This window comes from Dermochelys coriacea, chromosome 11 (assembly GCF_009764565.3).
Source record: "Dermochelys coriacea isolate rDerCor1 chromosome 11, rDerCor1.pri.v4, whole genome shotgun sequence".
NCBI classification, from domain to species: domain Eukaryota; kingdom Metazoa; phylum Chordata; order Testudines; family Dermochelyidae; genus Dermochelys; species Dermochelys coriacea.
In genome coordinates this window covers 41,360,180-41,648,537 of record NC_050078.2, presented here as the reverse complement: position 1 = coordinate 41,648,537, position 288,358 = coordinate 41,360,180, and the positions used below count along the sequence as shown (strand labels likewise).

Here is a 288,358-nt window from a genome sequence, read left to right as displayed (position 1 = left end):
GAGAGGTGAATGGCTGCTCTGGGTCAGAGCCCAAAACATGCTGCCTCTATGATGAACTGCATGCCATTTTAGGGGGTTCAGCCACCACTACCCCAGCCATGTTGTTTGACTTCTTCAATGGAGATGGAGGCAACATGGAAGCAGGTTTGGGATGATGAGGTTGTAGATAGCTCACAGAGAAACCAGTTTTCCCTGACAGCCAGGAACTGTTTCTCACCCTGGACCTGGAGCCAGTACCCTGCAAACCCACACATGGCTGCCTCCCAGACTTGCCAGGTGGAGAAGGGACCTCTGGTGAGTGTACCTTTTGAAATGCTATACATGGTTTAAAAGCAAGCATGTTTAATGATTAATTTGCCCTGGCATTTGTGGCTCTCCTTGATATACTCCCAAAGCCTTTTCAAAAGGTTTCTGGGGACGGCAGCCTTATTCCATCCACCATGGTAGGACACTTTACCACTCCAGGCCAGTAGCATGTACTCAGGAATCATTGTAGAGCAAAGCATTGCAGCATATGTTTGCTGGCGTTCAAACATCCCTGAGGATAACAGGGATAAAGAAGGGAGTGATATTCATAGTCACCTGGTTGAAATAGGGTGCTTTTCTTAAGCGGACATTCAGATGTGCCCATTCCTGCTGGGCTGTTTGCCTGTGGCTGAACAGAAATGTTCCCTGCTGTTAGCCATGGGAAGGGGGGGGCTAGCCACACAGTGGGGGAGGCAAAATGCAACCTTGTAACAAAAGCATATGTGCTATATGTAATGTTAACAGCAAGGTTTACTGTGAAAGAGTGTACCCATTTTTCTATAAAAAGTATCTAAATACCACTGTCCCTTTTCCCCCCTCCACCAGCTGCATGTGTTTCAAGGATCACAGGATCTTTTCCTTCTTCGAGGCTAGTGAAGATTAGAAGGCGAAAAACACTTGCAATGAAATGTTCTGAGCTAATGCTGTCCTCCCATACTGAGACCACAGATGAATGCATGGAGGCGGACAATGTCAGAGTGCAAGAAAGCACAAAATGACCAGGATGAGAGGTGGCGGGCTGAAGCTGAAAGGTGGTGGTAGCATGATGAGAGGAGGTAGGATTCAATGCTGAGGCTGCTGGAGGATCAAACCAATATGCTCCAGCATATGGTTGAACTGCAGAAAAGGCAGCAGGAGCACTGACCACCGCTACGGCCCCTGTGTAACCAACTACACTCCTCCCAGTTCCATAGCCTCCTCACCCAGATGCCCAAGAATGTGGTGGGGGGCCTCTGGCCACCCAGCCACTCCACCCCAGAGGATTGCCCAAGCAACAGAAGGCTGGCATTCAATAAGTTTTAAAGTGCTGTGTGGCCTTGTCCTTCCCCCCTCCTGGTGCTTCTCTCCTCCACCACCCCTCCTGGGCTACCTGGGTAGTTATCCCCTTATTTGGGTGATGAATTAAGAATGCATGAATCTGAAGCAACAATGACTATTGCCTTTGCAAGCAGTGATCAAAGGGAGGAGGGGAGGGCAGTTTCATCAAGGAGAAACAAATAGATTTTTCACACTGTAGCCTGGCCAGTCATGAAACTGGTTTTCAAAGTTTTTCTGATGTGCACTGCACCCTCCTGTGCTCTAACCACCCTGGTGTCTGGCTGTGCGTAATCAGCAGCCAGGCGATTTGCCTCAACCTCCCACCCTGCCATAAACTTCTCCCTCTTACTCACAGATATTGTGGAGTGCACAGCAAACAATGGGAATATTGGTTTTGCTGAGGTCTAACTGAGTCAGTAAACTGCACCAGCGCACTTTTAAATGTCCAAATGCACATTCTACCACCATTCTGCACTTGCTCAGCCTGTAGTTGAACAGCTCCTGACTACTCTCCACGCTGCCTGTGTATGGCTTCATGAGGCATGGCATTAAGCGGTTGGCTGGGTCCCCAAGAATAACTATAGGCATTTCAACATCCCCAGTGGTTATTTTCTGGTCTGGGAAGAAGTCCCTTCCTGCAGCTTTTGAAACAGACCAGAGAGTTTCTGAAGATGCGAGCGTCATGTACCTTTCCTGGCCATCCCATGTTTATGTTGGTGAAATGTCCCTTGTGATCCACCAGTGCTTGCAGCACTATTGAAAAGTACCCCTTGCAATTTATGTACTTGCCAGCTTGGTGCTCTGGTGCCAAGATGGGATATGGGTTCAATCTATGGCCCTACCACAGTTAGGAAATCCCATTGCAGCAAAGCCATCCACTATGACCTGCACAATTCCCAGGATCACTACCTTTGATATCAGCAGATCTTTGATTGCATTGGCTACTTGCATCACAGCAGCCCCCACAGTAGATTTGCCCACTCCAAATTGATTCCTGACTGACCAGTTGCTGTCTGGCATTGCAAGCTTCCACAGGGCTATTGCCACTCACTTCTCAACTGTGAGGGCTGCTCTCATCTCTGTATTCTTGTGCCTCAGGGCAGGGGAAAGCAAGTCAAAGTTCCATGAAAGTGCCCTTACGCATGTGAAAGTTTCACAGCCACTGGGAATCATCCCAGACCTGCAACACTATGTGGTCCCACCAGTCTATGCTTGTTTCCCAGGCCCAGAATTAATGTTCCACAGCATGAACCTGCCCCATTAGCACCATGCCTGCATTGCCAGGGCCTGTGCTTTGAGAGAAGCGTCCATATCCTCACTCATCACCACATTGACGTCACCTACTCACCCAGTTTTTGCTTTGCCAGTTTCTGGTGCTGCATATACTGCTGGATAATGCGTGTGGTGTTTAATGTGCTCCTAATTGTCAAAGTGATCTGAGTGGGCTCCATGCTTGCTGTGGTATGGCATCTGCCCAGAAAAAAGGCACAGAACGATTGTCTGCTGTTGCTCTGATGGAGGGAGGGGCAACTGACAACATGGCTTACAGGGTTGACTTACAGGGAATTAAAGTCAACAAAGGGAGTGGCTTTGTGAGAAACTGAATGCCCCCTCCCCCAGGATAGAACTCAAAACTGGGTTTAGCAGGCTGTTGATTTCACAGAGGGAGGAGAAAATGAATACAAAACAAATCTAGTCTATATCTTAATAGATCTTGCTGGCAGACTGCAGTATGACTATTACCATCTCCTCCTGGGTGCTCGGCAGAAGACAGTGCAGTATGACTACTGGCCATTGTCTTCTGCTACCTGCAGATTGAGACAGTGCACTGCTGGTAGGACTCAATTGCCATGAGATAAAACAAGGGAAGTGGCCTGGCTGAGTCACTCCCATGTTTGCCCAGGCACCCAGTTAAAAGAGCACCCAGGACTATGTTGATTGCTTCCAGTCATACTGCACTGTCTGCTGCTAAAAGGCAATAAACTGCTGCTGTGTAGCAATGCAGTACCATGTCTGCCAGCACCTGAGACATATGGTAATTGTTATCTGAGCAGGCTCCATGCTTGCTGTGGTATGGCATCTGCACAGGTAGCTCAAGAAAGGCAAAAAATGATTGTCTGCCCTTACTTTCACAGAGGGAGGGAGGGAACAGGGGCCTGATGATATGTGCCCAGAACTACCTGCAACAATGTTTCAGCCCCAGACATTGGGATTTCTACCCAGAATTCAAATGGGTGGCAGAGACTGCAGGAACTGTGGGATAGCTACCCACAGTGCAATGCTCCAGAAGTTGATGGTTGCTTCGGTACTGTGGACACTCTGCTGACTACATGTCCTTAGAGCATTTGTGTGGGGACAATTGACTGTATAAAAATGCTTTCTACAAAACCAACTTCTATAAATTTGACCTAATTTTGTAGTGTAGACATACCCTAAGGGTATGCAGCAGTGCTTCAGCTGTGCCACTATAAAGTAAAGGAGTACTTGTGGCACCTTAGAGACTAACAAATTTGAGCATAAGCTTATGTAAGCTACAGCTCACTTCATTGGATGCATCTGATGCTGTAGCTCAAGAAAGCTTATGTTCAAATAAATTTGTTAGCCTCTAAGGTGCCACAAGTACTGCTTTACTTTGAGAATACAGACTAACATGGCTGCTACTCTGAAGCCTGTTATAGTGCCACTATAGCATCTCAGTGTAGATTAGGGTGACTAGACAGCAAGTATGAAAAATTAGGACAGTGGGTGTGGGGTAATAGGCTTCTATATAAGAAAAAGCCTCAAATACCAGGACTGTCCCTGTAAGATTGGGACATCTGGTCACCCTAGTGTAGATACTCACTAGTGACATGAGGGGTTCAGATGAGAGATTTTTGGAGTCATTGTGGATATTTCTCTGAAAACATCTGCTCAATGTGCAGTGGCAGTCAAAAAAGCTAACATTAGGAACCATTAGACAAAATACAGAAAATTTCATAATGCCACTATATAAATCCATGGTACAACCCCACCTTTGAATACTGTGTTCTGGTCACCCCATCTCAAGAAAGATAGAGTTGGAAAAAATACAGACAAGGGCAACAAAAGTATATGGAGCAGCTTCCATATGAGGAGAGATTAAAAAGAATGAGACTTTTCAGCTTGGAAAGGGACTAAGGAGTTATGATAGTCTATAAATAATGACTAGTCTGGAAAAAGTGACTAAGGAAGTGTTATGCCTTCATTGAACTACAAGTCACAATGACATGAACAGGGAGCAGGTTTAACACAAAAAGGACACTTCACAATGCAGTCACCCTGTGAAACTCATTGTCACGGGAGGTTGTGAAGGCCAAAACTATAATGGGGCTCAAAAAAGACCTAGATAAGTTTATGGAGCATAGATTCATCATGACTATTAGCCAAGATGTTCAGGGATGTGATCCATGCTCTGGGTGTCCCTAGCTTTGGATTGCCAGATGTGATAAGTGCCTGTTCTGTTCATTCCCTCTGAAGCATCTGGCATCGGCCACTGTCAGAAGATAGGATGCTGGGCTAGATGGACCATTGGCCATACTGGGTCAGACCATTATGTTCTTAATCCAGCTCCCCATGGAAATTCCTACTTTTATGAAAAGTACCATTTTGACTTCTAATGCTCACACAGTACAAGCAAGAACCTAGGAAATAAGTCAATCAGGGAAGGAGAAAAATACTGGTGTTAATTATGCCTCTGACACTTAGTCTCCTGGAGAAGTGTTCTGTAATGCCACCACTGTTCCCTCTAAGCTGTGTGCATGTATGTGCACACAGATCCTAAACTCCATGCACATGGTAAAACACTGCATGCACAAAAATTTGCACAGAAGAAATTTGTGCACACAGCCAGTCAAAAATTAGAGGGAACATTGACCACCACTCATTTAGAGCTGTACCACATACAGAGACAGGAGGCAAACACCAGAAATGTGAAAGACCCCCCCAGAAAATCATGTTTCACACTCAGCCTCACATACAAATCTAATTCTTTAAGAGTTACTTTAATTGAAAGACTGCAAGGACAAACAAAGCTGTATTAATATATTTGTGAAGGAACATGACTTCCAGAATAAAGGAAGAATAATTCCCTCAGAACTTGGAAAAGATACCTTTCTACCTTTGTTTAAAGAGCTATGTTTTTTGGTATTTTTTTTTTAACTACTGAAGCAAGCATTAGGTTAAGCATAGGTTTGAACCCCTTGGGATGGGACTAGAAGAAATAAAATTATGGTGGAGTCTGATCCATGGAGTGCAGCATTGCCTGTGACAGTTCTGGGCAGCCTTACCTTGGCCAACACTGATCACTGCAACTCTAATTATTCTAGACTAGGCCTCATTAACCAGAGCTGTGCTTAATTGATGGCTAGGGACAGACTGAAGAGAACTAAGGCAGATTACACAAAGGCACAGGAAGCAAGTGAGAAGGGGAAGTAGGGGAGAAAGTGAGTGATCTATATCTAGGGCCAGCTCTAGAGTTTTTGCTGCCCCAAGCAGTAAAAAAAAGCTGCCGACAGACAGCAAAAGGAAGAATCTGCCACCAAGGTGGGTAGAACAGAGAAGATGCCACTGAATTGCTGCTGTTGCTGGAGGAACTGCTGCCAGTTCCTGCTTGGAACACTGGTGCTGGCCCTGTCTATATCCCCTTCCCTTGCTTGCCTAAGGAGCTGATAGGCCCCAGGGCTGTAGATTTAAGGCTGAACAGTGTGTAAGGGTGGTGGAAATAGTAAAAATAAACTTAGTCATGTGTTTTACCAGCAAAAGATCTGAGCCATTTGCAGACTTAAAAAGGAGAGCCTGTCTTGCCACACCCTCATTAGTGTAGATCATTGTGTAGTTATACCAATTCAGTGATAAAACACCTACTAAAGTTTGACTCATAGCTTGAGACAAAGGTCACAAGGATATAGCTCTACATTTCCAGCTCACTAGTGCTTGCTTTGTTTCTTCCAGTTATGGGAGCAAAACTTGAGTCATCCTACATTTCTTCAGCCAAACCCATACCACTGGCAGGCCCTAACAGGCTGAACTTTTTCTGAGGCACCTTTGGCTGTATTAATCCAATTCCTGCCAGTACACGATTACAAAGACTGGAATAAGAAGTTAAAAGAAACTGGAAGGACACATTAATTTGGGAGTTTAAATAGTTTAAGTTAAAGAACAAGCCTCTAAAGCCAAACTGGAAAACAAGCAGTTATTTAAAAGCTCAAGCTAGAATTTCCAGTTCACTAAAGAATTAGACATTGAGCTGAGGCAAAACCCTGGATCTGAATAACTCAGGATTTTTGGAAAGTTTTAATTTAGATCCAACTTTTTGTGGCTCAGACCCATCCCTAGTAAGAATGGGATAAACCTCAGTAAATAAGTTTGTTACTGGATTATAAAATTTGTTTTGAGGTTAAACTATACATACATGGTCCCAGTTCTGAAGAAAACCCTATTTGTGATTCAGCAGTCCTGTTATAGTTTAATACTAAAAAAAGGATATCAGAATTGTGCAAAACCAAAAGAAACAAGTCTAAATGAGGGATATTATGGAGAGGGGAGTAGCTATATCTAAAATAGCTTGAATATCACTTTTAATGTATTTTACAAATTTAAGTCTAGCAAGACACTGAAATGTGATGGCCTATCACTATAGACCCACAATAATTGCTTTGCCTATGGATTTATTTTTAGCTATATAACTGACAATATAGATGAATACTAATTATGCCTACATGTACATCTTACAATTGATATAATGCACCCAAGTTGATCACTATGTGCTTATACATAAGACTCAAACATGGCTAAACTGACACAACATTGAGTCAAGAGAACTCACAAGTGCTCGTACTACAAAAGTTTAATGCACCTTACAGGCCACTCCAGGCAATAACCTGAGTGAACAAACAGGCATTGTTCTGTATTCCAGAATTCCACAAACAGTCTCTGGCTGAACAATGGGGTAGGTGAATTCTGGGGTTGAGGGACCTCCACAGAACATCCTACCCACATTTTTCAGATTGGGGGACTCAGGGCATAATTGCTGCTTCCAGCTATTGGGATGGAACATGAGAAATAAGTAACATCTCCTAGGCAACCATGACCGGCTTCGTAGATCAAACACAAAGCCAACAATTTCCATTCAAGCTGTACTTTCTCAGAAAAGTTAGAAACCACCAATGTAAAATTAGGTTAAAAGTAGCTCTAAATACTCTATCTACTGCCCCAGGTCCCATGCCAATTGTGTGCTTTTACGATCACCTTATTTCTAAATGTTTCTTGCCCCTACCACTGTGTGAATGACCACACAAAAAAAAGGGAAATGATCAAGCCCCTAGTCTTTCAATGAGCTTCTTACAGATGGGTTCTTGACCAGCCCTGAGCCCTACTGACACCAGTGAGACTGGAGCTTAAGTAAACAGGGAACTATACTACAGATGAGTCTTTGGCAGCACCTCAGGAACCAAAAAACAGATTTGAGGAAGTATGTGTTATGGTAATCTTAGGGGTTAGTAATAGCACTAGCAGGTAAAAACGTTTTTAGATAGAAATCACACTTTTTTAAATTTGACCATGTCCTTTCAGTATCATGTGTATGCTGTGAAATCACAAACATTTTATTTTATCTTTGTTATCTACCTATAACAGAATTCATACTAATACACAAATCTTAATGAGTTCAATGACTTGACATTAAATCTAGGAGTACCTCAAACCAAGATAAGAGCTGGGAAATGTGCAGATAAGACCGAAACCCTATCCTTAACACATGTGTCCATTATAAGGATTTTAAATCAGATTATACCATATGTCCTCTACAGTCCCCAGATGTAACAAATGAGTGACTTGAACTAAAAGCAAAAAAATATCAAGATGAAACTGCTTACTTAAGACCTCCTCTTAGCATTGTCTGAGCATAGCTCATGATTTAATTAATCTGTTTGGATAAAATGTTTGTTCAAAAAGCCAGGAAGCTTAAATTTGGAATAAATGATAACAGATGGCTGACAGTTGCAGGATTCTTTTTAAGCAGAAGGCAGGCATGAGAAATGATGTGAAAACATTATGGAGTAGAGTCCTATTCAGATGGGGTGACATGCACTCCTGAGCAGAGATGGTTTAGGCCTCTACTCCATTAAGATCTCACTTTATCCCTCAAAATAAAATCCATGGGCCTCTGTACAAGGATAAAGTGAGTAAGTACCACCATTACTTCACTTTTCACAAAAGCAATACCAAAATTAAATCACTAAAGGTGACTTGACAATTTGATTATTTCTTATTGCTCTTAGAATATCTAGAAACCAATTGTTATTTCATAGAATTTGTTCATTAATCCAGTTTGATGTTTTTTCAAGTTTAACTCTAATTAAGTGCATTAGAAACTGGAGGGGTATTGTTTAGGCTCATCTACACTAGGAGTTTTAGCCACCTGTTTAGATATACTGACACAACCCCACTGCCGCAGAACAGCTATGTTGCATCAATGTAAACTACAACTTGCCCTGTATGGCTTACACCAGTTTAAAAAAAAAAATCAGAACCTATTCTTTACCAATCCTGAATATAGTGTAGTCTATTACACCTGTGCATAGACAGTGCAAAGTGGGTACACATGCTACTCTTGTAGTCTGGTAAGATTGACAGCATTTCACATACAATGCATTTGCTTTACACATGCAAAACTAACCACACAAGCAATAAAGAATTAGGACCAGCATGCAAAATTTTTCCCATCTGTTTAGTTTAACAGAGAATTGTCTTTGTTTTTAAGTAATTAAATGCAGGAGGAAGGAACACAACACTATAGAGACAGTAAAAAAAGACTAAAGGGGCACAGATACTAACTTTTCTCCTAGGCTTATTCTCATGTGGTGGCTCCTCTTTGCAGATTTCTAGTCACCTAAAGCAAAACTTTCACAGGTGATCTCTTGTGTTCTGGGTGCCCAATTTGACCCACCTGAGGCTGGATTAACAGATATGCTGAGCACTCATAACTACAGCTGAAGTCAACTGGAACTATTAATGAACATGTATAGCTATAAAAATGCTAATTTCTTGAAAAAAAAATCTCTACCGCCATTCCCCATCTGTAAAATAGGATAATATCACAGGATTGTTGAAAAAATAAATTTGTGAAGCATTTAAATGCCACACTGACAAATGCCATCAGAAAGTCATGAGGAAATTAATAATTTGGTATTCAGTGCAGGGTCTAGTTGGCATGCATTAAATAAGGAATGAGGCCAAACATTGAATGATGAGGATAAAAGAAACTTGAATAGCTACCCAAACAGTGAACACCCTCCATCCTGTACACCAAGAGAAGCAGGGATCCGGTGGAAAAAATAGCATCAAGTAATTAAAGTATTGCAATGCACACAGGGACCAGGCAACCTTAATTTTAGCATTTGTAACTTGAATACCTGACTTAGTAACCTTAGTGTTCCTTATAACATGTTTACTGCAATATATTTTCCCTGTACTACACATTTATCTTTATACTCCATTGCTGACTTGAAACAGCTCAGTTACACATGGATGGCCCATTAACTTCACATATCCAATCCACCACACTTAACACATGGAAGTGCACCTGGAACATGAACAGGCAATTTCAAATGACCAAATGCATTACTAAAGGGATGTAGATACAGAGAATGAGCAAAAACAAGTTTAAAAAACACTCCAGAGGGCTAAAGAAAAATTATGTAAAATATCCTGTGATACAGTTTCAGATATGGGTGGGGAAAAAAGTCACAGCAAGGAGTTAAAAATTAAACTTGTGTTTAATTAGTACAGGTGTTTTATTAACAGAAATGTAATAAACCTATTAACTTTAGAGGGGAACCATTTCTAAGTTATAATAAGATAAAAGGATATGATAGAAGGAAAATAGATCAGGGGAAAAATCTTGATTCTAGTTAAGTCAAGAAGAGTTCTGCTATTGACTTCAGTGGGCCAGGACTTTACCTCAGAATTGTGAGATGGGTCATCAGTCATGAAACAAAAGTTATACATAAACAAAGTTGTTATGTTTCCTATATACAGAATATGGGCTTTAAAACCTTCATAATTGTAATGGTAAAGTCAAGACAAACAAACTATGATTAAAAGCCCACAATATTAGTGATCTGAGGGACTGTTTGGGTAGAAGAATAGTTTTTTAAGTTATGGTAAGGAGCTGCTATAGCAGGGAGGCCCAGAGACTTCTGCAGAAGGAGCCTGGCTTGCTTCCATTTCTAGAAAAGGCCCAGGCTGGTTCAAGAGATGAGAAAAAAGAAAACTAGGTAATGATCACAGTCAACAGTGCAAAATACAAGGTGCATTATATGCAGTTCCTAAAGAGTCAGAGCTGACTGTAATTCCTTGATAACCTCTCCATCAAAGAGAGTTATACCCCTTGTGACAAGATAGCCAATGTTAGTCTAAGATGCTACCCCTTGCTCTTGGACATCATTGGCCCTGCTCGTGGTCCAGGAAGGTGGTAGAGGAGGGCAGCAGGCAAAGGATCTGGGTTTGCTTCTCACTCTGAGCCTCAACACCTGCATGTTCTTACCCTCTTCCCCCTTAGGTGGGGTACTTGCAGTTCTTAGATGCTGTGGCAGTCCTTACTGCAGGTCTCTGATATATATATATATATATTTTTTTTTCCCCAAGTCTCACAGCACACCTCTAAACTCTCACCCTCCTCTGTCTCCCTGAAGCAGGGGGTTTTATTAGGTTCCTAACAGGGCCTTAATTGACTGCAGGTGCTCCAATTAACCTGCAGCCACCTTCTCTAGTCTAAAACCACACCTTAATTAGCCTTGATCTTATATATTTCCCCTCTAACACTCTCCTACTGTTCCCTGGCCTTCCTGTATCAGTTCTTTACTTGCCAAGCTTTACTTAAAAACTCCAATACAGAGACAGGGATGAAATCCAGTCCTTCAGGGTGCATTAAACTGCCTTTACCACAGAATCATTCTTTCTTTTCCTGCAATTTCCTACTTCATTCATTACACAACTTTGAACTCCTGAAAAAAAATGAGGCAGGGATCCTACAGATAAGAGACTTCTTCACTACATAACTTTGAATAATTCTCTGAATGTTCTCGATCTAGTGAATTAAATGAGGCCAGTGGAGAAAAAAATGTATATGATCCTGCAGTTGAAGACTATCATAATGAGTACACACAAGGATGATGATGAACAACAAGGTTGCACAAAAAGAAAAAGATTACTTTTGGCACCTTAGAGACTAACAAATTTATTTGAGCATAAGCTTTCGTGAGCTACAGCTCACTTTATCGGATGCAACAGACAACCTTAACTCTGGCATTTTCTAATCTGTGGGTACTTTATTTTGTCTTAATTTTCATTTAACTTGGGGGAAGGGGGGTTGTATGTAATTTCTTAAATTTCCACACAAAAAAATAAACTGGGGGGGAAAAAACCCAGAAATTAAATCAGATGAAACCATTTTGATCCTTGCATTAGGGCTGATCAAAAATTGAAATTTACTTTTCATGGGAAATTTTGACACTTTGAAAAAGGTTTTGTTCCAATTTGGAACAGAAACTAGAAATTTTGAAGTTTCTTATGAAGAGTAAATTCAGGGGGGGAATTGTTCTAGAAAAAAATTAAAATGTTTCTTTCATTTTTACAAAAAGAAAGGGAGCAGCTGGCTGCTGCTGACTCTGGGAGACTCCACAGATTGCCCCCCTCATCCCTTTCAACTCCAGGGGACTCCCTGGGCTGCTCCTGGGAGTTGAGAAGTGCAGAGGCAGCCGAGAGAGTCCCCCTTTGCAGAGCAGGGAGCCTTGAAACCCTGAGAGACCTTTCTTGAGCCAGGGTTCTGAGGGCGTCCAGATTCTCTGCTGTGGAGCCAGGAACCTAGACATTGAGAACCCCTGATACAGCCAGGGCTCCCAGGTTTCCAGGCTCCTGACTCTGAAAGCCCTGGGTCTCTGGCCCTAAGGCAGTCCATATGGTGAAGCTGTCCTGGAGCTGCAGACCTGGGAAGCCCTTGTGTCTCTAGCAGCCACGAAGGGAGCTGGCAGGAACCCAGGAAGTTCATGGAAACCACCTTTTCCTTGAAACATTTAGGTTACAACAAATGAGCATTTTCCAACAAAGCAATGTTTCATCAGAAAATTCCCTACCAGCTCTACCTTGCAGGTGTCATCAGCAGGGTTAGACTCTTAGAGCTACAGCTACAGACCTCTGCCATATAAGCTAACATAGTAACTGGTAGCAGCAGCAGGCTGTTTTCTTTATGTGGACCAAACCCTTGAAAGAGATGGACTACACACTTTGCCATTGGGTTTCACAGCTATATGGTAGACAGCAGAAAAATATTGGAACTCAGGAATCCTGGGTTCTAGTCCAGGTTCAGTCCTGCCACCTAGCCCAGTACCCATTCTTTGTCTGCTAGACTGAAGAGCTCCTTATCAATTTCTTCCCCTGTGTAGTATTTATCAACTGTGTTCAATTTACCCCACTCTACAACCTTATCTTTGTTAAGCTAAACAGATTGAGCTCCTTGAATCTATCACATAAGGCATGTTTTCCAATCCCTTACTCATTCCCATAGCTCTTATCTGAATCCTCTCCAATTTATCAACATCCTTCTTGAAATGTGGACTCCAGAACTGGACACAGAATTCCAGTAGTGGTTGCACCAGTGCCAAAAACAGAGATAATATAACCTCCTTACTCCTACTTAAGATTCCCTGTTTATACATTCAAGCCTTTTGGCCACAGCTTCTCACTGGGAGCTCATGTTCAACTGATTATCCAGCATGACCCCAAGTTTTGTTCAGAGTCAGTTCTTCCCAGAATAGAGTCCCTTTGCTATTAATACTGACTCTTCTGTTAACCCATTTAACTGTGCATAGTAAAGCATTGACATTATATTGACATGCCTGAACCCATACGTCAAACAGAGTTGCAAAAATGAGCCACTTGTGAATTGTGGGCCATTATCTGATTCTGATATGAATTCATCTCATGAGCAAACTGTGATTTACAGTGCGCTGTTGATACTCCATGTGTTATGCTGGTGCTCAGAAATGTAACTTGTAATCCACTGATAAAAGAGGTAATCTTTCCTGTTTAATTCAAAGAGATCTGCACCAACCTTGGATCAAGTGCAATCAAAAATCTTGAATCATGAATCTTGCCCACATGCTCAGGGTTCAGCTGATCACCATATTTGGGGTCGGGAAGGAATTTTCCTCCAGGGCAGATTGGAAGAGGCCCTGGGGGGTTTTCGCCTTCCTCTGTAGCATGGGGCCCGGGTCACTTGCTGGAGGATTCTCTGCACCTTGAAGTCTTTAAACCATGATTTGAAGACTTCCATAGGTCAGACATAGGTGAGAGGTTTATTGCAGAAGTGGGTGGGTGAGATTCTGTGGCCTGCATTGTGCAGGAGGTCAGAATAGATTATCATAATGGTCCCTTCTGACCTTAATATCTATGAGTCTATAAAAATCTCATGTGATTTCAATTGTTCTTTTGCATTCTCTTTCTTACATTTATTGTAAAAGAATCCTATCAAATGCATAAGATTAATCTGTATGATGTTTATCTGTATATATTTTTATCTTAGAGCGTGTCTTAGCTTCTTTTATTGGCCATCCATCTAAAATTACACAAACTCCTCTACATGCAGCATTTTGCTTTCTTGAACATTAGTCCATGATAAAAAGCTTTCTTTTGCCTCTCCACTAATAAAAGTTCACAGTGAAATTAATGCGTTCATCTAATTTTTTCCTTACTTGATTCCTTTGGTCATTTCCCCCCTATTTTTCATCCTTTTTATGTTCTTCATAAAATAAAATTAAGTTACCAAGCCTTTGTTGATGTAACATTAAAGGTCTGAATGGGAAGACCTGGAATATCAAGAAACACATACACAAAAGTCAAGATTCTCCAATTAATGTTATCTCAGACATATGGCACATAGTCAGCATCTTATATTCCTGTCTTCTTTATTAATACATAGTTTCATAATGTAAATTAGTGCTTATGATGTTGGATGTATATAATATGTATAAAATATGCAAACAATGTAATGTCATCAAATCAGATTTACTTTGAGGCTTAACTTTTACCTTTCCTATCTTTTGAATGATTCATTTGATAACTTTCAGGTTGTGTGAAGCAAAATTAATATTATGCTAATCCGAGCTTTTTTGTGTAACATTTAATTTTATTCTTGTTCCACTATTTTATATTTTTCCTGGCATAAAAGGAGAATTCTCCAAAAAAACATAGTCATCTTTAAATCCAAGCCAAAATGCTAGAAGAAAAGAAGGGTTTGCATAGCTGTATTTTTATTTTGTCAAATTAATCTCTCCTGATAGCTCTTCTCCATCTCTACAGTCCATGAGGATATTGAAAAATGCTTCTTAACTAAGATGATACATGAAATTTCCATATGTAGAATGACATGAAAGCTTAAAGGATTCAATAAAAGAGAGATTAAATATGGGAAAGTATAACTGCAAATTAAGAACCCCTTAAAAAGGTGCCCTTTCTATTTTATCTCATGTTTGTGTAGTGGTGACATACAAGAAAAGTAGTGAAAATAATCACACAGCCGGAAGACCAGTGGGTATTTTGGTAAGTTTCTGCTACAGCTAAGGAAGCCACAAAGCCACAGAAATATCCAGTCAACTCAACCAGTTACTACCAGTTCATTAGGAAACTGACCTAGATTGCCTTCCGAGTACCATTGTTCTTTAAAACAGCTCTTTCATAGTCCATGTAATGTTTGGATATAACATAAAACAAACTGTAAAAGTGCTTATTCAGTGTATGTGTTGAGAAAATTGACAAAGGTCATGTTTTGGATGATCTAAAAATAAAGCATTAAATGATTCATCTTGTTTTATTTGACTTTTAGTTGCCAGTGGAATTTGACTGTAATTCATCTCTTCAGTCTTTCCATATGGAAAAAAATGGCTTTTAGTTACTGCAGACCAACTCACTACATCCAGTAATATCCTTATCCTCTATTTATTAACAATTAGTAAGCAAAATACACATGCTAAGCATACAATGCTATGCTCACCAATCCTGATCACACCGGCGGACTTTCCCTGTTGGTCAGGCAAGGTTGGTCTTGTCTGGGTTCTGGTTGCTGCATGTCACAGTTGTGCATAGGATTGTTAGCAGCTCTGATTTTAGGCTGTGTCTTGGGGGCAGGGGAGTGAGTTCTACTTCCTTCTTTTTATTCTTCTTTTCCCTTCCTTTTCCTTCCCAGCTGGTCTCCTTTTTGGACCTCAGTTTATACAGTGAAACTTGAGTCCTGCTTAGCTATATCTTAACCAATCATTTTACTAAAATATTACAAAATAATTCTTTGACCAATCCTAGCATATTGTGAAATCATTCTATACCCAATCATACCCCACCACCTCAGTTGATTTAAATCTTGTAAAATTAATTATGCAGCAGATAGAAACAATCAAAGAACAGACAGCTTAAGAGATTCCTTGCTTATCTGGTGATAGTGGGTACTATTAGGAGGGGCACCTTCTTAACAGCCCAATATTACATTGTGATGTGACTTTCTGCTTCTTGGCTCATGGCTGTTGCTCTCTTAATATGGCTGCATAAAAAGGCCTCAGACCTTACATCCGGAGCAACATAGTTATACTGATATAGGTCTGTAGTGTAGACCTAGCCTAAGAGAAAGAAAACAAAGTGTAGGAATAAATGGTCAAATTTCATCAGGGCAAAAGATTAATAACAGTGGGGTGCCACAAAGCTTTCTACTAGGACCACTATTGTTCATTAAAATATCTATTGAAGAGCTAGAAAAGTGGTTGAGGAAAAATTTCAGAAAACACAAAATTATTAAGGTTAGTCCAGTCCAGGGAAGACTGTGAAGAACTTCAGAGAGACTTAAGTTAGGTGACTGGGTAACATGATGGCAAATGAAACTCGATGTTGATAACACATATTGAAAAGGAAAAGATTAAACTGAATGACGACTGAATACAGATTGCAAGTTTTAAATTCATAGTATCAACTGAGGGGAAAAACCTGGGCATTACTGTGGGCAGCTCAATAAAGACCTCTGTCAATGTACAACTATGGTACAAAAAAAATAAATGTTAGGAGGTATAAGGAACGGGCTGGATAATAATACAGACTATATTAGAATACCATTATATAAATCTGTAGTTTACCCTAATCTGGAATACTGTGTGCAGTACTGATTACCCCATCTCATAAAGGATATTGCAGAATTTAAGGAGGCTCAGTTAAGGATATTGCAGAATTTAAGGAGGCTCAGTTAAGCATGAAGACAATAATTAGGGGGCATGGAACAGCTCTCCAGTGAAGAAAGAGAAAATACTGGGATTATTTATTATTTATTTATTTATTTAGAAATAGGATGGATAAAATGAGACATGATAAAAGTAGGCAAAACAGAAGGTAGAGAAGGGGTTTATGTTCCCCCTGTCTCATAATACAAGAAAAAGGGAGCTCTACAATGAAATTAAAAGGCAGCAAATTCAAAACTAATAAAAGGAAACATTTTTTTCTACATAATGCATAATTAGACTGTGGAACTCATTGCCACATGATGTTGCTCCAGCAAGGAATTTAACAAGATTCAAAGAGGGATTGGACATTTATACAGTAACAATTCTAGAGTTATAATAGTTAATTCTAAAAAAAAATCTATGGGCTTTGAGACCTCATGTTTCAGGGATAAGTCAATCTCTAACTACTAGGGGTTGGGATGAAATTTTCATGGGATGGGAGCAGATTATCTCACAACCGTCCACTTTGGAGTTTCCTTGACCTTTCTCATAGAGTCACAGATTCCAAGGCCAGAAGGGACCACTATGATCATGTAGTCTGACTTTCCGCATAACACAGGCCATAGAATTTTTCCAAAATGATTCCTAGAGCATATCGGTGATTGGTTCAGTCACAGGGACTCCCCTCGAGACTGTCACTCGACGAGCTGGGATACCACTGAGAACAACCCTCCTGCCAGAAAAGGCACTCCTCCACTACTGTCTTGCTGAGTTAGACACTCCAGTCAGCTCCAGCACGGATCCAGAGGTTGAGCCACACCTCTCTGCAATTCACTGAAACTGAGATTCACTCAGCCCAGGGGCTTCTCAGTTAACAGGGACTTTCCCAGCACCCAGTGTTCGTCCTTTCTGGGAACTTGAACCCCAATTAAATCTGTTTTACTCTGTATAAAGCTTATACAGGGTAAATTCATAAATTGTCCACCTTCTAACACACTGATAGAGAAATATGCACAGCTATTTGCTCCCCCAAGTATTAATCACTTACTCTGGGTTTATGGATGAATGAATGGACACAAATCAGACGTCAAGAATTATAACATTCAAAAACCAGTTGGAGAACACTTCAATCTCTCTGGTCACTCGATTACAGACCTAAGAGTGGCTATCCTTCAACAAAAAAGCTTCAAAAACAGACTCCAACGAGAGACTGCTGAATTGGAATTAATTTGCAAACTGGATACAATTAACTTAGGCTTGAATAGAGACTGGGAATGGATGAGTCATTACACAAAGTAAAACTATTTCCCCATGTTATTTCTCCCCCCCACCCCACCCCCCCCCCCCACTGTTCCTCAGATATTCTTGTTAACTGCTGGAGATAGCCTACCTTGCTTGTCACCATGAAAGGTTTTCCTCCTTTCCCCCCCCCCCCCCGCTGCTGGTGATGGCTTATCTTAAGTGATCACTCTTCTTACAGTGTGTATGATAAACCCATTGTTTCATGTTCTCTGTGTGTGTATATCAATCTCCCCTCTGTTTTTTCCACCAAATGCATCCGATGAAGTGAGCTGTAGCTCACGAAAGCTTATGCTGTAATAAATTTGTTAGTCTCTAAGGTGCCACAAGTACTCCTTTTCTTTTTCCTGTTAGCCTGTTTCCTCTAGCTTCAGGAAACTGACAAAAATCATTCCATGTAGTCTTCTGTCACTCAGCAATAAAGCTTGTATAATAGCATAATTAAGGAATTGTTCTTAGAAAACTAACATTTAAGTCATGTTATCAGAACTGTGCACATTAAATACTCACATTTTTGTAGTTCTTTCTCAGATTCCTTTCAAAAGCATTCAAATACAGTTTTTGTTGACAAAACAATGTCTTTCAAAGAAGAAAAGAAAACATTGGGATACTGAATGAAGAATAATCCTTCCAAACTAAATATGAATTATAATCAAGTTTTATGTGATGAGGAATTTAAAAAAGAAAAGATAATTGCTTTTCAATTCCATAAACGATTGTTAAAAATGAGAAAGCACAAAAGGGTTATATTTTCCTGTGATTAGAAACTCTCTAGAGTGCATTTTACCACAAATTGATAGTTTCTACCTTTTAAATCATAATTTTGGTTTTCTGCTAAATACTGTTACACTAGTGACATCAGTGATTGAATCTTTAACCATTAAATCTTTAAATATTGTACACAATGGAAAATTAAAAGTAAATCTGAAAAATGAGTTAGGAAAAACGTTAATACTATTAAAGCTCCTACGCCTACTTAAAGCATAATTGTTAAAACTTTGACCTTTAGAAAACTGAAATTCGGTTTCTTTCCAAGGATTTTACTCTCAAATTACAAAGGGCTTATGCAGCATTTGCATGGACTAAAAATAAGCCATTTTAATATTATACAGCTAAAGATGTTATTTTAAAAGAAATGTTGATGCGTGACTTACTAAGCACTCAGAGTCTGTAAGAATAATTTTAGCAGTTTTTATTAGAAGAATTCCTGGAACTATATGTGGAGGGAGGTTATTAAAAAGAAGCATTGAACAGACATTTATTTTGCTAAAATGTGGTGCTTGTGAGATGGACCCAGGATCACTTAGTGCAATGCTTCCCAGACTTGGGACTTGGAGACCCACCATATTTGTTTGTGGCAGATTTGGGCCTAGCCTTTCCCCTGCCCATATCATCTGGAATTGTTGTGTGTCATCTTTCTGTCGATTCTTTCTCACCCTTTTTTGTCTGTTCTATTTCGTATTGTTTTCTGAGTTTCCGGTTTCCTTTCCATTTTTATTCTGTTATTTCTCCCAGTTTTCTCTCCATCCTTTTTTTCCCTTCTCTGTCTGTGAAGGACTCAGGTCTTGGTCTCTCTCTCAGTCTCAGGTCTCAGTCTCTCTCTCAAAAATTTAGTCTCCCTTTCTCTCCCCTCCTACTTCTCATGCCCCTCAATCTCTGCCAGTCTGTCCTCCTAACATTGTTCCCCCTCTTTTGGTCCTATGGGAGCCAATCAGAGACAAGGGCAGAAGTGCAACCTTTGTATCTCAGACACTTTTTCTTTTCACTGCCATTGCCTTAGCCTGAGCAATGCTGGTGGTTTGATGTAGCTGGAACAGCCTCCCTACCCAAAAAGTGATCTTGTATCCTGTTAGGGGAATTCGCCATTTGTTTGGGAACCATGACTGGATAGAGCTGGGTGATGTGCAAGCTTCTTCCCATAGATCTAGCAGTGCCTCATAAGTCCAACAAGCAATATTCCTGCTTAGTTGAGTCTTGGGTCCTTTCAAAGAAAACATGCCAATTGTTTCTAGTTAGCAACACCTGTTTTCTTCTACTCTTATATCAAAGTACTTAATTGGATTCAAGTTCACTGGTCAAATACCAACTGTATTAAAGTTCTATTTTTCTCTCTGGTGTTGTATCACATGGTGCTTATCTAACTATTCCCAATGCAGTTTAATGCTGCTGTCATGGGGCTGCCATGGAATAAATCAAGAAAGCATTTCTCATTTCCCATGCTTATTTGCTGAGCTTGCTTTGAACCTGCTTGAGTGTGAATAGTAGAAAAATATATCCATAAAGTTATCATATGGTCCTATAGTTAACCTTAAACATAACCCAATGCCTATCCTGTTACTATTGATGTTGGTAAAAATAGAGGAAGAAGAATGAAGCCACATGATATAGTGCCAGATAAGTGATGAAATCACATACCTATGTTAATGTGCTTTGTATTTGCAAATTGGTATTCAAAGCTAAGTCAGATCTGATAGGATTGGACAAGCATACTTTTGTTCCCTAGTTGCTGGGTTTGAATATCTAAGCTGTTAGCAAGTAACGCCTGCCATGTAAATTCTTTTGGTTTAAAAGAAAGAAAAAGCATCTAGCAACATTGAATTCTTTTCATGTCTTTTTTAACCTAAAAGAATGGCTCCAGAATCCTTAGCACCTGTAGAAATTTCCTAGGACCAAGTGCTTTAGTCAATGGAAAATGTACGATGAACAAGTGCTTTTATGGCTATTATGCATCTGTATAAACTTCCCACCATCCCCTTTCTCAAAAACTAAAAGAAGACCCTCTCCCACTCTGTGAATTTATCATCCAATTTGCTGTTTTGGAACTGAGATGTTAAGCTGATCCAGAAATTTGGAGCGATTTTATTACAGTCACATGTGGTGGAATTCACCTGTGGGAGGATTTTCAGAAGTGCCTATGTGATTTAGGCACACTGACTTTGAAAATCTCACCTGGGCTGAAAGTCAATGGGACTTGTGTCCAGAAATTAGGTGCTTTTGAATGTCCCACCCTCCCTCTGCCCACACAAAACTCATCCAAGTTTCAGATTTAATCTTATTTGGAGATCTTAATTGGAAGGTAAGTGTGAATAGGCCTTTTGTAGCATTGCTGCACTTGGTTGAATTTAACCCATGCTAAGTTAGTGGCAAATATAGAATTAAAAATAGGCAGGTGGGGCTTGTCAGCCATGGCAGGCACTACACCTCGGAAAAGGAAACCTCTGACTTCAAACCCCCATCAGGCTCACCAGCAGGATTGTAAGCAGTTGTGCTAATCACACTTGTGCTAAACTATGGGTCTGCACTGCCAGCCCTGGCTAACGTTACAAGGTGAAGCAACATGTATAGCTATTTCAGCAGATGTATAGCTATCTACTGTGAGACCGTAATATAGGTGCAGCAACATGTATAGTTATTTCTTACTTCACAGGGATGGAAGACCACAGTCATGCTCCCAAATGTAGGTGAGGTGCTTCAATTATAAATTGAAAACAAGCAGCAGATTAGAAAAAAAAGAATAAAATAAACTGAAAACTAAAACATTCCCTGATGTATAATCACGAAAAGCAAAATCCTTGCTAAGGCTGGTCAAAAATTTTCCATCAGAACCTTTATGGAAAAATCAGATTTTCCACTAAGCACAATTTTACTCAGAAAAAGTCAGCAATCTTTGGAAAATTTTGAGATTTTGTTGAAAAAACAAAGATGTGAAAACCAAAACGTTTTCAGGTTTCAGAGTAGCAGTCGTGTTAGTCTGTATTCGCAAAAAGAAAAGGAGTACTTGTGGCACCTTAGAAACTAACAAATTTATTTGAGCATAAGCTTTTGTGAGCTACAGTTCACTTCATTCAAATGCATACGATGAAGTGAGCTGTAGCTCACGAAAGCTTACGCTCAAATAAAACTGTTTTCAGGTTTTGGCTGAAAACTTCAATTTCTGTTTGCTCAGCAAAAAGTCCAAATTTTCCTTAGGGGACTAAAAAAAAGACATTTAGTCCTTACCTTTATCATCAATCCACAGCCTATCATACAGCTCTGAGTGAGCAAAAATGTTTGTTAGCAACTAGTTATGCATGAAAATGTGTACTAGAGGTACCTGCCTAACATGGAGAAAATATAATAGGTATTTTCTTTCCTATTTTTGGTAATTTTATCTTATTTTGTAGCAATATGCACAAATGAATGAGTGGCTTATCTGTATTACTTGAAAACATTTAACTAGTTTTACATTTTTAATTTTTCTCTTCTATGTGAAATTCAGGCTTACACAAGAAATTATGGGCTAGATTTACTAGTATACTCTGGTGTGTGTGTGTATATATATATGTGTGTGTGTGTGCGTGTACATATATATATATACATTCCAAACTAGTATAAATCATATATAAAACTGACACATAGTTTGGAATATATATATTCACACATATTTGGTATTAGTCCATGAGAATAAGTGTAGCCTCATGGATCTGAATTTTGGTAGCACTGCATAAATAGCTGGGGTTGTAAAATCTGAATTAGTTATTTTAGATTCCTGCTCAAGATGGTCATCCTGTACTTAGATAACAAAGCATACAAAAAAGAAGATTGCTGCTTAGTGGTTACATTTGTAGTGTTGTTGCAACCATGCTATCCCAGGATGAGAGAGAGAAAAGGTGGGAGAGGTAATAGCTTTTATTGGACCAACTTCTGTTGATGAAAGAGACAAGCTTTTGGGCTCCACAGAGCTAAAGGAGAGTTCTATGAATCATGAAAGCTTGTCTCTCTCACCAACAGAAGTCCAATAAGAGCTATTACCTCACCAACCTTGTCTTTAAATTTACATTGTCTTTTGGATATTTATCATAAGGCTTAAAGTAAACTATAAGGCACCATCTTAAATATAGAAGATTAAATGCAGCATTGTTAACCCAAGACAACTTATCTCAATCTCCCCATCAGCCTCTTCCCCACAGCCTCCACCAATCAGGGATGCACGACAAAAATTTAAGACAAATAATTTTAAATGGCAAGTTTACAAGTTGAGTATTGTGTGTTCCCTAATTCCCAGTGGCTGCAACCATAATGCAATGCACTAAATCTTCTGCTAAGTACTGAAAATGAACTTAGAAAAAATCTGGAAAGTGACTGGTTAGATGTTTGTGATGTTCCAGCACCTGGACAAAAGGGAAAGACTGTGCAGAGAAAGAAATTTGTGATTTCCAATGACCCCTGTTCAGAAACATACTTAAGCACCTGCCTAATTTTAAGTTTGTGACCAATAAGATTAATGAGGAACCACTGGGACTACTCATGTGTTTAAAAGGGTAGACGCATGCTTAAGTCCCTTCCTGAATAGGGGTCAATACTTTTAATAATGTGAAAATGACTCTTATTCTGCTCTTCTTAGAATACTATCAATTTGAAAATAAAATACCTAACACCTAAGTTATCTTGGAAAAATGGAGATAGGTTAGAGACATAAATGGTGATATACAGCAGGTGGTGTAAATATGAGATTGGCCAAGATCTATACCATGTATGAGATAAGGTAAAGGACTTAGGTTATTGCATAACTAGCATAACATTAGTTTAGTCAAGCTTGCTTTTACGCACACCATTTGAAAATATTTTATCACCATATAAAATACATGTAATTTCCATATGCAAATAGTCCTATTTAATTACATTGGAAAGACTCAATTTTCCCTTCTGTAATTGGCTTTGGCCACCAGGCATCATGCTAATAATGAATTGCAGTTTCATTTTACAACACATCTGCTAGTGGTGGATGACAGTCATTTGGCATTAGTGATATCCCAAACCCTGACACAAAAGTATTTATTTTTTTCTGATTTTATTCATTTCCTGACAGTTAAAAAAAACACCCTTCCAAAAACTGCATCAATTCATATTGACCCCCATAATATAGCGGTGTTGCTTTAAGAAGATGAAAGTATTTTGAAGTGAACTACTGTACAGGATTTGTAAAAAAGGATTCAAGAGTTACTTAGTAATACTCTGCATACTGATCATGGGAATGCTAATACTATTTAGGCAGGGATAATTTTAGTGACGTTTGTAACATATTTGTAGACTTCCTTAGACAGAACACTTCCAACAATAAAACAAATTTGAGACTAGATAGAGCAGTTTTTGCATGCTTTTATATACAATCATAGAATACATGTGAGGAAAACCTTTATACTGATACTACAAACAGTCTTCAGAGTAGCAGCCGTGTTAGTCTGTATTCGCAAAAAGAAAAGGAGTACTTGTGGCACCTTAGAGACTAACAAATTTATTAGAGCATAAGCTTTCGTGAGCTACAGCTCACTTCATCGGATGCATTTGGTGGAAAAAACAGAGGAGAGATTTATATACACACACACAGAGAACATGAAACAATGGGTTTATCATACACACTGTAAGGAGAGTGATCACTTAAGATAAGTCATCACCAACAGCGGGGGGGGGGGGGGGGGGGGAGGAGGAAAACCTTTCATGGTGACAAGCAGGTAGGCAAATTACAGCAGTTAACAAGAATATCAGAGGAACAGTGGGGGGTGGGGTGGGAGGGAGAAATACCATGGGGAAATAGTTTTACTTTGTGTAATGACTCATCCATTCCCAGTCTCTATTCAAGCCTAAGTTAATTGTATCCAGTTTGCAAATTAATTCCAATTCAGCAGTCTCTCGTTGGAGTCTGTTTTTGAAGCTTTTTTGTTGAAGGATAGCCACTCTTAGGTCTGTGATCGAGTGACCAGAGAGATTGAAGTGTTCTCCAACTGGTTTTTGAATGTTATAATTCTTGACGTCTGATTTGTGTCCATTCATTCTTTTACGTAGAGACTGTCCAGTTTGGCCAATGTACATGGCAGAGGGGCATTGCTGGCACATGATGGCATATATCACATTGGTAGATGCGCAGGTGAACGAGCCTCTGATAGTGTGGCTGATGTGATTAGGCCCTATGATGGTATCCCCTGAATAGATGTGTGGACAGAGTTGGCAACGGGCTTTGTTGCAAGGATAGGTTCCTGGGTTAGTGGTTCTGTTGTGTGGTGTGTGGTTGCTGGTGAGTATTTGCTTCAGATTGGGGGGCTGTCTGTAAGCAAGGACTGGTCTGTCTCCCAAGATCTGAGAGAGCGATGGCTCGTCCTTCAGGATAGGTTGTAGATCCTTGATGATGCGTTGGAGAGGTTTTAGTTGGGGGCTGAAGGTGATGGCTAGTGGCGTTCTGTTGTTTTCTTTGTTGGGCCTGTCCTGTAGTAGGTGACTTCTGGGTACTCTTCTGGCTCTGTCAATCTGTTTCTTCACTTCAGCAGGTGGGTATTGTAGTTGTAGGAATGCATGATAGAGATCTTGTAGGTGTTTGTCTCTGTCTGAGGGGTTGGAGCAAATGCGGTTATATCGTAGCGCTTGGCTGTAGACAATGGATCGAGTGGTATGATCTGGATGAAAGCTAGAGGCATGTAGGTAGGAATAGCGGTCAGTAGGTTTCCGATATAGGGTGGTGTTTATGTGACCATCGCTTATTAGCACTGTAGTGTCCAGGAAGTGGATCTCTTGTGTGGACTGGTCCAGGCTGAGGTTGATGGTGGGATGGAAATTGTTGAAATCATGGTGGAATTCCTCAAGAGCTTCTTTTCCATGGGTCCAGATGATGAAGATGTCATCAATGTAGCGCAAGTAGAGTAGGGGCATTAGGGGACGAGAGCTGAGGAAGCGTTGTTCTAAGTCAGCCATAAAAATGTTGGCATACTGTGGGGCCATGCGGGTACCCATCGCAGTGCCGCTGATTTGAAGGTATACATTGTCACCAAATGTGAAATAGTTATGGGTCAGGACAAAGTCACAAAGTTCTGCCACCAGGTTAGCCGTGACAGTATCGGGGATACTGTTCCTGACGGCTTGTAGTCCATCTTTGTGTGGAATGTTGGTGTAGAGGGCTTCTACATCCATAGTGGCTAGGATGGTGTTTTTAGGAAGATCACCAATGGACTGTAGTTTCCTCAGGAAATCGGTGGTGTCTCGAAGATAGCTGGGAGTGCTGGTAACGAAGGGCCTGAGGAGGGAGTCTACATAGCCAGACAATCCTGCTGTCAGGGTGCCAATGCCTGAGATGATGGGGCGTCCAGGATTTCCAGGTTTATGGATCTTGGGTAGCAGATAGAATACCCCAGGTCGGGGCTCCAGGGGTGTGTCTGTGCGGATTTGTTCTTGTGCTTTTTCAGGGAGTTTCTTGAGCAAATGCTGTAGTTTCTTTTGGTAACTCTCAGTGGGATCAGAGGGTAATGTCTTGTATAAAGTGGTGTTGGAGAGCTGCCTAGTAGCCTCTTGTTCATACTCCGACCTATTCATGATGACGACAGCACCTCCTTTGTCAGCCTTTTTGATTATGATGTCAGAGTTGTTTCTGAGGCTGTGGATGGCACTGTGTTCTGCATGGCTGAGGCAACGAGAGACTGCTGAATTGGAATTAATTTGCAAACTGGATACAATTAACTTAGGCTTGAATAGAGACTGGGAATGGATGAGTCATTACACAAAGTAAAACTAGCACTCCCAGCTATCTTCGAGACACCACCGATTTCCTGAGGAAACTACAGTCCATTGGTGATCTTCCTAAAAACACCATCCTAGCCACTATGGATGTAGAAGCCCTCTACACCAACATTCCACACAAAGATGGACTACAAGCCGTCAGGAACAGTATCCCCGATACTGTCACGGCTAACCTGGTGGCAGAACTTTGTGACTTTGTCCTGACCCATAACTATTTCACATTTGGTGACAATGTATACCTTCAAATCAGCGGCACTGCGATGGGTACCCGCATGGCCCCACAGTATGCCAACATTTTTATGGCTGACTTAGAACAACGCTTCCTCAGCTCTCGTCCCCTAATGCCCCTACTCTACTTGCGCTACATTGATGACATCTTCATCATCTGGACCCATGGAAAAGAAGCTCTTGAGGAATTCCACCATGATTTCAACAATTTCCATCCCACCATCAACCTCAGCCTGGACCAGTCCACACAAGAGATCCACTTCCTGGACACTACGGTGCTAATAAGCGATGGTCACATAAACACCACCCTATATCGGAAACCTACTGACCACTATTCCTACCTACATGCCTCTAGCTTTCATCCAGATCATACCACTCGATCCATTGTCTACAGCCAAGCGCTACGATATAACCGCATTTGCTCCAACCCCTCAGACAGAGACAAACACCTACAAGATCTCTATCATGCATTCCTACAACTACAATACCCACCTGCTGAAGTGAAGAAACAGATTGACAGAGCCAGAAGAGTACCCAGAAGTCACCTACTACAGGACAGGCCCAACAAAGAAAACAACAGAACGCCACTAGCCATCACCTTCAGCCCCCAACTAAAACCTCTCCAACGCATCATCAAGGATCTACAACCTATCCTGAAGGACGAGCCATCGCTCTCTCAGATCTTGGGAGACAGACCAGTCCTTGCTTACAGACAGCCCCCCAATCTGAAGCAAATACTCACCAGCAACCACACACCACACAACAGAACCACTAACCCAGGAACCTATCCTTGCAACAAAGCCCGTTGCCAACTCTGTCCACATATCTATTCAGGGGATACCATCATAGGGCCTAATCACATCACCCACACTATCAGAGGCTCGTTCACCTGCGCATCTTCCAATGTGATATATGCCATCATGTGCCAGCAATGCCCCTCTGCCAGGTACATTGGCCAAACTGGACAGTCTCTACGTAAAAGAATGAATGGACACAAATCAGACGTCAAGAATTATAACATTCAAAAACCAGTTGGAGAACACTTCAATCTCTCCGGTCACTCGATACAGACCTGAGGGTGGCTATCCTTCAACAAAAAAGCTTCAAAAACAGACTCCAACGAGAGACTGCTGAATTGGAATTAATTTGCAAACTGGATACAATTAATTTAGGCTTGAATAGAGACTGGGAATGGATGAGTCATTACACAAAGTAAAACTATTTCCCCATGGTATTTCTCCCTCCCACCCCACCCCCCACTGTTCCTCTGATATTCTTGTTAACTGCTGGAATTAGCCTACCTGCTTGTCACCATGAAAGGTTTTCCTCCTTTCCCCCCCCCTGCTGTTGGTGATGGCTTATCTTAAGTGATCACTCTCCTTACAGTGTGTATGATAAACCCATTGTTTCATGTTCTCTGTGTGTGTGTATATAAATCTCTCCTCTGTTTTTTCCACCAAATGCATCCGATGAAGTGAGCTGTAGCTCACGAAAGCTTATGCTCTAATAAATTTGTTAGTCTCTAAGGTGCCACAAGTACTCCTTTTCTTTTTACAAACAGTCTGTTAGCTTCCTGAAGTGCCAACTTTCTCCCAGCACTACTGTGCTGTTTTGGGGATCACCCAGACCAGTAAGGGGTTCTGTCACCACCTGCCTCATAGTTTTGGCTGCCTTAATGCTATGCTGCTATAGCTTAGAGCTCTGACTCCAGTAGCCAGCCTACAAGCATAAAGGTCTCAACCCTGGCTTCCACCATCATACTTACTCCTTGCAGGGTGACTTCAACAACCACTCTGATCCTAAGTCCCCCCAAATCCATCTACCCAAGTTCTTAACTACCTTCCACTTTATTGCCCCCAATTATCAGTTCACTTTGGCATACTTATGCCACACAGGTGGAACACCAGAGACCTGCTTCTCTTGGAAATAAACAAAAGTTTATTTAATAGAAAAATCACCAGAGGTGAAACAGAAGGGAAAGCAAACACATACAAGTTACACAGAAAATATGAAGACAATCTCAGGCTTTATGCTTCTATCTTAGCTAAATTCCATTTTCTAATGCAAGTTACCTGTTGCCTCTGAACATTTTCCTAGCCTGCCATCTATCCTAGAGGGGATCCAGTCTTTCATGGACAGCATCCCGCTTAGATGCTGGCCTGAGTTTCTGGACAGCCTTCCCTTTAAACCTTTTCCCTTTTGTCGTGGGGATGTTCCTCTCACCACTGGGCTGGCACCTCCTCCAGGTCAGTTTGGTGATTAGCTACAGGCCAACACCCCCCATCTGCAGTTTGCACACCATCAGTCTGACTCTCCATCCTTAGTTTTCCAAGACAGGGTTTTTGTTTTTTCTTCCTGTTTCAACATCTTTCCATTAACTTTAATGGTCAACCATTGTCTTTCCCTGGGTTGTACAATGCTAGGTGACTGCAGTTAGTTTTGTGTAAAAAACTAGCCTGGGAGGTGACCCTTCCTGCCTGATTACTTCACCCCCTGTTATGAGATGCTGCTGCAGTTGCATCCTAGTTATACACATATACATGCATATGTTCATAACCATAACTTGTATACAGGTCTTCTAATGACCATCAAGTTCAGAACATTACACACTCTCATAAAAGATCTTACTTGACTTATATTTATGCACAATAACATTCTATATAATCAGTTGATTCAACTGTGTATTCTTTGAGTTTCAAACTCCCTGTTCTCCCCTTGGGGTGTCTGGACCCTAATTGTCACAGCTACTTGTTCTTAAAAGTACCGTATATATTTTATACTCTCTCAAAAAGAATGCAAGAGTGGCACAAAAGAAGAGGAGCTGGGCCAGATAATGTGTCCATGAATATTTATGGAAGGACCTAGAATGGTCAAGGTTTTTTATTAAACAGGACAAAAGGAAAAACTCTGATGTATTCCATCCAGAGAGGCAATAAAGGAGGAGACATCTCAATTCCTCATGGGACTTAAATTACAAATTTTTGAGTGATCCAACTCATTCTCCACACCATGTAGCACTGGACCACTAATATGTGTGGGCTGCCATAACATGGGGGCTTCCTGTGGATGCAGGTTTGGCATCATTGCCTGACTGGCACTGGTAATACAACCATGCCAAGTGAAGAATAGTAAAGGAAGGCCATTCTCCCCTTCTGACCTGCAAATACTAGTAGGATGTTCCATGCAATGTGTGCACCTACAGTGGAACTTGTGTTAAGTGGTTGCTGAAAGAATCAGTACATTGATTGCCTAATGAAACTGGTCCCCTAATAAAAGTGGAGGAGAATTGAATTGGATAAGTTTAGGGGATTATGAGGCAGCCTTTTAATAAAGGAGGTTGCCTAATAAAGTGGAGTCTTGTGAATTTCAATGTACTTAATACTTAAATAATAAGAAAATTTAGATACCAAAAATCCTCAGACTGATTTGTACCTAACTAAATGTAGTCTCTCTCATGGAATACTTCAGTTTTTCTTTCTATAAATTATACCTACAAGATGGTGTTTTGGCTGTACACTTCTCAAAAAGAAGTTGAAAAGGTGGATGCTTACACACAAGAAAAAAATATACTTTAGCCACTTTATGAGGACTTGGCATATTTGGGGGACAGCAAAATAAAGGCTGCTGTACACCAAAATATGTACAAAATCAAAATCCTGTGTCTTCTTGGATCCATGCTGATTAAACAGCAATGCATGCAAAATTCCCAGTTCAAAACAAATCTAACTAAAGCATTATACACTGAATTCAGTATTGCAAGTCAATTGCACTCCCACATATAGTGAGCATTGTTGAAAAATTAGAAGAGCAATGTGAGAAACCAATATCTTATATTTCCTTGGTTAAAAAAGTTGCCACAGATTTGTTTTTTAACGTAGTAGTTTCAGTTCATTCTCAACTATTGTTACATTAGTTTAGTGAAAGTGTTATTCACAGATATTTCATTTTTCCTAAGTTAGAGTGTTGAAAATTATCAAAAGCAGACTAAAAACAAAATTTATCTTCAGACTTGTTTTATTCACATTGTAAAGTAAGTGCTACTTAGCTTGAGTAAGGATGTCAGAATGGGGGCCTTGTGTGACCTTGGGTACACTACTTAGTCACTCCATGCCTCAGTTTCCCATCTGTAAAATGTGGATAATAGTACTCCCCTACCTCACCTGAGTGTTGTGAGGGTAAATACCCAAGAGCTTGTGAGGCTTTCAGATACTAGATTAATTGGGCCATATAAATACCTAAGATAGAAAGCTAAATATTTTGCTTCACACTCTTTGGGTTTTTTAAAAAAAGCAAAAAATAAGTCTCTAATCCTCATGGGTGTCAAAATAATTTCACAGGGCTTGTCTGCACTGGGAAATGCCATTATGTTATATCACATTCACTAATCATGACATGACTCTAAACACAACAAACACACAAGCAGTCTGGGGCTGAGCAGGGAATTGAAGCCAGTCCCAGGGAAGCACTCTGACCACGGTGCCATTTTCACACAAAATGGAATACTGACAGAAGTGGTGTATGTCATTCTGCTAAGAATGACCAAATTTAAGACCTGCCCAAACCTCAGACTTCATTTCCAACGGGTCAGAGTTAAATCATAGTTTCTGTTTCTCCTCAATTGAAAATAAACGTCTTTGCTGGTTTCAGAGTAGCAGCCATGTTAGTCTGTATTCACAAAAAGAAAAAGAGTACTTGTGGCACCTTAGAGACTAACAAATTTATTTGAGCATAAGCTTTTGTGAGCTACAGCTCACTTCATCGGATGCATTTGGTGGAAAAGACAGTGGGGAGATTTATATACACACACAGAGAACATGAAACAATGGGTTTTATCATACACACTGTAAGGAGAGTGATCGCTTAAGATGAGCCATCACCAGCAGCAGGGGGGGGAAAGGAGGAAAACCTTTCATGGTGACAAGCAAGGTAGGCCATTTCCAGCAGTTAACAAGAACATCTGAGGAACAGTGGGAGGTGGGGTGGAGGGGAGAAATAACATGGGGAAATAGTTTTACTTTGTGTAATGACTCATCCATTCCCATTCTCTATTCAAGCCTAAATTAATTGTATCCAGTTTGCAAATTAATTCCAATTTAGCAGTCTCTAGTTGGAGTCTGTTTTTGAAGTTTTTTTGTTGAAGGATAGCCACCCTCAGGTCTGTAATCGAGTGACCGGAGAGATTGAAGTGTTCTCTGACTGGTTTTTGAATGTTATAATTCTTGACGTCTGATTTGTGTCCATTTATTCTTTTACATAGAGACTGTCAGTTTGACCAATGTACATGGCAGAGGGGCATTGCTGGCACATGATGGCATATATCACATTGGTAAATGCGCAGCTGAACGAGCGTCTGATAGTGTGGCTGATGTGATTAGGCTCTATGATGGTGTCCCCTGAATAGATATGTGGACAGAGTTGGCAACGGATTTTGTTGCAAGGATAGGTTCCTGGATTAGTGGTTCTGTTGTGTGGTGTGTGGTTGCTGGTGAGTATTTGCTTCAGGTTGGGGGGCTGTCTGTAAGCAAGGACTGGCCTGTCTCCCAAGATCTGTGAGAATGATGGGTCGTCAGGATAGGTTGTAGATGCTTGATGATGTGTTGGAGAGGTTTTAGTTGGGGGCTGAAGGTGATGGCTAGTGGCGTTCTGTTATTTTCTTTGTTGGGCCTGTCCTGTAGTAGGTGACTTCTGGGTACTCTTCTGGCTCTGTCAATCTGTTTCTTCACTTCAGCAGGTGGGTACTGTAGTTGTAAGAATGCATGATAGAGATCTTGTAGGTGTTTGTCTCTGTCTGAGGGGTTGGAGCAAATGCGCTTATATCGTAGAGCTTGGCTGTAGACAATGGATCGTGTGGTATGATCTGGATGAAAGCTAGAGGCATGTAGGTAGGAATAGTGGTCAGTAGGTTTCCGATATAGGGTGGTGTTTATGTGACCATTGCGTATTAGCACCGTAGTGTCCAGGAAGTGGATCTCTTGTGTGGACTGGTCCAGGCTAAGGTTGATGGTGGGATGGAAATTGTTGAAATCATGGTGGAATTCCTCAAGGGCTTCTTTCCCATGGGTCCAGATGATGAGGATGTAATCAATGTAGCGCAAGTAGAGTAGAGGTGTTAGGGGACAAGAGCTGAGGAAGCGTTGTTCTAAATCAGCCATGAAAATGTTGGCATACTGTGGGCCATGCGGGTACCCATCGCAGTGCCGCTGATTTGAAGGTATACATTGTCCCCAAATGTGAAATAGTTATGGGTGAGGACAAAGTCACAAAGTTCAGCCACCAGGTTAGCCGTGACATTATAGGGGATACTGTTCCTGACGGCTTGTAGTCCATCTTTGTGTGGAATGTTGGTGTAGAGGGCTTCTACATCCATAGTGGCTAGGATGGTGTTTTTAGGAAGATCACCAATGGACTGTAGTTTCCTCAGGAAATCAGTGGTGTCTCAAAGATAACTGGGAGTGCTGGTAACGTAGGGCCTGAGGAGGGAGTCTACATAGCCAGACAATCCTGCTATCAGGGTGCCAGTGCCTGAGATGATGGGGCATCCAGGATTTCCAGGTTTATGGATCTTGGGTAGCAAATAGAAAACCGCAGGTCGGGGTTCTAGGGGTGTGTCTGTGTGGATTTGTTCTTGTGCTTTTCCAGGGAGTTTCTTGAGCAAATGCAGAAGTTTCTTTTGGTAACTCTCAGTGGGATCAGAGGGTAATGGCTTGTAGAAAGTGGTGTTGGAGAGCTGCCTAGTAGCCTCTTGTTCATATTCCGACCTATTCATGATGACGATAGCACCTCCTTTGTCAGCCTTTTTGATTATGATGTCAGAGTTGTTTCTGAGGCTGTGGATGGCATTGTGTTCTGCACGGCTGAGGTTATGGGGCAAGTGATGCTGCTTTTCCACAATTTCAGCCCGTGCACGTCGGCGGAAGCACTCTATGTAGAAGTCCAGGCTGCTGTTTTGACCTTCAGGAGGAGTCCACCTAGAGTCCTTCTTTTTGTAATGTTGGTAGGAAGGTCTCTGTGGGTTAATATGTTGGTCAGAGGTGTGTTGGAAATATTCCTTGAGTCGGAGATATCGAAAATAGGATTCTAGGTCAGCACAGAACTGTATCATTTTCATGGGGGTGGAGGGGCAAAAGGAGAGGCCCCGAGATAGGACAGATTCATCTGCTGGGTTAAGAGTATAGTTGGATAGATTAACAATATTGCTGGGTGGGTTACGGGAACCACTGTTGTGGCCCCTTGTGGCATGTAGTAGTTTAGATAGTTTAGTGTCCTTTTTCTTTTGTAGAGTAGCAAAGTGAGTGCTGTAAATGGCTTGTCTACTTTTTGAAAAGTCCATCCACGAGGAAGTTTGTGTGGAAGGTTGGTTCTTTCTGAGAGTATCCAGTTTTGAGAGCTCATTCTTAATCTTTCCCTGTTTGCTGTAGAGGATGCTGATTTGAAGGTATACATTGTCCCCAAATGTGAAATAACTGTTGGAAATGGCCTACCTTGCTTGTCACCATGAAAGGTTTTCCTCCTTTCTCCCCCCTGCTGCTGATGATGGCTCATCTTAAGTGATCACTCTCTTTACAGTGTGTATGATAAAACCCATTGTTTCATGTTCTCTGTGTGTGTATATAAATCTCCCCACTGTATTTTCCACCAAACGTATTTACTGTTACATAAGTGCCTTTCCAGCTGTACAAGTGAGAGGCTACAGCGATTGTTCTGCCTGCTAGTTATGAAAAGATATGTAGCCATGAATATTAGAGGAAGTGTTAATCAAGCACATTAGGATGACCCCAGTTACTTTTCTGTACTTTCTATCAGTATTGCCACTTGCTCCAGTTGTGATGACTGATAAGTTTCTAGTCAAATTTATCGGTTTCACCATGTTCATTGAAATAGTTTCCTAATAACTTTAGGTTTCAGAGTAGCAGCCGTGTTAGTCTGTATTCGCAAAAAGAAAAGGAGTACCGGTGGCACCTTAGAGACTAACAAATTTATTAGAGCATAAGCTTTCGTGAGCTACAGCTCACTTCATCGGATGCATTTGGTGGAAAAAACATTTGGTTTGAAGTGAAGCTGTAGCTCACGAAAGCTTATGCTCTAATAAATTTGTTAGTCTCTAAGGTGCCACCAGTACTCCTTTTCTTTTTGCTAATAACTTTAGTAATTAACAGATCATACATATTACAAACACCCTCAGTACTGGGAATTAACTATAAATCAGCAGCATTTGATTATGTGTATCCTACTCTCCATCCCCTTAACGTCATGAAAAAGAGGCTGGGGGTTGAAATAGGGAATTAGAAAACTTTCAATTAACAGGTATACAAAGAAATTCCTTGTTTAAATTTTTACACTAACAGGGAAACTGAATGGTTCAAGAAACTGGTAACAATGTGAAGGTTTAAGAAAAATATCTGTCTTTTTTCATTATCTGTAAAGAATTAATACACCATTATGGAGTTAAATACACATTTAAGAATAATAATAGGTTTTTTTCAGTTTAGGTCACCGGTCTAAGTATAGGGCAGGTCAATAGTTATTGAAAGTAGGTATCATTTTCTACTTCTTCACTGGCTTCTGTGAAATGTGTTGGTGGTCTCTGTAAAATTCATATCAGTGCCTAGATCACATCTGCCATCATATTTGGTGCTGACTGGCATCTTTGGAAGGCACAAACCATCATGGAAACTGCACTATCCTTTCACTGCAATAAATGGTCCCTCCATGTCAGAGTTGAGGCACATTATAGCAGAGTCACGTGGGGAAGCTTGCACAATGTTGCATCTACTGGTTCTCGGACTGCAATAAGCAGATATAGTATGCAACTAAATTTTGAATTTGGACAAAATAAGTCCTTATTACTAGTTGCCCCAAATTCTGGCACCATTTGGAACAACTTGACTTAGGAGGTCTGGACTCTTGTAAATCTATCTAGGGGATAGTCTTATTTCTAACATGCCTAGGAGCCGAGTATTTAGGCACTAATCAAATCAGAACAGAGGTGAATCAGCAGCAGTTTGTCTGCTTTGTCTATGCAGTCAATATCACACCCTCATGAGCCAGTTTTAAAATGGCTTCTGACCTTCTGCATATAGATACTATAAACCATGCTAAAATACTGAACCATCAGCTATACCACACCTGACAAGTGTGACTTTCTTCAGCTATGACACAGGCCAAACATTTTTTTAAGGTCTTCAGCTGAACTGCAGGCACACTAAACTAACCAAGTGAAACAGATGGTAGGATGATGATCTCATGCTGTAGTCTAGACAGGGTGATGAAATGGCTGCATAACAGAAAGAAATGAGTCTCTAAATAGGATAAGATACACATTTTGGTGAAGATAAGAATCCGTAAGATTTGGCAGTGTTTAAAATAACAATTACAAATAATAAATCTGAAAATGCTTTTTTGGAAAACATCTGTCAGTCGTTTTTGCTCTTTGATATTGTGTAAAATAATTTTGACTATGCCAGAAACTTAACTTAATCAAAAAACATATGCACCTGTTGAATACAGAAGTAAATCTGTAGCCACGCAAAATCCCATAGTTGTTACTATGTTCTACTCTGTGGCTGCTAGGAACTTCGTGGACAGCACTTCAGCACATGCTTAACTTTAAGGACGCTCCTAAATCCCATTGCCTTTAAAGTTAAGCATGTATCTAAGTGCTGGTCTGAATGGAGATGCTTTTCTCAACTGGGACCTCCTTAAGGACCATACATTCTGTGCAAAATTAGCACAGTAGCACTAAACATTCACAGAATGCGTGAGTGAACTCAAAGTAGTATTATTGCCACCTGGCCCTGCACATTACACCCCTTCAAAGGACAGTGGAGTTGCTGATTGACTCAATACTCAACATTTCTCTGGGACTCCTAGATAGGCTGTTCTTATACTGTGCCCCCATGCAGACAGTGGCACACATCCCTAATCTGGTTCTTACCATTTGTTAGGAAAATCCAAGTGAGTGCTTTATGATTTTTCAGTACACCACAGATATACAGGCTTTTTCTATTCTTTGTTTATTTAAAAGCCTTTCTTTTCAATTTCAGGGAGCATTTTTACTGTTACGGGTTTTATTTCTTTTTTGGTTTATGGAGTTTTAATATTTTTCATGATTTAATCTGAAATATCCCACAGCTCAGTAATCTGATCTGGCATGCTTATACAAAAAGATGCTAGGATTAGAAGCAAGTACCATATAATATTCAAAAGTTGGTAATCTCTCCTTTACAATAGTATGAAACTCTCATTTTTAGCTATGATAGAGAAATTCAGGTTTAAGTATATAACTGGTTTAGGCCTGAGTATTGCTCATCCTTCACCACTGATCCGAGTAATTTTGGAGAAAGAAGGAAGCATTTTTCTGTTTTTTTAAAATGGTTATTGTTTGAAACAGTTCAGAAATTTGAAATGTTAGAAGCAATCCAGAAGGAGATAGATTAGTGTGCAGAGAGAAGGTAATGCAGCAAGAGGTTCAAACTAAATGCAATTTATCATATGAGTCCACTATTTTCACATGGATATTACCACCATATATAGGATGTCAAATGTTTTTGTACCAATTTTAATTAGTTTTGAATCACATTACATTGAAATAAAGAATGGGTGACTTTTTAACTATTAATTTTGTCACTTTTTATATGTATGGTGGGCAGACTGCGCGTGTGTGTGTGAGAAAGAGATGGGAGGAGAAAAAATACATGATGGTGTGGTGTAATATACAGGCATGAGTTTGGAATTTTCTCATTACCCCCAAGTCGCAAAATCATAAATCAGTTATACAGATTATGCAGAATGACTGTTGATAAAACCTTTATTGAATACTGTACCAAACCAAAGTTTGAATTGCAAGGGGGTGGGGTGGGATATGAAGGTATGCAGACTTAATCCATCTCTCTCAAGCTCCCACCTTGTGTTTTGGAATCTAAACTTTCATTTTTTTAAAAAAGAGGATGGATCAGATTCTAAATCAATGTAAATAGGTGTCCCTCCATAATTTTAGTGGAGTACCCTGATTTACATCAGTTGAGAATCTGACCCGTTGTCTTGAGCCTTTACCGTTGTGAAAAAAGCCTTCTAAACACAAATTGAATATAACTGATGCAGTGATTTCTGCTTGAATTTGCAGACCCTGAAACTGAGTCCAGGGTGCCCAATGGAGCACTCAAAGGAGACCACCTAATGGGTGAGGCCAAACCCCAGAGGGAACCTGGACCAAGGACCCTAATTCTATCAAAATGATCCTATTTTGAACATCTGCCCATATGACTGTGACTAGAACTGTAAATGGATAAAGCATCGTTTGTAGGCACAGTTGGCAGAGTGCCATTTTTAATGAAACTCCTGAATCACACCATATGTACTTTGTATTTATCATGTATTTCACAGAAACAATATTTTAGGAATATTTTTAAGAAATTTAATTTTATTGGACTGTTTATTGTATCCTGTAAAGCCAGGTGGCTAAATCCAAGCGTGTAGAGCTCTGAGGGGAAAAGTTAAAACTAATAAATGTCAAATATTCCACAAATGACCTAAAATAGTTTTTTTCTTGAATTAAAACTGTGACTCACCTAAAGATTGGTGTCTCAGGCCTTTTCAGGACTGAAAGTAAATGCTGAATTCCATTGGAAAAAGAGGAACCTCCACTTCTCTAAAGGATTAACACCCCCATGCATGAGTGTGGTGGGGCACAATCACCCTGAGATAGCCCGCTTGCACCCAGGCATAATGTGGTTGGTATCCTCAGCTCCAGCGCCTTCTGCTGGCTGTTTGCCTGCCTCTGGCTCCAGGCCTTTCTGTGTCTCAGCCCTCCAACCAAGCCATAATGTTCAAACCCCTTCCAGGATGTCATGAACAAGTCAAAATGAATCCAGATAATGCTTCTGTTCCTTGGGTTACTGAAATCTTCTCTTTCTAATTACAAACTGAATACCAGGGCTTCTCCTGTAGCGTACTTCTCCCATTGTTACCCTGTTGAACCCTAGCTCTGTGCTTCTCTCTGCTAGAGAGACCTTTCTCCTCTGCAGTCTCCCTTAACTGGGCTCCTTCAATCCACTTATAAGTCTTAGCTCTACCACCTCTGGCCAGGGGACAATTAGCTGCTCATCCCCCAGATGTGGAGCATGACTAGCTGGGGGATTTCTGTAGCCTTGCAGGTGATGAGGTCAAGCTCCATCACAGTGAGTCATTGGACTTTTAAAACTGAAATATGTTTATGTCTGGAAAAGGTGTTCTGAAACAGGACTGTACATTGCCCAATCTGGACCCCAAGCAGAGGTAATTTGAGGCAGGAAAATCCACATTTCAGAGTTACAGAGGAAGAAATATTTCTCTGGTAGGTTATTTTTTAAAATGGCAGCTTCTCAAGTTAGGAATATTAACACAAGTCCTGGAAAGATAACTTAGAGGAAAGATTATAGGCATGTGATCAGTGACTGTGACTGTGTGGTTTATCACACAGATGTCACCTCCACATATCAGGAGTTTATGTGAATATATACATATACACACACATATTAAATACATTACAGCTGCATTGTGCCTTTTGGCAAGTACCCTTTCCGCTAAGCCTTTGGATGTTTTGCTGTACTGTTTGCTACACACCATTCCATTAAAAAAAACATGTGACCTATGCTGATATTTCATTTCCACATTTACAATAAATTGCTATAATCAGCTTTTCTGTCATTTAAACTGAAGTTGCTATGATAGTTTTAAACTATAATTTTTCAGGCTCAACTATACTGTACTCTATTATTAGATGCCTAAACTCCAGTGTAGAGAAATTGCCACAAGTACTCCTTTTCTTTTTGCAAATACAGACTAACACGGCTGCTACTCTGAAACCTATAGTGAAAGTGAAGCTGTCTTTTCCCCAGTATGATTCAGTCGATCCATATTTGATAATCACCCAGGCATCCGGTCTGCATCATAACATCTGAGGCGTGCATTCTGAATGTATTAAAGTCATCCCTGCTGACACATGGACTAATTTGATTATATTGGGAGTGTGGGTAGCTGGTTTTTTTTGGTGCTGGCAAAGAGATATCAAGCAAATAAGTGTTGTAAAAAAAATAATACAGTAGAGGGTTTATGGGACTTATCTAAAGCCCGGTAGTCGGGAGTTTTCATTGACTTCAGGGCACTTAGCAAGTGCCCTGCCAATCTGTTTGTGTAGAGAGTTTTCATGAGAAATATTAAAAACTGTAAAGAAAAAGTAAGGTGGTAATAAATGCTGGACCAGAATTTGAGGGTAGTCCTTTATTTTATGGTACTTTTTACTAGCATTTGATGTAAAAATAGATAAGGATACTGGACCACTTCCCTCCTCAGTTACATGAGTGCATGCTCACTGGTTTTAACTACCAGAATTTGGCCCACTGTATTAACAATGTAAAGATACATTTTTTTTAAAACAGTGTTAAGGAGCAGCTTTGTGTTTTTTAGCCTTGTTGGTTAGCTCTGTTTTACAATGTTTATTTTTTGAGCTCGAGCTAATGTAGTTCAAGACCTTTTAGTTTAAGTATTTGATGCTTAAAGTGCTTATATACAAATGCACAAAGCCTTGGAAACAAGCAGGGAGAACTGGAGGTCCTGGTGATGTCAAGGAATTATGACGTGATTGGAATAACAGAGACTTGGTGGGATAACTCACATGACTGGAGTACAGTCATGGATGGTTATAAACTGTTCAGGAAGGACAGGCAGGGCAGAAAAGGTGGGGGAGTAGCACTGTATGTAAGGGAGCAGTATGACTGTTCAGAGCTCCGGTACGAAACTGTGGAAAAACCTGAGTGTCTCTGGATTAAGTTTAGAAGTGTGTGCAACAAGAGTGATGTCATGGTGGGAGTCTGCTATAGACCACCGGACCAGGGGGATGAGGTGGATGAGGCTTTCTTCCGGCAACTCACGGAAGCTACTAGATCGCATGCCCTGATTCTCATGGGTGACTTTAATTTCCTGATATCTGCTGGGAGAGCAATACAGCGGTGCATAGACAATCCAGGAAGTTTTTGGAAAGCGTAGGGGACAATTTCCTGGTGCAAGTGCTAGGGGAGCCAACTAGGGGGAGCGCTTTTCTTGACCTGCTGCTCACAAACCGGGTAGAATTAGTGGGGGAAGCAAAAGTGGATGGGAATCTGGGAGGCAGTGACCATGAGTTGGTTGAGTTCAGGATCCTGACGCAGGGAAGAAAGGTAAGCAGCAGGATACGGACCCGGGACTTCAGGAAAGCAGACTTTGACTCCCTCAGGGAACAGATGGCCAGGATCCCCTGGGGGACTAACATGAAAGGGAAGGGAGTCCAGGAGAGCTGGCTGTATTTCAAGGAATCCCTGTTGAGGTTACAGGGACAAACCATCCCGATGAGTCGAAAGAATAGTAAATATGGCAGGCGACCAGCTTGGCTTAATGGTGAAATCCTAGCGGATCTTAAACATAAAAAAGAAGCTTACAAGAAGTGGAAGGTTGGACATATGACCAGGGAAGAGTATAAAAATATTGCTCGGGCATGTAGGAAAGATATCAGGAGGGCCAAATCGCACCTGGAGCTGCAGCTAGCAAGAGATGTCAAGAGTAACAAGAAGGGTTTCTTCAGGTATGTTGGCAACAAGAAGAAAGCCAAGGAAAGTGTGGGCCCCTTACTGAATGAGGGAGGCAAGCTAGTGACAGAGGATGTGGAAAAAGCTAATGTACTCAATGCTTTTTTTGCCTCTGTTTTCACTAACAAGGTCAGCTCCCCAGACTGCTGTGCTGGGCAACACAAAATGGGAAGAGATGGCCAGCCCTCTGTAGAGATAGAGGTGGTTAGGGACTATTTAGAAAAGCTGGACGTGCACAAGTCCATGGGGCCGGACGAATTGCATCCGAGAGTGCTGAAGGAATTGGCGGCTGTGATTGCAGAGCCCTTGGCCATTATCTTTGAAAACTCGTGGCGAACGGGGGAAGTCCCGGATGACTGGAAAAAGGCTAATGTAGTGCCCATCTTTAAAAAGGGAAGAAGGAGGATCCTGGGAACTACAGGCCAGTCAGCCTCACCTCAGTCCCTGGAAAAATCATGGAGCAGGTCCTCAAAGAATCAATCCTGAAGCACTTAGAGGAGAGGAAAGTGATCAGGAACAGTCAGCATGGATTCACCAAGGGAAGGTCATGCCTGACTAATCTAATCGCCTTTTATGATGAGATTACTGGTTCTGTGGATGAAGGGAAAGCAGTGGATGTATTGTTTCTTGACTTTAGCAAAGCTTTTGACACGGTCTCCCACAGCATTCTTGACAGCAAGTTAAGGAAGTATGGGCTGGATGAATGCACTATAAGGTGGGTAGAAAGCTGGCTAGATTGTCGGGCTCAACGGGTAGTGATCAATGGCTCCATGTCTAGTTGGCAGCCGGTGTCAAGTGGAGTGCCCCAGGGGTCGGTCCTGGGGCCCGTTTGTTCAATATCTTCATAAATGATCTGGAGGATGGTGTGGATTGCACTCTCAGCAAATTTGCGGATGATACTAAACTGGGAGGAGTGGTAGATACGCTGGAGGGGAGGATAGGATACAGAAGGACCTAGACAAATTGGAGGATTGGGCCAAAAGAAATCTAATGAGGTTCAATAAGGATAAGTGCAGGGTCCTGCACTTAGGATGGAAGAATCCAATGCACCGCTACAGACTAGGGACCGAATGGCTCGGCAGCAGTTCTGCGGAAAAGGACCTAGGGGTGACAGTGGACGAGAAGCTGGATATGAGTCAGCAGTGTGCCCTTGTTGCCAAGAAGGCCAATGGCATTTTGGGATGTATAAGTAGGAGCATAGCGAGCAGATCGAGGGACGTGATCGTTCCCCTCTATTCGACACTGGTGAGGCCTCATCTGGAGTACTGTGTCCAGTTTTGGGCCCCACACTACAGGAAGGATGTGGATAAATTGGAAAGAGTACAACGAAGGGCAACGAAAATGATTAGGGGTCTAGAGCACATGACTTATGAGGAGAGGCTGAGGGAGCTGGGATTGTTTAGTCTGCAGAAGAGAAGAATGAGGGGGGATTTGATAGCTGCTTTCAACTACCTGAAAGGGGGTTTCAAAGAGGATGGCTCTAGACTGTTCTCAATGGTAGCAGATGACAGAACGAGGAGTAATGGTCTCAAGTTGCAATGGGGGAGGTTTAGATTGGATATTAGGAAAAACTTTTTCACTAAGAGGGTGGTGAAACACTGGAATGCGTTACCTAGGGAGGTGGTAGAATCTCCTTCCTTAGAGGTTTTTAAGGTCAGGCTTGACAAAGCCCTGGCTGGGATGATTTAACTGGGACTTGGTCCTGCTTTGAGCAGGGGGTTGGACTAGATGACCTTCTGGGGTCCCTTCCAACCCTGATATTCTATGATTCTATGATTCTATGTCCCTTAAGTAGTACATTTCAGCCACTGTAAATAGAAGCTCATGTGCCATTTCCAATAAACAGAAACTTGAAATGAGCTAACAAGCTTTTCAGTTGGTGGATATTATCTGATCATTCCTTTACAGTTGGATCCCAGGGATCCTCATGATTTTTTATGAGTGTTTAATTGTTAAAATTACAGTAAGTATATGAAAATTAAGTTTAGTGAAAATAAATAAAAATATTTTCTTTTTCTTCAGTTGTCTAGAAGAATATGCCCTCACTTATTGGATGCAGATCCAGCCTTAGTGATGGATGCTTTCATCACCTCCAAATTGGACTTCTGGAACATGCTTTATCTTTGGCTGACTCTGAAGACCACTTTGAAAACTATATCTGGTTCAACAAACAGGTGCATTGGTGCTAGGTAGAGCTCATTGCACTAAGCAATACTCCACATTCAGCTGAAAACTGTCTCTCCAAAGCCAGGTGCATTTCAATACCCTATCCCTGAGTGATTCATTCAAACTCCTAAATGGGCCACAGACTAGCTCGCCAAGGCCCTGATCCTTCAAACATTTCAGCAGGTGCATAACTTTACACATGAGGAGTTCCATTAAACTTAGTGAGACTATTCATATCAGTTTAGTTAATCATGTGCATTTATGAATGATCAGGGCCTAAGAAACGTTTTTTCGCTTTACATGGTAATAGGTGCATTCAACAGGGATACAGAAGCTGTTGGAGCACAAGTTCAAATTTGAGGGGACTAGTGGCAAGGCATTCTCAGTGGAGGTTCCTCAGCTTTGGAATTCATTTCCACTCAAGATTAGTCTGAGTCATGCCATCTTTATGATATGATGCAAGACATCCTCCTGCAAAAAAAAAAGTCTCTTAAGAACTGAATTGTGAAATAGACCCATCTCCATGCTCTAGAAAGTTAACTTTAATCTGAGCGGAAAAAAGATGGAAGCTTCATTCATCCTCCTTGAGGATAATGATATACTTCTAAATGTGTGTGATGACATTCAGAGAGTACAGGGATGGGTCTCTTTGAAATACAGGTGATAGTGATAATAATCTGCCAGGAATTCATGTTTGAGTTTCTTCTGATGTTTTTAGAGTAGTTCTGAATGTGACTCTTAGATATGAAGATAGAAGCTGTAGAAGTATTTAAATTAGATTTTATAAATACATTTAGTTCTCCAGTCTCCCTGTTCTATGCTAGTGGCACACAGTTTGGTAACTATTTTTTATTTTTTTCTCCATTTGATTTTGGAGTTGTGGGAATAAGGTATTCAGTGACCAAATATGGTCAGTAAATTATCATCATAATATACTCTCTGGGGTCCATGATATTTTTTCTCAGAAGGTCCCAAATTTTTTTGTTTGTTTGTTTAAAGGATGGTGCTCTCTCCAGTTTGATCCTGAAGAGCACCTGCAGGGATTTAGGAGCAACATTAAAACTCTCTCCTAATCCTGTTTTGAATCTTTACCCAGGTTCCTGGCACAAACATTACTATAATTCTTTTGTTCTTGTTCATAAAATTGTCGAATTTGGGGATGAGATATCAATAATTCCAAAACCAAGGGTAATTTTCTTGCATTTCCAACAACATTGTAGTTACATTTCAGTGGTGGATGAACTGATTCCTGCCTATGTAAAGATTGCTGTAAGATACTAGTTTACAATGTAAAAAATATGGTATAGCTAGGTCCTGATCCTGCAACTGATAACATATGGTAAGACTACTTTACCTGTGAGAGGCCTCACTGACTTCCGCCCAGGCCCAGCTGCTTCTTGCTCACACTATCATTTGCTGGATTGTGACTCACTCTTCAGGGCAGAGAGTATGTCTTTCTGTATGTTTGTACACTTCCCAATGTAATGGGAATACCCCTGATCCTAATAGGGGATCCAGGGATACCCCTGATCCTAATAGGGGTATCTATGTGCTATTGTAGTACAAAATAATGAACAATAATTATTAGTGAAACTGGACAGAAGCTGAAAAAACAAAAGGCATTTCCACAGAGGACAGAAATAGATGAGTAAGAGACAGACCACTCAGTTTCTGAAGTGACCATTTTGATTTTAAGATGGTATTTTAATACCTGCCATGAACAATGATAATTTCAATGTAAAACAAAATGGACTCCAAAAGACATATTAGTTTTCTAGCATGCTACAAGCTGTCTATGTAGAAACTGTCCTGCTAGTTAATAAAATAGTTTCCTTTCTATTGTATGCATTACTTAACATTTATTTTAGCTCCACTCTTTTTTTATTTGATAGATATAGCTTCAGTCGTTGTGATCCAGACAGAGATATTTAGGAAACTCCAGTTCATAGTAGCATCTGACTTTATTTTATTGTTTTGACATCTCTTTATTGCTAATATTAATTATAAATGCTAAACCAACATCCTTCCAGCCAACCCTTGCTTCTCTCTTTCTGGATCAGTAGAGTCTCAAAATCTTGCCTTTTTAACTTTGATTTTTAGTTAGTCCAATAAAGTGATTTACCTACATCATTGCATTTTCCCCTATTCTTTCTCTAACATAATTACTATTTCTGTATCAAAAACAAACACTTAGAATACTTTTGGTTATGTTTTCAAACCACAACGATTTAGTTTTATACAACAAACCTAAACTCTAGTCTCTGTCTCTGTCTGTCTCTCTCTAGCTAGGCTTGAAAGTATAAGAATTTTATCTGTAAATTTTGGTAAACACACATTTCACTGTACACACACAAATCGATGGTTTTCAAAAGCAATTATTGATTTTGGGTGGCCAAATAAAAGGACTGATTTTCAGAAGATGGGTACTTATCACTTGGATGAGACATGCATTCAAAAGTGCATGAATTTATGCATGAGTATGTGTACGTATGTATATTTATATATGGAAATATATCATGTAAGTTTTTAATTTAAAAAATAATACTATACACACATATATGTATGACTATTTTGAAAATGAGAAACTTACATCACACGTGTGTGTATGTGCAGAAACACACACATATATACAGTTACACACACATATGATGTATATCTCATCCAAGAAATATATCCATACATGTGTCATCCAAAGGAAACTATGTATCATATTACTCAACAAATGCTCAAATTAGCGATCCTCAAATGAAAACAAATCAAATTTAAAAGGCAGATAATTGTTTTTTAAAGATCTCACTCAAATCATTGTACATTGCAGCCATTCATAGTCTCTCTCTATATGGTATAAAACTATATTCATTAATTCTGTAAATGTTATTATTTAATTGTATAATTATTTTGTCAAATACAGAAAGCATTTTGTGATGCTCTGGTATGAAAGATACGATAAGAAAGATTTATGTCATATGGCCTGTTATACATTATTTCAGATTAGCCATTAACTTTATAACAAAAGGAGTGGCAGAGTAATAAGTGTTTTACAACATTCATGTTTAATGAGTAACAAAAAATATATTGTAAGACTGGTGTAAACATTTTCATTTTTAAAATACTAGTGTAAAAATTAAAAAATACAACTGCAAAAAGCCTTTTGGATCTTATATCAACACTAATTTATTACATTTTAAAATGGCATACATAAGAGAGATGTTTCAGTCCACATTTTTAACTTTAAATGCAAATTTTCTGGCTTTTTTGTGTGTTTTTGAGTCAGACCCACAACACTTCTTACATCTCCAGAAAAAAATGGAGTTAATTCTTTCAGTAATCATTTTTGTCATAGTATTATTATTTTTAGGTATAGCATGGACAGCAAGTTGTCTGTGATCTGCTACAACCAATTGATTTTACACTTCAACCAAAGTAAGACCAAATCCTTTGGGAAATTTATCTCAGAAAATAAGGTTAAGTAGGGACTGGTTGAGATGAGAGATTGGTACTGGCTTACAGGATCACCGGTTCAGCTTCAGCCCTGCTTTGATATGACTGAAAGTCAACACCTGCAGAAAAACTTCTAATTTTTTTCTGTGACGGGAATTAATGACTGCCAGAGTCATCTGCTCAAACGTCTCTCACCCTCTCGTTCTCTCTCTCACTTACTTTCTCTCTTTCTTCATTTCAACAACCTCTTCATTCTCTCATTCCCATTCCTTCCTATCATTTACTGACTCACTTTCCCTCTTCAATCATTCCATACCCCACATTCAATATTGCCTCTTCTCCACACTAATTATCTCCTTTTGCTTTCTTTCCCTCTTCCATTTTTCTGCTCCCATCCCCCACCTTCTCTCTTGCTTTCACTGTGTATATGTGAAAGACTCAGAAAGAGAGAGAAATTGAGAAAAAAACAGAGGTATGGAGATACCCAGAAAGACAGACTGAAGGACCAACTGAGAAAGAAGAAAAAAAGAGGGAGTAAGGAGGAAGACAAAGAGGCACAGAAAGATAAAGAGGCTGTATCTATATTAGCCGAATTTCTGAAAAAGAATTCCACCAGTGTTAGCATCAGTGCAACTCCAAATATTAGCAACAGAAGGAATGCTAGTGTAGACAAGAAAGACTCCAGGTGGGTGCCAGCATTTTAACCACTGTAACATATAAACCTGCTCAGAACAGGTCTAGTCCTTTTTTATTTTAAGATTCTCCTTGGCCCAACCAGCATCACTTATTCATTTACCTGTGCAAAATGCGAGTAAGGTTTTGTTACAGCTAAGTGGCTGAATGTGACTGTTGTCGCAAATTAACGATTTGCAGCTCCTCACTCTCCCTTAAAACAGACAGAGTTGATTTTAAGGGCTGGCCTATACACAATTTGAATACCAGTGTACCTAAACTGATTTATTAAAATCCGTGAACAAACTGTGTGGAGACAAGACCTAAGTTAGATTATCCTTTTTACTTTATTTTCTTGTAGCAGCTCTGAAAGTATTCTACCTGGCCATATCCAAACCCTGACCCTTTTCCCTGAAGATATGCCCTTCTCAGCCTCTCCACCAAACTCTTGCTCCCCTCCCAGTGTACATCCTCTTGCACTTCTCTTCACACATGACACATCTCTTCAGCTGCTATAAAGCTTTTTGCCCTTCTCATCATTGGTGCAGATGCTGTCCATGAAATGTCAGCTTTGAGTTTAGACGAAAAATCTGTATAGAAATCAATTCCATCTTCCTTTGCAAAGGAGTGATATAAGGTAAATAGCTTAGGAAAAATCACATTCAAATTTATTGTTTAAAATTATAACAATCTTTTAAAATAGTAAGTTGTTTTTGCTTAGTTACTTTAAAACAAAGACAGACAACAAAATTATCCAAAAAGCATAGCAGAAATAGTGATGATATCTTTGAAATTCAAATCAGTACTCAAATTATAGTGTCATTATTATTAAAATACTTTCAGAACATTCAGATTATTCTAAGTGAGAAAAAAATATTTGCTTAAAAAACTCAGCTTTTAAAATCTATAGAAATATTTGTGATACTCTAAATTTTGTTTAATTAAGCTCTTCTATACTTAGCATTTCACAAAAGTACAATATATACATCAACTCTATGTAAAGTTAAATGACTGATGTAATTTTAGCACTAAATGGAAGATTAACTATAAATTTAGCTACAGTGTTCTTCAGATCACATGATAAAATGTGGATAAAGCAGAAGAGTAAAGAGTAAAAGTTGGGAGAGTAAAGCTTTACAATGAATGCAGGAGCCATGATTCTGTTCAATGGGCATTCAAGCTTCTTTAGCTCAGTTGATCACTGGCTTTAACAATGCACTTTATACTCACGGTTGATTTTTCCTTTTTCCTGTGAGGCATTTATTCCATCTCTACTGCATATTGCTCAGTCAATTATCGGGATCAGCAAAGCAATGATGGGGAAGAGGAGAGGGAGTTTTTAAAATTCTGTCTCTACCAAAAGAATTGCTTGCTCCAGTTTTTTCTTTCTTTTCCTTCTTCTTTCTTCTTTCTTTCGTTTCTTCTTTCTTTCTTCCTTTCTTTCTTTCTTTCTTCTTTCTTTCTTTCACTTTCTTTCTTCTTTTCTTTCTTCTTTCACTCTAAAGACTCTTAAAACTAAGATATGCATGAGTTGTTAAAGTATTTTATCAGCTCAGTGCCAATTTCAAATTTCAGCTCTTGTATAAGCAGCCTTTGTATAAGCAGTCCTCCTCTTCCCCCCTTTTTTTTTTCTTCTCTGTATTTGGAATCTTGTTAAGGAAGAGCAAGCCTTCTCTGAATGTTGTTACCATAATGGTGGAGGATTAAACCTGGGACCCATCCTGTGTTCAAAAAGCCATTTTAGACTATAAAATACTCTCTTGGGCAGAAATTTTAAACATGTCAAGAGGACTCCAGTACCAAGAGCTAAGGATGAAAAAGCTACAGAGAACCCAAATACCCTAAGAGAACTTGCTTCAATATAGAAATCCCCTCCAATCACACACCCCTAGTTGTAACGTACTACCCCACTCTGGAACCCATATTGGGGTATCATTAAACAACTACATCCCATGCTCAATGGGGACCACATCCTGAAAGAAATCTTTCCTGAACACTTTCTTCTGGTCTTCAAATGATGCCGCCCCCCGCTCCCTCCAACCCACCTCCCCAAGCGCATCATCAGAAGCAAGCTCTCCACAGACCAGGACACACCAACTAAAATCCCAGAACCTGCCAGAAGAACAGATGCAAAACCTGTAGACATATCTCCACTGTTACAATGATCAACACCCCACACAATGTACCTTTGAAGATCCCAGGGTCCTACACGTGCCTATCACAATATGTGGTGACCTCATCCAGTGCACTAAATGTCCCAATAACAACTATATGGGTGAAACCAAACAATCAGTATGCTCTTGAATGAACTCACACAGGAAAATGATAAAAGGCAAAAATATCCCAACACCTGTGGGTGAACATTTTCCACAAAGTGACCGCTCTATATCTGGCCTCTCAGGCCTCAACCTCAAAGGAAACCTGCACAACACCTTCAAAAGATGAGCCTGGGAGCTTAAATTCATAACTTTGCTAGACACTAAAAATCACGAACGGGATAGAGACACTGCATTTATGGTTTATTCAACAATCTATAATCCATTAACAACCTCCCCACCCTCCTTCCCTTTCTCCCCTATGACTGGCGGGGTATTAACAGTCCACTTCATATTGAATGGTCTCTTAAACTATGAGTTAACTAATTATGGTAAGCAATCTGTATTTAGCTAGAACAATGACTCTGAATATATTTCCCAGACCTGAAGAAGAACTCTGTGTAAGCTTGAAAGCTTGTCCCTTTCACCAACAGAAGTTGGTCCAATAAAAGATATTACCTCTCCCACCTTGTCTCTCTAATATCCTGGGGCACAACATTGCATAAAAATGAGTGGCTTGCAGAAAAAACTGATAGAAATGCATGTAGACAACATGTTAAATAGTTTCCCTAAAGGTTGGAATTAGAAATCTGCTTTGAATGCTACCTTCTTCTACTTAGTTTGCTGTCCTTGCTGAGAGAGCTATATTTTCATACCATTATATGTGAAACTGTAATGTGTTTCAGAGTGGAAGAGGGTCTAGTTTGGCTTATTTATTAATTATGAAGACAATATTGGAACCAAAAGTTTTTGTGGCAGTTGGGAATTAGAGTTTGTGATTAGCTAGCAGGAGGTGAGTGTCTACCCACCTAGCTTCGGCTTTAATAGCAGCATACAGTAAAAGTGCCAATAAAGACTTCCTATTTACATATGATTCTTACCAAGCCTATCTCTGGAAAATCTGGCAAAAAGATTACAAAACAGACTGCTTACTTAAAGGAATACATTACTATTTTGCTCAGCATAACACCTTATAATTCTCAAGGTCACCACATCATGAATGGTAAAATGATTTGTAAAGATGTTTCATTACAATAGCTTTCTTAGGCCTGGTCTACACTATAAAGTTAGATTGATGCAAGGCAGCTTACTTGACTTACTCCACAAGCATCTATGCCAAAATGTTGCTATCTCCGATGTAACTCGCCATCTATGCTGACTTAATAACTCCAACTCTGCGAGAGGCATAGCACTTAGGTCGACATAGTTAGGGTAATGCAGTGTCAGTGCAGATACTGTGTTACTTATGTCAAATGTAGTGGCCTCCAGCAGGTGTCCCACAATGTCCCACCGTGACTGCTCTGGTCACCATTTTGAACTCCATTGCCCCAGAAGCCAGCTACACAGGTATATGCCCCTCCCCTTTTAAAACCCTGCAAATTTTTGAAATTCCATTTCCTGTTTACTCTGCATGGAGAGTTCACCTAGCAAATTCCCAGCTGACTATGCCAGCTCCAGTCTGCAGACACGCTCCTGCCTAGAGCACACAGGAGGTGATGGATCTCCTGGGTCTGTGGGGAGAAGAAGCTATGCAGGCACAGCTATAATCCAACTGTAGAATCTTAGATAACTACAAGCAGATCACTCAGGCATAAGGGAGAAGGGCTAAAAGAGGGACATGCAACAGTGCTGCATGAAAGTCAAGGAGCTGTGGCAGGCATAAACCAGAAGGCAAGGGAGGCCTCTCTGTGCAGAGCCAATAGACTTGCCACTTTTATAACAAGGTGCATGCCATCCTCGGCAGAGACTCACAACCACATGCCAAGAGTCCTGCAGAACATCAGGGTAGCTGGAATCACAGTTCCCCAAAGTGAACAGTGAGGAGGAGGTTTTGGGACTAGGAAGAGGACAGGGCTGTCCCTACCCATACGAAAGGTACACAGCTGTTTAGGGCACCAGGAATTTGGAGCACCACAATTGCACAACTGCATGCTTCTCCAGCACCTGCCCTGCCTCTTCCCCATGGCCCCTGCCCCTGCTCCATCCCTGCCCTGCCATCTTCCCACCCCTGCTCCTACCCCAGCCCTGCTCCATTCCACCCCTTCACCAAAGCCTAGCCCCACCCACTTCTTGCCCTGCTCCGCCCCAGCCCCGCACCCATTCCCTGAGGACTGAAGCAGGGCTGGGCCTGCACTCACCAGCAGGGGAAAGTGCAGCAACCCAGCCCCAGCTGCACTGCCAGTGGGTGCTGGTGGGCGGTTCCCCTCTGCCCCCCAGCCAGCCCCCCCCCCGGGGGGGACTGTATAGGTCCCCAAATAGCTAGGTTGGCCCTGGAAAAGGAGGAGAAGTTCTGGCACAGGCGACTGGGGGAATCCAATGGCACAGCGAGCCAGGATCTGTTCTTGACTCCAGAGCAGTTGAGCCAGTCCCTACAGTCCTGCACAGGCGAGCCTGATGCAGGAGAAGGAACTTCTGGTAGGTGTGCAGTTTGATATTGCAGGGACACATCTGTTCATTACTCTTTATTTATCATTTAATCTTTTAATCAGGAAGAGGTAGGGAAATAATCATGGGAGATAGATGCTTCTCATTCCCATGTACAATTAGGCAGAGGGGAACAGTTTGTTTATGTGTACTAGGATATCCTGTGAATCCTCCATAGACATCTCAAGGAAAGGTTCCTGAAGGTAGTCTGCAATCTCCTGCTGAAGGTTTTTTGCGGGGAGAAGGGGGCTTGTCTTACTTCTTACACTGCGGTAGGACACTTTCCCATGCCACTGAGCAATTACTTCAGCAGGCACTATCGCAGCACACAAGCTAGCAGCATACGGACTCAGTCTGCAGCCAGATGTATGAAGGAGCTGTTCCCTTTCAGCATCTGTTACCCTCAGGAGTGAGATTACAGCTAAAATCACCACCCACTGCCTGTAGAAAATGGTGTGAGTATTCAGTCAATGGCCCTATCCCGCTATATATACTCATGCCTGTGGAGCCCCGTACCCCCTTATTGTCCCAACTTGCCCACTCCTCCCCCACTGCAGGCTATACTCCCCATGGCTGAGACTGCAGACATGCTCTATAAATTCCACGGAGAAGTGAGAATGTAGTGCTTGCAACTTGTGTGGATCAAGGAGCATGAGTTCAGTATCGTTTCCATTTATTTTGTGAATACACTCACAATAGTACCGCTGTGCAGTGTATCTTTTGCAGCTGGAAATGTGGCCTTGAGGGTCTCTCCATCCACACAACCAGCAGAGTGGCTCAGCCAGATAAGAAGGAGAAGGAAGAGGAGGCAGGATGACATGTTCCAAGAGATTCTGCAAACCTCTGATACTTGAGATACCAAGCACTGGGCTTGGAGGATCACCATTGTGGACAGAATGGACAAGGATAGAGTGCAGAGGAGCAAAGCACAGGACAAGGAGAGAAACAGGCAGCAGGACATGCTAGCACTTCTCAAGAAGCAAACAGACGTGCTGGAGACTCTTGTTGACCTTCAGGTTCAACAGACCCATGCTCAACTCCCTCTGTGGCCCATAGAGAACCTCATTCTGTGACCTCCCTACCCTCCAGGCATTCCATGTGGAGTCTGGGGGCTGCTGCTCTATCCTTACACTCTAAGGAGGACAGTACAGAGAATCAGAGCCGCACTGACCTGTGAGAGACACAGTGTATGTGTTTATGAAATGAAAATGACTGTTCTTTCCCTTTCAAATGTTCTTTCCCTTCTATTTATATGGTTTCATTCAGTTTTTAATGTTTGTTTGCATAGGTTTGGAATAAAGTCTAGCTATGGAAACTGAATTCATCTTTATTAGTTCACAACATATGCTGGCTGGGTCTCACATCATTCAGCGATAAAAGCAATAGGTGCATGTGCAATGTTATATTACTATACAGCATTCATTATAAGGTTCATACTTGAGTGCAATAAAACAAGGCCAGGCAGAGCATAGTACAGCAACACACATTACTGTGGCTCACTATTAAAACAGTTTTTGATGCCACCCTGAGGTGAATAGCTCCCCACTGAACTCTTCTTATAGCCCTGATATCTGGCTGCTCAAAATCAGCAAACAGCTGTTCCACCTCCTCCTTCTTTCCCCATAGGGCGGCTCTACCAATTTGCTACCCCAGCAGTCGCCGCCGAATTGCCACTGCTGCAACATCAGCAGACCTGCCGCCGAATTGCCGCCGCGCCCAGAAGAGCGGGGGAGCTGCCGCCGAATTGCTGCCGCGCAACATGGACTGCTGCCCCATTCTGAATGCCGCCCCAAGCACCTGCTTGGAAAGCTGATGCCTGGAGCCGGCCCTGTTCTTTCCCCCCGGGCAAAAAACTTGTCTCCCTTGCTTCACAGTATTATGAAGCACCCACCTGGCAGCTATAACCATAGGGATATTTTTTCATTGAGGTCTAATCTCAAGAGTAGAACAGTGCCAACAATCTTTCAAACAGCCAAAGACACATTCAACTGTCATTCTGCACTGACTCAGCCTCTAGTTGAAGCACTTCTTGCTGCTCTCAGGGTGGCCGTGACCAGCTTCATGAGTCATGGAAGTAAGGGGTACGATGAGTCTCTCATGATCACTAATGTGCATTTCAACATCCCCAATGATGATCCTCTGGTCTGGAAAGAAAGTCCCTGCTTGCAGCTTCTGAACAGCCTGTGTTCTTAAAGATGTATAGTCATGCACTTTCCCTGACCACCCCGCATTGATGCTGATAACAAGTCCCCAGTAATCCACCAGCACTTGCAATACCATAGAAAAGTAACTCTTTCTGAGGATTACTCTGTGGCAAGGTAGTCTGGTGCCAAAATAGGGGTATGTGTGCCGTCTATCACCCTACCTCAGTTTGGGAACCCATTCTGCAAATGGGCCTGCACAAATCTGTTATGTGTTGCACATTGCCCAGAGTCACAGGTCCTTCGTAGCAGGACCCGATTATGGCTCTGCACACTTTGAATCATAAGAATATCAGAGTTGGAAGGGACCTCAGGAGGTCATCTAGTCCAACCCCCTGCTCAAGCAGGGTCAATCCCCAATTTTGCCCCAGATCCCTAAATGGCCCCCTCAAGGATTGAACTCACAACCCTGGGTTTAGCAGGCCAATGCTCAAACCACTGAGCTAACCGCTGGCATCACACAACCCCCACCGGGATTTCCCAACTCCAAATTGATTCCCGACTGATCAGGAGCAATTTAGCTTTGCAAGCTTCTACAGAAGCAATCACCACTCATTTTTCCACTGTCAGTGCAGCTCTCATTTTGGTGTCATTGTGCCATATGGCTGGGGTGAGCTCCGCACAAACTTCCAGGAATGTGACCTGCACATGTGAAAGTTCTGCAGCCATTGCTCAGCATCCCATACCTGCATAACGATGCAATCCCACCAGTCAGTGCTTGTTTCTCAGGCCCAGAACTGGTGCTCCACCATCTGCAGCTGCTCCGTAAATGCCAACAACAACCTTGATTGTTTCTTTCTATGTCCCACAGCAAGGCAGCCTCCAATGAATTGTCTTGTTCTGCCACCTGGCTCCTCTGGCGGCTCTGCAAATACTGCAAGATCAGGCACATTGTGCACACAACACCCATCACAATAGTGCAGATCTGTGTAGATCAGGCTTCTCACATCTATGCAGATGCACGGGTTTGTGGGGCTTTTGAAAAGAGGCATGAAACATTATGGAATGCAGATAAAATTATGGATGGAGAAAGCTACATCATGACGGTGAAACCATGTTCCAAGTTTGTCCCCATGAGGCATTGCAAACCCTTCCCAAAACACCCTGCACTAGATGGTGGTGAGTTGCACAGTGGGATAGATACCCACTGTGACATTGCACTCCATATGATTTTATGAAAATATGCTAATGAGTGTGAATATAATGTAACTGGAATGTGCTTCATGCAAAAGGTCTCTTGTAAGGTATCATTACAAATCTTATAATCTACTGGGTGTGGTCATCCTATTTGTACAAATGTATCATTCTTGTATCTGAAACTAGAAGTATGAAATATAACTCTGAGGTCCTATTGTAATTATGCAAAGTATGGGATGTTAATGGTGGTTTGGAATCTTGATGGCTTCCATTAACTAGGACAATTGGTTGTGCAGGGTTCTGAAACCCAAACTGGCAGAGAAAACGGGCTCAGAGATAGTCTCAGCACATCAGGTGACAGTCCCAAGGGGAGTTTTGTGACTGAACCCGTCACACCAATGGTGCACTGCTCTCTGCATCAATGCAAGCCTTGGTAGTGAGGATGTACACTGCTGACACAAGGAGCATACTGTGGACATGCAAAAGTGATTTAATTACTGTGGCAGCTATACATCAATGTAACTTTGGTCGACTTAATTTTGTATTGTAGATTTGCCCCTTAGTCTACTTCTGGAGGCAGTGGTAGATATGCTGGAGGGTAAGGATACAATACAAATGGACCTAGACAAATTAGAGGATTGGGCCAAAAGAAATCTGATGAGGTTCAACAAGGACAAGTGCAGAGTCCTGCACTTAGGATGAAAGAATCCCATGCACTGCTACAGACTAGGGACCGAATGGCTAGGCAGCAGTTCTGCAGAAACGACCTAGGAGTTACAATGGACGAGAAGCTGGATATGGAGTCACAGTGTGCCCTTGTTGCCAGAAGGCTAACAGCATTTTGGGCTGTATAAGTAGGGCCATTGCCAGCAGATTGAGGGACATGATCGTTCCCCTCTATTCGACATTGGTGAGGCCTCATCTGGAGTACTGTGTCCAGTTTTGGGCCCCACACTACAAGAAGGATGTGGAAAAATTGGAAAGCATCCAGCGGAGGGCAATAAAAATGATTAGGGAGATGGAGCACATGATTTATGAGGAAGAGGCTGAGGGAACTGGGATTATTTAGTCTGCAGAAGAGAGAAGATGACGGGGGGATTTGATAGCTGGTTTCAACTACCTGAAAAGGTGCTCCAAGGGGATGGATCTAGACTGTTTTCAATGGTAGCAGATGAGAGAACAAGGAGTAATGGTCTCAAGTTGCAGTGCGGGAGGTTTAGGTTGGATATTAGGAAAAACTTTTTCACTAGGAGGGTGGTGCAGCACTGGTAAGCAATAGCTTACCTAGGGAGGTGGTGGAATTTCCTTCCTTACGGTTTTTAAGGTCAGGCTTGACAAAGCCCTGCTGGGATGATTTAGTTGGGGATTGGTCATGCTTTGAGCAGGGGGGTTGGACTAGATGGCCTCCTGAGTTCCCTTCCAGCCCTGATAGTCCTATGATTCTATGATTTTTGACATTCGCAATGTGTAAAAAACAATGGAAGAGACTGTGAACTAATTTCCACTCTGCTTATTATTGGAAGAAAAATTTTAAAGTTTAACATCTATTTAAATATTAAGAAACATCTTGTTTAAATATTAGTGTTATTTTTACTGCTGCTAAACTATTATTAAGACAGATTAGAAACTGCTTTATGGTTTTAGGACTAAATCCTAGATATTCTGGGCATTTTAATTCCCACTAAAGCCAATGGGAAGTCAGCTGAGAAGTACTCATCTTATCAAAATTGTTCTGATGGAACAGTTTTCCATTGGAAAATGATGATTCAATGAAATGAAAATGTCACGCAGGAATAAATAATGAATAAATATAAATATAATGTAATACAAAGCTAATTATTGATAAGGTTGAAATGATGTTGTTTGATTTCCCAAAATTAACTTTTAGAATTTCCAGTCCTTGGGAATTTTGCATTTTTGTTCCAATTCAAAAACCGAAAACCAACCAACAAAAAAGGAATTGCCCACAGAACAAGAATCTGGGTTCTGACCAGCTCTATCAATCTTTCAGTATTGTCTCAGTCACTGATACTAAGTGCTTTTTGGTTCTTTAAAGGCTCTTCTGGCTCCTTAGTGTGCTTTCATATGTGACAGGTTTCAGAGTAGCAGTCGTGTTAGTCTGTATTCGCAAAAAGAAAAGGAGTACTTGTGGCACCTTAGCATCCGATGAAGTGAGCTGTAGCTCACGAAAGCTTATGCTCAAATAATTTGTTAGTCTCTAAGGTGCCACAAGTACTCCTTTTCTTTTTTCATATGTGAATGTCTATTCGAGGAAGCGACAATAGGCCAGATTTTCCCCTTAACTACATCCAGGCAACCAGGCTGAAGTCACTGGTGTTGCCTGTGTGTACTTGAAGACAGAATTGATATATGCAATATTATTTATGTAGAATTGTCTAACAGTAGTAGCAGTCCCTCAGAGATTGCAGCTCCTCCTACACTGTAATCCACTTATAGATAGCCTGCAGGGAAGAGTAAAAGAGTGTTTTAAACTCATTTACTTCCATGTGCAGTCTCAGATATGTACAGCAAGCCATGATCTGCCCAGAGAGTGAAGAAAGCCGTTATTAGCATATTTAACTCTGAGGAAATCAGCAACAGGTGTACACTTACCGGCCATGTATATTGCAATATTATTCCAAACACAAAATGGCCCATTTTTGGTTTTATGCTCTCAGTTAACGGTGTGCATAACGTGGCTAGAAGAATTTTCCTATTAAACCTCCCACTCCATTCCTTCCACTCTCACTCCATTCCTTCCATTCTCCTCTGAATAGCTTGATCCAACTCTATTAAGTTATTGAAGTCAATGGGGCCTACCTGAGTGATAATTATACAATATTTGGATTCTGATATTTACTTTTCTGATTTTTGGTGTTTACAATTTTGTCAGCCCTTCATATTCAAAAAATCGTGAGATTTTAAAAAAAATCATTTCTTTTTCCTTTGCTTTTCTGATTCAATGTTCAACATTTTCCCTGCGGCAACCAGGAAGGCTGGATTTTTTTTTAAATGAAAGTTAAGATTGTCACATAACTTTGGGAGCTGGACTTTCAGCAAACCCCCAAACATCTCCAGAGTTGACAGCAACTCTGTCTGTGTTTATTTTAGGCGAACTGACTCTTTTTAGGTAAAACATCATTATTTGTGTTTAAAAAATTATTTTTCTTGGCTCCATGCCTGCAATCCTGCAAGGAGACACCTGCGTCTGTAGGAAGCAGCTTGGAGGATTGGGGCTCCGTCCTGTTGTATCCCAAAAAAGTTTGGGGGCACAACCATCCCTTCCAACTCTGTAAAACAGCCCTAGTGCAGAGTACCAAGATGCTTTTTTGCGAGGGGCCCGGAAACTTATTTTAAAAGTTAATGCATCCGATGAAGTGAGCTGTAGCTCACGAAGCTTATGCTCTAATAAATTTGTGAGTCTCTAAGGTGCCACAAGTCCTCCTTTTCTTTTTGAAATGGTTTTTGCTTCAGTTCAGGAATTATAGGGGAAATCCGAGACGCGCTGATCACCTGGCCCGATGCGTTCAACGGGAGCTTGCGGCTCATCCACACCTCTCGGAAGCAGGCCCATTGGCTTCAGTGGAAATGGGAGCTGCTGGCTCCCAGGAGCGGGCCCTATATCGGCTACTTTGGGAGGGGAAACCACAGATCGGAGAGAATAATCCATAGGGCTGAAGGCTCGTCTCAGCCGCCGGGAGCAGAGTGAACCTAGACACACGAGCGCTCTGCTCCCCTGCCCCAGATGGTATCATCCCCACCCAGCCCTTATCCCAGTGTGGTATATCCCAGCGGAGGAGGAGCTTCTCTCGCCACCCCCTCTTCCCCCCACCCAGTGTGGAGCGGAATAGGCTCGGGCTGGGGCTCGACGCGCCAGTCTTTGTGTGAGAGCGCGCGGGCGCCACACACAGGGGCGGAGGGGGCGCCGGGCGGAGCGAGTCGGGCGGGCGTGATGCGGCCGGTGCTCTGGGGGTGGGGAGAGGAGTTCGGGCTGCGGCTGCCTGGCGGTGGGTAACGACGGCGCCGTGCGTGCGGCCGCTGGGCGGCCGGGAGAGCTGAGGGGAGGGAGCCCGGCAGCACCCCTCGCCCCCAGCGGGGCTGGAAAGTTTGGGGCGAGGCGCTGGGAGGCAGGGGTCGGCTCTGTGGTGAGCCGGGCTCCCGCCCCACGAGTCCCGGCGGCTCCTCGGGCTCCCAGCCCGGCGGGAGGCGGCTCCTCCTCGGGGGACTCGCTCTCCTGGGACGCTCCAGCTCGGGGCCGAAACTTATGGTTTTTCTCTTCCGGGCAGCGCGGAGGCGCCCGGTGGGGCGTGGGGCGGCCGGGGCCGGCTGCGGCGCGGGAGCGAGTCCGGCAGCGCCGCGCCCCCGGGACGCCCCGCCGCGGGGCCGGCTCACGGGAGGGGCCAGGCTGGCCGCCGCTGCTCAGAGTGGAGCGGGGTGGGTTAGCCAGCGTGTCCCCCGGCAGCCGGGGGGAGACTAGCGCCGGGGCGGGTTGGCTTTGGCCGCCCCGTAGGACATGGGGTGGCCCGTGGGAGGCGAAGCCGAGCCGTGCCGTGCCGTGCCGTGCCGTGCTGTGGAGGGCGGGGGGGTGGGCCGTGGCACCCCGGGAGGGCATGGAGTGAGAGTCACACTGAGTGCAAGTCTGGCGCTGCACTTCAGGTTATGCATAGGCAGGGCAAGTATTTAGAGGACTTCATCTACTCTTTCCTTGCAGGGAAAGGGGACACAATGGGCTTAGTTCTTGCCCTTCCTCAGCGTGGGAAATTCCATTTGGAGCCCTGGGGAGCTGATGAGGTCCCAAGTAAATTAAATTATTCTTTCTCTCTCTCTCTCTGCAGATGGCTTTCTGGATACCATGATCAGCAGTGGATTTAATAGCCTATCTATCCAGATATGTCTTGATCTCTCTCCCATAGCTCATTTCAATGTGAGCATGGAAGAATAACCCAGCTAGAGGCTGCTTTTCAAGTCTCATCCTCTCCAAGCCACAACAGGATCATATCTAGGCAGTGTGGGGGTGGCAGAGGCTGTTGGTGGCCTGGATTTTCCTCCACATTCTTTGCCCAGAGTGAGGGTCTCTGTTTCTGACCATGATGAAAACTGAAGGCAAAGGGGAAAGGACTCTGAGAAGCGCTTCTCCACACAGAAATACTTATAAATCTGATTTCCATGCCATCAAGTGCTCCTTTGATGGAGTAAACATCCCTGAAAATGCTTCCAACAAAGTGGGCCCCCAACAGAAGCTGAACACCTCCTCCAGTGGAGGGGGGAATGACCCACTTAGCCGTGGCAGAGCTGCCACCTACGGCAACAGAGTACACAAGATCAAAAACATGTTCCTGCAGATGGGGGGCTCCTCTGCCACACCACTGTGTGAAAGTAGCTCCCCCACTGAGGCCAAGATCATCAGCAGGGCAGTACCAACTGATCTTGTACCTTCTCCCAGCAGCCCATCTTTCCACAATGTCCAAAAAAATAACCTCCTTAATATCAGCCCCTGCTGCAGCCCTCTGGACCCACTGCTTGTGTCTTCCACGGGTGACAAAATCATCCGCAGCAAAGATGAGGGAGATCTGGACAAAGCTGCCCTGGCAGAAAAGTTTTCTGAGACCAGGAAACTTTTCGAGAGGAACATAAAGCAGGGGAGCTCGGTGGACAGATATTCTCCCAGCAAATGTGAAAGAAGTGAAGATAAGACGAGACGTGGTTCAGCCTCTTCTGACTGCAGCAGTGTGGTGGATCATTTTAATTTCAATATAGATGTGATCCCTCACCTAGCCCTGGAAAGAGCTGAAAGTCAAGGCAATGATGAGCACAGGCAGCAGCATCTCATTTGTGGCCCGAGATCCTCCTCCTTGAATGCAGGACCAATTTCTAGGAGGCTGGAAAGTTTTCTTGGTGACAGTGACACTGAAGAATCCAAAGAAATTTACAAAAGTGAGAGCACCCCAAGTCAAGGGTATGTGCTCCCCTATAGCTGTGAGTCACCTGCTGCTATTCAAGGATGCACAGAGGAGAGCCCATGCCCCAAAGAGCCTGTTTGTCTCAGTAGTAGCAGCAGGGATGAGCTGAACCAGTCACCTGAAGAAGTGCATACAAGGGAGCAAGTGGCTCCTGGGAGGGGCCAGCTGGATGTGAACAACACATCTGATAAGGTGGCCAAGAGGTTAGCGGACAGTGCCTCCCCACAGGTCTCCCAGGTAGAGATGGTTCAGGCTGAACTGGTTGCAGTGCAAAAAGAAACCTCAGGTAAAAAAGAAGATACTTTGAGGAAAGATAGTGTTTTTCATGGGGAACACAATCATTCATTTGGAGGACTGGAAGAGGTTATGGCATGCACTGAGCACAGTCAGAAAGAAATAAGAGAGGTGGTGTCTCTGAAGGAAGTTCTTATCACACAGGTTCTGGACAATCTAGAACAGGAGGGGGACATTGAAGAGGAGGAGCATATGGTGGAAAATCAGAGAGAGAAGTTCATTGCATTTTCTGTCAGTGCTTTTGGAATAGAGAATGCAGGTTTTGATGATGACAGGGACATGGAGTCTGAAAACCAGGGCCCTGAAGGTAAAGAAACATTGGAGGGGGAAGAGGAGTATACCTATGACAGTGATTATGAGGAGTTTCCTGGGCTATCTGAAGAGGAAGATACTGAGCCAGACAGAAGAGTCAAGTTTTCAACAGCCCCTATCAAGGTAAAGTATGTCATAATGATGTTTTGCTTTGTTTCTAAACATGTTCTTAACCATACAGGAAGTCCATTTTGATTATGTGCCTTTTAGAACTTCCAAAAATGGTGTTTATATTTCTTACTGTTTTAGATTAAATTGCAAAATAAAGCAATATTGAATAGAGTTCTGAACAAGAATTACCACCTCTAACAGGTTTCAGAGTAGCAGCCGTGTTAGTCTGTATTTGCAAAAAGAAAAGGAGTACTTGTGGCACCTTAGAGACTAACAAATTTATTTGAGCATAAGCTTTCGTAAGCTACATGCTGTAGCTCACGAAAGTTTATGCTCACCTCTAACAGTTCATTGCAAAATTCTTCAGGATTTCAGCCCTCTCTCCACCTGAGTTATTCCAGCTGTACTTTAAATGCAAGGGGTGTGGATGATTATTCAGCATACTTTTCTCTATTAGATGATATTATTCAGGGGATAAGGATTTCATCTATGTTATAGCCATGATTTTTACCTTGTTAGGGCTTGCTTTCCCTCCTTTTGAACTGTGGGACCTAAAAAGGGTCTAGTCTATGGGGTCCTCCACAATAGGAATTACAGCATAGTTTCCCAACATGGCTAAGACATGGTTGTGTGCTATCAATCTATTAGATAAAACTATTCTAATCATGTTCCGAAACCTATTCTGCTGCAGTAGATTGCAGGGCAGTAGCATGGCTCAGGTACAGAGTTAATACTTGGCTTGATCCTAGTTAAACTCCAGCATTGAACTGTGTTGTCTGTGAAGGAAAAATAATTTTGTTTTGTTTTTTATACTTGTCATTTGTGTTAAGCTGTATTTGGATGGAAATTAGAATTCAATTAAAATGCACAAAAAGAGCATTTTAAAATTATGCATTAGTTAAACAAAACTACCTTAAATATGTTGGATATATATTAAAAAAATACATTTATCAAAACCTGTTTTGCATTTAAAGCTGATTTATTAAACAGAGGGAGTATTATCTGAAGTTAGCAAATTGAACTGATTGTTTCTCATACACTCTATGACTAAGGCCAGAAGGGACCACCAGATCATCTAGTCTGATGAACTGTGTATCACCCAGCACCCACACTCAAAGCTCAACAGCCAAAATTAGATCAAGGTTTTACAACTAGCTGGAGACTAGTCTATTATGTGCCACAGGCAGAGAATAGGAGGGGCTGAGGTGCACCAGTGCCTGAGACCCTCGCGGTGGCAAGGGAATGATGCAGTGTGATACACTCAGAAAATCCTGGCAAGTGATGCACACCCATATGCTGCAGAGGAGGGCAAAAAATCGAAATGTCACTGCCAGAATAGCCTGGAGAAAAATTTCTTCCAACCCTATATATGGTGATCAGTTAGACCTTGAGCATGTGAGCAAGAACCAGCCAGCCAAGTACCTGAGAGAGAGAACGTTTGGTGCCACCTGTGAGCCCTGGCCGTCTCCCTCCAATATCTTATTTTTAGCTGTGGCCATCCCTATGTCATGTCTGCTGCTCTTCCCCTCTTTTAGCTTTCTGGTGGCTGCAAGGAGAATAGCTTTACTGTTTCCCCCTCCCCCCTTCCAAAGCCTCAGTCTTATTCCATAGCCTCTGGCTTGTAGATAGCTGATAAATTTGAAGCATCCCAAAATGCATACTCTGGATGTTTTGAAGAGAGACGCATTCTCTCTCTGTTCTGCAGTCTCATCCCATTGCTTTGTGGGTGTGGAGAGAGGAATGATGGGGAGGGGGTAGTCTTTACTGCTTCTCATCCTCTCTTTTTGGGGAGGGGAAATAGCTTGAGTGCCTGGCTGTACTGTTCAGAGTTTCTCAAACAACAGTAGCATGAAACTGATCTTACTCAGATCACTTTTTACTGTGCTGTTCAGTTCCCTATGCTCAACAGTGAAACTAACAAAATTCTGAGCAGCAGAAGAGGCACTGTAGCTGTGTGAGGACTTAGGAAGCCAACATTGCATTAGTTTATGCTGAATTTAAGCTTGGAGGATTATCTTCTCAGCCAGGAAGGTTAGAGGTGTTTTTAAATAAAAGCATAGATTCTGCAGATGCTGTCAAGTAGTAGGAATCTTTCCCCTAGGTGAGTGGATTTTTCAAGCCCTACTGCATTTTGATGTCTGTGGCCACAGGTACTCCTTTTCTTTTTATGGAGTTTAGGTGTGTTTAACTGCCAATCTATCAGTAAGGAAGGCCACCTCTCTCCATCTTCCCCAGCAAAGAACCAGTCATTTTGTTCACTTCCCCCCTTTCTCCCCACAGTAGGCTCTGAGCTCCCTTTGTAGAACATATGTTTTCAGAACATTTGTATTAATTTTTTTTTCTAAAGCTGAAAATTGCTTTAAAGTTGATGTCTTCAAGCGAACACCTAAATTTGATAATTTGTGTTTAATGCTATTTTTAGAGACCCTATGAGTTCAAATCCTTCTGCAGTAGGCTCTTCTGTCTGAGGTAAACATCAGACAAATCTAAAAGAATCAGAAAACGCTTCTTGTAATTCCTTGTCCAGATCTTCATTGAAAGTGAGCTTTAACCTTTTCTGCTTCCAGGTAGAAAGCTCTGACACGCAGAAAGCAGAAGTCTTTAACTGGGTCCAGGGTGAGTGGAGAGTTGAGCTCGATAGCCATTCTCACAGCAACCTGACAAAATAATATTGGAGTGTAATGCTTCCTTGCTGACTGCACCAGCATTTCCAGTAGTAAGCTTTCTTATGTATGGGGCTCCCACAGCTTTGTGTAGCAGGTCCCCATAGACATTGACAGTTGCAGTGTCCCCTTTGATTGGAAGACCGGCTTACTGCCATGGACACCAGTTCCTTCCTTTTTTAATTTAGGGATGCATTCTCTGTTGAACCTAGGGATCTTCCTCCTTGGGCCAAGCACTTGAACTCGAGTGGGTGGGTGAGATTCTGTGGCCTGCGTTGTGTAGGAGGTCGGACTAGATGATCAGAATGGTCCCTTCTGACCTTAGTATCTATGAATCTATGAAATACAGGGTATTGAGTGAGTGACTTGACTTTTTCCTCTGACATCGCAGAAGGTAGGTGGTATTGAGCGATTGCTCATCTGCTTTTAGGATGATGTTGAATACCACCTGTTTGTTCTATTATCTCTCCTATTCGGAGTATTTGTGAAGTTACTAAGGAAAATCATGAGATGGTTTGAGTTGCAATGGCAGTATAATGATGACACTTAGCTCTCTGTCACCTTATTGCACCTGCATGGAATAACATGTTTGTATTTTCCTATTTTTAATCAAGTTGGATATGGATAAGAGCTACTCAGCCTGGACAGTAGAGATTCTGGTGATGGAAGTGGTAGTAGTAAAGGGCGGCCCTTATAGGACTCTTTGGAAGCAGTGTCTATGTCTTTTCAGGGGTTCACAGTTTTGAGTCCTGCTGCAATGCTGGAGAGACTGAGGATTCCAAAAGATAACAGCAGTAGCTAAGAGTATTCTTTCATCTTTGTTTGACAAGGAGGATGTGGTGTTTTCTGAGGGATAACTTAAGTGAGTTTGAATTTCTTGTGTGCCCTTTGGTTTTTTTTCCTCTTGGTGTTCTGAGTTAGTCAGTTTAGATAAGAACTGTAGTTGTAAAAATAAATTATGTGATGAGTGCAATTTTAAACTTAAAAGATGTATAAAATCTATTGTTGCATAATTCATAGGTGATGTACTCATTTTTTTGTATCATTGATTTAGCAAATTATTAATAGTCAAAGTTCTTAATATTTATATCTAGAAACAGACTGAAAAGTGAGCAAAATTCAGGATTGAGTATTCAAAGTTATGAACAACTTAGTCTTTTCTTAAAAATTTTGAGGTTAACTTTCTTGAACTATATGAATAGCTGTGAATTAATACAGAATATATTTTATCACCTAACCTGTGTTACATTAAAGACATCTAAATTATTTTCCAGCATGGGATTCATTTTTCTGAATGTGATAAACTGCAATTAAAATGTTTTTGTATACATAAGGTTTTTTTATTTTAGAAGTTTCCATACCTACTTTTTAAAATCCTGTTTTGGTCCTAACCGTATCGGAGGACCTTCTCTTCCAGTGAGATCTTAACTTAACAGGATGGAAAGAAATACTTTAATCTGACACTTGCTGTGTCAACACTTCAGCATTTGTTGTTTTGAAGCCTGAGAGGTTTCATTTTTTGGCAGTGGAATGTCCATTCTTCTCACAAATGCTTTGACTTCTGTCCTCTTTCTACCACCTCATATGATCCTTTTGGACAATCTTAGACTTGATCCTGGGTTTTGGTAAAGTCACTGAAGCAATGTGCCAGGGAGGAGGGCTGGATTTGCTGGTTGAAGGGGCTGACCTGAGAAACCTTACATGCAGTGAGTCTCTCGGCTTTGCTTCCTACTAACACAAACCGTTTTTCCCAGTCAGCCTCCTTGGTATGAGCAGTCTCTTCCTGCTGCTTTCTTTTCCTCAGCCCTGGAAGCAGCAGTGGATGATATGTGCTTTCATCAGATTCTTGGGACTTTTGGCACAAAGCTGAACCCAGAGTCAATGCTACAGTAGCTGCTGACAGTAGGTGGGATGAGAGCTTGCTGCCTTGTCTGGGAAAGGGTGTACACCCATTGAAACAGCCATAGAGGAGCATAACTTAGTGGGGCAAAAGCTAATTTGAAGTAGAAGTTCAAGAATTGGGTTGGTGTGGAATCTGGGTTTTGTACTTAAGAGGTGGCACTGATCTGATCAGTCCTAAAAGTGCCTCTTTCTCAATGTTTCAGTATAGTAACTTAGAGCATGTCTACACATACAGCACTGCAACGGCACAGCTGCATTGATCCAGCTGCAGTGCATCTGGTGAAGGCGCTCTATGCTGATGGGAGAGAGCTCTCCTGTGGGCATAAGAAAACTCACTCTTCAAGCGGCAGAAGCTATGTCAGCGGGAGACGCTCTCCCACTGACATAGCACTGTCTAGAATGACATAAGATGGGGTAACTTATGTTTCTTATAAAAACAACAAGGAGTTCAGTGCACCTTGAAGACTAACAGACTTATTTGGGCATAAGTTTTTGTGGATAAAAAAATTCTTCAGATGCATCATGATGCATCGTTATGTTGCTTATGTGTTTATTCACACCTGCGAGCGGCATAAATTCTGCCAACATAAGCTGTAGTGTAGACATAACCTAAGGATTAATGTGCTTATTCAAAGGTTTAACTACATTAAAAAAGTAACTTAAGTGTAAATTATGAAAGTAGCCATGTGAGAAAGAAAACTTCTATTTTTTTAGTGTGGGGAGGAAATTATTTACCTAGATTATGCTGTTGCTTTAATGAGGAGGTGAGACTAAAAAAAGTAGTAGCTGTATATCATAAGGAACAAACTTTGATAGTATACTTGTAAAACTAGGTATTATGGTGGATTAATTAATATTTCAAGACCCCTTGGACAAGTGTAAAATTTTCTTCAGAGTAGGGAAGACAAGACAATAAGAAGCTAAAGGTGATGTTGAGACTCTCCATGTAATCTGTAACTAATTCCAGTTAGCTGAGAATCCTTGTAAGAATTTTTGTTTCTTAACCTTACTGCTCAGCAATATTGTATTTATGATGATTGTCACAGGGGCTAACACTGTAGACAGCTTGGCTTCATTCATGCTGGGGAAAATGGGAGGCTGTGGCAGTATCTGCTCAGGTCAGCCTGTGGCCTCAGTCACATTAAGAATGATGGCAGATGGTGGCCATTTTGGGAAGGCCATCTTAACTGAGGGTAGCCTGTGGCTTCCACCGTGGTTTTTGTCTTTCCCTTTATGATTTTTTTTTTCAATCCACTTGAGTTTGTTGTAGACTGTGGAATCTCTTGTGCAACACTTATGGTTCTGTTGCAGTGGATTTGAAATAACTTAAATAACTTAACTTCAAGGGTAAACATTCCAATCACTGACAATTATAGAGAAATATGGCAATTTTCCATCTTTGTTTCCTTAAAAAATGCATATATGGAAGCTTTGGGTTCACTAACCGTCTTGACATTCATAGAACAATTATTGTTAGGGGGCTCTGCTACTGTATTTCAACTGATATTTGGGTTTAGAAGACATCCAAAATAAAGGATTGCAGTTCTCAGGCTTAAGAACTAGAAAGATTTCTTCTGCATCTGTGTATATGTCCTACGACCAAATTGTCATCTTAAAGTAGGGTTATATGATGAAAAGCCATTCTGTTCTTAAAACAAAGCAAAACCAAAAAAAAAGCATGTTGAGTTCATTCTAACTGCAGCCCTACAAAACACAACCAGGGTTCTGATCATAACTGCGTTTTAATAATGTCTTGAACATTATGAATTTGGCTGTGTAAAGCCATTAATGCTTTTCAGTTGCATAGAAGTGAAGACTGAAGGTTGGAGTTTCCCCTGAGGTTGTGTACACTAGATAAAAACGGACACGTTTATACTTCATGTACATGCTTCTTGTTAATGTTTGTGCTCTTGAAAATCTGATCATTAAATTGCTTAGCTATTATGGCTGCTGTTCTAGAGAATTAGTGTCTAATCTGTGGCGCATAAGCCACTTTTGGCTCTTCAGGGCAACTGTTAGTCCTGGGGGAATTCTACGCCACTGCACAATGCAGAATTTGCACAGAAATTAATATTGCGTGCAGAATTTCCTTCCCTTTCCTCTCCCACCTCCCCAAATGGGCTGCAGAGCTGCTGACTGTCACCAGGGGGCACTGGACCCACAGAGCTTGCTTCTCAAGTAAAAGAGTCTTGCCGGGGAGGGAGCTGGAGGGTTCCCAGCAGCTGTAGTTCCCAGCACACCCTGAAGGAAGGAGCAAGTTTACAGGAAAGCCCGGGACCTAGCATCAGGCTGTTTCCCCTTTGTCGATCACTGGCTCTCGGGAGCTGGGGGGAGGGTGCGAGTGTCTGGCTGGGGAGGCCCCACAGCTGGATGGGGAGGGGGAAGTGTGTGAGTGTCTGGGCTAGGAGATGCCCCATGGATGGGCTCTGGGAAGTAGGGGACATATGCGAGTGTCTGGGCTGGGGAGGGGCAAGGGGGGTGCCCTGTGGCTGGGCTCTGAGGAGTAGGGGGCATGTACGAATGCCTGGGATCGGGGTTCCCTGCAGCTGGGTTCTGGGAGAGGGGGTGCGTGCGAGTGTCTGGGCTGGAGGGGTGTCAGGTGGCTGGGCTCTGGGGAGAAGGGTTGTGGGTGTCTGGGCTCTGGAAGATAGGGGCACATATGAGTGTCTGGGCTGGGCTCTGGCGGGGAGGGGGCAGAAAAACAGGAACTGGTGGTTGTAGTGGTTTCCTTAACTCTACTCTTGGAGGAATGTTTTTGTTTCTGTTAGACATAGTTGCTGATAGGTATTTTGAAATAAATTACCAAAATAATTGAAATGGGCATGATTATAAAGTGTTATTTTGACAAATAAAATTTGCAGATTTTTAAAATTTTTTGGCCCAGAATTCCTCCAGGAGTAAGCTGTGTTAAGAAGAAAACCCCACAGTATGCCAACATTTTTATGGCTGACTTAGAACAACGCTTCCTCAGCTCTCGTCCCCTAATGCCCCTACTCTACTTGCGCTACATTGACGATATCTTCATCATCTGGACCCATGGAAAAGAAGCTCTTGAGGAATTCCACCATGATTTCAACAATTTCCATCCCACCATCAACCTCAGCCTGGACCAGTCCACACAAGAGATCCACTTCCTGGACACTACGGTGCTAATAAGCGATGGTCACATAAACACCAGCCTATATCGGAAACCTACTGACCGCTATTCCTACCTACATGCCTCTAGCTTTCATCCAGATCATACCACTCGATCTATTGTCTACAGCCAAGCGCTACGATATAACCGCATTTGCTCCAACCCCTCAGACAGAGACAAACACCTACAAGATCTCTATCATGCATTCCTACAACTACAATACCCACCTGCTGAAGTGAAGAAACAGATTGACAGAGCCAGAAGAGTACCCAGAAGTCACCTACTACAGGACAGGCCCAACAAAGAAAACAACAGAACGCCACTAGCCGTCACCTTCAGCCCCCAACTAAAACCTCTCCAACGCATCATCAAGGATCTACAACCTATCCTGAAGGACGATCCATCGCTCTCTCAGATCTTGGGAGACAGACCAGTCCTTGCTTACAGACAGCCCCCCAATCTGAAGCAAATACTCACCAGCAACCACACACCACACAACAGAACCACTAACCCAGGAACCTATCCTTGCAACAAAGCCCGTTGCCAACTCTGTCCACACATCTATTCAGGGGATACCATCATAGGGCCTAATCACATCAGCCACACTATCAGAGGCTCGTTCACCTGCGCATCTACCAATGTGATATATGCCATCATGTGCCAGCAATGCCCCTCTGCCATGTACATTGGCCAAACTGGACAGTCTCTACGTAAAAGAATGAATGGACACAAATCAGACGTCAAGAATTATAACATTCAAAAACCAGTTGGAGAACACTTCAATCTCTCTGGTCACTCGATTACAGACCTAAGAGTGGCTATCCTTCAACAAAAAAGCTTCAAAAACAGACTCCAACGAGAGACTGCTGAATTGGAATTAATTTGCAAACTGGATACAATTAACTTTAGGCTTGAATAGAGACTGGGAATGGATGAGTCATTACACAAAGTAAAACTATTTCCCCATGGTATTTCTCCCCCCCACCCCACCCCCCCACTGTTCCTCTGATATTCTTGTTAACTGCTGGAATTAGCCTACCTGCTTGTCATCATGAAAGGTTTTCCTCCTTCCCCCCCCCCTGCTGTTGGTGATGGCTTATCTTAAGTGCTCACTCTCCTTACAGTGTGTATGATAAACCCATTGTTTCATGTTCTCTGTGTGTGTGTATATAAATCTCTCCTCTGTTTTTTCCACCAAATGCATCCGATGAAGTGAGCTGTAGCTCACGAAAGCTTATGCTCTAATAAATTTGTTAGTCTCTAAGGTGCCACAAGTACTCCTTTTCTTTTTGCGAATACAGACTAACACGGCTGCTACTCTGAAACCGAAGAAAACCTTCTATTTGATTATTAATTGAAAAAGTTACCTGAGCCACGACGGATTAAAAAATGGAACCATTTAAATTAGCCATACAATTATGGTACACTGCCTTCCCTGTAATCCCCAAAGTAGCATTGATAGAGCTGGGAGCTGTCTGAGCCTTCCTGCTGCCCATCAGCTCCTGTGCTAGACATCTTCTGAATTGCAGGAAGGGAGGAGCGAGTACCTCTGGTTGCTCCTATGTTAACTTCCCTTCTGGGATGTGGGAGTCCAAGGAAGAGCAGGATACTTCCTTGGACTGACTGATTCTTCCTGAGCCTCAGAGAGCACTCCACAGCAGCTGATGAGAAGGCAGAAAGAGAAAATGAGAATCAGCAACTGGTTCTAGCTCACTACTGCCTCACTCCTCAGGCCAAGCCTGCTACGATTTATTTTTCCTTTTTCTATCTCGCTCTTCTTTACTGTTTCTGGCCAGTCATTTTAGTACCTTTTTCCCTATCTGGATGATCTAGCTAGACAGATCCCAGAATCCACACTGGTGGAAACAAACACTTAGGAAAAACAAGTTTAAGTCACTATTTTTTTGTCTTTGGACCAATATTGATGTAATCTACCTTTGAACTAAAGGCGTAGAAGTGGCTAGAACTTGGCAGTGTGGTATAGGCTTGGCAGGATTAGATTAAGTCAGTAGATGTTCATAAACGTTGATTTCGGCTGACACACTGAAATCAACGAAAAAATCCATCGGTAACAATGAGAACAACTTCCCCAACACACCTTGCGCCTGCAGTGATTGGGTGTCCCTAGGCCTGTGCAGGGAGCTCTCTGCAATCCCTGTCACTGGAGTGAGAGAGAGCGAGGCCGGTGACACCCAATCCTTGCAGGCACAAAGTGTGGAGAAGACTGCGGTCTTGGCAAGCAGAGGAACGACTCCCAGATCAGAACTTGGAGGAGGAGCCCTAAGCTGCAGGGGATGCCACTCTGCTGCTGAATGGCTCTATCTCCAGGCAGGAGCCATTCAGCAGCAGAGTGGCCTCTGCTGCGGCTGGAGGCTTGGTGGTCCTGGCTGGAGTTCTCTGCTCTACCTCGCCAAGACCGCAGCCTCCCCCACACCTTGTGCCTGCAAGGATTGTGTGTTACTGGCCCCACAGCCATGCAGGGGGACCTCTGCAGTTCCGCTGTCATTGCCTTACTCACTCATCAGCCAGGAGTGTGGTAGCCCTCCCCAGGCAGGAACTGTTTCAGCAGCGGGATGGCCTCCCCTGTTGCCAGGGACTGATCCTCCTCATAACCTTATACCTTGATTTTTTTAGCATAAAACTATATATTTAAGCATGAACATTTTCATTCATTATAAATAAAAACCACTGTCAATATAGTATTTATTTCTTCTCCTTTCTGGTGTGCCATCTTAGTCCTGGTTATTCATTAGTGTTTATTATTACCACTTTATTTTTAACAAACATTCAGCTTCAGTGATTACTAAATATAGTAATGTATGTAACATGGTATTTCCTTTTTCTGGGAGACAGTTTGAATCTCTTGCAACTGCATCTGTTCGTAGCACAAAGTGATTGGCAGATTATGCTCTATTTTTTTTTTATAGCCATCTTATAAAGGCTCTATAACAGCATTCCCTAGTTATCTAAGAGGAGAGAAGTATGCCTCAGTGAATTCTGGTGCATATTTGTTTCGTATCCAAGTAAAAAGGTGCTGAAGTATTTGGCTTGACACTTCTAAATATTATCCCCTCTGAAACCTATCCTATGTATGTGATTTGAAAATGAAATCCTGCAACCTCTTTATTATTTCTCAGTTGAGTGTGTAGGACAATGAACTAGTTAGGTTGGCTTTCTTTTTGATACTCATGTTTGAGTCAAAACTGCACTAAAATAAGATCTCTTATCTTTCTAAGGTTTTCAGTACTTACTCAAATGAAGATTATGATAGACGTAATGAAGAGGTTGACCCTGTGGCAGCATCAGCAGAGTATGAACTAGAGAAGAGGGTGGAAAAAATGGAAGTGTTTCCTGTGGAAATTGAAAAAGGTGCAAGTTAAATGTCAAATAATTGCTTGTGAAAATGAATTTTCTTATACAGGCTGAAGCTATTTGAAGGTGTATTTCTATTATGTTTAGGCCTCGATCCTTGAAAGACTTGTGCACATGCTTTACTTTACATCAGAATAATTTCACTGAATTCAGTATTTATTGTAAATTGTTGTAGCTCAGTTACAGTCCAATTGAGGTTTGACAATTTACACCAGCCTGAGGATCTGACCCATAATGCATAAAGTACATAAGTCTTCGTAAAATGGGAACCATTAGTAGCTCAAACCCCTAAAACTTCAGAATTCAGTCTGAAGTTATCAGATACTACAGTGTGGGGGCCTCCTAAGTTGGGTGCCAAGATAGAATAGTAATATTAAACTCTTTCCACAACACACAGAGACTTTCATAATGGAGATGTAAAGTTTTTGCTGTTCTGGATCATTTTAATTAAGTATGATTTTGTATTAGTCTGTTGGGTTGTAGTCTTACTGGAAACAGCCAGTCTGAATTATCTTTATGTTGCAAATAATACTAAGGGGGAGACACAGCAAGCCAGTGAGCATGTTAGATGAAGACAAGGAATAGCACATGTGTTTTCTCATTGGTGACTATAATAATTTATGAAAACTACCTTTTAAAATGTATTGTGGCTAATGTTAGAATTTTTGAGTCCCATAGGTGACAGTGGCCTAGGCATTAGTATTATTGGAATGGGTGTTGGTGCAGATCAGGGACTGGAAAAACTGGGAATCTTTGTAAAAACAATAACTGAAGGTGGAGCTGCTCAAAGAGATGGACGGTGAGTTTTCATTCAAGTTGCTCAAACTTTTGCTAACTAACAGATTTTGCAAAAATGATTTACAGTCAAGGACTCTTCAGTAAAATATATATATAAAATGTAATATAGTAATTCTCTTTTTAGATGAACAGCATATGAATTATAGAAACCTAGAATGCAAAAAACTGATGGTATTATGGTCTCAATATTATGACTTTAATCAGATAATGAACTGCAATTTTCATTGAATTTAACTTCTCAAATCTTATTATAAATTATTCTAATCCCAAAGTACATAATACAGGAGGACATAATACAGTACAGCATATTTTAATATCTGACATCTCCGATTTCTTGATCTTCCATCGTTTTGGTAGTCAGTTCAGCATGAAAAAGCCTTAGTAGACATATCAAAACTCTGAACATGTTATACTTGTTAGCTAGTGTAAATCAGCACAGTAGTTTTGACTTCAGGGGCATTAGACTGATTTACACTAGCTGCAAATCTCACCCTTTATCTTCCATCTTGTACACAATTACTCTAAGAAAAAGAAAATAAATTGTTTTCAGGCATAGGCCAGTCATTGATTATCTGATTAGGAAGAATCTTCCCTTATGGTGAGATTGTTCAAACAAGGTTTCTTACACCTTTTTTTTTTTTTTTTTTAGGCATCTGCTGTAGGCAGCTGACAGAGCATAATAGACTAGATAGACTGTTGGTTTGATTCAGTTTGCTAATTCCTGTGTCTAATGTTGCAAAAGTTAATATTTGATTTAACTTAATTTAGGACTTTTTTCAAGTGATGTGACTTAAACTGTGAAGGTATCAGTAAACATACCTATGAAGTCTACTCCAAAATAAGCAAAACTAAATCTAGATTTCTCTGTTCACCAAGATAGTGGTAGGCTTTAGGGAAGGGCATTTGCAGGGCATTTCTCCACCTATGCCACTTACTTTACTGGCAATGCCTGTGGAAAAAGGTGGCTTACCCACCCCTGCATGGTGACACCTTCGACAAATGCATTGATCTAGAAACTTGTAGTATGGTACTTCTTGAAAATACTATAATTTAATACGCTTGTGATACAGTTATCTCTTCAGAGGTAGGAATATTTTATTATTTATGAATTCATGTGACTATATGATTGTTTCAGCTTTCTCTTCTGCTTTTTAGTAACTATATATCTCAGATCCACAAGCAATTATCACCTTTACAAGGCACAAGTTAGGGTTGCCTACAGCGGCAATGAAAACACTTGCAGCATATGCATGTACAAAACATTCCCACAAGAATAATGTTGAAAATCCAAAATTCCAGTAAGAATGTAAATTGCTGAAAATATCAAGGCAAATATAAAACAAATTTAAAATAGATTAACTTCATTGGAGTCAAGGGACAAGAGATCAATTTTTTAGTTGTTAACCTGCTGGGGCTCAGCAAATTGTCAAATTAAATACTGCAGAATTTAAAGGGATATTTATCGCATAGAATTAATCATTTCAATTTATGTTGTGCAAATAATTTGTTAAACCAAAATCTTTTTGTCAGCTTTATTGCTAAATATTGAATGATTTGTCTTGCAGAATCCAAGTAAATGATCAGATTGTTGAAGTTGATGGTATAAGTTTAGTAGGAGTAACTCAGCTTTTTGCAGCCACTGTGCTAAAAAACACCAAAGGCAGTGTGAGGTATGTGTTTCTTTATATATAACATATATACATATATTTTATAATTAAAAAATACTTAGGAATAAATTGTTCATTAACAGAGATGAAGGGAAAGAAGCAGCAAATTGTGTAAAATGTTTTTATATAAATTTAACATAAGTGGTCACCAAAGATAAGTGACAGGCTACCATATATTAAACATACACTTGCCCTATACTACCTTTTAATTTGTTTGGTTTTTTGTCTTATAGGTTTCTAATTGGAAGAGAGAAACCTGGGACTCAAAGTGAAGTAGCTCGTCTTATCAGTGAGACGTTAGAGCAAGAGAGATGCCTATATGAGCAACACTATGCCCATGATGATACAGAACAGGTATAGCTACCAATAAAATAGCTATATAGTATATAAAGTAATTCTGTATTTTTAACCATGACTTACAAATATTTTACAAAAAATGGACTAAATGTTTTTGAACCAGACAACTAAGGGATAAAGGTGAAAAGGTGCAACTTGATTAAAAATGATAATAGTAATGTATGAACTTTGTAATATCGCTCCATATAATAATGCCACTTAATACACTCCCAACAGGCCTCAGGTTGGTATCCTATCTTAGCAGGACACAGTCTTCTGGGAGAAAACTTCAAGGGAACCTGAAGAGAGGAAGTTAATTTTAAAAATCAACTGACATTTGGGATAGCTGTTTCTTTCTTACCCTTTCTGTTTGGGGAATTTTTATATAAAATGTTTGCAGATTACCTTAACAGTACATTATAAGTATAAGTTGCTCAACCAACAAGGGAAAGAGGACAATTGCTAGTCAACAGAAGTGATGTAATTATGATTTTGGGTTATTTGAAGACTGTTTAAGAAAATAGATTTTTACCATTAAAGAAAGGTCTGGGCTTTACTTTACTAAAGTAATGTTTTTATATCTTGTTAGGATGATGATTATGATGATGATGAAGACGACGCTTTTGAGTCACATTTACATGGAAAGTCTGTGGAAGTCTTTTATCTTCCTGAAAATGAAGATCTGAATTTGCCACTGGATATGGATTCAGCACAGTTTCTTCTTAAATTTAAAGAGGTACAATAACATTGCCTAAGTTTCTTACAAATCTTATGTGGTGTACTGAAGAGCATCTGGGTCATCGAAAGTTGGTATTAATCTCCTTTGTGTCCTGTCTCCTCATATTCTTCTTTTTCCTCTGACAAAAAAGGCCTCTTGCAAATGACTTTTTAAATTTGGGGATTTTGTCAAAATTGATGTACATAAAATTGAAAACAAATGTTTCAGAAGCTTAAAAAAAAGCTTCCAGAGTATTGGATCAAAAGACATTGACTATCAGAAATTATAGGGCTTTGTTTATTCTGCCTTCCCGGTGTACCATGGTCCCAGCTTCAGCTGATCAAAGTAAAAATAAATCTCATCATATAAATGTATCAATTTTTCTACTTAACTCAAACTAATGCATATTTTCACATATTCCAGACATAGGAGTAACCATCTTCTTTGGCTTGATTTTTTGTCTACCCCATCAGTGTAGTGTGGGAGTTCTTGAAAGGGTATATGAGGCAAAGCTAGGAATATTATTCCCATACACTAAACAAAAATTGAGGGCATCTGAACTATAGCCCTCTCCCATAACCTGGTTTACACACTGTTTTGTAAATAAGTATGTGTGAAGTTGATTTTTGCAGACTGCTTTTTGGGCAAAAATATGCCCTGCATAAGAGCTTTGCCACCCCATGGTGACAGTGGTGGATGCTTCTCCCTACGTGCCTCAAATGCTTTCTAATGAGGATTGGACTTATTAGAGGCTTTGTGAAGCTGATTTTCTTGGTGGTACTGAGGGAGTTTGCATTACAGACTCCAGACTGAAGACCACTTCCAATTTTATAGGTTGGGGAAGCATGGTGAGAATCTGATAGACCATAATGGGACATCCATGCATAAATACCTTATACACTTGGGGATATGATGGGAAATATCTCTAGGTGGAAATCCATTCTCTATTGATGATGAATCTAAATCAGGTATTCAGACTCATAATTTCACTTGTTTCAACATACTTTTGGTATTCTGTGTCTCTTAGACATCTGTTTCTTCTAAGTCTTATATATATATATATATAAGATTTAAAATCTGAGAGGTTGTCTTCAACAAATTTGCTATTTCCCTTATATATGCATACTTAATAGCAGATTTCTCAAGACATACTGTTGTAATTGCCTTCAATGACTTAAATGAAGCTTTTATGTACGTAACTTAAATGACTTGACTTAAATGAAGCCTTTATGTACCCCTGTAATCTACTGAAGCCTCTTGATACTGAAGTCTTGCTCCTTGAACATACGGCTTAATATAAAAATACTTCATGATGATCTTTATGAACTTAAATAAAAAGACCCAGAACTACTGCATTTTTCACTTGTCTGCATTTACTATTTGCCCAGTTACAAAGCATTACTGACTTCCAGTGTTTTTGGCATGTTCACATGATTTTAGTTTGCTTGCTTTTCTTAGCTATTTTCCATAAATTAATTTGTGAGGTTTTTCAAATACAGGTGGTCATGATTTGATTTTTTTTTAATAGCAAATATGCACACCATAAGACGTATAAACCTTTTCTTCTTAAACTGGGAGCTTAATTTTGTAAAAACATATAAAGTATATGAACCTTGTTCTCCTCTTTTATGCTAGTGAAAATCATGAGTAATTTTATTGAGTAAGTGAATGGATTTACATTAGTGTAAAACTGGCTTAAGTGAGAAGAGAATCAGGCCTTAAATATTTAGTAACAAACTTGCAATAATCTTTCAAATATTTTTCTGTATATTTCTTAACAAAACTATTACATTTCATTCTAGCTACAATTAAAGCATGCAGTAACAACAGCTGAAGTTAACCAGTTAAAAGAGAGAGTAAGTTACTTCTTTTAAAGTTTTGCAATCTTTAATGTTCACATTGTTCATGTTAGGATTACTGTTTAGAGGCAAAAAAGTTGGAAACCAAATGAAGGTCAGTAGATGTTTGTTTTAAGGCTAGGGCACTATGTACTTTGGGCACACTAGACATAAATTCGTAAACCTAAATTATGGATTACACAAATTGAAGAAATTCTATAGTAGAATAAAATGCTTGAATAATATTGTTTAAAGTAGAATTTATTGAATTGAATAGTTCAGTGTAGAGAAACTTGCCTCAGTTCAGTATTGATGTTTCATAAATATTAGGTGCCTTTGTGTAGAAATTAGAGAGCAGTGGATGTATTTTCCACTTGGGGCCAGTGGTCGCTTCTAGGAAGGAGTTTTTGGAGTGTTATAGGAAGGGGAACTGGTGTGGAGATTCCCCTCCCCCGCCCTGATGTAAATACACAAACTTCTTGGATGAGAGGGCACATCACATAACTTCTCTTGGGCTGAGGGCTAGCTCAGCATTCTTACAGTTTCTGGGTGCTCTGGGAAAGAGAAGTTTTTGTCTCATCTTTTCCATGTCGTTAGAGGAGGTGGTGACAGGGAGCTCTGAGCAGCCCTTTTCTTATGTACAGAAATATTGGTCTTAGGGTGTGGAGAAAGTACAGCAGCGTGTCTCTACTTCATTCTACTCAGTGAGCCAGGTTACAACCAGTTCTGGTGAATTTTGCCCATTTATTGCTGTCTCCAGAAGGGCATTCATCAGCATCCTGTGCACATGACAATGGTGTATGCTGCATGTCTTTCAGCCTTGGCACAGAAAGCTAGACAACTGGGCCATGGCCATGTGTGGAGATACACTACTAAGCACGCACATATTTGGAACTCTAGAACGTTTCTTTAATAACTGGTTAAATTTACATTCCAACATGACAGAAAGGAAATCAAGAGAATTATTTTTAAACCAAAAAGACAATACTTCTCACTTAAACGTTCGAAGGAACACTAAAATGCTGCTACTACTAAAATTAAACAGGAAACTTTAATAGAAACATAAATCTAGGTCCCAGTCCTGCAGTTGTCCTCGTGTTGCTGGGTTTTGAGAAAGTATAGGGATTCCACGCATGATGGCCTATTTGCAGGATTAGTGACTTGCTAGGGAATCTGACAACGAGTAGGAAAATACTGAGGCAGGGGAAGGGGAAAACATTGAGCAGTAGTGTCTGTACCTTCTGTAGATCAAGGGTTCTCAACTTTTTTCTCTCTGAGGCCCTCCCCCAACATGCTATAAAAACTCCACGTCCCAGCTTTGTCACCACTAGGATTTTTTTTTTGCATATATGGTAGATTAAAAAACAGGGCTGGCATTAAGGGTTAGCAAGCAGGGCAATTGCCCGTGGCCTCAAGCGGTTGGGCTTTGGCTTTCTGCCATGAGCCCCAGTGAGGCTAACGCTGGCCCAGCTCTTTGGCTTACTTTGGCGGACTTTCTGAAACCTGCTTGTGGCCCCTGGACTCCTGGTTGAGAACTGCTGCTTTAGATCAAGGCTCTTAGGTACTATATTTTGTTGACCTCCTAGGGCAAGAGATTGATTCAATACCTTTTTCCTTGCATTTTTGCTAGCAACTTTCCAGAATGATTTGCTTTCCTTTTGGGAATTAAACAGTTCAAAAAAACTCCCATTGGCTTTAAAGCGGAAATGTGGTGGTATCAGGTGCATGGTCTAAGATCAGAATTGAAAAGGATTAGTAAATTACAAGATGGCTTATTCTGCTGTTTTAGGTAGACCTTCCACAGAAAAGTTAACAGGAAATTAGATATCCAGCAAGGTTAATATAAGCTGAAAATCAGGGTTATTTTAATTTTGGTATCTGTTTGGCAAGAAGGTACACTAATAAGGAAATAGGCTGGACCAGCTGCCTGGTTTTTTTCCTCCACTTCTGTACCATGTGGGAGATTGTTGACTTGGATTTGTAAAACTCACACAGCATGGAAAGAGATGGATGTATTGAAGTGATATCTATATAAAGAGACTTTAAAGCATTTGAAGTACTACTGTATGAAAGGTTGTATACTTATTAAAGGTCTTGCTTTGAATACTGCTGAGATTGATTTAGTAAGTTAGTAGCTATTATCTACTTATACTCATTTAAGCAGCTGTTTTGATTTTTAACTTTTATCTTAAGGTATAGTTCTTAAGTGTTCTGAATGTTTTCCTTTCAAGTTAAAAACTACTGAAGCTGAAAAAGTTGAATGGGAGTCAAGTAAATCCCAGCTTCAGCAAACTTTAGAAGAGAGCAAAGAGAAAATTAAGAAGTTGGAGACCTATTGGTTAGAGGCACAAAGTTTATGCAAGACCGTAAATGAACATCTTAAAGAAACTCAGGAACAGTATGATGCCCTGGAGAAGAAATACAACAAGGCCAAGAAATTACTTAAAGATTATCAACAGAAGTAAGTACACTGAAGTGAAATAATTTCATGAAAAGATTTTAAAAAACTGGTCCTCTTTTTTTTTTTTTTTTTTTTTTTTTGGTTCCATATGCCTGACATTGTAGGTAGAGCTAATAGCAACACTTCTAGTTAAGGTTGCCTAGTACTTTTCATTATAAGATACTGTTTCCAGTTGCTTATAATTCTTCCAAACTTTAACCATTCATGCTGAATTTCTCCACGCCACTAGTCCTGCCAAAGGCTGACTTTTTTGGGGGGGAAGTTTCGTCAAAATGGTTCAGCTCTTTCTGCGAATGCGGGTAGGAAAAATTACATTGTCAAAACAATGTTAAAAATTCTAACAGCGGTTTAGTTGTGTATATACCGGTTTAGTTGAGTATACCATGGTACAATCCAGACTGAATAGCTGTATCACCTCTGTCCTCTAACCTGGGATACCCTTTAAAATGCTTTGCTGTAGCCTCTAGCTTAAATTGCTCATAAACAGCCTCCAGCATGCAAGTCACTCCCCACTATGTCTGTGTGTGTGCTGCAGCCACACTTTTTGGCTCTTATCAGCCTTGGTTACCTCACAACCCTTCGTGGTGACCCCAACATACCCCCATTCTTAGATTCCTCCCTCTCCCCCCCCCCCCCCGCCGATATGCATGTCCTGTACTCCTGGACAATGCAAGTTTTATATAAAGTCTGTTATTTCTTTAATAGAAATAATCACACAACTTGCCAACCCAAATGGAGTTTCCCAGATACTTCAGTTTAAACACACTGGATTAGATAAAACAGGTTTTATTAACTAAAAAGAGAGATTTTTAAGCGAGTACAAGTAATGGGGCTAAAAGGTCAGAAATGCTTACAAAAAAAATAAAGATAGGTACCATTTGTGTTTTATCTTAAACTGTGTTAAATTCAAAGCAAAGTTTTCTCACTACATGCTCTCAACAGTCTTTAGACAAAACTTCTTAGGTCAGGACCCCTTCTCTCAGAATCCAATGAATGCTTCCTTTGTTGCTTCAGGTGCTGTGGATGCCATAGGGAGAGAGGGGTGTCTTGGGGTGTTTGCCCTTCCTTTTATAGTTTCAGTACCCCTTTTGAAAAACATTTCCAGCTGGGTATCAGGAGACAAAAAAGTCTATGTAGAAGGATGTTCCCTGCTCCTTTTTTCTGATCTGTTGGAGCTTCCTTTCCCTCCCCTTCCAGCTTGACGATTCTGTTTACTGCTTAAATACAAATTAAGCATAGCACACATTCATTTATTTAGGATGGACCTGCTTTGCCAAATTCTGTTTGGGTAGAGCTGTGTTTTGGAACATGTATTAATAACGTACGGAGAAATCTTAACTTCTCACCCACACGTTTTATTAGACACGATTGTCCAGCAAATTATCAATTTTCAAATGATACCTTACAGGTGTATTTGTACAAAGATTATAACGATAGCGTGTAGGGTGTGGACATGGGTACATGAGAAAGTGTAACCCTCCATGTTTTGGAAGACAGACTTGAAATTAGCATGAAGGTTTTCTTGTGTTCAGAGAGGTGCTTCTTGTTATCCTGTGAAAATCCATCCAAAATTAAAAGTTTCTGAAAATTGCTGTTCACGTATACTCTATAGAGATTTGTTTATAAGATGGAAGCAAAATTTTCCAAACATTCTGTGTGCACTGAGTATGTTGCAGTCCAGGACTGCAGTGTCTGAGCAAGACTCTTTCCTTCAGTTGTTACCCCTGGTTGCTGTGATGCCAGGCATTGGATCTGAAAGTAGGGAGATTGTCTGTCTCTCTTGTTCTTGCAGTGTTCTCCCTGCTGGTGTCCCAGCAGCGTGGAGGAGAAAACAGCAACAGCCTGACTCAAATGCAGAAGGGAAATAAGCAGGAAGGGGGAGAAGACTCGTATTGTGAGTGAGGGATGGGTCAGGCTGTATACTGGCAGTGGAGCACAGACACGCTGGGGAGATAAGAATTGGGGACACGAGCAGTGTCAGAAGGGGACATGCTGGAGGAGACAGGGCTGATGGGTCTGTAACCAATAGACATACTCGCTTATAGAACCCAGGATTCCTAAGCCCCAAAATTCATATGCTGTCTAGCAAATAGTTGTGAGACTTGCAGGCAATGTGTGTCTTATCCTTTGCTAATGGCTGGTCCACATGGATGATAACTTACTACTGCTACCAATTACTATGTTATTTCAAAAAGAAAAGGAGTACTTGTGGCACCTTAGAGACTAACAAATTTGAGTCTGATGAAGTGAGCTGTAGCTCACAAAAGTTTATGCTCAAATAAATTTGTTAGTCTCTAAGGTGCCACAAGTACTCCTTTTCTTTTTGCGAATACAGACTAACACGGCTGCTACTCTGAAACCTATGTTACTTCAAGTGGTAGAAGGCTATTGTGTGGCTCTAAAGTTTCAACCTGCGCTAGTATTATTGTAGCGCCTAGGAGCAACAGTCATGAACCAGGACTCTATTGTGCTAAGGCAGGGGTGGCCAGCTTTTGGCTCCGGAGCCACGTGCAGCTCTTCCACATGAATACCACCTGAAGAGTGGATTATCTCTGTCTCTGTAACAGTTTCCTATATGATGCTGGGCAGGTCACCTAAACTAGAATGTTCAACAGCCAGCCACTAACTATGTGCTCCTTGTTTTCTGGGTGCTTATCTTGAGACACTTGGGGCATGGTTTGTAGAGTGCTGAGTGCACTCAACAACAAATGTACTCAATGGGAGCTGTGCTTTGAACATATGAAGGGCTATGAAATGCTAAATGCTCCAGGACCTGATTTTTCAGATATCACAAATTGAGCACCCAGAATTACAGTATACACTTCTGACAATTTTTACCCTTAACCTGTGCCTCAGTCCCCCATCTCTTAAATGTAGATAATAATTCCACCTCACCTCTTAAAATGTGAAAATAAATTGTGAAGCATTCAAGTAATATGGTGATAATTACCATAAAAATCCATAAGGAAATAAATGATACTATAGTCAGTGTTGACTGTCTGTCACTAGGTACTCACTGATGAGTCAGGATGGTATGCAATAAGTAAGGCCTCTGTGGCTATTCACTGAATGATAAGGATAAAAAGAAATATGTAGTGAGCACCATCCATGTATTGAATGAGGCAGGGATCCTCTTGTTCTGAGGGGATGGGGGTAGTATGTAATCATGTAATTAAAGCTTGTATCATGCTGTATATGCACACGGTGAATTAAGACTGCAGGGAGAATCTCATTTCTGGTGCTTCCTAACTTTTGAGTGATTGACATTGAAACCTTGACATTTTTTATGTAATTTTGATATGTAGTTAGAATATACAGAAGTAAATGTTGAAATATTTGAAGACTAACCATTTACCCTCTTGTATTGAGAGAGGTTGAGAGAATGGCCTTTAGCTGATTTCCAGAATTGTATTTATTTTGTTTGTTCCTCAATATTTTTCAGATAATGAAAGGGCAACGTCTCGCGCACACGTGTGTGTGTGTGTGTGTGTGTGTGTGTCAGTCAGATGTTGGGGGAGGTGGGGCACAAGGTGGGGAGCAATCCAGAGTTATTAATGGACTTGCTATAACACGTAGGACAGGTCTACTAATGCAGCGCTTCTGCTGAGGATGCTCAGAGCTGATGGGAGAGAACTCTCCTGTCAGCTTAATAACTCCACCTCCTCCCACCAACATAGCGCTAGCTATACAGGGTGTTATGGTCAGTATGACTGTCACTCAGGGGGGTGGATTTTTTGCACCTCTGAGCAGCGTAGTTATACCGAAGTAAGTGTATAGTTCAGACATAGCCTTGGGGCAGGTCTATACTGGCAGCTGGAAGATATAGTTTCCAGCTCATTTAGCTGTACACACACTAACTCTGATCAATGGGGGGGGTCTAAAAATAGCATTGTGGCTACGACAGCATGGGCTAGCAGCCCAAGTACAATCCTGTCTGAGATCTTCAGTATGAGTTTAGGCAGCTAGCCCGAGCTGCTGCTTGTGCTGCCATAGCCAAACTGCTGTTTTTAGCATACAAGGTCAATCAGAGCTAGCGTGTACACCCCACCCGATCTGGGAATTAGATATCCCTGCCGCAAGGTATCTTTACTCTGCAGCCTGCTGAAGAATAGACTGACAGCTGATGCCAGTGGTTATGCAACAAGAGGATGTAATAATGCATCTAGTGGGCTGAGGGAAATAAAGGGGTAGCACGTTGAGGTGCAGAGAGGGTTGGCTTTGTGATAAAAGTGCTTCAGCACTCGTAAATAAAAAACTTGACTTCTTCTGCATGTAGGCTGGGCTGAAGGAGTTAAATACCGTTCTCCATCCTTGTTGCTGTTGCTGTGTCTTTGTGGGTCACAACTGAGAATACCAAATTCAGGATAAACTCCTGAGAATAGGGCAGATACACGCCAAATTAGTAGTTATTCTCCCATGAGATATACTAAACCAGCAACAAAAGTAAACTGTTTCACCACACTGACTAACAAGAAGTCAGAGAAGCAGTTTCCTTAGGCATTCTAGTTCTTCTATCACCACCAAAAACACTAGACTTATATATGAGTAGTTCTTTAAAACCAATTTAATCAAATAACAAATAACTGATCCCAAAGGACCAGTCACACACCGAGGTCAATATACAACTCAGATCTTACACAAAAATTGCGCTGTTGCCAATCCTTTAGTATCTTAAAATCTAAAGGTTATATATATATATATACATACACACACACACAGAGAGAGAGAGGAAGAGATAAAAATTGGTTAAAGAAATCAAATGCATACAGTAAATGCGAAGTTCTTGGTTCAGGCTTCTAGCAGTGATGGAATAAACTGCTGGCTTAAGTTGAGTCTCTGGCTGCTTCCAGATCATTGGAAGGTCCTCAGTCCCTTGGTTAGAATGCTCCCATTAGTATAAGTTCATAGTCCAGAGGCTTGAGCAGGAAAGAGGCAAAATAGAGGTGTTTCCAGGACTTTTTATAGCTTCTGCCATGTGGAGGGAATGTGCACAAACAATGTGCCATTGTTTCAAACAAAGCCCTCAGCACTGCTAGTGGAAAATTACAGGTACAAGGTGGAATTTGGAATCACATAAGCAAGTTGCATATACATACATGACTTCACTTAATCCTGGCAGGAAATTCTATTAACAGTGGATAGGTGTCTTCTATTGTGAGTTAAGTGTTCTTCAATGAGCTTTTTAATTTGATTAGTCCCTTCAAGATTTGCAGGCTAAATACCTTGTGGGTGTTACACCAGGAGCAAACATTTGAAATACAGGTATCGAGCCAATACTCATAACTTCAAATACAAAAATGATACATGCATACAAATAGCCTAACCATATTCAGCAAATCTTAATCTCTCCATAGACATCTTACATGCCACATTTTGTACAAGATTTGTTGCAAATATAGAACAGTGGTTGCAACAGTGATATATGTGGTCATATTTTAATCAGATAACGTCAGTTACATTAATACTTCTCCTGTTTTTTTTCCCATAGTTTCTTTCTAACCGATGTTTCTGGAAGAGAAACTCTTTGTTGCATGGTGCTGAACACAGCGGGGTCATAATCCCCGTTTGACGTCCCGAGGTGCTAAATAAATTAATAACAGGGCATTTACTAATCAATTAAATATTGATTACATACATTTCTTCTTCGAGTAGTGTCCCTGTAGGTGCTCCACTGTATGTATGTCTGCGTCCCTGCACTGCTGATCAGAGATCTTTGATAGCAATGTCTATTCAGTCCATCCTGTGCTCTGCCACGAGGCTAACCAGTGTGTGTGAGTGAACCCTTTTCAGTTTCTTCTCAACCATCCCTGGTTAGAGACGGAGCTTTAGCTGTCTGTTCACGATTGTTAACTTTTGATAAAATCACTAATTTTTAGCTTCCTTCTGAAGCCTCTTTTCTTCCTGTACTTCCTTTACATTTTTATTTGGCCATTGTCCAGAAAAAGAAAAGACTTGGTTCTTTCTTCAAGCCCCGGTTTGGGTGGCTCCGTGGGCTTCAAGAAGTGTCTCAGTTGCAAGGAATTTATTGCAGTGACTGACAGACACTCTTAAGTGCGTCTGCTGCCTGGGAGAGAAATATCCCACAGAAGTGTGGTTTATGTCAGCAACTGAAGTCCAGATCCAGAAAGGACAGAGATCTGAGGCTCAAACTCCTAGTCACAGAGTCTGTCCTTCAACCACCTAAGTCACAGCCGGAGACCTCACCTCAACCCTCTACTTCGAAGGGAGCAGATCCCAAGGAGACACCCATGATCCATTCACGTAAGGCCTCTTAAAAAAAGGTCCGAGTCCCCGTAGCAAGTCCCGATCGAGCCAAAAACTATCTCTGGCTCAGTCTGTAATTGGTATCTAAATATCAGCCATAGCTTCTTAAGAGGCTGTGAATAGTCTGCTCTTATTCAAATATAGCAATGATCATTAATGCCTTTCTTCTCTCCAGGGTAGACTACTGAAATTTGAGCTATTCCTAAAGTCCACTTGGAAGTGTCTGATAGTGCAAAACACACCTGTGGCATGTTTTTGTGTTGCTGTGAGCGAACAATGCAGTTTCTGCACTTCCTGCTTCTCTGAGTGCAGTTTGTGATGTTTACCTCCACTGTGCACATCTAGAATTACCACCTCTTACCCTGTGCCTTTTCACACAATTAAAAGTGTCTTGAAAGGTCCCTCTCCTGTTCTTTGAAGCTTGCCTGCTTTGGAGCTCAAACATAACATGAATATGTCTGTTTACATTCTGGCTCTCAGCTCCACGCTGTGTTACGTACACTATTACCTCTCTCTGGCTGACCTGAACCCCTTCTGTGTTGTTTATGTGCTCCGCAAATATTATTTTTCAGTCAGATTCTTCTAGTTGCTTGGTTTTCTCTAGCACAGTGGTATTGCTTTATTTTATTTCGCTGTTCATAGATTTATAGATTCATAGATACTAAGGTCAGAAGGGACCATTCTGATCATCTAGTCCGACCTCCTGCACAGCGCAGGCCACAGAATGTTACCCACCCACTCCTATGAAAAACCTCACCCATGTCTGAGCTATTGAAGTCCTTAAATCATGGTTCAAAGACTTCAAGGAGCAGAGAAGCCTCCCTCAAGTCAACCATGCCCCATGCTACAGAGGAAGATGAAAAACCTCCAGGGCCTCTCCAATCTGCCCTGGAGGAAAATTTCTTCCCGACCCCAAATATGGCAATCGGCTAACCCTGAGCATATGGGCAAGATTCATCAGCCAGATACCCAGGAAAGAATTTTCTATAGTAACTCAGATCCCATCCATCTAATATCCCATCTCAGGGGATTTGGCCTATTTACCCTGAATATTTAAAGATCAATTACTTACCAAAATCCCATTATCCCATCATACCATCTCCTCCATAAACTTATCAAGTAGAATCTTAAAACCAGATAGATCTTTTGCCCCCACTGCTTCCCTTGGAAGGCTATTCCAAAACTTCACTCCTCTGATGGTTAAAAACCTTCGTCTGATTTCAAGTCTAAACTTCCTGGTGGCCAGTTTATACCCATTTGTTCTTGTGTCGACATTGGTGCTGAGCTGAAATAATTCCTCTCCTGTATTTATCCCTCTGATATATTTATAGAGAGCAATCATATCTCCCCTCAACCTTCTTTTAGTTAGGCTAAACAAGCCAAGCTCCTTAAGTCTCCTTTCATAAGACAAGTTTTCCATTCCTCGGATCATCCTAGTAGCCCTTCTCTGTACCTGCTCCAGTTTGAATTCATCCTTTTTAAACATGGGAGACCAGAACTGCACACAGTATTCTAGGTGAGGTCTCACCAGTGCCTTGTATAACGGTACTAAAACCTCTGTTAAGATGTTCCCTCTCTCCCCTGGGGCAATTTGCTTTTGTCCTTCTCGCTTTCTTTAGTAGGCAATTTCAGGATCATTTTTATTGTTGCATAAACGGCAGGCCATTACAGACTCACTCGGATGGGTGTAAAAAGGAAGTTGACAGGATACTGGCACTTTATCACAACCTATGGAATGCATATAGAATACTTCAGCATCTGCACCATCTTATTTATGTAAAACTTAGAAAAAGCAGAGCAGTTCCAATAGTTTGGGTTCTGTATCCACATAACATCTTATACTCATACATATTAGCTTCAATTTTTACAGGTAAAAATAGCCAAATGGAATTTTCTAAAGCATCTTAAGGGTGGAAAAGTTCACTGGCCTTGTATTGCATTTTAAGCTTCAGCCCAGAGTAAACTTTACAGTTATAATTCCTGTTTTTCTTTGGTATTTATAATGCACATACTTGAGGGGAGAGAGGGCTTACAAAAATAATGAACACTGTTACTGGAAGTTGTGTGATGGCCATTTGCAGTGTTTAAATAGTGACGTTGCAACAAGGATAATTAATTTTAATTCAGATTTCAGAGTAGCAGCTGTGTTAGTCTCTAAGGTGCCACAAGTACTCCTTTTCTTTTTGCGGATACAGACTAACAAATTTATTTGAGCATAAGCTTTCGTGAGCTACAGCTCACTTCATCGGATTCAGTAAATAATTCAATAAATAACCAATTTTAATGTTTCCTTATTAGCTGAAACTCTTCTAACGTTGCAGTACAATTGTATCTTTCCCCATTAGAGAAATAGAATTTATGAAAAAAGAGGAGGATCATACAAGGGTTCTTGAAGAGAGAGACAAGAAGCATGCAGCACAACTGAACATATTGCAAGAGGAGGTAGGCAATATGGTATATTTAATGCCACTTTTCAAGAATGAGAAAATTGTATCTAATGTTTGTTTTAACATTTGCAGATTTCAGAGCTTCAGAACAAATTAAAAATATATGAGAGAATACCTTATATGATTGGTGATAGCATTTTTCTGGACACTGCCTCTCAAAGTCCAGAAAAACTAAATGAATGCTCGGAGATTAAAGAAGAAAATACAAAAGAAATAGAGCCATCAGCAGTGGAAAAATTAGTTTCTTTAGATACCGGTAAGTTGAGCAGTAATAAAGAGATAAAAACCTGTGATAATAAACTCTCTGAAGTATTGACTGTAACCAAATAAGTGTGTGATGGAAGAGAGCTATGTTTGTGTATTTAAAAAAGAGAGAGTTAAAAACCTCTTCTTAGTCCTCACTATAGTACAGAAAATGTTTTGTACCTATACTGGATTTTGGGGATTGTGTGAGAAGTGATGGGCACAAAGTTGACACTGCTCCTTTTTAATGGAGCATTATATATATTTTAATGAAAAGAAGTGTATAGATTGGACGCTGTGATGCATTTTCTTAAGTACCCTGGAAAAAAATTGGTGGTTTTTAAACGAGCATTGAGCTCTACTTTGAATGGCTCTTTGAAGTTTTCTTAATGTACTAGAAAGAGACTGTTTACATGATGGGCAATATTTGTATGATTGGGATCTTATCAGAATGCTGTACAAACACAGAGGAAAAAGACACACTTTTTTGGCAACACCTTTGCTACAACCTGAGGAAGTGTATTTGCTTACTTTAATGTCTTGGGTCATTATTTTCTGGGAAACTGGCTTCTTGGATTGAGGTAACTTCATTTATCCTGTGTCCTCCATTGAGAATACAGTTTCCAGGTCATAAAAGCACCAAGTCTGAATGGAATAATTTTTTTTCCTTTCAATGTGAAGATCTTATGAGTTTTTAGTAAATAACTTTACCCAATTGACTCAAGTATTGAGATCTGACAGGCTCTCCAGAAACCCTTAAATTAGTAGAAGCTTCTAATGCAGTGTTACCCCATTTCCTGATCTTCTGCTTGGTGATCAGAAGACTTATCCAATTTTCCTGAGAATCTTTCCAAAGGAGCATCTTTTTTTATTTATAGCTTTGCACGTCTTCATGGAAAGCATTGTTCCAATCACAGTCTGTGGACTTCAGGGAATCTACATCTATTTGCTTGGTATTGAAGGATGGATGGACTTGTTTTGATGCTGGATCTAAATGACTAAACAAATCAATGCCTTAAAGTTTTTACAGGATGAAAATTTGTCAGCCATATGAATATTTCATCTGTCTAATTCAAAGTATGCTTATTTGCATATTCCAAAGGAAAACATTGCTGGACATTTTTTTTTCTAGGTTCATGTATATTTTCTAGAGTCTCCTATTTGTCCCTGTTTTGTTAAGATGATTGTTTTGTACTCCAATACCTATATGTGATTGATTAACCATGTCTTATTTCCTTGGATACAAAGAAATGAGCAGGAGAGATTTCAGAGAATGCTAACCCTGGAGAGAGACTGAATCTAATATTCTCCTCTAGTTTCTGCTTTGCTTTGTCTACCCCAGACAATCCAGCACTTAGCAGTTCCCTTTAAATACCTGTAGAAAGATGTTTAAACTCCCATCAGGTCATTGGGATGACTTTTTGACTTTGGTCAGCTTTATTTATGAAGATGTGCAAATTTGGTCATCTTTGACCGTTTAGGGGTTTGTTAAGAACTTCAGTAGATTCTTTTCACATTAGCCGTTAGGGCCAATTTAGACACTGGACAGTGTGGAAGTGAACAAATACAAGGTATTAGAGGAAAAAAGTGGAAATAAAACTCTGTGTGTGTGTGTGTGTGTGTGTGTGTGTGTGTGTGTGTCAGGGGATGCTTCTTTTTAATACTCAAAGGCATGAGTTCTAAAGCTCAAGATTGCAAATGGGTATCGAGGTCAAAACCATCCTACCCCTCCCATAGTACTAAATAAGGGAAGGGGATCCTGGAAAAGGCTGAGAACTGTTGCCCTAAGTTGATGATGATTCTTGGTCTAATAGGGTAGACTGGTGAGACTTAAAGATAACATGAGAACATCCTGTAAAAAGTTGCTGTGGGATTGGGATTTGCAAGGTTTACCATACCAGTTTCAGAAGTTTTGTGTAGTTCGGAGTGTTTATAGGAGGAGTGGAGGAGACAGATTTGCAGTTAGCTGCTACCTGAGGGAGGCCTAAAAAAGTCTGAAACAAATAATGGCTCCTGTGTTCAACAAAGGACGGGAAGATACCTCCTGGGTTATCGAATGCAGCCCCATGCTGTTGCGGGCAACCCCATCATATTATCCAGTTCATAAACTTAACAAACTCCATCTTAATGTTTGGTTAGGTTGCTTCCCCTGCTGTTTTTATTGCAAGGCTGTCCCAGAGCTTCATTCCTCTGATGTTTAGAAACATTCCTCTGATTTCCAGCCTAAATTTATTCATAGCCAGTTTTATACCCTTTTGTTCTTCTGCCAACATTATCCTTTATTTCTTCTCCCTAACTAGTGTTTACCTTCCTGATTTATTTATAGAGAGAATATCTCTTCTCAAATAGACTCTCTAGTCTCCTGATCATCACAGTAGTCCTTCTCTGCATCTGTTCCAGTTTGAATGCATCTTTCTTGAACATGGGTGACCAGAATGGTACACGGTATTCTAGATGAGGTCTTACTAATAATGCCTTGTACTATGGCATTTAATACTTCCTTATATGTACTAGAAATACCTCTTCTGATGCATCCATATTTTATAGGATTTGAGTGGCCATCTCTGTGATTCTTAAAAAAATGGTGGAGTGGAATTTCTACAGTCACTCATGTACACTGCCCTCAACTTGCAGCCTTCAAAGTTCCTGGATGGTCTCCTCCAAGGAGAAATGCAAGCCCTATTTAAAAAAAAAAAATAATTTGAGGTGTTGGAATGAACAGGTGAAATGTTCAACTTTTAACATGTAATGGTATATCAGTGCATATGGCATCTGCAACAGTTACCAGCTTTTGTCACATGTCTGATATGTGTCCTCTCATCTGTCAAGCAAGTAGCAACCAATCCAGAACTAGAGTTTTGGTGCCTAGTCTCCCCCACCCCCATCTGTGAAAGGCAGGCAGACTTCTGCCATTTATTCTCTTGCCTCTTTCTGGAACAGCTGCAGTTGCCCAGTCTTTAGATGTGGCGGTTGTGTTTTCTTGAGATCCCGTACTTCAGAATTCCGATGAAGCAGAAGAAGTTTTAAGACTTTTTTTTAAAAAGAATCGGGGAGGGGAAGAGGGGAGAGCAGAGATACCAAAAAAAGCCCATCCTGTTCAACTCCTGCAGTGAGTCCTTACTGTTCAGTGTGTCCATCTTCTCCCCAAACCTCTTCTACAGTTCTGCTATGATGAGTGTAAGGAGGAAGAGGGAAATGACTGACTCTGAATAGGATGCCCCTGCCATACTTTAATAGCCTCCTTCAGTTCTGGAACTCTGATTGCAGAAGAAGAACCAAACATTAAAGAGGAGGACACCCCCTCAGAGGATCACAACAAAGATCATCCTGGAGGTTGAGACCTCCCAGGCTCCTCCTTATTCATCAGCTTGTGGGATTTCACCAAGAGCCATTGCTTGGGTTAATTTTGGATTGTTCATCTCTTCCTCCTTTGGGGCTCCCTTCCTATCTTCTCCAAAGAAGATTCTGAAATAGGACACTTAAACCTCTTCTTCATTGTTTCTAGGGACCTGTGTGCTGCCTCTCAATGGGATCATCCTTCTCCCTCCCCTTCTCCCCCAATCCTGAAGAAGGGAGAACTGGGCCAAATGCTAATTTTTCTTTCTCTGCTCTTTGTCCTACCCCTCCCTTTCATTCCTTGGAAAATCCTAATGGGGTTTCCCCCAGGGAATAGGCTACTTAGTTTCCAACCTCACTAAGACACTCAGTGTCTAGGAGAGCAAAAATCAATCTTGGATGATGATGGAGTACCAGTTTTTTTTTTATAAGAGGGTTTTACAGATCAGTTACTGCCAATGTTTTACTCCATTCTTAAAAATGTTGAGATTGGTTCTTCTGAATCCAGATGCCCTTCCTTTCCTGCCCAGAAACTGTCAGAGAATCTACAAATCATTAGAGATCAGGTTTTCATGATCTCTTGCTGCTGGTCCGGTGTCAGGCTCTGGGAAGGTGGTTCTTTGGAAAACTTGGAGGAGCCTAACTTGTTTTTCTGTAGTTTAGGAAATTCTCCGCTTGAGGGTGGGAGTGAGGAAATGCCTGTAGTAGGAAAAGAGATTGAAAGAGCCTACTTTCAGATTAGCTACTACATGTCTGACTGACAAATATAGGGACACACCCTTCATATAAAATTGTATTGTCATAATGGTAAACAATTAGCAGGTGAGAGAAATTTTGTTTTTACTTTTGAAGATATATACTGAAAGTAACAGAAAATACTTGACTTTTGCTAAGATTAATTTGTTTGAGATTTTTCCTGGCACAACATTTTGTAGGTGTTTTATGTTTGTTGCAGATTTTGATACTTTTATGGGGGATACTCCAAGATTAGATACTAGTGCCCACAAAGCAAAAGCTCAGCTTGCTCTGAAAGTAAAACGTCAGCCACCTTCTCGATCAAAGCTAAAAGAATCTCTTGGAAATGGACAGCAGAAATCAGATCTACAGGTACCGATATCTATGTATAATATATATATATATTCAGTACACTGTTTTCATTTATATTCACCATTTTAAATAACTATCCAAAATTAAGTTCTACTTTGTGACTACTGACTAGAATCAGTAAATCCACTAAAGAATTATTTACCATTAAGCTAGAAATGTGTAAGCTGTTCAACACAGTTTTATTTAGTTTCTCAAACTAAAGCAGATCAGATCCGCTAAAACTTATGACTCTTATTTTGTATTTAATATTTCAATAATCATACAAAGTAGGTAAGTATGGGGAAATAAGTATATAAATATTGTGATAAATGTTACTTTTAATACTGCAGTACTGTATCGGGAAGTGCAGCACACCAGGAATCTTGGACATACTTTATTCAGATGGTGCAGAAATATCACAGATTCTCATGCTAGATTGGGTGAACAATTCCATCAAAGTTCATCCTCTGTGCATAACTTTAAAAACAATCTTTTTTGAAAAACAACTGTTAACATTGTGGCACCTTAGAGACTAACAAATTTATTTGAGCATAAGCTTTCATGAGCTACAGCTCACTTCATCGGATGCATTTGGTGGAAAATACAGAGGGGAGATTTTTACACACACACACACACACACACACACACACACACACACACACACACACACACACACACACACACACCATGAAACAATGGGTTTATCATACACACTGTAAGGAGAGTGATCACTTAAGATGAGCCATCACCAGCAGCGGGGCGGGGAAAGGAGGAAAACCTTTCATGGTGACAAGCAAGGTAGGCTAATTCCAGCAGTTAACAAGAACATCTGAGGAACAGTGGGCGGTGGGGTGGGGGGGAGAAATAACATGGGGAAATAGTTTTACTTTGTGTAATGACTCATCCACTCCCAGTCTCTATTCAAGTCTAAGTTAATTGTATCCAGTTTGCAAATTAATTCCAATTCAGTAGTCTCTCGTTGGAGTCTGTTTTTGAAGCTTTTTTGTTGAAGGATAGCCACTCTTAGGTCTGTAATCGAGTGACCAGAGAGATTGAAGTGTTCTCCAACTGGTTTTTGAATGTTATAATTCTTGACGTCTGATTTGTGTCCATTCATTCTTTTACGTAGAGACTGTCCAGTTTGACCAATGTACATGGCAGAGGGGCATTGCTGGCACATGATGGCATATATCACATTGGTAGATGCGCAGGTGAACGAGCCTCTGATAGTGTGGCTGATGTGATTAGGCCCTATGATGGTGTCCCCTGAATAGATATGTGGACAGAGTTGGCAGCGGGCTTTGTTGCAAGGATAGGTTCCTGGGTTAGTGGTTCTGCAGTGTGGTGTGTGGTTGCTGGTGAGTATTTGCTTCAGATTGGGGGTGCTGTGTGTAAGCAAGGACTGGCCTGTCTCCCAAGATCTGTGAGAGTGATGGGTCGTCCTTCAGGATAGGTTGTAGATCCTTGATGATGCGTTGGAGATGTTTTAGTTGGGGGCTGAAGGTGATGGCTAGTGGCGTTCTGTTATTTTCTTTGTCCTGTAGTAGGTGACTTCTGGGTACTCTTCTGGCTCTGTCAATCTGTTTCTTCACTTCAGCAGGTGGGTATTGTAGTTGTAGGAATGCATGATAGAGATCTTGTAGGTGTTTGTCTCTGTCTGAGGGGTTGGAGCAAATGCGGTTGTATCGTAGAGCTTGGCTGTAGACAATGGATCGTGTGGTATGATCTGGATGAAAGCTAGAGGCATGTAGGTAGGAATAGCGGTCAGTAGGTTTCCAATATAGGGTGGTGTTTATGTGACCATCGCGTATTAGCACCGTAGTGTCCAGGAAGTGAATCTCTTGTGTGGACTGGTCCAGGCTGAGGTTGATGGTGGGATGGAAATTGTTGAAATCCTGGTGGAATTCCTCAAGGGCTTCTTTCCCATGGGTCCAGATGATGAAGATGTCACCAATGTAGTGCAAGTAGAGTAGGGGCATTAGGAGATGAGAGCTGAGGAAGCGTTGCTTGTCACCATGAAAGGTTTTCCTCCTCTCCCCCCTCTCCCCGCTGCTGGTGATGGCTCATCTTAAGTAATCACTCTCCTTACAGTGTGTATGATAAAACCCATTGTTTCATGTTCTGTGTATGTATATAAATCTCCCCTCTGTATTTTCCACCAAATGCATCCAATGAAGTGAGCTGTAGCTCACGAAAGCTTATGCTCTAATAAATTTGTTAGTCTCTAAGGTGCCACAAGTACTCCTTTTCTTTTTGCAAATACAGACTAACACGGCTGCTACTCTGAAAACTGTTAATGTGAATATAAATGATAAATTTAAACAAGTAGTCTGGTAATTTTTTCTGTTTGAAATATGCATGCTTGTTAACATTCAATTCTCCTTTTGTAGCATGTTCTATCTTCCAAAACTTGGTTTAAAATAAAATCTGTCTCCACTTTGTAAAGGCCATTTAACTTCACAAGAAGGAGGATGTCAATATAGTATTCTGGTACATGTTAGAGAATATCATATAGTTTCAAATCATTTTATTGTCTAGCCTTGCATTGCCAACAGTAAAGTTTAACGGTGGCTAGGCTTTCTCAGTTTCTATTCCCTGTCTTACGTTCTTAGAGTATTGCCTGGATGGATCACTGCTCTTGGTAATTGTATGAGCTTGGAACTTCATCTCCATTGTGGTGACATGCACAGCTTTATCCTTTCATACTTCTCCACCTCAGGAAACGAAAAGGCATAGCTCTAGCCCGGGGCGGCCAACCTGAGCCTGAGAAGGAGTCAGAATTTACCAATGTACATTGCTAAAGAGCCACAGTAATATGTCAGCAGCCACCCGCTCCCCCCACTCCAACCTGCAGCGCTTCCTGCCCGCTGGTAGCCCCGCCAGTCAGTGCCTCCCGCCCACCACGACCAGCTGTTATGCGGTGCGCAGGGCCTGGGGCAGAGCAGGAGGTTGAGCACTCCCCAGCACACTGGAAAGTTAGCATCTATTGCTCCAGCCCCAGAGTCAGTGCCTATGCAAGGAGCTGCATATTAACTTATTAAGAGCCGCATGTGGCTCCGGAGCCACAGGTTGGCCACACCTGCTCTAGCCAGGAATCATTTTGACCATTGTGTTAGACGGCAGCTAGACTTCTTTGTCTGAAGCCATCAGGTTTTCCAGTCCTAGATTAATACTCACTTAGCCCCAAAATCAACAGAACTTCCAAAGCTCAAAGACCATTCTTTGGCCATATCAGGCAGCAGTAGTCCGAGTAGCGCACTGACCAAACCCACTAGCAGACATTGCATGTTATTTTTGCCCCCTGGCTATCAATGTTCCCTCTATTTTTTTTTTCTATGCATGTGCGGAATGAATTTTATGTGTACCAATATCGAGGTGATGTGCACCACCAGTAGAAACAAAAAACTAAATATAATATCCCTATGGTAACTTTTTAAAAATATATAATTACTTAAGCCAGGACAGGTTAGGCATTTTAGAACTCACTACTCAAAGAATTAAATTTAAGCATAAGAGAGAAATAAAATTATTAAATGCATAGACCATTCAAAAAACTAAAATAACAGCACTTTGAAAGAATAAAGTTACAGCGAATATGTGTATTGCAGGAAGTACCAAGAAGTAACAACAACAATAACACAAGTATATGTTGGGAGGTGAATGTGAAAGAGACTCTGTGTGACAGAGAGAGGGTGTGGGTGTGTGGTGGCTGCTGAGGAAGTGAGAGACCATGCACAGTCTCTTTTAAGCAGAGAGGCACCCATCAGAAGGCTTGTTCAGATCACAGCAGCTCTGTCCTGCTCTTGAGCCCTGTCTCCCCTTTCCTGCTCTGCATAGATGGGATACATGGGTGGAGAGGAGAGGGATACCCTGACATCAGCACCTCCTTCTTCCCCCCTGCTCTGCACAGTGAGCAGGAGGGTCCTGGGAGCAACTGGTCAGGAGCTCCAAGGCAGAGGACAGGAGCAATGCAGCTGCAGAGCAGCAGGAGGAGGGGCACCTGAATACACATTGCCCGGGTGTGCCTGTTTCTGCTAGTCAGGTGTGTGGCACTTGGTTGACTGTTGGACAGCTGCGTAGCTTAGAGGGAACATAGCCGGCTATATGTTTTGTTGCCCGTGTGTTTTAAGCCAGTTTTGCTTTCCCTTTCTGGAGAAGGAGTTCTTTGTGGCTCATTGTTTACCTCCATTCTGGCTCATAGTATATCCTTTTTCTAAAATTATTTGCCTTTCTTTGTCAGTCCCTGTTTAAATTGTGTGGGTTTTGTTTTTGTTTTTTTGATTTTTGTTGTGTTTTTTGTTTGTTTTTTTTTGTTGCTAAACAATGTGATTTTGGGCACTGGTGCCATGTTTTCATTAAATGCTTGGCAGTAGTCTTCCTGCACAGGCTGGGAGTGCTTGTGTTCACCAACCTGGACAAACTGGCCCATCAAGGATACAACTCTGTATTGTGACATATTCATGTAGACCTGGTAGCTGATGACAACTCCTTTTCTGTGACCTTACATTTCTTATGTGGAAGGTCATTATCCTAGTGTCAGTGACTTAAGCTTGCAAAAGGTGAGTTTTAAGCCATAGTTACTGCTTTGCCTTTTACCAAGTTGTGCAAAGAGAAAGTAGTGTTAGAGACCCTTCCAATTTTTTTTCTTAACAGAATGTAGGCTTTCCACCTTAATATCCTGTCAACATTCTTTGTATGTTTGGCATGTGTATTCTGGTGAAGCCCTTCTCCACACTGTGGATGTCAAAAAGACCAGATATCAGAAAGGGGACGACTTCACTGGGAAAACTGAGAGGGGAAAGAGCAAAGAGACTGGAGTTGTGAGTAGAACATTCTGGCTAAGCCTTGAAGGTCAGGTCAAAAAACGTGATCTTGATGCAGATGATGAGGGGAAGCTAGTCAAACAATTTCAGGAATGTATGACATGGCAGGAGTTGAATGGTTTTAGTAGAATTATTTAGTTTGACCTGAGAGGAGCCTAGGAAGATGACACAATTAATGAAATCCCCATTTTCAAAAGATAACAAAGGCATGTCTGAGGGTTTCACTGGTTCAGATGAAGAAGAAATTTTGGCTTTTGAAGATGTAGAAAGAGGAGAGAGTTGAAAATTCGCTCCAGATAACTGCAAGTGATTGATAAAATCAGAATTTACTTACTGATTACTGCTCTGTGTACTGTGATAGTATAATTATGTCTGTATGCAAGCCCCTTATCCCAGTATAATCTATGTGCTCAGATCATAAAAGCTTGAGGAATGTGATCAGTCTGTTTTTATTAAAATTAAAATAGTCTATAAAGTCAATCTCCATGTGCAATGAGGGAAGATAAACTATGTTTTTAACAGAAAACAGTCGACATAATTTCTTTGGCATATGAAGTCTTAAGATTGATTTTTGTAATGCCTTTTTTTTTAAAAAGGCTTTTACCATAAATGTTATGACTGCACAATTGCATACTATATTTACCATAACCTCTTCTATTTTAAATATATTTACAGGATGAGGATACAGAGGATGCTGTCCACAATAGAGAAATTGGTACAGCACATCAAGTCAAGTCTTTAGAAATAACAGAAAAGCTAACTTTATCCCAGTTGAATGATGCAGATCAAAGGATTGAAAAGCCTGAACCACTGGAAAGCACAGAGAGTTTGTTAGAGTCAAGTCCTTCTGTTTCCACTCACTCTTCTCCAGTACACAAACCAAACAATGAAAACAGCACGAGTACTACTCATTCTCCTCCTAGTGATGATATAACTCCAAGTTCACCTCAATCATATTCCAAGAATGTCAGGCACAGAGAATCAAAAGGAAAAGGAAGAGAGGCCAAAGGTAAGTCATAAAGGTTTTTTGAGGGCCTTTGGGTCAAAATGCTCTATTTTTTTTAAATTAGTGTTGAACAGTAGCTATTGCATTCTCTGCCTAGAAAAGGAGAAGCTACTTATTCTAATGTAAAATGTATTCTTAATGTAAAATTAATTGTATGCTATGAGACTAGTTAAAAATGTTTAGCAATGTAGTATTACTGTGATAGTCCATACTGTAGCAAGGTTAGGAAAGTTTTTTACAAAATGGAGATGTGGGTTATATTCTTTTGGAACAGGGTTTAGATACAGATGATTGAATAGTGGCAGCCTCTGTGCAGAGCAGGACAGTACTTCTTAAAGTCCATATATGTTACATTGCTGTTGAAGTGCCAGCATTCCAGTATTTCATACCTGGAGCAATACTGGAGGTAGTTTCCCTACCTTGATACATCTGGCAGCAACCAAGTGGTTAAAAGGGTCTTATTCAATGTCCATTTTGAAATAAACCATTCAAGAGTCATTTTCAGGTAATTTTGCAGTGAATCCAAGATGACTAGTTTGCACAGGCACACACAGCTCAGTGAAGCAAACTATCATCCCAGCATCTAGGGGTTAAATATTAAACATGTCATTTGATGTTTTAATAAATAACTCTTCCCTTGTTCTTATAGAAAAATAGCTGACACAGTATTTTGTAACAAACAAGACTCTTGGTAAAAAGAAAAATTTGTTAAATTTAATATAATAGAATAAAGAACTTAAAAACAGTACAGAAAAGAAAATGCTGATAACTGTAATTACACAAGTAATACTACAGCCTCTAGCATTCAGAACCTGATGCTTGGTAACAAAAGACACAAACTAGATTCCTCTGAAATTGCAAAATATAAGATGCTGAAAATTTCAGAAAATAAATTAAAATGGTACTCTGACTTCAGATCATGTCAGGCTTTGGGCTCACATCATGAGCATGAAGTTAGATGACAACATCTCAGCTTTAGACACTAGGGTACAGCTCTGTTTGCTTGATACAACTCTGTTCATTCCCACTGTCTAAAATGTCATTACTTATTCCTTGAATTAATATCGGTTGATACCAAAGAGGCACTTGTGGAAGTAACATGGATTCCTGATCCCTATGTCAGGGCAATAAGGTAGTAAGTAAGGTTGTTGGTATTAGACATATCAGAGAGTGGTGTGAAGGGAGTCAGGCAAAGGCCTCACAAATTTGGGGTGGATGGGCCCCCAAACGCATGCATGCTGGGGATCTTTGGCTTAGATGCAGTCCCCCGTGAACTTGCTAATTAAACCTTCCTAATCTAGATGAATGGGTAAGTAGAATTTTCATGCCTTTTTTATGGAGACTGGACTTTCTTATTCGTCATATGTACGTATGCATCATGCTAATTACTGTGTAATCTGCATCTAAAATGGAAAATGAAGATTTTGTTTAAGACTTAAAACTATAAAAATAGTGCTCTACAAATATATATTGAACGCTCACAGCATTATTAGGTTGATATAGCTCCATTTTTTTCAGAAGGAGAAACAGAGGCAGAATTGGTCTTGCCAAGGCCTGAGTCTGCATCAAAGTCATGGGTTTCTGGCACAAAGTCCTGTGTTCAGTCTATTTAGAACATGTCTCTCCCTCTTAAACATTTTCAAGTATATATCCAAAATTGGATTGCCTTAAGTTTATCACAGTATTTCAAGTTTTAAAATAACAGAATAGCCTAGCCAAAGTATTTTGAGAGGCTTCTCATGCTAAAAGATCCAAAAGCACTTTAGAAATCATGTACATACAGCACTGCTGAAAAATAGCAAGCTCCCTGCTAGGGTGAGCAGTTGCAGTCGGACAGCATGCTGTATATTGGTGAAGTAGGGAAGGGGGAAGTTTTGACTAAGACTACTGGGATAAAACCCCTTTATTCTTATATTAAGTGTCATATGTTCTTTAACATCTATACAGAGAGGATACAGAAGCTTAAATTAAACACCTCAATTTATCTATTTCCAAAGGGAAAGAGTCTAAATCAATTTTGCCAAGATTCAAATTGCCTCCACGTAAGTAATAAAAGAGCCATGTCAGTTGTCCGGGTATGCAAAAGAGCTAATTTGTGGGTAATGTAGGAATACATTTCAAGCATATTATTTATCCTTAATAGATTCATAGATTCCAAGGCCAGAAAGGAATACTGTGATGATCTAATGTGATCTCCTGTATAGTACAGGCCACAGAAGTTCTCTGAAATAATTCCTGTTTGAATTAGAGTACATATTTTAGAAAAACTTATCTGTATACATACTACAAGTTTAGCTCATCATTTCCTTGAGCCATGACCTTAGACTTATTCATTTAGCTAATGTCAATTATCTCCTGCAAAGTTTCAGCAATGGCCTGACCTTTTCCAAAGGTGATCTGAATGTTCAAGCAAAATAGTAGGTTGTGAACACTTCGGTGAGTTACTGTATTAGGGCTTTCATATTTTAGGATGCAAAGAATGGGAGAAGGCTGAACAGATTATAATTATGCTGCTCACAAACAATCGTAATTCAAGAGAAGTATATGGTCTTTTTCCCAGAGTAATTGAAAAAGAAACCAGATTAAATATTTTGTAAGGCAAGTATTTCCTTTACCAGTTAATAAGCTGTGTTAAGGCAGATAATGTTTGCACTCTTTATTGCAATGGACAATATCATGTTTATATCCTCAGCCAACAGCAGCTCTTTTGTAATCTACTGATTCAGCATATCTCTAGAGTGCTAGCACTGAATTGGTCTGTACACTTGACTGTACAAGAATTGTCTTGTCATAGCGTATACATAATGTGCAAGTGATTTTGTTTTCTTCTGCACTGAACCATAAGCAGCTATTGTCACAGAGTTCGGAAATTTCACTTGGTGATGTGAGGAAATGTTTCAAGTGCTAGTCTTAAAACTGGTGGAGTTGAGGAGTTTAATGCCATACGTCAAAGATGATAGATTACTAATACCACAAGTTGATTCTCTGGACAAAATGACATTAAATGGTACTTCAGTGGGCTGGATTCTAACTATCTAATGGAATTTAATGCCTACCAATTATATTTAATGGTGGAGGAACAATCCTTTCTACCTCCTCCTATCCCATCCATACAGTTGTATGAGTTGGTGTGTTTGTTTGTTTGTTTTTTTTAAACAATTGCACTGCTTTTTCACATTTTGGAAAATGTTACCTTTCTTTACAAAATTCTCTTGGAGAAATTAAATGTCTGTGTTTAAAGCTTTTTGTTGCAAAATAACCTGGTTTAAAGTGCTATAAGGAAATTAAGTCATGAGATGAGAAGTAAAGTTCTGTCATTGACTGGAAATTGTTGAAGGGAAAGGATAGAAAATAAGAGGTAGGAATAAATATACAATATTCAACATGGAATTAGATTCCTAGTATGGTGCACTTCAGGAGATATTTAATATATTATCTGGAAGAGGGCGAACAATGAAGTGGCAAATTTTGCCAGTAACGTTTTCTAAATTACCCAAAGTAATTTAAGGTCTAAAAAAGTTAGGTAGCTGTGTAACATGGAGGCAGATGAAATTCAAGGTGGATAAGTGCATGGTAAATGTGCCTAGAATGAAAAAATTACTCATCTGCTAAAAGAAAGGAAATTGGCAATCTCTCCACTAATCCTCAGTTTACCGTATTGTACCTTCCTCTATATACAGGCCTTGGGGTGGCTGTAACATTTTCAGGGTGATACTTCAATAAAAACTCTATTTGAACACATTTATTAAAAAAGGTCATTTTACGCACTGCCATAAAAGCTTAATATTTTAATGAGAAACACATCCGATGAAGTGAGCTGTAGCTCATGAAAGCTTATGCTCAAATAAGTTTGTTAGTCTCTAAGGTGCTACAAGTACTCCTTTTCTTTTTGCGGCTACAGACTAACGTGGTTGCTACTCTGAAACATGTATTTTGCTTTCTACTGAGTGGGCCAAATTGTTGGAAAGATTCCTAGAATAAAGGAAATCAGCAGATAAGTAATTTTTTCATTATTAATAATTTTTCTACTATTCCTCCCCGATAGACAAGTAGTGAGCAGTGGAAAATAAATGGGGGAAGAGGTAAGGACAGATAGCCCTGGTTGAATCCTTTGGAATATCTACTTAGAGACTGTTGACTGGAACACCCTCCTGTCGATACTTGAAGATCCATTTTGTAACATCTAGTGAATGTGATTTGAAAATCAGGTTGTTGCTTACTATATCATATCCACTGAAGCCAATACTTTTTTGCAAAAGGTTTTCATTAACCTTGTGATGTGGGCCCTGATCCTCTCAGGAAATGGGTTAGACATGTTTCAGCAATATAATATATCCCCTTGCTTACAGGAATTTTTAATGACTGCTTTCCTTCATGCTTTGAATAGAATTAAATGAATAAGGACATAGTTTCTTATATTCATTGCTTAGAGAGAGAGAGAGTTTCATCCAGCTTGTACCATGCTTTTTTTCTATTGGGCTGTATTAGAACAAAATGAAAGCAGTACAGTGTCTTGGGAAATAGAGTGGAGTGTTCATTTTGAAGTTTAGCCAGAAAGTGTTCTAAGAGCTACTTTGCCTCATGAAAATATGGTACAGTTCTTCCATGGAGAATGCAGTGGTTTCAGACACCCACCTAATGGATGTAGTGGCCAACAAGAAAATGCATTTTATTGTTAAAATAAATGGATCCAATAAATTTAGAGGGTTGAAAAGAAGTAAATATAAGGGTTTACAATACTATTGGGAGATCCCAAGTGAAAAGTTGGGCTGATGCAGAGGTTTCATCAATTGAACTCCTCTTAAATTTGATAACATGGGGGATGATAAACCAAAGAAAAGTGGTAGACTGAGTTGAAAACACTTCCTAGGGTGAAAAGCTGGACCCTACTGAGTTGTGCATGAAGACTGTGTATAGACCATCTTGAAGAAACTGTAAAATTGTTGGTTTCAGAGTAGCAGCCGTATTAGTCTGTATCCACAAAAAGAAAAGGAGTACTTGTGGCATCTTAAAGACTAACAAATTTATTTGAGCATAAGCTTTCGTGAGCTACAGCTCACTTCATCGGATGCATTCAGTGAATTTCCACTGAATGTATCCGATGAAGTGAGCTCTAGTTCACGAAAGCTTATGCTCAAATAAATTTGTTAGTCTCTAAGGTGCCACAAGTACTCCTTTTCTTTTTGTAAAATTGCTGGAATTCTTAGCTTCTGTCTTTGTTCCAGCTTAAAAAATGGAATTCTGGTTCAGTTCCTTGTATATTGGACTTCCCCTCCCCCGCTTTCCTCTGGGACTCTCAATTTGGATAATTAGCCATGTGAAAATTTTTATGAAAATATGCTTGATATGAATATGATACAACTGAGATGTACTTTATGCTCGATGGGTCTTGTAAGATATAATTGGAAAGGTTATGATTTACCGAGTCATAGAATCCTAGAACAGGAAGGGACCTTGAGAGGTCATCTAGTCCAGTCTCCTGCACTCAAGGCAGGACTAAGTATTATCTAGACCATCCCCGACAGGTGTTTGTCCAACCTGCTCTTAAAAGTCCCAATGATGGAGATTCCACCACCTCCTTAAGCAATTTATTCCAGTGCTTAACCACTGTGAGAGGAAGTTTTTCTTAATGTCCAACCTACACCGACTTTGCTTCAATTTAAGCCCATTGCTTCTTGTCCTATCCTCAGAGGGTAAGAAGAACAATTTTTCTCCCTGCTCCTGTAACAACCTTTTATGTACTTGAAAACTGTTATCATGTCCCCTCAGTCTTCTCTTCTCCAGACTAAACAAACCCAATTTTTTCAACCTTTCCTCATAGGTCATGTTTTCTAAACCTTTAATCACTTTTGTTGCTCTTCTCCAGACTTTCTCCAATTTGTCCACATCTTTCCTGCAGTGTGGTGTCCAGAACTGGACATAATACTCAAGTTGAGGCCTAATCAGCGCGGAGTAGAGCAGAAGAATTACTTCTCACGTCTTGCTTACAATACTCCTGCTAATACATCCCAGAATGATGTTTGCTTTTTTGAATCAGCATTACACTGTTGACTCATATTTAGCTTGTGATCCACTATGACCCCACAGATCCCTTTCCGCAGTACACCTTCCTAGACAGTCATTTCCCATTTTATATGTGTGCAACTGATTGTTCCTTCCTAAGTGGAGTACTTTCCATTTGTCCTTATTGAATTTCATCCTATTTACTTCAGACCATTTCTCCAGTTTGTCCAGATCATTTTGAATTTTAATCCTATCCTCCAAAGCACTTGCAACCCCTCCCAGCTTGATATCGTCCGCAAATTTTATAAGTGTACTCTCTGTCATTATCTAAATCATTAATGAAGATATTGAACAGAACCAGACCCAGAACTGATCCCTGCAGGACCCCACTAGTTATGTTATGCCCTTCCAGCATGACTGTGAACCACTGATAACTATTCTCTGGGAACGATTTTCCAACCAGTTATGCACCCACCTTGTAGTAGCTCCATTTAGGTTGTATTTCCCTAGTTTGTTTATGAGAAGGTCATCCGAGACAATATCAAAAGCCTTACTAAAGTCAAAATATACCACATCTACTGCTTTCTCTCCTATCCACAAGGCTTGTTACCCTGTCAAAGAAAGCTATCAGGTTGATTTGACACAATTTGTTCTTGACAAATCCATGCTGACTGTTATTTATCACCTAATTATCTTCTAGGTGTTTGCAAATTGATTGCTTAATTATTTGCTCCATTATCTTTCTGGGTACAGAAGTTAAGCTGACTGATCTGTAATTCCCCAAGTTGTTCTTATTACCATTTTTATAGATGGGCACTATATTTGCTCTTTTCCATTCTTCTGGAATGTCTCCCATCCTCCATGACTTTTCAAAGATAATTGCTAATGGCTCAGATATCTCCTCAGTCAGCTCCTTGAGTATTCTAGGATGTGTGATTATGTGATTATCTAATTTGTATGCATGTATCATTTTTGTATCTAAGGTTAGAGATATGGATTATGTAACAATTACAACTGGGTGTGTGTTGGGAAGACACCCACCAGACGACAGGCCATCAAATTTGATGAGCCATCAGGAAGGAACATCAAAACCAAGAAAATACTAATCTCTCTCCCTCCTGGGAGGTGTCCGGGGCCATAACTGTGACACTACTAGGTCAGGTGATCTTGTCACCTGATACTAAACATTACCCGGCACTTCTTTTAATTTTCCACTGGAAGGGAAGGGCGGTGAAGTTTGGGAAACAAAGGATTCCTGCCTTATGCAAATCCTATTTAAGGATGGGGAGGAAGGCAAATGGGATTTCTCTTCTCCGTGAGCTGTCTGACCACAAAGAGAGACTGCTAAAGCCACCTGAAGGGAAGGTGCGGAGGAGTCCAGACTGAGATGGGTCCAACCTGAAAAGAAATATAGCTGGAACTCTGAACCACAGAAACTTTGCAACCTGCCTAAAATAACATTTTAAGGTAACATTTTGTAACCTGTTTAAGTATATTGAGCTTAGCTTGCATACTTTGGTTTATTTGCTCAGTAATCTGCTTTGTTCTGTTTGTTTCCCATTTTACCACTTAAAATTCACCTTTTGTAGTTAATAAACTTATTTTTTGTTTATAATATAACCCAGTTTATGTAATTTCTAACTGCGGGGGCAAGAAGTTGTGTACATCTTCCTCCACGTTGAGGGAGGGGGTGAATTTCGTAAAACCCTTGGTTTTGTACCCCTTAAAGGGAGTGGGCACCAGAGTGTTGGGGCAAGCCCCCAAGGCTGGATCTCTGTCTCTGTGAAGCTGGGCTTGGCTGGAAGAGGCTTGTGAGCCTAGCCCTGCAAGACCAGGTAATGGGGACCCTGGTTGGCAGAATAGGCTGACTCAGTGGCATCCCAGCACATCTGGTGGTATTCAGAGGAGAGGCAAACGGTCACAAACCATCTCTGAGATTTTTCTGTCTGCTTCCAAGACATTTGATTTAGAGCTTCTGAACTGGAGTTATCTATTGGATATAGAAAAGGCCTTATTTTGCAGTACCAAGATCCAATAAACCTGGTGATCTTGGTCCATGAGGAGCTACTAGGATTGCCATTGCTTTTTCTCTTTTTATTTTTATTTTTATTTTATTTTTAGTGATCCTGTGCAAAATTTGGAAAAGCATGTGAACAGTGAGGTAGCAAATTTTACAGGTGATACAGTTACTTAGGTTAGTCAAGACAAGAGGAAGACTGAGTAATTTGAGAGGACTGACAATGTTATCTGAATGGAGAGCATGGTGGCAAATAAAATTCACTATTGACAAATGTAAGGTAATAAACATTGAAAAGAATAATTACAACTATTCTTACACCTCAGTGGGTTCTAAATTTAACTGTAACCACTCAGGAGAAATACTTGTGTGTCATTGTGGACATCCAGCCCAATGAAAATCTCTACTCAATGCACAGTGATCAAAAAAGCTAACAAAATTTTAGGGTACTTGAAGAATTTAGTAGATTTATACTGAAAATATTAAATGCCATTATAAGTCAATTGTGAAATCTCACTGGAATACTGTGTTCAGTTCTGCTCATTCCATGTCAGAAAAGATATTGCAGAAATAAAAGGGGCTCAGAGAAAGGTGACAAATTATTACAGGCATGGAAAAACTTCCATATGAGGGGACACTGCAGCTCTTTATTTTAGAGAAGACCAAAATAAGAGAGAACAAGATCGAACTTTGCAAAACCATTAATAGTATAGGGAAAATAAATGGAGCACTCCTATGCACCTATTATATGGCACAAGAACAAAGGGCCGGTCAATGAAATTGAAAGGCAGAAAATTTGAGATTGATAAAAGAAAATACCTTTTTTACAATGCATAATGAACCTGTGGAACTTATTGCTATAAGATGTCACTGAGGGGAGGAGTTTAGGGGATTAAAAAAATAAAATCAAATGCTTATTCAGGAAATGGGAATATCCACAGTTTCATTAGATAGGCTTTAAATATTTTTTAGAGGGAGTGTAAACTCTTATAGTTCAAGGCATAAGCCAACAAAACTTCCCATATAAGCTGGTTATACCATGGTTGTAGTTGTCTGCACCTTCTCCTGTAGCATCTGGTACTAGCTACTGACACAAGCAGGGTACTGGACTGAATGGACCACTGATTTGTTTTAGTGTGGCAGTTCCAATGCACTAGTTAGTTAAATCAGTGGCAAAACAACTTTTCAGGCTCTGACTTAGAGGGTTACCCTTATTCAACCTTTACAAATATAAATTAAACCTAAATATTTCCTACATTTAAAAACAAACAAATGCTTATGATTAAGTGAATTTCCTTACAAACTTTAAATCAGTCCACTCTGTTTTATATCAAAGCAATTTAAGTAGCTGATTTTAATCATGATTTAAATCAGCAATCAGGAAACCTCAATTTAAATAATTGATTTTAATCATGTTTTGAATTTATACTTTTTAGCTCTTTTCCTAAAGAAAGGTTGAGTCTCATTGGATGGTAGCCATTAAAACATGTTGATTTCAGTCGACTAAATACATTCTTTATACTACATTTGGTGCTTCTTTTTGCTAAGCAGGCGGATGCACTATAGATGCATTTATTTAAGCAATTATAGAGTTAAATTTACATTTATTCAGACTCAAATTTTATATTAAATATAAAATTACATTTTATACTAGAAAATGGTGACTGCATTTCTTAATTACTAAATTTTTTTTTACTTGTGATTTGTGTCATGTTCTACTTGGATGGAAATTCAAATTCAGTTAAAAATGAACAAGAACAATATTTTTTATTGCATTTAAAAACTGATCAAACACAGGAATTATCAGTTGGAGAACACTTCAATCTCTTTGGTCGCTTGACTAAAGACCTAAAAGTTGCAATTCTTCAACAAAAAAGCTTCAAAAACAGACTCCAACGAGAGACTGCTGAATAGGAATTAATTTGCAAACTGGATACAATTAACTTAGGCTTGAATAGAGACTGGGAATGGATGAGTCATTACACAAAGTAAAACTATTTCCTCCTCTTCCCCCCTCCACTGTTCCTCAGACGTTCTTGTCAACTGCTGGAAATGGCCCACCTTGATTATCAGTACAAAAGGTCCCCCCCCCCCCCCCGCTCTCCTGCTGGTAATAGCTCACCTTACCGATCACTCTTGTTACAGTGTGTATGGTAACACCCATTGTTTCATGTTCTCTGTGTATATAAATCTCCCCACTGTATTTTCTACTGAATGCATCCGTTGAAGTGAGCTGTAGCTCACGAAACCTTATGCTCAAATAAATTTGTTAGAAAAGGAGTACTTGTGGCACCGTAGAGACTATCTGTACTTAGTGAATTGAGCTGATTATTTCTGGTCACTGGGTCCTTCAAGATTTTAGAACTAGTAGGTCTCATCTTCACATCTAGTTTTTATTCATCAATTGGAAGAGGAAAACAAACTTTCCTGCTTTGTCAAATCCCAAATGGTTTCTTAACTTTAAATGAACTAGTCATTGAACTGAGTTAGTTGAGTAAACTGAAATGAAGAAAATACTCTGTGCTCCTGTAGAAGAGACTAACTGCTATCAAAAGCTGGTTTAGCACTCCAGCAAACTCTGGTTGCTAGTGACTCTAGTGACTTCTATCAGTTTAGAGGTTGGACTTTCATTAACATTTGGCAGCAAATATGTGCTACTTAATACTATTTTTGTATTTTAATTTGTTATTTTAATGGATTATCAATTTCAAATTTCAAATTTTATTTTTAAAAAGTAAATCTTTATTTACTTTTTTAAAAATCAATTTTTTAAATTATTGATGACTTTTTATCCTAATACAAAAGCAATAGTACCTTAAATTCAGGCAATGTTCACCCAACAAAATACCCATCTCCTTGCCATTAGTTCACCAATGACATTGATGATGTCAATGCTTTCAATGATATTAATGCTTTCACTAGCATGCTCACTTTCAATTAAAATATTTTCCAAACAGCTTTATTATACTATTTGCTGCTTTTAATACCTAGTACAGCTTATTTTCTGTGTGTGTATTAGCTTAGGTGTGTGACAGATAATGTGAATTGGGAGCTTATATTTTGGGAGGAGGAGAAGTCATTTGCTCTTTGTACCCCCTTTAAAGTAAGTCTTGAGCAAAACAAATTTAAGATGACTGAGCTTATCATTTGGAGGAGCTAAAATATGCTACTTACCCAAAACAATGTTACTGACAAATGGCAGAATAGCAGAACCAGAATGAAAGGAAAACCGAAAGAATATCTCTTGTCGGTATATCTGTGTGCTAATTCTGTAAAATTAGGATATAAATATCTCCTTTCTTTATGGCTAACCCAGAGGGTTAATATTTACCCACCAGTTTGGGTGCTTACAGACTTCTGTAGTTTTGATAATCATAAAGACCTGATTGAAAATATCTAAGGAAAGGACACAGATGAATATAGCTTGAGAAAATGGAGTATGGACTGAAGGAATGGTGAGGCAATCTTAATTTTGGATTTTCCTGGATTCTGTGGGTATAAACTTAAGCTTCCATTAACAATTTTTTGATAGAATACATTATAAAACGTAATTTTTAAGACCTATTATATGAAAACAAGTTGGCAGGAATTTCAGGATTTTTACATCAAGTAAAATTGTAGTATAAGATGCAATTGCATTTCTTTAAAAATGGGAAGTTGAAAGATCTATCCCCTTCATGCAGTGAACACTAGTTTTTCACTCCTGTAGATGTACAGTGGATGTGAATTAATTACTGTGAACTTACGCTTTGAGTTTCTTTTTAAATTTTTGTTGTGGTTAGGAAGGCCATGCATCTTAACAAATACACCCAAAGCTTACATTACAGAATATTTATTTTTTCTTTTTTCACATAGATGACAAGAGAAATGAAGACAAGACAGCAGAAACAAATGATGGTACGTCATCAGGAAAGGCCAAAAGGAGATTTCCAGATTTTGGGTAAGAGATTTATGAGTTGGTAGAGGAATAAATGGCTTTAAATGTTACTTATGCTAAGTTACCATATTCTCTAATTAGAAAATATTGTGAAACATACTTTTCCTGTGCATTTGTGATACTTTCTCCCATTCCTCCCCTGCCCCCAAGGTCCCGTCTCCAAATTCCTAAATTCCTTTAGCTAGCAATCTACTATTAATACCCACTTGGTCCTTGTCCACTTCCACTCTTATGCTTGGCATGGTAGAATTACCAAAACAAAATGTGTAAACACATATAAAGAGTTTGTGGGACAGTGTACTTATAATGTAATTGTGTTGTAATTGTGTGGTGCAAGCTGCAGCTCCATAATACATACATACACACAATTATATGTTTTGCACTTAAAACAGGGACTTATCCTCTCTGTTATGTAAGAAAAATAATATAACATGCCTCCCCAAAATTACAGCATTTACTCTGAGTAAAGAATTAATTTTTCTGAGAATGTACAGTAAATCAATTAACTTCAGTTAAATTCACTTTTTAAAATGTCAGTTAAGAAAATTAACCCCTTAATGTGGATACTTTTTCTCCTGAATGATCTTAATATCTGAATAATGCATCCTCTTCAAATGGTTGAAATATTTTTTAGGATTAGTGATCACTTTTTGCCACTAATCTTCATAAATTAAAGTTTCTCCTTTAAGCAGAGGCTGGAGAGTGGTTTGTCAGAGAATTCCACAAAGAATTGCCTTTTTTCAAAACAGCCGCCATCTTATTGTTCGCAGTGGTGTTGTAGCAGTATAACTGAAGAAGAGCATGAAAGCTTGTCTCTGTCACCAACAGAAGTTGGTCCATTAAAAGATATTACCTCACTCACCTTGTCTATTTAATTTTATTATGATTATTATTAATGGAACTGAAGCCACAGACTGCCCTTAGCAAATATGGCCACTGCCTCCATTTACTTTATTACCCCCATGATGTGAGGTTATCAAATGTTTTTTAAAAAATTAATTTAATCTAAAATGAGACTAAGCACTAAAATGCCTTAACCAAAAGATTATTGCATAGCAACACTACAGGGCAGAGTTATGCTTGCTTGGGTGCTTTAATTGTTTGTTTTTGTATCTTTACCACGTTCAGAATGTAACCTTTCTGCTGGAGCCTGGAGCCCAGTATTTTCTGTTTCTCTGCTTGGTTCTACCTGTTTTGCAGATGCCTATTTTGCCCTTCCCTTCCTCACATGGATGGATTAGATTAAAATGCACGCTCACTACTCTGTTCCATGGAAGCAGGCAGCAGGGTATCAGGGAGTCAGATCTGCAGTCCAGTTTAAGGCTGGGAAGAGACGGTGGGGGGGAGAATCAAAAGCATAGATTAAGGTGTTGGCTTGCTGGGAGGATGGTGCAACAGCTGAGATTTGGGGAGCTGGGGAGAACAGCTGACAAAGCCAGCTATAAGCTTCCCCTTTTTCCTGGTACTTTGGAGGGCAATGCAGCCAAGCCACCTATTCAGCATAGCAAGAACCTGAGGATGGAGTCAGACTGACTGGAGAGCATAGCAAAAGAAAAACCACGCCACCCCCACCTCCTATCCTTGAAAGTAATCAACAGATTACACATCAAGTGACATTTTAAAGTTTGGGTCATTGTATATATGGAAATAGAGTAAATGTTGCTGTGGAATGCAGGGTTGCTCACTAGAATTTGGTGCCATTGTGAAATGGAGTACACAGGCTGAGTCAAACATTTTTTCCCCTTTAACTGGTTTTCTCTCTAACTGGTTTTCTCCCCCAATGGTAAACGTATTAGTACTGCTTGGGGCTGGGACCTTGTATCTCTTTCTTTAGCATATACATTCCTGTAGGTGATTAATTCAATCTTTTTCTTCGTTCTTGCGTGTCTTTGCCTGTATGTAGGAATGCACCTTAAATCGCATGAAAGATATTCTGCAAAATTGGGCTGCACTGTGTATAGTATTTTAAATGACTTTTATGAATGTGTTATGACTTAAATTTGTATTAATGCATAACAAATATTTAACTCCTTTTGATATATAGCATTAAATTGCAGTAATTGTATTAAAAAAAAAAAAAGGTTTCAGAGTAGCAGCCATGTTAGTGTGTATGGTAACACCCATTGTTTCATGTTCTCTATGTATATAAATCTCCCCACTGTATATTCCACTGAATGCATCAGTGAAGTGAGCTGTAGCTCACGAAAGCTTATGCTCAAATAAATTTGTTAGTCTCTAAGGTGCCACAAGTATTCCTTTTCTTTTTATTTAAAAAAAAAAAAGCAGCTTTTTTTTTTTTTACACTTCAGAGGTTTAAGGAAATCCGGTGGTAAAGGCAAGAAACAAGAGAAGGAAAATCTGAGGAGCTCTCTGGATAGCCGGTATTTTTAATAAATATATATTGCATTCTTAAAAATGATCAGCTACCATTACTGTGTATTCTTATTCAGTATAAGAGCAATCAAATATTGCATAAATAAGTACTTTAATGGGAAAATGGGCTTCTATGCTTATTAAATAAGGAAAATAGTTTTACATGTTAGTTATTCACATTATGAAACAAATTCTATTCTGCTTGTAGGCAAAAATTATAATGTAGCAAGAAAAGCCACTTCAGGAGTAATTCTCAGTAGTCCCAAGATACAGGTTTGAAAGTGTTAAGCCATCTTGAATGTTTTTAAAGCTGTTAAATAACTCAGCAATTATTTTTATATTAACGTTCTAAGATGCATACACTTTGATTAATACAGTAACTCCTCACTTAAAGTTGTAGTTACGTTCCTGAAAAATGCGACTTTATGTGAAACGATGCCAAGTGAATCCAATTTCCCCGTAAGAATGAATGTAAATGCGGGGGGGATTAGGTTCCAGGGAAATTTTTTTTGCCACACAGTACAGTTCAATACAGTACTATAGTTGGGAGGGGCCCCCGCCTCATGCCACACAGGCACAGCCCACTGGCACTGGAGACAATGAGGCAGGCAAGGAGGCTGAAGGTGCTTAAGGCTAGGAGAAGCACGTTGCGCAGCGGCAGCTTCCCCTAACTGCAAGCACCGGGGTGGGGAGGGCTCAACACTCGGCCCGCCCACTCCACCCCTTCCCTCAACCTCCCCCCTTAACCCGTCTCCTCTTCTCCCCCCACCTTTACTCTGTATGCCACGTCCTCGCTCCTCCCCTGCCTCCTGCCCGCAGCAATTAGCTGGCTTGCATCATTCGGGAGGGAGGGGGGAGGAGCGAGGACACAGTGCGCAGAGTCCCCCTCCTTGCTCTGCCTCCTGAACACTGCAAGCCAGCTGATTGTTGCTGGCAGGAGGCAGAGGGGAGGCATGCCATGTCCTCGCTCCTCCCTCCTGCCTGTGGCAATCAGCTGGCTTGTGATGTTCAGGGGGCAGGAGGGAAGAGGGGAGAAGGGAGGATGCGGCGCGCCTCCCCCTTCTCTCCCCTGCCTCCTGCGCGCGACAATCAGCTGGTTTGCAGAGTTCAAGAGGCAGGGGAGGGAAGGGGAGCCTGCGCGCTGAGTCCTCTCTCCTCCCTCCTGAATGCCACAAGCCAGCTGATTGCTACAGGCAGGAGGCGGTGGGGAGGCACTGTCGGATGGGGGGGGCGTAGGGGTGCTGATATGGGGGCTGCCACCTGTGGACAAAGCAGGCAGCCAAACGACGTTATAGCAAAGCATTGCACAACTTAAAACGGAACATGTTCTGCAATTGAGCAGGGATGTAAGATCGAAACAACATTAAGCGAGAGGAGGTTAAATGGGGAGTTACTGTATGCCATTTAGACAATTATTAAAGACATACAGCAGGTTATTGCAAAACAATTATCATTCCATTTATTTATTTCAGAGGCTCCCGAGAGTTATTGGAAGACTCTGGCAACAATCAATCTGCATCAGATTCAGACTCTCCTGTTCCTACTTGCATACCTTTCTCTTGGTTTGGGGACAGTCACAAAGAGCCTCACGTTTCCGGTAGCAGCCTAACCTTTTCTCAGAGTGGACAGGGCACTGTATTCGAACAGGGTCAAGAGAAAAACAGAACCAAGGTAAACGTACACAAATAAGCTATATTTTGAACATTTGGGTTTTATATGGTTTTACTCATTCAGGGTCCAAGTTCTAAGTATTTAGGATCTTGAATACTAATTTTTACTTTAAGTGTTTTCAGGTAGTAAGAGAAATGATTACAAGATTCTGTAAGTAATTGAGAGCCAACATTTGAGTTTGTATAAAATAAGAATGTGGTGAGAATTATCCTCCAAATTCTAAACATCTTACTTTATATTTTGCCAAGGAATTAAATAGGTCCTGCTCAGAAACAATGTATTTTGTTTTGTGTTCCTTCAGCTGGTTGTGCACAAGTTAACAGCTCCTTAAACTGTGCATATTTTTGATGGCCACCTAACTTTATGCAGAAGAAAAGGAAGGAAACTAAAATGGTGCCTGTTGACTTCAGCATTCATAAAGGGCTGGGATAGCAGAGCTGAGGAAACAATATATGCCAGAAGGAAAAATAAAATAAATTTTACTTAAACTTTCAAGTACAGAAAGTAAAACTTGTAAATGGATGAACTTTTAAAAAGTTTCTTTTGAAAATGGGCGCTAAGCTTCTAAGTCACTTAGGTGCTTTTGAAAAATTCACCCAATGTTTTTTAAATACCTTAAACTGAGTTTCTCAATTTGGGGTCGCAAATAGGTGTAGGGAATTGTGACCACCCAAGCCATTCCCACATTGCTAAATTGGAGAGGGGAAATGCTGTCTTACATCATTGACAGTGCTATTTTGAAAGTTACTACTGAGTAATTCTACTAATGATTTAGTAACTTTTTAAAAAGAAGCTTTTCGTACATTCTGTAAAAAGTGATACTACATAATTCAATTTATTACTATCAAGTTTCTGTCTTGACATTCTGAACTATTTGGGTAAGGGTACTGTTAGGCTTAGGGGAAGTGGAGGTGCTGGGAAGAAGTAACTGAAATTTACTAGAAATTCTGATGTCCCATTAAGTAGTTTTTATTTAGCTATATTTAAAGTCTAAAGTGAATGTAATTTCCATAAAACACTGATTGTTGTCTAAACACATCTAAAAACAGATACACAAATACTCATCACTAAATTCCATTTTTAATTTACCTGTTTATCTGTTATCTTTATTCCTGTGTTCCCTTAGTAGTTTATAATCTCAGACAAGAAAAAATCCAAACATATTAAACTTTCACAAAATTCAGTTTTAATTCCTAAAATTGACTTTTTTGTCTTCAGTCCTCTACAGTGGGCTTTTTCACATTCTCCTTTTTACCACTTAATCTAGGGCCATATGGAACATACAGAACAGAGTTTTTCTATACTATAGTTTAGAGAAGCCACTGGTAAATGTGTGGAGTTTGCTGATAACATAGTGCTGGCTTTCCTTGTCTAGTTGCTAATTACATGAAAATATAGTGAAAATACATTAAAAACGGTTCTGATGTTTTTCATGTAAAGAATTGCAGTAGTTGTCACAAGACTCTGTTAAGGGGTCTGCATCCTTATAAGTGGGAGGGGAAGTGATCTGTGAGTTTGTAAGTAGGATGGAAAGTGTTTTATTGCAAGATATCTCTGTGTCTTTCTCTCAAGTGATCATCTGGTCCTTACCCTGAGAAGTTTGAGAATCCCTAAAGTGGAATACGTTGGCCTTTTAGTTTAAAGAATTTTGTGCAGTATTTTTTTTTATTATCTGTGTAGTGGGAGCCATAGCATCTCCCTTCCTCCACACCCCCAGGGATGCTTCTCCAAATAAGCCAGGGCTTTGGGGTCACCAGGCCCTCTGTTAGAGTGAGTTTGCATATCCTAGTGAATAATAGGTTATTTTTAATGTATAACTTATAAGGGATTTACAATTGATATCTATTTATGATATTGCAAAACCCTCTCTAAACAAGAAATGATAGAATGTGCCTAAAGTGTTTGGGTACCAGTAGTGTATGGCAGTTCAGCATTTCATGAACCATTTGAGGCGTGATAAACCCTGCAGTTCTCTCTATGTAACCCTTTCCCCTGGAGTAATAGTTTTATTGATGGGTGGCAGAAAGCCCAGTGCTGTGATGTGCCAGCACATGCCCTACTTAAAGCATACTCGGGTAGCAGATGCTGAGCCTGTTCTCACCTGTATTGACAGCCTTCACTTTCTGTGCCTCTGGGGATCTCTCATCTCTTCCCCTCCAGACCCACAACTGATTCTCCTCCACCCCATAACTCTTCATCCCGTTCATTATCACTTTCAACTTTCCAGTAGATTGTGTCCCACTGCCAACTGGTTCCACCTCCCATTCCCTTCTCTCATATCTTAGTCTTGATGGTTGCTCTTGGCTTTTTTCTTGGTCTGTGAGACAGTTTTTTTTTCTGCCTGGAGGGCACAGCAGTCTTTAGCTAGTCACTGCCTACTCTGTAGAGGCCCCTAGTGGTGGAAGTTGACACCCATTCTTTAACTGTTACCTGTGTACTGACTGGCCTTAAATCCACACTCAGTGGGATACCAAATATTGTAACAGTCCCACCAAGATCAGCTTTGTGGTTTCCTTTTCTGGCTTAGTGGAGACACAGCAACTGCTAACTCAGGTAGTTAGTAATCAAATTTTATTAACTGAATGACAAATAATAAGGTTTTGGACAAATAATTTTTATTTTCTTCTAAAATTAGGTTTAAGATGGAGATGTAGCTGAGTTGAGTATCCAGTAATGCGCATTGTCATTTAAGAAACACAAGAAATGGACAAATTTCCCATTACACCTTTTCCAGGGGAATAATATTGTTGAGTTTGGTTGTGTAATATTTATTACTTGTTGGTAATAATTTTACAGCCATTGTGGAGAAGTCATGAAAATACATTGTTTAAAAGAAATACACCTCTACCCCGATATAATGCGGTTCTCAGGAGCCAAAAAGTCTTACTGCGTTATAGGTGAAACCGTGTTATATCAAACTTGCTTTGGCCTTGAGCATTTCCGTTAATAGTCACTTCCTGCCCCCTGACTGACCCCTCAGAATCCCTGACCCATCCACTCCTCCCTCCTTGTTCCCTGACTACCTACTCCAGAGGACCCCCTCCCAGGACCTCACCCCCTATCTAAGCCCCCCTGCGCCTTGTCCCTTGACCGCCCCCTCCAGAGACCCTCCCCTCCCTAATCACCCCCAGGAGCCCAACCTGTATCTGACCCCTCCCACACCCTATCCAATGCCCCTGACCGCCCCTCCCTCAGAACCATCCAACCCCACTCCCTGTCCCCTGACAACCACCCCCACCCCACCCCCCAGACATCTGCTCCTTATCCAACCCCTTGCCCCGGCCCGGCACCCTTAACATGCCGCTCAGAGCAGCATGTTGGAGCCAGACATGCTGATCCGCCAGAGCGCGCAGCCCGACCCCCAGAGCCCTTTAATGCGCTTTACCGTGTTATATCCGAATTCGTGTTATATCGGGTCGCGTTCTATTGGCGTAGATGTGTAGTGGAAAGTAGGAACTCTGAAAGAATGGTAAGAACTATATCTGATTATTCTCTTGTGTGAGAATCTGTAAATGTAGTATTTAATCTTTTGATAATGTGTATAACTACTCTAGCATTAGGATTTTTTCACTTGGTTAAGAGCAATTTTTCTAAATTGAAGAGAAGTTAATGTTTGTGAAAGGTGACCACTTTGGAGACTTAAGTATTGTATTCTCAGGCGTAACAAGGGCATCATAGTACAAACTTTCCTACACTGTCCTGCCAACATGCTTCAACTGTCTGTTCGGTAGTTTGCCCTTTGAGATTGACAAGTTACTCAGTGTTGTTGTTCCTAATACTACTTTACTTACAGTCCTTTCCTGTGGTAGAGCCCACGGTGTGTGTATACCATTCACATAGGTATTTTAGATAATAATTAACTTGTATAGTGTTTGCTGTAACTTAGATATTTTTTGCACTGCCTCCTAAGCTTCTAGCCAGGCACACAAATATTCCACACATTGCCGAACAATACTTTATTGCTATGAAAAACATTGTAGTGTCATATATTTATATATCATCATCTTACTAAATTCTTTAATTTTTATGGAACAAATGTGAAATGAGATCATTTACACCACTCCAGAGTTCTTGCAGAATTTTTTTTCTGAGAATTTATGCAGGAAGGATAGCTTTCCTAATAAGGTATAAACTTTTAGTGAAATTTATTATTTACTTAAAATTTTCCTCCTTTTTCCCCGTGAACATATTAATATTCACGTAAAGCATTTGCAGGTAATCAAGTATTAAAAAGTATGGAGTCAAGTCTTTATACAGAACCCAGCACAAAGGAACCTTGATCTGATTAGAGCCATGGATGCAGCTATGATACAATTAATTAGGGCTGTCAAATGATTTTTAAAAATCGCAATTAATCACAAGATTAAAAAACAGTCATGATTAATCACAGTTTTATTTGCACTGTTAAACAATAATAGAATAACAATTTAAATTTATTATACATATTTTAGATGTTTTATACATTTTCAAATATATTGATTTCAGTTACAATACAGAATACAAGTGTACAGTGCTCACTTTATATTATAATTTTTCTTACAAATGTTTGCACTGTAAAAAATGAAAAAAAGTCCCTTTCAATTGATCTTATACAAGTACTGTAGTGCAATCACATTATCATGAAAGTGCAACTTACAAAGGTAGCTTTTAATTTTTTTTACATAACTGCACTCAAAAAAAAAAAAATGTAAAACTTTACAATCTATAAGCCAAAGCATGAAAGGGATATGCATGTTTAGCTTATCTGGCACGTAAATACCTTGCAACACCCTCTACAACACTGCCATTCAGATCCCTATGTTCACTTTCAGGCAACATTATAAATAAGATGCAGGCAGCATTATCTCACATAATAGTAAACTAACTTGTTTGTTTTAGTGATTGGCTGAACAAGAAGTAGGACTGAGTGGACCTGTATGAGGTGAATTAAAAAATATTATTTCTTTTGTTCATCTTTTTTCAGTGCAAATATTTGTAATAAAAATATTAAATGAGCACTGTATACTTTGTATTCTGTGTTGTAATTGATATCAACATATTTGAAAATGTAGAAAAACATCCAAAAATATTTATAAATTTAAATTGGCATTCTATTATTGTTTAACAGTTCAATTAAAACTGCAATTAATCTCAGCTATTTTTAATCTAATTTGTTTTGCATTAATCGCATGCATTAACTACAATGAATTGACAGCCCTACAAAAAATAATGTATTAACTACTATACAATGTATAATCTGAAAAGTACTTGCTTTTTAAACTAAATTCAGAACATACTTTTTGTCAGTTTAACCACTGTGACGGGACTGTTTGTGTTTTTAAAATAACACTTAAATGAAAACAGTATACATCGAAAGGCTTTTTTCAGACCACTTAATTCTCTCAGTGGAATGTGCACAGTTGCACTACAAAGACTCTTCCGTCAATGCTGTGCGCCACTGTTCTAATTCTTAATTGATGATACTATGGATAGCATTCTGCATCCTCACTTACGAATCCTGAACAGGAAGTTGCCTATAAATTAAGTGACATGAAGCAGCTACAACTAGTAGAGAGAGAAACCTTATTGGATCTGTTTTCTTTCTGATATTCTGCTGTCACTCCTATCTCTCCCCCTATTAATAGTTTGTCTAAAATGTGGCCCTTCTTTAGATCTCTATTTAATCTTACTAGGAAGGTAAGGAAGATGCTACTAGGAATGATGTTGCTGTCTTGGAGAGAGAGGGAGAGAGACTCCCAAATAGTCTGGTTGGAATTGCTTTGTTACTTGGTAAAAGGAGTCATCAGATTGTAGAATTACAGATAACATTTTGTGTATCTGGAAGGCTACAACAGACCCTAAAATCTAAAGTAACTAGTAAAACCGGAGATCTGGGCTGATACTAAGAGCAACCCTTACTAAGAAGCATGTACAGATTTAAAATAATCCCACCCTCCCCCCTACATCCTCCTCCCCACCCCCACCTCTCCAAAAGAGAGAATGATAGGAGAATCCCAGTGAGAGAGAGAACTATGTTAAGTAAGGTTAGAGTACATATCTGTAATACCAGATAAAATACAACACAAGGATGAAGTAATTATTCCCAAAATAGGCATTATAAACTCTGGATATTCAGAGTTAAAGTTAAACTTAAAAAATCCATTGTCAAGTATGGAAATATATAAGTAAAGGACCCAAACAACCTTAACTTAGTCCAGTGACACCATAAAGAAAACAAATTAAGAAAAATGTCTTTACAAATCAGTTTAGTTTAGTCTGTGGCATAAGACATTAATTATAAGTGTATGGTTATTGCATGACAACCCTACCAATTAGAATTGACTGAGGAGAAGCTTTGAAAACAAAGGAGTCTTAATTTGATAAATAACCCAAAGGAGGACCAGTGGTGAGATTTTTTTTTTTTTTTTAAAGTGTCTTGGTCAAAGCAATATATAAGACTTGTGTCCTTGACAAAAGCATTTTGCACTGACCAGAGAAAGGTGAAATGGGTGTCAAGACCAAAGTGGTGGAGGTTGCAGTAATCAGAGTTGAAGGGATGCTGTTAAATATATACAGTAATATACTATGGAGATCATTGCTGCCCTCCACAAGCGCACACATCTCCAGTGGACTAGCAGGTACGTATTTGGGAGCAAAATTTAGTCCTGCATGTGCAACTCTTATTTTGCTTTTGTAATCAAAAGCACTTTTAAAGTGCAAGACTAACTTCATTTGGTCACATGCCTCAGTGAATTCTATTTCAGCAAGATAAAAATAAGATTGTAACTAGGGGCTTAATTACAGATCCTAAAAACCTGTTCTTTTAGGAACTTCTTTGTTCAGAATGCTGAGTTTATCCTGTGGCTTATTCTGAAAAGTTTCAGTGACAATATCTGTTTTTTGTGAGGCCTTTAGTTTTATCTTTACTTTACAGCTAAGGTGACTGAGTCAAAAGAAGAGGTCAGGTGACTTGTCCAAGGTGTCGGTTAGTGGCTGCAGCTAAATTTGAACCCAGAACGCTCTAGTTCTCTGCTCCTTGCCAAGACCTATAGATGAAAATGCTTTCCTGACTAAGCACATACTAAATGTAGTAACTGATCTAAGTAGGTTAAAAGTTTAACAGTATGAAGATTAAACATTTGCTAAATATAAAAAGTTATGTTTACATTAGTTGTTTTAAACCTGAAATTTACTTGAGTAACAATGTATAGTCAGAAATATTGAATAATAGTATAGTAGGTGTAGTCACTTATGGCAAGTACTTAAGAATATGTTCACCACAATTTACTATTTGGGAGATAATTAGAAGAATGTATTAACTTGTATGTAGATTATCCAGTGGAGTGGCTGCTGTAAATGTTACCACATTAAGACAGACAAAGCATTTGTTGTGAAGATTCCTGAAAAATCATTTAACTTGCATTCTAAAATGTAGTGTTCAGTTCAGCTCAGTACAAAAATAGGGCTCTTACTATGTATAGCCATCTTGGCTGAAACTGGTTATAAATAGAAGTCTTGACACATCTTGTCTTAATGGAGTTAATTTCTTAAAAAATACCAGAACAGTGCAGCTATATCTCCTCTTAAGTTCCTCCTGCTGATATTATACAATTATGTAATACTTTGCAGTCCAATGTACTTTACAGACCTAACTATGCATTGATCACTTTATCCACTGTGGAAATGCAGCCACTTCCAGGATGAAATGAGGATACCGTTTAAGTATGTAGCATTACCATACAACAGTTTAAGACAAGATTATTAAAACTTCAGGGGGAATTTTAAGTATTATTACAAGAGTAGGTATTTTCCCAAGGCCACGGGGTTACTGTTGTGGTAGGGAAACCTTCATGATCATAAGTGGTTGGGATTTTAGCATTGTGTCATTCAAAAGACAGTATATTCAGTGTCCCATAATACCATGCTGTGTCTTTAGTTCCATACAAATTCAGAGGGAATAATTCCACCAGCTGAATTTCTAACCACTTACTGCATGACCTGGATGTACCTTTGAAATATCCTTTCCAAGTACTGACCTGGCTCAACTCTATTTAACTTTAACGTGACTGACTTGCTGCATAAAGTGGCATTACTGCCAAAATGGCTTCATATATATATATTCAGCTATAATATTTGTTAATTTGGGAGTTCAGCAAAAACAAGTCAAGACTCCTGATGAAGTGAACATATTTCCTACATGGTAGATCTAAAATTTATAGATAACTCATGTTTAATTTCTTTTTACGAAGTATCAAGGGTACTCGAATGTCTCCTTGTGATCTACTGTTCCAAGGGTTCAGTTAATAAAACATTATTTTCACTTGTTTGCAGAGTAGAATTGTCATAGATGATTCATACCATAGCAGGCCAAGTTGTGATCTGTCAGGGTTAGTGACAGAACCAAATCTGTCAGGGCGTTCACACACTTTAACCTTCTCTTCAAATGAGGTGAGTTTCAAAGTGTGTCTATGTCTTGTTGATGTTACCATTCGTACTACAGACTGTCTAATATAATAGACTTTGTTTTATATGAAACTAGATAGTTATCACAGTATCTTAGTATTTTTTTATCATAATCTTTAATACAGAAGTAGTTACTTAATTAAGGACTCGGATTATAAGGAGGAAAAAAACAATGAGGAATCCTTGTGGAACCTTAGAGACTAACAAATTTATTTGGGCATAAGCTTTTGTGGGGTAAAACCTACGGAGGAATTTTACCCTTTGCTTCACAATTTATAGTCAAATATAGCTTTAATTGGTAGTAATACTGTACAATAAATTACAATTATGAATTTCAAAGATATGTAAAAGCAAAAATTTGAGTGAGTGAATGAAATTTGCAGCATTTTTCAACTTGCCTCACATCAGTGTATGTTTAAATTTATTTTTCATGTATAAGATACCAAACTATTTAGATTTATTTAATCTATAAAAAGCATTTAATCTATTTAAAAGTCAGTTCTTTTTCTAAACACTAACCTTCTTTGCCTTCAGCTGAAATCTTCGACTTAATCTAGTCTTTTATACTTTTTAAAAAGTATATCTGTTTAAAGGAATTAGTCATTGTTTTATAGAACAAACAGTAAAAGAACAAAAACTATATTTCAGTCACTTTTTAGATGCAAGTTATAGTGCCTTCAAGCCAGCTAAACTGATAGTGATAATGTTTGAAGAAAATTTTTAACAGCAGGTCATGAATGATCTGATGCTGTTAGATAATTAACTTAAACCAAATTAAAGTGGTAAAGTGCTAAAATATATTCTGATATTTATTATCTAAAAAGATAGACTTTTATGCATGATGCTACAAGTTTGTGTCCATTAGCACAAAATTACATGGTGTCTAAAAATATATCTTGGTCACATGTTTCAGGACTGGAATAATTTCTGATGGTTTTTTTTTATGGGAAATGATCATATTTCTAATCAAAACCCAAGGGTACCTTAGTACATATCGCTGGAAAGCACTGTGCTCTTTTGAGGTTAGTGGATGGAATTCATGCTGCTAAAAATGTCAAGTAATGCAGATTTGCTTAAAATTGTTATGAAGCCCAATATTTTCTTGAGTATTTGATCGTTAAGTTTCAAATGCAGTTTTTAGTAAATTCAAATGCAGTTTTAGACTTCCAGCAATAGTTGTCTGTATGAACACAGATTGTACTAGTTTGTACTGTTTCATGGTATCAGTATTGTTACTTGTTCGCTTGATATTTTGTATAAGCTTTGTATGTCAACAAGGGAAAGTTATCTTTAAACAGCAGTTTTTTAGCAATTATCTTAAATATCCTTGTCCTATCCCAAGAAAATTTGTACTCCGAAATACTGAGCTTGCTGCTTTTTTGTGCGTGAAGACAGTCATTTCAATGAGAAAGGTATTTTACCTCTACCTGCAGCTCTCCAACTTCAGAAACATTGGTAGTCAGTTTGAGGCTGTTAAACTAGCATCTGTCATAAACTCTGCTATGACTTGTACAATTGTTTTAAAAAAAAAAATAAAAAGTGTTGCTCAGCAGCTGCAAATGCATAGTAGAAAGATTAAAATTGTTCCTGAATTATGACTTTACATGGTAAAAAGTAAGCAGTATTTGTTTCTACTCATTATGATTAGTTCTGGTATAAGTGAGGGTCAGGTTATATAAATGGCAAATTGTGGTTATTCTTAAAGATTAATTTTGGACATCTAGGGCCTCGGACTTAGCACCTCCTTCACAGGTAGAAGTCTCACCTTGCTCGGGTAGTTTCATATATCATCACCAGAGGTGGAACTAGCCACAAGAGCGTCCCCTGCCTTCAGAGGAATAAACTTCTACTTCAAAAAGCTGCTGGAAAAGAGGGAAACACCACGACACACCTCTTCCATGCCCTTTAAAAGTCTCAAACAGTCTGGGGATGAAATACCTCCTAAAGGTGCGTGAGTTGGCTGGAGAAAGGGGTTGACCCTATGACTCCTCCCTCTACTGCAGTTGGGGGTAGGGTAGAACACAAGAATACTCTCTCAAAAATATAGAGAACTGAATGAAGAGGAGTGCTTTTGGGGAGTTCTGCAGACTAGTTGCAGTGAAACCAATTCCTGCATATTGAACTTCCCAAGTGACTTGCTAGTGAACTGGTTACCACCCAGCATGTAGGTGCTCCCCTCGTCCACTCTTGGGAATCTTTTGATCTGTTGCTGGTGTCTCACCATCTCCTTATACTCTTTGTGCACTGCGGGGTCTTATCCTCGGTCACTCTCAATATTGCCCACATACTTTGGGGTGAGAAAAGTTGCTCTCCCTTATATCCACTCTCCACAACTCTCTTGGATCCTGTTCTTTGAATTGGCAGTCGTCTTTTTGTGCAAGCACGAGCTGCTTTCCCAGCAATAGCTCCTGTGACTGGCTTCACTCCTACTGATGTACAGACAGCCAGGGACAGCACATCGGCCTGTGAAAAGGAGAGGGTCAGTTAGCGATCCTTAAATGTTAAAAATTAACATACTTGTAGCTGTTTTTTTTTTTTGTTTTTTTTCCTAAAAGGGCATTTGCTCACCCTGACACTTCCTCGTTTTGCTGCTTTTCAGTTTTCATAAAAAGAAAAGTCCGGCCATGCTTTAAGCCATTTCCTCAGTGAAGATAGAGGAAAACTGGGCTATCATTTAGTGACTGGTTGGGGAGCAATCAGCTGAGGCACTTCCGTGTTGTTTGTGGGCCCAGTTAATTTAAAAAAAAAAATTCTTGTGATGCAACACTTGCAAGGGAAATAATATTTACTTGAAGCTATGTTTTAAATTGCTTTAATTGAGCAGAATCTAAGGCAGTATACTATATCCCGAGGTCAGAGTTTGTCATAGCAACAGTATGTCAAATTGGGGAGAGTGTTGGAATTTTGGTAATATCTTAAACTAATTTAGATTCTTCTTTTGGTCAGTGGCCAGGTATGCATGTGCCCCATGAGCCTTTGTTTGGAGATTTTTCATTAGCAGTGTTCATTCAGCTTGTTCATTCACTGTTAAGATCCTCATGCTCCAGACCAAGGCTATATCAGGCTTGCAGGCAAATAGCCCTCAGTTCCTTCTCAGCTGCCTCAGACGGAGACAGAACTTAGTGTATCTGCATTGGGCGTGTCTCAGTTACTTGCTTACTTTGGTCTAGCTTAATTTATTTTACTTTTAGTTAGTGAGTTTGTTAGTTTGTAGTGAGTTCAACTGGTTATTTAACAGATTTGTTTTGTTTCCTCCAGGGAGCTTGTCCCTGAAAGGGTTATGCCCAGTTCACCGAGGTTTAAACACTGCCTTGGTTAGAGGTCATTCTGGTCAACAATAGACACTTTAAGTGCATTTGCTGCCTAGGGAAGCTGCACATTGCACTTCTGTTTAGCCCTCAAATCCAGGCCTCTAAAAGTCCAGGAAATCAAGCTGTGGCTGTTAATGGTAGAGCAGTCATTTTGTCTCACTTCAGACCCAGGTCAGAACATCCTCTCCTCCCCTCAGTAAATCAATATCTGGGGGTATCTAGCACCCCTTCAAGCTCAGTGCAGTACTCCCCCCAGAAAAGGGAAAGCTTCAGAGACCTTCTCTAAAGGTCCCCAAAAGAGGTTCTTTAACTCTCCTATTAAGGAGTGTACCTCAGAATGACCTCATTCTCTGAGCAGGTGAACAGCTTCTTCAACCTTGAGAGTCATTACTATAGAGGCAAATATCTTCTCCGATAAAGACAAGGGGGAAAATCATGTACCTCTGAGGGTAAGCACGTCTCTGAGAAGAACCCGGTACCGCTTAGCAGAAATGGCCAGAACAAATACCTAAGATCAGTACCACTGGACTTAACCCTTCTTCCAGTACCCCTGTTGGGTTCTTCAGTACCATGTATGACTAAGTTTCATCTACATCAGCGCCTTCTGCAAAGCATGTGAAACTCTCAGTACCATCCTGCAGGGATGAGCATACCATGCCTTTGGTACAAAAATGGTTACCACGATTCTGCTCAGTATTGCAAGACTTTAAGTACCCAAAGGACTTATGGAACCAGAGTCTCCATCAGTACCGAGAATCACTCTGTCATGGACCCATATACCTCTTTGATTCACCTCCTTCTTCAGTTGGAGTTCCCCAATTAGAGGATGAAGAGTGATGGAGATCTCCCTTCAGTATCACTAATCTCTGTCCAAGATTCTCCTGTGTACCCACATAGGAACCTCTTTCTCAAAGAGACAGAGAGGATTTCTAGGAAACTCATCATTCTTGGTGGAAACAACCCTGGTTGCCTGCCCCACCAGATATGGTGCTCAGTGGCCATATTGGGACCCCTGGATAGCTTACTGTCAACAGTTCTCCAACGCCTCAACTGTCTCCCACTGGGATGTTGGGGGAGACTCAAGCTTCTGATCTCCCATCACATCACTCAACAAGAGGAAAGGTTTGAGGATCTGGAGGCAAGGGCATATGAAGAAGCAACCCCTCAGACTACCATCTTATCCTCATCACCCAAAGAGGTGGTAATGATGCGTCCTCCTTTGGCCAATGATGGTCAGCGATTTCAAGACCTCATTAAACATATGGAAGACTCCCTACAGATACCTCTCAAGGAGATCAAAGAATCACGACAGAAGCTGTTGGATATTGTTCACTCCGTAACACCATCCAGGGTTGCCCTTCCTATCGGGTGAGGCTCTGCTGGAACCTGCAAAAACCATTTGGCAAACACTGGCCACAGTAACACCTGTGTTTGAGAGAGCCGATAAAGTATTATGTTCCCACCAAGGACTCTGAGTTTCTATTTTCCCACCCTCTGCCCAACTCTCTAGTAGACACCAGTGAACAAATGGTATAAGCTGACTCCCCCTTGTATGACAGCCCAGAAGTGCCTGGACTTTTTAGGAAGGAAATCTTATTAATCTACAACCATAAAATTCTGCATCATGAATTACAGGAACTGATGGCTAAATATAACTTCACAAATTATGCAAAATTCAGTTTTCATTCAACACCTTCCTCCAGACCAAAGGAAATAATGTCAAACTACCATTGATAAGGGACGAGGACATCCTTCCAGGCAGCTCTGGATGATGCAGATACTGTAGCCTACTCCATTTCCACGACAGTGGTGATGCACAGGGCATCTTGGCTACAGTTGTCTGGTTTCCCCAGAGAAGTCCTGAATATGGTAAAGGATTTCCTGTTTGATGACTGAAGTTGTTCATGGAGGATACAGACAAATTGTTGCAGCTTCCAGGGCCTCATTATGTTCATTGGGCAGCTACACTCCTGCAAACAAAAGAAAATTCAGTAGATAGCAGTCGTCCCAAAGATCCTGCCTGATGCAAAGCTCTGGGTTTCAGAGAGTAGTGGAACTTCCAAGAAAGGTTCCAGAGAAAGATCCACTAACCCACCTGATGCAAGTTCACAGCAGACTTTTTGTCTTTTAGCATGTCAGCTGCAACTATTTGTCGGCCTCTCCCCCTGCCCATTTGAAGACTAACTTTTCCATTTCTGGCAAGTGTGGGAGTGAATCACCTTGGACAAATGGATACTGGAAATAGTATCAAGTTACATTATCCATTTTATCTTCCTCCTCCTCCTCATTCACCTTCCCTATCTCTCTTCAGGGACCCCCTCACAGGAGGTAAACTCCCTTTTTCATCTTGGGGGTGATGGTCAGACCCTGATCAGCACAAGGAAAGGGGCTTCTACTCAATATACTTGCTTGTGTCAAAGTAAAATGGAGGTTGGACAGCGATCTTGGATTTAAGACTCCTTACACAAATTCATGAAGTCTCAAAAGTTCAAGATGGTGACTCTGACTGCTATAGTTCCTTCTCTAAATTCAAGGGTTTGGTTTTCAGCCTTCATACTTGCACACAGAGAAACATCCATACCACAGAAAATTCCTGCATTTTTGTCATAGGTCAGGTCCATTTTCAGTACTGGGTACTCCTCCTCAGCAAAGGGAGTGTTCTCAAAGGTTCAGTTGGTAGTGGCCACCTACCTGTGTTATCAGGCAATTGTAGTATTGCATACCTTGATGACTGGTTGTTCAAGGGTCAGTTGTACCAAGAGGTGTTGGCTGTCATGCTGAGGGCACTTCCTTTCTTCTTGGACTTGGGCCTTCAGTTGAATTTGAGACTATCTGACTCCTGTACAGAACATACGATTTATAGGGCGTCCTTGGATTCTTTGGTGTCCAAGTCCTTCCTTCTCATGAATAGATTGATGACACTGTCAAGCCTTGTCTGAACGATTCAAGGGAGCCGTCAGAAACTGTCTTCAACTTCTAGGTCACATGGTGGCTTGCACCTTTGTGACAGAATATGTGAGATTACTCTTTCTTATTTCCAGGATGGCTCAGATCAGTTTGCTCACCAAAGGGACATAGCCTGGACAAATGGGTGTCAGTTCTTTCAACAGGTGAAGCACTCCCTAAATTGGTGGAAGGACCACTGCAGTATAGGGGAAGAAAGTTCCCTTCCTTCAGCTTATACTAAGGGTAACTAGCAACAGATTATCTCTGTTAGGCTAGAGATAACACTTCGATGCTCTCATGGTACAGGGCGGGGGGTCACCTCAATAAACCATCCTCCATATCAACCTGTTAGAGCTCAGAGCAGTCAGAAGTGCCTTCCCCCCGTTTTTTGCCTCTCATCAGACAGATTCATGACGGACAGTGCAGCCTGCATGTTTTAGATCAATCGGCATGGAGGAGTGAGATCCCTTTCCCTCTGTGCCAAAGCAATAAGGTTATGAAACTACTGCATTTTAAAAAAAAAAACACCTAAGAATTTCAGCAATGTATTTCCTGGGCAGGCAAAATGTGAATGTCGATGCTCCCAGCAGGTTTCCACCTCCCACCCCACCCCCTCAGGACTGCAAATGGGAATTGGGGATTCCCAGAGGTGGAGCTCTTCACCATTGCTATGAACAGGAAATGTCATCTGTTCTGTTAAGTGCCTTCCTTGTCCTTAGGACGAAGAAGCTTTTATGCGTTTCCCCGGCAGCTTTAATGTCAGAATTGTGAACAAAATCTAACAGGACAAGGCCAGAGTTGTCCTAATAGTCCGGATGTGGTCGAGATAGGCATAGTTTCCTTGCCTGTTTCACCTAGGTCTTTGTCCAACAATAAATCTTCCACTTGTTCCTCAGCTTCTCCCCCAGGATACCAGTCGACTGCTGCATCGCAATCTGAAAATTCTCTACCTCCTTTTGTAGGAATTGGTTGGCCTGTTCTGCAGAGTTACAGCAGATATTTCTAAATTATAGGAAAGATTCAACCAGAAATGCTTACCTTCAAAAGTGGGGATTTAGTAACTGATGTGCACTCTGGAAAATTGTTCCTAAATCCATGTAGCTTCTGCTTGTTGCGATTAAAGAAAATTTCAGTAAGTTCTCTTAAGGTTCATTTGGCCACCTTAACAACTTTTCTTTCTGCAATTGAGGGTTCTTGCTGTTTGCTCACTCTACAACAACTGTAAGATTCATTAAAGGTGTGGGAAACCTCTTCCCTGATACAGCCTTCATGCGGACACAAGGATATCAACACTGCACGTGTAGACTGAACAGACACTGCTAATGAAAATCTCGGATCAAAGGTGTGTGGGATACACACATACCTGAACTAGAGCGCCCATGGGGGACACATCTCAAAAGAACTAGTCACTGCACACAGTGACTAATTTCCCCCTCCCTCCCCCTTCTTTAAGCCTTCCCACATGAGAAGTTCAGTTCTTTTAATCACATTCATTGTTGTATATAAGATCTGTTAAATTACAAAAGGCTAGCATGCTGTTTCCCCACCCCCTCAATTTTCTCTAAAGAAGCTTTAGCTATTTTTTTTTCTTTCTTCTATCCTCCCCCATGCTTTCCCTGTATGGCAATGAAAAATAAAAATGTGTGTAGGTTCAGAAATCTCTGTCCTTTTTTGGGAGTGGGGGTGTGTTTTAGACGGTTTTAGTGCAAAGGCTGAGTTTTTGACCCTACTTCCTCTGGTATATAGATAATACATGTTCAAAGAACCCTATAAATCTGTCTACATGGGGACTTTAATTACACTGCTTTGGGTGTGGATTTTTCACATCCCTGAGCAATGCAGTTATGCCAACCTAATTTTCTAGTGTAGACCAGCCTGAGTCTGCCAATCTGAGTCAGAAATTATAATCTTAGCTGATGGAGAGTGAAAGACCTGTCAGCATCAAAGGGCAAAGAGTTTTGGAGGAATAAAAAAGTCTTGAGGGTAAATAAGATGATTTTACAAATTATTGTATGTAATAAGCAAATCAATAAGCAATATAATACTGTAATGTTAATATGTCATTTTTATAGGATTATAGGAAAAAAAGTATGAGCCAGATTCTGGTCCTCTTGTGGTATTCTAGAGATGCAAAGGGGCTGGAAAGCAGCTAGATCTGACCAGCTGAGAATTCCTTTGGTGTGGGAGAGCTCTCAGCTGGCATAATCAGTGTACCTGTTTTTGCACTGTGACCCCTTGTGTAGGAGGGTCTGGGTCAGGAAGGAGTATCTGAGGATATGACTAGGTCACAGTGCCTTGGAGTGTTCCCAGCAGGAGTAGGTTAACACAGCTTGGGGGCCAGCAGCACAGATCCTCCCTGAGAGCCAGATAGCTGTAACAGACTCCCTGAGGGACCTGATTTGTCTTGTTGCATCAAGTGCAAACTTAGTGTATCAGAGAATCTGGGCCTGTTTATGTAACTGGAATACATCCTCTTAAGTATTGATGTTCTGGACTGGCAACAATACGATTGTAATACAGGCACCGTAGATTAAAGAAACAAAATATAAATCTGATAAGTAAACTTTAGCTGCAAATTTCATATACTTTATATAACTTTAAATATATTTGGATAATATTTTACTTTACTTTTTAGCTTTGGCAGCATATCTAGTCTTGTTTTCTTGCTTCTATTGAGGAGGCCACCAGAATCTTCTCATGCCGTGGTCAAACTTGAAGGGTTGAAAGTATGAATTAAGACTTATGAGTATCTCTAGCAGCTGCTTGTATGGCATGGAGATTAAAAGTAATATTGCTTTTGACCTATATAGGACTTGCAATGAGTAGTATAACAAGCTCTGTTCTTTGTGCTGATGGTTCTTCCCCCTAGGAGGGAATCTTCTCCCTCAAGATTGTCCTGGAAAATAGGTGTCAAGTAGACTTGTTCATACTCTGCAAAAGCTGTGTTCACAAAAATTAAGATTCCCAATAGCTGTTCTGTTTAAACATGTTTGTACTCATTGTTCGTTACTCACAATCAAATATGAAAATGTAGTTGTTTGAATAATACATTCAGTTGACAGATCTTAAAGTGTAAATTGTCAGATAATTTTAGTTGTCTTTACTGCAGAGGTTTAATCCTCATGAACCTGAGATGCAGTTTAATAAAACAAACACACACACACACACACACACTCTCTCTCTCTATTCTGAGTCTCTTGGTGCCATGGACATCTGGAGCTCCTGTCCTACTAATATATATTTTGCATTACTGCATCAGATCAAGGAATTCTGAACTCTGGTACACAGAAGTATATTGTTTTCAAAACTGTGGGTTTTTTTTTTTTTAAATTCTTACATTAGCATTGTACAATGGATTTACTCACTCTACTTACGGAATCTACTGCCTGATATCTTAGGTAGAAAACTTCTCTCTGTCTCTATTCAGATACAGGCATTACATGGAGTACTTCAGACGACATTGCTTGGAAGATTGTTTCCTCACTGAGCTATTTCGTAACAATGATGAGGCCTCTCTTGTGTATATTAACTAGGGTGGAGGCAGGCACAAAGAGCTCATTGTTTCCAGTAAAAGCAAGAGAAGGGTTCTCAAACTTTGACATAGTGACCCTCCCTAAGCTAAGGAAAAAATAGTTTTGCTTTACCCTAGGTTATTAAGAGAACACACACAACTGAAAATCCTCTACATTGCAAGAATACATATGGTAAAGTAGAAGGGCTGTAATGGATCTGAAAAGTACAATAAATACACAGTATGCAGGGCTGTCTTTTCTTTTACTACTTAGTAATGGGAAAGACCCTTCTCTACACACCTTCCCTGTCCATGGTCCAGTACCTCCTGCAGTTGTCTGAACGGGAAGGAGGCACATTCTCATGGGTCTCTGCCCTTGAGCCCCATGCTTAATTCACCTTTGTCTCCCCTTCTCCAGTGTGAGAAAATGGAAGGAGCAGGCAGCTGCTGCTCCACCTGCCAACATGGGCCACACCACTCAGGCTTTTTTTTACAGACAGGGAGCAGCCTCTTTGTAGGAGCTAGCAAGCCCTGCAGCAGCCTCTGTTGGGGGCAGCTGGAACTGTAGTCCAGTCCTAGCAGCTGAGGCTACCAGTTGGCAACTAGCAACAGCTGTAGCTCAACCAGAGAAGCTGAGCTGTCAGTAGCAGCAGCAGCAGGGGGGAAAAAAAAAAAAAAAGTGTAAATGTTACCTCGCCAGGGAGGCCTGCCTATAGAGGTAAACGTTCAATGGAATACTACAAGTCCTGATGCGCCTCAGGTAACATACTGGCTAGCCTGTGAAACTAAAGATAAAATATTGATGTGCCAGGATGAAGTAAGAGAATAAACAGGTCTTCTGATTTTGGAGAAATATGCCAAATTTTAGTAGTAACCATAGTTATTTATGTTAAACATATATTATTAACTGAGAACTGGACATTTAAAAATCATGGTATGGTCACAAGGGTAAGTGAGTTGGATGGTCTCATAGGTGTTTATGTACTCTCCCAAATTTCCACAGCATATGACTCAATTGTCACTTCTTTCTTTTTAGGCACAGCACAGGAGGAGCAACATTGTTACATGTCAGGATTGTGCTATATTAACTGATTGAGGAAGCTTGCACTTGGGTTCATTAATCCTGGGTTTTAAATCAGTGTTTTAGACTTCCAGGAGAAATAAACTTCTCAGACAGAACTAAAATGACTTGCAAATTTTCTTCTTACTTACATTTGTGATGAATTTTTTCCTCTTGGCTACTATAATGCTTTTATATGTCTTGGATTTAAAAAAACATAACTGACTACAAGTTATGAGGCCCCGTAAGACCTTAAACAAATATTAAGTTTTGTAGAAGGAAAAATTTTAAATCCAGTTAAATTTAGATCAAAACGTTTTCATTAAGATACTTAACTTTCAAGTTCATTACTCTGTGTAAATTGATTTTGCATGATAGAATTGCTAAATTATATTGAAAATACACACTTTGTTACCCAAACTTGGTAACTGAAATTTGATGTATGCTTAAGTCGGACAAATGTTTCATTTTAAACTATTCACTGTAACTTTGTTGATTGGTTAGGCATTAGATGACGAATGTGCAGCAACAGGAAAACAAAATCAGTGGCAGAGTAGACCAATTTCAGAGTGGACAACCCAACAGGTATGCCATTGGTTGATGGGGATGAACATGGAGCAATACATTGCAGAGTTTACTGCCAAGAATATAGATGGACAGCAGTTAATGCTGCTTGACAGTGATAAGTTGAAGGTAAGTACATGCCCCTGTGTGTATTTGTAATTTATAAATACGTTAGGAGTTTGATTGCCAGTTCATACATACATACATACATACTTTTAAATATAGATACTTATCCTTTTTCCTATTCAGGCATTGATGAACGTTGGGTTTTTTTAAGAGTCACAGTTACTGCTGTGCTCTTGGCATGGTAGAATAGAAGATCAGTTCGTGAATGACATCAAATTAAAGTTGAAGTGTATCAAAATAATATGAAAAGGATGTGATGATAGAATGAAAGCGCAAACTAAACAGTTCTTCCTTGGTGACAATATGTTAAAACTCAAAGCAACTAAAGCCCCAAAAGGGATTGGTATGTTTATCTCAAAAGTGGTAGCAAAATAGGTCCCAACTAACTCATTTACATACGACTAACTCATTTACATAGTTCAGAAATCTGACTTTCATCCAGATCCATGGCCCTCAGATGAAAATTCATTCCCCTTTCCTTAAGACCTTACTACTTTCTGATTTGACCATTATTGAAGAGCCTACTTTGATCTTTTTTATCCTTTTATAATTTTTATTAATATTATTAAATAGAAGCCTTTCCTTGTATGTCTTCTTGATACATAGCTGGGTTTTTAAAAAACCCGAGAGAGACAACCAGCTGCAGCCCTCAGGTGGTCATTTTGCCTCTGATAACTGCATGCTACATGTCCATTCCAGCTCTTCTTCGTTCCTTCATATTGTTAGACTACTTTTTAGATTGGAAAGTGTTATTCTAAAAGGAGGTTTTCTCTAACAGAGTTCAGTAAAGTCTAAAACCAAAATCTAGTGACTAATAGTGGGATTAGAATATCTTTTTTGAAGAAAAAATGTAGGTTTATGAACCTTTAACTTTGCCATTTAAATACATCTGTCTCTTGGAATGGATTTGCAACTCTAAATTTCCTACAACTTAACACAGAAATGTTTCCTTGGACAATAGGGAAAACAATATTCAGTAACTTAAAAGATAACTATGGGAAGTGTGGCCTGTTGGTGCTTCAAGCAGTCATTTTCACAGTATTGCACTAGAATTCTCCAGATAGAAAATAAGGCTGCTGTTTGGGAACTGAAATCAGATGTTGCCATCTGCTGATCAAAAATTGAAATGCACTCTACTCACAAATGTTACTGTCCAAGTTAATACAAAAGTGTCATTAAGGAAGATGAAATGTATAAATGCTTGCAGATTAAAATTATGGAAGATGCTTTCAGTTTTACTACATCTACGTTTAATATTATATTAGTTTTAGTTGCCTAAAAAGTACCTTGTAAGGTCCAGTTTTACTCAAAATTTAAGTTATAAACATGCTTTTACAAACACAAGACTAATAGAAATGCTTCCATGAATTTATTTAGAAGTCCAGTGGAATTTTATTTAAAGGGACTGCATTGCTTGTTTACACTGAATGCTGTGCTAAAGCATAAGAACCTGGAAGTGAAATTAAAAAGAAACAGTCTCTAAACTGTCTAGTTTATTTTCACTGTCCTACCTGAGAGAAATGCAAAAAGTAAACAAGCAAAGTGGTGGTTAAAGAAAGATTATTTACTTATTAGATTCCATTAAAATGATCTATTATGGTTTAAGTAACATGGTCAAAGAAACCTATTTTAAAAAAAAACTATTAAGCTGACAGGATTCCTTTTTATATTATCCTAATATTGGATTAATACATGGCATGAACAAACAACCAACCCTGGTTCAAAAGTCTGATTGTATTGCTATCACAAGTCTACTATACCTTGTACATGACACCTAAGGTGAGTCAGTGAGGCAAGTGATTTTTTAAAATTACTTAGAAAAATGTGTGTGATTTAGGGCCTGATCCAATACTCACTGAAATAAATAGAAAAGGAGTACTTGTGGCACCTTAGAGACTAACAAATTTATTAGAGCATAAGCTTTCGTGAGCTACAGCTCACTTCATCGGATGCATCCGATGAAGTGAGCTGTAGCTCACGAAAGCTTATGCTCTAATAAATTTGTTAGTCTCTAAGGTGCCACAAGTACTCCTTTTCTTTTTGCGAATACAGACTAACACGGCTACTACTCTGAAACCTGAAATAAATAGGAGTCTGGCTATTGACTTGATTGAGCACTGGTTTCAGCCCTTCTTTATTTTGATTTCATCCTTTTGATTTATAAACTGACCTTCTATTAAAAGATATTACCCTGTGTTCTTGCAATGCTTACAATAACTGAGATAGACAATGCCCTGTTAATATTCAGTATAACAAGTAGGTTACTTTTCCATCACAAAGAAATGGTTCCTAGTAAGTAAATAACACTCCCTTTCTAAATGCCTGGGTGGAAAGCTGGCCCTTACAATATTACCTGGAGGTTAACAGATCCGAGGTGATAACAGACCACTGGGAAAAATGTGGCACCAAGGTGAGAGGCAATCTCAGATAATCAATTACATTGCTGCTTTAAAGCAGTGGTCCCCAAACTTTTGAGGGTTGTGCCTCACCTTAACCCTGTCTGCACCACCACCATCCCCCAGGGCAGGGAGCAGGGCCACAGCTCTGGGGAGGAAGCGCTGGCTAGCCCCTCCCTGCCCCAGCTCGGCTCTGGTCCTGCCCCCAGTGGTGTTCCCATCTTTGCGCCTGGTCCCATTCCCAACTTCAGCACAGCTCCACTCCCAGGCTTGGCCGTTGGCCACAGCTCCATTCCCAGCCTGGGGCCAAGGCTGGGGGTGGGGCCAGGAGCAGAATCTGGCCTTACCCGTGGCTGTGTTCCCTCTCCTCCCTTCCCCCCCGAGTGGTGAGACTGGTAGACTTTGCAATCATTTCAGTAGAGTGGAGAAAAAAGAGATTGCAAGGGTTGAAATAAAGAGCTGAGGGAGAGGGATTAACTACATCAGTGTTAGACTGCATATTTGAAAAATTGAGGTGACTGGGAGGAGAGAGCTGGTGAAACTGTTGGAGAGACACTGTTGTGGGATGTGTGTTGTGGGTCTTTTTTAGGATAGTAGAGACCGGGGGGCTTGCATTGTGAAAGGAAGGAGTCGGGACAATAAGCTAGAAAAAGGGTTAGAAAGGGAATGAGACTGGAACAGTGCAGTAGAAGAGGTTGGAAGGAGCTCACTGTGGCAGGTGAAGGGATTGTGGGAGACTGGGGTCAGTGCTGGCAGGGGATGAGGCAGGAAGGCGCTCAAAAATGTTAACTCAAATTGCTAATCTCTGAAGTAAAATAAATGCTATAAAAAATCAGATTTTAAACAGCAACTATAAATTCCTTCTCAGTTACTTAGCTTTCACTGTCTCAGTGTTGTCTTTTCAACTTCATTTGTGATGATGTCTTCCCGGGCAAACAGAACCTGAATTTCCAATGTAAAATCACCCCAGAAAAAATACCCTACTTTTTTTTTTTTTTTTAAGGGGTGGGGGTTTGGAATCTTTGAGCCTGCCCCTTTTTGCTTTTATATGAAGTGATTTAAAAAAAAAAGGGGGCACAAATCCACTTTTCCTTAATGCGTCTTCCAACAAATTTTTCAAGTTGGATTTTGGCATTTTAAAGGTATTGCTGTGCCTGGGGCGAAGAGCGGCTTTTTCACCCATTAGCTTACGCAGCTTTGTTTCATTCAGTTCATTGAACCTCCAAGAATTGTAGGTGACTGTCTTAAAAGACACTTGTTAGATTTCTGCACGTTGTTTTCATAGCTAGAGGTTTTCTCAAGCTACTAAGTACTGCAGGTGATTGATCCGAGTTCAGCAACATTCTCTGTAAAGGAAGCAGGGAAGTAGGAATACACACTAACTGCTGTTACTACGTACAGTTCAGCTGTATCAAGGGAGTCAGCAGAAGATTAATTTAAAACCGTTCAATTTGATTTTGTTGTATCACTCATTCGAAAGTCTCAGATGCTCCACTTTTTATTAAGTGCTACATGAAACTTACTATTCACAACAACAACAACAATACAAAACCTAGGCTACCCATCTCCCCTGACCCATTTATCAGCAAGGCGACCATCTCACATTACAGTTAAAAAACTGTAAATGATCTTCTATAGATTTACTCCCTTTATGTCAGATGTAAAGAACTGTACAGTTTCTTGCAGCTTCCATAATACTTTCTTGAAACCAGAATAACTAAACACAATTTCTCTTAAAGGCTCTGGGGGTTTCCAGCCAAAATGACCGATCCACAATAAAGAAGAAAATTAAGGATATTAAAAAAACACAAAAACTGGAAAAACAGAAAGACAAAGTTCAAAAGAAGGAAAGAGAAGTTCGCAAGAGTAGCAGAGTGGTAGCCGCTGTAGAATCAAGCTGTTAAAATTATTTAGTTTTATTTTAGCACAGACTTACTTCAACTTGAAGAAGTGCAACAAAATTGTATATAATTGTACAATTGGGGAGGTAAAGTGCAACAGTTTAACATGGTAGGTTATTTACTTTAATTTCTGTATTCCCTCCCCATTACATGTTCCATTAAAATGAAATAATGTTTTCAATATTTTTATATCTAGTTGACTCTGCTTGTACTAATAGACAATAATTTAACTTTCTGCCTTAAGTACTGTGTGTGCTTCTATGACTGATGTAAAAACACCATATGCGTGAAATATCCATTGAAACTTATATGTTTGTGGAAAGTGGAATGTGACATGGGGGGGGAGTATTAATTCAAATATTAGTCAACTCTTGCAGTTTAAACTATAAATATAGGGTTTAATCTGACATATGGACAATAGAAAATCCTGCCATCAGGTTAAGTGTGACACTGTTTCTGTTGCCACTGATGTTGTATAGTGAAAAAATTAAGTTTAAGAAAACAGCAATGTCAAATTTATTTAAAAAAACAAAGCTTGTATTTCAAATTTAATGAATTGTTTTCTTTAAAATCTTGTTTTCCTAGTGGTTCATTTTTAATTCAAAATTTACTGTAGTCGTGCTGATTTTTGAATTTCATGTGTTGCAACTTACTGTAAGTAGTTTTCACAAACTACTTATGCTAAGCATAACACTAAATTCTCTCCATAAGCTACACTATGGGGTGTTGGAACAGGGTGTAAACATAAAATCATTTTTTACATATTTTTCCTAAATAATATAATTTTATAGTTTTATGCTATGAATAAGATCAATTTGCAATGAGTATTTCTCTTTTCTACTCTCTACAAGATTTTTGGGGACCAAATTTATATATTTGCTAATTTTAAACAATACTGTTTTTCCATACTTAATACTGAGATGAGAATTGTAGAAAAAATTTATCAATGAAGCACTGGGTTTCTGCATTGTATTTAATTGTTCAATTGTAGACTATAGGCTTTCTTTTTAAAGGAGGATTTGATTCTTGGAATAGTTTAGAACATGATTTGATATGTGTTCGTGTAATTGCATAATAGCTTGTAGAAATATTACAAAAGCACTTAGATTTTTTTTTTCCAGAAAAATAATGGAATAAAAATGTTAATTCCATCATGGAGTGGAATAGAAAATTACAAGATCTCGGAATTCTGAATTGCTAGTTTGAATATTGCAATTATGTGGACCAAGTTCTCCTTTAATTAAAAATGAAAAAACATTTATATATTTAAATGATCATTTCACTTCTGACACTTCCCAAGTGTTTAAAATATGGAAGATTTCTCTGGAATTCAGAAGAGGAAAGGACTTTGTGAAAATGCACATTCACTCTAGTGATTTTCAAATAAAATGTAAAGTTCATATTTCTATTAAATGTCTTCTGTGTTTTAATTGAGAAAAACAGCTGCTTATTTTTAATTCGTAGGAAATTAGTGAATTGCAGGTAGACGATTCCTGGTATCTGGTCAATTTCCAGAGGTTGAGTGGCCAGAGGAGTTTTGTTGCTCGCAAAGGCGGAGAATGTGTGTCTACTGGGACAGGTTGGTCAGAATTCTAGGGTGGTGCAAGACCTGCAATGCCAGGCACTGTTTTCCCTCCCTCATCCCTGGGTTCCCTCTTCCTTGTGTATGTGAGGAATGAATGAAGGGTTGATAGATGGAATGGAGGTTATTGATGTAGTGTCCTAGGGTTTTTCCTTCTGCGAGCTCCACAGCATCTGAAGGTTGGAGCCATTAAGCTGAGTGCTGTATCTATGAGGATACCTGAATAGTAGTTTCAAAAGCCTGTCTCTGCAGTGCTGTGGCAGTTGAACAGGAGCAGATAAAGTGACTGGTTGTGATGCATGAGTTACTCTTTGAAAGAGAACATCCCTGCTTACCACAGCCCCGACACTTGAGGCCTGAAAGGGTTGGATGACTCCTTAGAACTTTTTTAGTCCCCAATCACCCAAAGAATAAGTCAACTGAGAGTCTGATTTTTATAAATTGCATTAATGGACACATTTATTGCTTCAATATGATAAGAATAAAAATTTTCATTAACACACAAACCAAAAATTCTAAATATAAATATAGGGTTTAATCCCAGTGTTTCGAGAGTATAACTATCCATTTCACTATATCTGCAACCAGTTTTTCTTTTGATACTCAGCCAACTAGCAATATTTTTCAGTACAGTAATGAAGATGTGTATATATAAAATCAATCTTTGGAAGCAGCTACTGTGGTGAAGTAAATCAAACATAGCAAGTCAACTCTCTTTACTCTTGCTAGGAGTAAATACTGCACACTCTGAAATGTACTAAACAGTTAATTTCCACCCCAGCCAGCAGAGGAGGAAAAAACTACTGAAATATCTACATTGGAATAGTTTGCTAGGGGCACTGACTTTTTTTTTTCCTCTAATAATCAAAATCTATGTTAAGTCAGAGGTAGCAAAGGTTTCTACTTCAGTAATTCCACATAAAAACTCTATTTATTGGATAGATTTTCATTGCAGGCAGACTGTTATAGTCCATTAAAATGATTTTCCATATTTGTTCTTAGACATTACTAAAAATCAGTTCAATTTAATTCTCAAGTGGAAGTATGGTTTAAATATTTCAAACAAAGTTCTAACATGTTTAAACAAGTTTTGAAACTTTATTTTAAAAACCAATTCTATTACTTTTAGTATTAGGCTGTCAAGAGTGACAGTTAAACATTTAGCAAACACTCCCCTCCTTATATAAATTATGACCCCATGCTGCAAACCCTTTCCTGCCTGGATTCACTTGCAGGACTGGGGCATTAATTTGATTACATTGTATTGCCATTTAGGCACTTGTATACAATGGTGATATGCCATGCAAACAAAACTTACCCTCACAACACCTATCTATCCTCAATTTACAGATGAGGAATACATCTGAAGTCATCCCTCATAAAATAGGACTATAGCATACTTACCATTCTAGCTTCTTTCCTTATCTATTCAATAACAAGAAATCATAGGGTTGTGATCAGGCAGACCTTTATACCATCCCCTGCTCTATTTTGACCTGGTAGACTGCTGAAACAGTGTGTGCTTTCTGGAACATGCACATCTTTCACCCTCATCTACAGAGCAGTTAAGGATTGGTCATCTGAGTTGAGTTAGGTGCTGGGACTGTAGGGGTTCTTTGCAGCCATCTAAGTTTTGGGAATATGAGAATTAAGTGGAATGTACATGCATGACCTGGCATTGTGTTATGGGCTTAAATAGCTTCAACTATGCTGCTGGCCACACCGGCTATCAACACTGTTGCATCCCTCGCTAGAGAGGGCTGTTATAGTAAAAAGGAGCATAGCAAAATAAAGTTGATTTTTGACATTAATTGCACTCTTTAAATACACCTGCTTAACTGGTAGGTCCTGGTGTCCTACTATTACTGATCTGCTCAGTAAATATGCAGAAACTCTATTGAAAATCTGCATCTTTAAAGAGTAGTTACTGCTGACACCTAATATATGATCCCAGAGTTCAAGGCTTTACCAGAGTGTCAAAGCCACTGACTACCCACAAGTGGTATTTGGACATTACCTGCAGAAAGAGAGAGGAAGACCTGCAAATCTTTACTGTAAACCCTCAGAAGCTGCTATTTCACAGTAAGTGTAAGTATGCCAACTTCTGTTTCTCATGAATTTTCAGTACAGTTCTCAGAAGACCCATAACTGGTATTTTATACCTGCAATGCATTATACCAGAGGCAGCAGTTAAGATTGGATTTTCAAAAAGAAAGCTTCATTTGGTAAAATAAATTATTTCCAGAGCTGATAAAAAGTATAGGCAAATACAAGTACAACTTGAGAATAATTTAGTGTACAGCTGTTGCCTTGCCCCTCTGAATGCATCTACTACTAGTAGTATGTACAGATTCACTGATTTCAGAACAAAGTAAAACAATACATGATTGCCTATTGGAGCTTCTGTACTTAAATTCAGGTATCCGTTTCTAATTTTGCTAAATTTATTCAGGTTTATAAAGTGGCTAGAAGATGGTGGAAAATGTGAAAGGTTGCATAATGGGTTTTATAAACCTTAATGCTTTAAGTAACTACTTTGTATTGAGCATTGGATGAAGTTCTCAAAATGATCTAAACATTGATATATGAAACAAAAGAACTGGTATTAGCAGTTCTGGCTAGCTGCTATTTCAATAATGCTTCCATTAGGAGAGTTTAAGTTGTGTGAAATAAGTTACCCTAGACCCTCTATAAAATCTAAAATTACTGCCCCCGAGATCTAGCTACAGAAGTAAATTGGAAATACACCCATAATTTGTTCCACTTTGTATTTCTTAATCTACATATTTTGTTTTAATTCAGTTAATGCCTTAGTCGTATTGGAAAACAGTTATGGACTTCAACTTCCTGTTATTACCACAAAGTATTTGAACCATGTTTGGTGTGAACCATGTTTGGTGTAAACCTGCTAAACAATCCTTTTGCAAACAGACAACAAAAGGATGTTTACTTTTCTGGACTGTTGTACAATTATATACTGCGGAATGTGGTCATGTCCTTTGGTTCACTGCTTGGCACACACCAGTCATCTGCTTCATGGTTTTCCACATAATGTTTCCAAGCTGATTTGTTGTACACAGGGAGCCTTTCTATTGATTCTGTTGATAAAGCCTGTAAAGAGAGCAGAAGCTATAGTGGACTATATTTTGCTGAGCATATATAAAACTTTATTAAAATTACAAGTTACATTAAGACTGATATCCAAAGGTGGTAAACTATACCTTTATGTAGATAACTGCATCTGTACCATAACCCTCTAAGGAATACAGTTTCAGATCTCCTTGGAAGTACTGTGCGTACAGACGTGATATAGGCAAACCATAACCAAATCCAGCCTGATAAAAAGCGGGGAGAGGGGAGATAAAAACACACTTGAGTTAACTGCATCATCTGCAGACTGTCAGCATACCAGACCAATATCTGCACTTCTTAAATTTAGAGGAAATCCAGCTAGGGTCAGCATATTACTGGATATACATGTTAGCATTTGAGAAAAGTAATCACTTATATAGGATCAGAGAGGTGGTGAGGACTCCAATCTTAAGTATTACTCCTCTATGCCAATGTTTCCAAGTTTCCCTCCTTTCCTACCCATTTACCTAAAAATATTCCTAGCTCTTTAGGGGGAGGGGAAGAGATGGGACTGCAGAGCCTGGAGACTGCAAAAAGTAAACCCTCCCTCTGAGGGCTGCTATTCAACACAATAGTTGGGATAGCTGCAAGTAATAGTACCAAGGCAAGAGCACTAGTGGAAGTATTCTGCCTTGCTGCAGAAAATTGGATGACTATCTCTATTCCCATGGAGCTACGAGTCTGGCTGTTGCTGATCTTGAGAAGGCAGAGACTTAAGACTGAGATGTTATGAGTGCCAATGAGAGGGCAGGTGGCCCAAGAGGCAACCTCAACTTTGCTTGTGGCCTACACTATGAAAGTCTGATAAATCCCTGTCCTAAATCGTTAACAATTAAACACTGACCAAAAGTTAGAAATATGCCTTTCACTTAATCACTAGTTAATTTGCACAGTATCTCTGGAACCAAATAACTTGAATTAAATCTATTGAAGCCACTAGGAGTTTGCAAGGACCATAGGAGTAAGCTCTTTATCAGCATGACCACATGCTGTGTACTTTTGTTCTTGTCGGAATTATACGACTGAACGGCTATTTCACTCAAAACGACAAGTATGGACTTGATCCAGAAGAAGGGGCAGTTTTAAAACCAGAAGTTCCTAAATTAATTTCCTTTTCTACTCTGCTTCCAGGACCTAAGTTCAAAGTCCTGTACTCGCCTAGAAACAGATTACAGTAACTCTACAACAGTTCAAGGAATGTTGCTCCTTGTACTCTCCTCCTTCAGCGCTTGAAGAAGCGATTTCAAAACTCAAATTTCAGTAAGTATAGTGTTTTTCTTATTTACCATTAAGGCTACAAATTCTGTTTAATGCTGTAAGAGTCTACAATTTTTTTTCCCCAGAAAGGCACTTTAACTTTTAACACCAGAATTGCTAGACTACTCATTTATCTGCAAAACACATAGTAGTGCAAAGATGCAGGTAATTTCTGCCTTCCCAACTATCAACCATATTCAAGAGGATAAAGTAAAAAAGGCTTAGAGACCAGAGGTGTTGCTCGTGATGTCTCAACACGGGGACGTGGTGCAGTTGAATACATATAGTTGAACAGTCTGTCAATTTTCCTCATAGGAACACCACCACCACGGTCGCTTATCTACAAAATGAATGAACATGCTATTAACTTTAGGTTCCTGTATATAAAAAAGAGAACAGAGAAACAAGCTGATTTTCATAAAGAATAAAGTCCAAAAAGTCTGAAGACTATACAGTCTCAAGTTGTCCTTATTAAATCATCGGATCAGACTTTATAAAGAAAATCATCAGTTGATAAATCACAGCAATATATACATACAAAACCCCAGCTGAGGTTAATGACGTTTCCCAAAATGCTGTCTCCAAAAGCATTGTCCACAATTACACAGAATTACTTAGGCTATGTCTACACTGCCTGCAGCAGAGGGCCTCCCAACCCAGACTCAGGCTCACATGACTGCACTATAAATAGCTGTGTAGATGGTAATTTGAAGTTATGGCTTAGGCTGGTGCTCAGGCTCTGAAGCCTAGGCTTCAGAGCATGAACAGTCTACACTGATCATTTTAGCACAGCGGCACAAGCCCGAATTTTGACATGAGTTGGGAGATTCATTGCTGCGGACTGTGTAGATATACCCTTAGAAGCCATACACCCCACTTACATGTTTTGCACTGCTTTTTTCTTCCTTCTAATTTCTAATCTTCATGTGGAGGAAGTTAGGTTCAGTAAAAGTAAGCAATGGCCATATCAATTGAATCCTAAGAGTGCAAAGTTCTCAGTGCTTTAGCCAGCACTTTAGGAACAAAGATGCTACTTAGCAGTGCAATGTATTAGTACTCATTTACTATTAGAGCAAATTTGAAGATTTGTTTCTACTTATGTGAAGATAAATTCTAAGGAAAACCTATACGCTGCAACCAACTTTGGAAATCCAACACTAACCATACAAGAGAAATGCTGCCCTTAAAAGAAATCTGCAAGGCAAGGCCTACTATAGGCAGGCTTAACCTGCACTGGACTTACTTTATTCCAAACCTGTTCTGCACCTCACTCAAGTAGTCACTTCCACCTGGTCTGGACAAACTACAAATCTGGCTTATCTTTCGTTCCTAAATTGGCACTTTATCCTTGAACAGAAACATGGTTTATTTTCATTATAGCTACAAAAAAGAATAAATATGTTGAAAGGTTAAAGTGATGTCACAATCTCTCATTCACATGAGACTGACATCTTTATGATGTTTCCACTCATCACTGACCCCAAGGCCTGAAATCCCACAGAGGTCTTATTCCGTACACAATACATCATCAGCATTGGTACAAACTCAGTGTCACATCACCCATTCATAATAAAATATTCCCCGTAGATTCTGAACTAACTATTTTCCATCAAACTAATTAAGTATCAAACAAAGCAGTTACCTTCACAGTTAAATCCTCATTGCCTAATGTGACATGTACTTGAATTGGACGGTAAATGCTTCCATCAGTATAATGTTCCATTGTGGCTCTCATTGCATTCTGAGAAATATTTAAAATTAAAGTAAAATAAGTAGTTTTAATCAAATCTTAGATTTTATTGTAACTTTTAAATTGTGCTGTTAAAACGTCAACTTAGGAAAACAGTTTTATGTGTGCCCCTATACAGACACTATTTCCATTTTTGCTTCTTTGTACTTGTATAAAGATATAATAAACATTTCTTCTTCAAAAATATTTCCTGCTTGCTTTTTACCACAGGAATATTAAGTCTGATCTTGCCTGGCTTTTCTACAGTCTTACTGGGGGAGACTTGGATGTATATCATGAGTTAACCTTATTTTAATGGGAGAGGAGCTGAATTCTCACAGAAACATCTTCTCTCCAAGGATTAATTAAGTCATTGGAGTTAAATAGCAGCAACTGTTAATAAAAAACAAAGTTTTACACAGTCTGACTATCAATTATCACCTATCAGTCTTGTGTGATGTTCTAAATTCACTGGTTCTCCAATCAGAGTCAGTCTGAAAAAAAATTTGTAGTCTACAGGCATATGAAAAAGTGTAGCTTTAGTTCTGAATTGCTTTAATAGTGTGATTAAATTACAGCATGCATAGGTTCTGTATGTTAGAAAAGAATCTGAAGAGATGTGGCTTGATACAGAAGTCTTAGTATTCCTGTATGAATGATTAAGATACAGGACACATTTTCAAAGCCTCTGATTTTACACACAGTGATGTGTGTACAAATGATAAGATTTAGACATATATCTACCTGATCTGTGGGTGCAGTCAGGAACTTAGATGTCTGAATCTTGCAATTGCAGGTACAAATTTGCAAGTTGTTTGTTTAAAAATTGGTTCAACATGCAAATACACACTTCAGTACACAAACATGCCATGCAGATTTTGTAATCCCTACTGTACAAACCTTGAAAAGTTCAAAAACCATGTGATAGAGATGGGATGGTACATATACTACTTGCATGGGTTGTCCTGATGATTTTGCTGGAAAAGAAAGTAACCCAATCAATTAAACAACATACTGGAAGCCCACTGTTAGTTTTGGCAATATCCAAGTAGTTCAAACAACAAATAGAATCTTGTTTTGTTTTGGTTGTTTTCACTGATAAAACACAGTACAGGGAAATGAAAAAAAAAAGTTGAATAGAAATCATGAAAACATTTGTTACTATGTTTGTCAAAACTCATTCAAAATCTATATTCTTTCACAGTTTTGAAAGTTTGTGTTAAAATTAATTTCTACAAATAAATTTAAAAAGCTATTTCTGCTAGTAATATTGCATTTGAGTACCTGTGTATCTGAACAATAACTGCAGTACAATGTGTTCTTGGATTAATTTGTCTATTTAAAGATCTGCTGATGTATCCAGAAACCTTTGATAAATATTCTATTTATAGATAATTCTGCTCATCGTGGTTTCCAAATCTCTCTTTATTATCACTCTTTAAAACAAACAGACAAAAATTACTAGGAATATTTTCATGAATTGATTTTTCTTCTTTTTTGATCATTAATCCAGGACCAGTGCTTGGAAAAGTTTATTGGCCCTAAAAACATTTCCATCAGTTCTCCAAGCTAATTACCTTTGTAATAGTCTTTCCCATGCTGTTTTAGCAGCCAATACTTCATGAAACACTACAGTTAGAGATTAGTGCTGTATGCCATCTGGGATTTCAAATAATATGAAAAAAAAATGTTTACCCTAGCAAGTCAAAAATATTGTATCTTAAAATATGCCAGACCTACCCTTGTCACTCACTCAAGCTAGCAGTGCTATTTTACCTTAGATTCAAATCTTAATATAGGGGGCCTCAGTTCTCAGCTTAGCTCATGCAAGTGGTGGGTAAAGAATGCACTGCTGGCCCAGGATCTGGGACGGGCAAAGTAGCTTTGAACTACCCTTGTGTCTCCATCATTGGGCACAGAGCCCATCCCTCAGTGTAAGATGCACTAGCTGCTGTGGGCCCATGGTACCTTTATAGTAGCTAGGCATTCCTGAGGTGCAGAGAATCCCTGGCCACAACTTTACACCAGCCATAGGGTGAAGTTTAGAAGCTCTTCTCCACTAGAGGCTCCCCCTACCCTGATGTGATCCTCCTGTAGCTGGCTGTGTCAGCTTTAGATCCAGGCTGCATTGCCAAAATGGCAAAGAGCAGCCATAATGCACGGAAGAATCTGAGCTAGCAAGTATTGGACATAGAACATCAAATCTGCTCCTGAGGCTTATTCATCTTCTGAAGTCCAAATCCTGCGTTTGTGATGTCATGATTAGTTGTTGTAGAGACTGAGTTGTCAGAAACAAGATTATGGGACACAATGAGTGCAGAGCCCTACAACTTCCAGGGAATGGGAAGAAGCTGAGATCTTATTTGAACATATTTCCAGTAATAAAATTGGGAAGGGGAAATAATTGTTTTTAAAAAGATAGTTTTTCAAGGCCGTCACACTTTACAATAATGATTAATTACACTGCAGTTACATTGCAATTACAGTGTGATTAAACTATGGCCACACTTTATGAATTTAATGCCTGTAATTAACACTAATCCATAAAACCAGCTGACTATATTAAAGCATAATTACAGCATAGCAGGACCTTGCATAATTAGTGTACCAAAATCTAAAAATATATATTCTAAGTATGAAACATAGTAACAATAAGTAATTAAATCACATAATTAATATAAACACAATTCCAGTTATATTAGTTAGTGATAATGAATTATCAAAAACCATGGAGGAGTGAGAGCAGCAGACTAAGAACAATGGACTTAAAAAAAAGCAGACTTCAACAAACTTAGAGAACTGGTAGACGAGGTCCAATGTGAAGAAAATCTGAGGGAAAACGGAGTTCAGGAGAGTTTCTCAAGAGAACAATATTAAAGGAACAACCGCAAACTATCCTGATACAAAGGAAAGATAGGAAGAATAGTGAGACATCAATAAGGCTCCATCAGGAGCTTTTAAGAGACCTGAAAAATAAAAAAAACAAAGAAATCCTACAAAAATAGAAATATGGACAAATTGCTAGGGAGGAATACAAAAAACAGCACATGCATGTAACTACACAATCAGAAAGGCCAAGTTACAAAATGAGTTACACCTAACTAGAGACATAAAAGGCAATAAGAGGAGGTTCTTTAAATACATTAGGAGCAACAGAATGATGAAAGTGTAGGTCCTCCACTTTAGAGGGAAAGAAGAGATAAAAACTGATAGCATCAAGAAGGCTGGTGTGTTTAATGCCTATTTTGCTTCAGTCTTCAGAACAAAAGTTAATGGCAACCAGATACTCAAAACAATATTAACAACAAGGGAGAAGCAATGCAAGCCAAAACAGGGAAAGAACAGGTTGAATATATCTAACTTATATAAATATTCTTTAAATTGGCAGGGCCTGGTGAAATTCACCCTAGGGTACTTAAGAAACTAACTGAAACAATCTCGGAACCGTTAGCAATTATCTTTGAGAACTCCTGGAGGACTGTTGAGATCCCAGAAGACTATAGAGGGCAAACATAGCAGCTATCTTTAAAAAGGGGAACAAAAGAGGACCTGGGAAATTATAGCTCAATTAGTGTAACTTCAATACCTGGAAAGATACTGGAACAAATTATTAATCTATTTGTAAGCACCTGGAGGGTAACAAGGTTACAAGGAATAGCCAGCAAGGATTTGTCAGGAACAAATCATGCCAAACTAACCTAATTTCCTTCTTTGACAGGGTTACTGGCCTAGTGGATAGGGCAGAAGCAGTAGATGTAGTATATCTTGACTTTAGTAAGGATTTTGATACAGTCCTACATGATGTTCTCATAAGCAAACTAGGGAAATGTGGTCTAAATGAAATTAGCTTAAGGTGGGTGCACTACTAGTTAAAGACCATACTCTAAGAGTAGTTATCAATGGTTTGCTGTCAAACCAGGAGGGTGAATCTAGTGGGGTCCCACAGGGGGTCAGTTTTGGGTCCGATACTATTGAATATTTGCATTAATGACTTGGACAATGGAGTGGAAAATATACTTATAAAATCTAAAAATGACACCAAGCTGGGAGAGATTGCAGGCACTTTGGAGGCCAGGATTAGAATTCAAAACAACCTTGACAAACTGGAGAATTGGTCTGAATTTACCAAAGTGAAATTTAATAAAGACAAGTGCAAAATACTTAACTTAGGAAGGAGAATCAAATGCACAACTACAAAATGAGGAATAACTGGCCAAGTGGTAGAACTGCGGAAAAAGATCCGCGGTTATCGTGGATCACAAACTGAATATGAGTCAACGCAGCTGTGAAAAACGCTAATATTCTGGAGTGTTGTAAAGCATGTGAGGTAGCGTCCCTCTGCTCAGCACTGGTGAGGCCTCAGCTAGAGTACTGTGTCCAATTCTGGGTCCGACACGTTAGGAAAGATATGGACAAATTGGGGAGAGGCCAGAGAGCAACAAATTATAAAAAGGTTTACAAAACTTGTGAGGAAAGGTTAAAAAAAAAAAAACTGGGCATATTTAGTCTTGAGAAGAAAAGACTGAGAGGACACCTGATAACAGTTTTTAAATAAGTAAAGGGCTATTATAAGGAGGATAGTGATCAATTGTTCTCCATGTCCACTGAAGGTAGGACAAGAATGAGCTTAATCTGCAGCAAGGGAGATTTAGGTTAGAAATTAGGCAAAACTCTTCTAACTATAGGAGTAGTTAAGCTCTGGAATACGCTTCCAAGGAAAAGTTGTGGAATCCCCATCACAGGTTTTTAAGAACAGATTAGATAAAACACCTGTCAAGGATAGCCTTGGTTTACTTTGTCCTGCCACAGTGCCGGAGGCTGGATTTGATGACTTCTCTAGGTCCCTTCTAGCCCTCCATTCCTATGATTGTATATCCAAACTGTAACGACACTGTAAACTAGTGTGATTTATCATACTTCGTAATACAATCAAAGTTTCTAAGAGGCACCTGCAGCAATTTAACATGCTTTTCTTTACAAATATTCAACTCTCAGGCTAGGAATATGGAGGAGAACATATTTTACCTTGACATGGAATGGTAAACTTACCAAAGTCAAAAGAATAAAACTGGTAAGTGCTTATAAAATATAATTAAGGCCTCACTTTTAGTCCAATCTTAAATCAGGTTTTCCTTTGTGTGCCCTCATTTTTGCAGGCATAAATAGGGGGTGTATTTTTGTTCATGCAATTATTTGTAGATGCAATTTAGATCACTCTAAATTCTTGTTAGCAGATCTGCCTGAATTTACTTTTAATAACTTCAAAAACATTGCTGTTTGGATCAATGCTACCACTATATTTTGGATGAGCTCAAGTAACTTTAATATACGCATACACGTGAATATTTCTGTAAGCAGAACCTCAATTTTACAAATGCCAATCTTACAGATGACTTTTTATACAAACCATTTTTCCCAATGGTGAAAAAAAACCAAAGTCATGTAACAAAAATGATATTGATAAAAAGCAAGTCAACATTCCTTTGCGTTTGAATGCATTTATTGCATTGGAAATTGCTTTGCAGGGGTCTGAAGGACTAAAAAATGTGATCCTGTGCACCATATTTCAATGTATGCACTGTTCCCACTGTAATTTTGAGATGTTCAATTTCATTAATTTTTTTGATTTTATGAACTCCAATTCCCAATTAGTTTTAAAAAATAAGAATTCTGCTGCATCTGTGTATGAATGCTTGTAGTCAAATTTTCAAAAGCTGTTTTGTCACAATTGGGGTGCAAATACTTGTTTACATGGCCACATCTAAGTAACTAATTGGACCCATAAATCAAGTAGTTGATAGCTCAATGAAAAAGAGAAATTGGAATACAGTTTTAATACTGACTGGATCTATGAATTGTACAGATAAAAAGAGTTAGGAGGGAAAAATAAGACAAAGGCACAGAGAGGATGAGCATATGAGAAAGCTGTAGACATACTGAAAAGACTGAAAGGTGGGGAGAGATACAAAAGATCTTGGGGAAGGGGGAACAGGGCTGTTAAAAGTTGTTAGACCAGTGGCTTTCAACCTTTTCCATTTCCAGAACCCTAAAAAATTTCAAATGGAGGTCCAAATGGAGTGGAAATCTTAGATGTGGTTCACTGACCCCAGGCTGAAAACCACTGTTCTATGGTAACAACCACCTTTCGAAGACCTTAGATGCTGTGTTAGACCAACAGTGGAAAACTATCATAATACCTTCTGCTCAGACTGATGCTCCTCATTTGAAAGAGGAGGATCCCCAATTTCCACACACACTTACCATTCAACTCTTCAAGCACAAGTTCTGGAGAGCTCATGTAATACAAATCACAAAGTCTCTTAGCATTTTCATAGCCATCTATAGGAAATCAAAACAGAAAAATGTAAATACAAAAAATACATTTCCCTCCTTTTTTCAGATGTTTTGTAGTTTATTGACAAGAACAACCACCAAAAACATTCTGCACTCTTATTGTGGACCTTTGGTTTAAAAATCCTATTAAATTTGAACTGGAGTTTGCTGCTCTACGTAAGGATATTAGTACGATACAAGAACCACCTAATTTATATTAGTTCTCTATAGATTTTTATGTACCTTTTCAAAATTCTTGTTCAGCTGGTCTGCCTGAATTTACCTTTAATAACTTCAACAACATTGCAGTTAGGATTAATGCTTCCAATGTGTTTTGGATGAGCTGGATTAACTTTAATTTTTCCACCAAACAGCAAAGCTGCCAACAAAGAAAATAACATTTAATAGACAATGCAATTTCACAATTTTCATGTCTTCAGCATTGCTGAATGAAACAGAATAAGCATAGTTTATAATTTCTGGCTGTGGCATTCTTAAAGAAAAATGGTTCATTTGCTTTGCAGATGACAAAAAAAAAAATGCTTTATAGGCATACATAGGTGTTTCCAAATGGATCAAGATGATGCTGTAAGCAGCATGTTCAAGTAAATAATCAATACCTAAAGATAAATGTAAGAAATACCAACACATTCCATTCATGAATTTTCCCCTGTAACAGTAGTACTTACAGTGTTGATTGAGGAGCATTCTGATTGAAATGCGACTCATGTAGAAACGATCTAAAAAATACTGCACATTCTGACAGGTCACTGGATCAACACCAAAGCTTTCCTTGTACTCAATCACACCTTGAGCCATTGTAGGAATTACATCATTGTGTCGGTTCCGGATTGTTATCACAGTATCTGTAAACCTAACATTAATGAACTGTCAATTTTTCACTTTCAAGTGAATTTAACACTCATTAAATTCCTGTCAGCAAAGGAAAGTGAAGCCCACTATTTACTGATATAGCATAGAACCACTCTAGCAGAAAAAGATAGTTACTCTTGACCCTCATTTAAACTGAAATTACTAATAAGGGTGCCATATATAATAGGGGGGTTTATAGATAGATAGATATTTTTCAGTAAGAACTGAAGTGAGACCAACAATGTTTGCAGAGCTCACCATGTGACTGTCATATGGCAACTACCTTCAGACACTGGTGACCTGAACTGAACTAAGAGTAAAAGGTTGCATGTGCCATTATCTAAACCACACCATTCTACTCACTCTCAATTTCTACAATTTCACAGAAACTGAGTTTTGAGGACCAGAATTATACATTTGGTAAATCAAAAACAAAACATTATTCTTGATTTAGTGAAAAATTGTGGGTTATATGATGGATTATGATCCATTACTAAAAGGTCAAGGCCCTTACGATATGTCTACACAGCAACTAGAGTACCACAGCTGGCCCTTGCCAGTTGACTCAGGCTCACAGGGCTCAGGCTGTGGGGCTGTTTCACTGCTGTGTAGACTTCCAGGCTTGGGCTGGAGCCCAGGCTCTAAGACCCTGCGAAGTGGAAGAGTCTCGGAACTCAGGCTCCAAAGTAAGCCTGGAAGTCTACACAGCCCAAGTCCCGCGAACCCAAATCGGTTGGCTTGGGCCAGACGCAGGTGTCTAATTGCTGAGTAGACATACCCTTAGAGATTTTCTTCATCTGAATCATCAATTGCCATTGTTTATAAATATACATATTTTAAAGTATTTTAAAAACCACACTTACCTATGAATAACTTCTGAATCTTCTGCACTTTTGTCCTTAAAGTCAAGGATTTCCTGAAGACTCTGAACATACCTAAAACATAAATCCTGTATGCTAGATTTTTGTCATGATATTCCATTCAGATCTTCTATTTTGTGAAGACATTAACAATTTTCTTTTAACATTTGTTAGCTTGTAATCATGAACAATAGCATAGACCCACAACAGTCATGTTATAGTTATGGTTAAAGAGGCATTTTCATTACTAGCCCCTACTTTCAGGCACTTTCAAAATAATATCTTACATGCTGAAAATACCTTGGCTTGTTCTCATGCCAAAAGTTTTTTTTTTTTTTTTTTTAGGTGTTAAAAATTTTAAATCATTCAAATGGATAAAAAAACATTAAAACTCAAAATCATTTTAAAATGTTTTTCACACTTGAAGAAGCTAGTCATATTTTTCTTGCACTCCATTTTGATAGCTTTTTTGAGAACTACTTGTATGCCAAGTTTGAATTTTTACAATGAACAAGTTGTAACATAGTGTTCTATTTACCTGGCCAATTTAAAACACCTTTTAGGTGCAGGGTTGTACATACACAAGTTTCAGACTGCTTCTCAAGGCTGTGATAACTCATAAATAAGTCAGTTTTCCTATAATATACATTAAAATGTTTTTTCCTGTTCTGCTTTTTTAAATAAATTCATGAAATAAGCGACTTTCCCAATAAAATGCATTCCCGTAAGCCTCTCAATAATGTAACTGCTTAATTGACACATTTGTATTTTATTATATGAGCAGCTGCCCTGTCAATTTTTCACTTTCACATGAATTTAACACTCATTAAATTCATTCTAAGTTCTACCTGATTACTCCTGAAAGAATTCTGCACCACTGCACATGCGAAGAATTCATGTCCCCTGCAGATTTTTTTTCTCCACAGAAAATACATTCTGTTGGAGAGGCGCTGCAATTACACCTTTCACTCACCAGGGTCTGATGTGGCAGCAAAATAGAGGGCAGCCATCTCACCGTAGCAGCTAAGAGCGATAGGGAGAGAGCAGAGGCTGCTTTTCTCACAGTGATATGCTTGTGGGGACCGATGAGGGGAGATGGGATATGGAGGATAGACAGAGTGGGGCACACAGGGCTGCAGGGGGTTCATAGACTGGGGTTCAGAAGGACTAGTTGTGGGACAGACTGGGGTGGGGGGAGTGGAGATGCAGGACCATCAGGGGGCAGGGAGATGCAGGGCCACATGGGGAGAGGGGTAGGGGGTGGCTGAGTGGGGTGAGGGATACATGAGGATGAGGGCAGGGGGTGCAGGGCCACATGGAGACATGGGCAGATGTGTTTGACTGAATGGGGGAGGCTAGGGGTCAGCCAGGCTTCCCAACTCCTTAAGAATCCCTCCCCCACACCCAACCCCTGCTTCCATACTTCTCCCAACCACACTCAACAGCCCTCCACATTCACTCCCAGGCTCCTTCTCAGCAATTACTCTCCCTCAGCTCCTCCATTACCCCTGACTCCCCAAAACCTCTGCATTGCTTCTGAGGAGTGTGGAAAATACGTTTCTTTGTTGTAGTTTAAATGAATTATTACTCAAAATTATGTATTAATATATCTAGTAGGGAATCTATATGTCCAAAACATTTTCTGAACTTTTTTTGTTGTCTATATTGTTACAGACATACTTGATAGGTATTTTGAAATAAATTACCAAAATAATTGAAACTGGTGTGATTATATTGTGTTATTTTGAAAAATAAAATATGCAGAATTTTAAAATATTGTGCACAGAATTTTTAAATTTTTGGCACCAAAGTTTTATTTTTTGGTGCAGAATTCCCCCAGGAGTTCCTGACTCTTCGACAGGTTTTTAAGTGAGTAATGTTCAGTATAGCGGCTACATTTAAAATGATGAAAATTATGATGATTTGTTTCCTGCAGGGCTGATCTTAAAGTCAAATTCTTCAGATGATGTTTTAAAGTGCAAAATTAGACCTGCCCCTCAAAATCCAATAAATCATCTTTATGCAGGGAAGTAAGTGGGGGTTGGGTGGAGGATAGATTCTAAACACACACTCACACACTGAAGGCAAACCCCTCCCCTCACCCAAACCAGTTCACACATAGTAACATGCTTATTGTCACATGATGCATTAGCCCTTTAAAGAGGATGGGGCTCATCCTGACCTGTGCCAGGTCTAGACTGGCTTACCAGGTGATCATCAAGAAGCCACCTGATCCTCAGATCAGCAATGGTACTTCCTAAAAGAGGGAGTCTGCTCAGTTAGAGAAGGAGAGATCTCCAGAATACAGGAAGGCTCATGTAACAGAGCTATGATTAGAGAATACCTGGGAAAGGACTTTCTATGCCACCCTAAGGGAAAGACAGGGGCTGAAGGAACTGTAGGGCTGAGGAAAGACTAGTTTTGATATAAGTTGACATTGAACTGTGATGTTGTTTTAATAAATCAGAACCCACAAAGGGACACGTTTGCAACCTGAGAGCCTGTATGTGGTTTGGGAATGGAATCCTAAACAGGGAAACAGAGGCAGTGGGTGAGCCCAAAGTCAAACTAAGTAAGCCCCTGCCACACTTACATATTTGATATGGCTAACGCTGTGATTTATTTTAAGTGATGTATGGGGGAAAATGAGCTAATCTCAAAGCTCTTAATCAGTAAAACAAAAACATTACTGCCAAAAGAAAAGTAGTCCTATATTAAATTCATAAAACAAGGTACGAATAACAAACATAAAAATGGAAAGACCTTCAGTACTGGACCATGTATTTAATCTCACTGCTAGTGCATGATTTTTCAGTATAGTAATGGCTATTTTCTAGAAAATGTCTTGAAAAACCTACTATTTATAGAGACAACACTATCAGTTTGGGCCAACATTTATATTTGTTAAAATCAGATATTACAAAACATAAATCCAATATTTCCATGACTTATCCAATAGAAATAGATACATTTTGCAGACCATTGAAGGCTCCAAGATTTTAAAAGGGAGAGGAAGGTAAGGATCTTAGATCTTCTTTGTCCTATGGGTGAGAGAAGAGAGACAACAGAAGATACTGCAGGTAAACTGTGTAAAGTGTAAAGCTAGGTAAGTGGTGTAAAACAGAGGTTTTGTGGAACACTGGATCACCTTCTATGGCAAAAGAAAGATGTAGGGCTTGGACTGCCTCCATCTCAGAAGAAGGAGAACCAATCTTCTGGGGGGAACAGACTAGCTAGAGTAGGTGGGAGGGTGCATCCAGGGGATAAACACACTGCATATAACTGAGACTCTAGCTAGCACACATATAAAGAATCAAGGGGCATAAGGCAATCAAATATATTCTCCCATATACCCATGCTAGAAGGCTGGGAATCAAGAAGAACTAGAAATGCTCATTTACTATCAGAAATCTGACACTGAAACCTGATAGGGTGAGTCACAAGTGGAATGTTAAAATCACTTGGATACACTAGTTAGGAAAGAGAGTAAACAGAAGGGGAGGCAGGTAGAACCCTAAATAAATACTGATAATTCAGAAGAACAGGATCTGGAATGATTATGAATTAACATTCTAATTGATAATTACAAGATGGAGTTACTAGGTGGAAGTCCATTATAGACTCCCAAATCAGTTGAAGGAACAGAATCAGCAGTTCCTTCAATTTCTACTTATAATGTATAGAAAAGAAAAATTGCATTATGATGGGGAACTTCAATATTGGAGACATAAGTCAGAGGTCTCATGCTGCCACTGGTATAACATCCTTGGATGATAACTTTAATTATAATTAAATTATAGTTGACAACTTTCTACAAGTATTGCAAACAACCTGGGGTAATTCTATATTGGACCTCATTCTGATGGATAAAGATAAATTGACTGCTGCCTTGATGCAAATGATCATGACTGAATGCTATTTATGTGCAAATAGAATAGTCCCAACCAGTATGCTTTAATGCTTTAAAAAAGGTCAATTCCCAAAGTTACACAATGGCAAGCAAAACGAGTGGTAGGAAAACTGAAACCTCAAAATGTGAGTTGTTTATTGTTAATTGTGAATTGTTTAAGAATGCTTCTAGTTGCCCCAAAAATATAATCCCATAATCAAAGGCTTTTTAGGTTAAAACCATCCTGGTTAAGAGAGGAAATGAAAGTAGCTGTTAAAAATATAACAAATAGGAAGGTGACAGCCATGAGTACAAATTGGCAGTTAGGAAACTGAATCTCTCATCAGCGTTTCCATAATTATTGCATTGGATCAAGAAATTAAAGGACTGTGACATAATCAATGCCACTCAGCATTGTTTCATGGAAAACAGGTCTTTTCAAACTTTAGCTAATCTCACCCAAAATGATAAAGGTAACTGACATAATATATTTAGACTTCTGTAAGGCATTTTTCTGAACCCTACATGACATTCGTATGAAATAACTACTACACAAAATCAATGTAGTCCATATCGAGTGGATTATAAACTAGTTAACAGATCACGAAATAACTAAGTAAGGTGCCATCATCCAGTGGAGGTGTTTCTAATGTTGTCCCACTGGGATCTGTTCTTGGCTTAAAACTTCTAAATATTTTTTTTTTGGATTATTGATGAATCATGGCTGGTAAAATTTACAGATGACACATTGGCCCAGTAGAAAATTGAGGGGGCAGACCAGTTACACAGTTATTCAGGTCTGGATTGCTGGGTAAGGCAGGCTCATTTGAACACGTGCATTTTAATACAGCCAAATGCAAACTCACATTTAGGAACAAAGAATGTAGATCACACTTACAAAAGGGGAACTGTATCCTGGAATGCAGAGGCAGTGAAAAGGAATTTGGAGTAATAGCAGATAATCAACTTAACATGAAATCTTAGTCTATGTCTACAGTCTCGCAATTCAGACTATGGGGGTGTGAATAGCAGTGTGCACCAAAGTGCTGCTCTGGAATTCCCCCATGTGGACACTGAGCCCAAACTAAATGGCTCCTAGTTCACATTAACAGGAATCTTTTAGTTCGAACAAGCAGTATCCAGACAGGGGAGTTAGAGAGCAGCACTTTGGTGCGCACTGCTATTCATATCCTTGCACTCCTAACTATAGGGGAGTGTAGACAAGCCTTGTATGTGATTCTGTAGCTAACAGGAGTAATACAATCGTTGGATATACAAGGACTCTTCGGACTTACAAGGCTTTTCAATTGACTGCCTGTTTCGCCCCTACAACGCTTGTTTCCCCCTTGACACTCAATTTGCATAAAGTTTGCTTGAAATCATTTCCCGGTTGTGTTATACTGGTATGGAGCTGGAAGGGGTCGCTTCTGATCGGCTTCGAGGCAGTAGGGTAGCTTGTTGCTGGGTAGGGTTGCCGCTTGTTTTTGATTGGCTGAGCCCAGGGCTGGGAGCCAATCAGAAAGTTTGAACAGTGATAGCTAGATCACTGAAGCTCAGCGCGTGTGCTGTTCTCCCTGGTTTTTCTGAGCCTGTGTTGCTGGCATTCGGAACAGGATATGTTTTAGAATGGCAGCAGTGTTAGTCTGTATTCGCAAAAAGAAAAGGAGTACTTGTGGCACCTTAGAGACTAAAATTTATTTGAGCATAAGCTTTCGTGAGCTACAGCTCACTTCATTGGATGAAGTGAGCTGTAGCTCACGAAAGCTTATGCTCAAATAAATTTGTTAGTCTCTAAGGTGCCACAAGCACTCCTAAACAGGATATGTAAATTTATATGTTTATTTGGATGCTGTTTACAAAATGCAGTGTACAGCAAATACATTGATGTTGCAACATTTAGTACAAAAATCTGGATTATTGTGATGAAAACAGTGTATCAGCCCTTGTTCAGGAACCAATGCCCCCTTCATACCATTGATTCCTATGGGAAAAGCGGTTTCAACTTACAACATTTCGATTTATAACACAATTCTGAGGAACAAATTGTGTCGCAAGTCCGAGGACTCCCTGTATAAACAAAGGAACATCAAGCAGGAGTGAGGAGGTGATCTCCCTCCACGCAGCATTAGTGAGACTATTGCTGAACCACTACCGGTATCAACACTTCAAAAAGGATGTTAAAAATTGGAACAGGTTTAGAAAAAGAGCTAAAAGAACGACTTAAGGTTTGGAAAACATGCCCCTAGTCAGATGTTAGAAGCTTAATCTACTTATTTTCCAAAGGAAAGTTAAGAGGTGACTTGATCAGTTTATAAGTACTTAAATGAAGAGATTTTTAAATGACTGACAGCTTTTTAATCTAGCAGAAAAAGGCACAAAAGCCAATGGTGGAAAGCTGAATCTAGACAAATTCAGACTAGAAATAAGGTACAAATTTAACCCTCCGGACAATTAACCACTGGAATAGGGATATGATGAATTCATCATCACTTGAAATCTTTAAATCAAGATTAGATATCTTTCTAAAAGATATGCTATAATAAAACAAAAGTTATGGGCTTGATGCAGAAACTAATGGTTGAGATTCTATGTGTTATGGAGGTCAGACTAGATCATGATGGTCGCTTCTGTCCTTAAAATTAGGAAACAACATAAACAAATGCCTTTTCAATGTCTTCAACCTAGAAGGATGAATGACATTGACTGAATATGAACTATAAACAGAAGTGAAACTGACTAGGCTGTTTCTTCTTGAAAGAAAAGCAAGGAGTAAAAACATGATGATCAGCTAGAAGTAAAATACTCAACACTCTCTCAAATAGAATTTTAGATAGGAACAATCACATTCAGAAAAAATTGTTTAATGCTACCATATAACAAACATGTATGCAAACAGTTTCTTATGCAGTTGCTTAGTTTCTTAGTATACTTGCACAACAATAACCCTTAAACGCAAGATAAGAATACAAGACAGTTCTTACCAGCTCTGCACCAGCTGAACTGAAGGTGTCTTTAGCAGGTTGTCTGGAAGCAGACTTATTTCCTTCATTATGTTTGCCAATCTTACAGGCAACTCTTGTCTCAAAAACATGAACGAAGTCTTTTCACAAGCATTTTCAGATCCTAAAAACAAAATATATTTGGAAAAATCAGAATATAGTTAACATTTGTGGAACATCTTTATATAGCTATATATAGATCACTATTTTCCTGAACATTTTTGTGGTCTGGCTCTGAGGTTAAATTAGAACATAGGTATAACTTGGATGTGACCCTTTGTAAAACTGCATTATTTCACCTTAAAACAAAAATTGGTAGATACTAGTTACTCTGTCACTTAGGAACAAGTATGTTTTAAATGATATTTTTCACCATGAATTAAATAAGCCAGTTGCTTACAAAGAGTATTGTGGCACTGGGGAAGGGGGAGGGTGTCATGACATGCAACCATAAAACAACCTGAATCAACAGAATCTGAACCCTGGACCTTCAAATCCCCAATACAGGCCTTTAGTCATAAAAAATTATTTCTTTTGTTGTTTTGCCTCAGCATGGGAGGATGGACTAGATCAGTGGTTCTTAACCTGGGGTGCATGCACCCTCTGGGGGTGCGAGATGCTCTTTCGTGGGGTGCGAGACATGCCAGATTTTTTTAGAAGGTAAATCATCGAAAACAAAAATTAAGCACAGGCACGTAAATACATCTACTTGATGTAAAGATCTCGTTTGATTTGATGAAAGATCTCATTGAATTATGAACCAATGGCCAAATCCAAATGGAGTTTGAGACAATGAAGCTTGAGAATTTCTGGTGTGCTCAACTAGCACCGTTTCCACAACTGACGAAGACAGTACTGGAGATCCTTGTGCGCATTTGCGACTACATACTTGTGTGAGATAGGATTTTCATCACTCTTACACATCAAAACAAAGGCCAGAAACTGCCTACATGCGAGTGAGGACATGCATGTGGCTATTTCAAAAAAAGTTCCTTGTTTCTTGAATATAATTGAACAAAAGCAGCAGAAGAGTCACTGAGCCGGTAAACTTTAAAAAGGTGTGTGACTTTTCATGTATTGTTAGTTTTACTGCGAAATTAAAAATAAATATATAATTATCTTTCTTTTATTCTATAGTTATGATATATCTAGGTTTAAAGAACTGACCTACTTCAACAATTTTTGATAAGGGGTGCAAGAACATATTTTGAGCACCAAAGGGGTGCAGGCTGCAGTAAAGGTTAAGAACCACTGGACTAGATGATACTTGCTAGGGTAGAGACCTGACACCATTGTCAGCAATAAGGTCTATAAAATGTCCAGAAAAAAGGGTGATAACTCAAGGTAAGACCAGAACTCTATTACCTATCTTCTAGATCTATGCACCTTTCCCTAAGCTAAAGGGTATGTGAATGGGCCACATTGTCTCCAACATTTTTGACACAATGCCTGTCTTGGTAAGTGGTGGAACAGATAGCCTGATTCAGCTCAAATGTAGAATGTTTCTCAAAACTGTAGAGCGACTCAGAGCTCTAAAATGACCAATTCCTCTTCAGACCATACCTTAAAAAAAAAATAAACAACCAACCACAAGTTAGAGGTACTGTTTAATGGACCTGTCAAGGGATCCAATCCATGAAAAACATGGAGTCAAACTTTATTTAGGCATAAAAACTTGCTCTTGGATGAAAACACAACAAAATATTAGTCAACGAGAATTTTCTTTAATCAACTCACATCTTTCATAGGTGACATTAAATGGCACTGTTGTTAGCCGTAGCTGAGATCATGGCTCTAAAACATGGGGGTGGGAACGGGTGAGAAATCCTTCACTCCCACCCTACTGGTGGTCTTTTAAAAGGAGGGTTGAAGCACAGTGGCAATACAAACATGGGGCAGCTTACTTATGTGGCTAAATAAGACTTTTAACCTCAACTAGAAAAAATGCTAGAAAAAGTACTATAGGGAGCAATCCTGCACTGGTAGGGGGATAGACTTCGATCATCAAATCAAACTTTTCCAACTCTAATATTTTTGATTCCAGGACTTCAGTCTCCTGGACTGCCAACTGGTCTTTCACAAGAACCAAACTAACGTAGTTTTTTTTTTTTTTAAATCTATTAATTTTTACTTACAAGAATACTGAAAACTGGAACTCTTCTTTTCTCATGTGCAGAGTAACAATACCTTTAGTTCACATCCCTGATATTTTTAAATTAATTTTGAGAACACTTCAATCTGTAGGATGGAATAGTCACTTTCACGTAAAATGAGTTCCTTGTCATACTTAGCAAGTTTATCACATGAGAGATTACTAGATTTTCACTAACCCAAAGGCAGTATGCAGATGAACCAAGACGGCTCTAAAGTGACAGTTGCTTCATCAATGTAACAGTCCATCAACTACATGTTCTCCAAACAAGCCTCAGCACATAAAACCCTGATTTTGAAATTCACTGCATGCAGGCACACCACAGGGAACCCCGTCTGTGATTGAAATGGGGTGTCAAGCAAGTGCAGTTGTGCACCTATGAACAGTGAATTCCTGAATAAATGCCTAAACCATAATGGCTCCCCATTAAATAGATCTATTCTTCCACAATGTGCACCTTCCAAGACAGTGAAAACATCAGCATTAAGATTTAAGAGACCCAATGTATCTGTAATTTACACAAGAAACTAAGACTCCAATCCTGTGAAACTTATGCATGTGCTTAACATTATGCACTGTGAATAGTCCCATTGACATCAACCTTTAATAGCAAACTGACATGCTATTTGTTCTATAGGACTTCTTTCATCAATCTTCAAGTTGGATGGTGCAAGGGAATGAGGCAGGGATACACAGTGAGTGAGACAAAAGTTCTATAAATCAGTGTAATAATTGGGGCCAAATTTTGCCATTACTGTGTCATAAATTTGGAGGACAATATGCACTGGGTGAGTGTATCCGTTAATTGAAAAGTGAGGATTCAAAAATCGAACAGCTGCCTCATATCCCGTGCAGTCTAACTTGGGCGTGGAACGGTCAGAATTGCTGCAGAGAAACAACATTGTGATCATGTAATCAAAGACTGACATGACACCTGCAGCAGGACACAGAGTTAAGGTTATTTGTAGTTCCTTACCTATGATATCAGAATAAATCAATGATTTTTTTAAAAAATAAAAATAATATTTTAATTTAAATTAGATTTATTTTTTAAGTTAAACTATTTAAAATTAGTAGATATTTGCTGCTGAAGTTTTAAAGAGTCAGTCACTGACCTGATGGAAGCCATTGGCTAAGCATCTGGAACCAGAGTTTGTTGAGGTGCTAAACCAGTTTTTGACAGCATTAGCAAATTCTGCAGGGCAATGAGAAGATTTTCTTCATTTCAATTTGTTCAACTAGTTGAGTTCAACGACTAGCTAAATTCAAAGTTAACAAATTTGAGTTGATAAAGAAGGAAAGCTTGTTTTCCTCTTCAAATCTATGTATAAAAACTAGGTATAAGAGAATGATATCTACTAGTTCTAAAATCTTGAAAGACAGAGTCACCAGAAAATTGATTCAATTCACTAACTACAGATAATACTTCCTTCGTTAAATAAATCAGCTAGTTTTAAATGCAAAATGTGTTTTAATAAACTTTTTTTCTTATGTATCCAGCATATTTAAGGTAGTTTTATTTAAGTAAGAATAAACATTTTTAAATGCTGGTTTTGTGCATTTTTAATTGTATTTGAATTGCCACCCAAATTGCGCTGGACATACATCACAAATAAAAAATTAAACAAATCTAATAATTTAAAATATGTAGTACCTAAATAATGTATGTAAAGCTGTACAAATGCTTAAATATGTGTATAGATACAGTATATCCACCTGGTTAGCAAAAAGAAGCATCAAATTTAGCGTAAAAGCTTTGTTTAGTTGCAAATCAACATGTTTTAATGGCTACTAAAATGTGAATCAGCATCTCTTTAGGACAATAACTAAAAAGTACAAGTAAAAACCAAAATGAAAACTGATTATTTAAATCAAGGCTTACTGCTTGCTGATTTAAACAATGATTAAAATCAGTGATTTAAATTGCTTTGACTTAAATCAATTCACCCTGTATGACATCATATGACTTTGTGATCTTTACATTCTTTTAATGTAGATTTGATATGGAATATTCAAGTTTTCTGTCTGTCTGAATGGTCCAGCTTTAAAAAAGAAAAAGAAAATCCAGACAGAAAAAGCAACCCTACTGTAATGCACAGAGAATGTCTGATCATGTACTATTGCCAGACTCCTACCTCTGAACACAAAATCATATCTACTACAATTTTTAGCCTCAGCCAGTGGTTTTCTAGCTTTTAAGCATCTCAAAAAGTTGATATATTTTGAACATTTTTTCTGGTTATCCATGACCTTATGTCTAAGCACTGATGTCCATAAATTACTGCTTTGCTGTGAGAAATATTTGCCTTGAAAGCAAATTCCCATTGTAAGGGAGACACAGTAGTTTGGGGCCTATATTTGTTCTAAAAAGTAACTGAACAATACTAAAAAAGAAAAGGAGTACTTGTGGCACCTTAGAGACTAACAAATTTATTAGAGCATAAGCTTTCGTGAGCTACAGCTTACGCTCTAATAAATTTGTTAGTCTCTAAGGTGCCACAAGTACTCCTTTTCTTTTTGCGAATACAGACTAACACGGTTGCTACTCTGAAACCTGAACAATACTACAATCCTTGTTGAAATATAGCGTACATAGAATGATTACAATTTTTACTGTGTAATGCTGTAGATCATTTATCTTTTTAATTTAATAATTTTATTTTATGATTTAGAATAGACTTTTTATATATAAAGGATACACTTTTGTCTTATATAACATATTGTAAAATGAATAATTATGTAAAAAATGTTGAATGGATAAAGGAACCTTTAACTTTGAGCAGCTGAGGGGTATCTTCTTTAATTGAAATTATAGAGCCCTGTGTTTTTGAAGCTTGATAGACACGTGTGTTAGACCGAGTTCCCCAGGTATGTGTACATATAATTTATCAAAGAGATGAACCTACAGAAACTGGATCCATTGCATTGTGACTTCATACCCAGACTTGATAAGGTTTCTAATGTCTGCCTCTAAGATTGTTTTTTTTGTGGCCATAGGCGACGAATTATATGGGCCCGTGGTGCCCATGTTCCATCAATATTCATGGAGGTGGGCCCAGCTCCACCAATGTTTGGGCCCCAGGCCCCATGCTTTGGGGGGGTCCTTTGCCATGGGTTGGCATCATGGGACACTCTCACCTCGGGGGCAGCTTCCCCACAAGCAGCTCCCCCCACCCCTGAAGTTGCTGTGTGCTGCAAAGAGTTCCCAGCACTGACCCAGCTCCCAGCCCATTGGCTGGGAACCCCAGCTAATGGGAGCTGCTGGGACCAGTGCCAGAGCTGCCTGGCCATGCCTCCGCAGCAGGGAGTGGGAGGGAGCGGCAGGCAGAGATTGCAGCTGGAGTCTGTCACTGTCAGACAGACACAGGCAGGGTGTTGTGGTGACAGAAAGATGGAGCCAGAGGTGGGAGAAAGAAGCAGCGATGGGCACCCCGGGGGCTGGCATAAAATACATAGTACAGAGGGGGCTTCCTAAGGGGGCTATAGCAACACCCCCCGCCCCGCAGAGCAGACCCAGGCTGCAGCTGGCTCTGTCCATCGCTCTCCCCGCTCCAGAGACCCACACAACCCTCTGCCCCCCAAAAAAGACCCCCCAAATGGCCCCTGTGCCCTGTCACCCCTCTCCAGAGAGTCCCCCCCTTTGTGCCTCCAGAGACAACTGCCTTCCCTGCTCCAGAGCTCCCTACAATCTCCCCCTTTGCCTCCCCCCAGTCTATTGGCCACCCCAGCCAATGGGAGCTGCACCTGAGGCAGGGCACCTGCTTGCAGATGCAGACCTGCCTGGCTGTGCCTCCACATAATGGGGAGGGGGAGCCACAGGTGAGCAAGCCCCAGTCATCATCATCACAGGCCCAGCAATTCTCTGGGTATTTAAGTTCACTGACGCAAGTAATTCAATCTACTCTTCCTGTTCTCTGTCTGCTCCCTCTAACAGACCCTTTGCTCTCCCTAGGATTGCCCCTACCATTACTCCCTCGGGGTCTTCTTTCTCTGAAGCTTCTCATGAAGTAAAATCTGTTATTATGGGTTCTTATCTCTGTAATGTATTTAATTTTGATATATTTATTAAGTGTTAATTAATGCACTATGGGAGTCCCCTTGAGCCCTCTGTATAAATTGATCCTCTTCTTTCCATATGTTTTGCCCATAGGTCTTTTCTGCAGTCCTAGGACAGCCAGTAATAACCCCTATGCCTTTGCATTAGGATGAGGGAAGGGGACCATTGGTTCCCAATTTATGTGATTTGCAAGAAGTGTTATCACTACTCAAGGTACCAAATGTGTTTAAATGATACAACTGTCTTGTAAAATCCCAAAGCAAGCTCATTTTCATTTCTCGTATAATCTCATATACAGTACACACTTTCCATGAATTATATGAGTTGAATTTATTGTTTATTAGCTAGGTTAATGGGGGGGTTTTCAGTATGGCAAAATGTGTTCTATTTTATGGGTTGAATGATTGAATGACAGAGTGACAGACATTGGGGTGGAGGGGGTATTAAGTCCAATAATTTTGTCAAGTGTTCTTCGTACAACATGGTGGCGCCTACCCTGGCTTGTACTTCAGGGGGTAACAGGGTAACCTGACCCTAGCCCACTCCGCTCCACCTCGCTGGCCTCCGGCATTGCTCAGGGCCAGCGAGCTTTAGGGAAGAGCTGGAATAGGGGTGGGGTGGGAAGAGGCGGGGCAGGGCAGGGTGGCTCATTGCTGTTGTCACCAGGCACCCGGCTAACCCCCCAGGCCACCCTGGCCCCCGCATCCTCCTGAAGTGCAGGTCCCCCCCAAAGTGCAGGGCCCAGGGTGGTTGCCCCGGTCCATCCTATGGATGGGACAGATCCACTTGGGCACCACCAAAAATATACAAACCTACTGCCCATGTGTGTGGCACTTGGCTCTCTAGTGGCAGATTGCAATTCTGGTTTAAAAAAAACTCTGCGGGATATTTGGCTCTGTTGCCAGCTGTCACCATTTATTCACTAGCGCTTCAACTTTGGCCACCGCTGACACCAGTCTCCTGATGAGGCCTCAAGCGGCAGCGCTCTATTGAATTTCAGCCTTTGCCTGGCCAGAAAACCCCCTCGGATTGGCTGCCTGCCCCACCATCCCGCTTCCTGGGGGGGGAAGAGCAGCCAATCAGGCCTCCTGGGGAGGCGGTGAAGAGGGTTGCGGAGCCTAGAAACCCAGCAACTTCCTCGGCGGTCCCCTCCTGCGAGCGATGAGCTCAGTCCGCTGCCCTACCCCCCCGCCCGAAGGGGAGAAGAGGTGCCCGTTGCCTGAGGCCTGAAGAACCAAAGGCGCTGCCAGAGGAGCCCAGGTAAGCCGGGGGCAGAGGCGGAATTCAATGGCAGCCCCCCACCCACTGGGGGTCACACAGGCTGGGGGTGTTCACGCTGCAGCCCGGTCTCAGGGCTAGAGCCAGGGGCTCCTCTGCCCACGTGGCGTTGGTGGTGCGGCACCGCCTCCCGCCCCGGGGAGGCGGGCAAGGCAGCGCAGCCCGCCGGGGTCCTGCCACCCCCAGCGCAGCGTGGGTGGGCCGCGTGAGCCCCGGGCACTCACCGAAGTCCAGAAACTGCTTCATGGAGAGGGGCGACGGGGAGAAGCGGGCGTAGAAATCCACCTGCTGCGGGAGGCCGGCCGGGGAGGCGCCTCTCAGCAGAGCCCGCAGCAGCCTCATGGCGGCCTCGAGACGCGGCTCCGCTCCTTTCAGCCCGGCCCGGCCGCCATTCCCGCCTGTGCAGCTGCCCCGAGCCCCGACTCCTTCCCGGGCCGCGGCCTCCCACGCTGCGCGTCCCCTGGAGGAACTGGGGGCGGGAACCGGGCGCCGGGCACCGCCTCTCTCTCAGCTCGGCGCCGCGCCGCGCCCCGCCCCGCCCCGCCGGCGGGGGCGGGAATGGTGCAGGGGGTTGATTAGCGGAGCCTCCCGACCTTGACGCCGCCTCAGCGAGGGGCCGCCCCCGCCCGTTACGCTGGGCGGGAACCTTGGGCTCGGCTCGGCCCGGGCCTGGCCACACAGCGAGCCCTAGCGGCGAAGGCGAGCCCGCACCTTGCCAGGGATCCCCGGCTGAACTCAGCTCTAGCCCGGCTGCTCCGCTTGACCCTGCTGGGGGCTCCTGTCGGTGCCGGAGAACTTGTCCGTGTCACTCCCCCCATAGCCGCCCGTTCGTTGGGCGCTGAGAGGCACTGAGTTTGCTGCGGTGAGTGGGGTTGATAAATTTGTCCCTAGGCAAGAAAGTCCTGGGGCGGAGATTGAGTGTCTCCCCCGGGTTAGAGATGAGACATGCAGGCAGAGAAGTGCGTGTGGCAAGTTTTCCCTACTGCTTCCCTGTGATACCAGGAGTTAATTTGCTAGGCCTGCCCCGAGACCTCTTTCTCCAGCCCTAAATCTGTAAAACAAAATTTACACCAAAGCAAATTAGTTCATTAACTAACTTGCATAAAATGGTTTTGTGACCCTGACTTAATGCCCCTGTTTTTCCTCCTCAAAATTTATTATTGTATGTATTAGTGACCCTACATAAAAAGAAAAGGACTTGTGGCACCTTAGAGACCAACAAATTTATTAGAGCATAAGCTTTCGTGAGCTACAGCTCACTTCTCCGATGAAGTGAGCTGTAGTTCACGAAAGCTTATGCTCTAATAAATTTGTTAGTCTCTAAGGTGCCACAAGTCCTCCTTTTCTGTTTGCGAATACAGACTAAGGCGGCTGCTACTCTGAAACCTGACCCTACATAGTGGGTGATACCCTGCCCCCACGCAGAGAATGGCATGGGTGAGCGTAAAGACAGACAATGACTTGTATCACTTTATTAACTGTCTGCTCCTTTCCCTATAACAGGGTTGGCTTGTGGCCCTTTTCTGTATTTATGATGTATAATGAAGGCTGCAAAGTTTATTTAAAAGTCAAGGTTTTTTTCTGCTTGTTACAGTAAACATTCTTGGTCTTTCTCTTCTTCCCTGGTTTTATTGAAGGTCAAGTGTGAGAGAGATATATGGATGGTTAAGAGTTCACAATAATTGAAGGGAGTGAGGGTTGAACCTTTTACAAACACTTCCTTTATTCAAAATATTAATTAATCAAGGAAGCTAAATAGACGTTAGCAAAAACACACTCAATCCAGGGGTTGAAATACTGGCGCTCTTTAAATCAATAACAAAATTTCTATTGACTTCAATGGAGCCAGGATTCTACACACATATTAACAGTGACTACAACTCTTCCTTTCTTAATGGCCCAACTTTCATTTGTTGGTTGTGATGTCATAATTTACACTCACGCTGGTTAGCAGGGTGTCTTCATGTCCCTAATATAACAGGGAGTTACACATTTAGTAGCTTTTTTTTTCCCTCTATAGATTCAAAGGCTAGAAGGGATCACTGTGATCATCTAGTCTGACTTCCATATAACACAGTCCATAGTACTTCCCTGAAATAATTCCTGTTTGGCTGCTTTTCTAAAAGATATCCTCTATTTCAGGGGTGGGTAAACTTTTTGGCCCAAGGGCTACATCTGGGAATAGAAATTGTATGATGGGCCATAAATGCTCAGCAAATTGGGGTGGGGGTGCAGGCTCTGCGGGGGGGCTGGGGATGAGGAGTTTGGGGTGTAGGCAGGGTGGATTTGGTTTAAATCACTAGTCAGGAAGACTTGATTTAATAATGGATTTCTACATAAAAGTGCATTCTTGTTGGTTGTCATAACCTTAATACATATTCTTCACAACTCAGATAGATGTAGGCTTCATTTTTAGAAGGTGTGCACTATACATTTTTAAGTGATTTACTTTGAAAGCTTTTCAGATTAGGTTTACAGCTATATCAGAAAATGAATGATTGTTCGGTTATTTCATTTACCAAAACATTAGCCTTTATTTCTGGAACACTGAAGTGTTTGGCTAGGAGGTGCATCAAATGAACACTGTAACTGTATGTTGTTAGTGTGGGACTCTCTTCTAAATTTCTTCTCATCTTGGATACATTTGCAGCATTGTCTGTGACCAAGCTGCATACTAGACATTTGCTTTTTTTTTTCCACAGCTTTTACTCCTACTTCTTGTAAGTAAGCTGCTATGTGTGTGCATTTCCTGATGTATCAATTGTTTCTGTAGGGAAGACATTCCCTTCTGTTGTCACACAAGCACATACAACAGGATCATTGTGGACATTGCTCCACCCATCAAGACTCAGGTTAACAATTTCACCCTCTAAACCTTTTGCACACTGCTCAATTTCTCTTTCATACACTTTATCCAGCAGTTTGTCTGCAACATCTGCTCTGTTGGGTGGACTATATCCTGGTCTTAATGACTGACCCATGTTAATGAAGTGTGGCGTCTCAATCATATGGAAAGGGGAGTTTGTTGCATAAACAAACTGGGCGATTTTTTCATCAATTGCCTCTTTTTGTAATCTGTTTGTTCTTATCACACGCTTATCTATGGTTGTTTCTGGATGAAGTTTTTTTTTTTTTTTTTTTTTTTTTTGCTACAGGTGATGTACTGTGGCTATGTGACATACATGATGCAACTGAGACTATCATTGGCAGATAACTCTGAAACTATTGAAAATGATGGTGATCTTGAAAATGGATAGTCTTCAGAATCCTATATGTTGAGAATGACTTATTTTGTTTAGGAGAATCCAATGCAGTTATTTGGTGATAATAACGATACTGCTCATTTAGTATTACTCATTGCATTCACTGACACTCAGTACTACTGAAAGGTGAAATTTTAAAAGGAAGATCTGCCTATTTCATCTATTTATTTTTTATCACAACTGCATCTAAAGTGATGATGGTTATTCTATGGTACTATGTTTTTTGTTCAAACATGAGAATTCAAGAATAATCCAGAAGGAAGACAGGCAATCCTTAAGAAAGAAGTATGAAATAAAAAAGTTTACCAACCTGAAGATCCTGCAGGTTCAGACATGTTCCTTTCATCATCTTCAACGCAGCTTCCTCCTGAGAAGGAACACTTCTCATGTTGTTTCATTTGGGCAACCAGGCCTTGCATTTTTGTTGCACTGTTTGCATTTTGCATGTATGCCTGTCTTACACACAGGTAGAGGAACTTCATTAAAATATTCCCAAACTGGGTCTCTTATGGCCTACTGCCATTATAGGTTTTTCCTTCTAGTGAGAGAATGGTATGGTATATCTCAAATCAATGAAGGCTACACTCAGAAAAGCCTCAAGACTTCTGGAATATGCTGCTCAAACAGTTTCACTTTATTTCTCCTGCCTGTCCCTCCCTTCTCATATTTATCTCCAGACTTCTTCTCCTTGTCCAGATCTATTCTGCCCCCAACAATCTTCTATTCACTGAACTTTTTGAAACTTTGCACTTTTAGAGAGAGGTAAGGGATTGACTCTGTCTACACAAATTTGCAGAGGGACAATGGGGTTGAGGTCTTATTTCTCACCTCTATATATTTATTTAAAAACATTTTTGCTGTTAACAAGCATGTTATCTCTGGAGACCAAAATCCACAATTTCAGACCTGTGAATCTAAGCATCTCTGATGGTCTCTTCTAGACTGATCACTGAGTCCCATTGGGTAGATAGAAAATTTACCTAAATCTATACAGGAGCACCTGGAACCCCATACGATTGGGTCCCTAATCCATGAACTATTGGAACTCATTTACAAAACTTTTCTTAAAGATTACATGAATATATTGTCTTATACTATAGAATTGGAATTTATAATCCCATTCCATGATGAGATATCTTTGAGCTATAATGTCTTTATCTTTAGATCGGATTTTTTTTATAAAATGCTTTTTGAAGAAAAAACCTATTTAAATAAAAAAAATTCAATTTTTTTTTAAATCGTTGATTTTTATCTGCCCTGGGTGTTGGAAGATGCTCCAGGCTGGGACCAAGAGGTTTGGAGGGGGATCAGGGGTCAGAGGGCAGGAGGGGAATCAGGGCTAGGATCGACGTGGTCAGAAGGCAGGAGGGGAATCAGGGCTAGGATCGACGGGGTCAGAGGACAGGAGGGGAATTGGGGCTTGGGCAAGGGGTTGAGGTGCCGGGAGAGGCTCAGGGGAGCAGGCTTCAGATAGTGCTTACCTCAGGCAGCTCCTGAGAGCAGCAGCATAGCCCTCCTACGGCTTATACATGGAGGTGCAGCTATGCACGCTGCCCCACCTGCAGGCATTGCCCCTGTGGCTCCCATTGTCCGTGGTTCCCAGCCAATGGGAGCTGCAGGGGCAGCACTTGGGGTAGGGGCAGCGTGCAGAGCAGAGCCCCCTGGCTGCCTCTATGCACAGGATCTGGAGGAGGGCCATGCCACTGCTTCCAGGAGCCCTGTGGAGCAGCCTGGACCCTGCTCCTCAGCTGGAGTGCCGGAGAGGGGCAAGCCCCAGACCCGGCTCCCCCAGCGGGAACTCAAGGGCTGGATTAAAACAGCTGGCAGGCCAGATTTGGCCCGTAGGTCGTAGTTTGACCACCCCTGTTCTATTTCAATCTTTATTTTAAAATTGCCAGTAATGGGAAAACCGCCACAACCTTTGGTAAATTGTTTCAGTGGCTAGTTACCCTCTCTGTTAAAAACGTGCATCTTATTTCCAGTCTGAATTTTCTAGCTTCCAGCCGTTGGATCTGGTTATATCTTTGCTAAATTGAAGAGCCCATTATCAAATATTTGTTCCCAATGTAGGTACTTATAAACTGTTTTCAAGTCACCCCTTTAACTTTCTCTTAGCTAAGCTAAATAGCTTGAGTTATTCGAGGCATATTTAATCATTTGTGTGGCTTTTCTCTGAATTTTCTCCATTTTATTAACATCCTTGAATTGTGGACAACAGAACTGAACACAGTATTTTGGCAGAGGTCACACTGGTACCAAATTGAGGTAAAATAACCTTTCTGCTCCTACTTGAGATTTCCCTTTCTGTGCATGCAAGGCTCACATTTGCTCTTTTGGCCAGTCACTCTCTCTGCCGAGCTTGTCGCCTTTCATTCCATCCATACAAGCTCCCTGTATGCCACCCTCCAATCCCGGTGTATTTCATGGACTCTCTGAAACTTCCCCCCCAATCTCTCCTTTGCCATATGTTCTGTGTCTTTCCTTTCCCCTCTTCCCTCCCCCCCTCCAAAAAAAAGATAGAAAACAAGATAATGTGGCAAGAGTTCCCAAGCTAATGATTAATCATGTGACCCAGAAATTCTTCAGTTAAGAGAACCAATCAAGTTAGCAAAAAATGATTGGTTAAGAAAGTACCTGAAGGGAAATAGTATTGCCACAATTAAATACAGAACAAGGAAAAACAGGAATAACAATGAAGATGATCAGCCATCTCAAGTGACAATCTTAAAACAAGTATTTTTCTGACACCTTCACCCAGAAATGGATAAGTACACAGGATATTACCTCAGTGTATAGTATTGGTGAGACCACTACTGCATTACTATGTCCAGTCCACACTTCGAAAAGGCTGTTGTAACAGTGGAGAGTATTCAGAGAAGAGCCTAGAGAATAATTTGAGGACTGAATAAATAGCCTTATAAAATGTTTTGGCTTGTGTTATGCAAGATGTCAGATAGCACTATCATTATGTTCCCTTCTGGCCTTAAAATTCTATGCAATCCCAAATAAGAAACTTCCCCTGTACCTTAAGATACCAGTCTTTAATTTGGCTCAAAAATAATGTATTGTTAATTTATTAAACAATATAGCTTCATTATTCTAGACTTTAAGACCAGAAGGGACCATCATGATCATCTAGTCCAGTGGATACATGTACCCCTGCAAGTACGCAGAGGTCTTCCAAGGGGTACATCAACTCATCTAAATATTTACCTAGTTTTACAACACACACATTAACAAAGCATGTCTGAGAGCACCGGGTTAATCAGCACTCCCAAGCTGACCCCTTATATGTCCCTGTTCTTAGGAGGCGGGGTTGAACAGCACCTCCAAGCTGTTACCCTCATATGCCTTGGGCACCACACCAGAATAGAGTACGCTTGAGCAGACTCAGTCAAGCAGCACTTTCAATCTGTCACCTTCATATGCACCTGGACTCAGCAGACTGGGTGGAGCAGCATTTCCAAGCTGCCTCCCTTATATGTCCCAGGTTCAGCATGTCCCTATCCCCACTTCCATGTTACAGTTGTTCTGGTTGTAATCCACTTGATGAGCAAATCCCACAGGATTTTTGGGCGCTGCAAGGATCTTTAGCTTAGGTACAAGGAGCGTTGCTGCAGAGCAAATGGGGAAGCCAAAAAAATACTCCCAGGCGGGAGAAGCAACCAGCTTAACCGTGAAATTATTTATTGCCTCATAATAACCATACAAGGGGAGCCTAACAAACAAAACAGTTATTATATTAAATCTAACTTAAATTTGATTATAAAAGTCAGGTGTGGAAAACTATAACTGATCAGACAAGTCAGGGTCAGAAGGCTATACCTAGAGAGAGATGCATTCTCACCACTCCATAAAGCTTGAATCGATCGGGGGTCCCAGGTGATGGTGGTAGCTGCTGTTCCAGAGTGCTGAAGACAGGCCCAGCCCTCACCACGATCAGTTAGGAGAAGATGACTGTCTCAATAGAAGTGATATAGATTTTGGATCCAGGCATCAGAACACTCACTTGAGCATGGATAGGGGTTTTTGTAGGGAAAGAACAATCGTTCAAGGGAGATCACTAGATTTGTTTATAGGTAAACTTGTGGCTCAAAGGGAGTATACCAAAGTTGTTTTGTTCAGGCTAGACAATCGGAACTGATCATTCCTAGCTATGGGCGGTCTTCCTTGGAGGGAGCTCACAATGCAATTAGGGACCTTCACTATTTTGGAGACCAATAAAGGATTTATTACTAGAATGGGGTGCGTGCAGGCATGGGTTCATTAACATTTGGAGCAGAGATCCCCCATCATGCAGTGCTTCCCTGCTTTTCTGGCCCCAGAGTTCCATGTGGTTCTTGCCTTGGAATCTCTGTTCTCCATTCTGTATGCTAATAGAGATGCCTCCCTGTCCCATCTTTGATGCAAATGAGGCTAGGGGAGTTTCCTTAATCCTGTCACCCTTGTCCCAGGAGTTTAGGTGCATCTCCCACTGCCTTTTCATTGCTTTTTGTAAGTCTTTCTTCTGATTGGTTTTAGCTCAAATGGGGGGCGGGGTAGGGGAGGAGGGGGAAGGTCTTTCGCGAGTCAGACATGCTGGGTACTGCGCCCTAGTTCCCCACGAACACAGAGCTGACAGGTAACACGGCTGGCTTTGCATCAGTGTTGTTCCTAGGCCTCTCTGAGGCATCACTTTGTAACACTAGCTGCTCCACAAATCTGTAGTATTTTAGGTCTGATGCTTTGCTTATGGTTTGCTGTTTTCAAATGCTTGTTGGGTCTGGCCATTCCCATGCTGGATCACTGTGTTAACTGTCTCAAGAGTTCACCGCTTCTGTTAGGGAGCACAGAATCCGGAAAGATTGTTGGCCATTCCTAGTACTTGCTGGACTCTTTTCACATTCTTTAATCTGGGCATTTCTGTAATGGCACTCTGGCTAGAGTCTCTCAGAAGTCAACCTCATTTCTCTTCAGCCTAATATTCTACTCCTGGCACCTGGTTAGGAGTTGTCACAGCATGGTGTCATTGTCCTAGATTGTCTCTTCCTTGACATCGTCTTCTCCTACAATAAGAATGTCATCAGCTACAATGTTGATGCCTGGGGTGTCCCTCTAGTGCCTGGCTGAGTTTGCACTGAAACACCTCTAGGGCCCAGCCAATGCCCATTTGCACCCAGTGATACCTGCTAAAAGTTGAGGCAGAGGTTATCCAGTGACTGGATGACTCATCTAGATCAATATGCCAAAACCCATTATTGATATCAGAAAGAATGAATACTTTCCCTTGATAAATCAGGTAGTATGTCCTCAGTCATTCATAGTGGCTAGTGACTTCTTTTCAATGCTCCGAGTGGTTTTGGAGCATTACAGATTTTGTTTACCTGCAGGTTCTCACTATTACTAGGATGCTGAAGTCTGTGTTAGTTAAAACAAGTGTAACAATACCTGTTTTTCAGGCTTGTCAGTCCCTTCTTCAGCGACTCCACGAAGGCTAATGGAACTCTGTGTTTCAGTAGTCTCATTGGCTGCATATGGGGAGTCTGTAGCAACTGCTGGTTGCTCTATAGGTTGCTAAAAGAAATTTGTCCTTGTAGTCTGTTAGAATGCTGGACACAGTCACGGTGACTGTTATCCCTTCTCTCTCTCTCTCTCTCTCAGAATACTGTGATCATATCCATGGCTTGCACTGCCCTGCACCCTAGCAGTGAGTGGTACTCCTGTAAACTCCAAGGTTAACATCTTTTGTTCCATGGGATACTCGTTGACAGCCTATGTTTGCCCACTAGCCTCAGAACACTTACTGTACATCACAATTACTTGATCCCATTTCTCCAGTCTAATATTGCTTCATGACAGTGTTGCTGGGGATTACATTGCAACTGGCTCCACAGTCTAGCTGGAATAAAATTAGTCATTGGTCTAATAGTGTAGTTGCAAATCTCGTGGTAGAATGGCTGGCAGCCTTCTGCAGTTTATGTATGTTGAGTCTTTAGATCAGATAAAGTCATACTGCAGATATCCCCGTTTTGCTGGAAATCTGGGTCCTCAATCACTGCATGTACTGCGGCTTTCTAATACCTGGGATAGCTGCAGCATTGGGACATAAAGTAGCTACTATTTCTTTTGCTTTTTGCAGCTTTCTTTATAATCTTAGCAATTCTAACAGCTTCTAACTTGACATTTGATGGTTTTGGTATCCTATGATATGATGTGGGTAAATCACACAAACTCACTGCTAGTAAATGAAGTCTGTTGTTTGATACTATACAGTTTAGGATAGCAGACCTGCTGAAATGTTTCATTGCTTTTGTGGTGGGTTCCCCTGGGGCACCACCTGGAACTGGGGTACCACTGAGCCCCCCTGACCCACCAGCCAGGCTCCCTTTTCCACTGTACTGCTGTGACAAGTTGCAAAGCTGTCTCCAGCCTGCACCTTCACCAGCATACATACAGGTAGGGACATACCCAGCTGCAGTTACATGACCAGCATGGTTCTTTGACCAGCCCCTGCATGGGAAGGCTACTGCTAGGGCAACTATCAGCTCCTCGGGCATGCACCTCCTCTGGAATATAAACCCAAATTCTACTGTCTTGCACTGCACAGGGAACTGTACAATGTAAGCTCAGAAAATTTGCCCCCTGCATCAATGTGGAGAGGAATATGCAACAGTCTTTTTCCCCCAAGTTATGATTCCCACACACTAGTTTAGATAAAGCAAAAACTAGTTTATTATTAACTACAGAAGAGTTTTTTTAAGTGATAGCAAATAGATCAAAAGCAGATTACCTAGCCAATAGACAAAAAACACAAACTAAAAACTTAAATATACTAAATAGATTTTGATCTGAATAGCAGATTTGCACCCTAAGAGATGATACAAGCAGGCTGCAGATTTTTTCGGGGCAAGCTGCCCTTGTTTTCAGTTTAGAATCTCCAGGTGTTCCAATCCCTTTAGCCTGGGTCCAGCACTTCCCCCAGTTCAGTCTTTACTCCTCAGATGTTTTCAGGAGTCCTATGTGGGGAGCAAAGAACACCAGATGTCAATCCCCAGCTGGTATAGCTTTTGCACACGGTGAGAACCTTGTGTTTCAAAGCTTGGTTCCCAGACTGGTCTGTGGAAAAACACTGACAGCCCAAGATGGAATCTAGAGACGTGTGGTCACATCACATGTCTTCATAAAGTCATAGCAGCCATTACTTGGAGGCTGTTTGTAGTGTTCTCAGGAAGGCTCCCCAGATGGGAAATAAGTTCCTCCTAAGGCCTATTGTTTTTTCCTAATGGCTCATTGCCCTGAATAAACCCTTCCACATCCACTATCTAGAATGAAAGCATCTTGTCTAGTAGGCATTCCCCAGGTGTAACTGCATTTGAAAAAGAGAGACAGTTAATGTTCATAACTTCAGATACAAAAATGATACATGCATACAAATAGGATAATCATATTCATCAAATCATAACCTTTTCAGTGACATCTCATATGACTTATAATTGTAATGTATTTTATGCAAGATATCATAATCATATCACTACGAAGAATATGGGGTGCAGTGTCACAGCTTTGTTCATAGTGGTCTGTGTGTCAGGTTTGACAGTTCACTTAGTTCTCAGAAGTCTAAGTAGTATTCTGTAATGAGGTGGTAGCACATCAAGAACGTGGGAAAATTCAGTATGTTTATAACAGATGTGTAACTGTTTCCCCACTCAATATGATATAACTACCTATTGGGATTGAAGGATTTAACTTGTTTCCTGGGACTGGATAGGAGTCATGTAGAGTAGGCAAGTCTGGGTTGATATGAATGAACTGTTGAGAACTGTCAATATATGAATGGAGTTACCTTGGAGATAGACTAAAGTCCTGAACATTAACTTTCAGTGATTGCTAGCCAGCGAAGGTAGAACATGTGAAAACAGTGTGATTACAACTTGACACACAGACCAGATGGGTGAGCAGACAGAGTTAAATAGGTAACTGCCCAGGGCAATGAGAGAGTTGAAGTCCTGGATGGTTTGTGCCAGAGATGCAGGTAATGCTGCCAGCATGGACATGCGCATAAGCTTGTGTCATGAATCCAGAAGGGTGCATTTTGCCTCTGTTTGCCAGGAACAAGAAAATACACAAGTTTGTTGGGGAAGCTGGGTATTTTCATTGTCCCTTTATGCTGCTTGGTCTGCATTTCCCTCATATGTATTCTGGATACAGGGTTCTATTCCAGAATAGTTCCAATGTATTCTTGAGAGAGTTGCTGTTTTCCATAATCCTGAGTACTATGATTTTATTGCCTGTGTGTGTGTGTGTGTGTGTCCATTATATATATATATATATATATATATATATATATATATATATATATAGGTATCATGTATGCTCATCTCAATAGCTCTAGTAAACTTGAGAGGCAGGTGGAATTTCTCCTCTGGTGTCTGCCCATCCTGACAGAATGGGGGATGTGGGCACTTGTAAATCTTTGTACTTTATGGTCTCAACTTCTAAGGCCAGAAAGTTGTTCTCTGCTTCTTTCCAGCCCCTATCTTGAAACTGGCGCATAACTGTCTGGGTTGATGCTTTCTATATCTTTTTGAGTTTTCTGTATTTGTCAGGTTGAAGATTTCCTATTCTCGTTCCATTGCCATATTTTCATGCTGCAGGGCTGCTCTGCGTAAGAAGTCAGTTACATACATCTCAGTTCCTTTCTTGTAGTGTGCACACAAGTTGTAGCATTGTAATTTCAGCAGCATGTGCTACAGGCATTTTGGGTCCACTAAGCAGTGGCTCTTAAAAAATGTTCTCTAGAGTTTTATAGTCACTTTCTACTGAAATGGTTTCCCATCCTAGATTCTGTACTGGCTGAATTGGTTTACCTATTTCCAGGTGTAATGTGCACTGTTTATCTAGCATTCAATTTCTGGGTGGGTGGGTGGTTGTGTTGCCTTTCTTTGCAACTGGTGCCAGTCTCAGCTTTACAAACCATTAATTTTTGCTGTTTGACACGGCACAAGTATCATATACATACAAAATCTTATCCTCTGAGTGACTGTTTACTTCAATATGGTGGATTTTTTGTTTTTGTTGTCTGCAAGCTTTAGTATAATTTCTCTTGCCAAAATTATTACTTATGACCCCACACGTGGGGCATTTTCCATAGCTTTTCTCTACTGGTCTTCCTTTGAATTTTTTCTATCTCCTCTGCTTTTTGCATTTGGTCTTGCATGAGTTTTGGTGTATTTTTTTTTCTTCGTTACATAGTGCATACCTGTGTCCGTTCCACTTATTCTCTGCATTTAGATGCGAGTTTGTTCACGAGTTTTGCCCATATAGCTCTTGGTAGAGTAGCGTGAGCTCTTCTAGCATTCTCATTTGAGCTCCTACCTCTTTCATGCCTCTTGCTAATCTATCACAAATTAATCTTTTAAAAGCTGCACACTTAAAATTCTGCATATTTTGTCAAACTGACATTATAATCACACCAGTTTCAATTATTTTTGATCATTTATTTCAAAATACCTTCAAGTATGTCGAACAATACAGAGAACAAAAAAGGTTCAGGAAATGCTTTTTGACAAATAGATTCCTTACTAGGCATATTTAATACAGAACTTTGAGTAATAATTCATTTAAACTACACTACAGAACTGTATTTCCTGCACTCCTCAAAAGCAGTACAAAGGCTTCTTGGGGGAATCGGGTTAACGGAAGAGCAAAAGGAGAGGGAAGTAAATTGCTGAGAAGAAGCCTGGGTGTGAACTTGGAGGGTTGTTGGGTGGGAAAAGTATGGAACAGGGGTTTTTTGGGGGGGAGGGGGGGTGGAGAATTGTTCAGGAGCTTCCCTCATGCAGACCCTGGCTGACCCCACATCTGCCAGTGTCCCTCTAGCCCCCACTCAGGCGTCCTCCCCATCCAAATGTGGTTCTGCACCCCCTTGCCCATTCGTCTCTGTGCCCTCACCCAGCCACTCTCCTGTCCCTATGTAGCTCTGCACCCCCTCCCCCAACACATGGCCCTGCACCTCCCTCCCCCCAGTGCCTCCACTCCCATTCAGCCCCTGCCCCACTCTGTCCTCCCCACACTAGCCCTTATGAGCCTCTGTCTGACCCCCCCCCAGCACCCCACACTGTCTCCCCATATCTCCTGACCTCACCTGACAGGTGCTGGGAAGAAGGCAGGCTCTTTCTTAGCTAGCTGGCTGGGAGCTGCTGAAGTATTCTATCGCCAGGGTGCCCTCTGGTGGAAAAAGGCAGACTGCAGCAACATTTGGCAGGAGCTTTTTTCTGTGCAAAAAATTAAAAATATGTGCATCTCATTAATTATGTGCATGCACAGTAGTGTATAATTCCCCCAGGAGTAATTGCATGAGTCAGCTATTTTGCACAGTTTCTCCAGATTTTTTTTATCCCAATTGTTGAAAAGATAATATATAACACTGGGGGGGGGCGGTTTAGAATCTTAGGGAGGACAGCTAAGATTTTTACTTGACTTCAGCTGTTGCTGACATATGCAGATGCTGTTGAAGCACATGGCTGCCCATGTCCATTTTCTTGGGGACAGGATCTGGTATGCTGACTTTTTTTGGTTGATTTGTAATATTCTTAGTTTTTTATTTCATGTATCTGCAGGGCTCACTTCTGTTCTGACACCATGTTCTTACTGCTCAAGGAAGAGACAAAACAAGGGAACATTCATGCTTTTTCTTTCTCCACATACATAGACCTCTTTCACTTCCTGAAAGTACCATTGTTTAAGTTCCTAGACATTACCCATATACATAAGTATACTATCATGTCTCCCATCAGCTAATCTCAACTGTAGCCCGTGGCCTCCTACCAAGACCAAAATTAACCCTAACCTAGGGCCACCAACTAACCTTAACGTGACCACCTGCTGACCCTAAGTGAACCTTTGTCTGGGGATGCATTCTATCCCCATCCTTAACACTATCCTATCCCCCATCTTCTCAATCTCTAACCCTAGGCCAGAGCCCCTTCCAGACCAAACCATAACCCTAGCTTGGGGCAATCTACCATCACTAATCCTAGGTGAGGTCCCCCTATAATCTGTTACCAGCTTCAATCCCTAACCTGTAGCTGCCTGCCAGCCCTAAACCATAAGCCTAGCCTCTAGTGCCCAACCATAGCCTTACCTGAATTATAACTCAGGGCTGGCTACTGGCACCAATGGTAACAATAGCTCAGGGCCACATACTCTCCCCAACAGTAGGCCTAGCCTGGGGCCTTTTACCCAGCCCCAACCCTAATCCTGTCCTGAGGAACCTAACCATCCTCAACCCACAGTCCCCTATGAATCGGAGTTGTAATCCTAGGTCAGAGTCGCTTTCTACCCCAAATCCTAACCTGGCTCTAGGAGCCACCCACCATCACCATCCCTAACTTTTTCCTGGGGCCCCATCCCTAACTTAAAGCTGTCTTCTGGCCGCAAACCCTAGCCTGGAGCCATGTACTGGCCCCAGCCCTAACCATGATTTGGGACCTTAACCATAGGGAGGAACCTAGATATTGGAGAAGTGAGCCCATAGGATCTTGGATCAGGATATGTTGTCCAACTAGTAGAGCTGGAGAAGGCTTAGTCATACCACTAACAATGGTGAAGGAGCCCATATCATCAGGTCGCTGGTCATGGCAGGTGTGCACCAGGGAGTGATGGTTGACAATCTCGCTGTAGCAGCCTGGCACCTCTTTCCCAATCTGATCCTGCATCTCCAGGGTGGTCGTGTACCTGTCAAGGATGATTCTCTTGTGGTCTCCAATGTGCCTAGGAAGGAAGATGCTGGTAGAATCACTTGTTCTATACTTGTATCAGGGCGTGTATGTTGACAGGATGGGGAAGTGGTTCCCTCCAGATAGACTCAAAGGTACAGCAGACAACCCAGCCACCCCTCAGAACCTCTGGCAGTAGGCATGGAGAGGCCAGTGTCAAGTACAGTCTGCCCACACACTCCCGCATCCAACTGGATTTGGTGTCAAACTGATGCTAGTCTTCTGCAGGAAAATCAAAGAACCTTCTTAAGTGCGTGTGTCTGTACCTATTTTCCCTTGTCAGGGCATTCTCACTTATGTGATTACCTGTTCGAAGGGAAGGCGCAGGCGACTGCTGTCCAAGGCAAACAGTGGTGGTCCTTGGCACCATTTGTCATCTAATACCACCTTATCAGGCTGTATTTTAATAGGGGATGCCATATTCTTGCAGTATAACAAATGAGTTGGGGGCAAAAACCTTTCCTGTTCATCCCTCCCGCCCTTTGTCCTGTTAAGGTCTGGATCAGAACGGTCTCCTTCCTCAGCTGAAGAGGTGGAGACTGTGTTCAAGGATGACTCTCTCTTAGCCTTTTTATATCTCTTCCACTCCCACCTGGCTCTTTTGGCTTTTTTTTCCTGTCTTGTAGAGGACCCTGCCTAGGGACCAACATGAAGCTCTCATCCTTGGATTCTCTTCAAGAGATGCTTTAAGTCCACTATTGGACTTTCTGCATTGGAGTTGCATCACTCTGGAGAATATTTCAAAACGCCTTTCCAGCTTAGCCCCAAGACCTGGCTGTGCCAGGGTCTGCAAGAAGGGAGGACATCACTTGCCTTTTGAAGAGCCTGCCTAGGATCTAGAGTGCTACTTCTGTGCTCTGCCATTCAGTTTTAGTCATCATTATCAATTTACCTGATGCTGGTGTACCCACCTTTTCTTTTTCTTCTTTCATGGTGTTCAGCAAGAAACACCTATGGCTTTAATCACAGCTGCCGTTTCTACTTGTTCTTGAGGTGATAGATAAACATTCACTGGTAAGGTGGCTGTACAGAGCCTTGAGCAGGAATAGTCTATTTTTTGTCAAGGTCCAGACTCCAGAGAAGAAAATTAAAAGGAAAAAAAAGTTGTTGGAACTATTCAAAAGCATCTGGCAGTCCAGATTTGGCCTGTGGTCTGCCTATTGACTACCCCTGGCCTTAAGTGACTGTAAAGTAGTAGTTGCTATTTCAGCATGCTGTAGGGAGTGCAGGAAGTTTAACCTTGCTCAGTAGCTGTTTTGGTACTGGCAAAGGCTTCATTAAAGGCAGACATTCCTGCATGTATATACATTTCCCCCCTTAGTTAGAAGCTGCTGGCTACTCAGTAGTGAGTGCTGTCAGGGGTACAAAAGTGTCAGTTAGTTTGAGCACCAGTCAAATAGGGCGGCCAGGCTCAACCTGGAGGTTGGATCTCAATACAATTTCCTGTAGTTTTACAGAAAGCAATGGGTCCCCTAAAAAGAGGAATTGCAGACTTGAGGCCAAATGTCTTTGAGTTGTATTACATCAGGGGTCCCCAACGCAGTGCCCGCGGGCACCATGGCGCCCACCGGGGCATTTGTGCACCCGCAGAACACATTGCCACTGAAATGCTGCTGAGAAGTGTTGCCATTTCTCGGAGTCGAGGTGTCTGGCGCCCACCACAGTCTTCTGGGAATAGCAATGTGCTATTCCCACAAGAAAGGTTGAGGACCACTATATAACATCATTGAACCAAAGACACTCTGTGAGCCTAATGGCTATAGTAGCTATGGTGGGTGGTTTTCTTTCTTGAAGTTGTATGTGCTCAGTAATGAGGATGCTGAAATAACAGATTATGTAATACAACACCCAGGGTGAGCCTATGTGAAAGCAGAAAATCTCCAATTGGCAGAAGTCCCCATCCCTGAATTTATTTTGCAAGGTTTTACAAATATATGTACTTTGTTATATTTATTTCAAAGGAAAATATCTAGTTAGGGTGCATTAACTGCTGTGCTGTAATGGTTTATCTTTGGAGTGTTCAAAAATGGAATTTGAAATTGTGTATATCTATGTACACCTGTAGCTATCTTATGGTAAAGACTAGTACTGGATTTCTAAGGAGAGAGAAAAAGTGAAACCTATTGTTTCTCCTGAGAGGGTTCCTATAAAAAGTCCAGCTGTAGTCTCTTGCAACTATAGGAATTCATGATCTGTGCAAACACTTTAGAGGAATTCTGTGCTACAGAATTGGCAAGTAAATTGACTTACCTCCCTTCTGCATAGGTTGCATGGGGAGATGGAGGAGAATATTAAAAGGTGCTCAGTTACTGCCCTAAAAAAATCTTAGTTAGCAAAGATATGGTTGGGAGCAAAAGCAAACTGCCACTGACTGCTTCAGTGGAGGCAGCAGCTGTGCAAGGAGGCAAGGACTATCCACCTCTGCAAACTGCTGTGACAAGGGGACAGCCCATGTGCACAGAACTGAGTGTGATACTGGGCTGCAGAAAGTCAAAGTGCAACTGTCTCATGTAAACAAGGCCTCTGCATCAGACTGCCTGTAGGGGTGAGGCCAGTAGGATTTGGCATTAACACCTAAATGTAGCATGTAAATCCTTCCCCTTTTATATATTACCCAGTGATTTTTAAGTAGACTAGTAACAAATTAAATGGTTCATCATCATGTATATTTCTCGCTTTAATTCATGCTGAAAATTACATATAGAGCAGGCTGGCTTTAGTTATAACAAATTGGTGAGCTGTGAAATCTAAGCACCACTTACAGAAACTCAGTTGCTAATGCTTATTTTATGTTACATAATTCAACAATTCAGTCTGATAAAAGAAGCTTGTCCTGTAAAAAATATACCAGTAATATCAAGGCAATATGTATTTTAATTAACAAAAATATTTCACACTTTTATACAAATATCCACAGGTAATTTCTAATCCTGGAATGATTTAGCATTACTAGTTGTGTTTGAGAGGATAGTATACCAGTGACATGACTTGATATTATTTTCAGTAGTCCTAAATTTAACACTGCCAAGACATTTATTATTTTGCTCTTTATAAAGAGGGTGCCACATACCTAACCACATGGTTTTAACTAGGGCTGCAAGTGTCTCAAAATTTCCATTTCTTTGCAAGTGATGAGCTCAGTTTCTTGGGGTTTTGAGCCACTCTGCAAAGGAGCTGGGATTTTAAACACTGCTATAGCTCTCATTAGGGAGACAGACTGACAATATGCAGTAAACAGCTACGTACACACAAATGTTGCAGAACAGGCGTCACAATGTAATTTTGGAAGTATATGACGGGAGGAAGGAGGAAAATTACACATGGGACCTGTTAACCATGAAGCAAAAGAATGCAGCTTCTAAAAATAAATTTTTTTAAAGAAACAAATTAAAAAAGCCTGACTGAAGGAAAGAAATGAATAGTAGTAACAAAACAAAACCCATCCACACAATTGGTGACCAGTCTTGCTTGCTTCAGTCACCCCAGCAGTCTGCATTAGAACAATAGACTTCTGGGGGAAGGTAAGGCTAGCAGCTTGTAAAGAAAATACTTTAACAAGTTTTTGCATAATTCTCATCCCTATGCACAAAAAATTATGTACACAGGTCATTAGTATTTTTCATATGGAATAAGAAATCTTAATTCTTATTTAAACAGTACCAACATTTTAGAATGTAAGTTAAAAAACCAAACTCTTTAAATAGCTCTGTTATGTTACAAAAATTAGGTTACTGAGCAGCACAACATTGTGGCACTATTCTTACAATTAACATTTAGCTATATTTAGGACATCACTCAGTAGTCTCAAAAGGGATCAGTGCAGATCCATTGTTAAGGACAGATAGGAGCTTATGTTTTCTTTCAAGTGCTATATAACATTTTCAGTAGTAGACACACCTTTCTCTAAACATGAAATCCTTACAGAGCTGGAAAATTGTTCCAGAAGCACCTCATTTTGTATTAAGTATAAAAATTAAATAGAAAAACCTATACATGTTGATGTACAAAAGAAAATATTCTCAATTAACACACAAATTATGTTACAGGAACATACTTAGTCATAGAAATGAAGGGCTGCAAGGGGCCTCTAGAAGTCAAGTCCAGCCCTCTGCCCTGAGGCAGGACCAAGTAAAACCTAGACCATGCCTGACAAGTGTTCTTAAAATCCCCAACTGAGGGGATTGCACAGCCTCCCTTGGAAGCTTATTCCAGAGTTTAACTACCATTTATAATTAGAATGTTTTTTTTCTTTCCTAATATCTAACCTCAATCATCCTTGCTGTGATTAAGCCCATTGTTCCTTGTCTTGCCTTCAGAGGACAGAGAACAATTTAATGATTGTTCTCTTTACAACAGCTTTTAAGGTATTTGAAGACCTATTATCAGGTTCTCCCCCCCCCCCCCCCCGTCAGTCGTCTTTTCTCAACTAAATACATGCCGTTTTGTTTTGTTTTTTTAATATACCTGTTCCTCATAGGCCAGGTTTTCTAAACATTTTATCATTTTTGTTGCTTTCCTCTGGACTCTCTCCAATTTGTCCACATCTTTCCTAAATCCTGCTGCATAAACAAATAAGAAAAAATGCCCCACAAACCCCTGGAATGAATGTTTATATTTCAAGGACGTGTCAGTGATTGAAATTTGCATTTTAAAAAAGCACTGGCACTCTTCAGGAACTCTTCAAATGCAGTGAAAGTTTCACGTCTAACTGGACTTTCATATCCTATTTAAGAACATCCATACCAGTTTTAAAGTTCACTTAAGTCTTTGGCCTAAATAGTCAAAGACAAATGGTTGCTGATAAAAAAAAATAAATATAAGAATGACTAAAATATATACAAAAACATACAACTAATATTCAAGCTTTTTTTTTTTTAAAACCTGTGTATATTTGGTGTGAGAAACATAACATGTCCTATTGCACATTTAATTTAAGACACTTTAGGTTAAGCCTTAACTACCATAGCTGCAGAATCTTATGACAAGAATAGCACATTCACAGATTCCCCAAATTCTATTTGCATAAAGTGTGTCAAGGCTACAGTGTATTTATAACAGATTGCATATTGTGATGGAAGTTTGGAGAATATATCTGGGACCAGATCCTGCATTCCTTGCATATCCATTGATGTCCAAGGAATGCAGAAAGGACCTTTTGTGGCATCATTACAAACTAATGTACATATTTCATAGAACGCTCAGTTCAATGCACCATTTTATAAATGCAAGTTTGCCTCTTGTCTCTGACTATCTGGAAGTTTAAATAATGCAGTTAAGTCAGTCAAGCAATCTTAAATTTAGTTGTGCAAAACAAAAGCTTCAATATAAGTAAAAATATCTACAATCAAAAATATAGTTCATATTGTATGTAGCTCTGAATCCATCAGTATTCCATTAATGAAGAAATATTAAAATTGTCTGAATTTGGAATTGAGGGGGAAAATTTTCCCTAGGAGTAACTTTCATTTTCATTCCATTTTGTAATCCATTGTTTTTTCTCAAGATTCTCTTTATGTTCCCCATCTTTGGTCTGTCGCTCTTCTTTCCGAATTCTTACAGCATGGTATCGGGGGACACTGTCATCGTACCTGGAGCGCTGGAAGAATCCACACTGGGAAAGGGAACAGTTTAGGATTAAATTACAAAGTACTGTAAGCATAAAGGTTTAAAATTCTTCGCTTGCATTAGTACAAAAGAAATGGCTTCTCTCAAGAAAAGTGACAGCAAGGTAATTGAAAAGTTTTGTTTTTTTTTAAAAATGCATGTGATCTACAGATGTGAAACTATGACAAAGTCTTTAAAGTACAACTATCGGCAGCAGGTGAAAGCAAACTACACAATCCAACAATTCAAGAGTGTAAAACAAATTCCTTCCATTAATTTTGTAAGGCTAATTTTAGATGCACAGTCCTGTAGCATTGTGCATTAATTCCTGTTGACTTCTGTAGGACTGCTCATGAGTGTCTACACTACAGTGGAACAGTTACAGTGCTGCTGCTGCGCCACCATTGCACTGCAGTGACAAGGGTTTTTTTCCCCATTGTAGTTAATCCATCTCTCTGAATGGTAGGTAATTAGATGGAAGAATTTTTCCATTGACCTAGCTGTATCTAAACTGGTAGTTAATTAAATCTAACTGTCACATAGAGCAGTTTTTCCATAGACTTGAGCAACATAGCTAATTTGTAACTTTAGACTAGATCTTTGCATTGCAAGATTAAAACCCCAGTTCAGGAAAGCATCCCTTGATAAATATGGCAGTCCCTTGAAAAATCCTTATCAAATTAAGTAAGTATCTTTGGAGGCAGTTGTATTAAATGCAAAGTTTTGTGTATTGGTCAGGAACGAGATATGATGCAAGGCCTGGGAGATCAAAGGACTATATGGAAAATGTGTCACACAAGAATGGACTTCTGGGACATGAAGTGGATTTTCTGGGGAATACCTAGGGCAGGGGTTCTCAAACTGGGGGTCAGGACCCCTCAGGGGGTTGTTGCGAGCTGTCAGCATTCACCCACAAACCCTGCTTTGCCTCTAGCATTTATAATGGTATTATACATTAAAAACACTTTTTTTTAATATATTTTAAGGGGGGTTGCACTCAGAGGCTTGCTGTGTGAAAGGGGTCACCAATACAAAAGTCTGAGAATCCCTGACCTAGGGGGAGAGGTTAATGCGAATTCCCCCACCTTTGGTTATACAAACTCTTGGCCTTTTAAAGTTATGGGCATTTTCTGCGGATTACCTGTTCTGGAAATGAGATCCCAAGCCTGGGTTCTTATGAATTTGTAAACCATGGAAAATCCAGTTGTGGGTTTTGAAGGACTGACACCCATCAGGGTGTGACCTCTGGTAAACTTTTTAGCATCTTAAAAACAATAAAAAGCTCCATGTATGTCTTCTCTGTAATGCTTTCACCTTAATAAATGTGTTTGCTTAGGAAGAGCTGTGTGCTGCTGAACTGCAGATGCGAGCCTGTCTAGGCAGTCTTGCTCAGAATATCAAAGTGTAGAGAGGGAACGGAGAAGCCCTGTAACCCATGGTCAGGAGGGAAGGAGAAGGGCTGCACGCTCAGAACCCTTAAGTGAGTGACCTCAGGAATACAGGTGCAGTTAATCTGAAATTGTGATAATTCCTAGTTGAGAAATCATTTAAATACATTCTTAAAGTTAAGTGTGTACATACAGTACCTTTCTGAATCTGGGTATAATCCAGTTCCCATTGAAGACAGTTGAAAAACTCCCACTTTACTTCAGTAAGCATTAGATTAGGGTCTCAGGAGCTCAAAAACTAAAGACTTGCCAAACAACATTGTGAATATAATTGCTTATTTTACGCCAATATTTGATAAAACTGATTATAGGTACAATTTATTTTGTTCATTCATCTGTAGACTCAAACTGAGTCAAGGGATGCATTGCATTTGATTAGTTAGACCTCCCTTAGAGACTTGGAATACCCCTGGCTATTTTGATTAGTAAAAAGGGTGCAGGGTCAGAGTGGGAGATGTTCTCCATTAAAAATTGACTGAAGAAGAGCTGTGATGAACAGTTGACCATGGAGGCCCTGGTCTTCGACAGTTATATATGCACACACTTAACTTTGCACAGTGAATAGTCTCACTGAGGTCAAGCATATGAGAATGGCTTTTCAGGATCAGGGCCTTAGAAATGAAATGATATGCAGATTAGAGAGAGTTTAATACAAAAGCTTTCTGAGCAGAATACTTAAATTCAGTGGTCTACTGCAAACTTGTAAGAAATATTGCTCTTTAATTATGTAGTACTGAAAAAACAATAGTCATTTTAAAGACGATAAATAGTAGGAGAAAGTTCAAACCAGTATATAGGTATATAGTTTTCCAAAGTCTGGGGCTGTTCAGAGTTTGGTTTAAGCTCCTCTCTATTATTTACCCTTTTGTTGTGGGCACAGTGTTGACAGATTTAAATATACACACACCACATTTAACTGCTTTTGGCAGTTTTCAGGAGAAAAAAGCATGTGCTGTGATCACAGCAGAGTATATTTTAGAATTTAAGAAGCAACCAAAAATGATTAAACCTTTACCAGTTTCCACAGCAATTAAAAATAATTATAAAGAAATGCCTCATTATGAGCAGCACAAGGCTTTTAGCATGCATAAGAGGTTAATAAAGCAATTCATGTAACATCCAAATATCAGGAAACACTAACACAAAACTGGGTAAACTTTATTTTACATCTTAAAACTTTACTCTCTGTGGTTACCATGCGTAAAGTTTGAAAATTTAAAATACTTAGTATACAAATGCTAGATAAGTTATTTCAGTGTGTAAAATTTCACTGTAGGGGTTAGGATTTTTTTGTTGATGCGGACAAAAAGCATTGAAAGTAATATGTAAGAGCCTGCGTCTCTTCTCATGCACTGAAAAAAGTGATTATAAACAGAGTAAGCAAGCAGATATTGATATTTTGAAACCCAGCAGCAAGCTTCCCATTGTTAGCCATCACAACCATAGCATGTCCCACAGCTAGAAATTAAAAAATATTGATCAATTACCAATTACAGAAGTAGATCAATACTATGCATCAGAAGTAAGCCTCTCTTTATCAGATGGCTGAGTATGGATCTCAGCCTTGTGATATGTGGCATCATAATGATTTTTCTTACTTCTCTTGAAGAAACCACACTACAAGGAAGCAAGGTATTTAGTCAATTTTATGGATTGGTATATTGAGGAAAAAAGTGACAGCCTATTAAACCATTTTAAAGCCCATTCACAAGACAATCAAATGGGATGGACAGCAATTCTTACCATCCCATCCCTTTCACAAGAGCATTAATTGTGAACATAGGTGAGGATGGAAAAAGGATTTCAAAACACTTCCCAGGATAATCGTGTCCCTCTATGCAGAACCAAAAAAACCCGCAAAAACCACCTCCTCTAGGCGAGAGAGAATGTGTTACACCATGTTCTAGTTTAAAGACTAATCTGTCAGAATCCTAGGGCACGTTGATGTCAACAGCAGGCAGAGTCACAAATCTTAGCCAATTGTTTAGCAAGCATTTTAAAATATCTAAAACAAGGTATTGTAAAAATACAGATTAAGTATTAACAACTAACACTAGTACTACAGAGCAACAGGATATTACTTGAAAGCCAAAAGTTTATGGATTGGCTCCAAATAAATAATATACATGTAAGAGAAGGATTTCCACCATTTTCACACATTTTAAAACACCCTTACAATGTTCAAATGGTAGAAACACAAATGGGTCATATTAGGTCCCAAAAAACAAGTGGAAATTTACTGTACCTTTACCCAAAAGGGTCATGTGTATGTTGTTTGCTTTGATATGGTCACTTATTTTCTTCAGGACTCTACTGTCCTTCCCCACAATGGCTGAAAGTTCTTGTTGCTTTTACATAAAAAATTACTTACTTTATCATTTTTGCCCTTGTGGTGAGGTAGGCATATTATATTCTCTTTACTAGAGAAAAGTCTAAGTTTCATAAGCAGTTTTAATTCTCCTTTCAGTATAAAATAAATCTAGATCTATTTTATACTGAAAGACTAACAACTGTTTAATACAAACCACACGTGGTGCAATGTTAATCTGATCTCAATCCTTAGTAGTCAAAAAGTAGCACTTCGAGTTATTAAAAATTTAATCAGAAGCAAATTTTTTTTTGGCAGTTATGTGCTGTTACTTTGCAATAGAGGCTGATGTACCTATTGGAAGGAAGCATAACAGGAGAATCAAAAGGGAATTGAAGGTCATCTTACAAACTCTGAACAAGAGCACCCTTTATGGTCAGCAAAGAATAGCAGCTGTTCAGAGAAGGAAATTTTCAAGTGAAGTTCCTCAGGGTCTCTTCTGAAGACATAGTGGAAGTGTCAGAGCACCAGAACTTGGTTTCATCTGAAGGGATTTTCCTAATCCAGGCATTTGCTTCCTTAGCAACAAGGATGGAGTTAGGAATTTTGGAGTGTGGGTGGGAATCAGGAATAAGAGAATTGTATTCTTCCACTTAAAACTAGGATTCTTGCCCCACTACTGATTTCCCCTGACAATGGTGGCTCTGTAAGGAAGCAGAATTCTTAGGTGATCTGCAACTGGGACACTAAGCCTAAGAACCAAACCAGCAAGAATGAAAGAATAAGGTGAAGACCAAATGATTATGTTTTTGACTTTATAAACAAAGCTTTAATCTCGTATTAATTTAAAGGGAGAAAGTAGGTTTTAAGATACTGCATTATTAGCTTCTTAACACATTGTACATAAAGTAACAATGCATTCTGTCTGGGGCATTAATAGGCATCTAGTATGTTTCGTAATATTCTCAAGCCACAAGAATGTATCCAAATAATGTTTTATCAGAACAAGAAGCGTTACTGTTCCAAGTATTGTAGCGAATACTAATTTGTGATACATGCATTTTGACAGTTTCAATGAACAGGCCAATTTGAAGTGGTTTGAACTGTAAACCCCAATCAGATCCAATTCACATACCAGTCAAATTAATAAACATTATTTTACAATATAAAAAGTTAACATATCCCCAAAATTAGGATTTATAAAAGTTTGTGTACAAGAGCTAACAAATAGAAATGGTTCCAGAAGTATTTCAAAAACGCCAACATACATTTATTTTAAACAAATATTTCCATGCATTTTTTTCAATCAAATGTTGCAGAAAGTGAAATTGTTACTATTAATTTTTACTACAAAGCAAAAATACAACTTCACTGGTCATTTTCCAAGATGAGAAATAATTTAAAAAAAAAAAAAAACCTTGATTTTAAAATTAATTTTCAGTAAGGTTTTTACTAGTAGCATGAAATGAAACTTGTTTAATGATTAAGTAGACAGTGTCCCAATAGCAATATTTTGAAAATGCATTTTGAGTTGCTTAACTAGTTTCTACCTTATTTCATATGTTGACTTGTATCTGAAAAGATAAGAGTGATTTGTAAAATAACTCACCTTCCATAGTAAAAACACCAACAGTGCGAGCATCAGTATTCCAGCAAGAATAGCCACCAAGATGATCCACCAAGGCACTCCTGAATAAAGTGCTACTGTCTTTGCAGGAAAGACAGTAACTCGCACCTAAGGGAGGGGAAAAGTTTTAAGTAAGGGGGATGCAAAGTTTAACAAGTTCCTAATTGTAACCCAAAATTCACTTCTACAGTAGTGCCTTGAGCTTTCTGAACTATGGAGGCTAGTCGCTAGTCTGAAGAGGACATTGTCTCCTACAATTCTTAAATACCTACTTGAAGCATTTTTTACCACCCAGTTTTCAAGAGCAGCAGTTCGCTGTGCCTGGCTTTTGAGAATGAGGGTGGGGATTCCATGGGACATACTCAGGTTAGATGTGCCAGTGAATTCTTCCAGACTAATGGAAGCTCAAACGCATGTAGGGCCTACAGCCCAGAAGTACTGAACTGTTCCCTAGCTGAAAGCTCCATGCCAAAGACAGCCAGGAGAGCCTGAGAAAAAGAGAGTCTATGGGGAAATACTGGGTTAAAAACTAAACATTCACCAGAATCCTTCCTGAATTACAATTTTTTTGTGGTTTCAGAGTAGCAGCCGTGTTAGTCTGTATTCGCAAAAAGAAAAGGAGTACTTGTGGCACCTTAGAGACCAACAAATTTATCTGAGCATAAGCTTTCGTGAGCTACAGCTCACTTCATCGATTTTTTTGTGGATGAGGTTGGGGGAAAGAGAGGTAAAAAATAAACCTGCCCAACTAAAAGCAGGGACTGTCATTTTATTAAGTTCTTGAATATCATACAACACAATGGGGCTCTGATTCCATCTCTGCCAATACAACACAAAACAACAATCATCTCCCAGATCTTCAGGAATTCTTCTTCGGGGGAAAAAAAAAAAAAAAAAAAAAAAGAATCTAGTCCAGAAGACTGACTTGGAATTATGTTATTCCTCCTCACAACCTACACAGCATATAACTGGATTAATTTCTACTGGTGATCCATTCAGCATCCCGCAGAATTAGAACTACAGCATGGGAGGCAGAGAACCCCAATATGCATATTTTCTCCTTACTGAGCACCCCTTGCTCTTGCAGCCACAAAGCTCTGGATTTTGCACTAGAAAAACTTCTGCTACAGGTAAGTCAGCCTCCTGCAAAGCCAGGACCCATGGCTTTCCACAGCCTGGGCGGCTGGAAAGGTGACCAAATCTAGCTAAAAATGAGACTGTACAACCTAATGTGTTCACTCTCCTATCATACAGGATGCCTCTTGCTAAGGAACAGAAAGATCTATGGAACCAAAGGTGATGATAGAAACTTCTGAATTAGAATGTTCACTTTATACAATATGTGATCCATTACTCCTAAGGTAATTCTGTGCAATATTTTAAAATTCTGCCAAAATAACATACTATTTTCAATTATTTTGGTAATTTATTTCGCAATAGCTGTCAGCGAGTATGTCTAACAATACAGACACCAAACAAGATCCGGGAAATGTTTTTTTGACAAATAGATTCCTTACTAGGCATATCTATGGCTCTACAGAGCAGATGGCATTACTAGTATTTCCATATACGTCAGACACAGAAGACTTTAAGGGCATGTCTACTCAGCAAAGAAAAACCCACAGCTGACCTGTGCCAGCTAACTGGGGGCTCAGGCTGTGGGGCTGTTTTGCTGTTGTGCAGACTTCCAGCCTCAGATTGGAGCCAATGCTCTGGGACCCTCCCACCCTGCACAATCCTAGACTCTAGCCATCACTGTAAATCAGTGTGTGGGGCTTGGTAGGGTGGGTGTCAGGATCCAGGGAGCGGGGCAGCTCCCCAGACAGTGCCCCCTCCGACCCCAGCTTTGGAGCAAGGAGCGGAGGAAGTGGTGGGTGAAAGGGGAGAACGTGCAGAGCTTCCTGAAGGCAGGGAATGAGGAAGTCCTGTCCCAATCCAAACTAGCAGCTGGAGCCACGCACAGGCTAGGAGCCACCAGCCAGGGCATCCCCCGCTCTGCCTCTCCCCAGCACCAGGACAGCGGGCAAGAGGGACAGAGTCTCGCAAGCATGCCAAGTCCTGCCCCCTGAGGCAGTGATTTACATCTCCCCTGGCAGCTCCTGACATACCCACTTAGGACCACTGCCTGAAGGACACATAAATCAATTATTCTGCAGGGAAAGAAGTCTCCAGGGGACAGTAGTCTGCACTTGCACAGTGATGCAGAATTCCCCCAGGATTAATACATATTATATACACAGGAAACTTCACATGTACAAACCATGTTAAAGACATTTTGAAAACTCACTTGAGCAACTTCATTTGTGAGTTTAATGCTTTCAGCTGCAGCAGGAACACTGATTGTAGCCCTAACGAGAATATCTAGGTAGTTCATCTTAGAATATTCCTGTTTCAAAATATAATGAGGATACATTAGAAGAGGGAAAAAAAAAAAAAAAAAAAGACAGGAGTGTGTGCAAATGCCTCAAGAATAGCAATAGAACATACCTCTAGGAAAGTACTGTTCCACAATCTTGAACGCAATACAACCATTGCCCTTCTGTCCAAGCCTTGCAAGGGACATTTTATATTCACACAGCGTGCACTCTCATTACAGTCCTGTAATTTAAATAAATAAAATAAAATATACATATAGACACACACTTCAAAAGTCACATTTTACAGAAAAATATTTGAAAAGTTACAAGACAGGTTAAAATAGTTGTAGCAAAGAAACAGGAGGATGTATGTCTTAAGTAGACTTAAAGGTGTGGTCCCTTTAGAAGGCCCAATCCTTGGCTTGCTGAAATCAATGGCAAAACTGTTATTAATTTCAACGGTAAGATTGGTTGACAGTATCCATCCTAGTATCTGTTAAAATGCAGGAATCAGTCTGTGAATGATTTCTTTACTTTTATTATTACTATTACTTTATTAGTTATCCTGCTCCCTTTTAAAGTCCATTTCTGAAAGCTAAATGCTTACTTAGATACATTGCCAATTAAATCTAGAGAGATGTAAAAGAACAATTGAGTACAGCTATCTGGAAATTATTCCAATATACATACCAGATTTAGGAGAGAATAATAATAAAAACAAGTTATAAAAGTCAGAGTATCTATACAACAAAATGCCTTCCTTCACTTGGCTAAACCTAAAAAGGTTCAATAGGAGTAAAGGGAAGATAAAGAGATGGAAGAGAAATTGTTGTTTTGCTATGGAAATGCTTACCAGGGTCTTATATTTTCTTTCTGAAAATAAAGACATTTTTTTGCCATCATTAGTCTGCTTCTCCGCAACTTCACGTTTCCTTCTTGACCTATGGGACTCCTTTAAAACAAAGAATTATATGTTGATAAACTATATGAAATTGATTATTAGGCAGAATAGATATGTGCAAAAGATTCTTTGAATATTGGGCATTTAAATATTCAGTTTCTTGGAGGTGTTAAAAAGCAATTCAAGTACTAAAGAGTAGAGATATTGGCCAAAAGTCGGGCATGTTTAGTGTCAGTTGCAGTTCCCATAGCATAATCCCGTTTTCAATTATTTATATACTGTAAACATAGCTCAAGTAAAAACAAGTTTTCCTTTTTAGACTTGAACAGAGCTTCAGTTTCAAGAAGCAGCCCTAGGAATAAATACAAACAAATCTGAAGCTGTTTCGCCCCAATGTAAAACATTCATTCCTCCATCAATTGGTTGCATCACAAACGTATTTCCTAAACCTGACCCTCCAAGTAAAAATATGGAGCTGAAAGAAGAACATGGTGACTGTAGGGCTAGTGCAGGTGTGTCACAAGGCAAATGTATGCATCTGCCGCATGACCACTAGGATTCCATATCTGAGCACTGCTGCCACAGGCATATTTCTATTGCATTCCTGCTAGCACTGAATGCTATCACAGCAATTACTAGGATTTAAGCAGTAACTTAAAAAAAAAGTGATCTAAACAAAAAGAGCAGTGAGGCAAAGTGTTTCACTTGCACTCAGCTTCAAAGCCATTTCATTTTTTAATCAACGAGTGAGTGCTATTCCTACTACACATTAGAATAGTTTTTCTTCCTTAAGTTGGTCCAATGAAAGATATTACCTCACCCACCTTGTCTCTCTAATATCCACGGTCCAACACACAAGAAAAACACTGCATATATTCCAAAGTAGGCAGATATGCTCCTGTTAAATTTGTTCACTGAGTTTGTACAATAAAAATATTGCACATTCCCAGAGTTACTAATTAGGTTTCAATGGGAAACTTACAAGTTTTTACAAAACACTTGGAGAGTTCACGTTGTTTAGTAGAAGTATATGAATTTAATATTTTTTTGGCAAGTCAGGTCATGCATTTAAAAAGGAAAGACATGCACAATCTGTCCCTTGGACAAATTCTGCTCTCAGTTATACCCATTACACATGTAATCAGTTTGAAATAAGTGGGATTGCAAGGATATCAATGAGGACAGAATTTGACGCACACACTTTAGAAGTACATTACATGTACAAAACAAAGCATGCATTATGCATCCAATTATACTCGGATGGTGAAGAGATTATTTACATACCTAGCTTTAATAGTCCTTTTAGTTGTGGTTTATATCCACTTTAAAAAAAAAAAAAAAAAAAAAAGAAGAAGGACTTAATCCTGCAATTTCCTCCACGTGGAACTCTCACAGAATTCAATGCAAGCAATGTGTGCAAAGGGCTCACAGGATTTGGACTGATGTTTATTATTGCCTACCCTTTGTTCTGGGTAAATAATGCCAAATTTCAGTAAAAATTATTTTAGCATGTTAGCATAAAAGCAGACAGACACTTAGTTTGTCCTTGTTTACCCATTCTGTTGAAAGCTCTTTTAAAGCAAACATTGGGTTAAGTGAAGTCTATTAATAAATGAGACAAAGAAAAAGCATTTTCTAGTTAAAGAAATCCCATAAACCTGTGATTTTTTTTGGTCTGAAAATTACTGTAACAGACAGAATAAAGGAGAGGGGGGAAATCTCTTTTCCATTTTGTACATTTATAAAACTAAGAATGTGAGTAGTTCCACAGATATCAAACCATCCATTCCCCACTCTTCCTTGCCTATTTTCTCCTCTGTACGCTTTGAAATTAAAAGAATCTCAGACCCTTCTCTACTTCTGCTGAACACTGCATCTGAGCTGAGAGGGTACGTGGCTGTTGCTCTTTAAAGCACTGATCCTGGCTCTCCTCACTGGCTTCTCCTACAGCCTGGCAACAATACTTGGAGTTTAAGGAGCAGTTGGGCAGTTCTTCAGTTGAAGCTTGCTATTGGAGAGGGTGAAAAGATGGTAGAGAGTAGAGAAGGGCAGGCTGAGAACAGAGTCTAGCAGTTTCAAAAACTTCCCTTCCTTCAGGATCCCAGCTCTTTCAGGCAACACTTTGTGGCCCTCTTAGAAAATCTAACTTCGGTACCAACCCTAAATCTCTGAAGGCAAGAAGAATTTTGTCAGAGGGGCTGCAGGCTTGGCACTTTAATTTTCAGCAGAAGGCGACACACATTAAACTGGCTGCTGGCAAAAGGTCAATTAAGTTCATGAGGAACAGGAAAAAGAAGAGGTTCAAGCAATCTAAGCTGGCTTTAAAGAGGTATAAATAAATAGTTGCCCTGTTTTCCTTATCTCTTCACCATGAACTGTTTTTCCCATCATGGAAGGGGTCACTGCTTTATTAAAATAAAAGTTAGGTTTTAAAATGGCTTTGCTTTTAAATGTAAAATGAAGGAGCCATAGTCTAATAGCTATGGTAGGATGTATATTAGCATAGGAGATTGATGCACTTCAAGTCATTGAAGATACAAAGCTCATTCCAAGGCAGGCACCAGTATCCTACTAACAGACACCCAGTTGTGCTTTAATGTTATGTGAACTTGCTTATAAATAGGTGAAAGTACATTAACATACCTCAAGTCCCAAAGAGTTTATTTCATTTTGAGGTTCACAGAGGATTTTCCCCAATTCTTTAGAGTCTACTTTCATCAAATAAAGTAGCCATTTGCCATTGCTGATTTCTTTTGGCCACTGGATGTCCAAGGAAGCTGTGCCAAATGTTTTAAGTGGTCTACCCAAGTTAGTTATCTGTTAGGAATACAAAATCCACAAATTCTCTTATAAACTAGAATTTACAGCTACAGATCTTCAGTAAGTGTCAGTGCAGAAGGGTTTTTCTGGTATTAAGAAAAAAAATCACAGGAAAACACAAATTCCGAAGATACCATACATTTATTTCCAATCAAAAGTTGTTTGGCAAATCCCAAAAGGTAGCAAACCTTCCTAATTATAGACATTATCACAGCATAACTTTCTGGATGATCTAGTATACAATACTGTACAACAAAAATCAGGAGAAACTAGATTTGCTAAAGTTTTATTTAAAAGTTCTATTGATAAAAATAAAACTAGAGTAGTTGCAAGACAGTCTATGAGATCTGAACAGAATACAAACGTGAAAAAGTAAGCAAAAAATATATATAAAGACTGTGGCTGGCCTGGCTGATAGCAGCCATATTTAGTGTTAAAATGTTTTCCAGTGCAGGAACAATTGGAATGTCTGCTCCCTGGGCCAGTAGTGTCTGAAAACATAAGTGGGATCTATTCTCCTGTAGGACAGCAACAGGAGCCAGAATGTTCTAGCGGTAGCAAAAATGTGCTTGGTTATAGACAAGCAGGAGGATTACAACTATAAGGGAACATCTGGTGCCACAGAATTACACTTCTGTCCGTCTTGCTCCAGCAGTATGGTAGTTGTTTTTTTGAGTCAGAGAGCAATGCTGCAATATCTAGAGCTTTGCCATCACTGAGCCACAGAAACTACAAACTACACCAAGTAGTCTAAATTATTGCATTACTGCATCAGCTATATTTAAAGAGAGCTGCAGAAGGAAGTCTTCAGGAGCCCAAGGCAGGGACACGAATGATAAAACGAATCTAGGTGCTTCTGAACTTGAGACATGCTCCTTTCCCTTCCCCCGAAGCCCCTCTCTCCAACCCTCTGACAGAGATCATGAATGCACAAATTAACAACCTTGTGTGTCCACTGGGGGCATGAGGAGAGGAGGCCAGGATTCCAGCTTCAAAACACTCCGGCCAGTCAGGATGTGTTTTGGAAGGTGGGGAACAAGGGGGTGGTTCTGGTGCAAGAGCAGCCAGTCTTGAGAAAAAGGAATGGGCTACACTGAGCAAGTATGGAGCACAAACGTGAGGATGGAGGGAAATACATGGAGCAAAAATTTACATTCCCAACACTGGAGCATTCAGGAACCTGCAGACCATTTGAGATCTGTGGATTTGAGATCCTTGTCTTAGTCATTAAAAGGCAGAAGGCCAAGAGAGTGAGTTTACAGGGCCATTATTTTCAAAAAGGGCTGCAACACAGCTTGTTTGTGGATGCTATGTTTTACATACACAAATATCTGCACACACTTTCTGAGCACTAACACTGGGCATATCATTGATGGGTTTTGTGTATGTAAGTTTTGTTACCTGTAGGCATGGATGTTTATGCTGGAAAATTGTAGGTGCAGGGGACTGCATGCAAACAAATGGAAGATGCTTTTTGGAAGTATGAACCTGAACTTTCAAGGCTGGAGGAAGCCCCAGTCTTGATGGGCCAGTCAGGTTGTGTGTTGTGGAAGTGGTGGTTAATGGTGATGATTCGGGTGTTGGGCAGCCATCTTCGAATCAGCCAGATTTTAAAATATTAACATAAGTGTCAGGAAAAAAAAATCAATCATGATTTTTTAATAATCTAGATCAACTCACTCTGAATTCATATTCTATTACGTTTCCAACATCATCTTCAGATTTCATAGCACTCTCACCAATTACGTTACCTCCAAAGTACACCTGGGAAGGCTTAGCAACTCTGTTCAATTTTTAAAAAAACAGATCATATTTTAGTACGGGTTGCAGCAAAGGGTTCATTCTCTCATTGATTTGTTATGCTAACTATAAACACTTACCCAGTGAGTGACAAAAGCAATTCAATAACCACTTTAGCAGTAGCAGTAATTGGAGCCAAATTAACTTGATTGCTTGTTCTATAATGAAAAGGAAATGGCAGTGTTTATTTTAAATTTTAAGTTTTCACATTACAATAAAATTGTCTTTACAAAACAAATTGAAGCCATTCCTTAATGTTTACGAGTATATGGGAAAACACCAAGACAAAAGGTAAAAACAAAAAACTCTTACGTTTCCAACTTCAGATTAATATCCAAATCAGTTGTGTCAACATTAACTTTAGTTGTACTTAAAATCAGATAAAAGGTAACCTAAACAAGAAAAAAATCCACACAGTATGATGTTAGGGGAATATATTTTTGTAAGCACAAACTTTGTTTTATATGAAAAAAATACATCAGAATTCTGAAATTTTGAGAACAGGGATAGGCCCCAAATCAAACCCCAAGACATAAACACCATTGAATTTAGGGAAACTTCAGGACTAGGTCCAGAATCTAACTTTATATATTAGGCCAATCTTTAATTAAAAAGAGAAAAAAACAAGCCACTCACATTGGAATTTCTCTTGAAAGGATTTCCAAGTTCACACTCTGCTTGAGAACCGTTTTGATTGGCACCACAAGTTAATTGTTTTTCCTGAATTAAAGATGTGCAGAAGTCAAAACACAGTAAGTATTTAAATATATGTAATATACCTTTGTCCTGGTTTTCTGAAATACTTACAGGATAAGCCCTCAGCTCTCTGAAAGCAGAATAGGTCAAGCTATCTGGAAAAGTTGCAACTAGTTTAGCTTCATGGGCATCTTCACCATCTTTTTGGAGATTTTTTGCATCTGATGGACTATTTGTCACAGTTATTTCTAGAGCAATATCCCTCTGATCTTTGAGGACAAGCACCGGAACATTGTTCTCACTATGGAAACAAAATATAACAAGTTTCACACATTAGAGAAAAAAAAATTCCCTTCCAAACATCCACCCAAGTGCAGTTATTTTTGCTAATGTATAAATTAAGTCTTACATTGGTAAATAAGCAAATCTGTCTTCATTTCCTTCTCTGGTACAGAATCTGTATTGAAGTTTTAGGCTGCTATTACATATGTTGTCTTCTCCACATCCTTCTTTTAAGAACTGCACCTATACAAAAGCCAAAAGTCAGTTTATTTTAGGACAAACAATACTAAAATCTATGTTCAAAAAACAAAAAATATAGTTGCTGACATATGCTACAGTTAGTTCAGATCCATAGACACTTCATATACCCTTCTTTACGCAGACAAGGCCCTAGTCTGACTTCACCTTTTCAGCTGTAAGGCGATGGGGACACTATTGCTTTGTTGGAAACGTATGTTGTTGCTGCTAAGTGAAAGCATCATGTCATGTGGAAATACAAAACCTGGCCCAGTTTGGGGCCCAATGTTTCGAAGTGATATGTGCCTCTTCTGCTCATTACTTTAATGGGAGTTGAGCAAACACAGGTATGTCTCCTCAAGCTGGGGACTACAGCCCTGGCTTGAAGTGTAGACATATCCCAAGTTCCAGAGACAATCGTTCCAGGGCACCCTAACCCTGCAAACAATTGCATAGTGCTCGTGTGATGTAGGACACACATTCACAAGGATGACAACTCAATTAATTTTCACTTGTGACCAAAGCTAAATACCAACCTGAGTCTTCTGGGGTGCAAAGTTAGTTAGCGTGTTAACCAGCTGTCCCATCTTCACTTCTGTTTTAGGAGGATGCAGGAGCACATTTTAAATTTCTGCTACCACAAGTGATGAAAGCCCATATAATACCATGGCTGAGATTATAAATTAATTGTATATTGTGTGCCTCCTCACTTGCTTCTCTTTGGTCATAGCTTAGTTCTTTACAGCCTTTAATTCAGTGACTTTTGATACAAGTGCACGTGCCATGCATGCGCGCGCGCGCACACACACACGCTCCTGAATTGGGTTGAATATTGAAGACCATACTGGAACTAATTACTTATGCAAATAACCCAACCTCCACTCTTTTGTCATACAAACTTTGTGTTTTGGTGACTTAATCCACTTTTGCATCATTTTCCAAAGATCTATTCAAGAGACTTACTTCTGAGTTCACTGTTTCTGGTTCATTTGAATTTAGAATTGGAACAAGATCTGGAAGTGATCTTCCTTGTCTCCTCTTTGATGGCGAACTAGATTCTGACCCACTGATTTTAACGCCAACCGATACAGGAATGGGACGTAGTTTATCTTTGATATTTTCCTGTTAAACATTAGAAATAGGTTTACAGTATAGTATAGTATAGTTAGTATACTTTAATAGTATAGTATAATTAGTATACAGTGTAAAAAAATCCCACTAGATTTGGTAACTAAAACAATATATATTCTATTTTGTTTAGAGTGCAAGCAAGATTCTTTCACTATGTTTCTCAAGGGAAAAAATTGAATGTATTCATTATATGCATTGACTTAAAGAACATTAACATAACAGACATGCTGGTAAGGGCCGCTGAACCCCAGGGCTCACTGTTTACTAATGATCTCTCTCACAGGTAATGATCACTAGGAATAACATCTGGGAACACAAAGTTAAGCATCATATAACCATCCACTAGAAGAGGAAACGGTGGACATTCTTCCCCCCTTCCTATAAAGCAGTGGTTTTTAACCTTTTTTCATTTGCAGACCCCTAAAATATTTCAAATGGAGGTGCAGACCCCTTTGGAAATCTTAGGCATAGTATATGGACTCCCAGGAATCCACGGACCACAGGTTGAAAACCACCGTTCTATGGTTACGGCAACCTTTCGCAGACCCCTTAGACATAGTCTACAGTTCACCAGGGGTCCACAGACCACAGGTTGAAAACCACGACTGTAAAGGATTCATTCAATTGTGGAAGGAAAAGTGAAGCAAAAATCAGCTTGCAACAGTGACATCTCCAAGGCTGTTGCTTGGTAGCAGACTAGGCATGGAGTTCAAAGATCATTTTCCTGCCCCTCCCATTCGGCCCCATGGTAGAGTCCTCCAGGAAAATAAATTTATGACTGACAAGGTCCTCCATAACAATCCTTTTTCTATGCACTAAGAACCGCATTAAATGCCCAAGGCTGTTTAGTTTTGGGGGAATTCTGTGCTACTGCATACATAAAGAATTCAGGTCTCCACAGATTTTATTTTTATTTTTTTTTCCTTCGCAGAATATAGATCAGGGGTAGGCAACCAATGGCATGCATGCCAAAGGTGGCCCATGACCTGATTTTCAGTGGCACTCACACTGCCTGGGTCCTGGCCACCGGTCCTGGGGGGCTCCGCTGCTGGCCCGGGGTACTGGCCACTGGCCCCCTGCCAGCTGGGGTTCCGTCCGCCAGTCCCTCTCAGCCTGCTGCCTCTCTCTCCCACTGGTCCTGGGGGCTCCGCTGCCGGCCTGAGGTCTCAGCCACCAGCCTGGGGCTCTGCAGCTACCCCCAGCTGTAACCCACTGGCACCAGCCTGAGGCAGTGAGGGGTGCAGACAGGGGCAAGAGGGGGTGCAGCTCAGCACCCCCACCTTAAAAATTGTTCCAGCGCCACGGTACTGGGATATTTTTAAGTCCTGATTTGCTGCTTACATCACTATCCTGCCACGTGGAATAGCGCTCTGTGTTTGACGTTGAGATTAGAATGTACGTGCAAGAACTGGAATCAAAATTTTCTGACAGCTTTCAAGATTTCCAGCAATTTGGCCCAATGCTTTCTTTTCTAATTAAACCTGAAAAGTTCAACGAAAGTGACTTGGATTTGTCTGTATTTCAGTGAATGGGTGTTGAAGATTTCAAAATGCAGCTCATTCAGTTAAAAAGCTCAGAATTGTGGGCATCAAAGTTTGGAGATCTACGGAGTGCACTTGAAGCTACCGAGAGAGATCATGGGGCCTCTATTCTGACCTGCTGGACGTCCCTGCCAGTGAAATTTAACTGTTTGAAGAAAATTGCATTTGAAATGCTTTCAGCATTTGGATCCACATACCTGTGTGAACAGGTATTTTCACACATGAAATCTGTCCTCTGTCCCTCTCAGAGCCAGTTAACAACTGATCACTCAGAAGCCTGTAAGCAGCTTATAGTATCCAAATATGTGCCAGACATTGGAAAACTCAGCAAGGAAAAGCGAGGGCAAGGATCACACTAAACTGATAAGATCTGCATTTTAATTTAATTTTAAATGAAGCTTCTTAAACATTTTAAAAACCTTATTTACTTTACATACAATAGTTTAGTTATATATTATAGACAGAAACCCTCTAAAAACGTTAAAATGTATTACTGGTATGCAAAAACTTAAATTAGAGTGAAGAAATGAAGACTCGGCACACCACTTCTGAAAGGTTGCCGACCCCTGATATAGATTCTTCTGGAGAGGTGCTGCAGTTACGCCTTTCACCCACCAGGGGTGGCTGTGGCACCAGAAGGTTGATTCCTCACAGGGGGCCAGATGAGGAGACACAGGAGGGACAGAGGGGGGCACATGGGGCTGCTGGGAGATCACAGACTGGGGTTCAGAAGGGCTAGTGGAAGGGACAGACTGGAGATCTGGCTCAGGAGCCAGTGGAATGACAGCACTGAGCCAGGGGCTGAATGGAAGGGGAGCTGCAGGGCCATATGGAGACAGGGAGAGGCGGGGCTGCAGCGGATGGGGAAAGATGGGCTTGACTGAATGGGAGACGATAGAGGTCTGCCAGGGTCTGCATGAGGGAGGCTCCCCAATTCCATTACAATCCCTTCTCCCCAAATAAACTTGTTCCATACTTCTCCCACCCACACACAACCCTCCAGGTTCACTCCTAGGTTCCTTCTCTCTCCTGCAGCTCCTCTGTTACCCCTAGCTCCCCCAAGCCTTTGCTCTGCTTCTGAGGGGTGCAGGAAATACGTTTCTGTATTGTACTTTACATGAATTATTACTCAACGTTATGTATTAACGTATTTAGTAAGGAGTCTATTTGTCAAAAAGTTTCCTGAATTTTTTTTTTTTTTTTTTTTTTTGGTCTGTATAGTTACAGACATACTTGCTGACAGGTATTTTGAAATAAATTACCAAAATAATTGAAACTGGCATGATTATATTGCATTATTTTGACAAATAAAATATGCAGAATTTTAAAATATCATGCACGGATTTTTTTTTGGTGCAGAATTCCCCTAGGAGTAGCCATTGTTCTTGCGTAGAAGTCTTCATGAGGGTCTTCAGTTTTGGAAGTTACTTCCTCTCCTTTGTTCTGAAAGCCTCAGTCTGTTGATCTTCAGGGCACACCACAAGGCTCATACGTTTTAATTCAGGCTTTTGGGGAGGTAGGAGATGGCATTTGTGAGAGAGTCAGGGTCAGTTTGAGTTTGATTTTGTTTCTTCTGATGGGGGAGGGGGAGGAATGAAGAAAGGTGGTGGTGCTGGCGGCTTTATCTTATATGTCATACTTTAAGTTATGTCAAAAAGGTACCTGGTGCCCAGGATAGAAGTTTTTCTATTGGGTATAAATCAAAAATAAAATAAAATACTCTACCATCACTTTACCTGCATCACAAGAGAGGTTTTCACACATTCTTTTCTATTCTGTCCTCCTAGAGTTATACTTCCAATCAGCTGATCAGACGGATGCTTAGAAAACTGAACTCGAGACGGCAGGCCTAACCGCCTCCTGTCATTTTCTGCTTCAAACGTATAGTTAAGTTCTAGATCAAAAATAAAAGGAAAATACAGAACTACAATTAGGAAAAATATTATAGCACTAAGAATGCTAATTTATGAGTTGTGGACTTGTCATATTAGCCAGGAGAACTACGCACTGTCCAGTACTGGGCTTATTAACAACTCTCCTTTGTTTGCAAAGCCATCTTTGAAGTATAACCTTAATTATCTGCCTGCTTTGTCCTTTTCCCATTTGACAGCCAATTTCTCTTTCCCTGCACATGTCCAAAAGGAGCTTTCACAATTAAGAGGCTTCCCCCCCCCCCCCCCCGAAAAGTTTCCTGTTCAGTGTACCAACATCCCTCACATGCACACTGCTGTGAATACAACAATTACACTGCACAGCCAGCAGAGGCAAGGCTGGAACACAAAACATTGTGAAGGCCCCACAAACTCTCTTTTTCCCTGATGTGTCCCACAAGCACCTGACTGGATGAGAGAACAGCATCCACTGTTAGGTATTTATAGAGAGACTGTAGTATCTAAGCCAACCATGCAGGTCAGTGCCTTTCTAGCCACGTCTGGTTTTGGTAGGTATAGACCCTGCTCAGCTTTAATCCACCCTGTACCCACAGAGCTGAATTAATATTACAGGGCCTGGCCAAGCAGCAGATATGATAGTCTCTAATCTTGTAAACACTTATACTTAGATATGTATAGTCACTGAAGTCAACAGGGCTTCTAATGAGCATAAAGTTACTCATGTGTTTTCTAGATCTGTGCCGTAGTCAGCATTAGAGTGCTGTACTCAAGCAGTTCCTTGGGAATTTGGCTGCTTGTCTCCAACACACAGAGACTGGAGATGAGGAGTCAGGAGAAAAAATTTTTAAAGATTTTCCTCCAAACAAACACACACAAGCCCCACACCTTCCCCTGGTACAAAAGCAGTATCTTGGTCACTTAAAAAACAGAAAACATCTGAAATTGGTCTTTTAAACTTTTATAAGTTTATGGCACAGGCCTCCAAATCCTTACACATGCAAGTAATCCTTACTCCAATTGCTGCTTCCAAGGAACCATTCATGTGTGGAACACCCTAAGTAGCAAGTCTGTAGAAAAAGTTCCTGGACAAAAGGCAAACACTACTTATCGAACAGGATTTTAAAACTTTATATTTTATGGAGTGACACTGGTGTGTGAATAGGCTTTACAGTTCCTCTGGGCGTGTCTGTTGGCATACACTACATGACTTTGAACCAGTCAAAAAATATAGCTTTCACCCAAGCTATTTAGTAATGACTTAATTACATTTCTACAGATTGCTACACTTCTGTTAGCTCAGGTACAGCTCTCAAGTAACATCTAATACTGTCAGCATGTACTGAATTACATTTTAGATCTGGCAGACACGGCGTCAGCACGTTACAGCATTTACATACCTGCCTCTGCAGTTAACTTTCATTGACCACAGTTTTGTTCTTCCAGAACAGTAAATAGCCTTAAAAACAAGCAAACAAACAAACACACACCTCGAACAAGCAGATAAACATTCGTAACTACTTACTTATTTTTTGATTGAAGTCCATGGGGTTAGCAATGTATTCAAAACATGCTTCAACATCCATGCTGTAAAGAGTCGATTTAAAATTAATGTTAAGAAGCCATGATCCAATAGATTGAAAGTTTGAATATTTCATTAAACAATACAGTCACCTGTCCATTATCCTTGCTTATATAATAGGATTCATATTATATGAATTAACAGAACTGGTATTTTGCTTCTCAGTGAATCGTAAATTACAAAGCCAGAAGAAAAAGTTTTCAGAGTAGCAACCGGGTTAGTCTGTATTCGCAAAAAAGAAAAGGAGTACGTGTGGCACCTTAGAGACTAACAAATTTATTTGAGCATAAGCTTTTGTGAGCTACAGCTCACTTCATCGGAGGCATTCCGATGATGAAGTGAGCTGTAGCTCACGAAAGTTTATGCTCAGATAAATTTGTTAGTCTCTAAGGTGCCACATGTACTCCTTTTCTCTTTTTTTTTTTTTTTAGAAGAAAAAGTGCTTCTCTCTTTTACTCTTTCAGATACTTTAAAGAAAAAAAATGGCTTCAAGAAGATTTTACAAAAGCAAATTGTTTTTCCCATTTAAATAAATAAAAATCTTGTCTTTCCTGTATTTGCTGGAGAATCTCTTGAAGAACTAATTGGATTATGATACTACAGGAGACTGAAACCCGAGCCAGAGAGTGGGTAGGAAATACTTAATCTGACTGTTTAACATTAATGGGCTTGATTCTTTATTGGCTGCATCCAGTGTAGTCGTTTACACCGGTGCCACAGCAGAATGTAAAATATTTTATTTTTTATTTATTTATTTAAATGTCTGCTAATGGGTCTTTACTATGGAAGTCTCCTTCCACTTGGCTAGTTCTAGCTATTAAATATCTAAAGTAGATAATTGGTTCTTGTGACTGTCACTATTTGTAGAGCACCTTATAAAAAGCCAGTGCATGAGGAGATAATAGCACCAAACTATGTTTATCAAGATCTGTTATTCTATAAAACTAGATTGGTTTCTCATTTACTTTCTATACATGGGAAGGTATTTCCAGTTTCAGCTTTTCTAATATAAAACACCCGTGTGATACTTCACTGTGGATGTAACTCATAAGTTACCACCAGTGCACCCCATGCCTTCTACCCCCTTAAAGTGGTCCTGCAGCTTCAATATTTCATTAAGTATAGAAGAATCAAGCCCTTCTTTGTATTACTCAGATTGAAAGGGTCTGTTCCTTCTCTTCTTGTAGTTTGCACTTTTAGTTTGTTACAAAATGTCAATGTTCATTGAAAACTTATTTATTTTTGGTCTTTAAACTTTCATTTAGTGCCAGTGATTAAAAGCCATCCCAGGCTCTCTAAATTGTGCATGTATGTTTTGAATTAAACAGATAGTGACATATCACATGGGACCAATACACATATACGTGACCCACCAACCACTTCGTTCTTGCACTGAAGTTGTATTAAAAACGTTTTAAAATGTAAATTTCTAAGGAAGAGTATCATCAAATTTTATTATTGCCCAACATGATGTCATCTTGAAGAAGTCTACTATTCCTATCCCCTATTTACCTAACCTTTGCCTTTTGGGATCTTGGTTAAGATATCTGCCATACAACTAATAGCTTTTCCAGTCTGGATAAAGCTTTAAGAGTTACAGGCTCTAAATTATAAAAGTTACAGGACAGGGAATAAATGCACATAGATGGCAACCAATGAAACCCGTTCTCCTGTTCTTACTTTTCAGAAGCAAAAAGCCAGTTATTGGACAAGAAGATCAGAATATGTTTCACATCTATCAATCACACTGCATATGCCTCCCTTCAGCTCAGTGGGTCCGCATGCCCAACCCCATCACACTGAAAACATGAAGCACTCAATATGCCAAATCTTACAACAAAATAAATATCCTACCAGATTCCACTGGGTTCAAAACAGGTCTTTCTGTTCAGGTCAATTTTGTCAGGAGATATCGTGATCATTTTCTTAATGCTTATAACAGGCCGAGATCTTTTTTTTTTTTTTGGTGGGGGAGGGAGGGGACAGGGATGGACAGGTGTGAGGAGAGGGGAAAAAAAAGGGGAGAAAGTTACAATTAGTAAAATCAATTATATGTTATTCTGAGTTTAACAGAAGCAGCAGACTCCTATACTTGCATTGATTTGCTGTAAAGATTCCCTACATCACAATACTATTCAAAGAAATGTTTTGAGTTTCAGAAAGGTTAGAAATAAAACTTGCAGCATTTTGAAGAGAGACAAGGTGGGTGAAGTAATATCTTTTATTGGACCAACTTTTGTTGGAGAGAGAGAGAGAAAGAAGCTCTGGAGCTTAAAACAGAGCTCTTCTTCAGCATTTTGTAGAGAAACTGAACAACCCTGAAAACCCACGAAGGTCAAGTGACTTGTATTAATGTTTTTTAAACCACTATGTTAATGCAATGTTATGGTTGTCATTTTACATGCACAAAAAGTCAGGAAATTCAACGTGATGGTTCCCACAGCAATTGTAATTCAGCCCATTTGCGTATACAGTGAGTAGCAGAAGTAATTTAGATTAACATATATGTCAACTTTAATGTGCAGTGTGGATGGCTGAATTATGGCTGCTGAAACGAACATAATTTTTCACTTCCTGACTTTCATGAATGTAGGATTGCTGGCATAATGCTGCATTAGCAGCTTTATTTTATTTAATGTTTTAAACATGAGAGGAGTGCATTTCTTTTCTTTTTAAAAATAGGCTTGTTCACACAGATGGAGAATGGCTAACCCTGCCCCCACTGAAGTGACTCCGTTTTGCCATTCACTGTAGCAGAACAGAGCCAGTAGGTACATTTTTGAATATTTACAAGCTGAATGCAGCTGTGCTTATTTCAGTGGAATTCTTTCACTGACTCACCCCTTTTACACCACACCAGCTTCGTGTCCTCATCTCCTGTTTATATAAGTATTTAGATTGCCCTCATCAGCATAGTATTGAGAGACACCAAGTATTCTGTGACATGACTAATGTCCATCACACATGGGTTTTGCTCTCATCCTCTGCCAAGAGGGAGAATTGTGGGTGCAGACAAGTGTGTTTTGTTTTTGTACTTTCCTTGGTATTTTTAAGGACTTAATTATGTGCACACTGCTATGCTTATATTAGAGAATGCATAGTCAATGATGGGATGGTCCTTAGGTCCTGTGGGAGTTTGTTCCTGTCTCAGATCGACCCCAAGAAAGCTTTGTCCCCTGAACAGACAAGCTTTACCCTTGTGGTAGAAAGCTCCATTGTGCCCGAGGAGCAGAGTTGTCAAACACGATCTTCAACCCAGGGCAATCTTTTAGATATCCTGAGCCTTGGCCATGAGTGTCTTGAAGATAAGGACTGAGACCTCAAACTTGACTCAGACCTCAAAGCCTTGCCTGTGTTTCCCCTTCCTACTTATGTTAGTTGTTCCGTATGACGACAGGAATTACGTTAAATGGCAAAATTAGATCTTTCTGCAGCCAAATTGTATCCCCAGTGCAAAGCCTGAGTAACCAGACTATAGGCTTAGGTGGTCAGCAAGGGGTCAGATTCCTCATCCCCAAACTGTTCTGTGGCCACTAATGTAACTGGAGGGCTTCAGTACACCCTACATCTACTGCACCCACATCTGCAAGACAGCATGGAGGAAGATTATTTGTATTATGGTAGCACCTAGAGGCCCCAGTCAGCATGGGGGTCCCACATTATGCTCAGCATGGTACAGAGTAAAAAGGTGGTCCCTGCACCAATCAAGGGATGACAGATAGGTCTGCAATAGCAGATCCACTGACCCTGTCGCTCACACAATATCTCCTTGCACACTGGTGTGAAGGGAGCCCCATGGAACAGAGCTCTACATGTCACAGGTTTAAAAGCTGCCAACGTGGGCTTTCTGAATTCAGCCCCTCCTTTCCACCCCTCACAGAGCAGAAATGCACAGATTCCTCAGTGTTAAGGCCTTACTTGGTCACGGTGGGCATGCATGCACATAGGATTTGCCCAATATCCACTATAATTATCTTACCTTGTATGCATCATTCCAAGAGTTCATAATCTACAGTTCTCTTAAACATTGCTAAGTTTTCTTGAGAAACGCATAACCTAAACATCCCTGATGTTTAGCTTGTGCTATCTTTCAGCCAGTTTTGTAGAAGGGTATGTCTACACTGAACACTAAGCCCAGGTCTGTGGGACTCAGGTTTGTGGACTCAGTGTTTCCAAGTCCGTGCTTGAGCATTCACACTACATTGTAAACCTCTGTTTACAGTTGCTGGACCTGGCTCTACAGTTGCTGGACCTAATAAGCTATAATATGCTAATGTGTCTATACGGCTCTACACCAACCTCTCACCCAGATGTGTGGCTTGAGCAGCATCCACACTGTAAAATGACAGAGCTTAGACCTCAGTCCCAGCAGGACTTGGGCTCTGACCCACCCCCCTACCAGGATCTTAGGAACCAGGCCTTGAGTGCTTGCTGATCCAAGTCAAACTAATTTGTGTGTGGGTGGAAGAGTGGTTTGGACTCAAATCTGAGTCAGAGCCTGGGCTTAGTGTACAGCGTAGACATACTCAAAAGAGACCAGATTGATATGTCTGCATTCTTCCCCAGCACAGTTTTCAACCTCTGGAGGAAAAAAAATGCATTACAATCCTGAAACAGATCATTCATCTCTTCAAAGCAGTTTGTTAGAAAACCAAACTAGATTTAGTAAAATACTATATACAGTACACACCTGTAAACAGAGACAGAATCTGAAAGTGACCCAACAGCAATATCAGGGTAGGAGTTTCTATCAAGATCCATATTTCCAGTAATAGAATAACCAAAATATAGAACACTGGATTTTTTGCCATCAAGAATCTAAAAACAAAACAGATTGTTGGGAATAAGACATTTAAGTAATTATCATTGCTTTATACTCCAAAAATCTAGGAAATCTGAAGAAGTGGGGCATACAAATCCACACGTTCCTTTGCTCTGTTCTTTTGTGCATAGAGTTTCCACCATTTGGGGAATCCAACATGAGAAAAATGTAACTTGGCTGGTGAATATAACATGCTCACTTGCACTCTTCCTTTTTGAACTTGTGTTCTCAGTCATGGAAAAGCAGCAGATGACTTGCACTTTTCCGAAGTGCCATGCCTCTGAAGAAGTGCTTCTTTCAGGTGGCACTTGCTCCTTTCCAGACCTTAGGTCTAGCAGATGCAAGGAAATCTGAATTTGTCCCTTAAATATTATAGGTCAGATAGACACAAAGCGTGCACTGCAATATGGCCACTCTGTGGAATGCAAATTAACCCTAAAGCCATTGTAGCCAGCCAGGAAGATCGTACCAGTGTAGTGGGATCATTGGGTAGCTTATATGTCCATCTTAGGGTTTTATGCTGCTTCCCATCACTGTAGTATCCAAGCACCATGATATATCCTCTACCATCACCCCTCCCTGCTGCCAGCATACAGGATATGGCTGGGCTTCCCTGTGCCCTGGGTGACTGGTGTGTGCCACAATGGCCTCCTGAGAATCCTCAGGCTCCTTTAACACACAGCCACTCCAGGACTGGGGGAAGCATAAAGGAGCTAAAAGCCACTTTTGCACAGACACCTTTTTGAGCTTTCCTGTAGCCGAGGATCTGGGCCCGCAGAAGGTGCACAGAGCAATGCCTATTGTGGAGGTTGCCCAGTATAATATATTTTTGTGGAACAAAACTTCTTATGCTTATAATGCTCTGCAAGGCTGAGCACAGGTGGGAACGGGTGTTTAATTACCTGTGCTGGCTTTGTATTTATTCCATTCTTGGATCCGTGATATATGAACACCTTGCCAAAATCATCATATGGTGCCCCCACTGCAATATCTGTTGAAAAGAAATTAGGAGATATAGATAAATGTTATCCTGATGAACAGTTACATTCATGATAAAGCAAGATGCTCTGAATCTAGTTTTAGAAAGGAAAAAAGAAGGACATTCATCTTCAAAGATCAATTTTCTCACCTGGGAATCCATCCTGATTAATATCACCAATATTTTCAACTGCAATACCAAACATAGAATCAGTGGTTCCATTGAGGCGAATTGGCTTTACCCCTTCCCATTTGCCTTGTTGGTTAATGTAGATGTACACAGCACCCCCAATTTCTCCACATCGGTCAAAATACTGTGGGGCTCCAACAACAATATCTTGCCAACTTTAAATGAAACAAAGTACAGACATTTTAAAAGAATTCTGAGAAATAAGTGAAAATTCCTGGCAAGTTAAAGACTACAGGCTGAATATAACATAAATAAATTGGTCAGACAGAGGCTAGGCAAAGGTCACTAGGAAGCACATTAAATTGGGTCAATAGTGAAAAATTAACCTGGCAATTTTTATTAAAGAAACAAACTGTGTTTGTGGCTTTTCCGTGCTGTATAAAGAATACCTACGAGGATTCCTATGAGGAGAGGCTGAGGGAGCTGGGATTGTTTAGTCTGCAGAAGAGAAGAATGAGGGGGGATTTGATAGCTGCTTTCAACTACCTCAAAGGGGGTTTCAAAGAGGATGGCTCTAGACTGTTCTCAATGGTAGCAGATGACAGAACGAGGAGTAATGGTCTCAAGTTGCAATGGGGGAGGTTTAGATTGGATATTAGGAAAAACTTTTTCACTAAGAGGGTGGTGAAACACTGGAATGCGTTACCTAGGGAGGTGGTAGAATCTCCTTCCTTAGAGGTTTTTAAGGTCAGGCTTGACAAAGCCCTGGCTAGGATGATTTAACTGGGACTTGGTCCTGCTTTGAGCAGGGGGTTGGACTAGATGACCTTCTGGGGTCCCTTCCAACCCTGATATTCTATGATTCTATGATTTTTGCTTGAATCATTTTTTTTCTGCCCTTTTTTTTTTTTTAAACGTATTACCCATTGAAGTTTCAGTCAACTTTTCATCTAGCTGGATTGCTCTAACAATGAGTAGAAAAGTAGTCGTCCAAGTTTATTTGAAGGGATGTGACTGTTGAATAGTTTTAGAGACAGCACCTAGTGTATTTCTCTGAAAAGGAAGCCCATAGGGCATAGTTAGTATGCCCTATATTGCTTATGTGAAAATCAAGCAAACTGGAAAACCTTCCCTATACATCCTAAAGTTAGGGAGGGGAAGGGACACAACTCCATTCCTCCACATTTTCCTCCATTTGCAAATCATCTTTAGGTACACTACACATACAATGCACTGCAGCAATACAAAACTAGAATTTAACAACATGAGCTTAACAAGAACCTTACCCATCATTGTTGAGGTCCACTACTGCAACATCATAGCCAAAAGAAGAGGCCAGCCCTTCTCCTTCAAATATATGCACAAGCGAGAGTGTTCTTGGAATTTGGAGATCTTTTTTCAGCAGAACTACAGCTCCACTGTGATTGGCTCTTGGTGCACCTGATACAAAAGTTGTCTCTTCTTGGGAAACGATACCTTTACCAGTGTCCAAAGAGAAACCTAGAACAAAAGAACACAAAAACCAATAGCTAGAGTTTTTTGTTAGATCTGAAAATAATATATATGCACTATATTAAAGTGGTGCCTGGTAGCACTACTGCAACCAAAGTTTAGCAAATATATCCACTACATGCTACCAATTTCATTTATTTTTAAATCTGCTACAACAATAAACACCTTATAAATGAAACAGTACACAGTGTGACTATAGAATGATATGAAGCATATATCCATATAATGTCTGCAGAAAGAAGAGACCCTAAGTGAAAGTTTTTAATATTACAGACATCTCTATCTCCACCACACCCATGTGTAGCATCTGTAAAATGTACAATTGGTCGAACAAATCTGATACTCTAGGGATGTGGGTTTTTGTGTGTCTATAATGTGTGTGTAAATGTACAGATGGTTGGTGTGTTTGTGTGCATTTTACAGATGCTACACATGGTTATGGTGGATTTTTTTTTTAAAATGTATTAACTTAAAACCAATTTAATAAATCTAACCACTTTAATACAGTTTAAGTACTTGGTCTCTAACAGAATGGACACTTATGAATTTCATACAAATGTTATTTTCTGTTATAAAAACATGCAAAGCATTGTACAAGCACAATATTTTATGTTAATATTAGACAGTATTTGAGAATCTGCGGTATACAGTAGTGGTGAAATCAGCAGCAATATGCTAATTATGTCTATAAAGGACATTTTAAAAAGCATGCAATCCTAAATATTCAGTTTAAATTCTAAAGTTAATACATTGAATTAATTATTTTACATATTTTGAACAGGATTTCTGCATACATATATTGGGATAATGCATGAATTTGTGGTATAAATCCAAGTATCAAAAAAGTCAGACAAATTGTGAGGAAAAATCTAGATTAGAAGAGAAGTAAATATCAAGCCCCACTAATCTCCTTTTCTTGGAATCCTTCACCACTGCTGTTCCGATTCTCAATTACAAAAATAAGACAGAGTTTCAGATAAGCTTGGTAAGAAGGCTAGAGTATATTTTGAGTGTTACATTACAGATCAAGTCCTCTCCAAAGCCCCTTACTTTATAAGCTATCCATCATCTGAATCCCTGATGTTACATGCTTTTACTTGAATGCATTTGAAATTGGGGGGGGGGGGGGGGAGAGGAGAGAATAAAATAAATGATTATGTCAGAGTCTGGATACACACACACACACACACACACACACACACACACACACACACACACACACAGGTATGACCAAGACCATATATATTGTCACCTCAGGTAACAAACCTAGGTAGCTATTCATCATCACACCAGTGGATTTGTCCACCCTTACATTGGGAGGCAATGTTTTGTATACAAACTGATCAGGATCAGTATCAGACACACTTGTCAAAAACAGAAGACCTGTAAATATATATATGGGAGGAAGAGATCAAAGAAGAAAATTATGGTAGTTAAGCAGTAAAAATAACTGCACATCATGTATAACCTAGGGCATAGCAACTGCCAATTAATGCCAGGCTGGCACTGCAGTACTTACCAATGAAAGAGGAAGTTAATTTGATTCCAAAGACATGTCAAATCAAGCAAAGGAGCTTTTTAGAGTGACAAAGCCTCTGGGATATAAATGCAACATTAGACTTGTTTTGAAAATTTAATGCTGATGAACAGGAAGACAAAATACTATTGTCCTGCTTATTACAATCTTATTCTGTTCAGCATGAAAGCTCCTCCATAATATCTCTAGCCCTGGCATTCCTGCTTCAACCCAAATGAACCATTCAGATCTTTAGAAATGCTATGAATTCATCTCTCTACCATCACTATTTATGGTCCCCAGCACCTACAAATTCTTGATCTGATTCCTGTTTAATGGCAACGGATGTTCTATTTCTTCTTCTAACAAGTCTCATTGTCACTTTCATTTTTTCACTCTAAGATGGCTCTCTCCTTGGCAATGCTCTCTCCCAGACATGATGCTAAGAATTAATCCCTCTCTTTCCATCACCAGCTCTTCTGGCTCCATTTTACTAGCATGTGCTTAAACCCATTGCAAACGTAAAGAGTACTGATGTAGAAGTGTCACACAAATCAACATTTGGAGCAGAAAGATGCTTCTTTCTCTTGACACTATTCAGTTTTTCAAAGATCCCATTCGGCCTTTATTCTTTCTGGTTTGTAATGGCACCTCTCATTTGGCCTTTCTTCTTAATTGTTTGCATTAAGCAGGACAGTTTTCTTTTGCTTTTCATCATGAAAAATCACACTACATTTTTATTAGTGTCGATCCATGCTAATGATTAAAAGCTTTTAAAAACGTATCTGTAATTACCATGTTGTATTTGAGTTATTTAGGACAGCCATTAGCTGTGCAAAGAAGCCTTAGGAGTTAAGGGACTGGTAGTTGGGTGCAATGTTTATGCTCTCAGCACACACACTATGCCGACTTTACAGTTATTCTCAGAACCTCAGGCTTTACTATAGCTCCCAATTCTACATGCTGGTGGCCACATGATCTAGGAGTATGAATCCACAGACAGTACTTACTGTTAGAGAGTGACTATAAGGACATAATGAGAATTTGCAGGTCCTCATCACAGCTCTTAAATGTCTCATTACATTTGTAGCTCTTATAGGTACCTCAACGGAGTATCATTTTATACTTACCCCGTAAATGTAGAGGAGGATGTGAATGACCAAATATGGTTACATTTTACAGGGGCATAAAATAATTGATTTCTGCTTGTATTTTATGGTATTGCACACCATTTCAATATCAAGTGTTCAAGAAGACTGAAGAGTTTTACCATCTGTGCTTAATCCTACCTAAATAACTGTTAGCTGGCACAGGAACTAGATTCTCAGCTCGGCGACTCTCACTACCAACTTCATAAGGACCATCATCAAAAATATCCACAGCATAAAATGTTTGATTCTTTTGCTCTGCACGAACCACCCCTGAAGGAATGAAATGGTAAAATAAAAATGGATGAATGACAAGAGAGAAAAATAATAGATATATGGTTCCTAATTGACATTAGCAATATTGTCCTTGTGATCATTATTTGAATTGGGAGGAAGAATAGCACATAGCCTGAAGTTATGTTTTAAAATCTCATGGTATTGTATGCATATGGGTGTCATGATGCAGCAACTTTATGATGCCAGGCAATGATCTGGAAAATATGGTATACATTATTAAAATAGTCAACAAAACATTGAATACACTGATCATCAGTCCTCTTCACTCAGTATATCATTTCACCCTTTCAACAAAGGCATTATAGATAAAGCTTCTAGATCCATAAGATTTCAAAATACTGACAGTAATTTTACTATCACTAAATGCAGCCAATAATATAGTTAGGCAACATCCTTTTTTTAAGGGAAAAAGAGCTAGATCTCACACCTCTACCTAATCAAAATGGGTGCTTCTCTTTAGTCAGGCATATTTAACAGTTTGTCAAGTACAGACATGTTTTTCCAGGAAAGCATATTCATAAAACTGATGTACTGCCATAGCAGTTCTCTGCAATTAACATAAAGCAATCTCTGAACTCAATATGGTCTTTCAGCTTGTTCATATTTTCTTGACAGAAACAGATATTTGGAAGATTAAGTCTTCACAAAAAGTATACCTTGTGCCAGAGCGTAACTCAAATATTTTGCATGGTACGTGTGCCAGACACAGGTGTATGAAAGAACACTGTATAACAGGAGTCAAAGATCAAACAAGCATTCTAAAGGAAGGGGAAGGAAGTATTTTGCAGCTATTGGTGTAATGATGTGCAAAAAGAAATCTTTTTAAAAAAACAAACAGGCCAGGCATTTGAAAATTTCTCAACATAAACCAAAGGATACAAATCTATCCATTGTTTTTCTGAGTTTTGCAACATTTGCTAGGTGATATGTGCCAGTTGCCACAGTCTTTAGTTTTTACTCAGGCAGAACACCCATTAAAGTCAATGGAGTTTTAGTGGAGTAAAAACATAAGGATTTGCCCTTGAATGTTTAAATATTTGCTGTGTGTGCAATCCATCTTCCCATGATCCTGCCATACTGAACATGTGATATATTAGGGTATGTCTACACTGAGTTTTAAAAACCTGCAGCAGTGAGTCTCAGAGACTGACTACAGACACAGGCTTACAGGCCAGGCCAGACGTTGTGGGTGAGCTTCAGAGTCCAAGCTCCAGCTCGTGCCACCTCCCTAGGCTTTGGAGCCCAAACTCCAGGCTGTGCCTACACTTCTGCACTGCTGTTTTTAGCATGACAGCACGAGCCCCACCACCCTGAGTCTGAAGACCCAGGCTCTGAGACGCATGGCTGCAAGTTTTAAACATGCTGAAAAGGTACCCACAGTCTCCACAGAAGATGACTGATGTCACAAACACAAAAGAATGAGCACATTGCAGGATCAATTAGAATAAAAAGTTTTAGTGCAGACATTTGTCTGAATGATTGCTCAAATGCAGAAAAATGTTTGCCAAATAATACTAAAAATATGTTATAAACACTCAGTGTGACAGTTCCACCCTTTGACACAAGCACTGAATCCTGCAAGAAAATTAAGACCAGTGAAATAGGAGTTTCCTACAACAGCGTATTAACTTATGTAATCCACCCATTAGCTATTCCAATTTTTTAAAAAGTCTTCCCCTTACAACAGTGATCTCCAAATTTTTTTTACCTCACAGGGTTCCCCTCCCTCCCAAGCTGGGGCCCAGAGCGGGGCCACAACTCCAGGAGCGGAGGATCACAGGCAGGATAAGGGGGCTAAAGCTGGAGCCATAGCTGGAGGCAGGGGACGGGAGCAGAGCCTTGGCCAGGGGTCAAAGCCAGCAGCTGGGACCGTGGGCGCAGGGCCAGCAGCCGCAGCCAGAAGTGGATCCCCAAGCAGGCAGCCGGGGCCAGGAGCAGGGCTGGGTGGCTCTTCCTCCCCACCCCTCATGGAGGCTGGACCGGGCCCCTGCCGCACCCTCCCAAACGTTTCTCTGTGCCCCCGTAAGGAGGGCGCACCCATAGATTGGGGACCTCTGCCTTACAAGTTTTTAATCTGACATTTTTGACAGTAGACATGGAGCTAATAATTTAGCATTTACAAAACCGGGGTAAATCCTGAAAAATCTAGGAGCGGGGAAAAGAGAGGGTCATACCTTTCCAGTTATAAGTTCCTGGTGCACCAAATACAACATAATGATAGTCTCTAGTAAAAGTAGCAGCTACACCTTGCTGACATGAACCAAATTTCTCATGGCCCCTCAGTCGGCCATCACAAAAACTCCATTCTCCACCATCCATAGCAGACTCATCATCCTTAGGATCCTTAATAGTGAGATCCTGACTCAGCAGGTAGCATCTTCCAATGATATCACGAGTTTCCTGAACTGTGTTTACATATTGCCTTTTCTCATAGCGATGTGCACATGTCTGCAAGAAAAACAAAGATACAGTAGATAAGCAAAATGTTTTATGCCTTCTGTATTTTTTTCCTGCAAATGATCATTAAAGCCAAAAAATGAGAAGGCCATTCTCTATAAGCTACATGCTCCCCTAGCAGCAATAGCATACAAGCCAGGTACTTATGTCTGGAAGAACGGTGACAACAGAGACTCAGAAGTTGATTCACATCATCTTGTAACGTCTGCATGCTGGCAGGAAGAAAAACCACCACCGCTGCACTAACCCATGTAAAGTTATTGGAAATCTTGCAGATCACAGCACTACTATGCACATACTCAATATTTCACATAGACTGGAGGGCAGGGGGCATGCTTGCTTCTGCACAAACCATGCTGCCATTTCTGGGAGATGCCAGGCTGTCACTGGTTTCCTGCTGATGACACAGTGAGTTTGCCCCTCCCTCCATGCAAGTTAATACTGCATCCAACAGCATTACTAACTAACAGTTTTGAAGGCAAGGGAGAGCCGAGATAGGTGAGGTAATGTATTTTATTGGAACAAATTCTGTTGATGAGAGGACAAGCTTTTGAGCTCCACAGAAGAAGAGCTCTGTGGAGCTCAAAAGCTTGTCCTTTTCACCAACAGAAGTTTCAGATTATCTGCAGTGCCTCATTCCTCTAGGGAAAATTTTAATTCTTTAGGAATCTGTTTAGGAATCTAATAGCAACAAAACCTAGAAAGAGTTCTGTAAAGGTATAGAAATGCAGACAACTTTAAAACATGCAACCTAAACAAATACTAACAAATATTCTAGTCCAATAGACTTACCACCACTTTTCCTCCTGGCCCCTGACTTTGGACAGTTACACCCATCCACTGGTCTTCTTTACTCTCAGTTGCTGGATCAGCTGCATCACCACAACACAATTTTACACACTATGGTTAACTCTTGTTAGAACATTTTGTGCTTTGATTATAAACATACAATTTTAATTCAGGTTTCAGAGGGGTAGCTGTATTAATCTGTATCACCAAAAACAACGAGGAGTCCTTGTGGCACCTTAGAGACTAACATATTTATTTGAGCACAAGCTTTAGTGGACTATGACCCACTTCATCAGATGCATGGAGTGGAAAATACAGAAGGTAGGTATAAATATACAGCACCTGAAAAGATGGGAGTTGCAACTTCTTTTCATGTGCTGTATATTATACCTACCTGTAACTTCTTTTAATTCAATATTTGTTAACTTCATACAGTACCTGAAACTGTCTGTAGGTGGCACTGTCTATACACTTTACCCATACAACAAAACCTTAATTGATGAGGAGGATTAGTTATATCAATGAAAAAGGATTTTGTTTTTTTTTAAATGAAAATATAACTTACATTTACTGAAAAACATGATCATAAGCAAAACATCTGGATTCAAAGTCATCAACACTGTTTTAGCAATTAAGTTAAGACTTGTTTTCACTCAAAAACTAAATAAGAAAAGCTGTAAAAACATTTAAAGAGGATAAGAATAAGTGTTCCTTGTGATCACTGATTTTAAGAAAAAGATGCTATATTCAGTGGGAAAGACCATTGAGGCCTACATCTGATAAGCAAAAACAGGCAATTGCTTCACTCCAAAGAAAAATATGGAAGATTCTACCGTTCTCATCAAAGAGGACACGAGTGCAAAGCGTCTCTGGGGATGTAATGTCACAGCTATACAACCCTCCAGTTCTGTTGGCTTGCTGGGATGGAAAGGCTTTCTCCCGAGGTGCTCCAACCAGCAATCTGTTGAGAGAAAAATAGAGAACCATATATTTTGAGGGACTTGAGTAACTTGAGAGAAGTAACAAGGGTAGAATCAGGGGTTGCTATTTTGATATGTCAGTAGAGATTGGATTTGTAAACTACTGAAGGAGGAGGGCATAGTTACACCATGACAATTTTTCTAATTGTTTTTTTAAGTAGATCATCAAAAAAGTCTCTCTCTCAAAGCCTGGTGGTTCTATGAAAACTGACTGTGTAACAATGGCATTGTGGAAAAAAAAAATGGAGTACTTGTGGCACCTTAGAGACTAAGGAATTTATTTGAATATAAGCTTTCCAATGAAGTGAGCTGTAGCTCATGAAAGCTTATGCTCAAATAAATTTGTTAGTCTCTAAGGTGTCACAAGTACTCCTTTTCTTTTTGCGAATATAGACTAACACGGCTGCTACTCTGAAAAATGGCATTGTGAGGTTCTCCAATCATCATCTAATGATTTCATACCAAATATGCTCAGTTTACAAAATATTTTTCACTAATTGCCATCCAAGCAAATTCAGCCTGTGATCTGAGAATCAAGTTGGATTCTTTATGGCTAGTTAACCTTCAACAGTAGTACAGAAGGTGACCCTGAAAAACCCTGAAAATTTAAAAACCTAGAGCTGATAGAAAATCAGAATTTACATCCAATGGAAAATTCGGTTACAGTATTTAGAAAAAAATTTTCATCCCAAATCAGGATGAAAAATTGAAATGAAATGTTTCACAGAATTAAGTTCCAAAAATTTGTTTCTAAATGTTTCATTTTGACATTTCTGATCAAAACTAAACATTTTGACATTCTGGAATTGAAATGCTTAATTTTGTCTCAACTCAATGTTAATCTGTCCTCCTGACATGCTGTGGTATAATGTGCTATGCTACAACCTGCTGTAGTTCGAGTATCTTGTGGCCCTATTCTCCTCCATAGGCTGGGCTCCCCAGCAAGACTACATTTCCCATGAGTTACTTTGCTCATGCCATTCCCATAATGCATCATATCAATTCAACAGAGGCCAGACCATGGTGAATCATGAAAGATCTAGTCCAGCTCGGAAGCTCAGCCCACGGGGGGGGGGGGGGGGGGGGGGGGGGAAATGTGGGCACATGGCACCCAAACTAGAACTCCCATGAGGCAACATGGCAACGCACGCACACATATATTAATGTTGAACTGACCCATGACAAAATGTTTTGATTGGTTCAAACTAAAATGCTGCTATTCAGTTCAACCTGAAACAAAATATTTTGTTTAGATTTTCCTAACGGGAAAAAGTTTGCAAGATTTCAGTTTCAGAACCTGCATTTTCTGCGGGGGGGAAAAAAAAAAAAAAAATCAATACAAAATTCCCAGCTCTGTTAAAATACTTCAGGCCTTCTTTACTCATCATAAAGGAGCAAAAGTGAGAGCATACCTTTATTTGATTTTCCAGGTTACCTTTTTAAAAAAAATCCAATATTTAAGTACTATCAGCTTGTGGCTGCAATAACGTAGTCCCCAAAAGTCTAAACATTTTTCAGATGGTTTTTGCCTAGGCAGCTGCTGTTTGTTCTTCGAGACTATTACTGTACCAGGTTAATGAACCAAGAAAAATCTTCAATCATCTTACATAAATTACTGCTGAATGGTGATACAAATCTTAAATTTTATCAGATGCACAAGACAGTTAAACAATCATGCACGTTATGAACCGGTTCTAGTGAAACGGGTTTAAATTGGATTGATACAAACGGTACATTCTAGAATGCATTTTCAAGTAGTGCCCAAAAAGGTATTAAAATGTGGTGGAACTAATTATACTGCAGCACTACTAAAGCACAGCAGAGTGGGCTAAAAGACAGTTTCAGGTACTGCAGCACAGGTCATTGTAAACATGCTGAGAACTATTAACTTTACATTTTAATTTTTCATTCCTAATAATGTTCAATTAATCTTTCATTCAATAAATCAAGCAAAACTTACTGTAAAGGTGCAAGTCAAGCATCCCAATGCATGAACAATGCACTCTACTTACCCTGCATATCATACTTAAATAGCAGAAGTCCATAACAGAAATTACTGAACTACTGTCACAAAGTAAAGCTCAATCTCTGGTTAATGATGAGATATGCACAAAGCTAGTGATGCTGGGACTTATGCACCAGGGTGAGTTTCATCCTGGTTGAGGCAGTCCAAATGAATCAAGAGAGAGGAGCTGAAGGGCTTCAACTCACTGGATGACCTGCTGCACGTCAAGGGCATCACCACCCGGATCCTGGAGCTGAACAGCCAGCACATGACCTGCAGGAGGAGGCCAAGCAGCGAGGAGGCTCCTGGTGGGAGCCCCAGCCAGCAGGGGCACAGTGCCCCCGTGCCTCAGGTAGGGAGCAATGGGCCACGCTCTGCCTGTGCTGCCAGGGGTGCCCAGCGGGTGCCCAGTTGGGGGAGGGTGTCTGTGGCTCTTCGAGTGGGAGGGTCCAGCCATTATTGTAAAGGGAGGCAGCTACCCATGGGTGTTTCATTTGCACAGAATCTTTATCATTTTAATGCGGGGAGGGATAGCTCAGTGGTTTGAGCATTGACCTGTTAAACCCAGGGTTGTGAGTTCAATCCTCCAGGGGGCCATCTGGGGCAAAAATTGGGGATTGTTCCTGCTCTGAGCAGGGGGTTGGACTAGATGACCTCCTGAGGTCCCTTCCAACCCTGATATTCTATGATTCTATGAATCAGATTGTATGTTGCCTGGATGAGTTCTGATGGATGCACATGAGTATCATTACAGATTGATAATCTCTTTTTTACATTTGAGTAGACATTGGACTGTTACTTGTTCTAAAAAAATTTTAATAAAAGGAACTGCAACAAAAAATAAATGTGAGCTTATGTTGAGAAAGAATCGTTTCTGCAGCTGTGTGCATTCTGGAGTCTATTTTAGCTCTTTTGCTGGTGATCAAAACCCCTTCCTCCCAAGGAACCAGAACAAAAGAGGATTTTTTTTTTTAAAAGATGTTTATATTGGCAGGGGAAACAATGAAGATTAAAAACAAAATGCTTACTGTGAAAATGGAGTTTAAGTGAGTTCTTGAATTTTTCTGAGGATGATTTGCCTATTTATTGCAAGCTCTCCCTTACTGCATAATGGATATGACTAAAACTTTCAAAACACAAGTACCTAAAGTCAGCCTCTAGATCCATATTTAGACACCTTCATAAATATAGTCTGATTTTGAAAGTTGAGTCAACAGAAGCAACCTGTGGGTGCTCACCAGAGACTCAAAGGTTCAGGTTCTGTAACTGATTTTTCTACTTTATGTGCAGCTTAATATATTACCATTTGTGTCATAAAATCGGCAAAGAGTCCTGTGGCACCTTATAGACTAACAGACGTATTGGAGCATAAACTATTGTGGGTGAATACCCACTTTTTCACCCACAAAATCTTATGCTCCAATATGTCTGTTAATCTTTAAGGTGCCACAGGACTCTTTGCCACTTTTACAGATCCAGACTAACACGGCTACCTCTCTGATACTATGTCATAAAACATAAGCCATAAAATATAGAAGATGTATAGCCAGTTAGCACTGCTGTCGGAACCTTAACTTTTTACAATTTCAGTTGTGCAGACTTACGGCTGATTACTGGCAAATAACCTCAAAGGGACCATGAATGCAAATAAGTACATTAACAGAGTGTTGCAGAATCAGACTCAATGTTGCATTAATCTACATTTCTACATTCTTTTGGTTTAAGTGTGTATTATACTACCAGTGGCATTCTCTGTTAGCCAAAGAAATTGTAAGGTAATTAAATGAACTAATAATAGTAGTCTTACTATTTCACCCTTGGCAAAACTTCTGTTAAGGATCATTCCACCACTGGACATAGTTTGCTTTATGTTAAATAAAGCTGAAACTGTTACCTCCTAGCTGAATACAAGGCTATTATCTCTCTTAACTAAATCTTAGCCCAGTAATTAAGAATTTGAGTTTTCCAAATTAGGATTAAATTAAAGGAATTACTTTTGTGCTACTTTCATGGACTAGGGTGGTTCTGCAGCAGCCTGCCTCCTTTTTCCCCCTCTCCAAAGAGCACCTCACTCCATACCAGACACTCCAAGATACTATGAACAAGATTTCCCTTCTGGGGTCCAATTAATTAAGTCCTGCCAATAAGGGGGCATAAAACAAATGGAATTCAAACCAAGAAGATTCTTTGCCCCAGCCTCTCCTCCCTATCGGTCTGCTCTCCGAGCAGTAACTCCCAGGACTTCTTGCTTAGAGTTTGGCCTTCTCGCCCTCACTCTACAGACCGCTATGGAGGAGAGCGATCCTCTTCTGAATCCTTTTTTCTTCCACAATCCTACTGCATGGTTCTCAAAGAGTTTAATTATATTGACCAGCAAGAGCAGCTCTGCCTTCTCCACAGGCCTCCTTCCTCTGGCTCTCCACAGGCCTCTGTTTTATCTAATCCAGGCCTAATGGGCCTACTTGACCTCACCACTCCCCAACCACAGTCACCAGATCTCCTTCATTTTCCTAACCTGCTGAACAGAGTGACTGTATCACAGGTAAGGCAGAGACCCTGTGACAGTGCCATTAGTTGAAGCAATAATTCAACTACTTTTTTGAGCTTGGTGCCTTCGGCCATGATTATGGTAGTTCCCTCCTCCAACCTCAAACACTGATCGTCAGCTGGCTTACAATGTATGGATTTGCTCCATCACTCTCCCAACCTAATGTCCAAATCTGAAGAGATCATGCATATTTTAAGGCTACGGCACTGGAAGAGCAAGGTTTTAACTCCAGGTCTGCATGAAAGAACACCTATTTAACTAAATCCCGCTACCAAGGTATCATTTTAGCTCAAGTGAAAGAGACCTATTTCTTGGTGTTTAAGTCCCAGATTCAATCCCTGCCAACCACTGTGTTGTTTGTGGGTGCTTGAAGCCATGGCTCATTATAGTTAAAAGTACTTTACAGAGTAATGCTATACAACACTAATAATCGTTCTATACAGACAGAATTATGGAGACAAAAAACTTACTTGTTTTTCCAAAAGTATATGGGGAACTATATTACCCCCCCCCCGCCCCCACCAAAAACAGCAAAATTCCTATTGATTTCAGATAAAGCAGGATCCGCCCCACGATTTTTTTTAGAGACAAACATCCAGTATGTACACATTTCTAATAAGTGAGAGGAGGTAGGAATTGGCCATCCAGACACTATTAGGTGGATCTGATGTCCAAATTTGCCATCTGTTGCTGACCATTGTTCACTGAAAAGAGTCTGAATTTCAAATAGATAAATGGAAGCAATGTAGTTTCATCAAATCTAGTCCAATGAAGTGCTTAAAAAATTATAAACTACTGCAATATCAAGCAAATCAAACAAACCAGCAACAGATTTCCAGTTTAACAGTCTATATACAATACTAACCAGAAGATTTTTTTAATTTAAATTCCTTTCTGCTTTCATCAGTAACACTTGAGAAACTTAACAAGCGACAGAGAGAACTGCAGCATTATATGCTTGCAGAACCCTTTATAACAACTTTAATGAAAACTGTGGTAACACAAATAGAAGTGGGAGTAGTGGCAACTCAAAACTATCTCAGTTCCCCCCCCCCCATTTTTTTCATGTAAACTTATCCATCATTTGTGAAGTGGGACCTGCAGTTAAGATGAAAACCATGTATCAAAGAGATTATTTTAAAAGTTTATTTCTTCATAGCTCTCACCACTTTATCACTTGACCAAACTTTACTGGATGCTTTCCCATCTCTAGTGAATATCTTTATCCTGTTCATGTCTCAATACTTTACAAGAGACAATAACATTTTGTAAACATATTTCTAAAAGAAAAACAATTTCAGTGATTAATTATATCAACTTCAGACCAAACACCAAACTGGATGAAAAACTGAAAGGGAAAACATCCAATTAACATACTAGAAAGAAAATCCTGTTCACACACCCTATATTTGCCATGCTCTCTTTTAAAGTGACAGGATTATGTTAATGATGTCAGCCTCATCACCATTATGCAGACTGGAGTAGCCATAGAATGAATGATAGGGTTAGAAAGGACCACAAGACATTATTGAAAGTGTTTTCTGGGTAACAAGTTACCTGTATCTACAAATAGGCTGAATAAAGTAGTCACAGATATCAGCAGTTTAAAATTTAGTTAACTTCATCCACCACAAAATGTCTAATTTAAGGTTGATATTACTGGGAACAGTGCAAGATATTGTGCACCACTGTCCTTTTCAAAAAATTGCAGCATAAACACAAGGAACACAAAATTAGGAAAGTGATGAAGGTAAGTGCTGCAGTGGCTGAACTGTTACTCTACAGACTGCTATGGAGGAGAGTGATTCTCTTCTGAATGCATTTTCTCCCACACTCCTACTACTTGGTTTTCAAAGAGTTTAATTATATTGACCAGAAAGAAGAGCTCTAAGGACTATTGGTAATTTACAAACCATAGTTTAATCTATTTGTCTTACCCGCTCTCCCTCCCTCCCAGCAATACCCTCTTTTTGTTTGCCACATTCACTGGTTTCATATCAGATGAAATTTTAAGCTTTTCTGGGCAGAGACAATTTCTACCACAGCACAATGTGACCCTGATCCTGACTGAGGCATCTGGATAACCTTCAGCAGGAAGCTGAGTCTTTGTGGCTGCCAATGCTGCCAATTAAGGAATCTAGTCCTTGAGCTCAAGCAGTAGATGCTCATGCTTTTAGCAGTGAAGATCCCAAGTTTCAAACCTCTTTCTCAACCTAAGCAGGGGCAATTACATTCTTGCAACACTTGTAAATAATTCTATATTGAAGGCATTTATGAACATGGCATTTAGAAGATGGGAACAGCCCATAAGCATGAAGAGATCACAAGGAGAAAGTCAAGTGGGAAACATTCTGTGTACAGTCAGAGCAGATTGTGCTAGAAGTTGATGAAAGATTTGTATTGACCTCAGTAGGAACAGGATTGGCCCTGTGCGTGTAAAAGCACTGTTCCAACCCATTCTGAGACAAGTCATTACAGGCATCTCCAAGTGAGCACTGCCCCTATAAATGTCTTGACTGCAGTTGGCTTTTTAAAAATGAAGGTAGACAGCTCACCCCACACATTGCTAAAACAAACTGGTCAATATAACAGAGAAGTTCTATTTGAAATTCTAGTGTCACAGACATCATCTCTGCTTTATGATTGGATTCAAGTCTCAGAAGTGATGAAAAACAAACAGTACGGGTCACTGCCTAAATACCTAGTGGGGTCTATTCTTCTCTCTGTATACTTGAGTAATTCCTGTTAACATGCACATAAGTTATATGGCATATCATCAAGAGATCAGCCCTTCTTTTCCCCTCAACACCCAAGTTCTCAAAAAAAAAAAAAAATCCAACAGGTGATTATGTTAGCGCAGAACCACTTTGTGACTCTTTTTTACAAGGATAAACACCATTTACAGTTTGTACCAATGGTTATGTTTAGGTCTTTAATATGTGAAGTCCTGCCTAGAGTACAGGGGACTGTACTAGAAGATCCCTCAAGGTCCTCTCCAGTACTATGATTCTATGACTCCATGGGTGTATTTTCAAATCATCAGTGTAAAGATGCTTCCCAGACACATCACTAACCTGTTTTCTAAAGCCCTGGTGTTTAAAGGATTATGGTTTTCATGTTACTAGTACAGCTCTCCTAAAGAGCAGATTGTATCATAGGGAATGGGAGAAGAAATGGACAGCACCAGAAGGGGCAGGGTAAGTAACTACAAAGCAAAACTAGACTCTGTTCTGGTGTATAGGAAGGGTCAATCCCAATGGTTCCGTGCCCAAATAAAGTAATCTGAAAAACAAATCCTCCGCGTTCACGTTCATTCAAAGAGCCTATCGCATATAGATTTTCAAGTTCTCTTGCAGATCTTCACTCTTATCCCAAAACCCCTCAATGCCAAATGGCCAGAAGGTTACAAGAATATCCTGATTCTGGTATGTACAAAGAATGTCATGTGAGGTCTTAAATGAAAGCCAGGGTTACAACGGTCATTAACATAGGTTATGAAAGGCATATACAAATACTAGATAAGGAGTTATGTATGTATACTAAAGATATGCTATTACATTCTGTATTACAGGAGAGGTGGGGAAACATGTTTCCTATGAGACAACAGATGTTGATTCACCTGCCTGTTGGCATGTAAATTCAGCATTGTGAGCTAATACACCAGACATACATTTACATTTGAAGTCAACAATTATAGGAAAGTCATCAGGGAAGAGAACCTTATCTTGAGATACACTTCAAAGGCTGGACACCAAAGGGGAGTGCTTTAAAGGGACTCAGGGACTGGGGTGCACAGATTGTTATGCCTGGCAAAATAAGGGCTGGCATTGCACAGAAGAGAGTGCTTGATGGTGGCGTTACAGAACTGACACCCAGTTAAGCACAAGCAAGTCTCCCTCACACAGAAGACAGGAGGGAAACAAGGTGACTCTCAGTCCTGGGTACCCAGAAATCCATTATATCTACAGCAGTGGTCGCCAACCCGTCGATCGCGATCGACCTGTCGATCCTGGTCTCCCAGTCCATCACAATCTCGGCCGCAGCAGCACAGCGGGGTTGCCTGCCCCTAAGGCCCCACGCCTGCCTGCCGCGGCCCCTGCAATTCCCAGAAGCAGCCAGCGTCCTTGCACTGGGCGGGGGGGGGGGGGGGGAGGGTCTCCATATGCTGCTCGTGCCTGAAAGCACTGCCCCCACAGCTCGCATTGGCCGGGAACATGGGCGGTATCTGCAGAGAGGAGCAGCACGAGGAGCCACATGCCCCCCACCAAGGGCTGTAGAGGTGTGTTGGCCCCTTCCGGGAGAGGGGTAGCCACATGGTACACTACTGGCTGGCAGGGTGGCCTGGCTCGTGATGGGGAGGAGGTGCCGATGTGCCAGAATGGGGTCAGGGCAGACAGGGAGCCTGCCTTAGAACCACTGCACCACCAAGCGGGAGTTGCCCCCCAGCAAGAGCCCAGCAGGAACCCGGCAGATACAGTATTTTGGCACAAACTATATTTTTCTGGAAAACTACAAAGATTATTTGTTTGGTATAAAAGTTCCTTTTAAAATGCATTTTTCTATTTCCTATGTGCAGTTCTTTTTGTCTAACTTTGGAGAAGGCTAGCCATTGTTCAAGAAGGACCAGCGGCGGGGAAAAGAGGAGGTGCTGCATTTTACATCAAGAATCTACACACTTGTTCTGATGTCCAGAAGGAAGCGAGATGCAGACCAGTTGAAAGCCTCTTGGTAAAGATAAAAGGGGTAGGGATAGTAGGGATCTATTACATAATGGTAGAGATCTATTACAGACCACCAAATAAGAACAAGGAGATGGATGAGACATTTCTAGAACCGAAACATTCAAAAACACAAGAACTGGCAGTACTGGGAGAGTTAAATTTTTTCACACCTTTTCGGTGGAGTTCTGGGAGAGAATGTGTTTAAGTACTTAGAAGTCTGAAGGGCACCCAGAGCACCCAGCCAGTGGGTTCCAAAACTCAGAGATGGATGCCAGGCAGAAGGTCTGTGCCCTGAGAGTGTACCTTCAGACCCCTAGATTAGGGCAGTGGCTTGACTCCATTCAGGCTCCAGGAGCTTGAAACATACTAGGGATCCAGAGCAGCAGAGATTTCCCTCACAGTAGTCTTAGTAGGTAGCTTGAAGGAGGCACTGGAATGTGCACCAGTAGGTGACTCTGCAAGCAATCCCACTGAAATGAAGTCAACAGAAGCTTGTCAAAGAGAAGCTAGTGATTAGGTTTGACCTGCTATTGCACTTCATTTTTCTAATGACCATGATTTCACAAGCTCCATATTTCCTATCTGACAGAAACATGCTGTAACTAGACTCACTTTCTATTACCCAAGTTATCCTGAAAAGTCTGAACCTGTTGGTTATAGCTCTTATTTTTGCATCAGCTTTTCTTCATACACTCTACAAAAGGCATCTCTCTTTGAACTAAGAGCCTGGTAAAATAAAAGGCAACACCCATGTACATACTGTGCTGCTTTTCTGAAGTGTGTACCCAGAAGGGCAGTAATTAGAATATGGAAAAGGCTGGTTTGCACTGCTTTCCCAAAAGCAATTCGAAAAAGCTTTAGGATGTCTTGTTGCCAGATATATCATATTCTCATGTTCATAGAAAACTTTATTAGTTATGTTCTGATCACCCAGTCTACATTCACTATGAAAATGAACTACAGATTTTTCTCTATTGATTTAACCCCTTACCCAACTCCCCAAATACATTCACAGTTCTGGGTTTTGGAGTCTCTGTGAAGCAAATCTTAGTAGCTGGGAAGATAAATCTCAGTTCTAAAACCATATGCTGTTGGCATTGTCCAGGTGAATTTCTCATTACAGGCTTTGATAGCACTCTTTGGCCAAACATGGGTGAGCACCCACATTGCTGTCAGACTGTGACTTAGGCCCGGTTACAGCTAAAACTTAGGTTGACTTAGCTACATCGCGCAGGAGTGTGAAAAATTTCAGCCTTGTGCAGTGTAGTTAGGTTGACTGAACCACTGTAGAAACAACTTGATGGAAGAATTTTTCCATCAACCTAGCTACTTTTCTCAAAAGGTGTTGATTTACGATGACAGAAACACCCCTTCCGTCCTATAGATGATACTTCTAAGACTTTTCTCAAATATTGGCAGTTTGTGCCCCTTATAATTGTTAACTCTGCAGCAAATAGTCCCTTCTGAATAGCTTATTGGCAACTATATATACTGTTGCCAAAGTCAAGTCAACAACACGACTCCAGTGTTAAAAACATCATGGCCCTCAGTTAAGTGCAGATTAGAGGACAAAAAGGGTTACTATCAAAAATTCAAATAATAAGTTTATAGAGTTTTAATAAGAAAATTCTTCTTTCTAATGCAGTAAAAACTTTTCCTTAAATCCTGAGCCTAATCAAAAAGGAAATGTGCAATTAGATAAGTTGCGCAAAAAGATCAGTTTATTTGAATAAACTGAAAACGCAGATAGTCACCTCACTTGGAAGAGGACCAATCTGTTATAATGTTTTATAGTAGTAGAGAGCATAGTTCAAAAGGAGTTGCATGTTTATTCAGAATACCCTAACAGCCTCTTTGGTTTAACTCCATACATATGTACAGAGTAATATCAAGGAGGTAAACTGAAATTCATGAGATATTCATAAAGAGATACAGATCTGCCTCTTTCTCCACATGTGGACTGGACAGGTGAAAACTGCCATACGGTATTATATATTACGGTGAGTAGGAACGCACAAACTGGATGGAGTTCAAGGTTTTTCAAGGTCTCAGAACAACTTATTTGTTCACAAAACTAACTGAAGATGAGAGTTTAAGCCTATGAAATTAAAAATCATTTCCTCACACACACACACACACACACACACACACACACACGGTTTTCTCCCCTGCTTTCTCCTTTCCAGTCTGATTTAAACAGACCAGGAGGAAAACAATGCTGGAGCTCAAGTACAACTTTTGAAACCCTGATATTGTTGTAGACTGAAAGTTAGGCCATATGAGTTCTTCCATTTCTAGTTATTAGAACTCAGTTGGATCTCAGCTGACAATAGCTAATGTTTCCCTGCTACATGTCGCAGGGAAAAAATGTGAAAAGAAAAAATACTGATTGCTAATCACTGTTCTGAGACATCACAGTCACAATCAACAAAAGTCTCAGTCTCACCAAGTATAGTTTGTGCAGATGAAAATGAAATTTAGGCTTATGCAGTTATCCTATGTGCTCAGAATCCATCCAGTATTACTCTCTGGTATGTATGAAAAAAGGATTTATTTCTGACAGTTTCAAATGAGTGCATTATGTCACCTTCACCTAGGACCTGGCTCCCATAAACGGAGACTAAGGCTCACACCAAGTTAATATGGAAAAGTTTATAAGTGGGAGAACAGTAAGCAGTTTTCATCATGTTTCACTGTAGAAAACAAAGGCCCGAGATGCAACCAGTAGGTTTAACGGTTACAAAATTTTAGCACCATGTATGGTAGAACAGGGAAATAAAGTTATAACAGTGGTCCTTTATCAACAATGGTAAAAAACAAACAGCTATGAACACTGAACCAAGAAAGCTTCACACATGTCAACAACAGACTTGCTATCAGCAACACCTGGTTGCCTGGTTTGGGTGTGCCCTGAATAAACATGCATTTTCTTTTGAACTTCAACCTGTGCTTATGTAAACATCGCTTACATTCAAGCACACTGCTTTGTAAGTGTGGTGAGACATTCAGAAGTTTCTTTCGGTTTTGTTTTGCTGTGCATTTAAAAGATGTACCTTGTGGACCTGATTTTCAGAAGTATTGAGCACCCAAAACTCTACAGGAGTTCAGCATTTCTGATAAAAATCAGGCTCCAACTCTTCATCAGCAGTTCAGCTATTTACACAGTTATTATCCATTTGGCACTCAAGTCCCATGCAATGTAGAATGTTCTTTAGACTTGAGTCAGCAGATGAAGTTATAGAAAAGGTGGTTCATGCTTACTCTGTCTTGGTATATACTGGTATCTCAAAGATTCCTCATTTCCTTGAAAGAGGGATGCAAGAGCATAAAGAAGTATACAAGTATAGCTTAGACAGTGGCATTGGAACAATTTTTATAGTGGGGATACTGAAAGCCATTGAACAAAACTGTAAACCCTGTGTATGATGGAAACCACTTCAAGCCAGGGGATGCTTCCACAACCCCAGCATCCCTAGTTGTATCTCCCCTGATCTTAGATGTTGCTGAGGAGCTTATTACTGACTGTAAAATACAGGCTGCAGGTTCTGTATAGTATATTAAAACAGGGCTTCTAAGGCACTTTTGCATGGTGTGTACTACAACCAGAGAGAGCATCTTATGGAGCATCTCTCATTCTTGATCCTAGGAACCTCCACCCTTCCCAATCATAATATCCCTATAGAAACTATAGCAATTGCTTATATGGGAAAGTAATATTAGGAAAGTGTACTTTTTAGCTGTGATTTAGCAGTTGGAAACAAGGAAGAGAGCCAACATCATGCACAGAGCCAGCTCTGCACGGACCACATCAGCAAAGTGCTTTGTGAACCACAATTTGAGAACCACTGCTTTAAGGTTTTACTAAGATTCCTGAGCGTTGTACAGTATAGTCTTTTTCCATATATTTTACAACAGAATACTTCTGAGTTGCTCATTAAAATAAAATGGCTCAATTGGACTCGTTTGCAAAGCAAGAATACCTGTATGCACCCTCTAAGTAGTAGTAGGCACATATTGTTCTCATTTCTTAGATACAAGGGGATGTTCCATCTTATCACAAGTACCACACATCCTATGCTAAAGGTGCAGAAGGGCTCTGAGCACAACACACAAGTTAAGATATCTGAGGCTCCATTATTTTTAAGTGTTTATAAACTTTTTAGGGGTGATAAAGGTTAAAGAGAACAGTCATTTAAAAAAGTAACAGATACAATCCACCAAGATAGTATTTTAAACAAATCTTTTTTTTCCTAGGCTGGATTCTTATGTGGCTATGTCTGAAACTAATTGCAATTATTTCATTTCTTAGAAATAAATATATGTATTACTCATGAATTTCCCATATCATTTTGTACAACTTGATTCTTTCAAAATGTCCCCAAGTATATTTGCATCTTAATACCCCAAGTCTTAGCAAGCATACTACCATAAGATGGTAACTTTATATCAACATATATTTCAGTTAAAAAGTTAAATGCAGTCTGTCCATTTGGTGTGGATCATTTTCGCTTGCTTGTTTTTTTTGGAGTTCATCGACCTACTAGCCGCCTTTCCTTTAGCCTAGTTTTATTCCTCTCCATCTCACCTTCCCAAACCACGTTGTTTCTACCAGTCTTGGGATAGAGATGTTTTTTGATTTGAAATGTAAAAAAACAAAAACACAAAAAACAAAAAAAACCACACCACACAGTGCCACAGAATGGATTTTAAAAAACAATTATTCTACAGTGGATCTGGCTATTTCTATGAGCAATTTGCCAGATAACAGTTTAGCAAAGAATGACAGTCACATTTGGAGTGAAGCTTTGCCTAGTTTAACAAAAGAAAATTGGACTGGCACACACGGTGGCTGATGAAAGATTTACTTCTATAAAAACACCAGGCATCTAATCAATATACTGATTTGGGAACTGTTCTGTTTTATTTTGCGAGATGGAGAAACCAGACAGCAATAAATTACATCTGGAAACCAATCTCCTATGTAATTAGCATCACATGGAATACCATTTGTGGGAAGTCAGTCTACCTGCCCTGTTTCTGAATGGCAAGTTATCTGCCTTATTTAAAAATCAAGGTTAGTTGTATTTTAAAAACATATGCATTGCATGCAGCATTTTAATCTGCTCAGCTATTTCTATGATAAAAATTTTGTGCAAATCACTTAATTACACTTTCCCCACATTTCCCCTCTCTCTAAAATGAATTAACACCCACCATTGCAACTTGCTTTGAGATCATCAGATGAAAAATGCTATACCAGTTGTTTTTTTAAGACTGATTACCACCAAAACAGGTTTCTAACAAACTTTAGATAATATGACTTTTTTCCCCACTTTGATAACCCCATTATGCAAATTTACAATGGCTCCAACCTATTACAAATTCAGTCCATCAAATGAGCCAGGTCAGAACCAACTTTACCGTAAGCATCTACTGAAATAACTATTTAAAACTTAGACTGTTTCTCATACCTCCCGTGCAAGGAAAGAGGCTTTTCTCTGCCTGGGCATCATGATTGGAAGAAAGGGGTGAATTAGGGCTTGTCTGCATACAAAAACTGTACCACTTACCCTCCCAAGAGTGTTTCAGAGTAGCAGCCGTGTTAGTCTGTATTCGCAAAAAGAAAAGGAGTACTTGTGGCACCTTAGAGACTAACGAATTTATTAGAGCATAAGCTTTCGTGAGCTACAGCTCACTTCATCGGATGGGTGCAGATACATCTGAATAAAGGTGTATAGAGATTATTCCTATAGCAAAGTGGGAAAAGCTGTACTGATATAAGGCCACCTTAATATCAATCAATATAAACTCCATCCACACTAGCAGTTGCACTTATTTAATTTCAGTACCAAAAAAAAAAATCCCTGCTAACCATAATAGTTAAATTGTTTTTAAAAAAAATTAAGCATGGCAAAGGACTAATTCTTCCTAACAAAAACCTGACATGCAATTGGAACAATGTAGAAATTCCTGCAATCTCCAAGATTACTGCTACATACCAGCCACTTTGTTTCATCACCAATCTGTGTCTTCATTCCAAGCCCCAATACACTGTTATTCCCTCTGCAGAGACCAGTCTAAAAGCTTCTTCCTCAGCATACTTACGAGAGGGGAACTGAAATTGTGAGCGGAAGATTTCTCTAGATATAAAAAGGAAGTTTTAAGACTCCTGTCTCTAGAATATTAGAAAAAAGAAAAGGAGTACTTGTGGCACCTTAGAGACTAACAAATTTATTAGAGCATAAGCTTTCGTGAGCTACAGCTCACTTCATCGGATGCATAGAATATTAGACTATACAATGCTCTTTCAAATGCTACTGTGCAAATGCAAATCTAAATGGCATGTTTGTCCCAAATTCTGCTCCTTTGAAAACAACACCGCACACAGCATTGTGGGCCCTGTTTTATGCACAAGGCATGCTTCTGAAGGCACTTTCTTACACCTCTTCATCTTGACACACACATGCTCTCTCTCCCCCTCCCTCCCTCCCCTTCCTCAGCTGACTGGGTCACAGTTTCACTCTAAAAAGCAGTACAAATCTTTTTGTGCCAGTCAATGAGATTAATGCTGCAACTGGTGCTTGTGAAGCTATTTGCCAGCTGAAGCTTTCAGCGTTCTGATTCTACACAGAGCCTCAATTCTTAGCTCCAAGAATCATTTCTGTACAGACTGGAATTGGAGCAACACACACACACATAGCAAGTATGCCACAGCCAACATCATCACCCCTTTGGTTTCAGTTTTCATTTGAACAATGAGAGCTGGGGGACAGACTCTTCTTCAGTTCTTCCCTCCTCAGACTTTTGCTGGCAAGTCATGCTCTTCAGATAAACTTTACCCCATCCCACTGACAATCTAGCATACTCAGTCTGGAAGGTACCAGATGTTTTACTTGTTATTAAAATGGATGTGTTAAGTATTATGACCCCTTTGGACAAAAGAATGATTCATCAATAGCTTCATTAAAGACATGAGGTTTACAGTTTAAGTAGGTGGCATGATTGTGTTGTATGTGTCTGACTACATGGCAGAGGTCTGCCCATCTGTCTGTGCATGTCTACATCAGCCTAGTCTGGAAGAAAGGAGCAGAACAGCTGTGTTACTGTTCAGCCCTTTCTTTTTCCCCCAATAACTTTTATGCATAGTTCTTGGACTGGATTTAAGTTCAATGATTTTTATAACTCACTACCTTTGCTCAAGGACAAAATGAACATTTGACAAAAGAATTCTTTTCCTTCTGTCCTCAACCCGTACATTCCAATATTAATTTAAATTGAACAAGGACAACTGCTTTCTCCCTCTTTCCCCAATTGAAGGTCTGCCCTTGTTTGCACTTTCTATGTACAATTTTTGTTCCATTTGCACTGGCCTACCCTCACCTTCAGCCTGGGAGTATGCAAGGTTAGTTTTTAGATCCGATTCCTTTCCTATTTCTGAGACACTTAATACTGTACTCTGATCACATCAGAATTGACTAAGCTAGCCATATATGATGTTCAGAAGGTTGATTTATATACTGTAATATGTAATAAAAACTGTCTTGAATACTGGACTATAATCACAAATTAACCCCTTTCAGAAAGGGTGAATGCAATAAAAGGGAAGAGTAGGAACTTAAAGCAATTTTGGTAAAAAGAACAGTTATATTTAGGCTTGGCTGAATTCAATGTTTATAATTTTAAACAGCTAAATCTTAAAAATAAATATTGACTTGTTTTGTTATCTGTTTAAATTCTCCCAGTTATAGGAAATTGCAGAGGAGGTCAATGACAGCAGACACAGAGATTCAAAAATGTAAAGCTTTATAACTGTTAAAATACAAAGTGTCAGCATCCCGTGTCAAGATGTGCAAATTAAATATCCTTCAATCAAACTCAAATTAGTTCTCAAGCAACATTTTTTTCCCCACTTTGCCTATCTGTACATTTCAATTACCCTCAATGGAAAAATTGTGTGTTGGTTTGGTGTATGCGGTGAAATCGACGTTTATCGACATTCACTAATAAAAATCTAATCCTTCCAAGCCTAGTTATATTATAAAATTATTCTTGCAAAGGCTACCACATCCATGTTTTCCACACACAGTAATATCTCAGCTTGCAGAACATTGTTAAAAGAAAAAGTCTCTAAGGTTCCACAAGTACTCTAACAAATTTATTAGAGCATAAGCTTTTGTGAGCTACAGCTCACTTCATCAGATGCTATTAGTTATTGTTCCAAACGTAATGTTATTGTTCCAACCTAATGAGAGACTAATAGAGCTTCCAAGGATTTCTAATAGAGCTGCCTGAGACTTTTTGAAATCAGAAAGATAGAGGCTATCAACCCATACTGCTTCTTAGCTCATCATCGCTGCCATCTGCACATATCCTCTTTTCAAGAGTCAAGGCCAGATTCAACCCCCCATATAAGCTACTGAAACTCCATCGAAGAAAATGAAATGGCATGGGCTCACATTAGGACTGTATTTGGCCCTCAGCCTCAACATACTTAAAGATGAAAATCTATTAAACCAAGCAGAGTGATTGGTTGTGTGCATCTTCCAATAGTTAAAAAAAAGTTTCACAACCTTTAATTGCAGCTGCTGGTCTAACTTGTTTTTTGAAAGTTGGAGACTGAATTTGAGGCTATTTATCATAATTATGCACACTGGGCGAAATCCTACAGTCCTTCCTTAGGGCAAAACTCCCCCTGAAGTCAAAGGAACAAAGCAATGAATTGTTCTTTTGTTTGGTCCTAATATTTAACAACGCTGTTTTAAAAGACATTGTTCTAAAGAAATATGTCACCCTGTTCTCTTGCTTAGTTAGATTGGGTACAGTCTGAGGCCTTGCCTACACTTAAAAGTTTTACTGCTTTAACTTTACTCACACAGTTGAAGCAGCAATATCCCTCTAGTGTAGATGCAGTTTTACCCGCATAAGACTGTTCATACCTGCGCATCCAATTCCAATTCAGCAAAGCAAAATAAGCTCATGAATGGGTTGCTTATTCCAAGATTCCAATTTTACATTGTTTAAACATTCTCCACTGTAAAATGACAAGTCCTACAACTCATTGTACAGTAGGTGCATGTGTTTGCAGAAATACATTGTTGCAGCATTATCCTCCTCAATCTTTTGACATAATTCAGCCTCCCTTTTGCCTTGAGGCTCTCAAGATGCTCTAGGCTTCCATGGCTCTCTCAAGTGGACAAAGTTGTGCCAATTAGAGAATCAGTTTTAAAACTAAAAATTAAACTTTTAAACTTAAATATCTAGAGATGTGATTCTAAACCATTTTGGTAATAGCCTTGTGTGAACACTTATTTTTGGTTTAATAATTGCTTGTTTCAATTTAAATTAAACCAGTTCCTGGTCAAGTTAAACTAAACTAAACTGAACTAAGCTCGATTCAAACAAAAATAAGAGCGTCCACACAGCCTTTTGTTCCAGATTAACTATATAACTTTTTTTTTTAAGTCACATCTTTGTAAAACCACGGCAACTTTTTAGTTTAGATTAGCTCAGAGACCCCATTTGCTCCCAGTTCTCCTCCTACATCTCTGACCACTCGATCAACCTCTTCTGTAGTGGGTGATGATCCTCCACCCATCACTCTCTTCATGTCAATGTCTTTCAGAGTTCTGTCCTTGAACTCCGAAATCTCTCCTCCTCCATCTGTTGTAATAGGAATGGGAGTCAATAGTGACCCCTTTCTCATGATAGGATTTGTAACGTTTTTTAACCCATGTCAAGAGACTGGGCCAGGTAATGAGAACAGTGGTAAGAGACTGCTTTCTATGTGTGGCACACTTATTACAGCATATAGTTTCTTATCAACTGTCTCTTGAGATGAGCCACAACTAACTCAAACACAGAGGAAAAAAAACCTGAGCTCTTTATCTTTCCTTGCAAAACCTCCCTTTCTCCTCTACTAGTGAAAATTCCATAATTCTCCCCGTCACTTATGCTAACAAACCAAATCGCCTTCAGTTCCCTCTTTCTCCCATCACATTGATATCAATGATCTGATCACTTTTCCTTCTGTATCCTCTCCAAAATCTCTCCTTTCTTCTCCATTGTTAACACAAACCCATTCCCAAGCCGTAATGCCCTCACACCTCAACTTCCACACCCTATTTCTTCTCTCCAGCCTCTCTGACACTCATCTTGCCTCCTCTAATCTGTCTAATCTGCAGCTACAAACTGACCTACTGTCACACAAAGGCGGAGAGGAATCCTCTGGATTAGGTTAGCCAAGTATGGGATGTAGAGAGAGAACAGGTGTATGCTTACACTACAAGCACTGCTGCAGCTACACCACAGTAGCATAGACACTACAGCGACAGAATGGGTTTTTCAACCACTGTAGTAAATCCATCACCTCTAGAGGTAGGTAGGTCAATGGAAGAATTCTTCTATTGACCCAGCAGTGTCTACACTGGGACTTAGGTCATCTTAACTATGTCTCTCAGGGGATTGGATTTTTTATGCCCCATAGCAACATAGCTAGATGGACTTAAGTTTTATGTGTAGGAGGGGGCAAAAGCTTCCAATTGTCCCAGGGGTGCTCAGCCCTAGGCCCTGTCACCACTCCACCAAAACCCAACCCTCGGCCTGCCTCTTCTCGCCCCTGCTTGCCCCTACCCCACTTCCGCACCCCATCCCTACTCCTCCCAGCACCACCTATACACTGTGGAACAGCTGATCGTGGTTGGTTGGTGGGAGATGCTAGGTGTGTGGGAGAGGGAGCTTGGCTGCCAGTGGATGCTAAGCACCCACTCATTTTTTCCCCACCTGGAGCACCCACAGAGTCAGCATCTATGGGCACAAGGACAAAATCTCAAAGGATCAGAGAAAATGGATCACCCACCAAAGACACTGGAAGAACAGTCAGAGCAGTAGGAGAATCAAGAGAGCATAGAGTCTACTCTAAGGGCAAAATTTTCAAAATCACTGACATGACCAGGGATCTTAAGTGATATTTTCCAAAGTGATATAGCATGAAGAGCCAGATTAACAAAAGTATTTATGTGCCTAAAGACTGGGGCCTGATTTAAAAAAAAAAAAAACAAAACAAAAACTTATTTTGACATAGTTACAGCACTCAGTGTGAAAAATCCATGGACCTACCTACCGTCACTCGACACTGGCAGAAAAACCATTTCCATCAGTATAGACTGTGTCTATACCGTTGGGTTACGGCAGCATAACTACAGTGCCGTAGCTATGCCACTGTAGTGCCCATGGTGAACACATGACCTCAGATTGGTAGTGGTATTTTAAAAAGGTGCCTAAGTGAGTTAGGTTCCTAACCTCCATTGATTTCAGAGATCTGGACTTTGCTCTCCATCCAGACAGCTAAACCTTCATCTAGGTCCTCAACATCTTGCATCTTGACTTCTGCCTTGACAAAATGTTATCCCTTTAAATCTATTCAAAATACTAATTTCACTGGGGCTACTCATGCATGTAAAGTTATGCACAGACTTAAATGCTCATACGATTAGCAGTCTAATTCACAACATTCAGGCTGACATTCTTTTAATCTCTGTGACTTGGCAAAAAACTAAATCAAAAGTAACTCCATGGCAGTCAACATGAATTATAACATTTTACTCTATCTACAAATATCATTATGACGTAGATATAAATGTTTTATAATTATAAATATTTGTTTAAATTATCATTTGACTCTAGGAATATATTATCCATTGCATCCTGTGAATGAGGAAAAGGATGATCAAAAGCAAATGCTGTGCTTTATTAAAGGCAACTGCTGTTAGCCCTTTATCCGAGTTACACTTCTTCAGACTTCTCCAAACCTCACCCTACTGATGATTTTAACAATTCTCACTGACTCAAACACTACCAGTAGGGAAATGAAAATCTATCTACTTAAAAATCTCATCAGATAAGGGGCAGGAGGAGGAAGAGATTAAGGAAATGTAACAGAGATAACTGTGGTTGCCTTTAATTAAATGTAGTTTGCTTTTATCACCCTCTTCATCATTCACAGGCTGAAATGGGTAATATATTCCTAGATTCAAATGATGATGCCTGAGGCTTCTTTATTTGCTGCTTGGTTGTTGTTGGGTTGTTTGTGGTTTATTGGGGGTTTTGTTTTGTTTTTTTGGCTAAAGATCCAATTACATGGTATGAGACAAATGTATCCAGTTTTGATTTTATAAGATTTTTCAGTTTAGAATGAGGGCCCATGCCAGAAGAGGTCATGGCTGTGTATAAAACGATCTTTACAAAAGAGCTGGAAAACATGCTGAAAAGGAGAAACATAGCTGGGGATTCACAGTTATTCCACCATCGCCTTATTCTCAGCTGTGACAGTGAAAAGAATAATTTTTAACCAACACGTGGGCTCCATTTCTGTTAACTCCTCTCCCACTGGTTGGCCTATCTCCCTGGAATACCTGGACAGTAGACACAGCTTGTCCTGCCTATAATCAGTCATGTTTGGCATAGCTTCCACTAGGATCAGTACTCAAATAGGAATTATGAAAATGGGTGCTATTAATTTTGCAAATATAAGATCAAGTCTGGAAGTTTTCGTTTAGAATTTCTCGGGTTTTTTTCCAGCACAACCTCCATCAACTTCAATTAGATTTTTGAATAAGTAAGAGCTGAGTAAAAACAGGTTCAGATTCTGATGTCAGTTACATCATCGGTTACATCAGAAATTGGACCTGAATAAAGAGTTCAGGATTTGACCCATAAACAAAACACTTTTCCTGCCCCAGAGAGTTTAAAAAATGTAAAACCTCTGGAAGGCAATAATCATCATTAGGATGGATAGATACCCTTCCAAGATAATCTGGTCTCCGTTACTGTCTGAGTCCCACACTATCTTTCACCTATTTAGCCTCACAACAGCCCTGTGAGGTAGGAAAGTGCTATATTCTCATTTTAACAGATTTGCTCATGGTCACACAAGAAATCTGCAGCTAAGCAGGGAACAGAACCCAGGCTTCCCAAGTTCCAGGCTAGTACTCTAATCACTGGACCATCCTTCCTTACCCTCTTTTGGGAGAGTCAGATTGAAAGGAAAAAGTGGTCAAAACGTCTTTGCATACCCAAAGTACCTAGCAGCCTCTGAATGTAGCTACTGTAGTTTGGTTTGTCTTTTTAGAATTTTGTTTTTTTCCCTTTCCATGAAAGTTTAGATCCAGAAAGCCATGTCAAAGTTGAAAGAATCTATGGGTTTTCTGCATCCACAGATTTGGATTGCTCTCAGGTACGGAGAAGGCAATTTCACGCTAATAATCTTTAAGAACAGGTTTCAGAGTAGCAGCCATGTTAGTCTGTATTCGCAAAAAGAAAAAGGAGTACTTGTGGCACCTTGGAGACTAACTAACAAATTTATTTGAGCATAAGCTTTCGTGAGCTACAGCTCACTTCACGAAAGCTTATGCTCAAATAAATTTGTTAGTCTCCAAGGTGCCACAATTTTTAAGAAGTTTCAGTTAAATTTCACAGACTCAGAGTATTGTGACTGTCCTCCGAAGGATTATTAGCGACCCATGAATGACTGCAATTGTCCCTGCACGTTCTGATACACTTACTAGTAGCATTGACAGTTTTTCTAATAAACTTAAGATAATTCTTTTATTGAGGAAAAAGTAAAATGAGACATGCTTTCAAGAATCACATGCATAAGCTGTTACATAGGACCATGATGTATGATTCAAAGGCAATTTTTTGGGTTTAGATTTTCATTCTTTAGCATTGGAGAAGTTTATGTCCTCAATAACTACAGAATTCTTATAGCTCTGGATTTAAACCCATGCAACCTCCCTGAAATCAATGAAATTGTATAGGGCACAAGTCAGAATGTGGCCCTGGAAGTTTTAAGTAAGGTTATCAGGTAACTTTCTTGCTGGCGTCACTTCTTCTCTTATGCACTATGGATTCTCTTTGGACTCCATGCTCTTCTTTTTGAATTAAAATAAAATATTAGTTTTGATCTTTCATAAATTCTCATATAGTATGGTATCGCCCATAGATTCATAGATACTAAGGTCAGAAGGGACCATTCTGATCATCTAGTCCGACCTCCTGCACAGCGCAGGCCACAGAATCTCATAGATAACACATACAGCAAAATCTGCAAGTGTGTTCAGATTTATAGAGACAAGGTGGGTGAAGTAATATTTTTTATTGGACCAATTTCACACAGGACCAAACACTTCTGCATTCAGTTACTGCCATGGGTCTCCCTAAAGCCATATAAAGGAACATTTTATTTTGCCCCTGGGTCATCCATGAAGAAGGCCTTTATCATCATGATTACGTTGGAAACACCTGATTTATTTGCCCAGCCCTTCCTGAAGGAGCTCACAGCTGTAGTGTGAAACAGGTTCAGTCTTGAACACCAGTGATTCTATTGCAGAAATACACACATATCATCACTTTGGATTGCTTTTGATCCAGTCATCATGTAAGTCAGCCAGAACCTAGGAAGATTATTTTAACTCAAAAATTCAATTCACATTTTATCAGAAACGGCCTACTTCATCCTCAGGACAACGTCTAGATTAATTCCTACATCAGCAAAGAGATAAAAAGCACGGATCAGCATTTTGTGATTATGCAGCAAGAGTACAGCTTGTCCGTACAGTTATAATAGAATGATCTGCACCACTGCGAACAGATTTAAAAATCAACAGTAAATACTGACAATGTAAAACTAAAGATTTACTAATATGCACCAGTTTCTTCATTTGCTTCAGTCTGCTTTTCCCTAAGAGGAGTACACTTGCTTTCCTGAGCGCTTCATTCTGACGCCACTGCTGCTGGCTTGAGTTAAGAACACTGAAGTCCTTTGGGGGCAAGGTCCTTTTGTTGTCATAGGCCCCTTCGGAATTCTTTGTTCGCAGTGACCAAGAATGCAAGGTCAGTGAGAGCCTGTGGAAAACACGTCTCTCTGCAGTATTGCTGTTCCCCCTAAGAAACCTCTTTAGTTTTAAATCATTATGACATGAAAAAAAAAGCGTGAGGTTTTCAACTAGGCATTTGTGAGGGAGCTCGCCCTTGACCGCTGCACGAGTGCGCACCAGCACAGAGATTTTGCTTTGCCCCTTGTTTTTTAAACAATCAAGCTCAGCTCAGACATTTTGAGTTAAACCAATGAGAATATACACTAGGTCCTGTCGGCGGCAACGCGGTTTCCCCTGCTCTGAAAAGCATCTGGTGTCCTCATCGACACAACTTTTGCTAACAGGTGGTTGTTCCGCCCTTGCGGCGGGGCGGGTGGGGGGGGGGGGTCTCTTTTTCGTGCCCTGCAGTCAGGAGCCCGTGCAAGTCCGCACCCAAAGAGCCGCACGCACCTTGCGGAGAACTCGTAACACGCACGACACGGGGAGTCCCGTCCCTACCGCAGCGGCGCCGCCAGCTACCCACCCCCCGACCAGCGCTGCTGCCCGGGCGCGCCCCAGCTGCATCAGTAACCGCTGGCTTCGGCCGGGCCCAGGCAGCGGCCAACGCACCCCTGAAACCAAGCGCCCAGGACGGAGGGAGGACGGGAGGGAGGGGACGCGCCGCAGCGCCGCTAACCCGCTCCCACCTGCGGCGCTCGCCCGCAGAGCGCCCGCGCCCAGCGCCCAGCTCCACGCAGCTCAGCCCGGGAGCAGGCGGCGCAGTTTGAAACCTGCCCGGTCGCCCCGGACAGATGCCAGGGTCCCCCGCAGGCGGCGGAGAGCGGCTCCCGGCCGGGGCTGGGCGCAGCCAGCAGTGGCAGCGGGCCAGGGCTCGGCAGCCTGACGGCGCCCTTGGCTCCTTTCTTCCCGCTGCTCCAGGAGCCTGCCCGGGGCGGGGCGGGGCGGGGCGGGGCGGGGGGCCCCGCGCCGCGCTCCAGCGGGAAAGTTTCTGTGCGGAGGGGAAGGGGGAAGTTCCCGGGACCCATGGAAGGGCGGCGGGGGGCCACTTACAGCCTCTTGTCCTGCGGCTGCAGCTGCCAGTGCATGGCCAGGGAGAAGCCGAACAGGCTGCCCGGCTCCCCTTTCCGCAGGATCACATTGTCGGTGTCCAGGTTGAAGGCGGAGGCGAGGCAGGGGAAGAGGGACAGGTAGAGGAGCGTCTTCCCGGGGGCCATCTGCTCTTACGGCTCCGGCCGGGGACCGAGGAGGGAGCGAAGACCTGCTGCTGCCCTGTGCCCTTCAGCAGACCGCGACTGGCGCTCCCCAGCCGCTCCCCTCGCCGCCACACGCTGAATGAGCCCGTTGTTCTCCTGAGACTCCCAGGCTTTGCACTAAGTGACGGAGAGAGGCGAGCCCCGCCTCCCCAGCCACGCCGGGCCCCGGCCCTGCAGCCCTCCGCCTCTCCTAGCCCTGCCCTGCCTTTCTGGCCCTGCCAATCGCCCAGCCCCGGAGCAGCACCACGAGGCTCTTCCAGCCCGGTTACTATAAGTAACCGCTGCAACCGTCCAGGATTTAGAGCCTATCCCAGCCAATGCTTATCCGGATGGGGTCTTTTAGTCCCTGTTGCAAAGCGCGCACGCACAAACTCTACAGAACCGAAGTCTTCTCTCAACTGTCTTCGGGGCGCTGTAGCCTCAAACCTCCATAATACCTGAAGAGATCTGAGATTACCTTACTCCTAATCTATAATTGTTAATAAATAGTCTGTCATTTGATCTCACGCAAATCACATTGCAAAACAGCTGCAGGGATGTTTTGTAATGTACATAACCTCCTGGAAGGGTAAAGAGAGTCAGCAGTGATTCTTACTTTGTTTGAGGTTGACTTTTGTTACTGCATCCTGCATTCATTTTCTTTTCCTAACGTACAGTTTTTAAAAACCCTACAAAAATCAGTAACGGCATAGCACCGTAGTATGTATTCTCTGAAAAGCAGGGGCAGGCCAAATTTTAGCTACAAAGACCAAACAGCCGTGAATCAGGAGTGATGATGTCTGTGCTCCCATAGCATGGGTTTGTCTAGGTCTTTCATCAAAATGCAAGTTTCATTGTGATCCAGATGTTCTTACAACATGATGACGGCTTGTGATTAGAATCTACTAGATCTGAAGCTGACATGTTCAATTTAGTCAAGTCAGTTCTGTACATGACTGGTTTGAATGGGCTTGTATTTTTTCTCCTAAACCTTTTGCCAAACCCCTATGACAACACTGCTGTGGTGGAATTATTTTGGGTGCTAGTATATGAGCAATTGAGTCTGCTTGAAATGCCATTCAGGTAGATTTTTAAAAATATATTTCACCAAGGTCCTCATAATATATTTACATATTTTCTTATGATCATTGATACTACAAATATTTTTTTAAAGAGAAAAGAAATCCATCTGCTACTGTTATGAAGCCCCCCCCCGCCCCACCCACTCCAAAAATGTGCTTCTGTAGCCTGGAAAACAAAACACATACTTTTGCGGGGAAGGGGGTATTTAAATACTCTTATACTGGATCCAGAAAATAGTTTGGATAATGCTGATATGTTACATTTATTGGACCCATCTTGCCAATGCTGTCTAGGCATTTTTTACTTGTTTACTATTAGCCATATCAATGGTGAGATGAAAAACAATTTCACATTTTCATATTACCAGAACTAACTAATAATGAACATTCAAAAATGTAGTTACATTAAAACCTCTCCCAGTACCAACAAAAATCGACTGTTTATAAGGTGGAGCAGAGATGCACTCAAAACTTTTGGAATTACATTGGGATAGTCTTTTAAACAGGTGAGACAAGGTGGGTGAGGTAATATTTTTTTATTAGACCAACTTCTGGTTGTGAGAGAGACAAGCTTTCGAGCTACAGGTGGTCTATTATACAAATTTCATTTTATTTGCTTTAATATGTCCTACGGGGGGGAAAAAGCAAGTTTGAAAATATCAATTTCCTTCTTTGTCCAAGTGGCCAACGATATTGCAGAGATTAGCCCATCTGCAGAAAAATGTTATGGGACATCTAGCAGCCAACACAAACTTCAGTACTTCTTATTTGGTCCTGTCCCAGTATAAAGGAAGATGAAAATTTGGTATGATAGCCAATTAACTTTGACCGCTATAATAATGTGTAATAATGTACATAATAATACAATATTTCTGAAAGAAGCAATAGCCATGGCTACTGTCTCAGTCAGCTCAAAGCCATGTGTCCTTTCTCTAGCACATGCTCTGCCATAGCAGAATTTTCAGCTGCCTGTTTATTAATGGCATGTTGGTATTCTGCCAAATGGGCTGCAAGACATTGGCCTGCTGTGCCGACATATTGAGAAAGCATCAGTGCCAGAAATACTCTTCTCCTCAATGTAACAATTGTTTATTTAATTATAAAAACTAATTTTTCATTTTTAGAAATGAAAGTGGAGAGCTGAAGCCAGATAAGACATTTTAGTCTATGTTCTGGAGAAACTCTAAAGAGTGATGCCTTGCATTGTTGATCTTTTATCTTTCAGATGAACAAAAACACCTTACATTTATTTGGCATAAAAAGTAGTGTACCATTTTCTGGTATACGTGGACACACAGCTGTGTATCATTCATGCCGCACATTTAAAATTCTTGAAAAGCAAAAATATGTAGACCTGTCCCCTTTTCTTCCTTAAGTTAAATTCAGCATGCTTATTTATTGTATTTAATTTCAGATGGAAAATTGACCCAGGCCTACAGTACTAAAACTAGTTATAAGGTTCTCTAAATTCTTAATTGAATCAAACTTTGTGGGATCAGAATTTATACATGGAATCAACCCTTTTGAATGATTTCTTTAATGCAATGGCTTTACAATTTTTAGAATTGCTGGCTGTCCCAGACTTAGTTCAATACAGGTGATGCCTCTGAGCAGCTATAGCAATCAGCTGAATAGACTATTACTCTTTTGTGCATTACCACATTTTTGCTAGAATTTCACTACTGCTATCTTCAGTTCTGTTCCACCCATATTAGCACTAGTGAACAGTAGAGTAAACAAGATGCCTGCAGCTGTTGGCATTTTAAGCAAAATGTGGTGCTCTGAGCAGATTAGATGTCATGGTGATTAAAATGCCAGTGTCTCCCTGGAGGCCTGCCTACACAAGCACTCCCACTAATACAGCTCCACCAATTGAGTTGAACGTGTGCTAGCAAAGGAGGGGTATTTTTGCAAAAAGAAAATATTTTTTTACAACCCTAATGTAGATACCCTGACTCAGATCTACACTGGGATTTAGGCGTTGCTATCACAGGAACACACTGAAATCCGCAAAGCCTGAGTTAGGTGCATAGGCTCGCTATAAAAGAATGAGGAGAAATAGGCACCTTACAATGAGATCTACAAAAGACAACATCCTAGGTAAGGAGCTGCCTAAAACAGCCAATGAGAGATGCTGACAAGAGGGATGTGTCATAGACCCTGCCCCTCTCTCAGAGTTAAGTGCCTAAATCCAGGCTGCAAGGAGGCATTTACCTCTGCATAGTGAGCCAAAAACAGGAACCCACCACCTGGAGTCAGGCAGATTAGGCGCTTAAGTAGTTTCTTGTGGGAATGAGTTAGGTGCTTTCCTCTCTCCATGCAAAACTGGGTAGAGGTGGAAGGGGTGCTACCAATGCCCAGTTTGTAACTTTTAACTCAGTGGTTAAAGCACTCATCTGGAACGCAGAGAGCCCAGGTTCAATTCCCCTGTCTGCCACAGTGGGAAAAAGGTTTTTAACAGGAATCTCCCCATACCTCTCAGGAGCGTGCTCTAAGCTACTGGATATTCTGATGTGGGGGTGTCTGTTTGAGGTGTTCCACTGTGGATAAATAACAAGAGTGATTGGGGCAGGAGTACTGTACCCTGGATCTCCTACCTCCCAGATGAGTGACCTAACCACTGGATTTCAAAGTCTCTCTCTTTCTCATTCCCACCCTACCATGACTGTTCCACTGGGACTTCCATGAGAACAGGCATCCAGACACCTAGAGTGAGGCAGCCTAGCACCTGCACAGAGGCAGAAACTAGGCACCCAGGAAACTTTTACACTGAAAACTTAGGCACCAAGTGAGTTTAGGTGCCTAGTGGATTTAGCTGGAATTTTGTGGATCTGGGCCTCTGTCCTTCCAGTGAGAGTGGAGAGAGATTCAAGCAGAGTGTTGGACTATGAGAACCCAGAGAAAGAGGTGCAGTCTCTCAGTAAATGATGTGGCAATAAGAAATGTGTAATTAATATAAAGCTTACTGCAAAAATATATATTTTTTAAAAGGAGCAGAATAGACTGGGTGGGGGTGGAGAGTCCAAACATCTGGAAGTTTGCCTGCTGCAGCTAAATGTACAAGGGCTGTCTTGCCTCAAATGAGAAGTGCTGCTCCACTGGAATTATTTTGTCCCATAATACATGTGCCATGGCTGATTAGTTTTACATTTGATCCCTGTTTGTTTGTTCATTTGTTTGTTTGTTGGTGGAGGAATACAGTCCCAATTCAACACATTAATGAAATGAACTTGTTAAATATACATAAATGTTCCCAATTTTTCTTTCAATTTATCACCAACACAACTAATTATCTTGTTCATCAAAATTTAATACGCACACATAGGCCCAGAACCAGCCCCTCTACTCCCTGTGTAGCTGGGAACAGGGAGAGGGAGCTGGTTGAAAAGGTGTCTGGAGCTCCCTGATCCTTGAAGTAGGCATGGGGCTATTCCCAAGGAAAAACTTCAAGCCGCCTCAGGCTGATCTAAGTTGCAAGATGCATAGATAGCAGTGACTCCCAAAAGTCCTTTCTTGCAGCTAGAGATCACTGCAGCACAAGAATACACTGGCCACACTCCCTTTTCCTTGGCCATGCCTCCTATGCCTGGTACCGCAAGTAGGGTTGGCTTAAAGCCAGTTACACTAGCTCTATCTCACTGGAGGATTCCTCTATGCAATAGGGACCTCCAGGTGCAAAGTAGTCTTAGTGGGGATGATGATGATTTGGCCGCTTAGTGTACATGTGAATGTAGAATGACTTTTACCATAATAATTTAATACATTACCACAAATATTCTTACATAAAACAACTCAGGAATAACTACAGGGCCCTGTCATTTCCAACTGAAGTCAAGAGAAAAAATCCTATCCCAAGAATCCCTTCAAAGGAAGTTGGGTTAAGCTCATAGCAGACAAGGCTCAACTGCAAAGTTGACTTTTGCTAGAAACAGTCTGTGAGGGAGGGTGGGTTTAACTACCTTCACTTTCACTGGAGGCTGGGGCTGACTGGCCCCGGCATAGTTTGGAATAGCCCCAGGCCCGGACCATGAATGGTGGCCAGCATTTGCACACAGGCCACGTTTCAGTAAACAAAAACTAAACAATACTGAAGAATTAAGATATTTGCTATTTTAATCTCCTTATAAGACAAAAAAAGACTTGAGGTGTTCATCATGAGTAAACTTAGTGGCCAGGTAGTCTGAGTATATACATTAGAGCAGATTCTGCTGTGTGTGAGACTTACCAGAAATCCATGCCCAGCAGCAGGAGCTCAGTGCTGGAGTTGTCCAACCTTGTTGTAAGCTGTTCAGAGGCAGGGCCTAGAGATCATCAAGAAGTAGTGGAATCATGGATATAAAAAACAAGCAAAAAATCCTTAAAAGAATAACCTTTAGGACTTTTTCAGATATCCAAAAAAAAAAAAAAGCCCCACAACAAAGAGCACAACTCTATTTCTTCCCATTTCCTCATAAAGGATTGATGTAAAATGTAAAGACTTAATGATGATTGCATTTTACGACCTTTCTGAAGATAGCATTGGGAACATTTCAGTACTTAAGTTGAAACAATAAAGCTTATGCTATCCTTGTTCTCTTCCTTCTCACTGAAGGGATGGGAAGTGCAAAAAAGACTAATGGGTGCAGTTCCTCTGAGGTGGAACAGCTAAGGGAGCGAATCAGCACACATTGCTGTTGGTAAATGGAGCCTCAAACTTTTTGCTCCAGACAAAGTTTACTTTCTCTGTGAAATCAAATCGCCTTCTTTGTTGCTGTTGGTTGCAGGAATGCTAAGTGCTCTGTCAGAGGAGAGCTTGGAAGACCTCATCTTTCTGAGTTTTTAACTATAGCCTAAGGGTTAAATTCAGCCCTGCTATAAGGTAGTGCAACTCTACTGACTTCAGTGACCTTACAGCTAATTACACTAGGGCTGAATTTGGCCTTAGGTGTTCAAGTTCTTTCAGACGGGGAACATGTTGAGCTTCAAGATGTTCAATAAATATTTAGGTTCCTTTTTTGAAACATGGTTTTATCAGCTTCTGTTCACTTTGTCTTTAGTATGCCTTGTGGCAACAGATATGACTTTGATACCTTTTATTGTAGTGGACATTAACTATTGGATTGTGGTAAATAAAATAAAATAATAAATATATATATATATCCTGCATACTTTCTGTCACTATGCTCTAGTTTCATTTATTTATTTATTTAAAACAATGGAGACTTGGCTTGTGTATTTTTGGGGAGGGGAAGTAGGTGACTTTTTTTAAAACTCTTGGGCTTTCACTTAAGCAGATTATTTTGTGTTTCCTCCTCTTCCTGCTCCCATTGCTTAGTTGGCAGCAAGCACCTCAGTGTTAATCATCAAAGAACACGGAGGAGGTAGGCACAATTAACCCAACAACCATAGATGGGATTTGTGCATCTACTACACACCTCTTTCTCATTTACTCACAGTTGTGTAAGAATAATGGCTGTGTCTCTTTTGCCCCATTCCAATATTAAAAACAAAACAATGCTCCCCTGTATATTATTCTGTAATACACCAATTGCATCATGGGAATGGAGGGAGGGATCTTGAGTTATCTGGGTTTCCCAGTACCACAGTGTACTCTAGAACATAAACTCCAGGAAGTGGCAGAACAATGGGCAGGCCCACTGAGTCCTTTTGCAGCAGAGTGGGAGAACAGGGTGCCTGGTTGTTCCCTGAGGAGGAACAAAGCAGACTGCTCCTGGTATCCCCTGAAGAACTAAATTGGATACTTTAGATACTAAATTGGATACTTGGATACAAGAGAGCATACTGTTGGGGCTCCACCCAAGAACACAACACAACAGATAGCAGCAGGCTGGAGCCCACTGGAGGAGGAAAGCTTGCATGGAACGTCACAGGGCCTGGTGGGACCAATACAAGAGTCTGATAAATCTGATTAGTTTGGGATAATGATCTGAACTTTGGTATTTTTTTCTAAATTGAATCTTTTGATATTCACTCTGACTAATAATGATATTCACTCTGAACTTCGATGCTTCAGGCATGCACCAGCCAAACCACATTAGTAATTGATTCAGCTGGCACTGTGTTTAAAAGAAGTTTAAGCTGGGCTTTCAGTCTCATTTCCCTGCCCGGTGTACACAAGACCAGGAGAGGCGGCTGAGATTTACAAGGGCTGGTCTGAAAAATTAGTATTTTATCTTAGGAGTCTCCAAGCTGCTAAAGGTTGTAGTATTTCAGACAGAATAAGAAGAAAACAAATGAAGCTTTTCCTTTTAAATGGACATTATGATTTTCTGGAGAATAAATCAGTCAAGTAAATGCCAGATGCTACACAGTTGTCATTTCCACCTCCTTCATATTCCTATTTATAATGTATATTACTTCTGAACAACATCTAGTAATAGGTTTGTCTTCATTGGATAGACTAGGTGACTAGGTGTCTGATTTTCAATCGGAACGCCTGGTCGAAAAGGGACCCTGGTGGCTCCGGTCAGCACCTTCAACCTGGTTAAAAGTCCGCTCGGCAGCGGTGCGGTGCTAAGGCGGGCTTCCTGCCTGCACTGCCTCCATGCAGCATCCTGGAAGTGGCCTGTAGGTCTGGCTTCTAGGCAGCTTGGGACTGGCAGCCCCCGCACACGCACTCACCATCCAGCCGAATCGCTGCCTCTGGCTTCTAGCTACAGCCAGGCCGCTACTTTTGGGCCGAAGAATGAAGGGTGGGCACCACAGCCAATAGGAACTCAAAGGGAGGCAGCCAGCGCTGCACAGCACCCCCTGCGGTAGGTCCACCCCAGCAGCGAGGATCCCACAGGGACCCAGCACCACAGGCCTCAGTGACACTGCCCATGTGCAGCACCGGGCATGGGGCAAAGGAGAGGGGGCAAAGTGTGTGACCCCCAGCTGGAGATTTACCAGCCTGAGCCTTTCTGCACTGGAGGCTGGTGCCAGACTCCCCTCAGGCCAGGCACAGGGATCCCTGTTCTGACTGAGCCTCTCCTTGCACCACTGCACCGGGGCAGCACTCAGCATTTGGATCAGCAGACTGCAAGTCAGGACTCAGAGCCAGTGCTAGCACATTGGGGGCCCTAAACAGAATATTTTGGCCCCCCCTCCCATAATATTAAACCAGGCAAATAAAAAGCAAATGTGGGTCACTTGGGCTACCTCAATAGCTGATCTGGCTTAGGTGCTTCACACAAGAATGGGGTTTGCAGTTGGAGACTCTGAGCAGAAGAAGCCTCCCTGGCTCCCCATATGCCTAGGAGCCAGACATGCAGACCACTTCCAGGGCACCGCATGGAGCCAGCGCAGGCAGGGAGCCTGACTTAGCCCCACAGCGCCACCAACCAGAGCTGCCTGAGGTAAGCACTGCCCAGCCAGAGCCCACACCCCCTGCATGAGCCCTGAGCTCTGTCCTGGAGCCTGTACTCCCTCCTGTACCCCAAACCCCACCCCAGCCCTGAGCCCTCCCACACACACACTCCAAACCCCTTGACTTCAGCCCGGAGCCCACTCCTGCACCCGAAACCCCTCATCCCCAACCTCACCCCAGAGCCCACACCCCCAGCTGAAGCCCTCACTCACTCACTCACTCCCTCCCAAACCCCTGCCCCAGCCTCCACCCCTCATTTCCTGCCCTACCCCAAAGCCCAGACTCCCAGCCAGAGCCCTCACCCCCCTACCACACCTCAACACCCTGCAAAGTAAGTGAGGGTAGGGGAGAGCAAGCCATGGCAGGAGGGGGAATGGAGTGAGTAGGAAGGTAGGGCCTTGGAGAAGGGGCGGGGCAGGGGGTGGGGCTAGGGAGTTAGGTTTTGTGTATTAGAAAGCTGGCAACCCTATGAATAGCCCTACATTGCAGATAGGATCTGCAGTTTAAACTAGGTGGCCAAAGCTTGAAATCCTTTCACTGATTGTACTCAACCTGCCTAACGGAGGCAAAATTCCCACTAAAATCAGCTGAGTGTTTTAGCTGAGCAAAGACTGCAAAAAAACACTAACAGTAATGCATCCGATGAAGTGAGCTGTAGCTCACGAAAGCTTATGCTCTAATAAATTTGTTAGTCTCTAAGGTGCCACAAGTACTCCTTTTCTTTTTGCGAATACAGACTAACAGGGCTGCTACTCTGAAACCAAAAAAACACTAAGGCCCTAAGTAAGGACCTCAGGATTCAGCCCATTGTTTATTCACAGAAATCAGATAGGACATCTAATCACTTTGTAAGTGTAAATAGCAGTGTTGTATATACAAAACATTACATGTGGAAATTAGGTATCTGGGTGCTTTTATAAGAGCTGAATTGAGGTCTCTTTGAAAATTTCACTCATTGTGTGACTCAAGGTAACCAAGAAAAACAGGTATGGAACAGTGGGAGTGTGGAGGACAAGAATTGTTAATTGCACACTCTATAAACCTGTAAGAAAGCTTTTCGGTGGACATTCCCGGATCAGACAGTATGGCTATGCAACAAGGTATTTTTTCTACAGCAAACAACCACCATAAATGAGACCCTTGAATATAAAATGAATGTACATTGCAAAATCATTATTGTTTGACAACGATTACAAATTTTCATGGAGTATCATCAAATTTGTATTTTAGTGATTCAAACCTTCATTAAAAACTACATTTTTTAACCTATTGATATTTTGAACATACAGGTAATCACTTAGAGTCACTTCAGGGTCTATGTTAGTTTACACACAGGAAGACATCCCACCTAGCAGAGGTCCCCAGTGGTGGAATGTCTGCAAAGAGGCCATAAACTCTTTCGCACTAGCAAGGACAACAAAGATCCCTGTTGCCCAGAAGGTATGCAGCTCTAGCCAGAGAGCTGCATGGCCAAGAAATAGGATGATTCAGCACTCTCCCTTCTTCCCCCAGTGACTCATGCCAATGGAACCCCAACAGAAATTAAAGCAGCCCAGCCTACCTAATAGAGAGCAGCCGCAGAAACACTGTCTACCTTCACCTGGGTGAATGTTCACCAATGAGCACTGATCAGGTGTAAATTACCTCCCTGCACCAGCTATGTCAGCTGTTCATAACCAAGCCCCACTGTATATATTTAAGAATTAACTGGCATATAGCCATTAGCACATGTGTAATACTTACCTCTTAATAAATTCATTTGTTTTATTTATATTTTTATAAGAAATATGTTTATATAGCAGCATAAAAGTATTCCACAACTTAGGGGTTGTGTACACATAAACTCGCTTTGATTTACTTAAAGTGGTGCAAAGCCCTGTGTGGAGAGTCTTATTTTGTTTCAAGCATAGCTTAGGTTAAACCTGTTCCTAATCAACTGAAATAAACTTGATTTAAATCAAAATAAGGGTGCACACACAACTTTTTCACTGACTTAACTAAATTGGTTTAATATTACATCATTAGATAAACTCAGCTGAAGATACAAGGTACAACTTAGTGAAGGCAAGCTCTTAGATAGAGGCATGTTTAACCCAGTATTTTCAAAACTGAGACATCACAAAGTCAGACATCAGAAACAAAGAAGTGACTGGATTTAGTGCTTCTGAAATTGTGGATGTTCATGTAACTCCAACCATGCAATACATTCCTGTTGATAAACGTGGGGTTAGGGTTCTCTCAATAAATATGTTTATTGTCTCTCAGTGGACTCTCTACTTTGAAAATATTAAAATACATAATATAAGTCTATACAACATTTATGAAAACACTAACATAGTGTCATACCTAAAGATATATACTTGATTTCATTTTTATTATGTGACACATTAACACAAAATGAAGTTATTTTAATGTCCCTTTTTGGGAAGATATGAAAATCTACTGTAATTAAACCTAGGTTTCTGTTTATGACTCTGAACCTGCTAAGACTTACTCATGCTGTTAGTTGTTCCATTGATTTCAATGGGACTGCTCACAGTGCATAAAATTAAGCACATGAATAAGTCTTTTAGGATCAGGGCATAAGTTTAGCTCCAGATGCGTCACGAAATAAACTTATATGGTATAGAAACATTAGCTTCTTTTGCCTGTTCACTTCATATACCTATTTTACAGCCTAAAATAATCCACTGTCACCTTCTTGTTCTCATTTATTCCAAGGAATTTTTAAAATGTTACAACATTTTGCTAGCCAAGGAGGAATGTTGAAATGCATTAATTCTTATATATCCACTAAACATTTACAACCAGCAAAAGGGAAAGATCACTGGGAACTCTAAGAAAGTATGGACACACGAAAAATCCATTTATGAGGATACTGTTCCCCTGCAGTTCCAGTTTCATTCTATGAAAAGAGTCATTGCATTATGCTGTCATGAGCAGACAAGCTTAGTGAGTGAACTGTAAATCTAATCAGTTTGGCAAAAAGGTTTCATGGAGCAGTGTAAACAATAGGAATAGTTGTGTTGGCTTCACTGATTTCAAGTGATTCACTGTTGTCCAGAACAGCTGAAGATGTAAAAACCCAGACAATTAATTACTGAAGTGAAGTTCTGACAAAAAAAGAAAACAAGTATGCAGTGAAGAGATTTCAAATGCTACCATTATTTTACAGGATTTAAGATGTTACTTATTATTATTAAATTTTCCTACAGTTTTTCCATATATCTGTAGTTTTAGTAGCAAATTCTAGACCCAGTGAAGGCAATGGCAAAATTTCTATGGATTTCCACGGGATCAGGATCTGACCTTCAGAGTTTTGGAAACTATTCTGATAATGATATTCACTCGTAAAAACAAACAAACCACAAACATCTTTCCAAATTCCTATATACTCTGGAATCCTGAAGTAATGATCATTTTCAGAGGAAGATTTGCTCAGACAGTAACTCCAGGCTGGCCCTTGTAGGAGAGATTATTGTTCTTTGTGTTCTAATAATCAGTTCTGGAATATTCCTAGGGTGTTCACATTTACAACTGCACATGTTTATTTTATAAATGTGTACTTCCATTTGATAAGATGAAAACACTTTGGAAACTTTTGAAGTTCAAATATAAATATGGAAGTAGTCAATTCTTTTTACCATTTAAGTCACTTATACAGTTTCTAAAAGTAAAATTAAATAACTTCTGTAATTCCAAGAGAAAGATACCAATTTCCCATTGGTCACTGGCATCCTGTAGTAGTATCATTTTATTCATTTAAAATATTTTGTTATCCTCTGGAGACTTGAATTTAAATTCTGGCCTATTTGTAAGTGGAAGTGAGTTTGGTTGCTTGTCTCAGGCCTGGTCTACACTGTGTGTGTGTGGGGGGGTGTCGATCTAAGTTATGCAACTTCAGCTACATGAATAACGTAGCTGAAGTTGACGTCCTTAGATCGACTTACCGTGTTGTCTTCACCATGGTGAGTTGACTGCTGCTGCTCTCGTGGCAGCGGAGTACAGGAGTCAACGGGAACGCGCTCGGGGATCGATTTATTGTGTCTAGACTAGACACAATAAATCGACCCCCACTGGATCGATCGCTGCCCGCCGATCCAGCGGGTAGCGTAGACATACCCTAAGCCTAGCCCATTTGTCCTCACTACAAAATCACTTCTGTGTTTGGCATGAATTTAAGTGGTGGTATGGGGTAAGAGAAGAGGAGGCAGTAGGGTCATGTTTGAAACAAGCTGATATGAAAACATTCATCACTCAAATATTTATGACTTCGGAATAATGTAAAAACTGAATTCACCAGCATCTTTTGTCACAGTTAAAATTGTGACCCAGCTCAGTTGTCATTATCAGTGTTCTCTGGAAGTTACAGGCTATGGAGAAATTGGGCCTACTCTTACATTCCTAACTCAGGCAAAATCCCTATTTCTGTTAATGGGAATTTTGCTTGAATAAGAAATGTCCCATCTCCTACTGACTTCAAAAAGAGTGAAGTTTCACCTGGCAGGTCAGGGTCTAATTTATGCAATCTGATAGTACAAGTGATGCACTGACAAATATGTCCCTGCATAATTCATGTTTGCTCTTTGCAGCAAAGGCATATCTCCTCTATTTGCTGTGGATCAATTCTTTGCATTAACAAAACAAAAGTGTAGCAATTTTTTAAAAGTAATAATACTTCCCATTGATAGTACTTTCATCCTATCACAAAGTACTTCCCAACAAAAATGAATCACCTCTTATTACACATCTGGAAGTTAATAATATCGCCCTATCTCCATTTTACAATTGAGAAAACTAAGGCATAATGAAGTCAAGTGGCTTCCCCAATATTGCAAGTGAAATATTAGTGGGGCCTGGAATAGGACCAAGTCTCCTGACTGCCAATTTGCCTCATTATCAGCATTCTTTTGAAAACAAACTTTGGCTTTTCTTAATAATTCATAATGACACTATAAGAAAATATTCTTTCAATAGCATTTTAGTTTGGAAAAATAATACTTATTTCAATGAGTAGCATGCCACACTAAGTGTCCTGAAGATATTAATAGCTGTAACACTTTAACTTCAAAGACATCCTGATTCAGAAAAAGAATGGAATGTCAAATTTCTGAGAATTATTGGGGAATCATGAACCATTATATTTCAATTTTCTGCTTTATTTTGGTTAGATCTAAGATTATATCTAATTGGATCTATCATTTTTAAAATTTTTATTTTATTTTATTTTAGTCAACAGCAGACCACTGAGTATATTGCTGCAGGCAAGTTTCAACCAAGCTGCACTATGACTTTTTATATGATTAATGAAATCAGAGCTAGATCGTACACCCACCCTACATCTTCCAGAGACAGATCTCAGTCCTTCCAAAAGGGAATAGAAGGACGGTGTCAATGGCCTCCACAGTACTATTCCCCCGCCCCCATCCCAGGGGTCAGGATCCATGGGGAGGGAGAGGACAGGGCCTGGGTGTACCAGACCAGGGCTCAGAGATGTGCATCATCTCCCGGACATTAGAAAAGAAAGGGGTTGGCATTCATATTGATTTATTTTTGTTTAAGTGATAAAGCTAATTAATAAGGGTAATGTTTGCAATCAAGCATGCTTATGCTATCAAGTTACTGAAAAACACCTGTGTTAAAAAGGCAGTAAATAAAAGGAATTGAAACAAAATAGCGTGTTTATAAGAACATAGTTGCCGCATGGAATATTCAACAATGTAACTGTTTGATTAATAATGCACAGAATGAGCTCAGCCATACATACCAAGGTCCCACCATTGTTGTTAAAACAAGGAGAACAGACACAGAAGATTTATACAGTTGTTCCGGCCTGCTAGAGAACAACAGTTCTCAATGTGACTTTGCGTAGTAAAATGGACTATTAGAACAAGTTTAAAGAGCATGAAAGAATATGAAGGGACTTTGTACAAACTACAGGAACTTTAAAGTGGAAATTTCAGTAGCTAGGAGAGTGTTGATGGAGAAATTGCAACCTAAGAAAGCATTACTACATGAAAGCATAACTTCCAAGGGACGCATCACAAATGAGCCAATGGAAAGAGACTTACGGGATAAGTTTCTAACCAGAGCAAACCAGCCCATGACCAAATTCCAAGATGGTTGTACCAACAGTTATGGTCTAATTTGTCACACAGAAGCTGGTGAAAAGATATGTTGCAGAGAGACTGGAAAATTCCAGTCCCAGTTTCAAGAACTCAACAGCTGATGTCTCATTCCCTGATTGGATGGTCAGAAAGGACAACTCTTATTTTGGCTAAACATTTAGAATCTTTAGAAGAAGTATCAGTCACCTTCTGACTGGTCCACATCAGCACCTCCAAGAGAAGGAATCAAATTGGACCATCCAGCAGAAACAGGATAAAATGGCCTGTCTCCTTCAGCACATCACTTCCCAAAAGCTGAAGACACCAGGAAGGGCAAAGACTGAGGTCATCCTGAGCCAGCCAGCAAGCAGCTCTCCAGGTAACATGAAGAACCCATGCTTATTTTTTCCCCCTACTGTTACTCACACCTTCTTGTCAACTGTTGGAAATGGGCCATCCTGATTATCACTACAAAGGTTTTTTTTCTCCTGCTGACAATACCTCACCTTAACTGATCACTCTCGTTATAGTGGGTAAGGCAACACCCATTTTTTCACATTTTCTTCCTACTGTATTTTCCACTGCATGCATCTGATGAAGTGGGTTTTAGCCCACGAAAGCTTATGCTCAAATAAATTTGTTAGTCTCTAAGATGCCACAAGTACTCCACATTCTTTTTGCTATCTCAAATAGGCACCTTTATCTGTCTCTTTCTATTTTCCAGCAATTTGGGTTGCTTGCTGGTGGGAAAGACCATAGTTGTGTTCATCCTTTGCTCAATCTGTTTTTGCAGTCTCAACTCCTGCTGTCACTGATAACTGAACTGAAAGCTGCAGGCTGAGAAAAGATCTGGTGATAAGTAACACACAGACTTTCTTTTGGGTGATGACCCAAATCAGTTAATTTAACCCTTCCTGAACCTGAGTAAATAATTAGTAAGGAAGAGTACAGCTTGTGTATGTGTTTTAAAGATTGTCACAGAATTACAATGTGTGTCTTTGTTTTGCAAGGGGTTCCAATAAAGATTGTTGTAAAATAGCTTTCAAACTGAACAAGTAACTGAAGAAGAATTCTGTGTAAACTCCAAAGCTTGTCTCTCTCACCAACAGAAGCTGGTCCAATAAAAGATATTACCTCACCTACCTTGTCTCTCAAGTTACCATTGTTAACTAAGATTGTAGAATGCTGTACATGTGTCTATTGTAGCTAATTATTTAATGCTGCCTTTCAAGTTCTAGGTGTATACTGACATAAAATGAGACCAACTGTGCAAGCTTTTTAAATTGCAGTCTATACAGTCTGTCAAAAATGCAGGAGTTTATTTTAAGTAGTTAGAAGTGTTAGTCAGATCCTGGGGCTAATATTATTCACTGGTAAATAGGTTAAAAGGGCTGACTACTATAGATCCATTGGGAAGGAAACCTTGGTGAATAGGTATGTAAGTAATTGACCAAACGGTCTTGTGATCTATCTTTGGATTGTTTTTCCACTGTTGTATTACCATCACTGGAGCTGATAACCAATTGGCACAAGTGAGACCCTATTCTGGGGGACTGTTAGTCAAAAATCTATACAAAGTCACCTTTGCAAGGTAAAAAGAAAAGGAGTACTTGTGGCACCTTAGCGACTAACAAATTTATTTGAGCATGAGCTTTCGTGAGCTACAGCTCACTCATCAGGATGCATCCGATGAAGTGAGCTGTAGCTCACGAAAGCTTATGCTCAAATAAATTTGTTAGTCTCTAAGGTGCCACAAGTACTCCTTTTCTTTTTGCGAATACAGACTAACACGGCTGCTATTCTGAAACCTTTCCAAGGTAGTAATTGAATTGAAGTGTAATTTTCTATTTTAGCTATGTGATTGGATTCTGAAAACCTAAATGGTTATATCAGCCAATTTTCTAATTTATGTAGCCAAATCATAGTCCAATACCATTTTTGCCTTCATATATCTGAAACTATTCATTGCTATTGTTAAGAATATTTTATAAATGTTATAAAACTAAATTCCACTTTCCTCTTAAGTTAAACAATCAACATTAACAGAACCTTAAGAAAGGTGATATGGGATAATCAATTAAGTAGTTGCTTAATTAAGGTTTGTTCTATATCCTATTTTTCTTACACCATCTTATAGCTTTTACTTTCAGAGAGGTAACTGGGACCTCAGTTTTTGTTTCTAAATTATTCTGTATTCATAAGTGCTTAATTGAGTAAGAGTGGTTTGGGCTTTGTTTGTTTTCATTTCCCCTGCAGCCCAACACATTGATGACTAAAAGAAAAGGAGTACTTGTAGCACCTTAGAGACTAACAAATTTATTTGAGCATAAGCTTTTGTGAGCTACAGCTGACTGTAATTAGTATTGGCAATCTTTGTTTCAGAGAGATTTAGGACTAGAATAACAGGCGCGCTTTAGTTTGGGATTAGAAATGGGCCAGAACTATATAATTCATACACAGAGTTCTGATGCCTTCTTAAATCTGGGTTTGAGCAAATCTTAGATAGGCTGGCCAGATTCAAATTTAAACTTCTTCACAATTCAGGAGTATTTGAATCTAGAGTTTAAATTCAACCCCATTTCTATCAGGGCTGAGGTGCTTAAGCACAGATGTGCGTGGAAGTTCGAGCTACATTTGCTTACATTATGTATGATTCATCCAACTTGGAGTGCTTTACTATCCTCATTTTCAAGAGCAATAAATCTATATCAAGCTTACAATTAAAAAAAACTGAGCAGACTTTCAATGATGCATTTAACAAGCAGGGATGGATATGCTGGGGTCAGATGCACCAAAAAAAACAACCCTCCCAGATCCAAAAATAACAAACCTTTATGCTCCTGGACATCTGTTGGCATGCATCATTTGCACCAACCAAATCAGAACCTCACAGTTCCTAGCTGCTATCTGTTCCTCTCCCTTTAAGCAAAGTCATGTCATTATAAGACCTGAGGAGTTGAGGCAGCACCATGAACCCAGAGGCCATAGCTACATTTGGGAAATTTACAAAATTGTTCCCACTGGTGATTTTTTGGAGGCAAGTTTCCCCAGTGTAGACAAGGCCAGCAGGTATCTCCTCCTCCTTTGGGTCCCCTGCTGATAGCAACGGGTCAGCTGTCAGCAATCAGTTGTTGCTCCCAGTTGTATCAAGGCACTCTTTGAATGTGAGAATCCAGAGCCCCAAAATCCTGCTTTAATCCTCTAATTCGTTGAATAACTCAGTTCTGTTTTGCTTTTACTTCCAATTTTACATCCCAAAGACTTTCTTCGTGGCTGACCCAGTGCTTACCCTTCACAGCATTCTGCACAATGGGATACTACATATATATTTGGCCAAACCTTGAGTGCACGTTGAGCATGTACATCTCAGAACACAGTGGTGGAAAATTTGGCTAAACATGGATTCTGGAAGATGTATTTGTTGCATCGCGTTTTTTCACCTGCTGAAAGTTAACTGCAAGAAAAAGAGAGGTGAGGAGACATATATAGTGATCCAAATATAGCGCAGAGTTATTCAATGACTAGAACAGCATTGCTCTAAGTATCACCAGAAACTAGGAGGAAAGCTATTTTTTAGACCATGCCACTTCAAAACAAAGTAGGAAACCTACAAACAGGTCTTAGATGTGTTCCCTGCCTTGCCACTGCTGCTTTTCTGGCCCAGCGAAGGTGCCCCCTATATTAATATCGTATCTATTTTTGAAGTATCTATTTAAAAGTGCTTATCATCAAGTAGATTTTGTAATGTATGGTTACCATTTCTGGAGCTGAAAAAGATAAAAACACAGCTATTGATAAGAGGTTGACCTGACACAAATGGGTCCTTTAAAAGGTAACAAATACAAGTTAGGAATAAGATTTGTTAATTCTTGTGTGGAAAATTCCTGTATGTTCAAAATGATAACGCACATGCTTTAAAATGCTTATCCTGGGTACTACTGCTTTCTCTCATATAGAAGTTAATCTTGTTTGGATTTTGTCATAATGTACATCATCAGAAAAGAATTTTTAAATAATTTTCTGGGAAGGCATACATAGCTCTCTCATGTTAAAGGAAGTGTATCATGACTACAGCAAGTCAAGACCTAAATATTTGTGTACTGTGCCTCCACATGCCATAACTGAAGAGACATAACCTCAAGTGTTGTTTATCTGATGTGCTTCTATGGCTCTGAACTATTTGGGAGTGCTGCATATATCACATTCATATACTGGATAGGTGCCATAGTTACAATAATTAAGCAACAATCCCTGATGAATCAACTATTACCACTAGACAAGAAATAGACTCTTCAGTACCAAGCAGACAATTATTAACTTGTTATTAGTTACCTAGAGCTCTGTTTCTCCTTGAGCAAAAGGAAGCATAAATGGTATTGAACTATTTTTTGTCTCAATATTTTGCTAGTTCCAAGCTGTAATATCCAACAGCAGGACGTAAATACCTGTTTTATCAGATGGGAAGAGGTGTGGTCCAATTTGCATGCATTTTATGTATTTTTCCCACTGCACATTTGACTTTTTAAGCTTTCTTGTGCTAGTAAATACTTTATGCAGAATGAAGGGGAGGGGGAAGTAATTTTATTTGGAAATATGTCGTTCCATACATTTGGTTGCTAAAGGATAGAAAAAATATTGGTGTTTGCAAATAATAAAAATGTGTCTTTTTCAAGCTCCCGTGCTCCTATGGAAAGGTAAGAACAACAGGCTTGAATAGAGGGAAGAGAGATTTATTTTATGTCCTCCTCTTTTACAGTGATTGTTGTAAATATTATGTCCTTTCCTGAAAACTGTGCAATTCTAGCAGTTTCTAAACAAAATCTGCAAACTTAAAAAGGAAGATACTTTCAAAGCCTTTCAAAAATCTTTACCATTCGGTATAAGTGTATGTCAATAAGGGAGACAAGGTAGGTGAAGTAATATCTTTTACTGGACCAACTTCTGTTGGTGAGAAAGATAAGCTTTTCAGCTTACATGGTGCTCTTTTTCAGGCCTTGGAAACTTAAAAGAAGAGCTCTGTGTAAGCTTGAAAGCTTGTCTCTCTCACCAACAGAAGTTGGTCCAATAAAATATATTACTTCACCCACCTTGTCTCTCTAATATTTGGGACCAACATGGCTACATCATTGCATATGTCAATAAGGGTCAAACCAGGTACCATAAGGGATGGAAATAAAAATACTCCATGCATTGTCTCTTTCAGCTACAATATTAGTTATTGGACAACAGAGGGAATTGAGAAGTGTTTAAGTAGGGAAAAGTTAATGTACAGGAAGAGATCAAACTTTGATCGCTTTGAAAAATAGAGCCATAACTGATGTGATTATGATTAATATAAAATTAGTTTTATTTTTCCTCAACTGCCCATCCAAGTTGTTTGGTTAGAACACAAAGAGACGAGTGGGGCCGTTGGTATATGACATGTATACTTCTAGGGCATTTAAGACCCAATCCAGCAAACACACACATGCTTAATTTTACACGTGTGAGTAATTCCATTGACTTCAGTGGTACTGAGGTGCATAAATTAAGGACATGCATAAGTGCTTGCAGGATTGAGGCCCTAGTAACCAGCTAAATATAGGAATTTACTCTCTTTTCATTATTTAGAACAAGCATGCTCAAAATGTGGCACACAGAGTCCTGAAATACGGTCTGTGGATGCCAGTCAAGTGACTGTATGACTATATGTTCCTAAATGCCCTTCTTCAGAGGAACAATTTGACTTCCAAAGTCACATGAACAGAAGCTGAAATCACTGAGAAACCCCTCACTACTTAAGTGGTATATTTATTCCAGGTAAAATCTTATGGTTACTATTACCCTGCCCCCAACTCACACTTTTTGGTACAAAGCTAAGCAAATTAGGTACTACTCACAATGTCCCCAAGTTTGGGCCACCCTGCTTGGTGTAACACTAGCTGACGTATTTAGTGTTTCTATTTGCATAACTGCTTTTTCCAGACTCTAACAAATGAGTATATGACAGGGTGACTAACAGGGAACCAAGATTTAAGACATTAATGACTTTTCCTCTGGGACCTTGGGTAATACCAGTGAGTATGTATTTGCTTTCTAAAGGTTGACTGTCTCTCTCTCTCATACTCATGCAGATATATGTATCGGTATACATTATCCTTTTCTGTATTTTTCCATGTGGGTATGCCCCAATTCTAAGAAACACTCAAACTGCCTCTCCTACACTCAACAACACATTAATCCTTTGATATTAGGATCCTGCAGGTTTTTTAAAAATAAAACAAGCAAATAATATATTACTGTATTTGTTAAACTGAGGAAACAAAAGAGTGGCTAATTGCCATTGCCTTGTATCTTGTGTAGTCACTTACACCTGTGAAAATTGGGTGTAAAACTGCCAAAGCTGGTTACACAAGGTGGAAGGCAGCAGAGAATCAGGCTCTGAGATTTCGCAAGCCTGAGATGAATGTACCTATGTTTTGTTTTTCTTTCATTTATATTTTGGAGCACATAACAGGCAAATTAAAGCACATTGGCCAGATTTTGTGCTACCCCGCATCCTGGTGAGGTCAACATATAGAGTGTAAATAAAGGCAAAATTTACCCCACAACTCCAGGGGGTCTAGAGAAAGCCATCCCTAGCATCATGCCAACTACAACAAAACACTGTATGAAAGCCCAGGTAACTAACTCAGGTGGTTAGTGAGTAAGGAGCAGTTTATTTCATGCTATGATTGTATGGTGGGAAATCAATTTCAAAGATGTATTACAGGCTAAACCCCTTAATGCTAGCACAGTGCTTGTTGTTTATGATACATTATTTCATTTTTAGTTTAATTCACAATACATTGTTTATACTTCTACACTATACAGTGATTTCTTTATTAGAACCATGTGTCACGCTGTCTGGAGAGGCTCACAACCATGAGTGCCAACCTCAGGGCAGACTGTCCAGAAACAGGGCACAACCCCAAATTAGATTTCAGCAAAGAAGTAACAAGTGTGAACTGCTAAAACACCTATAACAATCTTAACATGGAGTCACAGACCTTCCCCTTGGGCACTCTGGTTTATCTTACCACCCCAGATAAGCCTGCCTCTGTGATAAATGGCCCCTTATCCCAAAAATTACAACAATATTCAGGTTGCTCCCACTTCCAAAGGACCAGTCACTTACCCCAGATCAATTGTATCCTAGATCTCTCACCGAAGACAACACCTTGTAGCCAATCTTGTATTTAACTAATTAAAAGTTTATTAACTAGGAGAAGGAAATGAGAGGTATTTACAATGTTAAAGCAGGTAACAGATGCACACAAATGAATCACAGGCTTAAATTCCAAAACATAATCAAAACTTCTATAATAAGCAAACTTTATATGTCCTTTAGAGCTAACCCAAGCTAAATAGATGGGGACTCCTTCCTTATACTTAGAAATCATTGCCCCCTCAGATTTTGAGAAACACGGGGATATTTTTATTCCCTTCCCCCAGCATTTGAGCTGCGATGGGGCATAAGCTTGTGCACCTAACCTCTTCAGTGGTGTGGGAGAAGCAGTCAACAAGTCTTTGTCCACAATGGCTTGGCTGATGACTGTGGACCTTGTTTTGTTGGGGAGGAGATAATACCTCTTGTGGTAAACTAGCATTTTACATGTGGTAATGCTTCTCCACAGACTGTGGAGAATTTACAATGTTATCAAACATTTTTATAGTTACAGATCAAACATTTAAACATTACCTAATACATAGGATATAGATATTATAAGTAGAATTAATACATGCAGCATCCTACAAGCATTCCATAAAGTCTAAATACTAAATGCATTTTTATAACTCTAATATTTATTTTAATAATACTAACACAGGCGAGCCAGACTAGTTTCCAGTTATGCATTTGTCCCTGTTCAGTGGGGCTTAGGGCCTTGGCATGAGCTGGCAACTGGTCTGCCTGTATCACATCCTGGTTCTTAGATCCACCTTTACTAATTTGACTCCACTGATTCCTGACTGGTTGCTCTGTTTCTACTAGATTCTGGGTTTGAGCAGGAGAAGCCTGACATTTTTGTGTTATTCGTCACTGATTTTGCTCTGTAAAATGGGGACTGGATAACTGCCCTTTATTACTGAGAGTCGATAGATTAACGTTAAAGGCTTTCTTTCATCTATATAACAATATAGGTTCAGAGAGCTTTCAAAGCCATTATCTTTAATTGGAAGTCAATGCTGGAAAGTCATACAAATTTTACAATAGGCATCTGTTATAAATAATAGACACTGGAGGAGCGGGGTGGGAATTCTCCTTCCCCCCACCCCACCACCATAGGTGGAAACTATATTTAAATGCTGATTTACTGATTCCTTTGTAAAGCAAGCAAATAAGTATTTGTATTAAAAAATTCATGCAACTCCTTGTTCTTGCTTTGACTATTTGTAGTTAGAAAGGAATGATAAAACAAAACAAAACAAAACAAAACAAATAACCCTGTTACTCTGGAAGGCCCAACGGAATAAATCAAGATTTTTAAATATCATAAAACTGAATGGCAAAGCAAAACAATGAGACACTATTTTGATTGCTACAAATTAGTGTAGATGTAAGTGTTTATCTGGTAAAATAAGAGTTCAGATTTTGTAGAAATAGGTGAAGTAGGAGTGAAGTCTTTTGTTTCATCTTGAAAAGTATTTAGAGATTTTGAGAGATTCTTTACAAAATATTTCTGTTATACTACATTGTCTCTGTCCTCTTGCACTTTAATGCCCCAGTCATACTATCCATTGCCTGGAGTCTGCCCACACATAACGATTTGCGTGGTTGGGTCATAAGTTTGTTTTCATTCCTGTTTTTGTTTTATTAAATATAAATTGTCTAATTGAAAATCTACCAGGAATATTTTAGAATTAATCTGCTCTTAAGAGAAGATTTGTTTTACAGTTATCGCTCAAGAGGTAAAACGTCAAACAGATTGAATTTTAGTCTGAAGAATTCCATTTCATTTTTTGGTTGAGCTTCTAATGAAGCCATAATTCTCCATTCCAATCTTTCTTTGAGCCCAACACAAATTTGTATTAGTTAAATCACACAGCTCTGCATTCAGGCAAACCCTAAAGGTTTTTCTACATGCAAACTTGCACTGAAATAACACAAGGTGTGTATTTAAATTGATTTAGCTATTTTGGTTCAAGTTTACGTATGGTCATTCTTGTTTTGCAATAAAAGTGGCTGAAGTCAACCCATTGCTAAATTATAGATTAAAAAATTGGTTGGAATAGGTCAGCATCTCCGTTTTATGTGCAAATACTTCAGTGATAAAATGGGATGCACATTCATCCACATGGATGCTACAGCTGACAGAGTTTAGAGTTGAACTCTCTGGAGATGAGATGAGTATGCTCTTGGCAATGGGAAATTGGCATTCAAACTCCTTATTGCCAAAGATAGACATCTGTGATTCACTTGTTTTGTGGCTACAAGCAATCCCTCTCTGCTCAAGCCTTTGCTCTGTTAAAAAGACTACGACATATCCAGAAACATTTTCCCTCCAAGATATTATCCTGCAAAATGAACCATAGAAATACAACTTATTCAAAAGAGGAAACATAGATATTTCCTCCCCGCCCCCCCAATACCAGAAAGCAACGGACTCTTCTTTGATTTGGTGCCTAGGTACTACAATGATGGACACAACAGAAATGTCTGCATAATTTGGCATCCACAAGCCATGTTCTGCCTGAGAGAATCACTTATTTTTTCCTTCCTCCCCCCTCTCCCCACCCTACATGTCCTACTACCTGACTACTCAGGTGTATTTTGGTGGGTTTGGTCATTCTAAATTTTAGTCCATCTCTAGAAATTACAACTTTCATCTTTTCCTTTGATATTTTGAGCAAAAGGAGGAAACCAAAAACCCAATTTCAGGGTGATGCTATAGCTCTAGTTCTACAATAACCACTCTTCTTCTTTCCACTGAAACTAACTCTCAGGCATGGTAACAAATCTCGAATTTCACATGCAGAGAGTAGAAAGTGAATTGACTATCATGACATGTATCTCATTTCTCAGACACATTATTTAATCCATGAAAGGGATTAAAAGAGGTTTTTTCATTATTAATTATTATTATTATTATGACATCACTCTCATCTGTTTTGTAGACTAGTGGCAGGTTTTCAGTGAAGATGTGTGGAGAATGTGCACTGCTCATGCTGGATATGGAATTTCAATGAGCTAATTTTAAAGGGAACTCACTAAATAACCATGATACACAGTGAACAGCAAACCCAAAGGATATGTCACTAAAGTACAATTTTAAAAGCAGAGCACTAGAGGTTACTTTGAAAAGAAAGCCATTATGGTACAATTTTCAAACCAATTCCCCTGGAATTTTCAGTGCCATTGGAAGGAGTAGTTGCTATGCTACAGTATTGTTTGAGAACATAACTATTCTGTGATAGAAAAATAAGGGGAAATAAATTGAGATTATATATTGAGGGCCTATCAGTACACTCAGCAATCAGTAATACATACATAATAATACATTCATCTCCCACACATCCATCTGGGCTGCAGTGATGGCCTGAAGATACTCTTCCTAGAGGCCTCCCTGTAACATGCATTGCAGGCACCCTTTCTGCCTTCCAACAGGTGGACTGAGCAACAAAGGAGCAGCTGGAGGCAATGCAGCAGCATGTAGAGGTGGCAGTTTGGGAGGCAAGGGGGCTACACAGTAGCCACAAACACACCCTCTACCCAGCTAACCCTGATTTCCAGACAGCTCCTGCTTGTCTATCTCAGGACCCATCCCAGATATCACCCAGCATTCATCTATAAAACTTTGTGCAGTTCCATATCCTATCCCTTGCAGTGGCACTGCATGGGATAAGATGTATGGGCAAAATCAGTGCCTCTCTACCATCCATGGAAAGCAGCACACGTGGAGCTGAACAAAACTTGGCATGTATGTAAAGGTTTTATGTTATCTCTACTCCCACACCCCTGGAACAGGCAATGAATTGGTGGCATGTCCAGATTGCAATGACCTTTGGTAGTCCTGGGGTCCCTTTTGGTTCAAGTCTGATGTTCCTAAATTCTCATGCTTCAGAGTTTTAGCTCACCTGCCAGGGTCAGGAAGGGATTCACCACCACCCAAAAATGTATTATGGGATGGATTGTTTTGTGGCAGGGAGGCGGATTGTATTTTTTAAAACTCCTTCCTCTGAAACATCAGGGATATCCATAGCTGGAGATGGGACACTGGATGGGGAAGGCTGGTGCTCTCAGGTGGCACCGAGTATTCTGTCTCTAAGGTCCTTGGCTGGCTGATTCTTGCTCACATGCTTAGTGTCTTACTCATCACCATATGTGGCATGGTTGGGAATTTTCCCCCAGGTCAGACTGGAAATGAGAAGGAGGGGAGGGGAGAAGGGTTCACCTTCTTCTGCAAAGTGTGGGTACAGGTTATTTGTCAGAATTATCTGGGTATATTTCACTTAATCAATGTCCTGCTATTGCAGGAGTCTCAATTATTGGTGCACCTCAGGCCTGGTCTACACTACAAGATAAGCTGCCTTGCAGAGCCCTAGCTGTGGAAGTGTCTTCACGTAAATTTGACTCCTGCTGACATAAGTGCCTCTCTATGCTGATTTAGTAACACCATCTCCCTGAGCGGAATAGAATCACGGTCAATGTAATTAGATTGGTGCAGTGTCAATGTAGACACTGCTTTGCTAATGTCACCCATTATTGGCTTTCAGGAGCTGTCCCACAGTGCCATATGTTGACAATACAATTGATACAAGCGCTCCTAATGAGGATGCACATTGCCGACACAAGGAGCCAAGTGTGCACACACACAAGCGATTTAATAACTGTGGTGGCTGTATGCCAACGTAAATTAGGTTGACATAATTTTGTAATGTAGATATGGTCTCAGTCCCTCCTATTCTCTGCTTGTGGCACATAATAGTTGGGTCTCCTGAGAGCTGTAATACTTTGATCTAATTTGGTTGATGGGTTTAGGGTGCTCAGTGGTTGGTGACCTGTGATACACAGGAGCAACTTCCCCCACAGCGCCTCCTACACTCCAGGGGGCCTGCGATCAGTGCCTCCCCGTGCCTCCCACCCATCGCGATCACCATGCAGGAGGCGCTGGGGAGTGCTCAGGGAGAGGGCAGGAAGAGGCAGGGCAGGGGTGGAGTAGGGGCAGGAAGCGGTGGGGCAGGGTGAGGTAGGAAGAGGTAGGGTGGGGCCTTGGGGGAAGGGAGTGGAGTGAGGGCAGGGCCTGGGCCCGAGCCAGGGTCGAGCACCCCCCAGCACATTGGAAAGTCGATACCTGTACACAGGAAGGCAGACTAGATGATCTGGTGTTCGTGTTCCCTTCTGACTTAAATTCTATTAATCTAGTCTCCATTTCCCAGAGCCCATAGAAGGGGCAGGAGGAGCAGAGCATAAATTAGACAGCAGTTTGAGGGGCTACTAACTTATACTGTGGTCTAGGCAGGGCTATGTGGAGTGAAAACATAACTTAAAGCTACCATTTGTCAACCTCCCCACTCCCTGTTCCTGATCCGAATGCAGAAACAGAGTAACTGAGAACTGGCCTTATGCCTTTGGAATTCCTCCCACCACTCATTGAGTACCAGCTGAAAATCCTTTCTCATGACAAAACAGGGATGCAGCCTTTTTGAAAGGAAGAAACCAACAAGCAGCTACTCCACCCCCAATCAGTTATGCAAAAGCTTGGAATCTGTGGTGGGGAAATTCATTGGAATTTATTGTTAAGGGTGGGTGTCTTACAGCTGTCAGGATAACAGGTGGTAAAGACAAGTAGGAAGTGTCTGTCAAAAGCAGAGATAATTGTGCTTCTGAAGGAAGGAACTGACTATTAATAAATATACAGTTCAATATGAACTCTCTCACCTAAGCTGTTTTAAAAGCCCAAACTGAGCCTTTAATTTCTCTTTGCCATCTTCTAAAGCCCTGACTAAATAACAAAAACCACCATGCTAGCGTACAATTCTTTGTCACAATTAGAGGCCTCTGCGTCATGGTTTTACTGCTTGTGTGATTGGGAAAACATGCTTCCATAACCATGTTAGAGAATTGTATTCTAACCTAGATAGTCTTAAGACTTGTTTAAATAAAGTAAATGTTCATTTTTTTAAGGCACATCATGACACCTATCTGCCAAACATGGTTAAGTTGTGCTCACACAGCAGCTTTTCCCACAACAGAGCATTGTGTTAACCGTGTTTATGCATGGACAATTAGCATGCTCACATTTTCCTTTCATTATGTGACATCTTTCCCAGCCCCTAACCTGCAAAAAATATCCAGAAGTTTGGACCCTTCCCTGACATACGAATTCTGTATCTGGCTAAGTCCAAAGCCTGTGTGCGCAGATCCCTTCTTCAGGAGTAGGGGCTTAGGCCTCAGTCCTGCACCTGTGCAGAGCCCACTGAAATCAACAAAGCTCTGCCCTGGCAAAGCAGTTTTGCCCATGGTACTCTGCACACAATGAATTGCAGGATCAAGTCCTAGAATGTTACCAAATGATAGTATAATACATCTCAGTTTTTCATCAATACTCTCAAAGAACTTCACAAAGGAGGTCAGTATCATTGTCCCCATTTTACAGACTGGGACACTAAGGCACAGAGAGGTGAAATAACTTGCCTAAGGTCACTTAAAAGGCAGGGACAATAATAGAAGCAGGGTTTCCCAAGTCTCATCATTGCTTTATCACCTTAATGCCTACTATAAACTTGAGGTTAGTGTAAGACTATATTTATATAAACAATTAGATAGTAATGTATGGTTTTATAAAATAAGAAAACTAAAACATATTATAGTACAGAGGAGACACGATCACATTTGGCTTGCAAGGGGTTTTTGTAATGGTTTTATTTTGTCTTTGATATGGGGGTTAAGTGGACTACTTTAAAGCACACAAGCTCCAAACTAAACATATGTTAAACACATGGATCTTAGTATCCCTATAAGCAAAAGTCACCTAAGATAATAAAGATTAAAAGCAAGAGGATCAACTAATCCTAATGCTTTTATTAGATCAGAAAAGAAACATGATATGTAGAGAATGGGGGTAGGGGGGCATCCAATTTCTCTGCAGCATAAACTGAGTTACAAATTGCCCTTTAAATACTCATTAAGTTATCTTTATTATTTTAGCAGGTTAGTTAAGGCATTTTAGTGATACATTGTATATGAGATTCCAAATATGTTTTCTTTATTAACAGTAATGAAGTTTAAAAACGTATCTCCATATTGTACATTGCTACTATTAGATAAACTGTTTCAAAGCAAACTAAACAGAAGCTGTTGTGGTGTTTATTATAGTTTATATAAGATAAACATTAAAAAAACTATAAAGGAGAGAGTGGCCAGTCTTTATAGTTGTTGCATTGTTGTTTATGTAAGGATTTTTTATTTTTTTATTTTATTTTTTTTTAAGCACCCAAAAAGGACAGAGGCAGTTGTTTCCTGTGTACAAAATTTGCTTTGTCATTCACCCAGAACATTCCATTAAATAGTTGGTAATGGTAACCTTTTGTTTTTATTTTCTATAAAAATATTAAAGAAAAAAAGAGTCTGCTTTTGAACTGGACTGTTCCTGTCCATCTTTTTAATTTAATGGATACATGATAAACAAGCAGTACTGTAGTAAATAGCACAAGTTGTGGTGTATTGTATTTCCAAATTCTTTTGAAATACCTTTGAACTGTGAATCATCTTTTACATACTTCATGTGGAAGAAGACTCTGATGAGCAAATTTTTCATACCAAACAGGAATAGTTTCTCTAAACAGCGGTTACTTTAGGCTACGTCTAAGACATAAAGAAACTGTCTCTGAAAACATTCTGATGGCATGAGGTTAGTTATGTTTCTTCTGAGAACTCACTTCTCTTTGAGGGGGAGATCAGAGCAGATTTAGGGTCTACACTTCAAGCTGGAACATGTAAATTCCAGCACAAGGAGACATACCCCCACTAGCTCTGATCAAACTAGAACACTAAAAACAGAGTGTAGCCACAGCATCGTGAGAAGGGAGAGGGGCTAGTCATCTCGAGCAGGCACTGAACATCTTGGACGGGTTCATACTCAGGGCAACTAGCCACTCATGCCAGAGCACTCTATTTTTAGCATGTAGCTCAGAAAATGCTATCATGGGTATGTCTCCTCAAGCTTGAATTTACATCTCCAGCTCAAAGTGTAGATGTACCCTTAGTTGTATTTATCCACAGAAGCAGCACATCATGGATAGTGGCAGTGAAAGTTTCCCTACCCTTCTCCTTAGACCAGTACTTGGGTATTTAAAAAAAAAGAAGTAAAAGAATGCTGTTCTGGCCTCCAAAAAAATGCCAGAATGGCATATACTTTTTTATTGCATACCTGTAGCCCCAGCTTCAGGGAAGGGAGACCACAATAAAGCCCGTGGTGAAGGACAGTACCCTAGACAGGCTGTCCAGGCCATCAGCCCAGAATAGTAGATCCTAGAGGTACTGGTGCACCAAGGAAAGCAAGGCAAAGCACAGTGCTACTCAGGCTGGTGCAGTGCAGCCACTTGCTCATCACCCTGCTGTGGCCCAGGTCCCACCATGGAGAAGAGATCGAGCCACTCACAGAGGCAGGGGAAGGAGGCCATTGCGTACGTCCAGCACTGAGCAGTTGTATCGGGGTCCAGGGTGCTTGAGTCCTAAAAGAAGAGAAGTACTTCCCCCAAAAGTGCCAGATCAGCATTCTGGACCAAGTGCTGCCTTAGATACTTTTCTGGAGAGTCTATCTCCATGGGGAAGGAAGTGGTTGTCCCTATGGCTTTGTCTTCGCTGCATACTAACCTTGTGCTCAGCTTAGTTTTCCCCATTAACACGGTACATGTTCTCACACCCACACACTTCCATCAGTGCCACATGGTGAGGCAGCCACCATGCTCTGAACAATAGGGTAGAACTTACGGTAACTTTTAATGCACATTGCTATCACAAGGTTAATACAGTGCACCCACAACAATCTACATATTATGGTCCTCCAATCCATCTCATGGACACACATTCCTGTGTACTACCTTGCATCTCCCTGTGCTTTGACCCCTGACTGGAAGTAGTCTACCTTTATATCCCTCTGCTTAGTATCCTTGGGCCCACCGTGCTTGCAGTTTCTCCAGTTCATCCATCTCTGATGTTTGGATCAGCAGAACAATGTGTCCTGCTAAGCCTGTGGATCAACATTCAACCACTGGCCATATGAACACACCAGAATCTTGGTGCAGTTTTGGGCTGAAGTGAGCCAAACCCACATCATTAACAGTAAAAAGAAGAACATTGGATTGTGTGAAGGTGTACTTCAGCAGCTGGGAGCAAACAGAATGGTCAGAAGTGCAGGGCTCAGAGTGAACTACCAAAAGGACATAGAGAAGAATAAGACAGCTGGTGCTATACCAACAACCTTTCCACTTTACAGTTACTGGACTGTGTTTGAAGCAGTCACATGAGCACGGAGCCCCATTTCAGCATGGACAGATGTCTAGAGCCAGACAGGTGTGGGTCCAGAACTTGGATGACTGCAAAAGCTTGATCCAGCCCACCCCAGACAGACAGCAAGGAGAAGGAGAGGTGGAAGAGGAAGAGCGGGAATGGCCCTATCTTCAGAGATGAACTTGGCTCTGATTCACAGGAGCTGTTCCTTTATATGTTCCAGGGAGAGCACAGCACAGTAAAGGTTTCCCACACAGAAGAAACAGAGGAGGACTCAGCATCTAAGACTGGATAGGTGGAGGCTGCTATTTTTATTGTTATTATGAATGAAAATACAAAATATTTGGGCAGGTTCTTTGCCAACAATAATCCTAGCTTTGGTTTCAACTTCAGAGCAGATATAGCACCATTAAGCTCATCCACCATCCACTTCCCAAGCCATAAAACTTTGTGTTTATTTTTGCTTATAATCCTAACTGCAGCTTCAGTCTGGGTGGATGCAGCACCATTACGCCAGTCTATCCCTCACTCCTCCTACTTCTTTCTCTCCCAATCACACTATTCAAAGTGCCAGACAAATGGAGAACAAAAATGCAAACCAGCACTCTACAGTTTGGAGGTTTTGAAGAATAGGTTGGACAAACACCTGTCAGGGATGGTCTAGGTTTACTTGGTCCTGCCGCAGAACACAGAAGGCTGGACTTGATGACTTTACAAGGTTTCTTCCATTTCTATGATTCGATGATTTCTTCCCCCGCCAAAAGGCAAGTTACCGTGAACAATGCTGAATGGCACTCGCTGCCACCCAAATCATTGCAAGTTAAGACACCCTTCCCCTAGTGCAGAAGCCAGTTTATAACTGATCTGATATCGGTCCATTCCTGCAGAGTAATAAAATAGAATTTTTCATTCAGTAAAAATTCCAGACAGTTGCTGAGATTCCTTGGTATGCCTCCCTCTGCTGCCATTGTAACTTAATCTCAGTCCAGTCACTTAGCAGTTCATCTGTCCCAACAAGAATCAGAAAGATATCCTTGATACCAAATGGAAGGGCTCATCCCTGATGCCTGGAATAATTGGTCCATCTTCCATTTTGGTTTCTGAAGCACAACTTTTTATAAGGTTTCAAAAGCCTGAAAAGGGTGCAAGTTTGCTGCCTTGTCTTCCAGTAACTGCCCATCTCTTTCCCTACTCTCCAAAAAAAGGTTTGGGATAGTTGGAAGGTAAAATTCACTCATAATTTCTTCTTCAGGGATAACTCCTTTAGAAAAGTTCTCAACAGGAAGAAGTTTGATGGCAGAATGAGTAAGCTAAGGGAATAGCATGCTTTTTTGAGGTAAAAATGGTTACTTTTTACTTGTAGTTGTATAGTCAGGGAATAAAACTGTATGAATTCAAGGGTGCATACCAAGTTTTTCCCCACTGTCTGTCAGGAAAAATTACAACACTCAAACTTGTCAAGGCCTGGCAAGCAGTCTCAGTGACAGGATTGTGAATTGGAGGGCAAAACAATGGAGAACGGAGAAGCGGGGATGATTTGATAATGGAGGTACATAAGAAGTGCTCAAGACAATCAGAAAAGCACATAGACTTGTAGAAGAAATGAGGGAAGGAGGTAGAGAAATGAAGAACAGAGGACAAGGAGATTGAGGAGAAGTGATCTGCAGCTTTAGGCATCTAAATACCTTTGAAAATCTGGTCCCTAATACCTATGCAGTCACAAAGGACAATATGGGCCTGTGTTGTCTTAAAAGTCAAAGCTTCTAGATCAAAATCAAACCAGAATTTGAAGACTATGTTCTTACCACAATGAAGTTTGAAACCAGAAATTCAAATCCTCGTCATTTATACACAACTAGTTTTGAAAAAATGCCTCTCTATTGATTGTAGAGTACTTTTCTTTTTAGTGTTAGGAAGCTGTTTTCTAAGGTGCATATTTATAGAAAGATGCAGTCATTATGATAGACTGTTTTCCAGTTCTCAGGCTATAAGAATTTCTGTAAGCCAACTCCTACAATTCTCTGGATTGCATTGCCAAAAAAGTAGGTGGAGCTGGAGTTGCCCCAAAAGAAGGGCCCAATTAATTAAACTTCTGGGCGTGGCTTATGCTTCAAAAATGTGGAATTTATGAGCATAAAATGAACTCATGTAGAAACACTTCTCACCAGATATCTCCAAGTACATTGCAACTACAAAGGTGTAGAAAGGGGCCCAAACCACAGCCCTGAATTCTGTGGAAATCTGGATCCAAACTAATTCAGGCCCATCACTACAGTGTAAGCATTCTTGAAACACTGAAATAGAAGCATGTACACACTTCCATGTAATTATTTCAATGTAACCTGACTGGGGGATGGAAAAACTGGTAAAATCTTCCCCCTCATTCCCCCCCCCCCAAAAAAAAAACATTATCCATCTCTGGAACCAATCTGACTTCAAAACTTTTGATGTACTGAAATTGTCCATGAAGAACATGCCACCAGCCCTTATACCTCAGTCCTTTTCCCTCCAGGATGGAGGCGGGAGATGTCCAACCATTGCCTGTTCTCACCAAGTATTCCACCTCCCTTCACCATCACCACCACCCACCCATTCACACAATCGTGTATGTTTATGATCACGAACAGCTCCTGATCGACAGAGCCAGAAGCAGATGTTCTCTGGGTGGCAAGCCTTCCCAGAAGAGAGATCCAGTGAGTAGACGGATACCCTTCTCCCCCACCTTCACCCTCTAGCTTTTTCTCCTGTTCTGAGGGGATGTCAATCTCAGATGGTAGGACTGCTTTCCTCACAAATCCCTCTTGACCAATTCAAGTACCATAGACATACGTGTAAAATTGCTAATAGACTTAAGTCTGATTCAAACTTTCATATGTTAGGGCCTTCTCTATATGGGAAAGTTTTACCAGTTACATCAATATAGCTATAGAAGTGTAGAGTTATACCAGTATTTCTCTCACCCACCCACCACCCATGTGGACACACTTATTTCCATGTGAAACAGTGGCTTTTTTTAAGCTTCCCTTTATGCCACCTGGGAGGGGGGTTAACTAAATAGCTCCCTTAAGATAGAATAAGAATGTGAATGTATGGGGTTACACAAGGATAACTATATCTATTTAAAGTTGCAGCCTAGCTTATACCAAAAAAGCTTTCCCATGTAGACAAGGCATGGGAATTAATATAAGCTTAAATTGGGGGAGGGGGGTTCTCCATAGCCTTCAGGGCCATACAATTGTTTGTTTAAATTTCTAAAATTTAAAACAATGCAAAGCAACCTGTGGAACAATTCCCAGTCAACCTGTGGAACTCCTTGCCTGAGAAGGTTGTGAAGGCTAGGACTACAATAGGATTTAAAAGAAAACTAGATAAATTCATGGAGGTTAAGTCCATTAACGGCTATTAGCCAGGATGGGTAAGGAATGGTGTACCTAGCCTTTGTTTGTCAGGAAAGAGATCACTTGATCATTACCTATTAGGTTCCTTCCCTCTGGGGCACCTGGCATTGGCCACTGTTGGCAGACAGAATACTGGACTAGATGGACCTTTGGTCTGACCCAGTATGGCCATTCTTATGTTCTTAACAATCACTGCAACATTAGTCACAATCACAAAGCAAGAAGGTTGGTTACTCAGTCAATATTGTATACTTTAGATTTGGAATAAAGCAACACTAAAACCAGTAAGTAGATAGTTTCTGGGCCTCCATTGGATGTAAGAATACCATCTGCAAATAAAAAGAGGCCAAACCCACAACTTGAAGTTGGAGCTAAGTTTTCCCAATGATACAGGAAATTTGAAGCCATTGTTCTGCTTAGTCTCCTTTTCAAGAAAGTCCTGAGCCATGGAGTTCAGATCTGAACTTCTTCAACATTTATTGGGCTTGGATCCATTTAGAGGTTAGAGTTTGTGTCTTAATGTTCCAAGCCATTTATTGGGCTTGGCTTGGAACATTAAGGCACAAACTCTAACCTCTAAATGGAAAAAAAAACCATGTCAAGGCTGAATCCGCACTCTGTCACTCCAAATGCAGAAGGTGGGGGCCTGCAAGGATTTTAAAAATTAATACTTGCCACTCCAGACTTGTATTAAACTCCCAAGGTTACAGCTTTTCTCTGACCTTGGCTTGGTAAACGCTGCCACCACCCAAATGCAAAAAAACCCAACCCTTGGACACAGGTAGGAACACTTGGGAATTCCTCCCTGTGGAGTACCCTCACGCCCTTTCACCCCCTCTCTCCCCAGGGAAGAGCTGAGAAAGAAAATAAAGGAAATTAGCTGTTGCCACCAGCTAATCAAACCGCATATGCACAAATCTCTTAGGACACCAAAAATCCAATCCTGTTCTTAAAAAAAGTAAATTTTATTAAAAGTAAAAAGGAATAAAATACATCTGGAACTTAGGCTTTTGCTAGATTTTAAAAGAGCAATGCCAAAAATTAAGCACCTAAAATAGCTTTCTTGGGGGTTCAGCTTAAAGGTTACAAGCAAACAAAAGCATCCAGGGTTAGCAGAGAGGAGTCCACAAGCCTTAAAAAAATAAACTGAAATAAACCTAATAGCATCTTCCTAAACATTCCTAATTTACTTACATATTTGGGTTGTTAAAAGTAGTTCTAGATATGACCTGATGGGTTTTATATCTGGTTCAAACTTTACACAGCATTCCTGCTTATAGCATTGCTGCTCCATGTCCCCTTCTCTGGAGAACAACTGACAAAGGGAAAGTTTCTTTCCCAATTTTAAAAAGTTCTACCTTCCCATTGGCTCTTTTGGTCAGGTGCCAACTTCCTTTTCTTTACCTAGAGGACTTTTAACCCTTTATAGATAAAGCAAGCAGAGAACAGCTACCAAGAGGGATTTTATAGCTAACTGGCTGGTTGGGTGTCCATCAAAGGGAGCTACCCCCATAGGCACCAACTTTTCCCAGCGCCGGTGGGTGCTCACCCCCAGCCCCGCCCCGACTCCACCCCTGCCCTGCTCCATCCTGCCCCCATTCCAACCCCTTTCCCAAAGTCCCCGCCCCAACTCCACCGCCTCTCTGCCCCTATTGGACTCCTTCCCCAAATCCCCGCCCTGGCCCCGCCTCTTCCTGGAGCACACCACATCCCTCTCCTCCCCCCTCCTTCCCAGTGCTTACTACCATGAAACAGCTGTTTCACAACAGCAAGCGCTGGGAGCTAGAGGGAGAAGCAGGGACATGGTGCGCTCAAGGGAGGAGGCAGAGCAGAGGGGAGCTGGGGCGGGGGGAGGAGCTGCCAGTGTGTGCAGAGCACCCACCAAATTTTCCCTGT

The 288,358-nt window shown here is 40.3% G+C and overlaps 3 protein-coding genes and 2 long non-coding RNA genes across 21 annotated transcripts; 2 read left to right on the top strand and 3 right to left on the bottom strand.

Annotated features, from left to right (window-relative positions):
- The first annotated feature begins 59,195 nt into the window (after positions 1–59,195).
- Positions 59,196–148,570, top strand: LOC119863665 (neurabin-1-like). 9 transcript variants are annotated; one of them, XR_006277994.1, is made up of 21 exons: positions 59,436–59,595; positions 60,470–62,323; positions 73,249–73,381; positions 74,063–74,183; positions 75,748–75,852; positions 76,083–76,203; positions 76,775–76,921; positions 78,706–78,759; positions 80,973–81,202; positions 89,812–89,908; positions 89,986–90,169; positions 94,448–94,599; positions 100,077–100,410; positions 112,283–112,367; positions 114,674–114,745; positions 116,210–116,408; positions 124,719–124,835; positions 136,183–136,371; positions 140,504–140,774; positions 146,511–146,639; positions 146,723–148,570. XR_006277994.1 is itself a non-coding variant. In XM_043505286.1 (19 exons), exons 2-19 carry the CDS (start codon positions 60,722–60,724, stop codon positions 140,666–140,668), a joined length of 4,107 nt encoding a protein of 1,368 aa, XP_043361221.1. In that variant the 5' UTR covers positions 59,196–59,595; positions 60,470–60,721; the 3' UTR covers positions 140,669–142,073. The 9 variants fall into 9 exon arrangements, 7 of the variants coding, with proteins under 7 accessions (XP_043361221.1, XP_043361223.1, XP_038278333.1 ...); XM_043505286.1 differs by lacking the exons at positions 146,511–146,639; positions 146,723–148,570 and having other exon boundaries at positions 59,196–59,595; positions 140,504–142,073; XM_038422402.2 differs by lacking the exons at positions 146,511–146,639; positions 146,723–148,570 and having other exon boundaries at positions 59,509–59,641; positions 140,504–142,073.
- LOC122458118 lies at positions 127,234–132,318 on the bottom strand. The gene is made up of 2 exons (XR_006277997.1): positions 132,146–132,318; positions 127,234–130,131 (listed from the first exon to the last, which is right to left on the bottom strand). It is a non-coding gene; the product is annotated as an uncharacterized LOC122458118 (long non-coding RNA).
- Positions 142,679–171,429, bottom strand: PDK1 (pyruvate dehydrogenase kinase 1). Of its 7 annotated transcripts, XM_038422413.2 has the most exons (12): positions 171,031–171,146; positions 166,587–166,666; positions 163,302–163,443; positions 156,435–156,506; positions 155,388–155,572; positions 154,982–155,077; positions 154,627–154,704; positions 149,266–149,342; positions 148,279–148,377; positions 146,866–146,976; positions 145,469–145,582; positions 142,679–145,358 (listed from the first exon to the last, which is right to left on the bottom strand). In XM_038422413.2, the coding sequence occupies exons 2-12, from the start codon at positions 166,609–166,611 to the stop codon at positions 145,218–145,220; spliced, it is 1,140 nt and encodes a 379-aa protein (XP_038278341.1). In that variant the 5' UTR covers positions 166,612–166,666; positions 171,031–171,146; the 3' UTR covers positions 142,679–145,217. The 7 variants fall into 7 exon arrangements, with proteins under 7 accessions (XP_038278341.1, XP_038278340.1, XP_043361230.1 ...); XM_038422412.2 differs by lacking the exon at positions 166,587–166,666 and having other exon boundaries at positions 171,031–171,429; XM_043505295.1 differs by lacking the exons at positions 166,587–166,666; positions 171,031–171,146 and adding an exon at positions 162,328–162,387 and having other exon boundaries at positions 163,302–163,439.
- A 5-nt stretch (positions 171,430–171,434) lies between these two features.
- On the top strand, positions 171,435–208,015 carry LOC119863669. The gene is made up of 4 exons (XR_006277996.1): positions 171,435–171,668; positions 197,717–197,942; positions 198,067–207,047; positions 207,093–208,015. It is a non-coding gene; the product is annotated as an uncharacterized LOC119863669 (long non-coding RNA).
- Positions 188,683–252,319, bottom strand: ITGA6 (integrin subunit alpha 6). Of its 3 annotated transcripts, none has more exons than XM_043505290.1 (26): positions 251,875–252,280; positions 226,531–226,658; positions 225,701–225,780; positions 224,626–224,899; positions 222,296–222,427; positions 220,757–220,873; positions 219,265–219,478; positions 218,000–218,193; positions 217,773–217,861; positions 216,739–216,866; positions 213,903–213,998; positions 211,992–212,053; positions 210,314–210,471; positions 206,869–207,027; positions 205,796–205,911; positions 205,498–205,687; positions 205,327–205,410; positions 205,003–205,082; positions 204,771–204,848; positions 204,571–204,673; positions 202,714–202,887; positions 200,023–200,121; positions 199,300–199,410; positions 199,100–199,198; positions 196,795–196,920; positions 188,683–191,436 (listed from the first exon to the last, which is right to left on the bottom strand). In XM_043505290.1, the coding sequence occupies exons 1-26, from the start codon at positions 252,036–252,038 to the stop codon at positions 191,275–191,277; spliced, it is 3,417 nt and encodes a 1,138-aa protein (XP_043361225.1). In that variant the 5' UTR covers positions 252,039–252,280; the 3' UTR covers positions 188,683–191,274. The 3 variants fall into 3 exon arrangements, with proteins under 3 accessions (XP_043361225.1, XP_038278336.1, XP_038278337.1); XM_038422409.2 differs by lacking the exon at positions 220,757–220,873 and adding an exon at positions 194,365–194,494 and having other exon boundaries at positions 191,324–191,436; positions 251,875–252,319; XM_038422408.2 differs by lacking the exon at positions 220,757–220,873 and having other exon boundaries at positions 251,875–252,319.
- Positions 252,320–288,358: the final 36,039 nt, after the last annotated feature.

What these genes read in the sequence shown, in the direction of transcription:
- LOC119863665 (XM_043505286.1), top strand. Translation starts at nt 60,722, where the DNA reads ATGATGAAAACTGAAGGCAAAGGGGAAAGGACTCTGAGAAGCGCTTCT. An exon ending in CCCATGATGATACAGAACAG is followed by an intron (nt 76,204 to 76,774) that starts GTATAGCTACCA and finishes ATATCTTGTTAG; the next exon opens with GATGATGATTATGATGATGA. An exon ending in AGGAGCTCTCTGGATAGCCG is followed by an intron (nt 114,746 to 116,209) that starts GTATTTTTAATA and finishes TATTTATTTCAG; the next exon opens with AGGCTCCCGAGAGTTATTGG.
- PDK1 (XM_038422412.2), bottom strand. Translation starts at nt 171,148, where the DNA reads ATGAGGCTGCTGCGGGCTCTGCTGAGAGGCGCCTCCCCGGCCGGCCTC. An exon ending in GAAGCAGTTTCTGGACTTCG is followed by an intron (nt 163,444 to 171,030) that starts GTGAGTGCCCGG and finishes TTTTGTTTTTAG; the next exon opens with GATCTGAAAATGCTTGTGAA. An exon ending in TGGTTTTTGAACTTTTCAAG is followed by an intron (nt 148,378 to 149,265) that starts GTTTGTACAGTA and finishes AATATTTCTCAG; the next exon opens with AATGCAATGAGAGCCACAAT.
- ITGA6 (XM_043505290.1), bottom strand. Translation starts at nt 252,038, where the DNA reads ATGGCCCCCGGGAAGACGCTCCTCTACCTGTCCCTCTTCCCCTGCCTC. An exon ending in GCCAGCTAACAGTTATTTAG is followed by an intron (nt 220,874 to 222,295) that starts GTAGGATTAAGC and finishes ATATATTTACAG; the next exon opens with GTCTTCTGTTTTTGACAAGT. An exon ending in GTGGACCTCAACAATGATGG is followed by an intron (nt 218,194 to 219,264) that starts GTAAGGTTCTTG and finishes TTTCATTTAAAG; the next exon opens with TTGGCAAGATATTGTTGTTG.